This window comes from Bufo gargarizans, chromosome 1 (genome assembly GCF_014858855.1).
Source record: "Bufo gargarizans isolate SCDJY-AF-19 chromosome 1, ASM1485885v1, whole genome shotgun sequence".
Classification (NCBI taxonomy): Eukaryota; Metazoa; Chordata; class Amphibia; order Anura; family Bufonidae; genus Bufo; species Bufo gargarizans.
This window is the reverse complement of record NC_058080.1, coordinates 10,917,844-11,182,187: the sequence shown is the minus strand read 5'-3', so window position 1 is coordinate 11,182,187 and position 264,344 is coordinate 10,917,844. Positions and strand designations below refer to the sequence as shown.

Sequence of the window (264,344 nt, the reverse complement as noted above, 5' to 3'; positions counted from 1 at the left end):
ATGTGGGATTACTGTAGAGATTAGATATGTAGGATTACTGTAGAGATATGTAGGATTACTGTATAGATTAGATATATGGGATTACTGTAGAGATATGTAGGATTACTATAGAGATATGTGGGATTACTGTAGAGATTAGATATGTAGGATTACTGTAGAGATATGTAGGATTACTGTAGAGATATGTGGGATTACTGTAGAGATTAGATATGTGGGATTACAGTAGAGATTAGATATGTGGGATTACTGTAGAGATTAGATATATGGGATTACTGTAGAGATTAGATATGTGGGATTACTGTAGAGATTTGTAGGATTACTGTAGAGATTAGATATATGGGATTACTGTAGAGATATGTAGGATTAATGTAGAGATTAGATATATGGGATTACTGTAGAGATATGTAGGATTAATGTAGAGATATGTGGGATTAATGTAGAGATTAGATATGTGGGATTACAGTAGAGATTAGATATGTGGGATTACAGTAGAGATTAGATATGTGGGATTACTGAGATTAGACGTGGAGTGCGGGAGGAAACCAGAGAACCCAGAGGAAACCCTCGCAAACACAGGGAGAACATACAAACTCCATGCAGATGATGTCCTTGGTCCCCACAGTTTGGAGTATAATTCTGTTTTTCTACAGTTTTTCCAAAAATGTGAGAAAACATTCAGAGAAAAAACCCCAACACGACTACAGTGCGTGAATAAACACTGTGTGATGTCAGCAGCTGGGAGCTCAGCCTTAGTGTGTCCTCTGGTCCAGGAGGACCATGTTTATCATATGGGATCTCAGGGGTCTTCGTGAGATGCTGCCACAACCAACAGTCACAACTCGTTACAATGTATCGGTGCAGGGAAGAGCTGTAGGACCGAGGAGAGATCTGCTCTGCTGATACATTATAACAAGCCCACCAGATCTGTAAAACTAATATGTAGCACAGCAGACCAGTGACCACAGGGGACTGCTATGGGCATATTCAGGAGCGGGGGTTGGTGATGGAGGGTCACATAGTGGAAGAAGCAGAGTCCACAGCAGCACAGAGGATTTCAGGAGAGGAGTGTGCTTGTTTTGTAGGAGCTCATGTTGGCGACGTGCCCGTCTGCTGAGGTCCTGTAATTGTGGCATATTTGTGGAATGCCTTCCTCTTTCATAACTGCGCTCGTATAATGTGTGAAATATTCACAATCTGGAAATTCCTGGAGTGTTATTATGATGGGGCCATGTGCTTACAATGTGCGTCCACGGAGGACACATGGGTGGGGGTGAGGCGGCTGCAGATGTGACCACTAGGGGCGCTGGTACCAATAGGTGGGGGAACCATGGGGACATAAGGGTCAATTCAGACTGGTGGAAATGTCTTCTATAGGTCAAGGAGAAAAGGAGAAAAAAAAGGAGGGGGGGTTAATCTCTATTCTTCCCAAAGGAAGTTTTGAGAGTTTCCAGCAGGGCGCCAGAGGAAGGATTTAAAAATGTATTTGTATTTGCCAAGGCAAGGAGGTATTATATATTTTGGTATTTTTGGTGTTAGAGGGATTTAGGCTGCCAGGGGTAAACAAACCATCTGGGGGAGTCCCCTAATGGAGGAGATATAAGCACAGAAAGTGGAGCAAACAAACGTTTTTCACCCCTTTACAAGGCGCCACCATCCCTTAGATAAGCGATATACAAAAAAGAAAAATATATATATATAAAAGTGATTTGCTTTTTTAGATAGATTATTAAAATTCAAATTTTATGCGTTTAAAATTCAAATTACTAGCATATATATTCTCACAGGTTCAAATAGTGGCTATGATGTCATATTATAAAAAATATATTAGATATATTATATATATTAAAAACAATTTTCACTCACTTCACCCAGGAGGTACCGGATGGGATAAACTCAAAAGACCCACCGGATCACCTCCTGCGCCTGGGTCGCCTATAAGATCCCACGGAATGACAGCAGTCCAGTCGAGCTCCTGGGTGAAGTGACAGCAGTCCTCCTGGGTGAAGTGAGTGAAAATTGTTTTTAATATATATAATATATCTAATATATTTTTTATAATATGACATCATAGCCACTATTTGAACCTGTGAGAATATATATGCTAGTAATTTGAATTTTAAACGCATAAAATTTGAATTTTAATAATCTATCTAAAAAAGCAAATCACTTTTATATATATATATTTTTCTTTTTTGTATATCGCTTATCTAAGGGATGGTGGCGCCTTGTAAAGGGGTGAAAAACATTTGTTTGCTCCACTTTCTGTGCTTCTATAGGTCAGACATCAGAAAATAAAGGCGCATATAGACTCCTACTCCTTTTATAATGCTCAGCACCTATAGCCCACCCTAGTACTGCTCAGCACCTATAGCCCACCCCAGTAATGCTCAGCACCTATAGCCCACCCCAGTAATGCTCAGCACCTATAGCCCACCCCAGTAATGCTCAGCACCTATAGCCCACCCCAGTAATGCTCAGCACCTATAGCCCACCCCAGTAATGCTCAGCACCTATAGCCCACCCAGTAATGCTCAGCACCTATAGCCCACCCCAGTAATGCTCAGCACCTATAGCCCACCCTAGTAATGCTCAGCACTTATAGCCCACCCCAGTAATGCTCAGCACCTATAGCCCACCCCAGTAATGCTCAGCACCTATAGCCCACCCCAGTAATGCTCAGCACCTATAGCCCACCCCAGTAATGCTCAGCACCTATAGCCCGTCCTAGTAATGCTCAGCACCTATAGCCCACCCCAGTAATGCTCAGCACCTATAGCCCGTCCTAGTAATGCTCAGCACCTATAGCCCACCCCAGTAATGCTCAGCACCTATAGCCCGTCCTAGTAATGCTCAGCACCTATAGCCCACCCCAGTAATTCTCAGCACCTATAGCCCACCCCAGTAATGCTCAGCACCTATAGCCCGTCCTAGTAATGCTCAGCACCTATAGCCCACCCCAGTAATTCTCAGCACCTATAGCCCACCCTAATAATGCTCAGCACCTATAGCCCACCCCAGTAATGCTCAGCACCTATATCCCACCCCAGTAATGATCAGCACCTATATCCCGTCCTAGTAATGCTCAGCACCTATAGCCCACCCCTGTAATAATCAGCACCTATAGCCCACCGCAGCAATGCTCAGCACCTATAGCCCACCCTAGTACTGCTCAGCACCTATAGCCCACCCAGTAATGCTCAGCACCTATAGCCCACCCCAGTAATGCTCAGCACCTATAGCCCACCCCAGTAATGCTCAGCACCTATAGCCCGTCCTAGTAATGCTCAGCACCTATAGCCCACCCCAGTAATGCTCAGCACCTATAGCCCACCCCAGTAATGCTCAGCACCTATAGCCCACCCCAGTAATGCTCAGCACCTATAGCCCACCCCAGTAATGCTCAGCACCTATAGCCCACCCCAGTAATGATCAGCACCTATAGCCCACCCCAGTAATGCTCAGCACCTATAGCCCGTCCTAGTAATGCTCAGCACCTATAGCCCACCCCAGTAATGCTCAGCACCTATAGCCCACCCCAGTAATGCTCAGCACCTATAGCCCACCCCAGTAATGCGCAGCACCTATAGCCCACCCCAGTAATGATCAGCACCTATAGCCCACCGCAGCAATGCTCAGCACCTATAGCCCGTCCTAGTAATGCTCAGCACCTGTAGCCCACCCCTGTAATGCTCAGCACCTATAGCCCACCCCAGTAATGCGCAGCACCTATAGCCCACCCCAGTAATGCTCAGCACCTATAGCCCACCCCAGTAATGATCAGCACCTATAGCCCACCCCTGTAATAATCAGCACCTATAGCCCACCGCAGCAATGCTCAGCACCTATAGCCCGTCCTAGTAATGCTCAGCACCTGTAGCCCACCCCTGTAATGCTCAGCACCTATAGCCCGTCCCAGTAATTCTCAGCACCTATAGCCCACCCTAATAATGCTCAGCACCTATAGCCCACCCTAATAATGCTCAGCACCTATAGCCTACCCTAGCTGAGGATCCTTTTATTTAGCTGTTGCTGAAGAGTTTCCCCAGGTTGCTGCTGACACATATCCCTCGATAGTTGACCGGGTCGTACCTGTCTTCGCTCATGTGTATGGGTGTTATGAGGCCCTAGTTCCAACTCTGGGGGAAGTAGCCTGCACTCAGCACAACATTGAAGAGTTTTACTATTGCGGCCTGGATACCTTGTGGGCTGTGTTTTATTACTTCTGGAAGAATCCCATCTGGGTTTCTGACTTTTTTACTCTTTACCAATGCGATCCTCTCTGTTATCTCCTACAGTGCAATTGGTATATCCAGAGGGTTTTGGAAATCTTGGATTTTTTTTCCTCCAGTTTTTTCATGATCTCTTTTTGTTCTGGGCGTTGGTCCTCTTTCGGGATGTGGAGGTTGGTGTTCTTACTGTTTTTGTCCATCTGCTTCCATAGTTCCCAGAAGGAGTTGTCCTGGTGAGCGTCTTGGAGTTGGAGGAGCTTGGTTGAGATGTGGCCTCGCTTTTTCTTTCTGAGGATGATTTTGTATTGCCATTGTATGGTGTAGTATGCTTCCCTCAGACTGGGGTTGTTTGTTTTTTTCTGTTCTTAGCGCCACCCTCATAGCTTTACATTCCCAGTCAAACCAACCGTTGGGTTGTTGTTTTCTTGGCCTCATGTTGCATATTTTGAGGTTGGACATTTCCGCTATGTTGTAAAGTATATTATTAAAATCTTTCACTGTGAGATTTACTCCTGGGTTCAGCTCATATACTATATTATGAATGTTATGGAGCATCTCCTGGATCTCTGCTCTGTTTATGGTCTCTATATACAGGTCCTTCTAAAAAAAATTGCATATTGTGATAAAGTTCATTATTTTCTGCAATGTACTGATAAACATTAGACTTTCATATATTTTAGATTCATTACACACAACTGAAGTAGTTCAAGCCTTTTATTGTTTTAATATTGATGATTTTGGCATACAGCTCATGAAAACCCAAAATTCCTATCTAAAAAAATTAGCATATCATGAAAAGGTTCTCTAAACGAGCTATTAACCATATCATCTGAATCAACTAATTAACTCTAAACACCTGCAAAAGATTCCTGAGGCTTTTAAAAACTCCCAGCCTGGTTCATTACTCCAAACCGCAATCATGGATAAGACTGCCGACCGGACTGCTGTCCAGAAGGCCATCATTGACACCCTCAAGCAAGAGGGTGTGGGGATTCGCTTTGGTAGGCAGGGTAAGCGGACGCAGTACAGAGGCAAAAAAACAAGGTTTAAATCAAAGTTCAGTGTTTATTCACACATAGCCAGAAAACAAGCCAAAAGAAAGTGTTCAGTCTTGGTGCCTGTTCACACCACACAAAGTTCACAGTGCAAAAAGACGTCACCTGGTCAGCAGATGATTTTCACCCAGAGTCCGCAGCAGTCTTTAGTGGCCTGTTTCCCCAGCCTATGGCTCACACAAACAGATCCCTCAGTGTCTCAAACCACAGACTCCTCAGCTCCTCTGTCATGGAGGATAATTTTCCACCTGAACATGCTGGCTGGGTTTTTTATATTCCAGCCAAAACCCGGCCTGGAACCGTGGGGAACAGCCACCCACCCTGCTCTTTGGCTGCTCCCAATAAGAACCGGCCCGGATTGGCTTTACAGCCATTCTAACAGTTGAAGTGTCAGATTGCACTACAGACCTGACACTTCAGGAAAAAACCCGGTTCTTACCTCACCGAGGCCAGGAACCTCGGTGACACGTATTTTCCGTCAAAGACGGCTCCTTGTTCCTTCTTACATACCTCCCCCCTTTGTTTAACCCTGAGGGGGTGAACACTTGCCAGACAGTGTACGCGGGATAGGGCATCCGCGTTTCCCTGTAACCTGCCTGCCCTGTGTTCCACGGAAAACTTAAAATTTTGCAAAGATAAGAACCACCTGGTGACCCGAGCATTCCTCTCTTTGGCCTGGCTCATCCATTTCAAAGGGGAGTGGTCGGTCACCAGACGGAACCTTCTCCCCAAAAGGTAGTAGCGGAGAGACTCGAGTGCCCACTTGATGGCCAGGCACTCTCTCTCCACTATACTGTACCTAGTCTCGGCTGAGGTGAGCTTCCGGCTGAGGAAGACAACGGGATGCTCCTCCCCGTCAATATCTTGAGATAGTACAGCACCGAGACCTACCTCAGAGGCATCGGTCTGCACTATAAACTCCCTTTTAAAGTCGGGCGCCACCAAAACCGGGGACCCACACAGGGCCGACTTCAAAGCGGAGAAAGCCTTTTCCGCCTGCTCATTCCAGTGGACCGTCACTGACTTGCGTCCCTTCAAAAGGCCTGTCAATGGTGCGGCGACTGTAGCAAAATTGGGGACAAACCTCATATAGTACCCCACCATACCCAGGAACGATTTTACTTGCCGAGTAGAGACAGGTCGGGGCCAATTCCTAATTGCCTCAATTTTGTTCACCTGAGGTTTGATCACTCCGCGCCCAATGACATACCCCAGGTACTTGGTCTCTTCTAGCCCTATCGAGCACTTTTTTGGGTTAGCGGTTAAGCCAGCCTTCCTAAGGGAGTCCACTACAGCCTGGACTTTAGGTAAGTGACTTTCCCAGTCGTTGCTATGGACAACGATATCGTCCAGGTACGCTGAAGCGTATCGACGATGTGGACGGAGTACAATATCCATTAACCTTTGAAACGTGGCGGGAGCGCCATGTAGACCAAAGGGTAATACCTTGTACTGATACAGCCCCTCTGGCGTGACGAAAGCCGTTTTTTCTTTGGCAGCCTCCGTCAAGGGTACCTGCCAGTACCCTTTGGTGAGGTCCAACACAGAAAAATACCGGGCTTGGCCCAACTTTTCAATAAGCTCATCCACTCGGGGCATGGGATACGCGTCAAACTTGGACACCTCATTAAGTTTGCGGAAGTCATTACCAAACCGCAATGTCCCGTCTGGCTTGGGTATTAATACTATCGGACTGGCCCACTCACTTTTTGACTCCTCGATGACACCCAGCTGGAGCATTAGCTGCACTTCCTCCGTGATGGCTTGTCGCCTAGCCTCGGGTACCCGGTAAGGTTTTAACCGGACTTTCGCCTGAGGCTCAGTGACAATGTCATGCCGGATTACGGACGTGCGTCCAGGGAGGTCTGAGAACACATCCGTATTCCGACTAATGAACTCCCTGGCTTCCTGAGCCTGTTTAGAGGAGAGGCTGTCAGCAATTTTCACTGTGACAGCCGCTTCCCCTGCTTCAGACTGAGGGGCCAAAACCGCTTCCCCTAGGAACCCTGGTCGTGGGCTGTCTTCCGTACAGGTTTCCCTTTCCTTCCACGGCTTGAGCAGATTCACATGGTACACCTGCTCCGGCTTTCGCCTCCCTGGCTGGTGTACTTTGTAATCTACTGGTCCAATTTTTTCTAGTACCTCGTAGGGCCCCTGCCACCTAGCTAGGAACTTACTATCTACCGTTGGTACCAGAACCAACACCCGATCACCCGGGTTAAAGTTTCGGACCCGAGCCTGCCGATTATAGACCCTACTCTGGGCTCGCTGCGCTGCCTCCATATGCTCCCTAACCAGAGGTAACACTGTTTCCATCCGTCCCTGCATCTGGGTGACATACTCAACTACACTTTTGTGCGGTGTGGTTTGTTGTTCCCACGCCTCTTTGGCGACGTCTAATAAACCACGAGGGTGTCTGCCGTATAGTAGTTCGAAGGGCGAGAACCCAGTAGAGGCCTGGGGCACTTCTCGCACTGCGAACATGAGATAGGGCAGAAGAAGGTCCCAGTCCCTCCCATCCTTAGACACCACTCTTTTCAGCATATTTTTTAACGTCTGGTTAAACCTCTCTACCAGGCCATCCGTTTGCGGATGATACACGGATGTTCGTAACTGTTTATTTTGGAGCAACTTACAGAGTTCCCTCATGACCTTGGACATAAATGGGGTCCCTTGGTCAGTTAGAACCTCCTTAGGCAGACCCACTCTAGAAAACATTTCCATTAACTCCTTAGCTATGAGTTTGGCTGACGTATGACGCAATGGCACCGACTCCGGGTACCGCGTGGCGTAGTCGAGGATGACCAGGATGTGCTGGTGCCCTCTAGCTGACTTCGGTACTGGGCCTATAAGATCCATAGCGATCCGCTCGAAGGGAACCTCAATAATCGGGAGAGGGACCAGAGGACTACGGAAATGTGGCTGGGGGCTGGTTATCTGGCAGGTTGGGCAAGACTTGCAAAACTCTTCTACCTCTCTGAACACACTGGGCCAGTAAAACCGCTGTAAAATCCGGTCCTGCGTTTTCTGCTGGCCCAGGTGTCCCCCAAGAACATGTTGGTGGGCTAATTTGAACACGAGCTTGCGATATGCCTGGGGCACCACCAGCTGTTCAATATGTTCACCCCGTAGTTTATTTACCCGGTACAGCATCTCCTGTTGAACCACAAAACGGGGGAACATAGATTCGGCCCCCGGTTGTTGCGGCTCACCCTCAACTACTACCACATTTTTCCAGGCTCGAGATAGAGTCGGATCCTGGTGTTGTGCTGTACCGAAATTATCCCTAGAGACATTGAGGTCTGCCAGCTCAGGACCCGGCGGCAAATCCTCTACGTCTCCCACCATCACACTTAACGGGGTTGTCTCCCCCTCTTCCACCGAAGTGGCGGTCACCCCTACAGCTGGTCCTTCTGACTCCGGTTCCCAAGGTTCTGGCCTCCCCCCTGAGTCAGGCCACTCTGCTAGGGGTACATCTGTCTCCCGGGTAACTTTCGTATCCGGCCAGAGTGCCGGGAACCCGGGGAAGTCTCTCCCAATGATCAATTCATATGGTAGCTTTGTGGCGACGGCCACCTCATGCATCCACCTGCCGGCCACCATTGACAGAGAGACCCGGGCGGTGGGATACTCCTTTAAGTCCCCATGTATGCAAACAACACCGACTTTTCGGCCAGTCTACTCAGCCGGGCGCACCAGGGCAGCTCTTACCAGGGACACCAGGCTCCCTGAATCCAGCAGAGCCACCGCCAGAGTGCCCCCCACTTCCACCTGGCACAGGTGGCTATTGTCCATAGTCTCTGAAGTTCCTGTGGCACACAACATCCTGGCATATAATGAGTGGCGGAAGCCATAGTTGGTGTCCATGGGTTCCCCCCGATGGGGACAGTCCGCCCTTATGTGTCCAGGCTCCTGACAACGCCAGCAGACCACCGGGTTTAGGTCGGCAGGGGGTACATCCCGGGCGGGTCTAGCTGGCACCGGCCGCCGGGTCTGGGGCGGAGTTTTCCGGGGTTTGACTGGCCCCCTCCCAAAAGAACCCCCCTGTAGATTTCTGGTGGCCTCATAGCGCTCCACCAGGTCGACCATCTCCAGGGCATTATTCGGAGACACCTGGCCATTTTTGCAAACGGTGCAGCAGATCATAATATTGTGGTCTAGCGGGTTCAGCCGGGTTAAATTCCCACCGATGCACCCTCTGGGCCCGGACCAATACATTCACCCCGAGTCTCGCCAGGATCTCACCTTTTACTGTCGGGTAGTCGGCCGCCTGATCATCGGGAAGATCAAACAATACTTGCTGGGGACCGGACGCTAGGAACGGAGCAACGACCTCAGCCCACTGGTCTCGGGGTAACTTTTCCCTCACGGCCACTTTTTCGAAGACCGCCAGATAGGTCTCGACGTCATCCGAGGGGGTCATCTTCGGAATCGCCGCGCGGACAGCTTTCCGGGCATCGTGGACATTCTGGGACGCTCCTGACGCCTGCAACGCCATCACATGTTGCAATAGCAGCTGGTTCGTTTCTTGTTGCTGCTTGTTAGCCTCCCGCTGCTGCAAGTTAGCCTCCACGAGGGCCTTCACGACCGCCTCCATTTTGTCAGGGGATACGGGTCGTAACCTTGCCGGCTTAATGTAGGACATGCACTTGTGCCCGGATAAACAAAAACTTTTCGGCCTTCAGGCCTGCCTCACTGCGTTTGCCCGCATCCGACACCAAATGTGGGGATTCGCTTTGGTAGGCAGGGTAAGCGGACGCAGTACAGAGGCAAAAACAAGGTTTAAATCAAAGTTCAGTGTTTATTCACACATAGCCAGAAAACAAGCCAAAAGAAAGTGTTCAGTCTTGGTGCCTGTTCACACCACACAAAGTTCACAGTGCAAAAAGACGTCACCTGGTCAGCAGATGATTTTCACCCAGAGTCCGCAGCAGTCTTTAGTGGCCTGTTTCCCCAGCCTATGGCTCACACAAACAGATCCCTCAGTGTCTCAAACCACAGACTCCTCAGCTCCTCTGTCCTGGAGGATAATTTACCACCTGAACATGCTGGCTGGGTTTTTTATATTCCAGCCAAAACCCGGCCTGGAACCGTGGGGAACAGCCACCCACCCTGCTCTTTGGCTGCTCCCAATAAGAACCGGCCCGGATTGGCTTTACAGCCATTCTAACAGTTGAAGTGTCAGATTGCACTACAGACCTGACACTTCAGGAAAAAACCCGGTTCTTACCTCACCGAGGCCAGGAACCTCGGTGACACGTATTTTCCGTCAAAGACGGCTCCTTGTTCCTTCTTACAAGGGTAAGACACAGAAAGACATGTCTGAGCGAATAGGCTGTTCCCAGAGCGCTGTATCAAGGCCCCTCAGTGGGAAGTCTGTGGGAAGGAAACAGTGTGGCAGAAAACGCTGCACAACGAGAAGAGGTGACCGGACCCTGAGGAAGATTGTGGAGAAGGACCGATTCCAGACCTTGGGGGACCTGCGGAAGCAGTGGACTGAGTCTGGAGTAGAAACATCCAGAGCCACCGTGTACAGGCGTGTGCAGAAAATGGGCTACAGGTGCCGCATTCCCCAGGTCAAGCCACTTTTGAACCAGAAACATCGGCAGAAGCGCCTGACCTGGGCTACAGAGAGGCAGCACTGGACTGTTGCATGTCATTCGGAAATCAAGGTGCCAGAGTCTGGAGGAAGACTGGGGAGAGGGAAATGCCAAAATGCCTGAAGTCCAGTGTCAAGTACCCACAGTCAGTGATGGTCTGGGTGCCATGTCAGCTGCTGGTGTTGGTCCACTGTGTTTTATCAAGGGCAGGGTGAATTCAGCTAGCTATCAGGAGATTTTGGAGCACTTCATGCTTCCATCTGCTGAAAAGCTTTATGGAGATGAAGATGTCATTTTTCAGCACGACCTGGCACCTGCTCACTGTGCCAAAACCACTGGTAAATGGTTTACTGACCATGGTATTACTGGGCTCAATTGGCCTGCCAACTCTCCTGACCTGAACCCCATAGAGAATCTGTGGGATATTGGGAAGAGAAAGTTGAGAGACGCAAGACCCAACACTCTGGATGAGCTTAAGGCCGCTATCGAAGCATCCTGGGCCTCCATAACACCTCAGCAGTGCCACAGGCTGATTGCCTCCATGCCACGCCGCATTGAAGCATCCTGGGCCTCCATAACACCTCAGCAGTGCCACAGGCTGATTGCCTCCATGCCACGCCGCATTGAAGCAGTCATTTCTGCACAAGGATTCCCGACCAAGTATTGAGTGCATAACTGAACATAATTATTTGAAGGTTGACTTTTTTTGTATTAAAAACACTTTTCTTTTATTGGTCGGATGAAATATGCAAATTTTTTGAGATAGGAATTTTGGGTTTTCATGAGCTGTATGCCAAAATCATCAATATTAAAACAATAAAAGGCTTGAACTACTTCAGTTGTGTGTAATGAATCTAAAATATATGAAAGTCTAATGTTTATCAGTACATTACAGAAAATAATGAACTTTATCACAATATGCGAATTTTTGGAGAAGGACCTGTATTTTGGGCCAATATCTTGAACCATTTAAAGGTGGAGGTAGGGGGAATTGGGTGGATGCACATACGTGTTATCGAATGTCTCTTAAACAGATTGCACCTGTATATTATGTTGAATTGAGGACGCGGCACAAATTATTGTTTGATTATAAGTTTATTAGTTAAACTTTGTATGACATGATTTTGCTATGAAAATTTATACCTGTCTGTACATCTTAATTTTGTACTTAAACAAAAAATAGGAGTACCGTGCTCAGTGACTCATATTACTGCCTGTATTTTATATGATGTTTCATTTTTGGCATGAGCCAATACTCTGATAATAAAAAACTATTGAAAGTAAAGGTGGAGGTAGGCTGAAGAGGCCGGTCTGCTGCGGTGTTTGTGCAGGTGGTTTGCTTGTGGATTTAATGTAGGGAGCAGTTGGTTGTGGTCTGACAAGTGTGTTTGTGGAGTGACCAACAGCCACCAACATTTGTGGGGTCCATATCTGTGATGGCATAATCAACCATACTGCTGCCTACTAGGGTTGGGCGATATAAAAAATATTCAGACGATAACGATATTAAGAAATTTATCGCGATAACGATATATATTGCGATAAGTGTAGGTAATTAAGGTTGCCGGGCTTGTGAGAGGGGAGGCGGGGCATAGCCTATTTATGCCGATCTCTCCTGCTCACTCTCGTCGGTTCGAGCGCTTCGGATCGTCACCTCAGAGTGTTGGGAGTTTGAGGCTCGTTCGCGCACTGGGCTATTTTTCGTCGCCGCATAGGTAGGTCTCTGCAAACTGCTCGACCGACACTCTGGCTCACGCTGAGCATACTACGATTTCCTCACAGGTCCGCACGGCGCAGGTGCTGCCCTCACCCTCCTCCCCATGTTTCATCTGCAGTGGTCCGGTCCATCCGGGCCGCACAACATGTGTAACGGCATCTACCCCCTCACCTGCTCTTGCCCTGCAGTTGGCACACGCACCCTCTGGCCGCCCTCACCGGGAACCTCGTTGCTCCTCCAGCGCGCCATGTGTTTGTCAGCTTCCCATGTGTCGGGTCTGGTTCAGCTGGGTCCGACGTGATGGCGGGAGCGCTGGCTGGTGGCACGCATATGATGATCGCCACCTACCGGCCACTGTTGGTATTGCACCTGTCTAGGGGTGCCTCATGTTGATTCAGTAGGATCTGATAATCCAGTTTAGGGTTGCTGGAGTGGTAGGGTGTTTGGGGGAGGTAGTTGTCCAGCAGGATATAAATTAATTGACATGAAAAAAAAAAAACACAGCGTTTAGCCATACTTATACTTGGGTAGCAGGCTTCTGTTGGTGAGTGTCCTTAAGTAGTATCGGGGGTTGAGACGAGCCACTTAGCGTTGGCGTCAGTCTGTGCTTACACACGCGTGGTTCAGTGGGTTACTTTCGTCATGCAGCGTCGGCAGGGGTTGTGAGGAGCGCTATTAGGTCAGGGTAGGGGTGCCGCAGCAGTGATACGTTTGGTCACCTATTTTGTCATTATTTTTTTAGGTTTTCAGTTCGGCCAGCTACTCTGCTGTGACACTGCCGGGGTAGGTTGCTGACATGGCCGCCAGGTGAGTTAGGCGCGATTCTCACGTATGGGCTCCCTTTTGTGCTTCTTGGGGTTGGCAGGGGTGGTTGAGGCCACCGTCCTGGGCATACGGGCACGCAGCCCCACTTTTGCTAGTTCCGCATGGTGGCGCCTACTGTCGTGGCCACTGGGGGGTTTTGAAAAAAAAAAACAGACTCGTTATAAAGCCCTGCCACGACTGCAGGCATTAATCTGTCACGACTACAGACTCGTTATAAAGCCCTGCCACGACTGCAGGCATTAGTCTGTCACGACTACAGACTCGTTATAAAGCCCTGCCACGACTGCAGGCATTAGTCTGTCATGACTACAGTCCCGTTACGAAGCCCTGCCACAACTGCAGGCATTACTCTGTCACGTCCACAAACTCGATTGGCCTCCCGTCACGACTTCAGGCACCCGTCTGTCACGTCCATAGATTCGGCTAGTCTCGTCACGTTCATATACGCTAGTCGGCCACGATTTCTTCAGTTTAATCGGTAATGGCATTAAGCATGTCCTGTCACGCCCACAGTCTCCCAACATGTACAAATCTCAGTGCCACCCTAGTCAATGTTGATAGTCGCTGCGTCTGCACCTTTATCACGGCTTCAGACTCGGAGCTTCACGCTGGCATGGCCATAGGCTCAGCGGGATTAATTCCTCCTTAACGTTGTCCACTTCCTGAGTCGGTAACCAGCCAGGCCGACAGACCTGGCAGCCTTGTGGATACGACTGTGGGCACCCTTGCCCTTAGGCACGGGTGCAGTACCTCCTTCGTGGTGCACGTCTGAGGCCTGTGGTTGATTTGTAGGTGTTGGTATGGTCACTTGAGTCTGTATTTTCTTTTAGTAGGGAGATGTCTCAGGCGTTTCTTCCTGAAGATTCTTCGTCCTCTCGGGATAGCGGGGAGCAGCAGTCTGAGCGGATGGCGGAGTTACCATTGAGGTTGTGGACTATCCCTAAACTGACGGCTGAGTTGTCTAGGAGGGGAATTCCATTCCCAGCTTCCGCGAGGAAGGCAGAACTCTACACTCTACCGCCTTCTTTCAACACAGCCAGTGGCTTCTAGCCAGGATGAAGTTTCCCTTAGCACCATCCTCACATCGCTCAATCAGCTACATGCGGCTGTCAACACGATGGGTTCGTCCATGTCAGACAAGCAGGCTAGGCTGGAGACTATCGAGGCCAGTCCTGGGGTATTCCGCACAGGAGTGCAGACATCATCAGTCGCCGGCTCGTCAGCCTCCGGTGCTCCTGGTGGGTCCAGTCTTTCTCTTTCAGGTCATCAGGAGGTTGAGCGAAGTGCCGGCGCATGCGCACTTCGCTCAATGAAGCCGAACGGAGAAGTCCGCACGGGCGCATCAGGCACAGGCCTGTGCGCACGCGCGGGATGTTAGAGAAGAAGGAGGGGGGAGTGAGGGAGAGCCGGAGGAGTAGCAAAGGATTCTGAGGCGGCGCTGATGACAGCGAAGGAGGAGCTGGGCACGAACGGCGGCATCTGGAAGACATGAGCATCCCCCTGGGCACCTTAGTGAGATGAATGACAGGTTAGATAAAACGTTTTTTTACACTAAATGAGCCTACAGATTTAGCTTATAAGACCACATTAGGAATCACAAGAGCTCCATGCACATAACCATATTTTTGAATGTAGGGGTCAAAAACTGGTGACAGAATCCCTTTAAGTCTAGAGACATCAGGTTGAATAGGAAGCTGAATATCGCTAAATTTGTGTTGGCCTTCAGCCTCTATAGGGACATGGTGTGCACCGTTAACCCCCTCAGAAGGGAGGAATTCGATTTGTATTTAAGGTGGTCGATTTAGGGTACAAATACGGTGGCACCGCGTTTTACGACTACCACCATTCATTTTCGGCCAAGCCGGCAGCCACTCTCACCCAGTGTAACCATTCCGTGGATTGGTCACAGGTTGATACAGAGCTGTTTTGCCGTCACTTTGTGGGGCTTAAGGCTCCGACTTGCTCAGGTTGCGGATCTTACGTCCATACGGCCGGCTGGTGTACATAGAGTGGTAGCTTGTCAGGGCCTTCTATAGCTTGCACTCCCCCGGTCCAGCTGGCTAGTAGGATTCTCTCGTCCTGCGACAAATTGGGTCGCCCTGTGAAGTATCTCGGCAAATCACCATTATGTAATAATTTCAATTACGCAGTGTGCCACTACAATCAATGTAGGCTGCTTCATTTATGTACGCTATGTTTCAGAGCCCACCCCCGCGTTGCTTGCACGCAGAAGGGTAGTAGTCATGCATGACTAAGCGTGGTCAACGTGGATCTCCTCGTCTGTTTTCTAGACGGTCATCCAAACTCAGTTTGGGTACAGTTGGTACTAAACGGCCTACGTTACGGCTTTCACACAGGTTTGCTTGCCCTTCCTCAAGCCCTGCATGAGTGGAGGAACTTGTTGTCGGCAATTAGAGATCCGGAAACAGTCACACAGTTGATACGGCTGGAGCTAGACAAAGGATATTTGGTCGGCCCAGTGGTACAGCCCCCGTTTGATTGTTGGAGGGTTAACCCGGTCGGGGTGGTGACTGGCAAGTTTTCGAATAAAAAGAGGTTGATTTACGATTTGTCTGCCCCACATTCCTTACCCGTTCCCAGTTTGAATTCGTTGATCCCCTCAGATGAGTTTTCAATTAGGTACGCCTCCATCGATGAGGCTATCGAGGTCATACTTAAGTTTGGCAGAGGCGCCTGGTTGTCTAAGGCGGATATCACAGACACCTTCAAACTGCTCCCCATCCAGCCAGACCTGTGGCAGTGGCATGGCATCAAGTCTCAGGAACGGTACTATTTTGCCAATAAGCTGACTTTTGGGTCCAAATCGAGTCCCAGTGATTTGTATACGGAAAGTTTCTGGGAGGTGTTTATTTTGCTTCTCCATTCCTCTATGTATCACTCTTTGCAGCTCTCTATGACCCCCTTTATTTGTGCTTTGTTCAGGGCATGTTGGGGGTTTTGGCTGGGCAGACAGCTGACACTCAGTTGGAGGGCGCAGGGTTTGCTCTGGGCCCTGTGGCTCAGTCAGGCTTAGTGGTGGTAAGAGCCTGGGCTGCTGTCCTGTAAGTGCGCCCAGAATGATATTGCCCTCTTCTGAACGGTGAGCCGTAGTGGAAACCGACCCAACTCTGCCCGGCACGCCATGTTGGAGGTGCTGCGATGGACTTGGAGGAGGTATTTGCAGAACTCTAGATGGTAGGTCTCTGTTGGGCTGGAATCCTACTTTGACTGGTCTGGGTAGGTGGCCAGGCCCCACACCTCATTGCCATAGAGCAGTATTGGGGCAATGACACATCAAATATTTTCAGCCAGACCCTCACTGATGGTTTGAGGTGGTACAGTTGTCTTCTGATGGCAGAGAAAGTTCTGCAGGCTTTTCCTTTCAGTGTTTCTATTGCTGCTTTAATGCTCCCTGATTGGTTAAGCTCCAGCCCCAGGTAGGTGTAGCTGTTGGTGCTCTCCAGTGTGGAGCCATGTAATGTGAACAAAGGAATGGGGGCTTTATTCTGCCCCTTCCTCTGAAACACCATGACTTTGGTCTTCTTAGGATTAATGGGTAGTGCCCATTGGGTGCTGAATTATTCCAGTACTATCTCATATCTATCTATCTATCTATCTATCTTCATATCTATCTTCATATCTTCATATGCTGTTGTCTATCTATTATCTATCTATCTAATATCTATCTGTGCATCTCATATCTATCTGTCTATCCATCCACCCTACATCTTTGGTGGGTCAGTGGTTGTCACCGTTGCATTGTATGTTCTCCTTCCATGTCCATGGGTTCCTCCAGGTTCTCCTGCTTCTCTCCACACACCAAAAACCTAATGAGAGTTTAAACTGGAGTTTGGACCTGGTGTGAATATTGACCATCTGCGCCCAGCGCTGTAGAATATGTTAGCCCCATATCTACCTACAGCAGCTTCATAAAGACATTGGCAGTAAGTGCCCCTGATCCCTATACAGGAGGCGAGAGACCTGAGGAGGTCCCCGCTGTGATCTCCGGGGATTTACTAGTTGTGAACTTTGTCGCACACGCGGATACTGCTTCCACAATCTGGATTCCATTTTCCGTTCCTGGTTTGTTCCATTTTTCCCCCCATTTAAATTAAGAGAGGAAAATATTTCTTGGTTCTTGTTATTTATTCCTTAATATTCTTTGTTCTGTTCTTCTCCCGTTGTGTGATTAATTTACTTCTTCCATCCTGTGGTTTCCTTTTTCACTTTATGACTATTGTTGTGATTTTTTAATTCTTTTTCTTTTAATGAACAGAAAAAAATGACTTACTGAAATATCAAAGCAGATGTGTTCTCGTGCTTCGCATTCCAATTTTGGCAGAAAATAAAAATATGAAATCATAAAAGAAAAGTAAGAAAAAAAAAGTTTATTGTGGCAAAATCCCAAAAATAGTTTGTGAGTAAGTTGGAACCTTGAGGCTTCTGGGGGTGCTGTAAGCAGCGGGGTCGAACCGATCACAGGCGGCTTCCAGTCAGGCGGCACCTGTGACAAATTACCGAAACAGCGCAATGGAGAAGCCGATGGCAGACAGGATGCATTTGGTTTCCTTCATTGACTTGTGCCTTGGATTTTTCTCTTCTAGGGAACTGTACAATGGTGTGTAGAACCTCTCAGAGACCTATTTAGAAGGAGGCTGACCTGAACGTCATCTTCAGTGTCTACCACAGTCTAAACATGGAGTAACAGAAGAAAAGCCAGAGCAATACAGCCTCCAGCAGACTTCTGAGGAGCCTCCACCTGCTCTCTGCAAAGGGTCTGGCAGTTTTCCTGATGTAGACTCCTTCCTGTCTACAATCCACTTATAAGTTATGGGAAACCCAATGGAGTAAAAGTGCCCCAAAAAAGTTGCAAATTATGAATTATAGGAAATTTGGCCTAAAATTTGTATCGTTTACCATTGCTGCTCAAATTTGAAAATCGATAAAAAAAGGTTTAATAAGGGGGATTTATTGCCTTATAAATGGGGTTGGGACCATCAGTTGCGTTGAGGAGAAGTCAGGTGGATACACGGCTCATAGTCCTACTGAATAGACAGTTAGAATTTGTATTATGGCAAAAAGAAAAAAGCAGCTAAGTAAAGAAAAACGAGTGGCCGTCATTACTTTAAGAAATGAGAGTCAGTCAGTCAGCCGAAAAATTGGGAAAACTTAGAAAGTAAGGGCTATTTGACCATGAAGGAGAGTGATGGGGTGCTGCGCCAGATGACCTGGCCTCCACAGTCACCGGACCTGAACCCAATCGAGATGGTTTGGGGTGAGCTGGACCGCAGAGTGAAGGCAAAAGGGCCAACAAGTGCTAAGCATCTCTGGGAACTCCTTCAACACTGTTGGAAGACCATTTCAGGTGACTACCTCTTGAAGCTCATCAAGAGAATGCCAAGAGTGTGCAAAGCAGTAATCAAAGCAAAAGGTGGCTACTTTGAAGAACCTAGAATATGACATATTTTCAGTTGTTTCACACTTGTTTGTTATGTATATAATTCCACATGTGTTAATTCATAGTTTTGATGCCTTCACAGTCATGAAAATTAAGAAAACTCTTTGAATGAGAAGGTGTGTCCAAACTTTTGGTCTGTACTGTACCTGTCGCCCCAAATAAACAGGGTGGTGTGATATAACTGTTGTGGCCAAAAAAATAATTGAGGGGTGTGATATACCTGCTTCCACAAAATATTGATTAAGGGGTGCGATATACCTGCTTGCACAAAATACTGATTAAGGGGTTAGATATACCTGTTTCCACCAAAAATTGATTGAGGCCTGCGATACACCTGCTTCTACAAAATACTGATTAAGGGGTTTGATATACCTGCTTCCACAAAATACTGATCAAAGGGTTCGATATACCTGTTTCTACCAAATATTGATTGAGGCCTGCCATACACCTGCTTCCACAAAATACTGATTGAGGCCTGTGATATAACTGCTTCCACAAAATACTGATTAAGGGGTTCAATATGCCTGTTTCCACTAAATATTGATTAAAGGCCTGCTATATACCTGCTTCCACATAATACCGATTAAGGGGTTCGATATACCTGTTTCCACCAAATATTGATTGAGGCCTGCGATATACCAGCTTCCACAAAATACTAATTAAGGGGTTTGATATACCTGCTTCCACAAAATACTGATTGACGGCTGCGATATACCTGCTTCCACAAAATACTGATTAAAGGGTTCGATATACCTGTTTCTACCAAATATTGATTGAGGACTGCAATATACCTGCTTCCATAAAATACAGATTAAGGGGTTCAATATACCTGTTTCCACCAAATATTGATTGAGGGGTGCGATATACCTGCTTCCACAAAATACTGATTAAGGGGTTTGATATACCTGCTTCCACCAAATATTGATTGAGGCCTGCGATATACCTGCTTCCACAAATACTGCTCTTCTCTAGGGACTTAGGCACAGGGTAATTTTGAAAATGACAGGCAGAGGAAGAGGCAGGCCGTTCCGCAGGGGTGATAGGGATCGGGCAGGTGCACAAGGCAGGAGCCTAAGTGGGAAGTTGCAGAAGGCGCGTGCGATTACTTCAAAGGGCGCACCAGAGTTGGTTGAGTGGCACCCTCCTCATCCTCTGTATCTGCACCCTCCTCACTCTCAGCTGTGTGCACCCCCAAATACACCACCACCACCATAGCCCCTCCACTCAAGTCAGAGGAATTATTTTCCCATCTATTCCCAGACCTTACCGATGTGCAGTCATTCTTGACATCGGATGAGGAAGAGGAGGTATCAACGGTCTGACATATCGCCACCTAGCAATCTGATGACAGTACCCAGATCAGCCCAAGGAGGGAGGTCCCCGCTGTTGCTGCCTACTCCGAGATCTCTAATGTCAGTTTTGGTGAAGGTGACATTGATGACGTGTCGATGGACGTCACGTGGGTGCCCACAAGAGAGCAAGAGGAGGAGAGTTCAGAGGGAGAGACGGAGCAGTAGAGAGGGAGGAGAAGGAGGAGAAGCAGGCAGAGCTCGCAGGGCACAGTAGGCAAAAAGCAGACTGCAAATGTATCTGGAGCAAGCCATCTACCATGTACGGTCACTTCTGGTGCTCCCAGGATGCCGGCACATGGCTTGCAGAGTGGGATTTTTTTAACTTGTCAGCTGCTGACAATAGTGTTGCCATCTGCAGCCTATGCTGTCAACACATAAGTCACGGTAAGCCCAACACTTACCTAGGGACGACCACCTTAAGAAGGCACCTGGCCTCCCATCATCGAGCCCAGTGGGAGCAACGACGTAAGAACCCACAAAGCCACACTCCCGGCGCTCCACATCCTGCCTCTTCTCCTTCTCCTACCATTAGTTCTCAACTCCACCTTCCACCGTGCCATCGTCGCTTTCATCTGGCAGAAGGCAGGCTTCCATGGCACAAATGTTTGAGCGTAAAAAGTTGATGACGCCTGCACACCGCAATGGAAGGTACCCGGAAGGAAATATTTCTCCCAGAAGGGCATCCCAGAGCTAAATGGCCACGTTCAGCGGCAAGTGAATATATCTCTGGCACACAGTGTCGGTGCTAAGATACATCTGACCACAGACACTTGGTCTATAAAACACGGGCAGGGAAGGTACATAACTTTTACTGCCCACTGGGTAAACCTTCTGACGGCTGTCAAGCATGTAACCCGGGCCGTGGCTCCCGTGTGGATTTAGTGTTACTGCCAATGATTGCATGCAGGCCTGCCTCTTCTTCTCCTCCTCCTACTCCATCCTCCGTCTCCTCATCGGCTGACTCCTCCTTTTCCACTGCTACCGCCTCTTCCTCTGCGCCCCCCAAGCTACCCAGAACCTATTTGATGTCCCAGGTGAGACGTTGCCATGTTGTGCTGCGGCTGTTGTGCCTGGAAGCCAAGAGCCACACTGGTCCTGCACTGCTTTCAGCTCTGCGGTCAGAGGCCGATCAGTGGCTAACCCCAATCAATTTAACAGTTGGTAAAGTGGTGTGCGACAATGGTGCCAATCTTCTGAGCGTGCTGAAACAGGGTAAAATGACACATGTGCCATGCATGGCACACGTCCCGAACTTAGTCGTGCAGCGAGGAATTTCCACCCACAGCAAAACAGGTGTGGGTACCAATCCTACAGTGCCTGCAAGAAGAGGGCGGTTTGAAGGTGTGTTGGCCACTTTGGATATGAGATCATTCTTGCAGCCAACCCATCGACAGCCGCCCCTACGGATCCAGCCTCAGGGAACACCTAGACTGACAGGTGTCCGACTACATTGGGTTAACGGCCGATGTGGAGGCTCTGAGAAGCGAGGAACCCCTGGACTACTGGGTGTGAAGGCTTGACCTGTGGCCAGAGCTGGCACAATTTGCCATGGAAGTCTTGCCTTGCCCCTTGTCGAGTGTCCTGTCTGAAATGACGTTCAGCGCAGCAGGGGGGATCGAGACCGATAAGCGCACTCATCTAGCTCACGACAATGTGGACTACCTCACATTTCTAAAAATGAATGAGGCATGGATCTTGGAGGAATTCAACACCTGTGACGACCACGTGTAATTCAATTTCCTCATGCCAGCCCACATATATCGGCCACCACCCAGAACAAAGAATGGTCCTTGTCCTATGTATATACAGCGGCATAAAAGGCCTTTTCTGTCAGATGAATACCTATATTTTTGGGCCTGTACTCCAGTGGCCTACAGTGAAATTTTTATCAAGTGACTGTTTAATGTACCTCCAGCCACATCATCACAAGTTCTTTTCTGTCAGGTGAATGCCTAATTTTTGCGGCCTGCACCCCCGTGGCCTAAAATAAAATGTTTCTAGGCTCCAGCAGGGCACATATTTGAGAGTTTCCCCTTAAGACCCCATGCACACGGCCGTTGTTTGGGTCAGCATCCGAGCCGCCGTTTTGGCGGCTCAGATGCGGACCCATTCACTTTAATGGGTCCGCAAAAGATGCGGACATCACACTGTGTGCTGTCCCCATCCGTTGCTCCGTTCCGTGGCCCTGCAAAAAAAATACAACATGTCCTATTCTTGTCCATTTTGCGGACAAGAATAGGTATTTCTACAATGGGCCGCCCATTCCGTTCTGCAAATTGCGGAAGTCACACGGACGGCTTCTGTTTTTTGCGGACCGCAAAAAAACGGAACGGTCGTGTGCATGAGGCCTAAGACGCATAAAAATGGTCCCTGATTAAAATACATATTTTTTGTGGGAATTTTTGCCAATGATCCCCCTCTAGTATATCACTGTCCATGTTGTGGGACTATTTGTGCACTTCTAGTAAGTATTAGGTGGCTGCAAATATGACCCTGAATGTCCTGGGCGATGTTCGTCCATCACTACATATGTAGAGGTGCTCAGTCTTGGAAACCCATTTTATGAATCTCCTGACTCATAGTTGATGTGCTGATGTCATTTCTAGGGGCAGTACGAAGCTCTGTGGTTAGTGATACAGCAGAGGACTATATTCAGGTTAGTGATACAACATGCCGTACTATGTAATATTATGGGAGATGGTGCAATGCAGTCACTGGTGCACCTCTACAGTCCAGTGTAACGGCCCCTTCTTCTGCCACCAGCAATTCATATCTCCAAGACCCCTGAAATCACTCACAAGAACTCAAATGGTTTACTTCTAGAAATGTTAAACTATATCATTTTTTCCTCAAATATTTTATATATTTAGAAAAACAAAAAGCCACACTAAAATTACAGAACTGACATCTGAGAATAGATCTGTATCATATCAGTAATATAATCAGAGACACGTTCTCTAAAATACCCCCCCCCCCCCCCCCAAAGAAAAAAATAAGAATTGATCATATTCATATGTACACACTTTATAGATGGACACACCAGTAATCCCCACTAAACCTCCTCTTATTACATGTCGGGTCATTGAGGAAGATCATAGAGTTTATAGACCAGTACAAGAATGTTCTAGGGATAAAATATAAACTTAATAGTTTCACAACTTCTTATAAAATGTTTAACAGAAGAAACATGTTTCCATTATGTTACTAAAATGTGTCTACAAAACATAGATAGATATGAGATAGATAGATAGATAGATAGATAGATAGATATGAGAGATAGATAGATAGATAGATAGATAGATAGATAGATGATAGATAGATGATAGATAGATAGATATGAGATAGATAGATATGAGATAGATAGATATGAGAGAAAGATAGATAGATAGATAGATAGATATGGGATAGATAGGTAGATAGATAGATAGATAGATAGATAGATGATAGATGATAGATAGATATGAGATAGATAGATAGATAGATAGATGATAGATGATAGATAGATATGAGATAGATAGATAGATAGATAGATGATAGATATCAACAAAAAACAGATAGAGCAGCAGCACAGTTAGACAAACGTAGATAGGGTGCAATTCCTCAGGCAAGGTAGGCGAATCTTCCACTGTTCAATAATTCCAAAAAACGAGGCAGCACTCCAACATCGAGTGAAAAAGGTGGTGACCCAATTTATTCCCAGGCAACGTTTCAGCCCACTCAATGAGGCCGTTGAAACGTTGCCTGGGAATAAATTGGGTCACCACCTTTTTCACTTGATGTCAGAGTGCTGTCTCGTTTTTTGGAATTATTAGATAGATAGATATTAGATAGATAGATAGATAGATAGATATTAGATAGATAGATAGATAGATAGAAAAAAATTAGAGTTGGGCAGCACTGCAGTTTCTTGTGTGTAGGTGGAGTGCCAGTGACTGAGGAGACAATCCAAACAAATAAACTGAAAAAATTCCACGGCACATCAAAGAAGTAAAATTGAATATAACGGCTTTATTCACCAGACATGCAACGTTTCGATCCGCTTCCTGGGATCTTTCGTATTTTAATTTTTTTTTTTAAAGTCTTTATTTATGCCATTTTTCAATAACAAGACACGTATAACACAATCGTGTACATCAGAGAGTATGGTACAATCAGAGATTATTAGGACATTTCTCAGATTTTTAAGCAAAATGGTTATAACTAAGACCCACCCCAAGACAACGGGGTGGCCTGGGAGACAAATAAAGGGTAACTGTATAGATACAATAATCTAGAGTCATCTAACTCCTCCAATCACGCTGATGTTAACTGTTACCTTATGCACAATTAAGCTAAAGGACATATCTCCTTCTGTTGGTCTTCTTCCATATTGATCAGTGCAGTATGCAATGGACAAACAACGGTAACAACAACCAGAAATACACTAAGGTTCATAAATAAAGGTCAGTCAGGATCTCAATCAATTAAGCAGATACCTATTACTTACATAAAGTAAACCTCTATTTCATGTGAACTGTTAGGGATGAATTATCAATTATTATCAATAATGTGGAAAGGACAAATCTGATGGATCTACCCTTAAACCGAAGCATACCTCTCTTCCATGTGCGAGAGCCAAGGTTGCCATATTTTTAGGAACTCACTCCTTTTGTTCTTCTCCCACCCAGCCAATTCTTCCATTTGACATAAAAGGTTTGTTTTTGCATACGACATGGTCAAAGTGGGGGGATCCGTTTCCCTCCATTTAATTAGAATAAGGAGTTTTGCAGCGGTGATCATATGTGTGGCAAGAGAAGTTCTATTTGGCCTGAAATCCTTCTCGGGGTGCCACAATAAAATCAGGGGGCCTGTGAGTTTAATTTGGGAGCGGCAAACCTTATTAATGGCTGTTTCAACCTCATGCCAGAAGTGCCTCAGAGCCGAGCAGGTCCACCAAATGTGAGAGATGTTGCCCACTCCATTAGAACATCTCCAACACTTATTAGAAGGAATCAAGTTAATTTTGTGTAGGAAATCCGGTGTGCGATACCATCTGGTAAGTATCTTTACCGAATTTTCTTGGACTCTTACGCACCTGGAGAAGCCATGTGAATGGGATAGTATAAACGCCTTATCCGAATTATTTATTGTGATGTTCAGTTCTCTCTCCCATTCCCTCAGATATGCCGGGGTCTGTTCGTCTCTCCCTGTTAGCAATTGCCTATAGATTAATGATAGGCACTTTGTGGGAATGGAAGGTAGAAGGACATAGTTCTCCAACCAGGTCGGGTCTGGAAGAGGGAGGTATTCAGACTTTAAGAACTTGGCACATGTACTCTCAAAATCCCATTTCTGGATCATATTTATTTCAGATGTGGAATTCTCAGTGAGGGTAGAGTAAAAATCAGGGTTCGGGGACAATCTAGAGAGATCACCCAGTCTGTAATCTTGGACAAACCTCCAGACAGTCGATCTTTTGATGGGATTAGTCGAGAGCACATGTGGTAAGTAAAGGAAGGGGCATTATGGGAGATAGACGTTTGCCACTCATGTTAAGTGCTGGCAGAGGTATTACAGTGCTTAATAGTACACATCGTGATCTCACTTATTACTTCTTGTCTAATGGAGGCTTTACTGCTGTAACTCCAGAGAAGATGTTCCCTATTTCTTCCCAGCAAAGCTCTTTGCAAGGCTATATGAATGGGAAAAGGTTGTGGTCTGGACAAGGCAATCCACCTCTCCAATTGTATAGCTTGAATATAGGCAGACAAATCCAGAAGGGAGATACCACCTGTTTTCTCCTCCTCGTAAGAAGGGAGAAGGATAGTCTGGTTCTTTTATCTGCCCATAGAAACTTTCCCATGAGCACCTTAATTTTATTAAGGAACGACTTCGGGGCAGAAATGGGAAGGGATCTAAAAGTATGCATAACCTGAGGTAGAACATACGTTGTTAAAACATTTTTTCTCCCCAACCAAGACAAATTAGGTACTGAGGTTCTGGAGAGAAATGATTTTATTTTAATTATTAAGGGGATGTAATTAATTCGAAAGAGGAGTTTCGGGTTAGCTGGTACTAGTATTCCTAGATATTTTATAGCCTCATTAGGTCATTTGAATGGGGTCGAGGCCTCTATGTGTCTCTTTTGAGCCTGATCAAGTGAGACTCCCAAAGCTTCAGATTTTCCCATATTTATTTTAAAATTGGAGAGAGTTCCAAAAATTCTGAAAATCTCCAATACATGGGGCATCCCTTCCTTGGGGTTCGTTATCATCAGTAAAAGGTCATCGGCAAACGCCGCCATCTTATGTTGAACACCTTCTATCTGTATAACCTTGATATTGGGAGACTGTCTGAACTTCAAGAGGAGGATGTCCAATGTTAGAACAAAGAGGGCAGGAGAAAGGGGACATCCCTGTCTAGTGCCATTTCTAATCTGAAAGGCGTCCGACAGAGCTCCATTAACTAGTACTCTTGCAGAAGTGGCTGAGTATAAGGAAAAATGGCATCAATAGTTTGCAAAGGAAAGCCAAAAGCTTCTAAGCAGGATTTCATAAACAGTCAATTAACTCTGTCAAATGCCTTTTCAGCATCCGTTCCTAAAAGTAGAAGTGGTGTCTTCTTCTCTTTAGCTAGGAATTCCTGGGATCTTTCTCAAGCAATGACTTTGCTATATGTGTCATCCACAGATCCACCACCCCATAACAGTGCCATCAACAGATCCCCCCATCATAATGCCTTCCACAGATCCCCCGCCACCATCATAATGCCATCCACAGATCCCCCCACCATCATAATGCCATCCACAGACCCCCCATCATAATGCCATCCACATCTCCCCCCATAACAGTGCCATCCACAGATCCCCCACCCCATAACAGTGCATCATCCACAGATTCCCCATAATAGTGTCATGCACAGACCGCCATTAGTTCAAACCCACTAAAAGCACACCTTTTGGTTAAAAATATTTATTTTCTTATTTTCCTCTTCAAAAACCTAGGTGCGTCTTATAGGGCGAAAAATACGGTAATAGATAGATATATAATAGATAGATAATAGATAGATAGATAATAGATAGATAATAGATGGATAGATAATAGATAGATAATAGATGGATAGATAGATAGATGCTACTGCTGCTAGTTTTTTATGGGTTCTCAGAAGCACAGAGGAATGTTCCGTGGGCCACGTTAATTTTTGTCAGCCTGAAATATTTGGAGTAAAGTTTCCTTAGACCCTCATGTAAGAGGTTGTAATAATTATTCACATTCATTTTCCGGATTATTTTTTGTGCCGTCCGTTTTGGCCAAGATTTGGTCTTCTGCTAAATGTAAAATTTCTATAAATGTTTCGTGATTTTTTTTTCTGCTGTTTTTCCATTTCGCAATCCACCCAAGATGTGGAAATAATTTCTATTCAACTGTCCCACCCAATAAAACTCTTTATTTGGTCCTTTCTGAGGTTCAAAGACCTAAAAAAATATACAAAATTGATTCCTTGACTTCTACACAAAAAAAAAGTTTAACTGAAAATAGATTTTTTTCCCTCTAAATCCTGGATAATACCTTAAAGTGAAACCGACCCAGGAACTGCTGTTCGAACAGACTTCCTTCTGTGTTCTTGGTACTTGGCCCATATGCCGTTCATCTCCTTTTATGAAATCTTCCATCTTGTAAGCAGCTGGGCTGTAAAGTCTTGTCATCTACCTACAAGTCACCTTGTATTTCTTCAGGGGAATGGAGTCAGAAGATGAGGCTGGTTGGGGAATATTATTGACCTTTGGGCAGCTGTTGAACAGACCGCCATAAACTCTGCCCTCTCCCATTGTACCGCCGATTACTCATTGACCCAAACACATCCGGCTCCTTTCTTCTCCCAGCAGAATTGTAACAAATGGCAATGTTCACTAATCCTCCCATCTGATCCTCATTTTCCTTTATGAGGTGCACGAAATACTCAACAAGAAGTATGGAAGACGTTCCAGGTAGAAGGAGAAACAAAAATGATCCTTGCTTCTTTCCAGACATTAATAATAACATGAAATCAGCACAAACCACTGGCAAAGCAAGTGTTAAAAGAATATGGGAACCTGGAAATACAGGAAAAGGTTCAAAACAACTAAAAACAATCAAAAACTCAAAAGATTTGGTTTGAGATCAGTTTTTTTGCCATCCCCCAATTTTAAACCTTTTTTTAAAAATCTTTATATGATTTTAATTTTAATTTTTTTATTTGCATGTTTATAAATGAAAAATAAAATAAAAATAAAAAGCCAATGGATGCGGTTTGTATAAAAAAATGTACAATTGTTTATAAAAGACAAAAAGACATTGTATATTGTTAAAACACAGCATTGGAATGTTACAAGAAATCTCGTCTGCGCCTCTGGAATCTCAGAAGAAAAGTGTCGTCTCTTGTGAAAAGGAAACTATAAAATTAAATGAATCCATAAAGACATAAACATACAAAAATGTTCTGTTCTCTGCAGTTACAAAGAGTTTAGAATCATTTTTATTGTGTTTTAATTTTTTTATAACTTTTTATAATGATTTATATATTATTTGATTATTTTTATTGTACGTTATAATTATTAATACTATTTATTATTTATATTATTATTACTGCATTTTATTATTTTTATAATTGCTATTCCTTACATTAAATAGCTCAAAACAAATCTTTCTTTTTTAATTAGTGAAAATTTATTACAGTTATTATGATATTAATGCCTTAATACATTTATCTATTTAAAAAAAAAAAAAATTAAAAATAAATCTATTATCTATCTATCTAACAAGTCTATTTTGTAGATGGCCTGCATCCAAAAGTAAATAAAAAAAAATAATAATTCCACAGCACTTCCAAAAATATGAATCAAAAGTGAAGTTTCAGTCCTCTTACTGGACTTTTCTCAAGCACTAAGTCCCATAAGAAAAGTCCAGTAAGAGGACTGAAACATCACTTTGGTGACAAAGAACATTACTTTTGATTCATATTTTTGGAAGTGCTGTGGATTTTTTTTATCTATCTCCTGTCTATCTATCCATCCCATATCTATCTATCTATCTAATATCTATCTATCTATCTATCTAATATCTATCTATCCCATATCTATCTATCTAATATCTATCTATCCCATATCTATCTATCTATCTATCCCATATCTATCTATCTAATATCTATCTATCCCATATCTATCTATCTATCTATCTATCCCATATCTATCTATCTAAAACTATCTTTATTTCTTATATTCAGATATATTTTTGTGCTGTCAATGACATTGCTGCTAAATAGAGATGAGCGAATCGAAGTTAACAAAGTGGAATTCGGTCCGAATTTCAGGAAAAATTCATTTAGAACTGAATCAGAATTTCCTCGCGCTTCGTGGTAACAAATCACATTTTCTCCTAAAATAGCTGCTGCACGTGTGAGGACATGGAGCAAGGAACTCTGGGAAGGCGGGATCACCCATAATGCCATGCATGCAGCCAATCAGCAGCCAGCCAGCCCTGTGATGTCACAGCCCTATAAATAGTGGCAGCCATCTTGGATTCTGCCATTTTCCAGTGTACTGGGAGAGACATCAGCAGGCGCTAGGGACAGTTCTAGGAAAAACTTTATTGTGCTAAAAAAGAATATTTACCAGTGAAGGGAAAGATTATTCAAGGTGTAGGGAAAGGATAGGGAGGAATCATCCCACTGCATTTATGTAGAACAGGGTTCAGTAGGGGAGGTTACAGCCTGGGTAATAGGAGCAATCCTATTACACCTTGCTGCAGTGACTGGGGATCCAAATTGCCATTATACAGCTCTGTAATTCCAGCAAACCGTTCTTGTTATTGGGGTGCAAGGGGGTTATTACAAGGAAATATTTCTACGTCTTATTTTTCCTTGTGCGGTGCAGTTATATGTTCTAAAGCATTTTTTGGTTTGTATTAGAGGGGAAAAAAGGGCTTATTAGTCGTTGTGTGGTGAAGTGCGAAAATTACAGCCCATTTTGGCGTGTATTAGTGTCAAAAGTAAAATATATTTGCCGTTCAGCGGTGCAGTTATATGTTCTAAAGCCTTCTTTGGGGTGTATTAGTGGGGAAAAAAATGGCTTATTAGCCGTTGTGCGGTGAAGTGAGAAAATTACAGACTTTTTTGGGGTGTTTAAATTTCCTTTTTATTTATTTATTTGATCTAACAGTATGTCAGGCAGAGAAGTGCCAGGCCCTGCACAGGGGAGTGGCAGAGGCCTAAATGTTTCTGGCACAGGTCGCAGCAGAGTAAGGGGGCGTGGCAGCAGGGGTCACTTCCAGAGACCTGAGCTCCCAGTGTCATCTAGCGGTCGTGACTTGACCAGCAACCCAGCGGTTCTTGAATGGTTGACTCAATCATCCACTTCGTCTCAAGTGACATCAGACACCCCCAGGAAAGAGCCGGTGGGTTCATCAGACGCAACCCTTAGTTGGCATGGCCCAGGAGCAGGCCCTGTGCCCTCACCTGTCCTCAACCTGCCTCTGTCTTTTTCTGTTCCCTCAGCCAGAGAAGTATTGTATGCTGTGGGCTCAGCTCCACTATACAGCGAGGACGAGCTACTAGAGGACAGTCAGCAGCTACTGGCCAGCCAAGATATGGTGGATACATCCACCACTTCCTCCGCTAGACAGGCAAGTAGGAGAATGGCGTGGTAGCTGGTGTTGCAAGCGGTCAGGCTCCTGACCCAGAGACGGTTGAGGAGGACATCAGTGACGTGCAGACAGTAATCAATGATAATGATGTAGCTTGGGAGCCAGGTGAATTAGGGGCTACATCATCATCGGGAGAAGAGGGTGGCAGCTTGCGCATGAGGCAGCGGTGGAGCCAGCAAGTCGCTAGCGTGGCCGGGAGTCAGCAGGGTGGCAGCAGTGGGAGGTCGGGAGCCAAATGTGCCAGGGGTAGGCCACCTGCTTTGCCAGAGCCTACCTGCCCGGAAAGTAGTGGTGCAGGGGTTCACCGAGGCAGCGGCGGTAGCAGTCAGTCAGTGGGGAGTGTTGGGGGTAAAATCACTTACTCGGCAGTGTGGCAGTTTTTTGTTAAGCCGCCAGAGGAGGTGAACGTGGCCATTTGTAGAATCTGTGAGCAAAAGGTGAAGCATGGCCAGGGTGTCAATGTTGGCACCACAGCCCTGCGTCAACATATGCAGCGTCACCATAAAGTTGCCTGCCGCAGCAACCGCTGCATCACCCAATGGCACGCAGCTGATTTCAGGCAGTCAAGGCTCCACCACCTCAGCCGACGGGAGCTGTCTGTCCTTCCCATCATCTGCTGGTCATGATGCTCCTACTTCTCCTCCTACTCCTCATCAGTCATTCCATCACAAATCGATCACTAAAGCGATTACCAACATTATGCGTGCACTCATACAACGGCGCAGAAGCTGAATGTGCTCCTGGCCAAGTTGCCGGTGCCGCAGTCCCTCCTTTTCCAAGTGGTGGACTCTGCACCTTTCAGAGAACTGATGGCTTGTGCCGAGATGGGGTGGAGAGTCCCAAGCCGTCATTTCTTTGCCAAAAAGGCAGTACCAGCCTCGCACACTTATGCAGAAGAGAAGGTGGGCCAGTCCTTGAGCCTGTCGGTGTCTGCCAAAGTGCACAGCAGCGCCGACGTGTAGAGCTGTAAGTACGGTCAGGGACAATACATGTCCTTTACGGCCCACTGGGTGAATGTGGTTCCTGCACAGCCACACCAGCAACTTGGCCAGGTGACGCCACTTCCACCTCCACGTTCTCACGCTGTTGGTCCAGACACAATGTCCGCCTCTGCCTCCTCATCCTCCACAGTGTCCTCAGCCTCCACTTCAGGTACAATTCACAGTGCCCCTACAGCATACCACATGTACAGGGCACGGCGGTGTCACGCTGTTCTGCACCTCATTTTCCTGGGCGAACTGAGTCACACAGGGGAGGAACTGCTCCGTGTCCTTCATCAAGAAATCGAATCCTGGCTTTCTCTACGACAACTCAAAATCGGAACCATGGTGACCGACAATGGGAAGAACATGGTGTCGGTGCTGCGTCACGGAGGGCTGAGCCATGAGCCCTGCATGTCACATGTGTTCAATCTGGTTGTCAAGCGGTTCCTGAAGTCTTCCACCCATCTGCAAGACATCCTTAAAATGGGCAGGAAATTTTGCATGCACTTCAGCCACTCTTACACCGCAAAGCACACCCTCCTTGAGCTGCAGCGGCAGAACGACATCCCCCAACATAGGCTGATATGCAACGTTTCCACCTGTTGGAAATCCACGCTTCATATGTTGGACTGACTATACGAACAGAGAAAGGCCATAAACGATCTCTTGATGATCCAAGCAGACAGGAGCTACTACTAATGTCCTTTTGGGACTATTTACACCACTTTCACTGCTCCTACCTACTTAACTAAGACTTAGCTTTTATTTCATATTATTAAATAGATATGGTGTAGATAACTAATGTTAAAATACTCAGTGGTCACTAGCCAATTGCCTATCCCTTTGGATTACCCTGTCAGGACCGTCATCTGACTGGGTTTAAACGCACTTTCACTACCAGGCTGCGCGCTTGCCTGTATTTATTATTGTTAAGTGCGATTCATTTTATTTCTCTGTGATGGCCTAGTGAACAGCTGCCATAAAATTCAGAGCCTCACGCTGCCCCCCGACATGTTTCGCCGTGTCCCGGCGTCTTCAGGGGTTAGGGCAGAGTGTACGCGTGTCCTCCTTGCGACCAGCTAGTAGGACAGGAGCTAAGCAGACAGGAGTACTCCCCTGTGTAACTTCGATGTCAGCCAGTGGCAGCTCATGCGTGACACCTGCCGTTTGCTCAGGCCCTTTGAGGAGGCCATGTTATTTGTCAGTCGCCAGGACTACGGGATGAACAATGTCATTCCACTGCTTCATGTCCTAGAACCGATGCTGGTAAATCTGGCTGGTCAGGGGACTGGAGACGTGGCACCTAGATTTCACGGCCACATGAGCCCTGTGGGGGCTGAACTGGAGGAGGAGGAGGACATTGAGGCACAAGCAATGTGTAGCGAAATGGGTGGTTTTTACACACAGGTGACAGGAGAGGACGAGTAGGAGCAGCCAGAGGAGCTACAGGGATGAGGAAGAGGAGGCAGAGGACCCAGACACACCGTGGCAGTATACAGTGGAGATTGAGGCAGGGAGTCCCTCCGAGTCACTTGCACAAAAGGCCCAATGCATGCTCAATTGCTTGTGTAGAGAAAGCTGAATTGTCACCCTTTGGCAGAGGGATGACTTCTGGCTCTTCACCTTATTGGACTCTCGCTACCGGTCCAAAATGGGGGTCTTTTTTGCACCCGCTGAGAGGGAGGAAAAACTGAACTACTATAGAGACATTCTATGTAGTCAGTTGTCCACTGCCTATCTGTGCCATCTCCCATACTCTTGCAGGTCTGACCGGGGGGGCCTCTGCGCTCAGGTTCCTCTGCCATGGCTGCTATGGCAGGGTGGGGGGGGTAGAAGCAGTTCCAGCTCAATCAGCAGCAACTTGAGTCTAGAGTCGCTGATGAGCAGCTTTCTTCACCCGTCTAGTGAAGAAACTACTCACCAGCAGACCTGGAGCAGGACGTGAACCAGCAGGTGGTGGCATACCTGGACAGTACCCTGCCACCCCACATTGAAGATACGCTGGACTACTGGGTAGCCAAACTGGATTTGTGGCCGCAACTGGCAGAGTTCGCCCTGGAAAAGCTGTCCTGCCCGGCTAGTAGTGTGGCATCAGAGTGGGTGCTTAGTGCGGCAGGGGACATAGTTACCCCAAGAAGAACTCTCCTGTCCACGCAAAATGTGGAGAGACTGACCTTTGTCAAGATGAATCAGGCATGGATCAGCCAGGATTTCCACCCACCAATGCCTGATGCATCAGACTAAATCATCCATGGTGCCACACCAACACTTTGATGAAAGAGACCGGTTTCTTCTGACTACCTGCCTTAGCTACTATTCTGATACTGCCACCCACCTGATGCCACACATCTGATGCCAAGTGCTACTTCTTTCACCTACCATCTTCAGCTGCTACTGGTATTGCCACCCACCTCCCCACTCTGTCACCGGGTCACTCTGTGGTCTCCTGATGCTGCTGCCACCTCCACATTATGTCACCTTGTCACTCTGTGGTCTCCTGATGCTGCTGCCACCTCCACACTGTCAAACTGTCTTATCTCTATAGCTAAAGTTTATTCAAACAAATTTAAAACTGGAAAATATTAGGACATTTGTATTTATTATCTTAACTATTAGTTAATTATCATCATAAAAGAATTGCTGAAAACATAATAATAATTAATGTAGTCAGAAACAGATGCTGAGCTATAGATGTATGGATACTCAGCAACACCAGCAGCTAGGTGATGGGCTTACACGCACTCTGCAGAAGCAAAATAGGGGGAATTTGCAATATAGACTATTTAGAAAGGTGTAAATGAACAATAAAAAATTCAGGGCAAAATGTCCAAATATAAAAAATAAAAAGTATAAAAAAGCAGCCATGTTTGTATACTCGCAAGCAGAACGGAGCGCCATAGCCTCTGGCTGGCTGCCTGCCTTGCATACATTTAACCCCTACCGGCCGTGCTCCGGGTCCCCCGCTCCTCACCGAGGGATGTGTGGCAGCCCCTGTCCTCAGGAGTTGTAAAGGGCTGTGGCACAGTAGTCCCTATAGAGAATAGGAATACAGTGTAATTCTAATAAACTCTAATGCTAATGCATTAGAGTCTATTAGAGAAGCATAGATAATGGAGGTATCCAGCTCACCTTTGTTTTGTGATGATATGAATGTTCCACCTCGGGTGCACGGGAGTGAAGGTAAGACCTTGATAGTAGCAATAGAGAAGAATTTTACAGCACCACTGCTTTCTTGAGCGAAATTTTCTTCATTTTCAGTTACAAGGAGACAGCAATAAAACTTGTTCACAGGTCCTGTTGCAATCTACGCGTTTCGAACAGGTGAGTTCTTATTCATGACTGGCCGTCACTCCTTGTCACTGAAAATAAAGAAAATTTCGCTCAAGAAAGCAGTGGTGCTGGAAAATTCTTCTCTATTAGAGAAGCAGTCTGATGATTGCTTGTTACAGTTCCAATATGAAAAAATATAAAAATTCAAATGACCGCCCTTAACTCAAAATTTAAATAAAAATACATCCATAATTGTAAAAAATTCACATGGGCATCGCCACGTGCGAAAACCCCTGTATTATTAAAGTCTAAATATCCCATACAGCAAACGACAAAATGTAAAAACAATGGCCAATTTGCAGGTTTTTTTTGTCACTTCACCTCCCACTAAAAATTTTATAAAAAGAGATCAAAAGCCCTATGCACCCCAAAATGGTATCAATAAAAAGTCCAGATCGTCTGGCAAAAAATGAGCCCTCACACATCATACACATAGAAATAAAAAAGTTATAGTTTTAGGAGGGCTGGGCGTAAAAAATGAAAATGGAAAAATGGGAAATCACCTTGTCTTGAAAGGGTCAATGTAATTAAGTTCTCTTCTCTTTACGGTAACTCAGATGGTGCATTGCCCTCACTGTAACTTTCACATAATGCTGGTGGAATTCAAAGACAAGGAATCATTTTAAACAACCGGTGACACATCGTCATCATCAGAAAAGAAATTCTCGTCCTATAGTTGCTACTCCGATATTTACATGAAAAAACATTCCCAGAAAGGTTGACTGTTCTTCGTTTAATGTCGTTGATCATGTATGACTAGTTTGAATAAATGTAAAATGTGTACAGCTGCTTTTCCTGATCAAATATTCACCAGACAATTCCTCAAATATTCAGCCATCAAACTTCTTCTGTTTACTGTATATGCCACCTTTTGATTGGCCCATCAGGAGATCCTTTAGTAGGTCTAGCTGCTGATACAATGAACCTCAAAGGAGGTGACTTTGGACCCCATCACTTATGGCTAGGGGCTATTGCTTATGAGAAGATCCACAAATCTAACCATATGGATCCAAATATTAGTGAATGTGCATGTGTTCTGTATAATAAAGGGTGGACATTTGCTTCAGTAGGCACAAGGATACAGTCCAACATTGGAACAGCCAACCAGTGTGTGAGTGACAGCCTCCTCTGTAACCATGTTTTTTTTTACCGAATGCTGTGGGTAAAACACGCAGGGGGGAAGACTTAGATGGGGACCATGTGCCAAACCAGCTGCACAGTATTAGACAACGGACAGTAACAGCACAGACTAATTGTCCCTGAAGGACCTGTCACTAGTTCACATCATTACTGGTCTACTTTCAAAAATAAACAATATTTACACAAATTTTGACTCCTTTTTGGAGAAGACAGGTTACTGAACTTTTTTTCATCAACAGGTAACAGTCTCAACAAGAAGCATATTCAAAAGCAGGCAACAGTTCCTATAACAATGACCCCCATAGGATATGGGCCTCAAAACGGGCATTTGTGCAGAATTAACATGATCTGTAGTCTTCTAAGGGATGACACATGTGACGTCCCTGCTGTAGAATTGTCTAGAGTTCTAGGGAGTTGAGTAGAGACTCCACAAGACCTATGAGTTGAGTTCAGTTGGCACAATTTCAGCAATACTTCACTACCACCTTGGACAATGTGGCTCCCACTTGTGGCTTTTCTTTCTCTCTTTATCTAACCACCTCCCCTCTGTATGCCCAACCTGGGCCTTCACTGTGGCTCAGTGATGGCTAACCTCCGGCACTCCAGCTGTGGTGAAACTACAACTCCCAGCATGTTCCATTAATTTCTATGAAGTTCTGAGAACAGTCAAGCAAGTGTACATCTTGGGAGTTGTAGTTTTACCACAGCTGGAGTGCCAGAGGTTAGCCATCACAACTCTAGCCAGATGCTGCATTTCCATCCAGATGGGCCAGTCTCCTGGGTTCTGTGGTCAAAGCTGTACTTACCTCCATTAGAACTTGCCCCTCATGGCTCTCTCAGGTTCCTGCTTTTGGGTAGCATCATCTTCACTCTTCAGAGATACGTCTCTCTCTCTCTCTGTCAAATTCAGCAAACTTCATGCCTATAAATACATCTCCTAACCTCTCTCAAGGCATGTTTTCCTGCCACTGTCCCTCATGACATCAGCATAGATTTCCATACAATGGTTCCTGAGGTCTACTATGCCCCCGGTGCAGTGTCAGACGGGGTTCCTTTGGCCCGCTAGAGGAAATTATTCTCACTGTTGGCAAGTGATTGGCTCCAAAAGCAGCTCCAAATATATTATTTTTTTCTCATGGACCTTTGGGGCTCACTATAGTATCAGAGCTTGGGCCCACTGGAGGATCCTCTGGTGGGCTAGTTAGCCACTGCCCCTACGAGATGGCGATCAGGGCATTGATCCTGGCATCTAATCAGCCAAAAGACCCAACAAGATACAAATTCTACATGTGTCAAGCAAGTGATCCAACCAAGATAAAGAACAGAATAAAATAGGTATGATCGTAGACTATGCTCTACCCAAAGTACACACTGTTACACCTAGTTGCAGCAGATGTGCACCATCTACAGTGAATGCAAATTCCCCTAAACCTTTTAGAGGCATCAACAAAAGAAATGGAGTCCTGTCCAGGTCTCCCTCCCTGGCAAACATGCTCGGCTTTGTGGCCATAGTGAGAGTGGAACAAGAGGCATTTTGTGTCTGGATAATACACAATGGATTTTCCTAAAAACAGAAAAAGGCCTGTCTGCTGGAAGGCAGATTCTATGCGCTCTCTCCACAGAGGCAATTGTCATAATGAAGGTGATTACCGGTATCTGATTGCAATCACCATCGCCATTAAATGCCATGTTATGTAAACATCCAGTCTTGTCCGCCCCGGCTGACCCCCTTTACTTCCATTCTCTGCCGGGAGTCATGTTCTACGGCTTTGCTTTCAGTCCCCTCTTTCTAACCTGACATTTCCCTCCCCTACAAAAAAAAAGAATAAAAAAACGAAAGAAACGTCTTCAATCCTCGATTCAAATGGTTCCTTATCTCACATAGCTGTCTAAATGCTAAGCCGAGAGAAAGCTGGAGCTTTATGTGGCCGTCTCAGGGGGTAATTACAGTCCTTGTGTAAGGTCCAAGATGCTCTGTTAATATTGTCCTGGGAAGACGAGTTGAGGTTTACTCACTGCCATCAGAGATCTTTGTCCTTGTGACCTGCTCTTGGTATACCCATTAATAATGGTCGGGAAGAAGATGTGTATCTGAAGCCATTGTCCAGGCCTGGATGTAATGTAAATGAGGCACCATTCATGAACTCCGAGATATGAACTTAGATACCGAGGCAGAGTGTAGAAACATAAACCTGGAAATCTCATCTAACTTTACATAAAGCATAGCCCTAAGCTAGAAATAAACATAAAATTTATGGGTATTTCTAGATTACCAATTTCAGCAGGACCAGTTGCCCATCTAATGTGTATAACGGCCTCCCAATGTTCTTCCGATGGCAGATGTCGGGAAAGAGATGGATCGAGTTGGTCAATCATTTTGTTCTTAGGGAAGATGAGCTGCCCCCAGAGGAGTCCAGCAAAGCATTTCTTCCTCTCACCATTCTTGGCCAAGCATGCATGAATAGGAGAGGGGATCAGAAGAGACAAATGAGTGTATGGCCAACCTATCAGGTAAAATACTTTTGCAATATTTTTGTAACTAATTTGCGATGGCACCAATTTTCAGTCCAACCTAGAAATCCATAAAGTTGGTCTAAGAGTCATCAAATATCCAACAAACACAACCAATGGCTACAGCTACCCTATGGGGTCTAAGTCTCCAACCTTTCAGGGGCTCCTTTCAGTTAAGTGATGAGTCACATTAAGCATTAAAAAGCACCTGAAAACATGACCAAATGGATTTTTACTACCAGTCATGTGGTTTTGATCCTGATACCAAGTTTCAGAGATGGTACAATGTCCCTGGGGCCACTAGTGCCTCACACAGGGGACTTTAGAGCCACATATGGCTCCTATGCCACCAATTTGGGAACACTGAGGTAGCAGTTACACCCAAGCCCCAGTGTCTGAGGGACTGTTCCTCTATACCATATAAGAAGATATCAGAATTATAAATAGAACATGGTACTTGGGTGGACATGTTATAAAGTAATTATTGTATTGGGGCCAAGCAGCTTCAGATTATGTCTCTGTTTCTGTTATACTATGCAAAACTTAACTTCTACAAAAAAAAGAATACCCTTTACCATCTCACCACCTATCTGCATTCTATTGCCTAGTACGCCTACTTGAAGGGGTTTTTCCAACATAAACATTTATGGCATGTCCACAAGATATGTCCTCCACTCAGCAGCAAAAGGAGACAGATCGGCTCATTTATGGACACATTTCCATTCATTCTCCACCATCGGCAGCTCAGGAGACATAGGTGCAAGTCCCAGAGGTGATCCCTCATAAGACAATCATTCAATATCCTGTGGAAAATGTTGTTTGAAATGAATACACCTTTTAGAGTAGTCAAGCAGTGAAGGTAGATGATGCGGTTGGATCTCTATTCCACAGTTCAACCCTAATGCTTCCACATTTGTGCCCAGGTCCTATGTTCCTATTCACACAGGAGATCTCATGGTTTATGCACACTTTATTTGTGTTTGGTGGTAAACAGAGGATTAATTCCCCCAACACTAAGATTTCCTCAGGAGGATACAAGGTGCTGATGGACCACCGCCCCAACCGGTAATCAGAGGGCTCTGTGTAGAGCTCACATATCCCCTGGAGCCACTAAGTGTTCCACTGAGCGAACATTTACAACATCCCTATAGAAATGTGTCTCAGTCAAATGTCAAAACCTGGACGTTCCAGGGATAATAGAAGAGAGGAATGACATTTCAAAAAGGGAGAAAGAAGCTGTCGATGGAAACTCAACACAATCCACCTAATATATTGTTCTGCTGGAGAAATAAAAATGATAGAGAAGAGATGAGGTAGATACAGTAGGTAGATAGATAGATAGATAGATAGATAGATAGATAGTACATTGCTTGGAAATATAGAAAAGGAACAGTAAATGATAGGGTCTACAACTTGTATCTCTCCTATGATATCTTCTCATGTGGGAAATACTCAAACTGGTGGCACATTGTTTAAGGTCCTACGTGAGTTGATGTAAAATAGTTGTTTCCAGTGATTCCTTTCATGGGTTCTGATCCTACCATCATATCTTAGACAGGAGGAGATACTGTACATGACATTTTTAGAGAAGAAAGAACCCAGAAGAGATTCATGGGCAGTGACACCTTGTAGTGTAGAGAAGAGAGGAATCTGGCGCAGATCAAAGGAAAGGTGGAGACCTACAAATATGTGACACGAGGTTCTCCCACTGACTGGTTACACCCAGATGAGAAATGTGCATCCATCCATCTGATGAGACATCAAGCTGACAGCTTCTCTTCATATTTCTTTGATGATTTATAAATTGGAAAAGTCAAGTCATATTGGCGGAGGCTTCATTAATCAGCCGCCAGTGTCGCCAGGTGACATGACATGGACGCATTATTCAACCATTGTCCTAAGGGATTATTCTTGTGGGAAAGGTGGAACTACATCCCATAGAAAGCGGTAGAACTGTCCAAAGACGTGAGAGCATGTTAATCCTCCTAGTCTACAAAACATAGGTGCGTGCTTAGCAAGTAGTTGTCACATGGATGAAGAGAACGTGACAACTGCATATCAAAGGGGTGGCCCTCCATGAAGGAGTGATGGGAAAGGAAGGATAAAGGGTGTGAGCTGCTATTCATGCACAATAGATACAGTCATTGACAAAAAAAATCCTGCACCAAGAAGGAGTTGTTGGGATGAAGCTTTTTGGGTGACTCTAATGATGATAAATGGAAGTGATTCCAATATTAGAGGAAAGGAGAAGTTTATTGGGGAAAATTTTACACCTGAAATGAGGCTCTAGTACCCTGTTGGTCACATCCAGCCTGAATACAAGACAAGATACGGCCTCTAGCCTGGATACAAGATGAGATACAGGCTCCAGCCTGGATACAAGATGAGATACAGCCTCTAGCCTGGATACAAGATGAGATATGGCCTGTAGCCTGGGTACAAGATGAGATACATCCTCTAGCCTGGATACAAGATGAGATACAGCCTCTAGCCTGGATACAAGATGAGATACGGCCTCTAGCCTGGATACAAGATGAGATATGGCCTGTAGCCTGGATACAAGATGAGATATGGCCTGTAGCCTGGATACAAGATGAGATACATCCTCTAGCCTGGATACAAGATGAGATACATCCTCTAGCCTGGATACAAGATGAGATATGGCCTGTAGCCTGGATACAAGATGAGATATGGCCTGTAGCCTGGATACAAGATGAGATACGGACTCCAGCCTGGATACAAGATGAGATACAGCCTCTGGCCTGGATAAAAGATGAGATACAGTTGGACGTGGAGGCATACAGGTTTTGTACGGTATCCTGTAGCACATTTGCTCACAGATGTTACAGCTGGGCCTGTAGATCCTGCAGGTAGGTTGGTGAAGATGGTGCCAGCTGGTCCCATAAATGCTGGATTGGCGATAAATCTGGTGACCGTCAGCCAAGGAAGCGTTGTAATCTGGAGGAGACATTCCTGGGAAATCCTTGCTGTGTGTGGATGAGAATTATCCTGCTGAACAATACCAGTTGGAAGCCCTGCAGATGACTACTAGGAGTGACTGACTTTGGTATGCGATGGCTCCCCAGCAGTGAGGGCAGTGTGTCGCTCCACAGCAAAGGCAGGATTGAAGCGCTAACTACGAGGCCTCCATACTCCAACCCGACCTTCACTGGATCTCAAACATAACCTGGAGTCATCATTAAAGAGCTTAATTTCATAGCAGTCCAGGTTTGTCGTTCAGGACATCACTGCAAATGAAGGTGATGGTGGCTGGCTGTCAACGGCAGGACATATAATTAGGCAATTTGTTTCTGCTAAGTGCCTGGAAATGGCTGGGCAGAGACAGGGTTGTATTGAAGGGGCCACCTGTGTCTGGATGGTGGACAACGAAACAGTGGGAGCTGCTTGGCCTTGTCGGTGGATCAAACAATCCTCTCTACTGGTGGTCTGTCTGGACTGTTCGGAGCCTGTTCCCCATATGTTTGTGCCCTAACATAACCACTACTCCAAACATCTCATAACAGCTAGCTTAGAACAGCCTAGATGGCGGGCAATACTTCGAAGTGACCTTCCTGTTTTTCTCAGTCCAATTATGTCCTTCAACTGGGTAAAATGTCTCTGAGTGCGTAGATGGATGTCTAACAGTCAATGATTTCTCACCAAGAGGTACATTACCCAAAAGTCGCCTCTGAAAGCCTTCTTATAGGGCAGTGGGGGCAAGCGCTTTTATACCCTCTTGTGGCAAGACCCAGTGTCTAATCAGATCAAACCTGTAACAATTTATATATCTGCCTAAGACATAACTGCATGCTGAGATTTGCAGAAATCCGACATTTCTGTCTGGGTGCTGTATTTTGTTTGTCAGTGAGAATACTGTATATGAAATATAATATCTGGTGAAATATCAGCAAGCAGGATTTTAAAGGATTTACAAATATTCAAGAGCCTACCTCTAAATGCATATCTCTCATCTTTTCAAAAGCCAAGGAGTGACAACAGCAGTAGTGTAACGTCCCGTGGCTCTATACACACCCAAACCCACCCATCTGCTTTGTGCCCCCACCCATTAGTTATGCCCCTTTTGTGCCCCTACACAGTAGATATTCCTAGTAGTTTCCCCACACAGTAGTTATTCCCTCTTAATGCCCCCAGTGAGTAGAAGGCCTCCTTAGGCTAGTTGCACACTAGTGTCAGAGATCCAGCAGGGAACAGCTTGCTTGAAGTTTGCACACCCCGGAGGTTCACGCATTGCTGGAGGTTTGTAAGGCTCCGTCTGGCCCCATTCACTATAACGAGCAGAGAGACGCATTCCGACAAATATGCCGAGAATCGTCCAGAAGAAAACCGCTGCACATGGCAGTTTTCTTCTAGCCGATTCTTGCCATACTTGCCGGAATGTGGCCAGATCTCCACCGGTCCCCACTATAGTGAATGAGGCCAGACGGAGCCTTACAAACCTTCGACAATGAAGGTGTACACAGAGGTCTGGCAGGCTGTTCCTGTCATGCTTCGGTGTTGGAGGAAAACCCACACCGAACGAAGGAGGGAAAGGGGTGAGGGAAAAAGGCCTGGAAAAACTAGGGAAAGGAGCAGGTCACCTCCTAGAGAAACCCTAGTCAAAAGTCCTGACTGACTGCAAGTATGAACTGACCCCAGAGGTAGGTGAGTTCATACACAGGAACCTAAAGTCCTAACTCACTCTGTCGGACCCTGGTACTAATGTCAGGATAAGAGACAACCTGTTCCTCCAAAAGGTAGGACGAACAGTCTCCCTCAGGCCTAAACACAAATGACAGGGAAAAGAGCACCACAAAAAAAAAAGGGGAAGAGGACACCTAACTTAATATGGCAATGGAAGCACCAGGAACTCTGCCGAGGTCCACACACCAGCAATCCAAAGATCCAAACAGATGCTACAAACCACACAGCATGGTGGGAGAAGCCACAATGAATAGGGAAGGTTAAATGACAACATAAGCAACACCTGAGGTAAGGGGTGTGTCCATTACCAGAAACAACACTGACACGAATTGATCCATAAGGAACCAGTCAGATCAAACCACATGTTGCCAGTCTCACTGATCTCCTGCCACCTGTCATGGGAACATCCGTGACAGTTCCCTGCCGGATCTCTGATTCTAGTCTGCAACTAGCCTTAGTGCCCCTCTCAAAGTAGAATGTCTCCTCAGTGCCCCCACACAATATAATGTCCCCCTAGAGTAGTTATGACCCATTAATTCTTTTCACACAGTAAAATGTCCCCTTAGTGCCCCTGCACAGTAGTTATGCTCCCTTTGTGCACCTCTTACAGTAGAATGTCTCCTTAGTGCCTCCACAGAGCAGCTACACACCTCTTAAAGTAGTGCTGCCTCCTTAGTGTCCCCTAAGAATTATATGGCCCATTAAAAAAGTATACTCACCTAGCCCCATTCCTCAGATGAATTGAGAGCATCTTGTTCTCCCTAGCAACAGGTGTGATGCAGTGACGTCATCGCGCATGCTAATCTGAGCAGGACAGCGCACAGCCCTGGGGGTGATCCTCGGATTGTGCACTCTCCTGCACAGCTCAGCAGACACAAGGTCGTCACTGCATGAGGTCTGCTGCTGGGGTGGGTTACCGTCCAGAGAACTATAAAATGCTAAATAAAAGTTAACATGTGTGTGGAGCAAAGGCAGAAGCATAGAGATTGAATACAGGTGCCCACTATAGGAAAGGCATAGGGTAAGGTAACTAGATTAGAATTTGGTTTATTTTTTGTCGCGTAAAGAATAATCGTTCCCCCACCTTACCTTAAAGGCATAAGTCTGCAGCACTCCCCCAAAACTAAGCCTACGGAGGACACAGACACTCCCTAAATGGTACCTGTTGTGCTGCCATAGGTGCCCTTATTCTGTTCCTGTTGTGTTGCTTCTAATATTATGCATTTTCTGCTGCTGCCCCCCATGTTGCCTCTGCTAACCCATAATACTGGTGATGTTTTAAAGAGCTATTTGGCCTCACCTCTTCTCATTCAGAAATAAATGGTTGTTGGCAACCTTCCTCCACTGTAGTGTTTACTAGGATCTGGAGGAAACAGATAAAAATGAATGTGGTGTGGAACCGAAATCATAAGCCTCCAGCTCAAAAAGTACATGGACTGTCCACTCTGGAGATAGATCTCTGGATATAGAGATACAGTAGACTGAAGGTTCTCAAAGAGATGGAAACCCGGGGAAAGTCCTGATATCAAATGTATCCCAGCAATGTTGAGGGGTTGACAAATGAGTAAAATAACAAAATACCAGTCGCATGTGACTGAGAATGAAGCTCCAAGACACTGGTACAAATGAAGGAATGTCTGGGGAGGTTGCTGGTTGTGATATTTTGTGCCCCAAGTCAGAAAATATGACTTTATGAACTCTCTCACTACTACAAGAACTGGTACAGCAATAAACCTGTGCAAGGGGGACAGATTCATCAGAGCTTACCAGTTGAAAAAATAACGTCCTGAAAACCTGAGCATGGCACACATCAAACAGCTGAGAAACATAAGACAATCTGAAGAGTTGCATGAAGACAGTGCAAAAGAGATCGATGGATGTCCATGAGCGCAGACAGCAACTGATCTGAAAAAGGAAGACGGTCCTAGCATCAAAAGTGTTCAAAGAGACATACAGTGCAGGTGGACTAGGGACAAAGAAACACAATGAGCGTTGTGGGTTTTAACATAGCAATCTGAAAATGTCTACATACATACTAGCGACATTCTCTCTAGAATGGCACAAAACTAAACTTGTCCCCCCCCCCCTGCTCCCCCCCCCCCCCCCCTTTTAGCGCTCTCTGGCTAACCTGTTCATCTGTACTACTACCACATGTGAGCTGCTCCAACAGCACTGCCCTGCACCTCCACTCATGACTCAATCTCCCTCTCTAGAAACCACCACTTCCGTGGAAAGGCTCTTATTTCTAGGTTGCACTAATTCCCCCCAGTTTTCTGGTTTCTGTCCCAGCAACCTGATCATATACTGAAGTCTTCAAAACTGGATGGTAGCCTATCAAAATTAGACCTACTATTGTGATTGATGTACCTGTGAGTGCTTTTCTTCTGCATTTACATGGCCCCCCTATCTTCCCTCCTCTACCATGGTTCTGCTACCTCTAAGGATGCCAAACACTAGTCTTCTTCCACAGGCGTAGTTTCTGCAAAGACGGTGGGATATCCTGAAGGGGCTCTGGCATATTGCTCATGAAAGTACAGTGTCTCAACTTGTTTTGATATCGTGCTTGTGTTGGTCCTCAGGTCCCCACAGGTTTTATCTCAAACAATGACAGATAAGGATTGGGCCACAGAGGGTGTCCTACCATCTATATTGTAGCTTATCGGTTCCTGTCGGTGAACTGTTGACTCGATTTTCTTTTTATAATGGCAGCTCTGTCAATTTTAAGTTGGCTGTAAATGTGTAGGGACCCAGCTGCACTTTTCTGCTTGGCCTTAAATATTGGTCTGAAATGTCCACTCTTCATTTTCATTGCAAATTGTCAAGTCGAGGTGCCACTGTCCATTGTAGTAAAGTCATCTCTTTCTCCTAAGCCTCCAAAGTCCTTAGCAGCTGCAACTACATCCAGTTCACGTGCTCACAAGCACCATTTTTCTGGGCTGGTAGGATGTAGCACAGGTCTTCTTTATTACATACAAAAGGCACAATGCTTCAATCTGTCTGTCATCAAACCACGTCCTTTGATCAGAAATGGGTAGGGCTTCCATAGGGCTACTTGCACTATTGACTGTGGGGTAGTCTATCAGCACCAACTGTATGGGATAGGATGTTGGCCTTTTGTTCTCCTGGCCCAATTGCAGTTCCTGCAATTCGTGCAGACCCAGTACATAATTTTCTGAGACAGGTAATAGATTTTCTGCACCCTGTATTCTCATACTGCAGTTGCCCTTACATCTTTCTCTGGCAACATGATCTGCCAGATGTGGCCTATCACTGTTGGTATCTTCACCCATCAGTACAGCACACTTGCAACAAGGAGACCATCTTGTGGCAACTTGCCTACCCCACTGTTTAATCAGAGGCTCATAGGTGGTCCACCTGATTTCTGGACCCATGGTGAATACCATACCCTCGGCAGTGCCTCTTCCCAAGCCATAGTAGGCCAGTTCACCTCCTTTCCAATCAGTAGGCAAAATGAATTCTCCATCTCTTCATCAGTAGGACCACTGGCCAGTTCTACTGTGACAAGGCATCCACATTCCCATTACTATGACTATAGTAACTGTACTTGAATTTGCTCAGTCACCCACCCTGGCAGTGTCCAGATGCATCAAGAGTCCATAGTTTGAACTCTGCTCCCAGAAGAATGTGAGCAAACTTCTCTGTAATGGCTCAAATGACATTCAATAGCTCCATCTTTAATAAACTGTAGTTCTTGGGGGTTCTTTTTCTGATCCATCAAGACTTGATTGTCATACTCTAGGTTATCGCTGTCATCCTGGACTTGGGCAAGGACTACTCTTAGCCTCTTCAGTCTTCCCTCACTGTACCTCAGAATTAGCCAAAATGGGAGCACAAGTCAGCAATCTCTTTAATTCTTGGAGACCCATAAACTTTGCTGTTTAGACCGCACGATCTGCTGCCCAGAAACGATAATTTAGGTGCCTAAATGAACTACAAGATCACCCGATGAGCAAGCATTTCGCTCATTCATCAGGTGATTGGTGGCACCTTTACACAGGCAGATTGTCGGGAACGAGCATTCGCAGGAAAGTATGTTCTCAATATTCTGTTATAGAATCTGTCTGTGTAAATCCACCGACCTTCACAGTATCCCTGTGTTAACATTGTTAAGAAGATATGGTGCAGACACCTCACGTTTTCCATATGAAAATAATTTTATTTCATATACTCACATAAAATCCAAAATATGGGAACTATACTTCTCACTCACCCCTGCTTGGTAATACTGCACGATACTGAAGAAGGGCGTCCTATATAATATCAAATGGGAATAAACCAACCAAGGTTGGACCTCCTCTCTGCAAGGGCCCATATCAGACCATGGTCATGATATAGCTCTAGTGTTGTATATACTTGTTAGAGTAAGATGGATAATAGCTGTTGTTCCACTGATGATTTTCAAATGCTTGAGGTCAAGAGGGCTTCTAATGAAATCACTTTACCTCAATACTCTGCATCCCATGACCTCCACATTGGTTACCCATCGTCGGGTGTCAATAATTGCTGGATCAGTGTGGTAATGAGCCAGTGATCTGACACAAGAGAGGCCTGTCGAGTCAGATGTGAAGGAGCAGGGCCAGGATATTGAGGGAAGATAAGAATCTTTTTCAAGAAACTACACCAAGTGTCTCATTTTAGGAGGAAGCAGATGATCTCCTGAGAGATGGTTATCAGATCAAAATGAGAGCCTACAGGGTTTATTAAAGACACCAAAACAAGAAGGACGGTGAAAAGTGCTGAAATCCAGACAACTGACCCGTGACTCCAATATGATGCTGAAGACCCAAGAGATGATCAGCCATTGCTGGTGACCAAATACACAACCCTTGTCCAGAATGAAAACCAGTGCACAGAAGATAAGCACTAGGAACAGCAGAGGTATATGGCTCACATCAGGTTTCTCACTCACATAACACCTCATTATCGGCATGGAAAAAATAAAAAATTAAATGTGTCTAGCTCATTATCTTATTGTAAAATAAAGCTCTAAGAAGTAGCAGCCAATAAAGTATGTCAACATTGACACCTCCTAAACATAGGGTTTACAAGTTTTACTGTGAAAACATGGCAGCTAATGTGAATAAACATGGACACACCAGTATTCTTTACTGGCCATATGTCCCATTCCGTTGCTGAAGGGAGCAGTGTGTTCAGGTTACTGTGAATCCGTAGCACTTTCAAATAATTGGGAGTAGTGACATCACTGAGAATGCAGCCTATCCATTCACTAGAGAGCAGTGACATCACTGAGCATGCAGCCTATCCATTCACTAGAGAGCAGTGACATCACTGAGAATACAGCCTATCCTTTCACTAGAGAGCAGTGACATCACTGAGAATACAGCCTATCCATTCACTAGAGAGCAGTGACATCACTGAGAATACATCCTATCCATTCACTAGAGAGCAGTGACATCACTGAGAATACAGCCTATCCATTCACTAGAGAGCAGTGACATCACTGAGAATGCAGCCTATCCATTCACTAGAGAGCAGTGACATCACTGACAATGCAGCCTATCCATTCACTAGAGAGTAGTGACATCACTAAGAATGCAGCCTATCCATTCAATACAGAGCAATGACATCACTGAGAATGCAGCCTATCCATTCACCAGAGAGCAGTGACATCACTGAGAATGCAGCCTATCCATTCACTAGAGAGCAGTGACATCACTGAGAATGCATTCTATCTATTCACTAGAGAGCAGTGACATCACTGAAAATGCAGCCTATCCATTCACTAGAGAGCAGTGACATCACTGAGAATGCAGCCTATCCATTCACCAGAGAGCAGTGACATCACTTAGAATGCAGCCTATCCATTCACTAGAGAGCAGTGACATCACTGAGAATGCAGCCTATCCACTCACTAGAGAGCAGTGACATCACGGAGAATGCAGCCTATCCATTCACTAGAGAGCAGTGACATCACGGAGAATGCAGCCTATCCATTCACTAGAGAGCAGTGACATCACTGAGAATGCATTCTATCTATTCACTAGAGAGCAGTGACATCACTGAAAATGCAGCCTATCCATTCACCAGAGAGCAGTGACATCACTGAGAATGCAGCCTATCCATTCACCAGAGAGCAGTGACATCACTGAGAATGCAGCCTATCCATTTACTAGAGAGCAGTGACATCGATGAGAATACAGCCTATCCATTCACTAGAGACCATTGCCATTACTGAGAATGGAAACAACTCAGATTAAAGGGGTTCTCTGGGATTTACATGTTGATGACTTATCCTCAGTATAGGTCATTAATATGAGATTGGCAGGGGTTCACCTCCCGGCACCCTCGCCGATCAGCTGTTTGAGGAAGCTGCTGTGCTCACCAGGACTCCGGTGAACACCATGACCTCCACACAGCTTGCCAAGCACAGCGCTGTCCATTTGATAGCGACTGTTCTTGGTGTCTCACCTACTCCCTTGAATGGGCCTGAGCTGCGCCTAGGCCATGTGACCAATGAATGTGACATCACATGGCCTAGGAAGAGGCCTAAAAGCTCATGTAGCACCGTGGCCTCTTCGTACAGCTGATCCGTGGGGGGTCCCGGGAGTCGCACCCCTGCCAATTTCATATTGATGACCTATCCTGAGGATAGGCCATCAATATTTAAAATCCCGGAAAGCTGCTTTAAGATTTACAACTGGATTTAATCAAACTAAGGGGTGGAAAGGGTTAACCCTATAATAATAATTAGAACATGTTGGAGAATAACAGGAAGCGGATGGTTGGTAACAAAACGACACTCATATTATATGCACTTCAAGTTCCAATTAGTACGTTGTTTCTCCAGTGAGCGTGGTGTTTCCAAGGCGGACCAGTAAATTGTAGGAAGGACTGGAGGATATTATAGAATGATTGAAAGGGAAAAGCTCATTGTAAGAGAGCCATGAATAACTCCAAAGGCTGAGGGTAGGACAGCTGTGGAGAAATGGACAGTGAGTCATGGATGAAGACAAGATGTCAATGACAGGCCATACACAGGATGACATTGGGTCGTGACTAAAATCAACCTTTATCAAGGAGGAGTAGGACCCTTGAACCAAATTAACTTTGGGTAGGACAGCTGTAGAGAAATGGACAGTGAGTCATGGATGAAGACAAGATGTTAATGACAGGCCAAACACACAGGATGACATTGGGTAGTGACGACAATCAACCTTAATCAAGGATGAGTAGGACCCTTGAACCAAATTAACTTTTTCATTAACTGTGATGAGTATCATTAATTAATATAAACCTAATAGTATCATTATTGCTATAAAAATAGGACTACGCTGTTTTCATGGAAGGTAGAGGAGAAAAGTTAACTTTTCAAGTACAAGAAAATGTACACTAGCTAAACTCCACCAAAATTTAGAGACCATTCCAAAATTTTGCCTATGGTTCTGTGACATGTAGAGTAACTACAGACAACACATACCTATACCTTTGGTTTCGTCTCCATATGTTATTAACTCCGGCTATCTATAGGACGATTCCCCTATTACATTTTTATAGCTGTTGCTTGAAGGTCCATTGACCAAGAGTTTAGGACCATTGAACATCCCAACATAGAGTTAAGGGTTTGCCTGTATCACGACTAAGGACTCTCCGTTCTTTTTCTATCCGTTCAGTCGGGACAGTGTGTTTTTCAAATTAACAATGACCCTAGATTTAGATCCATACAGACAAATGAAATCAGAAAGTACATCTCAATGGTTCCTCTAAAAGTTCAAGTTCTCCACATAAAAAATATCCATGAAGTCGATCTGTTACTGAAGCCATCAGAAGAGAGGCATGGAGACTCCAGTACCTTCAACAGACTACATTGACCTATGTAATCAGCCATTTGTCTCTTGATCACTGAGCTTTAAGGTAGTCCGATAATCAGCTGAATGAATATTCCTACGAAGACAAGGATCCATCGATCATTTCATTTTAACCTCTCATTGGCCATTTTATTTAGCATTCTGTCTTAACCCCTTCCCGCCCAGCGCCGTAATAGTACAGCGCAGTGGGACATGACTTGCCGCCCAGCACCGTACTGTTACGTCGCAACGAACACCCGGCCCCTGGGCATAATCGCTCGGGAACCAGGATGCGATGGCCGCTCTGCCGAGCAGGCAGCCATGTTAGCTAAGGGCTGGGGGAGGTATTTCCACCGCCCTGCAGCCCCGATCGCTGCTATTGGCCGGATTCCTTAGTCATGCGCATTGCAGCTCCGGCTGCGATATGGAGCTGCAGTGGGGGCGGGGGGTGTCATGTGGAGGTGACCGGTTCTGAACAAGTCAGCACCGGTCTCCTCCTAGGTCAGGCAGGGGACACCAGTGTTTTGGGTCCCCTGCCAGCGCTGCTATTGGCTGGAACAACGCTACAGCCAATGGCAGTGCTAAAGCGGTACATGCAGAGAGGTTCTGTGCCTTTCTGTGCTGCTTGTGGCTTCCTGGGACTTGTGGTGCACACCACTGCGATTTTAACCCCTTTCCTGCTGAAAAGAAAGAAGAAAAGAAGATCTGGAATAGCTGTATAGATTTTATTCTTAATTTGCAGTTGTTCCAGATCCCTAAACCACCCTCTGTCCCTGTCCCTTCCCGCCCTCCTTTTTTTACGGACGCCATTTGGTCCGTGCACTTTCTTTGGTCTTTTTTTTTTTTTTTTTTTACCATTTTCCAGCTCTGCACCACTTTTTCCACGTGCAGCTGTGACCGCCAAGTGCTGTTCAGTGCGTACCTGCCTGATCAGCACCTGGGGATTATTCTTTGCACTTTTTTTATTTTTTTTTCACATCAGTGCTGATTTTTTGGCCAATTTTTCATTTAGTAGTTAGGGCTTTATATAAATATATATAGAGTTCTATGTTTTTATATATATGTACAAACCGGATTCCCAAAAAGTTGGGACACTATACAAATCGTGAATAAAAACTGAATGCAATGATGTGGAGGTGCCAACTTCTAATATTTTATTCAGAATAGAACATAAATCACGGAACAAAAGTTTAAACTGAGAAAATGTACAATTTTAAGGGAAAAATATTTTGAATCAGAATTTCATGGTGTCAACAAATCCCCAAAAAGTTGGGATAAGGCCATTTTCACCACTGTGTGGCATCTCCCCTTCTTCTTACAACACTCAACAGACGTCTGGGGACCGAGGAGACCAGTTTCTCAAGTTTAGAAATAGGAATGCTCTCCCATTCTTGTCTAATACAGGCCTCTAACTGTTCAATCGTCTTGGGCCTTCTTTGTTGCACCTTCCTCTTTATGATGCGCCAAATGTTCTCTATAGGTGAAAGATCTGGACTGCAGACTGGCCATTTCAGTACCCGGATCCTTCTCCTACGCAGCCATGATGTTGTGATTGATGCAGAATGTGGTCTGGCATTGTCTTGTTGAAAAATGCAGGGTCTTCCCTGAAAGAGATGACGTCTGGATGGGAGCAGATGTTGTTCTAGAACCTGAATATATTTTTCTGCATTGATGGTGCCTTTCCAGACATGCAAGCTGCCCATGCCACACGCACTCATGCAACCCCATACCATCAGAGATGTAGGCTTCTGAACTGAGCGTTGATAACAACTTGGGTTGTCCTTGTCCTCTTTGTTCCGGATGACATGGCGTCCCAGATTTCCAAAAAGAACTTTGAATCGTGACTCGTCTGACCACAGAACAGTCTTCCATTTTGCCACACTCCATTGTAAATGATCCCTGGCCCAGTGAAAACGCATGAGCTTGTGGATCTTGCTTAGAAATGGCTTCTTCTTTGCACTGTAGAGTTTCAGCTGGCAACGGCGGATGGCACGGTGGATTGTGTTCACCGACAATGGTTTCTGGAAGTATTCCTGAGCCCATTCTGTGATTTCCCTTACAGTAGCATTCCTGTTTGTGGTGCAGTGTCGTTTAAGGGCCCGGAGATCACGGGCATCCAGTATGGTTTTACGGCCTTGACCCTTACGCACAAAGATTGTTCCAGATTCTCTGAATCTTCGGATGATGTTATGCACAGTTGATGATGATAGATGCAAAGTCTTTGCAATTTTTCGCTGGGTAACACCTTTCTGATATTGCTCCACTATCTTTCTGCGCAACATTGTGGGAATTGGTGATCCTCTACCCATCTTGGCTTCTGAGAGACACTGCCGCTCTGAGAAGCTCTTTTTATACCCAATCATGTTGCCAATTGACCTAATTAGTGTTAATTGGTCTTCCAGCTCTTCGTTATGCTCAAATTTACTTTTTCCAGCCTCTTATTGCTACTTGTCCCAACTTTTTGGGGATTTGTTGACACCGTGAAAATTTGAATCAACGTATTTTTCCTTTAAAATGATACATTTACTCGGATTAAACGTTTGATCTGTCATCTACGTTCTATTACAAATAAAATATTGACATTTGCCATCTCCACATCATTGCATTCAGTTTTTATTCACAATTTGTTTAGTGTCCCAACTTTTTGGGAATCCGGTTTGTATATATATTTATTTGTGGCCGCGGCCACGGTCAGTAAGGTGACGGGAGGGGGCTAGATAGTGGCTGGGGTGTGCCTGGAGCCACGGGACGTGGGCCTGCCTAAAAGAGGGCCAACCCTAGGGAGAGTGGAAGAAAAGTGGGGGGAAAGGGTGGGTGAAGTGCTGGTCGGCGGGCGCGGTGATGGTGAGCTGTACGAGGGGGTTTAAGTAAGGGGACCTGGCCCCTCCCACAATAACAGGCTGCATGCAGCCTTAACTATTTGTGGCCGCGGCCACGGTCAGTAAGGTGACGGGAGGGGGCTAGACAGTGGCTGGGGTGTGCCTGGAGCCACGGGACGTGGGCCTGCCTAAAAGAGGGCCAAAAAGACACCAGGTAGGAGAAGTGCTGCTGTTTAATGCGTGTGGAACAGGGTTACAAAACCAAGGAACGGAATACCTGTCGGGTTTCAGTCAGCGGATCCGGGATGTACCGGGAAAAACAGGCAGATCTCCACCTACCCATGTGACGGATGACGTGCGGAGGCGTCCCGTGCTTGGAAGCCGCTGAAGCCGCTCCGATGCGGAACGAATGTCCTGATATGGTTTTGGGGTCCACCCCCAACCCTGCGACCAGGGATCTGATGTGGGAGACAAACTGTGGCGTGGATAGGGGTTTCCCTTGGAATGGCAGCAACGGAGACTCTGGATCTGGAGATGGTGTGGAACCCAGGAGATGTTGGAGTACCACCACCGGACACCAGGCGTTCCCGGACTTGAAGAAACGGATCAGTATGGGAGGACCGGTTTGGGACGTCTTGGTGGAAGGCAGGCTTAATACCAGATGATCCTGGCTCCAGGATAGCTGCTTCTTTTTCAGGAAGACCGTCTTCAGGGAAGAAACTGAAAATTCTCCTGGACGAAGGAAGCCGTAGAAGCTTAGGTACATCGCGGCTTTGATGACCAGACTAGTGAAATGGCCAAAAGGATTGCCATCTAGGGATGCAGACAGCTGCCTAAACAGCTCACCGGAGACCGGCCGACGGGACGGGTTGGAGTCTTTACTGTTTTTCTCAATGCCCCTGAGCGTGGCCTTGACGGCTTGGGATGTGAACGCTGCGCGTACTTCTGGGTTCTGAAGGGCTAAGAAATGCTGCGCCCCGGCCAGGTATAAACGGATGGTGCTGGGTGCCAGCTTGAGGTTGACATGGCAATGGGCCATGAAAGCCATGATGTACGCAATGAAGGACATATCCTGTTGGGGATGGTCCCTGGAAAACTTCTGGAAGTGGTTCCAACCTGTGCCGTAGTTGCGAGCCGTGTTGACCGAAAGGGATCGGTGCCTGAGGTCCTCGGCGGTTGCCAGCAGAGACCTCAGTCCAACATCAGGTCGCTGAAACCGGGAATCCGGGCCCCGGTCCGGTCTGCTTCTGGACATACCTGAAAGAAGGTGTGAAAATTGAACCTCGATAATGCATCGGCCGCCGTGTTGCTGGCACCTGGGATATGGGAACATGAAAAATGAAAGTTATGGGTCATGGCCAGCCAGACCAGTTTGCGCAACAGGGACATGACCCTGGCCGACTTAGCTCGGCCTTTGGAGATGATGTCCACAAGGTCCTGACTGTCAGATATAAACATGACGCTGGAATTCGCCCAGAGGTGACCCCAGACGGATGCGGCCGCCACGATGGGGTAACATTCCAGGAACGGTGATGAGCTGAGGGACTGAGGGTCGGAACTGACCTGAGGAGGCCATGGGCCAGCCAGCCACTGGGACCCGAAGATGGCCGCGAAACCCCGGGATGCTGCGGCATTGGCAAACACCCTGGTAGATGACTGGGACCATGAGGGGACAAACAGGCTGACCCCGTTCCAAGATAACAGAAAGCTGTCCCACATGCGCAAGTCTGCCATGGCAGCCCTGTCCAAGTGGACAATGCTGCTGGGTTCGGAGGCTGAGGGAAGGAGCGAGAGCAGCCGGGAAATGAAAGCCCTGCCCTGGGGCATGACCCTTAAGGCAAAGTTCAGCCGACCCAGGATGGACTGTAGCTCGACCTTGGTCACCTGGGAAGAGGTGATGGCCCTGGCCACGACTTCCCGTATCTGGGACAGCTTTGCCTCTGGAAGCCTGGCTTCCATTCTGTCTGAGTCCAGGACAATACCCAGGAAGGTGATGGAAGTGACCGGCCCCGCGGTCTTCCCCTGCGAAATTGGGATGGAAAGGGCGGCAAAGATCTCCAGGAGGGAGAGCAGCCCTGATGGCCGACATAGCGGAGGTTCTATGAGGAGGAAGTCGTCCAGGTAATGGATGACCGCTGGGGCGCTGCCGTGGTGGATCAGGATCCAGTGCAGGGCCTGTGCCAACTGGTCGAATAACCACGGGCTGCTTTTTGAGCCAAAGGTCAACCTGTTGGCAAAATAGAACCTGCCCTCCCACCTGATGCCATAGAACTGCCAAAGGTGAGGGGCAATGGGCAGCAGTTTGAAGGCGTCCGCTATGTCAGTTTTAGACAACCAGGCGCCTTTCCCGGCGCTAAGGATGAGGGCAATGGCTTCGTCTATGGACGCATAGGTCATGGAAAATTCTTCAGAAGGGATGAGCGAATTGATGCTGGGGATGACGGAATCATGGGGGGCGGAGAGATCGTAAATCAAACGTTTTTTATTCGAATCTTTTTTGGACACGATGCCTATGGGACTGATCCGCCAGCGAGAGAAAGGAACCTGGTTGAAGGGGCCCAGGAGGAACCCTTTCTTCACCTCAGAATTCAGGAGTTCCTGTACAGCGGTGGGATCTGACCTGGCTGACTGCAGATTGCCGCACTCCCAGTTGGAATGGGGTAGTGCCACCAACCCTGTGTCAAACCCGGAGCAGAGGCCAGTGATCAGGAAGTCCACGAACCCTGGCACCGGATGGTCCCGTAACAGGAGAGCCAGGAGGTCGATGTCGCAGTCGGCTAGTCATAGGCGCTTGTAAGCCTTCTTGGGACATGTGGACCTGGGGTGAGCCCTGAAGCAGATGGAGCAGATGTGCAGGGCCCTGCAACCGCTAAATAGACAGGAACCAAAGTTGAAGTTATTGCAAACTTGGCTGTTGCCAAGGTAGACAATGGGTCTACCCAACTTATCGGTGGTGGAGGGACTGCGGGGGACCCCAGAGGGGCCTGGAATAGCCTTGTCTGGTTGGGCCGTGGCCGTTTGAGGACACCACTCAGTAGAGTGGAAAATCGACTGGCAGGTCGAACAAGCGGGGGCCCGGAGGCCGGCGAAATGCTGGCAGAACAACTCCATGTCCAGCATGGCCCAGTTGACGGAGAACTGGAACTGGGCAAGCGCGGCGGCGGCCTTGGCTGAGAAGGAGCGGTGGTAGTCATAAAAAGCCGTGCCGCTGTACTTGTGCCCAAGTCCAGTGACCCTGTGTAGATACGTGTCCAGCTCCTCCCGGCGGGCCTGGAAAGCGGAGCAGAGCACGTCTCTAAACAGGCCGAAGGCCAAAACAAACTCGACGACAGAGAGCTTGCGGTTGAGACGTCCATCCTTGGCCCGAAGGACCACCGAGACCTCCCCGCAGTCAAAAGTCTTGTTGTCTGCGGCATCGTGGGACGCGAGATTCACGTCCTTGCCCGCCAAGATGTCCCTCCTGATGTGGTCCGGTACCAAGTGCGCAGGAGCCACCACCGGAGCAGCCGGGGACGTACCTGGAGCCGGAAGCTGAAATAGAGGGGGATCGGAGACGGGGGACCACCGCCTGGGAAGACGCCGGTGTTCTGGACTCCAAGTCCACCACCCTGGTCCTGATGTCGGCAACGGACGAGATGAGCGAATCCAAGGAGGCCTGCAACAGCACCAGGGACTGCTGGATCCCTGCTGGATGGCTGGGGGTGGATCTTCCCTTTCAGGAGCGCTGGGATCGGTCATCAATAGGCGGTATAACTTGGCCTTCCTGGCTGACGCTGGGTGTCTGATGCCTCTCTTGGCCAATTCCGCAACGAGCCTCGGCACAGTCCATCTTCGGAGGGCAACTGGGCCGCCTTGGCTGGAGACCGACGTACCCGGGAGGGACAACGTGTCGTCGACGTCAGAGACCTGTGACATGGCTTCAACAATAGCAGAGACCTTGCAACACCTGGGAGCGTTGGATAAACACCCTTGTCTTACCGTCAGAGGATGGACGGGAACGAACCGGCTGGACCTGAGGACTGGAAAAGTTAGGAGTGACATGAGAAAAATGCCGCGCGAGACTGGAACCATCGTGGGTGCGCGTGGACACCGCGTAGTGTTGTCTAATGTGGAGACAGGGAGACGTGGACAAAACATGGACCAGGAAGAAGGGCACCAGGAGGCGGAGACTAGGGACTGTGGTGAGGAGGGGCCTGGGAGTACCGAGACGCGTGGCGATGCGTGACCTGAAGCACCGGCTGTCTACCGGGAAGGTGGCTGCACCTGAGGCCGACGAGCCCAGGACCGACCCCGACGCTACCAGCCACCGTGGACGGAGAAGACACCCGAGCGCCTCGGGGCCCCTGGCAGGGAAGACACCTGAACGTCTCGCCTGAGATGGACAGAGGAGACACCTGAGCTCTTCAGGGTGCTGGGACAGAGAAGACACCTGAACGCCTCAGGCAAGGATGGACAGAGAAGACACCTGAACGCTTCAGGGTGCCTGGACAGAGAAGACACCTGAACGCCTCAGGCAAGGATGGACAGAGAAGACACCTGAACGCTTCAGGGTACCTGGACAGAGAAGACACCTGAACGCCTCAGGCAAGGAAGGACAGAGAAGATACCAGAACACTTCAGGGTACCTGGACGGAGAAGACACCTGGACGCCTTAGGGAAAGATGGACAGAGAAGACCCATGAACGCTTCAGGGTACCTGGACAGAGAAGCCACCTGCACGCCTCAGGCAAAGATGGACAGAGAGGACCCCTGAACGCTTCAGGGAACCTGGAGAGAGAAGACACCTGAACGCCTCAGGCCAAGATGGACAGAGAGAACACCTGAACGCTTCAGGGTACCTGGAAAGAGAAGACACCTGAACGCCTCAGGCTAAGTAGGACAGAGGAGACACCTGAACGTCTCGGGTTGAGAGCGAGAACACATCCCCGCGTGCCTCCTGGGAGGCAACCCGGGATGTCGGGAAGAGGAACTGCCAGAAGCAGCCCCAGATTACCTACCTGAACCCTCAAGTATGAGTTTTCCCGCGAGCGGCCGACAGCGATTTTCTGCAGGACCTAACCTGACGTCGGGAAAGTCGGGATAAGGTACGACGGGGACCACGAACGCTACTGGCACCTGGGAAAGGAACACACATGTGAACATAGGGAGCAACAAGGCCGGAGCCCCCAAGGGCCCCGCTGGGAGGCCGTGGGTAGGCCGGGGCGTGAACGACCTGGAGCGCCACGGATCTGACCTGAATGTGTGTGACGGAGACCGTGGCGTATGCCAGCCAGGCAGGAGCGGGCCTGGGGGTGGACATGCCGGGCCAGGCACGGCGACCTGAATGGGGCAATGTGGGACGTGGAGGGGGTGTGGCCCGTGAATTGCCCATCTGGCCACCTGTGATGGGCAATTTACCGCGTGCCAGGGCTCAGACCACCCAAATGTTGGTCATGACCAGAGAGCCGTCCCAGGCCGGGCCTGGAGCGGGACGTGGCCTGCCTGCAACTGCAGGCTGGCAAGCATGGATCCATGGCTGCCGGAGCCATGAATTGGGAGGAAGCTACCCGGCTAACTAGTGGGGGAGTAAGCGCCTGGCCCAGGCAACATGAGTGACTAAGATGTGGCCGCGGGACAGCGCGGGTGGCGGCTGCCTGAGCACCCCGGCTGAGCAGACAGCAGCGGCAGCCCCACCGGGGTGGGAGGACAAGGTGCCCGCATGTCTCAGCCCCAACCGGGGGCATGGCAGCCGCCAGCCGAGACAGCCCCGGCCGGAGTGTGGGAGGCGGGCAGCGGGTGGGAAGCCCGGCCGTGGCGGGGGATTGGGCTCCCCTCTGTGCGGCCCCCCCCCCCCAGGCGGCCAGCGTGCGCCGTGAGCAAATTCCGAGGCGCCGCGCATGCGTCCTGCCTCTCGCGAGAGGACGGACGCCCCCGGACGGCGGAGAGGGGAGCCTGCGGCGGCCGAAGGCGACTGGAGGAGCGGGCCAGCGGTCGGCCACGGCCCAGGCCAAGACCGGAGCCCACCACGGGAGGCGCGTGGTGATACTTACCTGGGGCGCGTGCTTACCGGAAGTGACGTGCGTCACATGAAGTGCTGGTCGGCGGGCGCGGTGATGGTGAGCTGTACGAGGGGGTTTAAGTAAGGGGACCTGGCCCCTCCCACAATAACAGGCTGCATGCAGCCTTAACTATATGTTACATTTTTAGCCAGTGTTCAATGTAGTGAATTTTTATACTACAGTTTTTGCACGCACACACAATCTGTGCGTGCGTGCTGCAGAGCACTGATCAGTAGTGTGCTCAGTAGCATCTGCACATTTTTGAGTTTTTTTTTTTTTTTGGGCGTGGAAAAAGACCTGCAGTTTGTGGTAGTAAGTTAGATATATATATCCAGCTGTGTTCAAAATAATAGCAGTCAGACATCACCAACATGATCAATCACTGTTTTTGGTAGAAATGATATTACTACATGGCAAATAATTTACTAGCAGGTGTATTAGAGTAATAGAAACCCAATAGACCCAACAGTCATGACATGCATGCTGTCGATTCTGTGTAATTGAATCACTAATTGAAAGGGGCATGTTCAAAATAATAGCAGTATGGCGTTCAATGAGTGAGGTCATTCATTCTTTGAAAAACAGGTGGCAATTATTGCCCTTATTTAAGGAAGGAAGGCAGCAAATGTTGTACATTCTGGTTACAGTACAATTCTCTCTGAAATTCTGAAGAAAATGGGTCGTTCCAGACATTGTTCAGAAGAACAGCGTACCTTGATTAAAAAGTTGATTGGAGAGGGGCAAACATGTAAAGAAGTGCAGAAAATTATAGGCTGCTCAGCTATTCATTTACTTTCATCCTTTATGCTCCCCATAATATTTCCACTTTATATCTCTGATTTAGTCCACCTTGCATATCCACTTTCCAACAACCACTACATATTTTTTCTTTGAGACAACTGTTAGGTCAAAAGTGCCCTTTCCACCCCTTAAAATGTTCGTACTAGGGTGTTCTTTCCAAAAAGGGGTCAGTACTTTTTTTATTTCTGGGGACCTCAGGATGTTTTCAAATGCGACATGGCATCTAAAATCCATGTCTTCCAATTCAGGCCAGCCAACTTCACATTTAGCTGTTTGCCCGCTGTGCTCCCATACAGCAGGCTACAAGCACATATGGGGTGTTTCCTGAATGGGGAGGAAATGGGAAACATATACTGGGGGGCATTTTCTCCTTTAACCCCTTGTGAAAGTGAAAAATTGGGGTCTGCTAGTAATTTTTCATTTTTACAAATGTGTGCTTTTACAGGTGTTTCTGCCTTCTGTGAGTCACATGTTTGCTGAAAAGTACCCTTTCTACCACTTACAATATTCGTACGGGGGTGCTCTTTCCGAAATGGGGTCACTTGTTGGGGTATTTTATTTCTGGGGACCTCAGGAAACTTTTAAATGTGACATGTCACCTAAAATCAATGTGTGCCAATTCAGGTCAGCAAAATCCATATTTAGCTGTTTGACTCTAGAGCCCCTGGGGAACAAAATGTGGGGTGCATTTTGCCTGTTACCCCTTGTGAAAGCAAAAAATGTGGGTGTAAAGCAACTTTTTCTGGAAAAATGTGTAATTTTTCCTTTTCATTGCCAAGTGTTTCCAAATTCTGTGAAACACCTGATGAGTGCTCACTACACACCTTGAAATACAGGTTTCCTTGAGGGGTGTAGTTTCCAGTATGGGGTGACTTTTTGGGGGTTTCCACTGTAGGGCCACCTCAGGGTGTCCTCATATGCAGCATAGCTCCCAATTACCATTCCAGGCTTTTTTTATTTTTTTTTATTTTACTTTGAGACGTTTTTCTTGTAATTTCCCAAACAAACAAAAATGACTCACCCCAATTTGGATGTAATTGGTATAAAACAGATGAATTATCCGGGGGCTATAGAACCTCCTTATATAATCTTTCAGAGTCATTAAATTAAGGTTATGCACTCATGCCAAGAAAAAATAAAATGTATTAAATAGTACACTGGGTAAAACAGCTACTGATCAAGGGGGCATAACCGGTGCACCAGCCATAGACCTTACACGGAAATTTCCCAGTGGTCCGGTGCCCATGGTCTGCCTGAGCTGTCCTTGTGGCTGGGTACATAATGATATGATGCTCTCAGCATTAACACTAGGAGCATAAAGTACTACTTATGCCCCTGGCCAACATCCACAGGTTCCTCCTGAATTCAGCTCTATCACCATCCACAGGACAGTGATACAGTTGAATACTGTGGGGTTGGCATCAGTAATTTGCACTGTGGTATGTGGTTCTGCTGGGGCAGTATTTTGTGCTGCACTAAGATACTGCTGGCCCTCGCCTACTCTAAACTCAGCAACCGTTTTAAAGAGAATGTGACATGGAAACAGAACTCAATAAGTAAGAGGAAAGGGCCCTTTACTCTACTCAATGTTCGAGCAAATTATCGCCAACTAGCATTTGTACGAACGCTGTCTGTGTCGCCAATTACCCGATGAACGAGTGAAAAAGTAGACACAATGGCTCCTCTATATGTGTGTCCAATCCTGGTAAAGCAGCTGAGATACCTTCACCAGGCACACACTGCATCTACACACAAGCCACTTTGATTAGAAGCGGTGCTTCGAAGAGTACAATGTTCCGTTCATTCTGTGAATTTTAGAGGTCCCATGGACACACATTGATGGTTTCTGCACCAAACATTTACCTTTCTGCTCTTCACTTTCATATTATTTCTTCAGAACTGTTAATAAAGGTCACAAGGGTTTGTTTTCACCTCAATTTTGACACAAGCATAAGATGAAATGTAATAAGGTTGTAGGGACTTTCCACAATCAGGTGAAGTCAACTCATTTCTCTTCATTCCTTCTTCCTTCTTTTTTTATTTATTTTTATTTTATTATTGATTGTTACATAACAACATCAGGGTACGCAGACCCTAAAACATGATCACTTAGAAATTGGACATACAGAACCCAAAACAAAATAATTTACAACTGGGGTACACAGACCCCAAAACAGTGTCACTTACAAAAGACGTCTGCAGACTTCGAAACAATGTCACATATAAATGGGGTTCACTTCAGCACATCAATAGAGCGCTAATAAAGTCCAATGTCAGCTTAACAATAAAGTGAAAAAAGGAAAAGAAAAGACATGAATTGCAAGTTCACCCCCCCAATACTTATGCCAGCGCTCATCCAATTACCCACTAAGGGGCATCCTGTTCAAGTCGGTCTCTGCCCATGTCTGATATCAATATCCTGTAGGAGCACCTACCCAGTCCCCCCCTCATTGGCTCCACCAAATACCACTCTGTCAATGAGAAAGGCTGCATTATATGTTGTATTTCTGAACCTGACATATATGTAACTAAAGCTTCTCCATTTTTAAGAAAAAAGCCTCTTTGTACGTCTATCTTTGAATCGCATTGTATCTGAGCGCTCAATATGTAACAATTTTTTCAGTTGTTCCACAATAGTGGATATTGTAGGCATCTCCGTTAGCAGCAATAGTAGTAGAGACCACGGCACTCGCTAGAGATTTTTTAGTAATTTCTTATTTATTTCATTTAATCATTTAGATCATTTAATTATTTAGATACATCCGCATGGTACATTACTGGCCAACGTTTCGGTCCAACACGGACCTTGTTCACGGCCTTAGTGTTGTAGTCGTCAACATCTTTAGGTCAAGATACAAATCGAGTGGAACAAAGGCGGAAGAGACCTCCCCGACCTCCCCTTCTACTCTCTGCCCCCATATCTCTCTGACCATCCTCGCCACTCCCTCCCAGAACTGTTTGCTCTTCAGACATTTCCAAAGCCCATGATGAAGGTCTGTATAACTCTTGCCACATTTAGGACAGTTTATTATACGGTCAGGTCTATCTGAATGTGGGGGTATATTAAAACCGAAGATGGCTCTGTGTATAATTCATAATTGAGTATCTCTCCAAGCTTCATTTAGAATATGACTTCTCACCCGCATGCATCCTTTTTGTATTTTCTGATCTATATTCCCATCTCCTAGCTGTTCAGACCAGTTTTTGAATTCCCACTGCCTTTGCCCTTGGGTTCTTTCCTTTTGCGATCTATAATAAGCAGAAGAGACTGACACTTTACCCCCTCCCAGTTCCAGAATTCTATCTAGGGGGTTTTGGTTCACTTCTTTGTGCACTACTACTAGGTTCGAAGTTGGATAGTCTGGAAGGGACGTAAAGTAAATTTAGCCATCAGCGCCTCACCATAGAGCCATCTGGGTTTTGAGTCATGAAGCAGGTGTCTTACTTGTGTGATCCCTTTAGATTTCCACTCTGCAAAAAGGCTATTTGTATCTCCATGCATGAACTCCGGATTATTCCATAACGAAAGATGTTTAGATAATCTATAAGATAACCAGTACCGTCTCCTCAGTATTCTCCATGTTGCTATAGTATTTTTTAGAAGTATAGACTGTTTGATCCACACATGAATGCACTGCAACCTAGCATGTAAGAGCACCACTAAGGAACAGGGAGCACAGGAACCTCTTTCCAAGGACAAAGCCGAGTAATAACTGGCCCCAATAATCCAATCTGCTACATGTCTAGCCATGCACGCCAAGTTATACCCTCTAATGTCTGGAAAGGCTATACCACAATGCTCTTTTGAAGCCGTGAGCTTATGCAATTTGATTCTGGGCCGTCGTCCATGCCAAAGGAACACCGTAAAAGCTGTTGTTAACCTATTGACATCTGTATGCTTTAACAGTAAAGGAATGGTCTGTAGGGGGTATAACAATTTGGACATGGACAACATTTTAAGTAGATGTTTGCGACCCATTAATGATAGTGGGAGGTCATGCCACTGTTTCAGTTCTCTCAGAATCTTAGCAATCAATGGAGCATAATTTACTCTATTTATCGACTCCAAGGTATTCCCGATTTTTATTCCCAGATAGGTAATATAAGAGGTTCCTAGCCTGTCCCGTGCCTGCCGCCTATACCCTCCATCATGTCTTATGGTATGCCTTAATCTTCTATCTGTTGTCCACAGATGAGCTCCCTCATATCCTTTATAATAAGGCTTGGTGTGTGTGGTCTCACTTATGTGAGGCCTCTACATATATCTTTATTTTTTACCTTTGCATTGCTAGACTCTAGTGGCTGAGATCCATCTGGTGGCTATGCACCAGAGTGACGATCACATTTACTAACATTAGAATAGTCATATTTTATGTGCTATTGTATTGTGAATCACCCTGCTGCATATTATTGGTATACTTGACATGTGTTCCATCTGTTGGCGGGTAGCAGAGACACTGGCCAGTGGATTGCGGCATCCGGTTGTTCTGCTGACTCTTCATATTCTTTTCTTGTTATCTCTAATATTTTAATAATCATTACATGCTTATTATAATTAAATAAAGTATATATTTTTTTTAATACATTGGGCATTCATTTGTTGTTTGTTTAACAACATTATAGGTTTATATGGCTGTCTCTTCCCTGCCCTAAACTACGGTTTTATAGTGAGGCTTTTTTGTTTGGTTCTAGGTAATATAAGAGCTAGCTACCGGTATTCCCTCCATATCCGTGACTCGTCCCCCGTGGTGTTTACTTTGCATGAAAAGTACTTCACTTTTTGCATAGTCCTGAAAAGGACCCAAAGGCCCTTAATGCATACATCACTTTGGCCATATCTTTAATAGGGTCCACCATGAATAATGCTATATCGTCAGCAAATAGTGCTAGCCGCAACTGCTTATCCACCGCCAGCCCTTCAAAGATATCTGGCGAGTCCAGGTATCTGGCCATTGTCTCTATTGCCAGATAAACCAATAATGGGGACATAGACAAACATCCCGCAGTATATATCTTAGCCTTAGGGTTCATGTATAGACCTGAAAGAAAGATTCAGAATAAGCCTTTAAAACCCATGGCGTCCAAGACCAGATCTAAACATTTCCAACTAACATTATCAAACGCCTTTTCGGCATCTAATGTTACAATAGCTGAGTTTCTCCCCAGATAGGCCGGTGATCTCGCGACCGACTGCGCCAGCAGTACCTTGCGAATATTAGTGACTGCCGATCTACCCTTAACAAAACCCACCTGTCTAGAGGAGACCAATGTGGGAAGAATATCTGCTAGCCTATTGGCCAGTAATTTGGAAAGTATTTCCAGATCCTGATTTATCAATGAGATTGGCCTATATGAAGATGGGTCTTCAGGATCCTTCCCCATCTTGTGTATTAAGGTAATGAAGGCTGTATTCATGTGGTCAGATAGTATGTTCCCTTCCATAATGGAAGTTTATAGAGAGGTGAGTACTGGGACTATCTGAGCGCTCATTGCTTTATAAAAGTCAGAAGAATATCTATCTGGACCTGGAGCCTTTGCGGACAGAAAGGACTTTATAGTTGCCTGGATCTCCATTGCTGTTATTGGGGCATTCAGAGAAGCAAGCTGTTCATCGGTAATCTTAGGCAAAGACAGTACATCCAAGAATGCTCGTTCCTCCCTTTCATCTTCTCCCCCCCTCTAAGTAAAACCTAGTCATATAGTCACTCAGTATGCCATTTATATGTTTATCTCTGTGCTCCTTGTTCCCATCCCCCCTCATACTGTTAATATGAGTCATCGGACGCCTAGCCCTCGCAAGCTAAGCCAGTAGTCTCCCCGATTTATGTCCAAACTTATGTAACTCAGCTTCAAGTCCAGCCCTCCCTATACTTTACTTCCTGTCGGCCTATATGTCAAAGTCTCTCTGGGCCCAAACCCATTTCTCTTTAGTGACCTGGGTCTGAGCTGAGAGAAAGTCCACATACGCCGTTCTCAAAACATTACTCGCCTTCTCAAAATTCGCCCTTGCTAGTTTCTTTATAGCCGAAACATATGCCATTAGGCGCCCTTTCAGGACAGCTTTTGCTGTTTCCCAGAACAGTGCGGGTGAGTGGATATGTTCCCTGTTACAATCTACATACTCCACCCACCATCCTTGCATTATTTTTATAAAGTCCTCATCTTGCAACAGATAATTTGGGAACCTTCACATAAAGGCTCCGCCTCTAGGGTGCTGATCTTCAAGGTCGAGAAGCAGAGGAGAGTGGTCTGATATGACCATAAACCCAATAGCTATGTCTGATACTCTCCGGAGAGCCGCAGGAGACAAGAATATATAGCCTATGCGGGACCAAGTATTATGTGCATGCGAGTAATGTGTGAATTCCCGCCAATGGGGATTATGTAATCTCCAGCTATCTTTTAGGGACAGTGTGGTTACAAAGTCTGCTAAGCTATCCTGACTGCCCTTAGTTCCATCATGTCATCTGTCTTCCTGCGTGTTCATAACCAGATTAAAGTCTCCGCAGACTATTTTGGTCGGATGCATGTCTTGTAGTATTCCTGGGCACAGAGAGTCTAAAAATCGTTTCTGGCCTTGGTTTGGGGCATATATATATTATATAAACTAAAATCCCCAAAAGGCCCCGAAATATGTATCTGCAACATCCTCCCTGCTTTGTCTGCTTCCACTGAATCTACAACATGAGAGAGGTGTCGTCCTATGAGTATCAGTACCCCCACCTTTCGTTCTACTGCTGCTGAACCGTATACTGATCCAACCCACATCTTCTTCATTCTATGATAGTCTTCCTTGGAAGATGGGTCTCCTGCAGGAGGGCGATATCTGCCTTCGACCTTTCAATGTGTCGCAAGACTTTCATGCACTTGTTCGGGGAGTGCAACCCCTTAACGTTCCAAGAGATAATTTTCATAGTCTACCTCTGCAGGAAGATCCATGTCCCAACCAAGCATTTGCGCTAAGCAAAGCGCTATACAAGAAACGTCTATTGACAAGGTGTTACCTCCCAGCGCAGCAAATCCCCTGCTACTCAATACCCATGACATGCCACAGTGACACCCCAAAACATGAGGTAACCAAAACTTAAAAAACAAAAAAAACATGAAAAAACAGCAACTTAGACATATCTCCAGACATGACTTCCTTTTTTCTGGTATTCGCAGCAGAACCTTGCCGCATCAGTAGTAAAGCAACAAATTTTGCTTAACCGAAACCTAGAAAAGTGTCCCTGTGACCTTCCAATGCAAAGTCTCTATTTACTAGAACCCCATGGATATTTTCCTCCAATTGCGCCTCAGGCTAAAGCTTGATATCACTTTCCTCTGGCAGTCTTGAGGTGTTTCCCATTGAGAGTGCGTTGGGTTTCCGGCAATCTCTGAGACTTAGATGTCAATCCCAAAGGAATACGGCCCCATTCCCTACGCCTAGATAACATAACAGTAGAGGTTTCAAAAAACAAAATGGACGCACACCGTTATATATACAAACAATAGAGCTAATATACAAACCGGATTCCCAAAAAGTTGGGACACTATACAAATCGTGAATAAAAACTGAATGCAATGATGTGGAGATGCCAACTTCTAATATTTTATTCAGAATAGAACATAAATCACGGAACAAAAGTTTAAACTGAGAAAATGTACCATTTTAAGGGAAAAATATGTTGAATCAGAATTTCATGGTGTCAACAAATCCCCCAAAAGTTGGGACAAGGCCATTTTCACCACTGTGTGGCATCTCCCCTTCTTCTTAAAACACTCAACAGACATCTGGGGACCGAGGAGATCAGTTTCTCAAGTTTAGAAATAGGAATGCTCTCCCATTCTTGTCTAATTCAGGCCACTAACTGTTCAATCGTCTTGGGCCTTCTTTGTTGCACCTTCCTCTTTATGATGCGCCAAATGTTCTCTATAGGTGAAAGATCTGGACTGCAGACTGGCCATATCAGTACCCGGATCCTTCTCCTACGCAGCCATGATGTTGTGATTGATGCAGAATGTGGTCTGGCATTATCTTGTTGAAAAATGCAGGGTCTTCCCTGAAAGAGATGACGTCTGGATGGGAGCAGATGTTGTTCTAGAGCCTGAATATATTTTTCTGCATTGATGGTGCCTTTCCAGACATGCAAGCTGCCCATGCCACACGCACTCATGCAACCCCATACCATCAGAGATGTAGGCTTCTGAACTGAGCGTTGATAACAACTTGAGTGGTCCTTGTCCTCTTTGGTCCGGATGACATGGCGTCCCAGATTTCCCAAAAGAACTTTGAATCGTGACTCGTATGACCACAGAACAGTCTTCCATTTTGCCACACTCCATTTTAAATGATCCCTGGCCCAGTGAAAACGCCTGAGCTTGAGGATCTTGCTTAGAAATGGCTTCTTCTTTGCACTGTAGAGTTTCAGCTGGCAACGGCGGATGGCACGGTGGATTGTGTTCACTGACAATGGTTTCTGGAAGTATTCCTGAGCCCATTCTGTGATTTCCTTTACAATAGCATTCCTGTTTGTGGTGCAGTGTCGTTTAAGGGCCCGGAGATCATGGGCATCCAGTATGGTTTTACGGCCTTGACCGCACAGAGATTGCTCCAGATTCTCTGAATCTTCGGATGATGTTATGCACAGTTGATGATGATAGATGCAAAGTCTTTGCAATTTTTCGCTGGGTAACACCTTTCTGATATTGCTCCACCATCTTTCTGCGCAACATTGTGGGAATTGGTGATCCTCTACCCATCTTGGCTTCTGAGAGACACTGCCACTCTGAGAAGCTCTTTTTATACCCAATCATGTTGCCAATTGACCTAATTAGTGTTAATTGGTCTTCCAGCTCTTCGTTATGCTCAAATTTACTTTTTCCAGCCTCTTATTGCTACTTGTCCCAACTTTTTGGGGATTTGTTGACACCGTGAAAATTTGAATCAACGTATTTTTCCTTTAAAATGATACATTTACTCGGATTAAACGTTTGATCTGTCATCTACGTTCTATTACAAATAAAATATTGACATTTGCCATCTCCACATCATTTCATTCAGTTTTTATTCACAATTTGTTTAGTGTCTCAACTGTTTTGGAATCCTGTTTGTATATGCAATATATTGAGGGTAGCACCTCTTTTAGACTGAACACGCCCATCTACCTGGGACTTCTGAGCAGAGTATGTTTGTAGCTGGTTCCTACACTGCCCTGAATATTGGAGGCTTAAGTAAGTCCAAAGTGAGGCAGTATATTTAGTTATAGGGACCCATCTGCGGAAGCCACCTTGACACCTGGTAGATGGGCCCGACACATATGTGCGCAAAGAGCTTCCATTAACTCATTTATAGTCGGTATTGTACCACTTTTATCTAGAATGACCCCCATTTCTTAGCTCTATTGTTTGTATATATAATGGTATGCAGCCATTTTGTTTTTTTGTAATTATGTTTGATTCATGAATATACACCTGTGATTCTGAAGGTTCTAGTCTAAATTTTCTTGCAATATATTGAGGGTAGCGCCTCTTTTAGACTGAACATGCCCATCTACCTGGGACTTCTGAATACGTTTGTAGCTGTTTCCTACACTGCCCTGTATATTGTAGGCTTAAGTAAGTCCAAAGTGAGGCAGTATATTTAGTGATAGGGACCCATCTGCGGAAGCCACCTTGACGCCTGGTAGATGGGCCCGACACGTATGTGCGCAAAGAGCTTCCATTACTCATTTATAGTCGGTATTGTACCACTTTTATCTAGAATGACCCCCATTTCTTAGCTATATTGTTTGTATATATAACGGTGTGCAGCCATTTTGTTTTTTGTAAATTTGTTTGCTTCATGGATATGCACCTGTGATTCTGAAGGTTCTAGTCTAAATTTTCTTGCAATATCAGTAGAGGTTGTCTGTGGTTCAGTGGCCCCTTCCTCACTTTCCCTTCCTTCTGGGAGCAGTAAATAGGCCTCTGCTTCACTCGGGTCTAACTGCCAAAATGATCCATCCTGCTGCCGGATTTTTAATATGGCAGGATAAGCAAGTTGAAATCTAATCCCTTTCTTATGCATACCTGAGCAAACAGCACTAAAGGCTCTGTGCTTCCTTGTGACCTCCACCGAGTAGTCAGCAAATAGTAGACCTTTGATTCCTCGCAAGATCAGGGGTTCCCGCCACATTCTGTAATCCCCTTAGTATGTCTTCCTTATCTGAATATAATAATACTTGCAGATTACTTGCATTGGCCTTTGGTTTATATTTGTAGAGGCCGTTGTAGGGAGTTCTCTCGGGGGCCCAACACGGTGTGGTCTCTCCACTTTCCTCCTATCCAATAGACCCAGGGCCTGGGGCAATTCATATTCAAACAAGTGTCGGAGAACTCTGGGCAGCACCAATTCAGATATTCCTACCAATCTCAAGTCGCTTCGGCGAGACCTATTCTCCAAGTCGTCGACCCGATCATTTAGCCGGGTAGCCAACTGGAACATATCATGAAGGTTGTTTGTGACTACAGCAGAATCTTCTTCCATGCACGCCACACGCTGTTCCACTTCTGATAGCCTATGCTCATGTAGCTCAACCTCCTCCTGCAGCCTATTCAGCGCCGTTTGCACTGTCGATGACAAGTCGATGGCAAGTTGTCATATGCACACATTTTCACCTACATTATCAAATAGGTCCCCCTGGGAGTCCGCTTGTCTGTTTTCCAGCGTTTCACTCTCCATGTGCTTTGGAGTGGAAAGTTGAGACGGTGCCATCTTGGAGAGCGGGGGGCCCTTTATGTCGGTAACTCAGCCAGAGGAAATAGATTTCTGCCCACTCCGAAGTAAATAACACTCCATACACTCTCAGGAGCCAGTAAGTGTTGAAATAATCTCCCATCAATACAGGAAGATGTAGCTGAGAAGGCTACAATGCGATGAGCGGCGAGGAGCTGGTGTCCCTGCGTCCTCACATACCAGCGCCAGAACCAGAAGCCTCTTCATTCCTTCTTGTCAGGCATGTGAGTTCAGACATCCACCAGAAAGGAGCAGAGTATTTCTTCTGAAGCTCATAAACTTATAGTGAAAGTGTATTCATCGTGATGAGCTTCATCCCTGGGAGGTGTCAGTGTCGATGGAAACCAGCAATACAAACTCTGACAATGCCTTGAAGAGGATAGCTAACTATTATGAAGATATGACTCTGGTCAGCCATAACATAAAAAAATCTCACATTGTGCAGGCCCCCACTTGGGCCACCAAAACCGCTCTGACTTGTCCTGAATAGTTGGTACGGTCACATCAACATGATGCCAGGGACCAAGGTTTCCAGCAAAACACTGCCCAGAGCACCACACTGCCTCCACCAGCTTTTAAGTGGAACCCCTCACTAAGGTAGGTTAGATCTAGAGTAAGATTTTGGCAAGAAATGAATGGTAAAAAATCTTATCTAATGTAGGGATCAATACACTTTCAAAACTCTACACTAGACCAGGTGCTGACCATTGACCGAAGGCAAGAAGTCCTTCTTGTACTTACAGTTAGGTCCGTATATATTTGGACAGAGACATCATGTTTCTACTTTTTATCCTGTACATTTCCACAATGGATTTTTAAGAAAACAATTCAGATGAAGTTCAGACTTTCAGCTTTAATTCAGTCGGTTGAACAAAATGATTGCATAAAAATGTGAGGAACGGAAGCATTTTTTAAACTCAATTCCTTCATGTCGGGGCTCAAAAGTAATTGGACAAATTAAATAACTGTAAACCCTTTGTTGGCAATGACTGCCTGAGGTCTTGAACGCATTGACGTCACCAGACGCCGTTTTTCCTCCTTTTTGATGCTCAGCCCGGCCTCTACTGCCGCGGTTTTCAGTTGCTGTTTGTTTCTGGGCCTATCTGTCTGAAGTTTAGTCTTTAACAAGTGAAATGCTCTATTGGGTTCAGATCCGGTGACCCGGCCATTCAAGAATAATCCACTTCTTTGCTTTAATAAATGCCTGGGTTACTTTGGCTTTATGTTTTTGGTCATTGTGCCATCTGTAATATGAAACGCCGACCAATCAGTTTGGCTGCATTTGAGCACACAGTATGTCTCTAAAAGCCCCAGAATTCAGCCGGCAGCTTCTGTCCTGTGTCACATCATCACTAAACACTAGGGCCCCGGGGCCACTGGCAGCCATGCATTACCAAGCATCACACTGCCTTCGCCGTGTTTCACAGATGATGTGGTATGCTTTGGATCCTCAGCTGTACCATGCCTTCGCCATACTTTTTTCTTTCCATCATTCTGGTAGATTTTGATTTCTTGGTTTCATCTGTCCACAGAATGTTCTTCCAGAAGTGTGCTGGTTTTTTAAGATGTTTTTTTAGCAAAGTCCAATCTAGCCTTCCTATTCTTGAGGCTTATGAGTGGCTTGCACCATGCAGTGGACCCTCTGTATTTACCTTTATGCAGTCTTCTCTTTATGGTAGATTTGGATATTGATACATCTATATATCCTGGAGAGTGTTGTTCACTTGGTTGGCTGTTGTGAAGGGGCTTCTCTTTACCATGGTAATTATTCTGGCATCATCCACCACTGTTGACTTCCGTGGGCGTCCAGGTCTTTTTGCATAGTTGAGGTACTTTATTTCTCAGGATGTACCAAACTGTAGATTTTGCCACTCCTAATAGTGTAGCAATTTCTCGGATGTTTTTTTTTCTGTTTTCGCAGATGAAGGATAGCTTGTTTCACCTACATGGTGACCACATCTTTACTTCTCAGCAAAATCTTCAAAATGCAAGCACCACACCTCAAATCAACTCAAGGCCTTTTATGTGCTTAATTGAGAATGAAATAATGAAGGAATTGCACACACCTGCCCATGAAACAGCCTTGGAGTCAATTGTCCAATTACTTTTGGTCCCTTTAACTGCTTGCCGACCGCCTAACGCAGGGATGCGTCCTGGCGGCGGTCGATTCATTCCTCCTAGACGCATCGGCGCATCATCTCGCGAGATGCGAGATTTCCTGTGAACGCGCGCACACAGGCGCACGCGTTCACAGGATCGGCCGGTAAGCGAGTGGACCTACAGCCTGCCAGCGGCGATCGTTCGCTGGCAGGCTGTAGATGCGATTTTTTTAACCCCTAACAGGTATATTAGATGCTGTTTTGATAACAGCGTCTAATATACCTGCTACCTGGTCCTCTGGTGGTCCCCTTTTGCTTGGATCGACCACCAGAGGACACAGGCAGCTCAGTAATAAGTAGTACCAATCACCACTACACTACACTACACCCCCCCCGGTCACTTATTAACCCCTTATTAACCCCTGATCACCCCATATAGACTCCCTGATCACCCCCCTGTCATTGATCACCCCCTGTAAGGCTCCATTCAGACGTCTGTATGTGTTTTACGGATCCACGGATCAGATCCGCAAAACACATACGGACGTCTGAATGGAGCCTTACAGGGGGGTGATCAATGACAGGGGGGTGATCACCCCATATAGACTCCCTGATCACCCCCTGTCATTGATCACCCCCCTGTAAGGCTCCATTCAGACGTCCGTATGTGTTTTACGGATCCACACATCCATGGATCGGATCCGCAAAACACATACGGACGTCTGAATGGAGCCTTACAGGGGGGTGATCAGGGAGTCTATATGAGATGATCACCCTCCTGTAAGGCTCCATTCAGACGTCCGTATGTGTTTTACGGATCCACGCATCCATGGATCGGATCCGCAAAACACATACGGACGTCTGAATGGAGACTTACAGGGGGGTGATCAATGACAGGGGGTGATCACCCCATATAGACTCCCTGATCACCCCCTGTCATTGATCACCCCCCTGTCATTGATCACCCCCCTGTAAGGCTCCATTCAGACATTTTTTTGGCACAAGTTAGCGGAAATAGATATATATATATTTTTTTTTCTTACAAAGTCTCATATTCCACTAACTTGTGTCAAAAAATTAAATCTCACATGAACTCACCATACCCCTCACGGAATCCAAATGCGTAAAATTTTTTAGACATTTATATTCCAGACTAAAATGCCAGGGCAGTATAAATACCCCACATGTGACCCCATTTCGGAAGAAGACACCCCAAGGTATTCCGTGAGGGGCATATTGAGTCCATGAAAAATTGAAATTTTTGTTCCAAGTTGTGAGAAAAAAAAAAAAAAAAATCAATTTCCGCTAACTTGTGCCCCAAATTTTTTTTTTCTATGGACTCGCCATTCCCCTCATTAAATACCTTGGGGTGTCTTCTTTCCAAAATGGGGTCACATGTGGGGTAGTTATACTGCCCTGGCATTTTAGGGGCCCTAAAGCGTGAGAAGAAGTCTGGGATCCAAATGTCTAAAAATGCCCTCCTAAAATAAATTTGGGCCCCTTTGCGCATCTAGGCTGCAAAAAAGTGTCACACATGTGGTATCGCCGTACTCAGGAGAAGTTGGCCAATGTGTTTTGGGGTGTCATTTTACATATACCCATGCTGGGTGAGATAAATATCTTGGTCAAATGCCAACTTTGTATAAAAAAATGGGAAAAGTTGTCTTTTGCCGAGATATTTCTCTCACCCAGCATGGGTATATGTAAAATGACACCCCAAAACACATTGCCCAACTTCTCCTGAGTACGGCGATACCACATGTGTGACACTTTTTTGCAGCCTAGGTGGGCAAAGGGGCACACATTCCAAAGAGCACCTTTCGGATTTCACAGGGCATTTTTTACAGATTTTGATTTCAAACTACTTCCCACGCATTAGGGCCCCTAGAATACCAGGGCAGTATAACTACCCCACAAGTGACCCCATTTTGGAAAGAAGACACCCCAAGGTATTTCATGATGGGCATAGTGAGTTCGTGGAAGTTTTTATTTTTTGTCACAAGTTAGTGGAATATGAGACTTTGTAGGGAATTTTTTTTTTTTAAATTCATCATTTTCCGCTAACTTGTGACAAAAAATAAAAAGTTCTATGAACTCACTATGCCCATCAGCGAATACCTTAGGGTGTCTACTTTCTGAAATGGGGTTATTTGTGGGGTTTTTCTACTGTCTGGGCATTGTAGAACCTCAGGAAACATGACAGGTGCTCAGAAAGTCAGAGCTGTTTCAAAAAGCGGAAATTCACATTTTTGTACCATAGTTTGTAAACGCTATAACTTTTACCCAAACCATTTTTTTTTATCAAAGACATGTAGAACAATAAATTTAGATAAAAATTTATATCTAGATGTCGTTTAAAAAAAAAAAATTACAACTGAAAAATTCCATTTTTTTGCAAAAATTTCGTTAAATTTCGATTAATAACAAAAAAAGTTAAAATGTCAGCAGCAATGAAATACCACCAAATGAAAGCTCTATTAGTGAGAAGAAAAGGAGGTAAAATTCATTTGGGTGGTAAGTTGTATGACCGAGCAATAAACAGTGAAAGTAGTGCAGTGCAGAATTGTAAAAAGTGGTCTGGTCATTAAGGGGGTTTAAGCTAGGGGAGCTGAGGTGGTTAAGAACAGAGTGACACATATAAAGGAGCTGAAACTCCTAAGCCCTTCATCCAATTTTTATGTGGATACTCTCAATTGAAAGCTAAAAGTCTGGACTTTATGTCCATGTCCATTATATAACTATAACTTGAATATGTTTTAGTAAACAGGCAAAAAAAAAACTAAATTTGTGTCAGTGTCCAAATATATATGGACCTAACTGTATGTGATGAGAAAGAAACAAATCAATAGCCCCAGGAAATCACGAGGACTATAAAAAAAGAAGCATCTCAAGAATGGTTGGAATCTATTGGTCCTCTCAATGTGTATGGTCATCGTCAATGGATAGCAAAGCATTCTGGGATTTGCTGATTTATGAATAGTAGGCAGTATTTTTTTTCACGATATTTCGAACATTTTTGGCCTAATGTTCGCCATAAATTAGCAAATTCTAGAATTCTTGATCTCTGGTCATTATTTTCTTGATTTTTAAAATTAGCAATGTAATATGCGTGTATTGCGCACGCAATACAGGCTTGGGTCACTTTTGCTACATTTTTCAAGCTGCTAGAAGTTTCCTGAGACTTTTATGACTGTGAGGAAGTACTTCTGAACACTAAGTAATTTTACTGTTTTTGATTACATTTCTCATGCATGGCAGAACAATAGCTATATATGCAGATAGAGTGCTCCAATATATTCGCGATTGCGCAAATCGGCACTAACGATGCACATATTTTTTAGCGAAATACATGCAACTTCACATTTTATCAGGTCTGAGTAGATGTTACTGATTTGTGCACTAAGTATTGTTGTGACATCACAGCGCTACGTCTGTAGCATGACAGCAGAGAAACAGTAATCCCTATCACACTACCTAACACCCTGCACTGGAACCAGCTCCACTATATCACTATCTAACCTACACTGACTATCTCCACTGACTATCTGTATTATATATATGAGCTAACTAACTCTCTAATGTAATTGGATAAGGAATAGAATCCAGATGAAAGCACAGAGCACAGCAATGTCACTGCTCTCTCTCTGCATACAAGGGCTGCTGGGGAGTTTCCTATACAGTAAGGGGTCGGCAATTTTCCTATCGGTTGCTAGGGATGTTGCTAAGCTCCGACAAAGACATTGCAGCCTTCTCATTTGCCCACAAGCAAGAAGCAGTGAGGGTACAAAATCTAGAATATTCGCAATTACGAATATATAGCACTATATTCTAGATCTTCGCAAATTCTCGAAAGTGCCGATTTTCGTAATAAAAATTAGCGATTAGAAAATTTGCGATCAACGCTATTTATGAACACCAAGTCATCTTGACCCTCTCGATGCTCCCTCAACTCCATCTTTTACTCTTGGCGGTCTGCATGTGTGCCACATGGCTGATAACTGATGATACACAAAGTACAAGCCACTTTCTCCTCATAATTACAGATCCTAGCGTATCGCAGCTCATCCTGGCCCGGCATCAAAGAGCATAAATCAAGAACACTCACACAAGAGTGAAGAGGATTGTATGATTTACAGCAGATTCACAGCATGGACTCATTACCAGCAAATATCAGGATCACTGGATGCTACAATCTCCATGCTCAGGGATTTAAAGGAACCTTTCATGTGTAGTGTTAGACTCCAGTATACAAGGTCACCATGATCAGAGGATGTATGAAGTCTTTATATCTATACCAATCATGAGGAACCATCACCTGTACTAAATAAGTGCCTCCAATGTTCATTGACATGACATTATAATAAAATTCTCAATCCTACCGAGGGAGGACATACCTTGTATTTACACTAAGCCAACAGGAGGCAATAAGACGTGAAGTGTTACAGGCTGATAGAAGAAAGCCATATGAACTTAAACACAAATGAAATTATATAAACTCAAGGTTAACACAAGAAAGGTTAGTGACATTTCTGTCCATAAAGAAGTCTAATGGGTGCATGGTGATGTGCATGTCAATGGAGAGGTCTATTGGGTGTATGGTGACACGAAAATGCATGGAGAACTGGGATATGTTTAGAATGGCATGCATATTCATGGAGATATCTAATGGACATATGGTGGAATGTCCGTCCATGGAAAAGTCTAATGGGCTTATTGTGGCATGCATGTCTATGGAGAAGTCTAATGGGTTCATGGTGACGTGCATGTCCATGGAGAGGTCTATTGGGTGTATGGTGACACGAAAATCCATGGAGAAGTGTAATAAGTTTAGAATGGCATGCATAGTCATGGAGATATCTAATAGACATATGGTGGCATGTACGTCCATGGAAAATCAAATTGGTTTATTGTAATATGAACATCCATGGAGAAGTCTAATGGGACTATGGTGGCAAGTACACCCATTGAGAAGTCTAATGAGTATATGGTGGCATGTTCCTGCATGACCATGGAAAATTGTAATGGGTTTATTGTGGTATGTACATTCATGGAGATGTCTAATGGGTATATGCTGGCATGCACATTCAAGGAGAAGTCTAATTGGTTCATTGTAATCTGCACTTTCATGGAGAAGTATAATGGATATACAGTGGCATTATTTTTTTTTTTATATTATAGAGAAGTCTGCTGGGTACTGTACATGGTGGCACATACGTCCATGGAGAAGTCAGATGGGTTTAAAGTGGTGTGTACGTCCATGGTGAAATCTATTGAGTACATGTTGGCATGCACATCTTTGTAGAAGTCTAATGGTTATAAGTAGTGTTGAGCGCGAATATTCGAATTGCGAATTTTTTTCTCGAATATCGCAATTTCGAGATTTCGCGAATATTTAGAATATCGTTCTATATATTCGCGAAATCGAATATTCGTTTTTTAAAATTTTTTATTGTTATATTTTTTTCTTTCCCACTTCCCTACAGTTGTTCTTACCTGTCCTTTGGATTCCTGGCTTCCTGGCTGCTCCAGTCAGTGCTCGTTGCCGCTTCTGCCGACTTCCGTGCTCATGGAGCGTCCCCATCACCATGGCAACGTCTCCATATACTAGAATGTACTGTCGGATTTGAGAATTACGTTGAAATCACAATCCGATTAATTCAAGTTATAATAATCGAATTGCAATTTCAACTTTTTACATATATTCTTAATATTGCTCTAACTTCGTCTTTTAGAATATTTGTAATATTCTAAAAGACGAAGTTAGAGCAATATTACGAATATTCTAAAAGACGAAGTTAGAGCAATATTACGAAATTTCGTAAAATACACATAGATTGTATTTAAGCTAATATACTGCTATAGTAATTTTTTTAATAGTGTACATATTTTACAAAACTTAAGTTCAGAAGAGGCAAAAAAAATTAGAGAAAAAAAAGGGATTATAGCACTATATTAGCAAAATTACAATCTATATGTGTATTTTACGAAATTTCGTAATATTGCTCTAACTTCGTCTTTTAGAATATTCGTAATATTCTAAAAGACGAAGTTAGAGCAATATTCCGAAATTTCGTAAAATACACATATTAGCCTAGCCATAGTCAATTAGCATAGGAACGTTGCCTTATACTATCAAAAGAAATTTTCACAATACGCGATTAATTAAATCGCATATTATTCGCGATAATTGGAATAATTACGAATATTCGATTTCGAGGAATATAACGAAATATCGCGAAATCGAATATGTCACCTCCCGCTCATCACTAGTTATAAGGTGGAATAAATGCCTATACAGTATAAAGGTATAGTGAGCATATGGCTGCCTCATGGAAAAGGGTTACACTTCATTACTCATACTAAATTTTCAGTGATTCTCTCATCTTATAAAACAGAATTAGGCTGCATTTACACGATCAACCGTGATGGCCATGTCCATTTTGTGTACGGCAAACCACAGATCTGCAAAACACGGGCCATGACCTCAATGTGTCAGTGATCTACAAAATATAGCTAAAGATAGGACATGTCCTATTGTGGCGAGGCCACACAGACCCGGATGAACATGGAAGCCCTTTGATTAAAGAACGTTAAATATGTCTAGAGTCATCAGCTATACAAGAGACATGCATATGTAAACAGAACTGTTTAATAGCACCTCAGTAGTTAAGAATGGTCCTGATTGGCTGGGCGAGGAAGCTCTTAGAAGGTACTAGTTTTCCTTGTGGTGATCCTGCTAAAGTAGGGCAGCAATGTTCCCAATGCATATTAGCAAGGAGAACCAAAGAGCTGCATCAAAGGCATCTAACCCAACCAAATATAATCCTACTCTGTACTGAAGAGGGGCAAAAACTCAGAAACAGCTATCTACAGATGGGTATCAATTGGTGACCACCTCATAGGAATTACTGCATTCCTCTGGATCAACATGTTATGGTAGTGGTCCACCCTGACCACGTCTCTGCTCCTCCCAGTAGGTACTACTGATGCATTGCTCACCCATTCCCCTGCTCTGGGTTTCTGGTGGTTCAGACTCATAGGCATCCATCTACTCCTGTACAGTGGACCCAGCCACTGGAGCAACAGTTCTCCATTCACGCTGTGGCCTACTTTTTGAAGTTATCTTTCTTCTGTCTGTAAAGTTCACTGTGAGAAGATGCTTGAGCAATTGGTTCTAGTTCTCTAGTTTCCTGGAAAAGTGCGCTACAAATCTTGTCCATTCTCCCATGTACCGACATCTGCCCTTTGTTGCCTTAGCTGAACAATATCTGATCTCTGTTCTGACCCTAAACTCCCTGCCCTGACCACGGGACTGTCTTTGAATTGCACAAACTCTGTCTGCCCTGACCTCACCTTAATCCTGACTATGGTTTTTGCCTGATCCCTCAATGTACTGCACCAGTGTCTCTTAACCCCCGTTGTTCAGCCATTGCCTAAAAGGAAACTACCCCAAGAAGTAGCAGCCTGGTGGTTCCCCTGGAGCAGAGTCAAGATCCATGTAGAGGAGTTAAAGGATCAAGACCTGAGGAGGCACTTAGGAGTAGCTCCATGTCAAATCTGTTAAGTGGACACAGCAGACTTACATTGTAACAGTTGGTGAGGTCATAGATAGGACTGCCTAAAGTTTTCTAGGAGCTGAGTAATTAGCGCAGTCACCAAGAACAACTCCTGCAATATTTAAACACCATCTCCATAGGCATAGTGGTTTCCACTCCGGATGCAGCAATCTCCTCCTCAGTATAAGGACGAGTGATCGCTAATGCTTCGCTCATCCCTGTACTATCTCAATGTTTGTCGGCAGCAGAGCGCCTAATACACGGCGGAATCTACCACAGGCAATCCAGGATTTTTTAACATGTTATCCTCGGGTAATCGGCGGTATCACACTCATACAAACGCTCATTAACAATAATCTTTCCGTGTAATAGGGCCCTTAGTTTTTTTTTTTCAAATATTATTGGTGGTCTACTCTCTCCCAGGATGTCCAAGATTAAGTTGCTTCTTGTACGACTTGTGCCCAGACAGATGCTACTCCTTTCTCTCCCGATTCCTGAAGCTCTGTGGCAACATATCAGGATGGATTTCATCATGGACCTACTGTAAACCTCTGGATGGACAGTCATTTGGGTAGTGTTAGATCATATATTTCTAAGACAGGTTATTTAGCCCCTTTGTCCAGTCTACCTTCTTCAGCTCAACTAGCTACTCTGTTCATTAAATAAATTTTTCGTTTGCATGGACTGCCTCCACATATTGGGCACATCAAATGTGGGTTTCCAAGATTTTCATTTTTTTTTTAACTTGGCACTTTGCACTTTGTAAAACAAAAGAATAACCCCTCAATCACTTTTTATAGGTCCTGCTGCTCCAATGGTGAAATCAGCAGTCATGTGTGCATGAAGGGCAAGTGACCACTGAGGCCACTGACTGGCAGTAGAGGTTACTTGAACGATGGACATGACATCATTGCTGTGGGACCAAAGCACAGTGCTGGAGCAGACAGACTTATAAAACGTAAGGGTTTTCCTTTTTTTTTTTATACAACCCCTTGCATTGGCCAAGTTTTAAAAACAAATCTTGGAAAACCCCTTTTAAGTGCACTGGTACTTAAAAAAACCTTTTGATATGTAATAGTTACATACAAAGGGTTTTGATCAGTGGGGAGTCCGCTAACAATTGGTAAACTGAGTAGAAAGCACCCATAAAGGGCGCTTTCTCTGTGTGAGCTTTTTTCTCCTTGTTCTCCTTGTGCCCACCGATCAAAACCTTTGATATGTCACTATGACATATCATTTTCCCTCAAATGAACTAAAGTCCCAAGTCATGAAGAACATCTATTGACCATTTTCAGAAATGGTGATCCTTTTCCCATCACCCAAAACTTGGATACAACATAGTGACCTCAGGTGATGATTCAGCCTTGAAACTCAATCCACAAAACATTTTCTAAGCAGACAATGAGGATTATCTTCAGGGCAGGTGGAGCAGTCATGGACCATCTACTCTAGAGCTTTAGCTTCTGTCAGCCCCTAAACCAAAATATGGTAACTTGACATCTTTTAATTTTACATTTTTATGATTTGTAAACCTTTTCCTTCAAACAGGAACAAAAACTGTGATGTAAAACATCTTCTTGAGCTACGAGGCAATAGCTTCACACGTACCAAATGCCAACCCAATGAGATTGTTAAACTCAGACTGATAGCAGCAGTTGTATGAACTTCTGAACTGTTGAAATCCATCTTGATCTTTTTTTCCTGGAGATCTGTCATTGCAAGTAATACGTAAACATGGGATTTTCAGCCAACCTGCAGAAAAACTTCAGAGGTAGCATCACTAAATCTGTCCTTCAATACTGCTTTGTATGCTAAGAAAATGGAAATTGACATCTACATACAACACATTTTCGTATTGACGCAACCTGCATCTGTACGTGATTCTTCACCCCGTCTTACCTCTTCCATCGTTACCATCCAGTCATAGTGTATTATGTTCTTTTGAAGTCGTACACCCCGTTCATCTCCTTTCCATTCCATCGAAGGTGTTACGCTTCCCTATAATTAGCCCAAAACTTCCCTCTGCTCTAATCGTTACCATTTGTAGAACAGATATGATATTTTTCACCCAAATATAAAGCAAAACTTCACCCTGCATTTGATTTGAATTATTATTATTATTTTTAAGTTTTACTGCCCATCAAAATGTGCTTTTTATGAAAATCTGTAAGTTAAAAAAAGGAAAGTGTTTTTAAGCTGAAGCAGACCAGGCCATTGAGCTATAACTCTCTATAAATAACATATCAAGAGTGGTGTGCAAGACGGCTATTGTGGATGTTGTCTCCTCCTCAGAGCGAGCAGAGTGAAAGATGTTATTACGGACTGTAGAGTATATAGCTTTGTAGAAGTCCCAGTCCCCACCGGCTCCCACTGTATCCCAATATCCCTTGGAGCAATGTCAGACTTGAGTACTGAGTATATTTTTCTGAGGACTTATGCATATTCCCTTTGACTGTGTTACACACCCATCTGGTTCCACTGCATACACAGACCACATAGACCAAAACATTTATCCTGATCTGCTCCCATGTCAGCTTCAAGAGGGATTGACTCCTGTAGAATTCATTGGCCTATTTCTTGTAGGAGTGCATTAGCTGGTAGCAGGGCCCACTGGAGGATCTTCTGGTGTGCTAGTTTAGAGCACCACTTTTCACATAATGAAGTAGACCATCTCATGGCCACAGGTCATACTGTTCCTGTGTTGGGTTTCAGATCCAGACTTGTGGTCTTGACTATAGTGGTCCAGTGTATAAGGTCTAATGAGCCATTCCGCTCTTTATATCCTCCTCTTCCTGGATCCTGTCCTCATTCATCTCATAATCAATACTGCAAGAAATATATAAAGAATTCTTAAAAAAAAAAAAATTCCTAAGGGTCATCCATTTTCTACTCTTAGACTTATTTCTGTCTGAAAGGAGCCCCAAATACTTTGCTTAGACCAGATACAATAAACCACACCTCCATAGTGATGCATCGGGAGACAAATAACGTGTTCTCTGCCAAAGGGTGGGTATACATTAGGGCTGCAGTAAACGATTATTTTAGTAATCGAGTATTCTATCGATTATTTTTTACGATTAATCGAGTAATCTAATAAGAAAAAAATAATAATTTCCTTTATAAAAACTCATCAGACCCCCTGCCATCAGTCCCCAACACCCTTTGTTCCCCACTGTGCGATCAGCCCAAGTGCATCAGCTCTGCTCCCACACAGTGCCCCATCAGCTCTGCCCCCACAGCTCTGCCCCCACACAGTGCCCCATCAGCTCTGCCCCCACAGCTCTGCCCCCACACAGTGCCCCATCAGCTCTGCCCCCACACAGTGCCCCATCAGCTCTGCCCCACACAGTGCCCCATCAGCTCTGCCCCCACACAGTGCCCCATCAGCTCTGCCCCCACAGCTCTGCCCCCACACAGTGCCCCATCAGCTCTGCCCCCACACAGTGCCCCATCAGCTCTGCCCCCACACAGTGCCCCATCAGCTCTGCCCCCACAGCTCTGCCCCCACACAGTGCCCCATCAGCTCTGCCCCCACACAGTGCCCCATCAGCTCTGCCCCCACAGCGCCCCATCAGCTCTGCCCCCACACAGTGCCCATCAGCTCTGCCCCCACACAGTGCCCCATCAGCTCTGCCCCCACACAGTGCCCCATCAGCTCTGCCCCCACAGCTCTGCCCCCACACAGTGCCCCATCAGCTCTGCCCCCACCCAGTGCCCCTCAGCTCTGCCCCCACAGCTCTGCCCCCACACAGTGCCCCATCAGCTCTGCCCCCACACAGTGCCCCATCAGCTCTGCCCCCACACAGTGCCCCATCAGCTCTGCCCCCACACAGTGCCCCACAGCTCTGCCCCCACACAGTGCCCCATCAGCTCTGCCCCCACACAGTGCCCCATCAGCTCTGCCCCACAACTCTGCCCCCACACAGTGCCCCATCAGCTCTGCCCCCACACAGTGCCCCATCAGCTCTGCCCCCACACAGTGCCCCATCAGCTCTGCCCCCACACAGTGGCCCATCAGCTCTGCCCCATCAGCTCTGCCATCAGTGTGCCATCAGCTCTGCTGCCACGCTCCTCCTGACACCCGGATTGCACAGCGTCACAGATTTCTATGACGCTGTGCACTCCAGGCGCCTGGCCTTAGTTGTGCCCCACCCCCTCGGTTTCACCAACTTACCTTTCCAGCAGGGGTGCGCTGCTCTGCTCCTGACGTCACACAGTGCGTCAGGTCACGGCGTGCGTACGTCAGAGCAGCGCAGGACCATGGATGTGCTGTGGAGTGTCCGGAGGCCGACTGCTGGAAAGGTGAGTATTGCAGGCCAGCGGGAGACCACGGAGCAGGAGTAATAGCAAGCGCTTCACCCCCGCTCCGTGGTCACATGACACAAACGAATCTTCGATGCAAAAAAATTTCATCGAGGATTTTTTTGTGTCTAATTACTCGATTTAATCGAGTAATCGTTTCAGCCCTAGTATACATAGCCAGCAAGATGGAGACTGACCACTCCTTGAAGGCATGAAATGATGACCTTAGTTAATGAAGATTAATCAAGTGTTTTAAGAACATTGAGGCCGAAGGTTGAAATATCTCCATTAGATTATGCATGCCGACACATGCTCCACATTCAAATGCCTGTAAGGATTGTATTGGACAGTGCACGAGGCTCTACGTTTTTCTATACTGATTTCAAACATAAAATGACGGAAGCCTCACGTATTCCATGCGTTATCCAGAAACTATGCCTGACAAAAGTGTTCACTCCCCTGACAAAGACGCAGCCGCCATGATGACTGTAGGGGGTGATAAACGATGCGCTGGACGTTCGTTTTATCTATTGTAGGTGAATTTGTATTAAAAATTGTTTTACACTTGTATAATTAATAACTGGTTGCAATCAATCAAGCTTTGACCCTGTCCAAGGTGCTGAAATCCAATTGTAGCCAATAGTATAATTACAAGATGAAGCATTCAGCTGATGAATATGGCATCTGATGGAGAGAGATATAGGCTTCGTCATCAGTGGCTAGTGCCCGGAGGACTTTCAAAAAGTGCTAACTGATGTTTTACGAGGTTCCTGTTAGAATCAATCAATGTAGGCATAATTAAAAAATGGTACAAGCCTTCAAAAATGTTAACTACTGATGGTAGCAAGTGGTCAGCCTCTCCTCAATATTCCTAGAGCCCCCCCCCCCACACATTTGTCTTAATAGCTCCTTTGCTGCATGACATCCCCCTATACTGTCCTGATATCTCATACAACACTTATCAACCTGTGGTCATAGTCTCCAGTGGCACTTTGCCTTGGAGAGCTCTTAGATAACAGCAATATGCCAAAAATTCATTGCTCCAATTGCAAAGTTGTTGCCTCTTCCATCTTTTCATTATATTCTCTGCCTTCCTTGCTAATACCTACTTAGGTCAAAAGAGTGACAGAAACCTAGGGTTCTATTAGAGACCATGCTTCATTCGGCCCTTATTTATTTTTTGGCCAGAGTGTATTGAAGGCATATTTGCAACCATTAGAAAGACAGCCCACGTTTAATGCTGCTGCTCTGCTACCTGGTCTGGTTCCAGCAGCATGGAGCCACCTCCCACTCTTCTATCCCTCTCGGCAGGCACGGCCACTGGGGTGGCTCTGTCCCGTCACACAGGTGGCAGCTTGTTTCCAGCTCAGCGTCTCTCGCTCTGCCCATAGGATGCAAAAGTGTGCCCCTTCCAGTTCAGGCACACCATAATCTTGTCCAGCCAAAGGATGACCACCATGGGATACTTAAGGCACCTTTCCCCGTGGGAAAGTTCATGAGAAATATGTTCCTAGTACTCTAGTTTCCTGCTAAGAAGTGCTGATATACGTTTGTCTTCCCATGTACCGACTTCTGCCGGTTTTTCGGATTTGATCCTTCTCTGTCAATCATAATCTTCATACTGACCCCGACCTGACCTCATACCATTTCTTAGATTGCATGTATTTTGCTCACTGAGATCTTGACCAGGATAACGCCCCTAGGAGTAACCCTAAGTCAAATCTATTCAGTTGACACAGTGGTTGTACACCCACTGCTGTAACAGCAACATTAGTTAAAAAACGTATACAACATAGAATGTGAAGCAAAGCAATCCTTCATGAAGTTCTGTGACCGCTTTGTGACAGTCAACAACTTGTTAACCTCCACCACACGTCCCACACAGAGATATGAACCTCATATGAATTTGATAGAACCTACAGCTGTATCGTGACTATGAGTTGCCATCTGAGACATTTTTTACATAATTTCCATAAATAATCACATCTATGTAATGTAACACCTCTTAATCATACAGATGGAATTAGGATTAAAGACAGACCGCATAGTTAAAATACTAAGACATGAAAGCAATCAAATACATCTTATGTCAACTTGAACCTTTACGAAGTTCCTCCACCTAAGTTAAAATTTTGAAAAATCTGATTACTAAAGCAGCCTGAGATGGGTAATGACATGTTCAGTTAGTTACAATGGACTGATTTCTGGGAAAACACCACTTTACAGCCACAAACATACATTTAGGGTTGTCAATGAGCACAAATCTATCAAAACTAGTCTGTGTTAAATTTTTAACAAAAAGGGGAGACTAGCACAGACTTGAAGGCTAAGTTGGGGTAAGAAGACTCGGTGGTGCTCAAACTACATTTCTCTAACCATAGTTAAAACTAGTTAACCCAGAGAAAGTGAAAATGTTCCATAAAGTATGGTCCGGAGATCACACGCACTTCCAAAATACAGCATCCTACGGAACAAGCCATGAGTTTATTGCAAATATTAGGTATAAATCCATGAAAAAAACGTTATTTGAAGTTTGATAAGTAGACACCTGTCACATACAGTAGTGAAAATGCCACCCAGCAGTTAACGCTCATGGGCATCTTCATGCAAATTTGCATTAAAAATGTGACGTTTTGTAAAAATTGCATAAAATGTTCTGGGCTAAAAGTCTGATTCAAAAAGAGCACAAAACAAAAAACATCTAAAAATCAAATCACGTGATGTGCAGAGCTCATACATGCCAATTTCAATATGTAAAAATCTTCATGAAGACTGAAGAAACCAAAAATCTCTGTGATACAGATGAAAGTAAACATGGACTTAATGAAGGGCCTGGTTAAGCACAAGGGTTGATTAAATGTACAAGTGCTCATCTGATATTCCTCCCTATGTGTCAGATATTTTCTCACATTAGCAGGAGGGAGCAGTGGTAACAAAAGTCCATGTATGAACCCCCTCCTGGGGTTACTGAAAGCAGTAAAGGATAGAAATGATAGAAGCAATGACGAGCTTTATTTCCTCCTGCTCTCGCATGTAGCTCCCCCTCCCCTACCATGACACAGAAACGGGCAGTAAAACTTTGCATCCTGCTCCCGCACAAATGACCTTTGATCCTGGTAGTATTTGAAAGCTAAGATTCTGGGCACTTAAATTCTAGATACAGCAAGCGTATAAAGTCATGAAGGATTGCGTATTACCTTGGCAATAAGAGGGTGAATTATATGAAAATATGGCTATGCGCTTTCCCATGCAAACTGTTATGCTAGAGTTGCCAAGAGGAGAGATGAGAGCACCTCATGTTTTAATCCCTCAAGACTTCCTGCAGGTACTCCTCAATGACATATTTAGTAACGGAACGTGTAGAGTTTACTAAAGGTGTGACAAAGTGATATGATTCAGGAGCAACTTAAGTTCATTCCTCCTTGACTAAACAGTGTTACGGTAATTCAGTACAGTTTTATTATATATAAAGGGCAAGGACAGTGCTATAGATAGCAAAAGGGTTACATACCCAAAATAGCAGAGAAAGAAACAAGACTGAACATGTGTGTCCACCTCAGTGCATTTATGTGGGTTGGAAACACAAAGACTGCAGAACAGAAACACCAGGAGGCGCTATAGTAACTATTTCAGTAAGTTTTAATAAGTGTAAATAGAAATAATGTGTACAATTATGGCCAGTAATAAAATACACAATATTCTTCATGGGACAACCCTTTTAAGACACGAAGGTACTTGAGGAACTACAGTCGTGGCCAAAAGTTTTGAGAATTACATAAATATTGGAAATTGGAAAAGTTGCATATTTGCATATACTCCAGAATGTTATGAAGAGCGATCAGATGAATTGCATAGTCCTTCTTTGCCATGAAAATTAACTTAATCCCCAAAAAAAACTTTACACTGCATTTCATTGCTGTCATTAAAGGACCTGCTGAGATCATTTCAGTAATCGTCTTGTTACCTCAGGTGAGAATGTTGACCAGCACAAGGCTGGAGATCATTATGTCAGGCTAATTGGGTTAAAATGGCAGACTTGACCTGTTAAAAGGAGGGTGATGCTTGAAATCGTTGTTCTTCCATTGTCAACCATGGTGACCTGCAAAGAAACGCGTGCAGCCATCATTGCGTTGCATAAAAATGGCTTCACAGGCAAGGATATTGTGGCTACTAAGATTGCACCTCAATCAACAATTTATAGGATCATCAAGAACTTCAAGGAAAGAGGTTCAATTCTTGTTAAGAAGGCTTCAGGGCGTCCAAAAAAGTCCAGCAAGCACCAGGATCGTCTCCTAAAGAGGATTCAGCTGCGGGATCGGAGTGCCACCAGTGCAGAGCTTGCTCAGGAATGGCAGCAAGCAGGTGTGAGCGCATCTGCACACACAGTGAGGCGAAGACTTTTGGAAGATGGCCTGATGTCAAGAAGGGCAGCAAAGAAGCCACTTCTCTCAAAAAAAAACATCAGGGACAGATTGATCTTCTGCAGAAAATATGGTGACTGGACTGCTGAGGACTGGGGCAAAGTCATATTCTCCGATGAAGCCTCTTTCCGATTGTTTGGGGCATCAGGAAAAAGGCTTGTCCGGAGAAGAAAAGGTGAGCGCTACCATCAGTCCTGTGTCATGCCAACAGTAAAGCATCCTGAGACCATTCATGTGTGGGGTTGCTTCTCATCCAAGGGAGTGGGCTCACTCACAATTTTGCCCAAAAACACAGCCATGAATAAAGAATGGTACCAAAACACCCTCCAACAGCAACTTCTTCCAACAATCCAACAACAGTTTGGTGAAGAACAATGCATTTTCCAGCACGATGGAGCACCGTGTCATAAGGCAAAAATGATAACTAAGTGGCTCGGGACCAAAACGTTGACATTTTGGGTCCATGGCCTGGAAACTCCCCAGATCTTAATCCCATTGAGAACTTGTGGTCAATCCTCAAGAGGCGGTTGGACAAACAAAAACCCACTAATTCTGACAAACTCCAAGAAGTGATTATGAAAGAATGGGTTGCTATCAGTCAGGAATTGGACCAGTAGTTGTTTGAGAGCATGCCCAGTCGAATTGCAGAGGTCCTGAAAAAGAAGGGCCAACACTGCAAATACTGACTCTTTGCACAAATGTCATGTAATTGTCGATAAAAGCCTTTGAAACGTATGAAGTGCGTGTAATTATATTTCACTACATCACAGAAACAACTGAAACAAAGATCTAAAAGAAGTTTAGCAGCAAACTTTGTGAAAACTAATATTTGTGTCATTCTCAAAACTTTTGGCCACGACTGTAGAGTTCAGAAATGAAGATGTGTCAAGAAAAACAGGAGGTGGTTGAAGGTGTTGATGTAAAGGCTTTGGGTTGGAAAAGCCAACTTTTCAATGCAAATTTTCTAAATCTATCCATGGCTGTAGTCTCAGAATGATGGCATTGTTCTTCAGATTAAGGAATGGACCTTCAAAGATGGGTGCAGAATCATGAGTACTGCACAGATGTCCAACATATTTGGAAATTTCATGTCCCAGATGTTTATGCAATCATGGAGCAACACATCGATATCCTTATATGAATTTCCCTGATAAACGTTCTTGAAGTGTGAAAATTGTTGGAATTTGGATTCGCTTCTCTAGGATTTCACACAATGCATGTCAGGATCAGGACTTAGGGCTCATGCACATGAACGTGTGCAGCCCACAAATAGCGGGTCCGCAATATATGGGCACTGGCTGCAGACCCATTTGCTTGAATGGGTCCGCATTCCACAAGATACGGAGTGGAGGGGCACGGAGCCGGAAGCAGTACAGAGCGCTTACATGGGATTTCAGTCCGTACCTCCGCACCGCAAATTTTTTTTTGTGGCACAGACTGAATCTTGCGGATTACATCTACATCGGCCATGTGCCCACATCTGCAAACGGCGGGCACAAGGCTGATGCCAGTGCATCATGGGCACGGGGCACACACGTTCATGTGCACGAGCCCTTAGACCAGGGATCCAGCAACCTTCAGCACTCCAGCTGCTGTGAAACTACAACTATCAGCGTGCACACACACCTGGTTGTTCTTGTAAATCCTATAGAAGATTCCACCACTAGCCACCCTTCCTTTGATGTCATGGTGGGACTAGTGTGTATGCTAATGGACTTTTATGACATTTTATGGGGTCAGTTTCATAAAGGTTTTGGCTCAAAATCTGTTCACTAAGATATGGACATCATAGCAACTTCATCTAAACTGTCATGTTCCGCACACATGCATATCAAACATGGAGGGGTTAGAGGAAGGAATGATTAGATCCTTAATTTCATCATCTTTCAGAGCTCTGTTTGAGGTGACGGTAACCCAGGTGATGCCAGTAATTGGCATATGTATTTATGAGCAGCACACCTACAGGTTATGGACTAGATCCAGTATTTCTTTAATGAATTTTCATCTGTATGGGATTTTATACATGACCCCTTCTGCAGGTTTAGGTATCCCGAGCCTGACCTTTCGAATGACTCCATAAGGTCTAGGGGATTTTGAGGAAACCCTGATGCCAGGATAGGTTTATTTGAGGCCTCATTTGTGTGTGTGACATTGTTCTGCTTCCTTGATTTTGTTTAGACAGACATTGAATTCGGGTTTTGGGAATATGACATTGATGATTTTATGGGCAGCCACAGTCAGGGGAGAAGCTCTACTGTATCTAAAAAAAATTGATATCTATAACACCACATGTATGTTCAGCTGCACATTTTAGGAGTAGCCAGGATTGGGGATAACTTTCAGATCTGTGGGGACCTACCGCTGGGACCACCACCGATCAGGAAAACAGGGGCCCCGTACCCCCTGCAGGCCCCGTTCTCGTGATTGGTGGGGGATCTGAAAGTTATCCCCTATTCTTGTATAACTTGTACCTACCGGAATACCCCTTTAAATTAGCCTGGCTACTCCTAAAAAGTGCACCTTATTAAATATGTACTCCGACAAATACCGGTATTCCAGTCTCTGACATTCAAAGAAAGTGCCATCACTTCTCAAATTTGAATATACCAGTGTTAAGCTTTTCACTTGGCTCATGTTTCCCTAAAAACCAATGTCATGATAAAGTCACTAGCTACTAGGCAAATTCTTGTTTTCATGCAGACATGGGCGTTGTCGTTAAGGCTAGATAAAGGTCTTAACCTAGCCAGAAATATTCTCACTATGCAAGATCTCAGGAGGGGGAGGAAGACCATCATCTGTCAAAGTGTTTGTTCACTTTGAGTTTATACTCAGCCTGAGGCAGTTATGTCTGAACTTCAAAAGTAAATAGTTTACTATCATCAGCTGGCAAACTCAAGGGTATGACACCTCATGTGAAGAGCGCCCATTTGAATTCAGGTGTTTGTTACAACTTGTGATGACGGTAGTTGCCGGAGTACCCCACTGACTCCTTCAAGCTGCAGGACACTTGCAGCATTTCCCGTCTGCATCCTGATGCTCTTAATAGGCCAGCGCGCACTGGTTAATCTGTCCCCAACCAATAGTATCATTCCCTGGGGTATAGATAGTGTGCCTTCACTTATGGGAAGGTTTCCGAACTAAAGGTTCATAGCCAATATAGGTGCGCTATTGTTCTGACATCCCATGCCTGTTTACTGGATTGACTCTGTGCTGCCTCTCTTGACCTATTGCCTGACTATTGTACTACACAAACTTCGCCTGTCCCCTTCTCCGATTGTTCTCTGGCCACACGCTTGGCTGCCCCTTGGTGCTACACAGCCAAGGTGTCTCTTGACCAATGTGAGGAGAGAGTTGAACAGCACACCTCTGTGATGAGGGTGGTGCTCAGTGGTATATAAAGTTCATGCAATGAAAGAGAAGACCACGGCACTCTGGTTGCTGTTGCGTCAAATGCTTATTTTTATTAGAAAAAAAAATTGGGGGGGATTTTTTTAGACTAAAAAATCCCCCCCAAATTTTTTCTAATAAGAATAAAAATAAGCATTTGATGCATCAGCTACCAGAGTGACGTGGTCTTCTCTTTCATTGCGGTGTTCCTTGATGCACCTAGGTCAGCAGACTCTGAACAGAGACTCCTTATAGATGTAGCAGTTTGGTGGCCCCTACAGCAAAGTCCAAATCTCTGTATGGGGGGTGGAAAGGTGAAACTTCAACAACATCCTCAGAAGCAGATGCAAGCCAAATCAGTTCAGTAGGCAGTGGGTATACACGATGCGTTACAGAACTCATTATTGATTTCCAACACAAGGTCTTCGGGGTCTCACCTACGTAAAATGCGATAATAATATAGACCGCATTAAAACTGAGAAAACTTCACCCCACAAATAAGAATATTACCAACACAGCCACTACTTTCCTTAGCGCCTGCTGATTTTGTGCCACCAGACCACTGTCTCTGTTTGAGAAAGTGTAGGAAGATTCATGTGACATCTCTTGACCTTAAAATCTTAAAGCAGCCACAAATATGTTTGCTGAACCTGACTATACATGGTGAATACGGTCACTGAAAAGGTCATATCAGAAAGTATTTACGGATTGCTAGAGTCACTATACTCTGTATATATAAATGATCAGCACTATGAGATCCATCCATTATCCGGCCAACATGCAAGTCTACCCGCTCATCACAGTGATCAATACAACAGAGTACAGTACTGTGTGTGGTGGAGGCTTCCTCTTATGAAGAGTAGCAGTAATTTTTCTTATTCTCCTTATAAAATATACTGTTACTTCATGTAAATGCAAAGTTTAGAGAAAATTCCAGGCAATTCCATAATGCCGGTACATCCATCTTTGGATATGGTGACACAGCGGTGCTCAAAAGTTTTCTAAGGTAAGGAAAAGGCTACATTTTTACATCTAAATGTGATCATTTTGTTTCTATGTATTGTATTAAAGATTAGACTTTGCTGCAGATTTTCATTTTGAAATACAGTTTGGAAGACTGGCTTGTGGATTTTCAGGTAGTCTTGACGTAAGATCCACCTTTTGTTGAGGTTCCGTTCACAGCTGATAAAGGAACGCATTTTTGGAGAAACTGCTGGCACAACGTAAAAATTCCCCCCAAAAATTGGTTTATGCTTTGTGTTTAGACAAACCACATTAACTCATTGATATTTCTCAGCTAACCTGCCTAATCCAAGAAGTCTTGAAATTCTAAGTAGACAGCAATGTCCTGTTCAGAGACAAAGAAGCAAGATGTGTGAAGAGCACAGGTTCGTTGTGAAGGCCACGTGACCTCACTTCGGTCATTGCACTGGATGAGGTTTCAGAATTTTGAGTGGCGATTATGCCAAGAGTGATTATCTTCTTGCATTCAGAGTTAGACGCTTAAAAATGTCTTGACAGATATGCCGCTCTGTCATTAAGAGTATGTTCATGTCATGTGTTAGTTTACAAGAGGTTCTGCAGAAGGTCGATACCTGGATTTCGGCCACAGTTGTGCCGTACCATGGATTTGTTTGGCACTTTGTTGGTCATATAAAAGAATAAGGTGGCCTCGATAGGATGTTGCACAGATGTCTCCGACTAAACACCTGGTGGTAGGCCCATTTAAGGAGCAGAATGGAAGAAAAAGACAACATTGTGGATTTAGTTAGTTTTTATTCTGGCTCTGTAAGTAAGACAATATAGTACAAGGGGTGTGAAAGCAATTTATAACATTTCCAGTCAACAAAAAGTCTAAATGTGACACCCGGTAACTCATGGTTGATATTCCACAGGTGTAAATACCTGTCTACCTCTGGGGTGTTACTTCTCAAGTCTATTGAAAAACCATAAAACCTGGGGAGGCTCCGACCAGATCCTCATAGCCTCCACCTTAAAACAAAATTGTTGAAGGATAAAGACTCCCTGGCAAGAAAAGGAGTTAAAAGTGCACTATTGCAAATGGGATTCGAATCCCCCTATATCCCTGACCAATCCCATTTGCTAACCAATACAATTTTCCCTTTGTCATCCTGGTTTCTCTGTTATCAAGTAGTTGATGTCAGTCCTGTTGTAGTTGGGGGGGTTGCCAAGTTACAAAGCTCACTTTACAGTCACTCTTATGGCTGCCTTCATTGTGTGAAGAAGGTGCATGAAAAAGGCAACTTTAATTATTATTTTTTTTCTAAGACAACCTGTGCAGTCAACCAATTCTGCCATAATTTCCTAGTTTTCTACACTAGTATTTCAGGAGGTCCATGACTCGAGACACCACTGATTGCAAGAATGCCAAGACCCTTTAACTTGATGATGAGTTTTCATAATTTCCAATTTCTGTTCCCAGTGAGATGAATGAGACTGGTATGTACACTGCAGCCTCTTAGGAGCGGTGATCGTCCCATCTCATTGACCACCAACCAATGCTTCCCTTAGATGTATCTTAACACTTCAAATAATAACTCAATGTTACTGAAAAGTCTCATCCTATATGAATGATGTTTTTGGAGCATTTTACAGTTTCACATGATGTAGCACCATCACTGAAGGCACACACCAAACTACTTGTGCATTCTTCTTAGCATGCTTCAGTGGAGAACCAGCTACGTCTCTACATTGGCACGAGTGTTTGACACAGACAGTTATCTGAAGCTACCTGACTGGATAATTACAGCAGTAAGAACTGTTCACCTTGAGTCATCAAATCATCAGCTGACTACCAGTGCCAGATGTATGGGACTACGGTACCATCTCTGCCACATGTAATGGACTATGGCACAACTTCTTTATGCCGGATATAAGGGAATAAAATACAGTATGACCTCTTTGTGCCAGATATATGGGATTACAGTACCACCTCTGTGTGCCAGATATATGGGATTATGGTACCACCTGTGTGCCAGATATACAGGACTACTATACCACTTCTGTGCCAGATGTAATGGACTATGGTACCATATGTTTCTGCCAGATTTATAGGACTAAGGTACCTCTTCTGTGCCAGATGTAATTGACTATGGAACCACCTCTTTCTGCCAGATGTAACAGACTATGGTACAACCTCTGTGTGCCAGATATATGAGACTATAGTACAATTTCGGTTTGCCAGATATACCGACTACACTACCACCAGTTTGTGCCAAATGTATTTGACACTGGTACCACCTCCTTCTTTCTCTTTCCCCAAGTCGACCAATAGTTGGTGAACAGTTCTGATTTGTCCAGCCATGCTCCATGCTCATCCAGCGTGCATCTTTAGCCTGTCTAAGGGTCCTCTTACATGGCGGTGGCAATAAACAGATACCAATAGAAGTTTGCTTAAAGTGCCATTCACAAGGCTTGATGCAAAGTCTAAGGAGAATAAATGAAGGTTATTACAATTGTTCGTCCCCATTCACTTTGGGTATTTTCGAGTATACACAAGACAATGTGCTGCCAACAACTGACAATTTTAGGTGTCACATGAATGATTTGCTCCTGTCCTGCTCATTAGGGTGATTGGCTGCACCTTTATAAGGACCATGTTGATTCCCGATAATAAGCCACATCTAGGACTAGTAAATCTGCACCATAATGTTCACTCCAGTCACTAGCACAGCGCTGACAGATTTTTAACTTGAAGGAAGCTGAATTTTGATTGCATAATATATGTGCAAAGTTTCACAACATATCTTGGCATAACCTGTGCATCGATATTGAAAGCCGGTTTGGCACTGTATATATATACACGTTTCCTCAGCAATAATACACACCCTGCTAGGCAGATATATGACGCGAGATATAGATGTGACCTTCAGAAATATGTATATGGACAATACAATCTATTCTTGTAGTTTCTTGGCGTCCTATGGTAAAACATATACATAGGATACTGTACGCATGTCGACAAAAATCTGATTAATAAGGTTGTAAGAGCGAGAACACTGCTGAGCTCTGCTGCTCCCCGTTCAGGGTCACTATATGTAATCCGGATCATACAGCGGGAATCCTATTCATGGTTCTTTACCTATACAAGCATATCAGCCTCTCATCCTACTTAATAAGGGGGACCGATCTGATACAGCTATCTGAAGACTACGTGTAACTTCTGATAGCTTTACTCCATACTATCCAGAAAGGGGCTTTAAGTTTGCCCTTGGAGCATTGATGGTGGGCACTTCCCCTGAACAGGACCTGTTGTCACAAGATACCAGACTGTGATTCCAAGTGCAACTATTATTAATTGACCATATCTTGACTCTGGGTTTCCCGTTGATCCACGAATGAATGAATGAATGATTGAAACAGAAGATTAAAGGACTATTCCGGTTAGAGAACGTTATTGACTATACACAGTATAGGGGACAACCATTAGATCAGTGAGGGGTCCTACTGCTAGGACCCCCACCGTTCACAAGAATGGAGGCCCAGTATCCCCCTTCCCTTCCTGAAACGGATGGAGTGGCTGGTCGTAAATGTGCGCCACTGGTCCATTCATTGCTATGGGAGCGCCGGACATAGCTGAGTGCAAAGCTCGGCTGTCTACAGGTGTTCCTGTAGAAATAAATGGAAAGATGGCAGACACTTCCAAGAAGCCGCTCTGTGTATTTCAGGGGGGCTCCATGTGGTACAGGCCCCTGTTCTCCCAGCAGTAGAACCACTGATCTAATGGTTATACCCTATCCTGTGTATAGGGGATAACTTTCTTTAACCGGAATACGCCTTACATTTTATTTACATTGAATGCTGAAGTATTGCATTTCTATGGACAGACTGTTTCTGAAGAAGGTCCTGGGAAGGCAGAAACCTTAAAAACTAAAATGGCCAAGTGAAATTCGAAAAATAAACTTTGATTATTGCATCGGACCAGTGTGTACAGAAGTTTTATTGCTTTGCTGACACTTCAGATAGAGATCCTACTTCTGGCACTACAAACCTTTGCAGAGACCACACTTTTCTATGCCATAGGTAATCTGAGAAAGACTGGTTACTAGTGACATGCTGTCTGACAACCATATATACAGGGGACTGTAGCGGTTAGGCAGCGTGCCCCACATGGCATACGTTTTCAGCTAAGGAAGTATTATCATTGAGCAGAACACAGAGAAGCAATACATATCGGGGGGAGGGTAGTTTCTCCATCACTTACAACAAATCAAACCAGAATTTGGTAAAAAAAAAAATTGCATAAAGGAAGAGAATTTTGTCTCAGGGATCTGATGCAGTTACGGCACCTCATATTTTATGGTCTGGAGTAAAGAAAAAAAATATTCCGTAAACAATACGCCATTAACTATTAAGACACATTGTGCATCCTACCTACACATCGAACACTAAGCTTCATAATACAGAGATAGTTTTCATGATGGTGCCAACGTATGCTTATTCTGTGGCTTCGATGTAGGGATAGAATTGGTGAAATGAGGAAGATCACACTAGGTTCTTACAGATCGTGACCTGACCACAAAAGATAATATTCCAATGACCAGTCCAGTTAACATTAGCGGGAGTAGAAGGCCTCCATAAAGGACCAGTGATGGCGACATTACACAAGGGAAAGGACCCTTTTATTGTAGACTGATCCCCGGAGAAATGAAGGAAACTGAGCACGAAAATATTATCAAGATCCCATAGAATACAAAGTGGCCCAACTTGTAGATTATTCCCTTGAATCCATAAAAAAAAAAAAAAAAAAAAAAAAAAAAAAAAAAAATTCCTTGAATCTGTTCTTCCAGTGTATCCTAATTGGGGGTAGGAAGATATTTTCAAAAAGCCTTGACCAGGTCCTCTCATCCCTAAACAATATTAGAAAGCATCTTACAGATGAAGAGACTCGACACAAACTGTAGAAGAACTGAAACGCCCAATAATCATTTGTCTGCAGTAGCCCACACGAGAAATGGCTGGTCATGGTGCATCCAGGTTGGTATCAAAGATCCTAGTATGTCCCCCATAAAGAATTTTTGCCATCATACATTATGTTTGGGGACATCTAGCCTGCATTGCCCCAACAAAGATACAAATGTGGCAGAAGAGGTTTCCCACTATTCCAAATCATGTCATAACATAAAACAGGTTGGGCTCTTTGATATATTTTTTTTTATACTGAAAGCAAAGGCACAATGAACATAAAAACACTCCAAACCGCCTTGGGTAAAGGCCAGAGCTTTCTACAATCTATCATGGCTCCTCCCTTTCCAAAGTCTCAGTGAATCATTAGTGATTTCATTGGCATTTATGAAAACAGTTGTGCTTCCTAAGGATTTCCAGACCGAGAGATGCCCAACGAACATTTGAAAAAATGTTGAATACTGTGGTTCCTATGTCATAGATAAAAAATCATGGACTGCACTGATGTTCTCTTCTAATCAGTCAAGAACGGAACTAGAATTAACACACAGCATGTAGTAGGGAAGGTTTCACCAGACATCAGGTCTGTCACTAGTAGAACACAGAAAGAGTAGATAAGAGAAGACCCGGGAGTAGCATTAATTCTTCCCTCATAGTGGTAGGATTAGGTCAGCATTTCCAGTAATGAGTCCTCTCGCCATGTTTCTCCTGAAAATTCTTAGTCTATAAGCGTGGATTAGTGTGTCATCTAAAGGTCAGAGTGCATCGGTTACATTCCCCAATTCCATTTATCTATAAGAAGTTCTGTATCAGTGTCATGTGTACTAAAAACATGTAAAATTGACATTTCCTAACACTGTACATGTCAAACCTAGAATATCAGTGCAATAGTAAAGAACAGCCACCAGCGCCTGCCAAAAGCATTATAAAATTCTAGATCCCCTTGTTTAATCTTGGCCCAGCATTGCGATTTACGAGAGGGCAGCAGAGGAGCCGTATACTAGACGTGAGGCCAGGAGCGCTGAGCTCCAGTTTGGTTCAGTGTACAAGGTGTTGCACGCTCCCATGTTCGTCGCGGTGTCACAGCTTCATGAATGGTGGCTGATGATTAGGCCCCGAAGCTGCTTGGCCACGGTTTCTATGAGCTTCTGCTTGTCTCTTTCATTCTTTCGGAATTGAGCAAAGACGTTGTTCTTCCTGCTGGGATCTTTCATTCTGGGGGGGGGGGGACAAAAATGTACATGAAGGAAATATTAGAGGAGGACACTTGGAATCTGAGAAATGTGTGGTCAGCAGTATGGACTCCGCATGCTCTTATAAAACTTTAGAATGGGTTGTAGAACATCGATGAAAGTTGGCAACAATACCACGTAGCATCAGAAAGAGATGTAGATCCTTCTGGGGCCCTGTACAAATAATTTTAAACCACAGTCATCTGCCTGGAGCATAATCATAGTAATAGGAGCTCGAGTCATACATCTGTATGCATCTGTGTTTAAGGGGATGTCCAGTTTACAAAACCAATTTCAGGACCTGTCATCTCTTGACCAGAATAAGGAGAAGTCATAAAGAGCGTCTCTTTGCTCTGGAGGACCTATCCTGAATCACACTGCTGATATGACTCCAGCCTGTGTAATGCCTAATTTCTCCTGTTGGGGCGCTGCTGGGAAACTGAACATGTACTGCAGGATTTCACCACTGATTTACAGCTGATTGCTGGAGGTCCCAGCAGGGGGCGGCTTTGTGATCAGCTTATTGTCAAGAGAATCTTCTAACAAGAAGGGATGGTCCAAGAACAACTGGTACAGAAAAACAGGCAGAAAAACATGCAAAGGGACCCGCAAAAAATTACTCGAGGCCAGTCAACACATTATATACCAACACCTACTAGACACGACTATCCAAACTGGAACACACACCTCGGGCTGTAGATAACATGCAGGCAATCACTATGGAGCCTGTACCAGAATTGATCCCAGCTCTTCCCCATCAGATATCTGTCACTTAGTTTGTAGCCTCCTTCTTACAGGGGGTTAACCCGTAAGTATTCTAGAGGATGTGTAAACTGAATGGTCATACAAGATTTGACTCCATCTATATGTACTAAGGTCTTTCCTAGTAATGAAGACCTTACATTCTCAGAACAGGTCTAATGCCCTTCAAAAACTTTCTCAGAACCTTATATAAATTTGTAGACCTCCCTAGGTAGAGATAAGACAATGGGTTCCCATGTTGCATCACTGCCCCTTTAAATGCATAACAATATCCTGTTAGCGTTACGTGCAGCTGACTGTCACTACGTTATGGTTAAAGGGGTTGTCCCATTAGTGCATGTTCACGATGCAGATTATTCCTTCCACAGCAGAAGAAAACAGAGGCTGACCTCTGGATTTAGTGCATGCACCTGGATTTCAACCGACCCGATCTACAATGCCTACCAACCCTTTTAGTACGGCTGGCGGACCATGCCGAGCAATCACACAACACACACAGACCACCCGGACCTATGAGCAAGTCAGTAACAAATAAATACACCAGGAAAACCACAGCTAAAAGGTTTAGTAAAGAATGACCAGGACACAGATCCAGGAACATACACTGCAGCAATCATTTTAGTAGGAAGTCCATGGCAGCCATACTTACACGCGGTGTATCCTTTACCGGACAAGGAGGGGAAAAAACATGAAACCAAAGGTAAATGTGATGAATGTGACCAGAGGAGGATGGTATGCAGGAAGATGTAGGCGGCTCTCCCTATTAGCACTGATCTGAGCCCATACCATGCAATGATCCAGAATAAATCAAAAATGTAACTGCAGCACTCGCCAGTCTTCAATTCCTGCTGGTTTATTCACCGAAAATTGCGAAGTTTCGACCTCTTGGTCTTTGCTTGAGAAAGACCGAGAGGTCGAAACGCCACCATTTTTGGTGAAAAAACCAGCATGAATTGAAGACTAGCGAGTGCTGCAGTTACATTTTTGATTTATTCTGGATGATTTGGGGATGGTACAGACTGGTATCCAACACTGCAGGCACCACCACCATAGAGACTTTTTGCTATAGATTCGTAAGTGTTGCTACTTATTTTATTTTTTTGAGCAACGATGACTTGCAATGATGTCAAATGTCAGTGAGCAGCTATAAAGCACAGTAGAAAAATGTATTCAACAGAGATCAATAGATATGTAGGAAGAGCAGGAAGGAAAATGAGAAAACATTACTGATAAGGGAAGAGAGGCAAGTGATAAAAGGCACACACATGGAGACGTCGAGAGGCCAACAGCTACTGAAGGAGTATGAGCACCAACCAGGGAGACTGACCCTACTAAACCAGGCATAGTGCCTGGTGGGGTCGATCCTGTTAATTGTGGTGTTCCTGAGAAAATATATATATGACATGGCAGGGCTGGGTCCTGGGCATGCCTCAGAGACTGTTACATATGACATGGCGGTGTAGGGTCCTGGCCATGCCTCAGACAGTGGTACATATGACATGGCGGTGTAGGGTCCTGGCCATGTCTCAGAAGCATGTACATATGACATTGCGGCCATGCCTCAGAGAGTGATACATATGACATGGCGGTGTAGGGTCCTGGCCATGCCTCAGCGAGTGGTACATATGACATGGCGGTGTAGGATCCTGCCCATGTCTCGGACGCTGGTACATATGACATGGTGGTGCAGGGTCCTGGCCATGCCACAGAGAGTGATACATATGACATGGCGGTGTAGGGTCCTGGCCATGCCTCAGACAGTGGTACATATGACATGGCGGTGTAGGGTCCTGGCCATGTCTCAGAAGCATGTACATATGACATTGCGGCCATGCCTCAGAGAGTGATACATATGACATGGCGGTGTAGGGTCCTGGCCATGCCTCAGCGAGTGGTACATATGACATGGCGGTGTAGGATCCTGCCCATGTCTCGGACGCTGGTACATATGACATGGTGGTGCAGGGTCCTGGCCATGCCACAGAGAGTGATACATATGACATGGCGGTGTAGGATCCTGTCCATGTCTCGGACGCTGGTACATATGACATGGCGGTGTAGGGTCCTGGCCATGCATCAGAGAGTGGTACATATGACATGGCAGTGTAGGGTCCTGACTATGTATCGGACGCTGGTACATATGACAAGGTGATGCAGGGTCCTGGCCATGCCTCAGATAGTGGTACAAATGACATGACTGTTCAGGTCGTGGCCATGTCTCAGAAGCATGCACAAATGAAATGGCGGTGTAGTTTCCTGGCCATGTCTCTGAGGCTGGTACATATCACATGGTGGTGCAGGGTCCTGGCCATGCCTCAGACAGTGGTACAAATGACATGGTGGTGCAGGGTCGTGGCCATGTCTCAGAAGCAGGTACATATGACATGGCAGTGTTGAGTCCTGGCCATGTCTCAGAGCTTGGTACATATGGTATGGAAGTGCAGGGTCCTGACCATGTTTCTGAGCCTGGTACATATGGTATAGCAGTGCAGAGTCCTGGCCATGTCTCAGAGGCAAGTACATATGACATGGCAGTGAAGAGTCCTTGCCATGTTTCTAAAGCTGGTACATATGACATGGAGGTGCAGGGTCTTGACAATGTCTCTGAGTCTGGTACATATAGTATGGCAGTGCAGGGTACTGGCCATGCCTCTGAGGGTAGTACATAAGGCATGGCGGTGCAGGGTCCTGGCCATGCCTCTGAGGCTAGTACATAAGGCATGGCGGTGCAGGGTCCTGGCCATGTCTCAGAAGCAGGTACATATGACATGGTGGTGCAGGATCCTGGCTATGCCTCAGAGAGTGGTACATATCACATGGTGATGCAGGGTCCTGGCCATGCTTCAGAGAGTGGTACATATGACATGGCAGTGTAGGGTCCTGGCCATGTCTCAGAGAGTGGTACATATGTCATGGCGGTGCAGGGTCCTGGCCATGTCTCAGAAGCAGGTACATATGACGTGGTGCAGGATCCTGGCTATGCCTCAGAGAGTGGTACATATCACATGGTGATGCAGGGTCCTGGCCATGTCCCAGAAGCAGGTACATATGACATGGTGGTGCAGGATCCTGACCACATCTCAGAGTATGTCACCACCATATAACCTGCAAGAAGAAGGTGTGCATCCTGACAGTTACTGGAGAGGATGTTCCTCCAGCCTGTTCTACAATCAGGTAGCAGTGATTTATAAGCAAATATAGGACGCTATACGACAGAGAAAATAGGATGATTTCTGACGTGTCCTGGACCTGTCACCTACAATCCAGGCTTTCCTCAGTAACCAGGGTTGGCCGGTATTACTCAGCAGGGTGTCACTTACTCATGCAGTAACCTGTAAGGAAACGTTGGAATGTTCTATCCAGCCCCAGGTGCCAAGACCATGACAAATATAGGTGCTCTTCACAAATAACTTAGATGACATCCTAACTTTACTGCCCAAGAACTTACTTCTCCAGTAACGTGAGCGCTGTGGTGGGGTTGACCCGCAGGTATTTACAGTTGGGTTGCCCATAGTCCGCCAGGTACGTTGACCAGTCCCATTTAATGAACAGATCCAATAGCTGTGAAGAAAAAGAAAAAAAAAGAAATATTGTGAAAACGGTCATAGACCAAAACGATGTCATCTCCGATCACCAGGAGCATAGGACAGATCATCGGGGACAACTGTTGACAGCTTCTGGGATCCTTATGGAAGGATATACACAGATCTCTAGTAACGATTGCCCCCCGAATCAGGCTGGGTGATCTGATGGTAAACTCATGACTGTGGACAACAACTACGCAGAACCCTTTTGATCACCCAAATGTTCTCCATCATGGCCCACTGCAAACATGTCCATTGGACAACTGACTAATGATGATTCACTAGTTTGTTTCTGATGGCATCTTTTATGATGACCTATTGATCATCGTTTGTCGGCAGCTAATGCCCGTTGCGTAGACAGGACTTGTGCTGCCGACAATAATGGAAACCGCAGGAGGCAAGGGATGAACGATCATAAAAACAGCAGATAACTGGAATGTAAGAATGGCCATAAACAAGCACCACTGACTTGTGATGTCATCGATAGGCGCTTGTTACGGGGGAATTTGTTTCCTTGTGATAAAGGACCCCAATACCCCAGCCCCCAACATCATATTTCCACATTTCTATAAGCCTTGTAGACCCTCAATCCCATGGGTGGTCACACATGGTGGAGTGTGGGTTTTTTAGGACCTCTCCGGTAGGATTCCTAGAACCCAGCATATTCTAGGCTAGGACAATCACTCCTGCCTAGAAAACTCCTCTGAATAATCCACTTAAACTTTTCACCTTTTGAAGTGGAAAAAAAAGAATTGCAAAACCAGCAATAAGTATGAGTGCGGAGGCATGTGAAGTGTCACGGGAGCTGCAGAATCTCAGTCTGTACCTTCTGGGGAAGATTCCAAAACCAAATATGCAAATACTATTAATTCTTTCAAGCCTGAAGTCTCCACCACGATGGACCCATACATCAGCCCTGACAGGACACACACAGAGAAAAATGTATTTACCCAAATCCTATTTGAGGAGAGGATTAACATAGCAGCTCTGGAAGGGTGGATGTGGCTGGCTGTCACTCAGCACGCAAATGTCAGACACCTAATGGACGGCTCACTTTAATTGCAGTTAATCTGGAAGGTCAGCCCGCTGATGGCCCCTTCATGAAGTTAGAAAGGAAATATATACTGTACAGGCCACTACCACAGGGGGCGCTCTTATACCGGCCATTATAAAATCTGATTACGTCACAAAACCCTGCACAATACTGAAACCACTATGACCTCGTACTGGGCCCCACACAATACAAACCCCACTAAGGACCTCGTACACACTATACAGACCCCTCTATGGACCTCGTACTAGGCCCTACACAATACAGACCCCTCTATAGACCTCGTACTAGGCCCCACACAATACAGACCCCTCTATGGACCTCGTACTGGGCCCCACACGATACAAACCCCACTATGGACCTCGTACTGGGCTCCACACAATACAAACCCCACTATGGACCTCGTACTGGACCCCACACAATACAGACCACTCTATGGACCTTGTACTGGGCCCCACACAATACAGACCCCACTATGGACCTCGTACACACTATACAGACCCGTCTATGGACCTCGTACTGGACCTCACACAATACAGACCCCTCTATGGACCTTGTACTGGACCCCACACAATACAGAACCCTCTATTGACCTTGTACTGGACCCCACACAATACAGAACCCTCTACGGACCTCGTACTGGACCTCACACAATACAGACCCCTCTATGGACCTTGTACTGGACCCCACATAATACAGAACCCTCTATTGACCCTGTACTGGACCCCACACAATACAGACCCCTCTATGGACCTCGTACTGGACCTCACACAATACAGACCTCTCTATGGACCTCGTACACGTTACACATGGCCCCTCTAGGTACCTCTTACTGGACCCCACACAATACAGACCCCTCTACGGACCTCCTATTGGGCACCACACAATACAGACCCCTCTATGGACCTTGTACTGGGCCCCACACAATACAGACCCGTCTATGGACCTTGTACTGGACCCCACACAATACAGAACCCTCTATGGACCTTGTACTGGACCCCACACAATACAGACCCCTCTCTGGACCTAGTACTGGACCTCACACAATACAGACCCCTCTATGGACCTTGTACACATTATACATGGCCCCTCTAGGGACCTCTTACTGGAACCCACACAATACAGACCCCTCTACGGACCTCCTATTGGGCCCCACACAATACAGACCTTTCTATGGACCTCACAAAATACAGACACCTCTATGGACCTTGTACAGGACTCCACACAATACAGACCTCTCTATAGACCTTGTACTGGACCCCACACAATACAGACCCCTCTATGGACCTTGTACAGAACTCCACACAATACAGAATTCTTTACGGTTCTTGTACTGGACCCCACACAATACAGACCCCTCTATGGACCTTGTACAGAACTCCACACAATACAGAATCCTTTACGGACCTCGTACTGGACCCCACACAATACAGACCCCTCTATGGACCTCCTACTGGACCCCACACAATACAGACCCCTCTATGGACCTCCTACTGGACCCCACACAATACAGACCCCTCTATGGACCTCCTACTGGGCCACACACAATACAGACCCCTCTATGGACCTCCTACTGGGCCCCAGACAATACAGACTCCTCTATGGACCCCATACAATACAGACTCCTCTATGGACCTTGTACTGGGCCCCAAACAATACAGATCCCTCTATAGACCTAATACTGGGCCCCACACAATACAAACCCCTCTATGGACCTTACACAATGGGCCCTAGACAATACAGGGGCCTTTATGGATCTTGTACTGGACCCCACACAATACAGACCCCTCTATGGACCTCGTACTGGGCCTCACAAAATACAGACACCTATATGGACCTTGTACAGGACCCCACATAATACAGACCTCTCTATGGATCTTGTAATAGACCCCACACAATACAAACCACTCAATGGAACTTGTACAGAACTCCACACAATACAGACCCCTCTATGGACCTCGTACTGGTCCTCACACAATACAGACCCCTCTATGGATCTTGTACTGGACCCCACACAATACAGACCCCTCTATGGACCTTGTACAGGACTCCACACAATACAGAATCTTTTACGGATCTTGTACTGGGCCCCACACAATACAGACCCCTCTATGGACCTCGTACTGGACCCTACACAATACAGACCCCTCTATGGAGCTTGTACTGGGCCCCACACAATACAGAATCTTTTACGGATCTTGTACTGGGCCCCACACAATACAGACCTCTCTATGGACCTCGTACTGGACCCCACACAATACAGACCCCTCTATAAAACTCGTACTGGACCCCACACAGTACAGACACCGCTATGGACCTCACACAATACAGACCCCTTAATGGACCTCGTACTGGACCCCACACAATACAGATTCCTCTATGGACCTTGTACTGGATTCCACACAATACAGACTCCTCTATGGAGCTCGAACAGGACGAGGCATAATATAGATCCGTCTAAGGACCTTGTACAGGACTCCAAACAATACAGAACCCTTTACGGATCTTGTACTGTACCCCACACAATACAGACCTCGTACTGGACCCCACACAATACAAACCCCACTATGGACCTCGTACTGGGCCCCACACAATACAGACACTGCTATGGACCTCGTACTGGGTCTCACAAAATGGACACCTATGGACCTTGTACAGGACTCCACACAATACAGAATCCTCTACGGATCTTGTAATGGACCCCACACAATATAGACTCCTCTATGGACCTCGTACTGGACCCCACAAAGTATAGACACCGCTATGGACCTCACACAATACAGACCCCTCTATGGACCTTGTACTGGACCCCACACAATACAGACCCCTCTATGGAACTCGTAGTGGGCCTCACACAATACAGACCCCTCTATGGACCTTGTACTGGACCCCACACAATACAGACTCCTCTATGAACCTCGTACTAGGCTCCACACAATACAAACCCCTCTATGGAGCTCGTACTGGGCCCCACACAATACAAACCCCTCTATGGAGCTCGTACCGGGCCCCTCACAATACAAACCCCTCTATGGAGCTTGTACTGGGCCCCACACAATACAAACCCCTCTATGGAGCTCGTACTGGGCCCCACACAATACAGACCTATCTATGGAGCTCGTACTGGGCCCCACACAATACAGACCCCTCTATGGAGCTCGTACAGGACAAGGTATAATATAGATCAGTCTATGGACTTCGTACAGGACCCCACACTATACAGACCATCTATGGACCTCCTACTGGGACCCACACTATACAGACGCCTCTATGGAGCTCGTACAGGACAAGGTATAATATAGATCAGTCTATGGACTTCGTACAGGACCCCACACTATACAGACCATCTATGGACCTCCTACTGGGACCCACACAATGCAGACTCCTCTATGGACCTCATACAGTACCCCAAACTATAAGGATCCCTCTATGGACCTTGTAAAGGACCCCACACTATCCAGCTCCTCTATGGACCTTGTACTGGACCCCACACAATACAGACTCCTCTATGAACCTCGTACTAGGCTCCACACAATACAAACCCCTCTATGGAGCTCGTACTGGGCCCCACACAATACAAACCCCTCTATGGAGCTCGTACTGGGCCCCTCACAATACAAACCCCTCTATGGAGCTTGTACTGGGCCCCACACAATACAAACCCCTCTATGGAGCTCGTACTGGGCCCCACACAATACAGACCTATCTATGGAGCTCGTACTGGGCCCCACACAATACAGACCCCTCTATGGAGCTCGTACAGGACAAGGTATAATATAGATCAGTCTATGGACTTCGTACAGGACCCCACACTATACAGACCATCTATGGACCTCCTACTGGGACCCACACAATACAGACCCCTCTATGGAGCTCGTACAGGACAAGGTATAATATAGATCAGTCTGACTTTGTACAGGACCCCACACTATACAGACCATCTATGGACCTCCTACTGGGACCCACACTATACAGACCCCTCTATGGAGCTCGTACAGGACAAGGTATAATATAGATCAGTCTATGGACTTCGTACAGGACCCCACACTATACAGACCATCTATGGACCTCCTACTGGGACCCACACAATGCAGACTCCTCTATGGACCTCATACAGTACCCCAAACTATAAGGATCCCTCTATGGACCTTGTAAAGGACCCCACACTATCCAGCTCCTCTATGGACCTTGTACAGGACCAGGCAAAATATAGACACCTCTATGGAACTCGTCCAGGACCAGGCACAGTATAGACCCCTCTATAGACTTCTCACATGACCCTGCCCGTGAAGTTTAGCCACTGTTGGTAGAAACGAGCAGTCATGGATTCCAGCAGTGTGAATTCCAGCCTTGCCATGCACATTGACAGCACCTGCTCCAGGGTAAAGGGTGGAGGATGTGTGTAAATATCTTGCAGTACATGTTTTACAGTTCGCGCTGAGTCAGGCTGTGCCTCCATCTTCACCTCTATGTGAACCTACACAGTCACCCAGAGCTGAACCTGCACGCCTGCTCCCGGGTGTGCAACACAGACACGTAACAAGGGATTCGACTTTCCAGCTGTAGCGTGCAGCTCAATGATACACTATCCAGGGACTTTTGAGGAGGAATTTACATAAAGGGAAGGAATATTAATCTGCTGCTGAGAACAAACAGGCGCAGCGCTTCCTAAGTGACATGAACACACACTCGATAAAACCAGCTAAATATAGAGTAAGCCCTACGGAGAACAGCTTAGCACCCAGATATCCGCAAGCCGCTGCCCTCTGTTATCTGCCATTCCGGTGCACTAATACAGTAGTGGTCGCAAAAGTGTGCACAAACACCAGCAAGAGTGATATCCTGAAACGTCCCGACTTATTCTAGTCATGCAAAACCCCGGAAGAAGGGAAATCCTGGACACTTAAATGTCGGACGGAAGGAACTTTGCAAAATCTGACACACATCTACTAGAGGAACCGTGGCAGAAATCCGAGGGTGACCCTCTGATTTCTGCCAGGGATCCGCACAAGGATTAGCTACATTCAACAGGGCAAATTAGCCTGCAGGCAAAATGCAAGATCCACTAGAATACGGAAATGTTTCGGTAGTGCGTTCATATGCACAGAACGCAGCACGTTTTTGGATTTTGGTTTGAAATCTTCAAAAAAAATAAATAAAAAAAGCACCGATTCAGGCAAACCAAACTACACGCAGACACCAGACTCATCTCTCTGCTGAGGTCCCTCATACAAGGGTCGAGTCTTGCCCAGAAAGTCGCTGCCTGATGATTTAGTCCATCAACGCTCGCTTAAAGGACCCCTGACATTGGTCGACGTCTGCACCTGTAGTGCTGAGGAACAATGCCAATCAGTATGCCAAGTGGAGCAGGAGGCCATGGCTGATGATGCAGCGAGCCATTGTCACAATACATGGCAATGGTGCAGGCCCAGTCTGGAGAAGAGGAATCCCTGGAGGATGGTGTGATGATGAGTTAGGGCATGAAGGCATTCAGGAGAAATGAGCGAAGGGGATGCTGAGGGAAAGTGATGAGTGCGGGGCGGCTCAGTGACTCTGCAGACCTGCAGCACCACTCATGCCCAGACTCAACAGCCTCCACCGAATACGCGGACTCTGACCTTTTCAGCTAAAGAAAATAGCCTGAAGACCTGGCAGAGTAAGAAAAGGTGAAGATGAGGGAGCAGCAGCCTGTCCCCTACACGTCAAAACACAAGCGTCTACTTCTACATTCCTGGAGCTGCACCTATGTAATTCACGCAAAGCCAGGAATGTGGAGCTGTCATGTGGAGATACCTGATCTATAGGTTCATCCCACATGTGTGTACGTGCACCTTCTACTGTACAACTACAGGACTGTACAGCTGGTATAACCTGGGCCTCTCCTGTATATAACCATATATCTACAGCTGGTATAACCTGGGCAGCTACTGTATATAACCATATATGTACAGCTGGTATAACCTGGGCCTCTCCTGTATATAACCATATATGTACAGCTGGTATAACCTGGGTATCTCCTGTATATAACCATATATCTACAGCTGGTATAACCTGGGCCTCTCCTGTATATAACCATATATGTACAGCCGGTATAACCTGGGCCTCTCCTGTATATAACCATATATCTACAGCTGGTATAACCTGGGCCTCTCCTGTATATAACCATATATCTACAGCTGGTATAACCTGGGCATCTACTGTATATAACTATATATCTACAGCTGGTATAACCTGGGCATCTACTGTATATAACTATATATCTACAGCTGGTATAAGTTATACATCTTCTTATACCATGCTGGTATAACCTGGGCATCTCCTGTATATAACCATATATCTACAGCTGGTATAAGTTATACATCTTCTTATACCATGCTGGTATAACCTGGGTATCTCCTGTATATAATGATATATGTACAGCTGGTATAAGTTATACATCATCTTGTATATAGTGATATGGACCATGCTGGTATAACCTGGGCCTCTCCTGTATATAACCATATATGTACAGCTGGTATAACCTGGGCATCTACTGTATATAACTATATATGTACAGCTGGTATAACCTGGGCATCTCCTGTATATAACCATATATCTACAGCTGGTATAAGTTATACATCTTCTTGTATATAGTGATATGGACCATGCTGGTATAACCTGGGTATCTCCTGTATATAATGATATATGTACAGCTAGTATAAGTTATACATCATCTTGTATATAGTGATATGGACCATGCTGGTATAACCTGGGCCTCTCCTGTATTTAACCATATATGTACAGCTGGTATAACCTGGGCATCTCCTGTATATAACCATATATCTACAGCTGGTATAAGTTATACATCTTCTTGTATATAGTGATATGGACCATGCTGGTATAACCTGGGTATCTCCTGTATATAATGATATATGTACAGCTAGTATAAGTTATACATCATCTTGTATATAGTGATATGGACCATGCTGGTATAACCTGGGCATCTCCTGTATATAATTATATATGTACAGCTGGTATAAGTTATACATCTTCTTGTATACAGTGATATGGACCATGCTGGTATAACCTGGGTATCTCCTGTATATAATTATATATGTACAGCTGGTATAAGTTATACATCTTCTTGTATATAGTGATATGGAGCATGCTGGTATAACCTGGGTATCTCCTGTATATAATTATATATGTACAGCTGGTATAACCTGGGTATCTCCTGTATATAATTATATATGTACAGCTGGTATAAGTTATATATCTTCTTGTATATAGTGATATGGACCATGCTGGTATAACCTGGGCATCTCCTGTATATAATTATATATGTACAGCTGGTATAAGTTATATATCTTCTTGTATATAGTGATATGGACCATGCTGGTATAACCTGGGCATCTCTGTATATAATTATATATGTACAGCTGGTATAACCTGGGTATCTCCTGTATATAATTATATATGTACAGCTGGTATAAGTTATACATCTTGTATACAGTGATATGGACCATGCTGGTATAACCTGGGTATCTCCTGTATATAATTATATATGTACAGCTGGTATAAGTTATACATCTTCTTGTATATAGTGATATGGAGCATGCTGGTATAACCTGGGTATCTCCTGTATATAATTATATATGTACAGCTGGTATAAGTTACACATCTTCTTGTATATAGTGATATGGACCATGCTGGTATAACCTGGGTATCTCCTGTATATAATTATGTGTGTACAGCTGGTATAAGTTATACATCTTCTGTATATAGTGATATGGACCATGCTGGTATAACCTGGGCATCTCCTGTATATAATTATATATGTACAGCTGGTATAAGTTACACATCTTCTTGTATATAGTGATATGGACCATGCTGGTATAACCTGGGCATCTCCTGTATATAATTATATATGTACAGCTGGTATAACCTGGGCATCTCCTGTATATAATTATATATGTACAGCTGGTATAACCTGGGTATCTCCTGTATATAATTATATATGTACAGCTGGTATAACCTGGGCATCTCCTGTATATAATTATATATGTACAGCTGGTATAAGTTATACATCTTCCAGTATATAGTGATATGGAGCATGCTGGTATAACCTGGGCATCTCCTGTATATAATTATATATGTACAGCTGGTATAAGTTACACATCTTGTATACAGTGATATGGTTCTACAGGTGCCCTAGCAGAGTGGTCATTGTTACATTGTATGTAATCTGCATAACATTATACCCTGTCCACAAGGGGCGCTATATTTCTATAAAACCTAAGCACTGTCCTGTCTTCTAGAAGCCATGGGAGCACATGTATAGTGCAGGTATACAAACAGGATATGTTACATAGGAGGTTGCACCTCCAATCAGCCCTGTTGGTTATAACATTAGCCATAAAGTCATCAGAGCGGACGTGTGACTTTCTGGTAATAAATGGACTGGGGCAGGTTCCCGGTATTTGCCAAGAGAGTTCATTTCAGTTACAGCAGGTTGCGGAGGGGCCAGAATTACAGTGTGAGCGGCTGCTGCACTATGTCACATTAAACTCTGGATGGCCTCGTGTGTGTAATACTTCATACACTGTCAGTGAGTACACGGCGTGCAGCAGACTGCAAAGGCTCCTCCGTGCCCTGGTGCAAGCAGCGAAGCCTGCACTGACAGGTATTACGGGGGAGCAAGAAGCTAAAAAGAAAAAACGGGGACCTTGCACATCAGCAATACAGACGGTAAAAAGCGCTGTTTCAAGTGATCCAATGAAAACATACACTACTCACAAAAAGTCAGGGATATTTGGCTTGTGGGTGAAATTTCAGGAAGAACCTAAAATGCACTCTAACCTTTACAGGTGAATTTAACGTGACCTTCTCTAAACTTCTAAATGCACATGTCCAACTCTACAATGTTTCAGTGCTTTCTGCACAACTTGCTGTTCTCTAACAAGGAGCTTAACGGCAAAATTCACAACAGATGTTTGATCCACGAATCGCCCAATATATTTCCTGGTTCAATTAGAATTGGTATTAAACAGTCCTCCTCATCATGCTGTTCACATTTTGACATCATGAGACTAAGACGTCAACTAACTATTAATGAAGAGTAGCTCTCGCCATTGCAAGGCTTCAAGCAGGATGTTCTCAGATCGAAGTGGCCACTGAGCTTAGAGTGTCATTAGCAGGTAGTATCAGAGATACAGAGACTGGAAGAGTCACAGAAAGGCAGAGAAGGGGACACATCCCACACTGATGACCACTTAATTGTGAACAATACCCTGCGGAACCGGATGATAAATGCAACACAACTCCAGGCACATTTAAAGGAGGAGAGACGACCTGCAAGGGTACCACACCACCAGGCACAGGCATGGGCCAGGCAGCATCTACACTAGATGAGGGACCAGTGGGCCTCAGTGGTGCTCACTAATGAAAGTCTATTCATGCTGAGCAGAAATGGTGGCCGCCAACGATGTTGGAGACATCAAGGAGAGTGCAATTTATCAGCCACTGTTGTTACTAGACGAGCCGTTGGTGGTGGTGGTGTTTTTGCACTGTGGGCAGGTGTGTCTAGTAAATACAGAACTGCCCTACACTTTGTGAATGGTCCAGTGACAAGCCCAGACTACTTGAATAACATCATTAATCCAGTCATTGTGCCTTTCCATGAACAACACAGGTCTAATGTCATCTTCATGGAGGACAATGGTCCAGCTCATCGAGGTCACATCATTAGGGAACGGCGGCTGGAGCCTGGGGAATCTCAAATGGAGTGGCCTGCACTTTCTCCAGACCTGAATCCCATTGAAAACCTATGGGATCAGCTGAATCGCCAAAAATATACCACCAAAAACTTAGACCAAGGGAACTATTAGATCAGAAGTATCATAAGTGAGGCAGCAGTGCTGCAAAACCCTTCAGCCGAAAATCAGCGAGGAAAAGCCAATGAACGTAACAGCACTGCTCCTCATTATTAGATAAGAGCAGTAAAATTCTTGTATGTAGGAGCAGTATTATAGTAGTCATATTCTTTTACATAGGAGCAGTATTATAAAAGTTATATTCCTGTGCATAGGAGGCAGTATTATAGTAGTTATATTCTTGTACATAGGTGGCAGTATTATAGTAGTTATATTCTTGTACATAGAAGCAGTATTATAGTAGTTATCTTCTTGTACATAGGTGGTAGTATTATAGTAGTTATATTCTTGTACATAGGAGCAGTATTATAGTAGCTATATTCTTGTACATAGGAGCAGTATTATAGTAGTTATATTCTTGTACATAGGAGCAGTATTATAGACATATTCCAGTATTGTGTAGTAGTTTTATAGATTTTTGTCTCTGATGTGGTATACATAAATGAGACTTGCTAGGTGACAGATGAATAGGCTTTTAAACAGACAACCATGTATTGTTTACAAAAACATGCTTCTAGCAGTTGTCACAGCTCATTCTCAGGGGGCAGCCACAGGGATTGCAATATGCTAGGTACCTCAATGCTTCTCCTTCTCCATAGAAGGTGAAACGGCTGTGTCGGCCTTAAGGCCGGCTGCACGTGTGATTGCTCCTGCTATGACACAATCTTGACACTTGTAGAGCGGCTTTCCAGTGATATTCTCCAGCCCACTCTTTATCCGCTGTGCTGTACAGATGGCCGAGTTATTCTCAGGAACTGTCAAAATCAAACTATTTATGGCATCTTGAAGGAGAAGTGGAAATAACTGGACAGAGAGAACTGGAGACACAAGATGTATTCCACGTGCGGTAAACTCTGGATGGCCTCTCCGCACCAGAGACTTCAGAGAGAAACTATTTACCAGGCGCATGGCGACCTCTCTCATTTGCATGTCTCCAGCATGGTGCCGAGTGTTTCTGAGGTAACCAGTAGTAACAAGATGAGGCCACTGGGGGCACCCCATTCCTTAAAGGGGATCTTCATATCCATTGATCTCAAAACACCAATGGTTTGAAATGCATTAACGATAATTCAAAATAGTGGCGTGCCATGACTTAAGAACTTAATTTACCCATTATACCCAACTGAGCAGCTATTTTTGAGTTTGTGAAAGCGGGCTGACAACCAGGTCCTCTACTGCAGCTCTCAGAACGATAGTCGTTCAAAGTCCTCCATGGCAGAGAGGTCGCAATAATGGAGCAAAGAATTTAGCTTTGCTCAACTAGGAAGACATTCTGCTGCAATAATGGAGCAAAGAATTTAGCTTTGCTCAACTAGGAAGACATTCTGCTGCAATAATGGAGCAAGGAATTTAGCACTGCTCAACTAGGAAGACATTCTGCTGCAATAATGGAGCAAAGAATTTAGCTTTGCTCAACTAGTCAGTCTGACGACCCCAGTGACAACCTTTGTAGTAATGTAGGCCATATTGGTTGTCACACTGCTTTTATAGACACTACTTAGGGTGTAGTGACACACAGGTTTCTTGACGTATACCTGTAATTGCTGCCTCTGACGTATGGCACTGTACAAGCACATATGCCATATATAGATTACTGGATGCTACTATATGGAATAGCGTGGGATATGAAGTAACCTTACAAGATCAACTTGATGCACTTTTACAGTACATACATAAACACTACTACAAACATATATAGTACTGCTCCAATGCATCCGAAATTGTATCACTAGCAAAAATATGCTACCATTTTGAGTACACAGCTCCTGTGTAACCTCATCTTGTGATGAAGTGATACTCCCTACAGAGTATAAATATATCAGCGGCAATAGCATCTAATGTGAGAATTTCAATATTTCCCCAGGATTTATTACATTATTCCTTAACATCAACAAAAATGTCACTCATTTATAACTCGACTTCGGGAGGAAGGTGAAGCAGGTCACCAAGGAGCGACCATGACGCCTGCGAGGGTAGAAATAGTTCACATTCTGCGAGGTTACAGGGCCCCGTCAGCATTAAGTGACCCGGGCGTGAATGCTCGGCAAGCTTCCCCTCAGAAATAGCATATTAAAAAAACAAGGGTGAAAAGTTTTAGATCAAATAGCAGAAGTTATAAAAAAAATTAGAATAAATCACCACCCAGTAGTAAGGCCAAAAAAAAAAAACGCTAATAAAAATCTTTTCGAAACAGATCAAAAATTTTTGGACTCATGACATGATTTAATATATCCACCAAAACACACATATAATAAATCACAAGAAATAACTGCAATTTTTGTAAGTCTGCCTCATATTTTCTTTGCCTCTTAACAGGGTTGTCCCGCAAAAAATATTCTAAATTTTTTAAAACAGCACCTGGATCTGAATATTTATGTAACTGCATGTCAATTAAAATTTTTGTATAGCCACCGAGCAATTTAAGAAATTGTATCTGAATAGCGCCACCTGCTGTTTGTTCGTTTCCTTATGTCTCTGTCCACCGCGCTGAGGTGGTCGCACATGCTCACTTCCATCCTTCAATTACCACCAGTCATATCTACTGTTAGAGGCTGTGACTGCTGCAAGGAGAGAGCTGCAGGAGAAAGGACACCTGAGCTGTGGTTGACAGGAGACGCCCACTAAGCTGACAGCCATGTGAGGTACAGGACTGGTTCTAGCTTTGTTAGAAAGAGGTTGTTATGTCCTATATAAAGGTCTGATTTTCGTATCTGAAAGCACACTACACCCCAGTAATTAACCATTTGTAGTCTCTCAGCAGATGGTGATGTGGCTGTTGAGCCGATCCCCCAAACATATGTAATGCTGGACGTTTTCTGAGGTGACCTCTCACTGTTTATATAAGGAGCTGCCAGAGAAAAGCTTGTATACATTACGTATGTAGTCTACAGACTAACACAGGACCCTTTAATCCTCTGCCGACCCAAGCCAGAAGTTACATCACAAAGCACTTTGTAAAATGACTCTCTTTACGTTATGCCCCTTCCCCTCGCAATAATTTGGGGAAGTTTTCTTACTCCAGAAAGTTCATGTCTCCACTGCATGTGGAGGCTTGGTTGGTGCCCCCTGCATGGTGGCATCGGCTGCCGGATGAGGTGTTTATCGAATTACATTCAGGGACTTTCCTAATCCGTGTACACACAGCTCACTGACATCGCTCCTCTGGATCAGTCTTCAAGGGGTTCTCCACCTAAACCCATGCCTGAGTGATGTCATGCTTCTCGGGCCTTCTTATTATCTCCCTTTAGCAGAAGGTCAGAAGGTCCAGGTAAGACTGTGTCTGTGAAGGCTCTTATTCGTCCAGGTCATGGTCGATCAATAGTAATAAATCAAAGCAACTGGACTTGAACTTTCTCTTAGAGGTTTCACTGGTCTTTCGACTTTCTCCGTGAGAATGACTTGTACATAGAACTGCTGGCATTAAATACCGGTGGCCCATCTGTTTATTAAGCCTTGACTGAAGCATGAGTAAACATTTTATACAGGAGATTTCATGTACAAGTCATTCTGAGAAAGCCAGTCAATGAAGTGTCTTTAAGGGAAAATACTGACTTTCTACCACAGATATTGGGTAAAGCTGCTAGGTTGCTAGGGACAATTTGTGGTTGCTGGGTTATGTATCCATAGTAACCAGTCTGCCCACTGTCATGACTGTTCATAATCACAGAAAATGTTCAAGTAAGTTTCAGCGCCAGCCTATTAACAGTCATTGCTGGCAACAGGTGATCTCACTGAACTTCCTCCGGTGATGTCACCGAGCAGGCTATGTTTTGATACTTGTGATGGTCTTTGCCTGTCACACTGGTCCATGGCAAAAAGAAATAAAAAATGTTCTTGTTGAAGACTTAGGAGAGACATGCATAAAAGAAATGCTGTCTCTATGCCAGAAGGTTTCTTCAAAGCGACCCGCCAGTCCAAAACCTAACATGGTAGAGTCAATATACCTAGTGTGCTTCATTCGACTCCCGTGAAGATGGCCACAACCGTGTGACTTCCCGTTACACAATGCAGTAGGTCAGAGGGACCTCCACTGCCCTCAGACAGATACTGCCATCGGCACTGGAGCAGGGGTGTCTTCGATTTTCCTACAGTTCTTTGTAGGAATCTCTAATAAGAGGGCAACAATCAGAAAATACCTTAACGGAGGAGCGTGAGCAACCAACAGCAGTGTATCTAACCACCATGAATTTGTTTTGTAGCTTGAATCGTTGTCATGCACCTTTAACCAGACACCAGTCTTAAACCGAGACGCCTTGATATCTACTGGGAAAAATTGTACAGAACATCTCAAGATCATATGCCCTACCTGTATCATGAAGATACAGGCTTCCTAATATCACCTCAATCTGTTCGATGACACCGCTCCTCTGAACCCGACTCTCTTAATCTGGCATAAGTGGTGTATGGGAGCCCCAGGCAGAGTCTCCGAGAAAACATCTAAACTCCTTGGCCTGCGGAGACCCGGAATGCTGGAGTCTAGGTGTTTTCCATTAGTGATCTCACAACCACAAGCCCCTGAGCTCCCAAGATCAATGAGGTGTCCTCATAAGGTATTGAACCTCTGCTCTTAATTATTTAGAAACCTTTACCAACATTCAACGAGAAGGCAGCAAGTGTAAACGAGAAAAGCACACCCATAATTCACACAATTTCTAGTTACGGGGAATAATAGCAAAGCAGGTAGGAAGGATTCTTTGCAACAGCACACAGACCATATATGACCTTCATAGCCTGCTCATCTCTCAGGACAATCTCACTCAAGGACTGCTTTTGTAGATCATTCTGGTATTCAGGTCCCCACAAGAGTCTTTGTGCAGACCCTTCTAGGCGATGGTGGTCATCACTGTACATATTTCCCAAGTGGTTCCCAGGAAGCAAAGCACTGTAGGCTACATCAAGACCTCTTTCAAAGTTCTGATAGAAACTCTTCCAAAACCGAAGGCGCAGAGAGCAACCAGAGTATCTTGAGACCCACACCAGAGACTAATTCTGAGGCCAACACCATGGAGCCTAGACAGACCCTCAGTCACTAATTTGAGGCTACCAGAGAAAACCATAACTCTCAGATATTTGTTAAATCAGATGCAAATCTCCTTTATTTGTAAATCACGGCCATCATTTGTAGTTCACAGCCAGCGTTTCGGTCCTCTGATTCAGCCACTGGGAATCGCATGCCAATGTTCGGGAGGACAGAAACCTTCACCGTGAACTCACTGTGGGAACCAAATTTTTGACTTGACACTGGAGAACAGAGAATGATTTATGCTAATTTTGAGTGCCATGGTTTTTCTCTCTACTATTAAGGGATAGCTCTCTTACCACTGAGCAAATATAACCCAGGGACCGACCATAAGACGTTTACTGAGCTGAGGCGGACACCGTGCAGACTAATCCAAAGTTGAGGCACCGCCAGAAGTGAATGGGATAACTGTGCCGTCGCTGGTACATGTTCATAGATAAGATCACAGGCCGGAGGATTGAGGAAAAATTTCCAAGATGCTTAAGAGAGGTGAAGGAGAGGCTTCACGCTGCAGATCTGGATGACTAGGTGTCAACCAGAACTGTAGAGTGCTGAGAGGCTGCAGGGACTAAAGCTCTCTGCCAGGCTTCACCAGTGCACTCGGGCATATCGTTCCACAGCGTCACTGCCATGAGCGCCGCCGCGTGCAGGCTGCCTCTTTCAATGTCTGATGTTCAGCTAATTGTCAGACGGGCCTGCCGGCCTGCCAAACATAAATGGTGCCCCGAGGCGGTGACTCCTGCTGTGAATTGCTCATTGAGAGCGATCAAACCGTCTCAAGTGCAGCGATAAGTGAAAAGCTCTTAGTGAGCGGTCCACCTGGCAGCGTTTACGGAGGGCAGCGGGTGCCCTGTAATGTACCCACATAGTGAGTGCTGTATGCTACTCAGCTGCAGATTAACGGAGCTGGGCACAAGCCCAGGGTCACCTGCTCCAAAACTCTCGTCTACAGTGCCTCAGAGTGTGAGGGGGAAGGGGTCAAGACACGGGGACACTGAATAATGGAGGTGGCGACGTCCTGCTCGTGGCTGGTACCAGGTTAATAGATGACGTGTTTCGGAGTTGATAACCCAGGCACCAGCCAAGTCATTGATCCCAACCAATATAAGAGCTGGCTGGGGCAGACCATAAATAACAGGCGGGCAAAAGACTACATGGAGAACAGTCACTCAAAGACAGCAGCAGAGGTCTTATACAGGAGCGGGCAGAGCTCCAACCAAAGACCACATACTGGGACCCTGATAACTGCTGTATATTACACTGTATACCTATCACCGCTGTATATTACACCGTATGTATACCTATCGCCGCTGTATGTTACACTGTATGTATACCTATCGCCGCTGTATATTACACCGTATGTATGCCCATCACCGCTGTATATTACACCGTATGTATGCCCATCGCCGCTGTATATTACACCGTATGTATACCTATCGCCGCTGTATATTACACCGTATGTATACCTATCGCCGCTGTATATTACACTGTATGTATACCGATTAACGCTGCATATCTCACCGTATGTATACCGGTTACCACTGTATATTACACTGTATACTGATCACCGCTGTATATTACACTGTATACTGATCACTGCTGTATATTACACTGTATGTATACCTATCACTGCTGTATATTACACTGTATACTGATCACTGCTGTATATTACACTGTATGTATACCTATCACTGCTGTATATTACACTGTATGTATACCTATCACTGCTATATATTACACTGTATGTATACCCATCACTGCTGTATATTACACTGTATACTGATCACTGCTGTATATTACACTGTATGTATACCGATTACCACTACATATTATACTGTATGTATACTGTTCACCGCTGTATATCACACTGAATATACCGATCACCGCTGTATATCACACTGAATGTATACCGATTAACGCTGCATATCACACTGAATATACCGATCACCGCTGTATATCACACTGAATATACCGATCACCGCTGTATATCACACTGAATATACCGATCACCGCTGTATATCACACTGAATATACCGATCACCGCTGTATATCACACTGAATATACCGATCACCGCTGTATATTACACTGTATGTATACCGATTAACGCTGCATATCTCACCGTATGTATACCGGTTACCACTGTATATTACACTGTATACTGATCACTGCTGTATATTACACTGTATACTGATCACTGCTGTATATTACACTATGTATACTGATCACTGCTGTATATTACACTATGTATACTGATCACTGCTGTATATTACACTATGTATACTGATCACTGCTGTATATTACACTATGTATACTGATCACTGCTGTATATTACACTATGTATACTGATCACTGCTGTATATTACACTATGTATACTGATCACTGCTGTATATTACACTGTATACTGATCACCGCTGTATATTACACTGTATACTGATCACCGCTGTATATCACACTGTATATACCTATCACAGCTGTATATCACACTGTATACCGATCAACGCTGCATATTACACCGTACGTATACCTATCACCGCTGTATGTTACACTGCATATATACTGATCACAGATGCATTGATTCAGTACATGCAGAAACCAGTTAGTGTTTTCCTTCTCGTTGCAGACCATTTAGTAGGGAATATACCGGTATTTTGCACAGAAGTCCAGTGCAGTGATGGAGCAGATGGATTCTGTGGTCATGCTCCCTGACTGACCAACGACTGCCACTTCATTGTCTTATAAATAATCCTTGGTGCCGCGCCAAGTATGACTTTATAGGTTAGCGATGACATATTGTGGACAGTGGATGCTTGGAGCACGTTCTATGCTAGGAAGCGGAGAGGGGAAATCACAGAACTGCTCGCCCCGTGTGCAGCCACATGAGCTCATTGCCATCTGTAACGGCTACAAAAGAGAAAAGCGGGCGAACGACACATGAAAGATCAGAGATGGGCCAATATTTTTTCCTGGGTTCTTTTCACAGAGATTAAAAAACAATCCTCAGGATGTTCACAGCAGCGGGGTAGCTCCACGAGCGGGGAAGGCGGGGCAGCTCCACGAGCGGGGAAAGGGGGGCAGCTCCACGAGCGGGGAAGGCGGGGCAGCTCCACGAGCGGGGAAAGCGGGGCAGCTCCACGAGCGGGGAAAGGGGGGCCGCTCCACGAGCGGGGAAAGGGGGGCCGCTCCACGAGCGGGGAAAGGGGGGCCGCTCCACGAGCGGGGAAAGGGGGGCCGCTCCACGAGCGGGGAAAGGGGGGCCGCTCCACGAGCGGGGAAAGGGGGGCCGCTCCACGAGAGGGGAAAGGGGGGCAGCTCCACGAGAGGGGAAAGGGGGGCAGCTCCACGAGCGGGGAAAGCGGGGCAGCTCCACGAGCGGGGAAAGCGGGGCAGCTCCACGAGCGGGGAAAGCGGGGCCGCTCCACGAGCGGGGAAAGCGGGGCCGCTCCACGAGCGGGGAAAGCGGGGCCGCTCCACGAGCGGGGAAAGCGGGGCCGCTCCACGAGCGGGGAAAGCGGGGCAGCTCCACGAGCGGGGAAAGCGGGGCAGCTCCACGAGCGGGGAAAGCGGGGCAGCTCCACGAGCGGGGAAAGCGGGGCAGCTCCAAGAGCGGGGAAAGCGGGGCAGCTCCAAGAGCGGGGAAAGCGGGGCAGCTCCACCTAGGTCAGGACCATTTCTTAGGCAGATTAAGAATGACAGAACTGGAAGAAGACACTAGGGTAAGAGATAACAGCACTAGTAGAGGGCACCTGGCTAAGAACCATAGGGCTGGAAGTTGACACAAGGCGAAGAACCACAGAACTGGAAGAAAGCACAAGGCTAAGAACCATAGGACTGGCATTTTATATATGAAGAACCAGAAGACACCGTATGGCGTCTAAGCCATATTACTGGCAGATGACATCAGGTTCCTTGGTCAGGATCATATTACTGGCTCTTGGTATTAACCTTGTACCCTAAAAACCCCTGGCCCTAAATACCTAACAAATTGCTCACGTGGAGTGCTGTACAATGGGCTAACGGCTTGCCTGGCACCTTTTATTTGTAATATTCCCTTATCACCAGCAAGTCCATCTCCCTTTTTCACAGCTGTAATACAAAACCATTTTGGTTTCCATTTCCCTGACTCCTGGATGTCACCAAGGTTTCACTTAACCAAACTTATACCATCGGATTCTAGAGTGATTTATGTTCGGAAAAATTGTGTGTGGAGGAGAGGTAAAATTCGTAATATGGATGCCAAAGGCAGCAACGTATATATTCTCTACAGAGACCACTACAGCTGGAGCTCTCTAAACCTATTAGATCCCCATAGAGACCCCCTTGGACCTAACCACACAAGGCTCTGGTGCCACGAAGAGACTGAGGCCTCGTGAACTCTGGGGATTGTTCTGCGAGTGTTATTCTTGGATGGAACCACAGAAAAAAAACCTGTAAATTATAATATAAATGACGGCTGAGCCGCGTGTCAACAAGCACTTGGAATCCTGCTTCATCCTCTGCTTTAGTCCCTTCTACACAAGCCAAGAACTTGTGTAATGAGCTCCACAAGAGGCAGGTGCTTTCATTTCCTGGAACAGAGTATTCTTCGATAACAGGGTGCAGAGGGCTTCGAGAAGGTGAAAATCTTAAAGGGGTTTTCTGTGAACCAAGCATTGCTGACCAACCCTCAGGTTGCAGGGGGTCCGACTGGCATTATGGTGACCGGCTATTTGTAAGCACCATGCCACTCTGACATGTGCGGCAGCCTCTCCATGGCATACCTAGCACAGCGCCATACATTGTACAGTGGCTGTGCTTGGTACTGCAGCTCAGTCAAACTCATCTGAAAGGAACTGAGCAGCACAAAAGCCATGCAACCAATAGAAGTGATGGCACGAGCCAAGGAAGAGACTGCAGTGCTCATCCATGCACTGCGCCCCTTCCATCAATTAATCAACAAGGGTGCCTAGACTTGGACCTCCACCGATTCAAAGCTGATGATCCATGCTGGGAATTGGTCAATAACAGTTAAGTTGGCTATACAGGGTTCTGCACCCTCTGGCACTACTGTGAAAATATAACTCTCAGCATGGTCCATCCAAGCTTTACAGGAGTCCTGCAAACAGCCAAGCAAGCGTGCCCCCTGGGAGTTGTAGTCTTACAGTATCTGGAGGTCCAGATTGCTGATCCCGGTTTACACCTTTCTCACAATTCCTCTCCATCCACCACATACATGCACACTTGGCCAGGCAAGTAGACAAATATGGCAGCAGCTCCCATGAGAAGAGAAAATCGGGCATGCTGAAATCCAACATGACCCATCCGTCGCTCCCTCAAGATCTGCCATCGGGGGACAGTCAGGCCGCCTCCATACTCAAGATAATTAGCTGGTTCTGGATGGCTAAGAACCACAGGACTGGCAACTTATACCAGGTTAAGAACCAAATGATCATTTGGCCAACAGCCACTATAATGACCCCTCCTAATCCAACAATCCCCCCCTCCCCAGACAACTGCCATCAAGGAGAGTCGGGATACCTTCATCAACGTAAGATTGCTGGCTGGAGTCATTTATGGTCAGAATGGAGTTGGGATGAGAGGGATTCCTCAAAAAGTTTAAGGGCTCATGCACATGACCGCTCTGCGTTTTGTGGTCTCCAGACTGGGGATCTGCAAAACATGGATGCCAGCCGTGTGTGTCCTTCGATTTGTGGAACAGGCAGCCCACGATAGAAATGCTTATTCTTGTCGGCAAAACGGACAAGAATAGGATATGCTCTATTTTTAGTTTGCGGGGTCACGGAACAGAGCAACGGATGCCACAGGGCTCGGAGTGCTTCAGTCCCACTGAAGTGAATGGGTCCACATCTGAGCCACAGGGCTCGGACGCAGAACCAAACAATGGTCATGTGCTTGAGCCCTAGGTGCGGGGGTCGGGGGGAAAGTACATCAGGCAAGGATGCGAAGTCCTATAGTCAAAATTAAATTTTGAGGTCAGCAGAAATCCCTTGCCTCCATCTTGACTTGTCCCCGCACCGGCCCGTACAGAATGACCACATCAGCCGTCTCGGCTCACGTCTACACTCTCTTGGATGTGCGGCACGGCAGATTTCAGCCATAACAGGCTGGCGGCCGCGCCATTGATCGCTGGGCTATTTGTGAGAGTCTTGCGCTGGGGAAGCTGCCCGACAAGTGATTCCTCGTAAGCGGCTTTACGTGCCAGCATCATGACATGTTTATGGACTTGTAAAACAAGTGTAATTAACCCCGAATTCACCCCTGAGTGTTCACGAGTGCACGTAGATGAATTTACAGGGAGAGATAACATGGAGAAGACAATATCCTGCGCGCTGGTCACACCTGCCGATGACTGCGCTGGGAGTAATGCTGAACCATTATGGAACCGGCAACGACGTACATAAGGCCAGGCAAGGGCTAGGGGCAAAGTGCAGCCATCATTTCTGGAGGGTTTCAGCAGAGGGGACCCCTGTGTATTAGTCTACTCCATCAGCCTGATACCAGAGGACAACACAAAGTATTCAACTACACAGCAGGTAAATGGAGAGTAGAGGCCCATGAAAACAGTGGTCTGCAACCCGCTGTGAAACTTCAACCCCCAGCATGCTCTGATAGCTGCAGGCACGTCTGCTCCATCTGGCCAAAAGCTTTGGTCAGAGAAGTTGGAGCCAACTAGCCAGATCTCCTTGGCACAAACGTTCAAATGCTACCCAAAGCATATGGCGGGGGTCTAACTGATGAGGAACCCTCCCATCATGAGAACCAGGGCCCATGATCCCCCATTCGCATGTGTGTCCACAGCTGTATTCAACCCTATGGGACTGCCAGAGTGGAGAACAAATGCTAGGCTATCTCCAGCAGGCTCGGAGCTGAATGCAGCGACCATGGCCCCATTCTCATGCTCAGCAGGGGCCCCAGTAGTCGTTCCCCCGATCGGACATTTACCCCCTATAATTTGTTGCAATTGGACAAACCCTTTAAGATCAGGAGGAGCAAAAATCTGAGGTGGACACTGCGGCTGGGCAGATTGATGGATCCACAAGGATCAACTGGCTTCTTGACCAGGAATAAGTAGCCTGCAGCCTATTCCCTCAGACATGTTCTGCAGTGTGTGAACAGGGAGGCGTAGATCCCGTGCTGAAATCCATGTTAAGAGACCCTACACTGGACACAACCTCAGCTGTTGGGACTGTACAACTTTTTGTGCCTCTAGTTGCCACTAAGAAAGTATTCATTCATTGACAGCAAGCAGAAGTCAAGAAGATGCTGAAGAATTCAAAACACAAGTGCATCTTGGAAAGTTGTAGAACACTTTGCCACTGGCGACTTTCCATCTCCATAAATAATACCGCAGCCACGTGGCGCTGTACAGAGGTGACGCTGATCGCCCCTGTCACCTTTGTGAGGTGGAATATGGGCTCAGACCTTGACGCTTGGCCTTGTTCCAGGGTGGGAAGGTCATGGTAAGTTCTCTCCGGCTGTGTGCACACTGATAGGGTTTATAACCTGACTGCAGCACTGCTGCCTCTTATCAAGGGGGAAGACGGAGGAGGGTCAGGTGTGGGTCACCCTTATCACCGAGGAGAAAGTCGTCCCACCTGGGCTGTCCCTGGCTGTCAACTGCCAGGAGGTCAGCCAGACTGCTAAGAGGACAGGCAGAGTTCACCTTATCGCTCTCCTCTTATCTGAAGGATTAAGTTTAACTACTTCATCCAGGCAGCATGTCGCTGCTTCCTGCTCGCTGGGCCCTGGCTGAGAAAGCAGCGCCGGACACGTTCTCCATGAGGCTGCCTTTTGTTCTTACAAATAGCTCAGCAGGTGGCAAGTTCTACAAGATTGTGACACTCAGGGACCTTACAGAGAGCAACGTGCAGCAAATGCACATATGACCGAAACGCGTCGGTGAGATGGGAGAACCCTGCGCAGTGTAACATTGAGCGCCTACACAACTCATCCCAATCGGTTTAGACGACTGTGGGCCAAACCTGCCAACATCTAATACTGGGGTCACCAACCTCCAGCTGTTGTGAAACTACAACTCCCGGCATGCTCCATTCATTTCTATGGGAGTTCCAAGAAGAGCTGAGCAAGTGTCTGAGGGGGGTTGTAGTTTTACTACAACTAGAGGTCGCAGACTCCTTGTCTAATATGTATGGGGACCTCTGGATTCTTCACTGGATAGCAGATGATGGAGAAGGATCAGGCCGTTGGATTTCAACACTCTCTTGGCTGCCAGAGAAGTAGGAATGATACAGAACAGCTGGTCTTTCTGATCCCCCCACCCCATGCACGCTCAGCTCAGCCAAGGGTGCATGTATTCTTAGTGAGGAAGGGGGTCCCCAGGGAACATGTATGGCTACCAAGCCAAGAGCAGGCTGACAACTTCTCTAAGGCTTTGGCGTGCAGAAGAACAGATAGGACTCCAGCAAGTCTCACAAAGCAGGTGTCTCAATGTCCCTCAGATACCCCAGCCATGAAATATGGCATTGGGGCTGGAAGTGTTCGGTTACCATAGGGAGATACTAACGTAGAGGACCATCATACACAACGGTCATGTGACATCATCTTGCATGCATGGAATAATGGCCATAGGACGTGTTTCGGACGGCATAAAACTATCCCTGATCAGGGTGGTCTCCAGGTATTCAGACCCCTCCTGGAGCCAGCGTGATAATTTACTATAAGTAGCAAGACATTAGTTGAAATAAGACCAAAAATTTGGTGTCAGTTGTCATACACTGACCTCCAAGAATTCAGGCCTTGGTTGGGGTGAATATGGGTGCATCTGGAGCCTGTGCCAGGGGCTAATTGTCCATAAGTCACTGCAAATGCAATCTGAATCTGGTCAGGACCCAAAAGGGTAACACACCGAAATGCTACTCATGATATCCGAGGGTTACTGTGCGTCCATACACATCACTTCCCTCTCCCGTCATGAGTATGATAGATGAGTCACCTGAAAACGTTACCCCTATCAAGTGCCCGCTGCGGGCAAGCAGGCATCTGTGAGCCATCTTCAGAGAGCAATGGCCGTTGTAAGGCTGTGGACCTTGCAGCGTTAGATCAATGCTATATTCTGCACCGTCCCTGTGATTTCTGCTCCGGGGGCAGCACAGCAGTAACATCATGTTGGTTTTTTCCTCGCTCAGGGTCATGGAAAGGTTAATGGCGGGCGCTGAATGTTTGGCCGGGATACAATACGATCACCTGGAAAGTGCAGAACGAGGAAATGAGGCCAACAATACACGTGTGACATCTCAGCGTGAAGCCTCCTTTGGATCCACAAATAGTCCAATGTCCTCCAGAGAAGCACAGATCAAAAGGAACCCACCTGAGGCTACCCCATAAGAAGGCATCTCATGATCCATAGAGGATGTCTACAATATGACAAGATTTACAATGACCTGACACAATGATGAGAGAGGCAGAGGGTACCACAAGGGTCGACACGGGGTACGGGTATTGAAAACTCTCCTACAGGACTGATTTAACCCTTTAAAGACATGGGCTAATTGTGTCAGGGGGGAATGGCCAGCTTTTGCCCAGTTCAACCTTCATGACCCAGTAAGCAGCACCCCCAAAAACGCATGGTGACCTGGAGGCATCATGGAAGGAGAGAGGTTCTCAGCAAAGCTGCTGGATTTCCACCTGGTTACATGGAGAAGAGCCATAAACTCTGATCACAACACACAATATCAGCAGGTCAGGGTTTAAAAGTTTGCGCAGAGAAGTCCCCCCCCTCCCCCGCTTGCACTGTAGTGGCCGCAGCCTTGCCTTTCACCCCCCCGTCCTATCTGTTCCTGCAGACACATAAAATCCAGTTCAAGCAGGGTGCAAGGAGGCCAGCGAGAGTTCAGGGCGCAGTGCACACTAATTGGACTCCTTCCTATGGGGGGAAACTTAATAATGCCTGGTGCGTCCTCTCAGCATTTCCGGATACAAGCAAATTCCCTCAACCCCAGGAAAACCCAAAGAGGAGACCCGAGATATCAATCTGCCAGAGAAATGAGCAGAGCCGGGCCACCCAGAAGACAAGTGCAAGGTCGGCAACTCCTGTTCTCCAGGATGCTCCTTTTCCAGGCACCAGGGCTCTTAAGGGTTAAAGCCGGGCAGCAGTGAAATGTCATCTGAACGAAGATGTGGCAGCTCCAGGCATCAAATACCCCACGGTGAAAAAAGAAAGGAGCTCCAGCATCTAGTGATCCAAGGGGTTGCTCTGTCTTTACTTATTACATCCAGTGAACACCGCAGCAGGTTAACATGTCCGTCCCCAGGAGCATAAAAAGACCCCACCCTCTAATTAAGAGGGTGGGTGAGGGGATCAAAGCCCCTCCTAGGGGTGGACAGCTCACAAAATACACCTGTCACTTAGAAAACATACATCATCAAAGTCTACATGAGGGTACTTTCACACTTGCGGCAGAGGATTCCGGCAGGGAGCTACATCGCCGGAACTGCCTGCCGGATCCGGCAATCTGGACGCAAACGGATCCGGATCTGTCTGACAAATGCATTGAAACACCGGATCCGTCTCTCCGGTGTCATCCAGAAAAACAGATCCGGTATTAATTTTCTTTTGCATTTTTAAAGGTCCGGAAAGCCGGATCCGGCACTAATACACTTCAATGTAAATTAATGCCGGATCCGGCATTCCGGCAAGTGTTCAGTATTTTTGGCCTGAGAGAAAACTGCAGCATGCTGCGGTATTTTCTCCGTCCAAAAAACGTAAGAGGGACTGAACTGATGCATACTGAATGGATTTCTCTCCATTCAGAATGCATTAGGATAAAACTGATCAGTTATTTTCCCGTATTGAGCCCCGAGGACGGAACTCAGCGCCGGAAAACAAAAACACTAGTGTGAAAGTGCCCTAAAATCAATATAAAAACCCTTCCCTTGCCCGGGAGCCACAAATATTACATAAAGCCATATGGACAAAGCCTCTTGGGCACGGGACAGGAAAGTGGAAGAGGAGAAGCCGTAATTATATAGTTTCAGGGTTATTTGGAAATTCCTTATGACATCAAACAATAAAACGCATAATGTGAATAAACCCAAAATAACTACATATCTCATAGCAAATGGCAAAAACAAAACCATCTCCCTCTGATCCCAGTGACTAAAAAAGACACGTACCGTAGATTCCGGTCCGATTTTGTGTGTTTCCAAAGTTGTAACCTAAAACATTATATAACAGCAATGCCGCTCGCAACTATCTGCGCAAAAAAACCTTAGTAATAGTACATAATCTCTCGGATACCGGATGCTCAATCTGAAGGTCCAGAAGGCTTCCCGCAGTAGGATCCTATGTTTTGTATTACCTCCCCTGGGGGAGGGAGTAACCGTCTCAGGGAACATTCAAACGACCGTATCATTTTATCAGCATTTTGTGGAATAGATGCCGATCCATTCATTTCTATGGGTGAATAAAATGTGCGGATGCTGTCCGCATACGTGTTTTTGCATTTGTAGTCCGCAAAAATATGAAGCTTGTACTACTATTGTCCGCACAGATCGGTCCGCAGCCCCATTCAAGTCAATGGATCCGCAAATTGCGGATGACGTACGGAATGGTTTCCGTATGTCATCCGTTGTTTGCGGATCCGTTTCCGTATTTTTGAAGGGTCCATTCACGTGTCCGTATGTGTTTTGCGGATTGTGCGTTCTGCATTTTGCGTACTGCACATCGCCGCCACTCTCATAGAAAACGCGTTTTCTTGACCGCAATTGCGGACAAAAATAGCACATGTTCTATTTTTTTGCGGAACGGAAGTGCGGATCTACAAAGGCGGATGCGTACAGCACATTCCAGGCCCATTGAAAATAAATGGGTCCGCACCTGTTCCGCATAATTGTGAAATGGATGCGAACTCATTTTGCGGACATGTGAATGGACCCTAAATAAAAAAAAAATTTCCTTTCTCTCTTTTTTTCCTTCCATTTTTTGGGGCAGACTGTAAAAAACGTATCTGAACGCTCTGGGAAGCATCCAATTAGCATAACCCCTCTGTTTCACCTCACACCCCCTCTGGAAGGAAACCTCCAAGCTTCAGTTCCTCCTCGCCCTTATGAACTCACCCACCGGGATAGCCTTCAGGGTATGTACCGGATGATGACTACTGGCTCTAAGGATGGTATTACCGGAGACCTCCTTATGGAAGGACTAGGTCATAATAACCTGATTAGAAAGTCCAGTCAATTTTCTATCCCAAAAACTAATGGAATGTATATCCCAATGGTGGGTGAACAGTAGTCGGGTATGGCAGACACATCGCCTCCCCAAATAAGGAGAAGGTCGTCAATGTATCTGCCATACCAGACAATAGCATCAGAGCACAAGGAACGCTCCTCCCAGTAAGTCATGGTCAAATTGGCAAGGGATGGCGAGTACTTGGCCCCATAGATACACCCCTATTCTGCAAAAAAAAAAATTATTGTTGAAGCTAAAAGTAATTGGAGGTCATGAGCAGGGAGGTAGCCGCCAATATGTAATCCACAAAACCTGTCGGATGGTGACTATACCCCACCCGGGGCGTAGTGATAAGAGGGTTGGGGGGGTAACACTGGACCAGACCCCCTCCCGAACTCTTGGAACACGTGACCAGGACTCTGCTGTGTTGTCAGAGTCCACAGACTAAGGGCAGGACAAGCGCTTTGCTGGTAATCCCCCCTGCTGCCACTCCTGCACCTGTCTGCTGGGTGGCGGTCAGGATCAGACGGGTGTCAGGTAGAGTTCAGGGTGACACCTCGCAGCAGGTTAATTATAGGTCTCCACCTAAACACATTGCACACTCCACTCAACTCCCCGCGACCCACACTGCTGCATGTCAGCCTCCAGGGGAGGGCGGCTGCTGACCGCCGAATAGGCGAGGACATGCCGAGGTCAGACCCTGATCTATCTGATACCAGGGGGGTCCGGGTGCTGAGAGGGGACGGTATACAAGAAAAACAGCACCAGAGCATCACACAGTGATAGACAGGTATGTATGGGGGGAGGAATAGTACAGGGGCATACGTGTATGGGGGGGGAGGAATAGTACAGAGGCATACATGTATGGGGGGGGAGGAATAGTACAGGGGCATACGTGTATGGGGGGGGAGGAATAGTACAGGGGCATACGTGTATGGGGGGGGAGGAATAGTACAGAGGCATACATGTATGGGGGGGGAGGAATAGTACAGAGGCATACATGTATGGGGGGGGAGGAATAGTACAGGGGCATACGTGTATGGGGGGGGAGGAATAGTACAGGAGCATACGTGTATGGGGGGAGGAATAGTACAGGGGCATACGTGTATGGATGCAGGAATAGTACAGGGGCATACGTGTATGGGGGGAGGAATAGTACAGGAACATACGTGTATGGGGGGAGGAAGAATAGCACAGGAGCATACGTGTATGGGGGAGGAATAGTACAGGGGCATACGTGTATGGGGGGGAGGAATAGTACAGGGGCATACGTGTATGGGGGGAGGAATAGTTTAGGAGCATACGTGTATGGGGGGAGGAAGAATAGTACAGGAGCATACGTGTATGGGGGGAGGAAGAATAGTACAGGAGCATACGTGTATGGAGGAGGAAGAATAGTACAGGAGCATACGTGTATGGGGGAGGAAGAATAGTACAGGAGCATACGTGTATGGGGGAGGAATAGTACAGGAGCATACGTGTATGGGGGGGGAGGGACAGTACAGGAGCATACGTGTATGGGGAGGAATAGTACAGGAGCATACGTGTATGGGGGGGAGGAATAGTACAGAGGCATAAGTGTATGGGGGGGGGGGAATAGTACAGGAGCATACGTGTATGGGGGGAGGAATAGTACAGGAGCATACGTGTATGGGGGGAGGAATAGTACAGGAACATACGTGTATGGGGGGAGGAATAGTACAGGAACATACGTGTATGGGGGAGGAAGAATAGTACAGGAACATACGTGTATGGGGGGAGGAATAGTACAGGAGCATACGTGTATGGGGGAGGAAGAATAGTACAGGAGCATACGTGTATGGGGGAGGAAGAATAGTACAGGAGCATACGTGTATGGGGGAGGAAGAATAGTACAGAGGCATACGTGTATGGGGGGAGGAATAGTACAGAGGCATACGTGTATGGGGGGAGGAATAGTACAGAGGCATACGTGTATGGGGGGAGGAATAGTACAGAGGCATACGTGTATGGGGGGAGGAATAGTACAGAGGCATACGTGTATGGGGGGAGGAATAGTACAGAGGCATACGTGTATGGGGGGAGGAATAGTACAGGAGCATACGTGTATGGGGGGAGGAATAGTACAGAGGCATACGTGTATGGGGGGAGGAATAGTACAGAGGCATACGTGTATGGGGGGAGGAATAGTACAGAGGCATACGTGTATGGGGGAGGAATAGTACAGGGGCATACGTTTATGGGGGGAGGAATAGTACAGAGGCATACGTGTATGGGGGGAGGAATAGTACAGAGGCATACGTGTATGGGGGAGGAATAGTACAGGAGCATACGTGTATGGGGGGAGGAATAGTACAGAGGCATACGTGTATGGGGGAGGGGAATAGCACGGAGGCATACGTGTATGGGGGGAGGAATAGTACAGAGGCATACGTGTATGGGGGAGGAATAGTACAGGAGCATACGTGTATGGGGGGAGGAATAGTACAGAGGCATACATGTATGGGGGAGGAATAGTACAGGAGCATACATGTATGGGGGAGGAATAGTACAGGAGCATACGTGTATGGGGGGGGGGGGAACAGTACAGAGGCATACGTGTATGGGGGGGGGGGAACAGTACAGAGGCATACGTGTATGGGGAGGGGGAACAGTACAGAGGCATACGTGTATGGGGGGAGGAATAGCACAGAGGCATACGTGTATGGGGGGGAGGAATAGTACAGAGGCATACGTGTATGGGGGGAGGAATAGTACGGAGGCATACGTGTATGAGGGGAGGAATAGCACGGAGGCATACGTGTATGGGGGGAGGAATAGTACAGAGGCATACGTGTATGGGGTGAGGAATAGTACAGAGGCATACGTGTATGGGGGGAGGAATAGTACAGAGGCATACGTGTATGAGGGGAGGAATAGCACGGAGGCATACGTGTATGGGGGGAGGAATAGTACAGAGGCATACGTGTATGGGGGGAGGAATAGTACAGAGGCATACGTGTATGGGGGGAGGAATAGTACGGAGGCATACGTGTATGAGGGGAGGAATAGCACGGAGGCATACGTGTATGGGGGGAGGAATAGTACAGAGGCATACGTGTATGGGGTGAGGAATAGTACAGAGGCATACGTGTATGGGGGGAGGAATAGTACAGAGGCATACGTGTATGAGGGGAGGAATAGCACGGAGGCATACGTGTATGGGGGGAGGAATAGTACAGAGGCATACGTGTATGGGGGGAGGAATAGTACAGAGGCATACGTGTATGGGGGGAGGAATAGTACAGGAGCATACGTGTATGGGGGGAGGAATAGTACAGGGGCATACGTGTATGGGGGGAGGAATAGTACAGAGGCATACGTGTATGGGGGGAGGAATAGTACGGAGGCATACGTGTATGGGGGGGGGGGGGCAAGCAGCTGCTGTATATATGGGGAGTGTATGGAGCATAACTCGCTTGAGTCGGGTTACAGACCCTCAGGACCCCCCCCCGATATACAGCACACGTCAGCAGCACAGGAGAGACCCCCGTCCACTGCACCTACACAGTGTCTCTCCAACATACGTGGGCAGGACAGCGGTGTCATATGATATCCAGGCTCACAACCGCTTTACCCGGAGTGCTCCTTTACCGTTTGAATAGGCGCTAGCCGGGGTCACCCAGTCACCTACCTCCTTGGTGTATTATATCCTTATAATGAACAGGTGAGCACACGGAGCCCATTCAGTAACTCGCAGGCCGGAGGACACCCAGGTCTCATCACCCGTCTCCTCCCAGTAAGTACACGCAGGGTCCTTATCCGTCATACACAACCAGCACGCAGGAATCGCCCCCACACCCCACAGAATTACTCAGAAATGAGTAAAAATCTTGGCGGTGTGCCGTCCCGGGAGCAGGTAAGTGGTAACAGGGTGGGAGCCAGTAGAGGCGAGGCGTGTGATGAGCCGCCGGGTCCCTCGGAGAGAACCTCCTCCTGCAGGGGGACCTCACAGTCCCCAGGCATCTGACGTAACTTACTGTACCCTCTAGTCCATTACAGAGTATCAACCTTCACAGCAGCACAGAGGATACTGCAGTCAGTATTCTGAATATTACATGGGAAGAGTCATGGTGGAGACAGACTTAACTAACCGTCCACTCCAGCAGCACAGAGTACTTCAGGAGAGAATGTGGTACCCTTGAGGGGATGCTGTGACCCGTCCACTCATGCGTTAGTGAGGACAGGGCTGCATGGAGATGAGTGGGATTTACACAGTGGGAGGAGCAATGCCTCTGAGCAGCACAGAGTATTTTAGGAGAGAGATGCATGCTGACTGTGTGCTTGGGGGGGCATGATCTGGCGTCCATGGGGGCTCTAGGAACCGGAACTTGGAGCATAATGGGTGCAGATTCTATGCCAACAGGGCACTGAATGAGAACAGAGTATTGATTTCCCGTGCTGTAGACCATTACTAGACGCCCCCCCCCCCCCCCCCAATTATACACAAAATGGGATTTCTGGTTACGGTTTATGACAAACTGGAATGAGCGGCAAGTGGCGCGGACGCGTTGTTTAGTCCTGCTCCTTCCTCTCGTCAGGTCACACCAATGCCATAAATCACCGTGCGTTGGGACCCGCGCTCTGCCGTGCATTAACGTCCAGGGCGCAGATCTGTCTGTCAGGCCCCGGAGGTGTCGCTGCGATGAGGCAGCTCGTTAACCCATTAAGAAATGAGGCCGAGAGGAGTTTATGTAGCAGAGCACTTAGCGGCAGGTCCCCGTGTCATACGCCCCTGCTCCACAGCGCACCGCACTCAAGTCTCCTGATATCTAGTGATCCCCGACAAACCCCCGAGTAAAATACCACCACAAAGCTGTTTACTGGACCGAACATGGAAAGCTCCCCCCCCCCCCAAATAACCTGGTAACTGAGGACAATGATAAACCCCACGACCTCGTGTAGTGCGTCCAAGTGCCAAGTGAAGGAATGAAACGCGCAAGGCGCGGAGAGTCCAGTAAATTACACAACACTTCACTGAACACATGCTCCGATATACACAAATCAGGGCCTATTGTTCTCCAGCCAAAGTCTGCGGGAGCGGAGGCTGCCAGGCAGAGCGACGGCTCGGGAGGCTGCCAGGCAGAGCGACGGCTCGGGAGGCTGCCAGGCAGAGCGACGGCTCGGGAGGCTGAAGAGCAGGAAAAGAAACCGGAGGCAAGAGGAGAGGCTCTGACCGACAACTGTATGGAAGTATACAGCAAAAGGAGAGGGTGTGACCGACAACTGTATGGAAGTATACAGCAAAAGGAGAGGGTGTGACCGACAACTGTATGGAAGTATACAGCAAGAGGAGAGGCTCTGACCAACAACTGTATGGAAGTATACAGCAAGAGGAGAGGCTCTGACCGACAACTGTATGGAAGTATACAGCAAAAGGAGAGGGTGTGACCGACAACTGTATGGAAGTATACAGCAAAAGGAGAGGGTGTGACCGACAACTGTATGGAAGGATACAGCAAGAGGAGAGGCTCTGACCGACAACTGTATGGAAGGATACAGCAAAATGAGAGGCTCTGACCGACAACTGTATGGAAGTATACAGCAAGAGGAGAGGGTGTGACCGACAACTGTATGGAAGTATACAGCAAGAGGAGAGGCTCTGACCGACAACTGTATGGAAGTATACAGCAAGAGGAGAGGCTCTGACCGACAACTGTATGGAAGTATACAGCAAGAGGAGAGGCTCTGACCGACAACTGTATGGAAGGATACAGCAAGAGGAGAGGCTCTGACCGACAACTGTATGGAAGGATACAGCAAGAGGAGAGGCTCTGACCGACAACTGTATGGAAGGATACAGCAAAAGGAGAGGGTGTGACCGACAACTGTATGGAAGTATACAGCAAAAGGAGAGGGTGTGACCGACAACTGTATGGAAGTATACAGCAAGAGGAGAGGGTGTGACCGACAACTGTATGGAAGTATACAGCAAGAGGAGAGGGTGTGACCGACAACTGTATGGAAGTATACAGCAAGAGGAGAGGGTGTGACCGACAACTGTATGGAAGTATACAGCAAAAGGAGAGGGTGTGACCGACAACTGTATGGAAGGATACAGCAAAAGAAGAGGGTGTGACCGACAACTGTATGGAAGGATACAGCAAAAGGAGAGGCTCTGACCGACAACTGTATGGAAGTATACAGCAAGAGGAGAGGGTGTGACCGACAACTGTATGGAAGTATACAGCAAAAGGAGAGGGTGTGACCGACAACTGTATGGAAGGATACAGCAAAAGGAGAGGGTGTGACTGACAACTGTATGGAAGTATACAGCAAGAGGAGAGGCTCTGACCGACAACTGTATGGAAGTATACAGCAAAAGGAGAGGGTGTGACCGACAACTGTATGGAAGTATACAGCAAGAGGAGAGGCTCTGACCGGCAACTGTATGGAAGTATACAGCAAGAGGAGAGGCTCTGACCGGCAACTGTATGGAAGTATACAGCAAAAGGAGAGGCTCTGACCGGCAACTGTATGGAAGTATACAGCAAGAGGAGAGGCTCTGACCGACAACTGTATGGAAGTATACAGCAAAAGGAGAGGCTCTGACCGACAACTGTAGGGAGTTTTGCTCCATACCCCTGGAGAAGCCACAGATGTGGAGAAACATGTTGGGGGGGGGGGGGGGGGCACTAGTTCTAACATTTTAGCACAAAACCATTGGTACTGGTACAGAGAGCCGTACTGCAGACTATCTCTCCGTGGTGAAGCCATCCGCTGATATATGACACCACATTATGAGAGAGAGAAAGCGGAATTGATGAGCGCTCGGGAGTGAGGGATATAAAGTGTGAGAAAGGACTAATAAACCGATATATAGGAAAGTAACTGTTTGCTGCGAGTACCTAGAGGAATTAGACAAAGGTTTACTAACAGGAAGCAACATCTAAGGGTACTTTCACACTAGCGTTTATCTTTTCCGGTATTGAGTTCCGTCCTCGGGGCTCAATACTGGAAAATAACTTATCAGTTTTATCCTAATGCATTCTGAATGGAGAGGAATCCATTCAGGATGCGTCAGTTCAGTCCCTCTTGCGTTTCTCGGCCGGAAAAAATACTGCAGAATGCAGCATCCAGCATTAAGTGTTCCAGCAAAACAGATCCGGCTCTCCCGTCTGCGCATGCGCAGACATTTAAAAATGCAAAAAAAAAATATTTATACCAGATCCTTTTTTCGGGATGACACTGGAGAGAAGGATCCGGTATTGCAATGCATTTGTTCGATGGATCCGCATCCGAATCCGTCTGACAAATGCAATCCGTTTGCGTCTGTATTGCAGGATCTGGCGACGGAACTGCCTGCCGGAATCCTCTGCAGCAAGTGTGTAAGTAGCCTTACCCTTGCTAGACGATAAATAATTGAAGCAGTAGATAAAATAAAGTAGCAAAAAGAATGGAGATGGTGTGAAATTAACTCTTCTCATGGCACCCAATCCCAAATACTGGGAAATCAGCAAAATAATAGTAAATACCAAAAGCTTTTGAACATTTTAGGATCACATAAGGCTTTTTGTAATTAACACACTAATGTTTTAATTATTTAATAACAAAAGTTAGATTTTAAAACGAAAGAATAACAGAACTGTATAGCTTAGGCTATTATGATGTAATATAGGATGCCACCAATGCCATAAGTCATCTCCTAAAATGTCTTTCCTCCTAGATATTCCACCATCACCTGTATTATTGTGGAAGAAGCCACAGCATCTCGGCCTTGTTACAGAGCGGGGTCCCCGAGTGCTGAGGAGCATAGTTAATACAAGTCCATAAAGCTCTGCTGGCTCTATAACTGCAGAGTCCAAAACAAAAGTGTGCTGTGCCAGGAGCTTCATGGCATGGGTTTCCAGGAGGAGCAGCATGCAAGCCTTCCATTACCAGGCACAATGCAAGGCATCAGAGTGGTGTAAAGCCCACCACCACTGGACTCTGGTATATTGGAGACATGTTCTCTGGAATGGCGGATCACACTATCTGCTGGTCCGATGGAGAAGTCTGGGTTTGGTGAATGCCAGGAGAACGTTAGGACAGAGGAGGAGGGATAATGCTATGAGGGGTTCTTCAGATGTCAGCCTCGGCCTTTACGTTCCAGTGAAGGAAAATCTTAATGCTTCAGCAAACCATTTTGGACAATTGCATGCTTCCAACTTTATAGGAACAGTTGAGGGAAGGCCTTTTTCTCTTTCACCATGACTGTGCCCCAGTGCACAGAGCCAGCTCCATAAAGACATGGTTGGAGGAGTCTGGTGTGAAAGATCTTGACTGAAGAGCCCTGACCTCAAAGCCATCCAACACCAGAATGCTGTGAGACAGGACCTCTCCTCCAACATCAGTGTCTGACCCCCAAACATGCCCTTCTAGATAAATGGGCAAAAATCCCCACACACACCCTCGGAAATCTTGTAGAAAGCCTTCCCAGAGGAGCAAAGGGAGGACCCAACTCCATATTAATGTCTATGGATGTAGAATGGGAAGTCATAAAAGCTCCTGTAGATGGAACGTGTAGATGTCCTAATACTTTTTTTCATCCAGTGTATGTGCAGCTCACGATGGCGGAAACTTGTCCAACCTGGTCCTTCCAGATTTCTTTCTTTACTGGAAATCAGAATGCAATTGTCCAAAACAATGAGTCATTCAAATCAGAGAAGAGCCAAACAGGTTTGGCCAATCTGTAATACATTACAGCACATTTGTTCTGAATATTGTTGGATTGGCGTGGTTATCGTTCACAGACACAACCAATGTAATCTTCTGGGTTTTGTCTGCATAGCCTTCAGTGAGCAGCCTTGTGTTTATCAGCGCTCCAGGTAATGCTTGTGGGTCAGAGGTAAAGGTCTTGGTCACTACAAAGAAGCTAGTATGAAAAATGAGGACTCGTACAAGAACGATGGTGGAACAAAACACCTTAATGGACTGATCCCTGATGTAGGGTAGAGCCAGTTAACTGGAAAAAGCAGAAGATTCCACCTGTAACACCTGTGTAATTATTTACATAATATTCTATAATTAAGAGCTTTACATGAAATGACAAGTATTCCTAGAATGTACTAATATCAGGAGGAGGACAAGGCACCTGTGTGGAGAAAAAACTGTCTTTTGAGAAGAGGACAGTAGGCACCTTCATATCCCCGGATATGGCAGCAGCAGCATGTGGAGCAAAGATAAACAGCACCACCTTGAGGTCCTGCAATCACTTTTTACGCACTTCAGTTTTCAGAACTCCCTTCTTTTTTTATCCAAATTTTCTTTCTTTGGGTCCAGTTTTTGAAATTTGCCTTAGTAAAGTCTCTCATTAGCTCCGACTCCTTGGCAGTAAAATCATACTAAATATCTGTTGCTTCGTCCTATACGGTTTTTAGATTACAGAAGTAATTTCCTCGTAACCACTCATGGTCAGAAGTAGCAAACTATATGCCCTATTTAACCAATAATTCTCAGACTGGGAACACATTTTTACTGAACGTGAAGCTAGATCTAAAATTTACCGCATTCCTCTCCATCTGAAGTAGGAGGAAACTTATTAACAAACTCCTTGCCTTGTGGAGAAGTTCTGAGTGATCACTGAACTTCTCAACATGGAGGTTAAAAGGGTCAACAAGTTCACCAAACTAATGCCTAGAGGTAGAAACAACCTGTTTACCAAATTACTATCCATTCCAAGTGCCACCTAATGTGAGGACCTCCTACCAATGTGACAAGGGTCATCTACGATGAGAAGTATGCCACTTTTTGTCATACTTTTGTTGCACATTCGGTTGCAAAGGGGATTTGTGACCGAATCTGCTACTTTTCTCCGCTCACGCCTCTACATAACAGGCGCATCAAGCTAAAATGTCGGTCTTAAAGGGGTTGTCTGGGTTCAGAGCTGAACCCGGACAAACCCAGATTTTCACCCAGGCAGCCCCCGACTCGAGCATCGGAGCAGTTCAAAGTCATTTTGTGGAGTTCCAGTGACGTACCGGGCTCTCCTTCAGGCTGCCGGGTGGAGGCTTCCACCCAGCAGTGAGCCCGGTGATGTCACCGGCAATGATGGGTGGGCTTTAGCGCTGCCCTAGCCTGTAAAGCCCGCCCATCAGAGCCCACCGAACACACTGCTGGGTGAAGCCTCCGCCCGGCAGTGTGTTATAATAAATAAAAGAGCACTTGCCCTGCGTGATCCTGCACAGGGCAAGGGAGAGCATTGGAGCATGAACTGCTCCGATGCTCATGTCGGGGGGGCTGCCTTGGTGATATTATAGGTATGTCCTAGTTCAGTTCTGAACCCGGACAACCCCTTTAATAAACAACCCTAAATGTGTCTAACATATTCCTCTCCCAGTAAAGATAGGTAAGATTCTGGAGAAGTAGTTACTATGAGCTAGCTAGACTCCTCCTTACATAAAACAGGGGACAATACGTGAAGTACAAGTCTCAATGTCATAACCATTACTTCTATGAATTTGAACAACTGGCAGTTAGGTATATTGAAGTCTAGGATTGGTTCTTCAGGAATATTGGACCAAGTACTACATCCATGGTGCTCATAGGCCTGGTGAATGGGCTGATGCTGGCTGAACATCTTGGAAGCCTCTAGAGTTGATCAGACTACTGTTGAAGTGACATCTAGTACTCCGTGTTGGTGGCATTGACGACTAAACTATCACTCAATGTGATTCAGCACAGGTCACAACTGTCTACTGCTCAGAAGGTATCGAACTCCAGCAGAAGATGAGAGGGAAATGTCCTAGATGACTTAGAAGATTAGATGGGACAACAAAAGTCTAAGGTCACTAGACTGCTCAAAGGATGAGCGGGTATGCCAAATGTCCTAGGTAGCTAGAGGACTAAAAAGATAGGAGGGTACAAAAAGGTGGCAAGAGACTCAAAAGATAAGATGGAACAACCAATACCCTAGGTGGCTAGAGGACTCATAAGATGACACTGAACGACAAAATGTCCTAGGTGGCTAGAGGACTAAGAAGATGAGAGGGTACGCCTAGGGTGAAGTTCATTGGTGTCATGGGGTTTCCATGAAGCCAAGGTCAGATCTATGGTCGCAGAGAATGGGCCAACTATTAATTGTCAAAATACTTTACCACTCTGCCACACAAGAGTGGCGGGAGATCCTACAAGTAAGTAATGTAAGGACTTCCGGCAGGAATCTAACATCATATGTCTAAAGCTGGCTATACAATGAATGTCGGCTGGTCACAACTAATAAGTATGGTGGTGCCTGGACTCCCCGCTGATGGTACCTACCACCACAGGGGTCTGGCATCAGATAGCCTAGCGTACCTCTCCCCATCAAAAACACTATTGGGGGGGGACAGCTATCTAAAGTGTAAGGCCAAATTTACAAATGAAAATGGATTCGTTTAGATTCTAGATCCACCATGCACCACGGGAAAGTTGGGTGGCAATGGCTATGGGAGCCACCATGGAGGCCATGACATATTGCAGTCCCAAAAATGATCATTGTAAGCGACTGGAGGTTATTTCATGACAGTGGAGAAGAGCAGAGAGACAGACTGGCGCCAAAGACGTTAAGTGGCGCCAAAGCCTACTTGTCACGCAGAAGCATAAAAGAGCTTTCCACACGGACTATAAATGGCTCGCGGCCTTGGAAACCTCATGCGCGTAATGGTCTGGCAGCGCGGTCACATTGGGTCGGACGTCCCCCTAGAAGGTCTGTCGATTCCCAGCAATAATAACGTCCTCAGAAATGACAAATTAACTCGTCTCCTTTGTGCCGCCACAGGAAACCCTGGGCATAAATATCACGGGAAGATAAAAATAATGTTGCCGGGTGACCGCCAGAGCGGATAAACAGCGCCATTCTCAACGTTTTTTTTTACCCCCCCAAAATGGAAGATTTGAAGCGCCCAAATGAAAAGACTTTCTAGTATAAAAAAAAAGGTACAGGACAAAAAAAACAAAAAAAAACCTAGGTTACATATGGCGAAGGAGAGGTTCCCAACGGCGCGTTAATGAAGCGCGGCCCGGCCATGTCACAGGATGACGGATGGCGCCGCCATCACTCTTCTCAGGCTCATCTATTACCAGATGAAAGCTCCTCCAGACAGGACCATCGATGGAGAGAGGATAATGTCAGTGCACGTCATACCCCTGGAGCATCGGGACTAGCCGTGAATACAAGGGGTACTGCATCATCGTGGCAGCACAGACAAAGTGCCAGGCCGGCTTCTTGTTGTTGTTTACTGGGAGACACATAGAAAGATGGCCTTAATAGGACAGGCACATCCGTCAATGACTCCCAACTTCATTCACACTTTCCGTCCGACCCCATCCATCTTCTCGGCAAAAGCGATGACAGTGCACAATTCAACACCTTCTCCTCCTCCCCCTCTGCCCCTGGCATATCAACACACAAAAAAGGGGATCTTCACAGGGATGAGCTGAGGCTTCTGCCACCTCCGTGCCCGCCTTTCATCTTCACAGCTCATTGTGGTCCATGGGTTTGATGTAGAAGTTAAGATTTTCCAGGCCGGGGCTCTGAATGGGGGAGCAGGCATCTGGCCAGCTGTAGCCTGGCCCCTTGGGGGTCCTACTTCATCCTGGGGTTGGAAATTCATAGGAATATAGTTTATATAAAAGCGAGGACGTCAACTGCATCTGGCATTAAAATAAAGTGCCATGGAGTAGGGGCAACATGCTGATATCAATATGTGCCAATATCTGCAGGGGGGGGGGGCCTGGAGAAGAACTGATTATGCATTTTCTAAATGTCGGCCTTTTACAATTTATTTTGTTACTAGTGTCCCTGGTCAAGAAGATAAGGTGCCATCCCTGCTGGGACCCCAACGATCAGCTGTAATCAGTGGTTTCATTTCCCTGCAGCGCCATCACAGGAGAAAGGCAGCATTACACCGTGCCCCTTGAATTCAATGCGCTGTCCGTGTGATGCAGGACAGGACAGGTCCTCCAGAGCAACAGACGCTCTTCCTAGCTTCTCTTCACATCAGGTTCCTGAATGTTGGACCTTGGCTATAAGTTTTATGGAGTGCTGGCAGATGGTTAGTATATGCTCTCACTTTGTGATCAGTGACCTCAGCCTATGATTTAGTAGTGTGGCTCCTTTCTAGTCTCTCCCAGGACCCTGGCCACCCACCGATCATATTACCCCCCCGGTGACCACACTGGTACAGATGGGCCTCTATTACCCCCAGGTGACCATACTGGTACAGATGGGCCTCTATTACCCCCCAGGTGACCATACTGGTACAGAAGGGCCTCTATTCCCCCCAGGTGACCATACTGGTACAGATGGGCCTCTATTCCCCCCAGGTGACCATACTGGTACAGAAGGGCCTCTATTCCCCCCAGGTGACCATACTGGTACAGATGGGCCTCTATTCCCCCCAGGTGACCATACTGGTACAGATGGGCCTCTATTCCCCCCAGGTGACCATACTGGTACAGATGGGCCTCTATTCCCCCCAGGTGACTACACTGGTACAGATGGGCCTCTATTACCCCCAGGTGACCATACTGGTACAGAAGGGCCTCTATTACCCCCAGGTGACCATACTGGTACAGAAGGGCCTCTATTCCCCCCAGGTGACCATACTGGTACAGAAGGGCCTCTATTACCCCTAGGTGACCATACTGGTACAGATGGGCCTCTATTCCCCCCAGGTGACCATACTGGTACAGATGGGCCTCTATTCCCCCCAGGTGACCATACTGGTACAGATGGGCCTCTATTCCCCCCAGGTGACCATACTGGTACAGATGGGCCTCTATTCCCCCCAGGTGACCATACTGGTATAGATGGGCCTCTATTCCCCCCAGGTGACCATACTGGTACAGAAGGGCCTCTATTCCCCCCAGGTGACCATACTGGTACAGAAGGGCCTCTATTACCCCCAGGTGACTACACTGGTACAGAAGGGCCTCTATTACCCCCAGGTGACCATACTGGTACAGATGGGCCTCTATTACCCCCCAGGTGACCATACTGGTACAGAAGGGCCTCTATTCCCCCCACGGTGACCATACTGGTACAGAAGGGCCTCTATTCCCCCAAGGTGACCATACTGGTACAGAAGGGCCTCTATTCCCCCCAGGTGACCATACTGGTACAGAAGGGCCTCTATTCCCCCCAGGTGACCATACTGGTACAGATGGGCCTCTATTCCCCCCAGGTGACCATACTGGTACAGATGGGCCTCTATTCCCCCCAGGTGACCATACTGGTACAGAAGGGCATCTATTACCCCCAGGTGACTACACTGGTACAGAAGGGCCTCTATTACCCCCAGGTGACTACACTGGTACAGATGGGCCTCTATTACCCCCAGGTGACCATACTGGTACAGAAGGGCCTCTATTACCCCTAGGTGACCATACTGGTACAGAAGGGCCTCTATTCCCCCCAGGTGACCATACTGGTACAGATGGGCCTCTATTCCCCCCAGGTGACCATACTGGTACAGATGGGCCTCTATTCCCCCCAGGTGACCATACTGGTACAGATGGGCCTCTATTCCCCCCAGGTGACCATACTGGTACAGATGGGCCTCTATTACCCCCAGGTGACCATACTGGTACAGATGGGCCTCTATTCCCCCCAGGTGACCATACTGGTACAGATGGGCCTCTATTCCCCCCAGGTGACCATACTGGTACAGAACGGCCTCTATTACCCCCAGGTGACTACACTGGTACATATGGGCCTCTATTCCCCCCAGGTGATTACACTGGTACATATGGGCCTCTATTACCCCCCAGGTGACTACACTGGTACAGATGGGCCTCCATTCACCACAGGTGACTACACTGGTATAGATGGGTCTCCATTCCCCACAGGTGACTACACTGGTACAGATGGGCCTCTATTTCCCCAGGTGACTACACTGGTACAGATGGGCCTCTATTTTCCCCAGGTGGCTGCCATGGTACAGATGGCTTCATGTATGCATCAGGTAACTGCAGTGGTACAGATGGGCTTGTTTTGGCCCCAGGTGGCCACAGTAGTAGAAACAGACCATGACTTGCTTCATAGTTGCTACAGGTACTAAATGGGCATTTATTTGACCCAAGAGGCCAACGCGGTACAAATCGGACACTATTTGTCTCCAGATGGCTGCCATGGTACAGATGGCTTCCTTTAGCATCAGGTGGCCACAGTGGTAGAGATCGGCCCCCATTCATACAACTCCATTCCCATGCACTCCAGGTCCATAGACTGTCTATAGCTATCCTGAGGGTCGCTAGTACTGTGGTTTCCCCTGGTCTATACCCTGTACAGTACGGTGGTTCTCCATGGTTAGTGCTCAGGAGTGCCGTGTGCATTAGGTAGGTACAAATGACCCCAAGTGTTTCTATTCGTAGAAAGATTTGGCTTTTTGCAATTCACAGATGATTATTCCAAGAAGAAAGTAGAGGCGGCCGAGACGAGAACTAGGAGTGCAGGAACCAGCAGGGAGCATCTCAACACAAGATCCTAGAGGGGTCAGTCCAGCCCCATATATGATGCAGTACCCCTGAGCCAAATACTGCCCCCTACAGGTAATAGTCAGATGAATGCAACCTCAGTACTATATGTATATCTAGCAATGGACCCCAACCTGTGGTCTACAGCTAAATAGATATGGCTCATGGACTCCTGTGATGGTTGACAGACTGGAGTCCTGACCGTTATGTCCGTCTCTCATGTAAATCTCTGAGCTCAGAGGGTGACTGCACCTGGTAAGACCTATGTCGGGGAAGGTACTCCAACCCAAGAGCTTCCTCTAGGCACAACATGCAGAATAGTCAGTAGAACTAGATGAACGACGGCCTGGAGTCTCTTTTCTATATGGCTTTGTATTCGGAGCTTGGTCTCCTTCCATCTATAGAGTTTTCGCTAGTCTCCTCCAATTCTCAGCTGTAAATTTGGCAGGGTCGTTCCTAGCTCTCGTGTTTAGCCTTACAAGCCTGCTAAGTTATCCAGTGCCCTGCTAAAAGTCATACACATGTGGCACAACGCAGAGGTCAGAGCTTGCGGGTCCGCCACAGCGTCAATATCCCTCGCGCCCATCACCGCTTAGGCCGAGGAACCGACCTGACAGCCTTAAAAAGAGGCGAGAAGGACGCAGGTCTCCGGAGTTTAATCCTTAAAGAGTCTCATTTCTTCAAACCCCCGCACACACACCCTCTTCCTTGGAGCCCCCCTCCCCATTCCTTCTCTCGCTCCTTAAGACCTCATGGGCCCTCAGTCACACATCTTAAAGCACAAAACAACAAAGGCTTACTTGTCTTAAGTCGATGAAGGCCAACTGCAGTGTGTCCCCTTGGAACCCAGGCACCGGTCCCGATCTGGCAAACCCTGTGGGAAAGAATAAACCATGAAAGGCGTCTTTAAATAAGCATGGACAGGAAGATTGGCAGACGGATGACAGCGAGGACAAGGGAGGCTGGGGGAGAGGAGGAACCCGCTTCTATGGAGCCATGTCTCTCGGCCTTCATGCTCTTTGTCTGAGCTTCAAAATTTGTGTCATCAAAACACCATTAATTCCAGCGTCCTGACAGCGAGGAAACTGTACTAACTCAACCTGAAATCTATTCCCATGGGCCACGCCGAGCTCCGCACGATTTCTATGGTCAATGGACAAACAAGTCAACGAAAAAGAGGGGAAGAAAAAAGCAGCCATGGCTTGAGGTGGGGGTGGCATTGTCCTGGGCGGAGGAGCCCTTCACAATACATATAAGAAAGCAGAGCTTCTTTCATTTGGGGACGCTTTGTATATTGCGGCAGGAATTTTCTGATTTCATGCCTGTCACCCCATTCCTGCAGTATGTATCAATAATAAATAACGTCCTGATGCGGCCACAATTGGGGGCCGCCCCCCCAAATATTTCCATTATCTGTTATGGCTCCAGCAGCCCCCACTGACACAGCCACTGGGAATCCTTCTAAGATGATTACATGGTCCCTGCTGTACGTGGGTCTGTGCGGTGTACAGTGCGGTGAGCTCCATGAGACCTGGCCGTCTACAGGATTCTCATCGCAGGCTTGGACGGCAAGACGTACAACGAGTCTGACGTGGCAGGTCTGTCCGCCGCGTCCGTCCTGCTGTTAGCTCAACTGGTTCCTGTGAAAGTCTGAATAATGGCTGCAAGGCATGGGCTGTAGCCCTGACTGCATGACCTCCATCATGGTGGCTGGACACAGCCGGGGCGCCAGCCCCCCAGACAGCCGGGGCGCCAGCCACCCATTTGTTTTAGGATTTTTTTTTACTATACTACCTATTAACCCCTTTCTGCTTACGGCAGATTTGCATCTTTAAAGATGGCACCTACTCTAGACTGTAGCGGATGCATAGCAGTCGAGTTTCTGCTGTTTACAGCAGACACTGAGGCCAATATCTGCGATTGGCGATGATGCCGATCACATCGGGGAAGCCATTTGTTTGCTGTGATAGCCTCGGTCCCTCTGAAGGATTTGAGGCTACCACCTGCCTGTTGCAGGGCTCTATAGGACTGTATTGAATTATTGAATGTCTCAGACGGCAATGCTAATTTATTGCAGTCTATGTGACAAGCTATCTAGAGTCCCTAAGGGGACTTAATATAACTGTTTAAAAAAAACTTAAAAACCTAAAAAATAAAAAAAATGCTTTAACAGGATATGCAATCAAAATGGCCGATTCGCCAATTTTTCTTTGCTTCACTTCCTCAAAAAATTAATAAAAAGTGATCAAAAAGTCACACACTTCCCAAAATGGTATCAGATCAGGACCGCAAAAAAATGAGCCTCACACAGATCCATAGTCATAACTATAAAAAAAACTTTACGGGCGGGGCAGAATATGGTGATATTTTTTCCCCCAATTCCACACTATTTGGAATTTTTATTTTCAGCACTACAGTGAATACAACATTAAATAGTGCCGTTAGAAAGTACAAAACATAAGCCCCCACACAGCTATGTGAATGGAAAAATAAAAAAAGTTATGGATTCAGGAATAAAAATACCGAAACGCCAAAGGCAGAAAATCATTGTCAGGAAGGGGTTAAAAATGACAGCCATCTTGCATTTCTCCTATTATTCTGTGTTCTATATTCCCCACTGCCCGTGCTCGGTATGACTAGGCGTTACATTACACTGAGCACCTCCACCGGCAGGTCTCCGCACAGCCGCGCGCCCCCTTCTCCTGCCCCCTCCTCCCCCTCCTCCGGCCGCAGTCTGTAAATCTTTAAACAAGTAGATTACAAGACAGAAGCTGCCAGACAACAAAACCCATGGCTTCCCACAGGAAAAGAAATCAGAAGCCATCTATTGAGAGCTAATGGCCAGGAGTGACGCTGATGGATGGCCGTCATCAGTCTTCCTGCCTGGCATGAGGGTGGCAGTGTAGGGCCTGGCGGGGCGGCAGGGGTCACGTCTCCTGCTGGTCAGGTTGACAGCACCTGCTCTGCAATGTCGGAGCCTTTCACAGCATCTAATTAGGCAGCGGGAGACGTGCAGGTCGGCGGCAGGATTTCCCAGCATCCGCGTCTGGGACCCTCCACCTATAGGCCCCTGCAGGGCACTTACTTTCACACTCCTTCACATCCAGATTGAACTGCTGCAGGGCCCCCATGGTGATCTGCTTGACTTCCGCCTCCAGGAGCAGCTGCGTCAGCGAGGTGGAGAGGTGTTTGCAGGCAGACATGCAGGCCGTCTGGGCAACCTTACCCTGCAAGACAGAAAACGGACAGTGGTCGGCCACGTGGGGAGTAGTCGTCTTCCATGTCTACAGCACAAGTGCATTGTATTATGACCAGTGGGTTGTAGTGATATATGTATACAGACTAGAAAACTGTATTATGGACATATAATGTTGAGGGTTGTAGTGCTGTATGTACAGAGTATAACAGAATTGTATTATTATGGTCCTGTCTTCAGCACAGAGTATTTCAGGAGACACCCCTGTCATTACTAGAGAGATGACAGAGCAGCACTGATGTTCCTGGAGTCGCTGGGCCCCTGGGCCCTTAATACCAGATACATGTTATGTTATACAGAACAAGGTCAGCCAGACACAGGACACGGCCAAGTGTTTCATCAATCCCATCCCCGTGCACATCCCTGCAGAGCGTAAACCATCCCCAGCAATGTACAGCATCATGGAGCACCCTCCTGTGCACGACTACAACTCCCAGCAATGTACAGCATCAATGTATCATCATCATCATGGAGCACCCTCCTGTGCACGACTACAACTCCCAGCAATGTACAGCATCAATGTATCATCATCATTGACCACCCTCCTGTGCACGATTACAACTCCCAGCAATGTACAGCATCAATGTATCATCATCATGGAGCACCCTCCTGTGCACGACTACAACTCCCAGCAATGTACAGCATCAATGTATCCTCATCATTGACCACCCTCCTGTGCACGATTACAACTCCCAGCAATGTACAGCATCAATGTATCCTCATCATTGACCACCCTCCTGTGCACGACTACAACTTCCAGCAATGTACAGCATCAATGTATCATCATCATGGAGCACCCTCCTGTGCACGACTACAACTCCCAGCAATGTACAGCATCAATGTATCATCATCATTGACCACCCTCCTGTGCACGATTACAACTCCCAGCAATGTACAGCATCAATGTATCATCATCATGGAGCACCCTCCTGTGCACGACTACAACTCCCAGCAATGTACAGCATCAATGTATCATCATCATAGACCACCCTCCTGTGCACAACTACAACTCCCAGCAATGTACAGCCTCTATCTATCATGATGGACTACCTTCCTGTGCACGGCTACAACTCCCAGCATGGAAGACTACCTGTAGCTCTACCTAATAACTGACCATCTGCTTTCAATATAAGTTAGTGCCACTGCCTAGACCCACTTACCTGCTATCTACCTGCTGTGGTGAGGGACTCCTCACCTTCATCTCATCAGGTCCCTCACTCCAGGATAGTTTCTGTAGTGTGGCTGGGCCTCATCCTGGTGTAAGCGGCCTCTGCCATTTGGGGGCATGGGGGTACTTGTCTGTACAGGGGTTAGGTAGGTGGTACATGTCACATCCACCCAAGGTTTCCAGCAGAACATCCAGAGCATCACTGTCTCCACCAGCTTGTCTTCTTCCCATTAGTGAAACTGGTGCCATCTCCTCCCCAGGTAAGTGACACACACACTCGGCCGTCCACATGATGTAATGTGATTCATCAGACCAGGCCGCCTTCTTCCTATAGTGCACCCGGTGCCATCTCCTCCCCAGGTAAGTGACACACATACATGGCCGTCCACATGATGTAATGTGATTCATCAGACCAGGCCGCCTTCTTCCTATAGTGCACCTGGTGCCATCTCCTCCCCAGGTAAGTGACACACACACATGGCCGTCCACATGATGTAACGTGATTCCTCAGACCAGGCCGCCTTCTTCCTATAGTGCACCCGGTGCCATCTCCTCCCCAGGTAAGTGACACACACACATGGCCGTCCACATAATGTAACGTGATTCCTCAGACCAGGCCGCCTTCTTATAGTGCACCTGGTGCCATCTCCTCCCCAGGTAAGTGACACACACACATGGCCGTCCACATGATGTAACGTGATTCCTCAGACCAGGCCGCCTTCTTCCTATAGTGCACCCGGTGCCATCTCCTCCCCAGGTAAGTGACACACACACATGGCCGTCCACATGATGTAACGTGATTCATCAGACCAGGCAGTCTTCTTCCTATAGTGCACCCGGTGCCATCTCCTCCCCAGGTAAGTGACACACATACATGGCCGTCCACATGATGTAACGTGATTCATCAGACCAGGCAGTCTTCTTCCATTGCTCCATGGCCCAGCTGTGATGGTCACATGTCCATTGAAAGCACTGCCGGTGGTGGACAAGTGTCAGCATAGGCACTATGACCGGTCTGTGACTACGTGGCAGCATATTCACAAGCTGTGAAGTCCTCTGTGTCCCGACAACTTTCTATCACAGCTATCACCATGTGTCGATGGTTCATAGGTGGTCTTTCCCTGGAGCAACTAACCACTACATACTGGGAACACCTCACAAGACCGGGCATCCAGCCATCTAAACCAGTGGTTCACAACCTGCAGAATGCATACCCCAAGTGGTACATGGGACTGCCCTAGCAGCCAGCAGTTCCTGAAGCCCATGAGAGGAGAGCACAGGTGGAACTATGGGCCTCCGGACACTCCACAGCACGTCCATGGTCCCGCGCTGCACTGACCTCCTGACGTCCGCATGCCGTGACCTGACGCGCTGTGTAACGTCAGGCCCAGAGCAGGCGTGTCGGCGGTGGTGCCACTGCTGGAAAGGTAAGAGGGTGAGCTCTGAGCTGACACTTGAGGCACAGGACAATGACATGCTGACACTTGGAGTGACCGAGTAATGACACTGGATGTTTAGGGTCGCTGTCCTGCTGGAAGGTAAACCTCCGCCCCCGTCTCAAGTCTTTTGCTGATTCTACCAGGTTTTCCTCCAGTATTGCCTGTATTTAGCTCAATCCTCTGACCAGCTTCCCTGTAGCACGATGTTGTGTTCAGGGTGATGTGAAGTGTAAGTTTTCTGCCGCAGATAGCATTTTGCATTTAGGCCAAAAAGTTCAACTTTGGTTTCATCTGACCAGAGCACTTTCCTCCACGTTTGCTGTCCCCTACATGGATTGTGGCAAACTGCAATCGGGACTTCTTATGGCTTGCTTTAAAAAAATGGCTTTCTTCTTGCCACTCAGATTTGTGGAGTACACGACTAATAGTTGTCCTGTGGACAGATTCTCCCACCTGAGCTGTAGATCTCTGCAGCTCCCCAGACTGCCCATAGGCCTCTTCTCTCAGAAGCACTCTTTCCTGCCTCGGCTGTCAGCTTAGGATGACAGCCATGTCCTGGTAGGTTTGCAGTTGTGGCATGCTTCTTCCATTTTCGGATGGATTGATCAGTGCTCCGTGAGACGTTCAGAGCTTGGGATATTTTTTTTATAACCTAACTCTGCTTTACACTTCTCCACAACTTTATCCCTGACCTGTCTGGTGTGTTCCTTGGTTTTCATGATGCTGTTTGATCACTAATGTTCTCTAACAAACCTCTGAAGCCATAACAGCTGTAGGTATCTTGAGAATACATTAGACACAGGTGGACATGATTTACTAATGGGGTGACATCAGAAGGCAATTGGTCACACTGGATTTTTATTTTTTTTTGGAGGGGGGGGGGGTATCAGAGCACAGGGGCTCAATATAAATGCATGTCACAATTTTCTGATTTTTATATATAAAAAATTTTGAAAACCATATATCATTTTCTTTTCACTTCACGCACACTTACTGCTTTGTGTTGGTCTATCTCACAAACACATTTAAGTTTGTTTGTGTAACGTGAAAATATGTAATCTAGTACAAGGGGTAGGAATACTTTTTCAAGGCACTGTACGTGTGAAGGTCCAGCAGATGGCAGAGGCCAGGTCTATTTTCCGTGCTTCTCCTGACCAGTGGTGTCCGGTGTTCGAGTGACGCAGTATGTCATCAATTAGACAAGATGCCTGACCTGAAAGGTGCTTTGTGCAGAACAAGTCTCCTATCAAAGAGCTCATTAAAGTCCACTTTACGGCCTGACGGATGGAATAAACAGTCATTAATCTGCGCCCGGAGGCCATGAGGAGCGGTGGGGAGACCGGCAGCAGCTCTTAAAGGTGCATGCACATGAGGAGGCTTTACCATGCATTGCCCCATGTGTGTTCCCCTCCTCTGATCATGGCTGCCATGTGATAATACCGTGTGATTCAGTTCTTCGTTACCTGCAAGCAACATTATAAACTAGTCCTCACACAGGTGAGGGTTTGTTGCAATGCCCAAGCACAGGTCAGCATTTTCAGTCTGGGATCCAGCTGCTGCTGCGTTTGGCTCCACAGATTCCCTGCACTAATACACTGTAACAACCCATCTGTTGCATCTGTAGGAGGTCGTCATTGTCAGCCTCTGCATTTCATCACATCTCCATCTGATTGCAATCTATTTTCCGCAGTTATCAGCCAATCGGGTTAGGCAGTCTTCGATGGAATGGCCAGCAAAAAGCTGAGAACATTTTCCACCCCAGCAGGTTGCCTGCACAGCACTAAGGGATGGTTGATGAGAAGTGGCAAGTTTTGATAAAGCAAACCGTAGAGGCCAAGTCACACTGGGGCCACCATGCTCTTGAGAAGACCTCTAGCTACCTGTAAGTCAATGTCTGACCCACTTATAGGTCTAGGAACATGACCACAAAGACGAGACGAACCAGAGAAGCTCCTCATGAGTGCAGAGCAGGGGTTCTGGATAGTTGGGTGAGATGAGGATCACAACATCATGGACCTTTTAGAGGACGTTGACCATGACTATAGCTGGGTGTAGCACTTTACATTCAGGTGACCAATACGGCGCTCCAGGTCTGACAGGTGCGCACCATCAGCGTCGCCTTTAATCAGGCCAGTTCATCTTCTGTCACCCATTAAATTCACCAGTCACAAGATGATTCAATGGGCCTGGAACGCCCAGGAAGGGCACAGTGAAATATTTTGCCTATAATATGGCTCTGTTTCTGGTTTGGGCAGAGAGGTGACCTCACGATATTATTCTTCATGGCTGATGTGAGGTTCTGGTAAACAGCGTGAATCACACCAGGGTCAATACTGAACTTACTGTCCGCCTATTACATCAGGAAGAAAACCCCTTTAAGGGCCCTTGCACACGACCGAATGCCCTCTGAGACATACAGTCCGTGAGCGGGCCATATGCCCCGGAGCGGCATTGATCGTGCGCACAGCATCATAGATTACAATGATGCTGTGCACGTCAGGCCGCCGCACTCATATGATCGTATGAGTGCAGGACAATAGCCCCGCGGGAGGCCCGACGTCCACAGCATCATTGTAATCTATGATGCTGTGTGCTCCCGTGCACGCGATCAATGCTGCTCCGGGACATATGGCCCGCTCACGGAGCGTATATCTCGGAGGGCATACGGTCGTGTGCAAGGGCCCTAACTGTGTGGTCCTATGTGACTGCTTTCTTTAGTGCTTAATTTAAAGAGGCTGTCGAGTTTTAAAGACACCATATTGGAGAACTCTCGGGTGTATTGCTTTCTTGAATGGATAGCTGCTACAAAGTGTGTCTCTGGAGACGCGGTCCAGTCCTGCATCACACAGATAAACCACTGATGGACACTGCGTAATACTTCATTTCTCCTCCGGGGGGCGATGCAGGGGAAGGTAACACTTACGGCCAGGTCTCCCCACAAATTGCAGCTGACCGCTGGTAGTCCAAGCAGGAGGACACTGTCATCGAGAGCAGATGACTATAGTTTATTATTCCTGTGATTTTTATGTCCCCGGGGAGCACAGGACACGGCTGGGGTTAATAGTGTCGCACACGCCATGCAGCCTCCACAACACGCATGGTACTGTTAGGTGGCACTGGTCATGCAGATCACACTGCTGCCCCCTCACCCTAAAAACAGGGGCACTCCGGCTACTCACCGGCATCATGGAGTGCGAGTCAACGGCAGCCTGTGGCAAGAAGAAGAGGTCACCGACATGGGGAAAACAAGAGAAGGTCCCTACACCTACACAGAAGTGGTGATGTACATGTGCCGCCATCACAGGTCTATGGTATCAGAGTATGCAATGTGGAGAAACTTCCTCTCCTAAAAGCCAGAACGTCCTGAACTTAGAAACAACTCAAGAGGAAGAGGTCAGGATGTAATAGAAGGGCATGACTGAAGAGAAAAGCTACCGAACATAGTGTCCTCCTCATCTGTGTGTATACAGCACTTCCTGCAGGAGATGATAGCAGCAGATAGCACGGCCCCGCGTCTCCTGCCACGTCCCACCGCCCCGCGTCTCCTGCCACGTCCCACCGCCCCGCGTCTCCTGCCACGTCCCACCGCCCCGCGTCTCCTGCCACGTCCCACCGCCCCGCGTCTCCTGCCACGTCCCACCGCCCCGCGTCTCCTGCCACGTCCCACCGCCCCGCGTCTCCTGCCACGTCCCACCGCCCCGCGTCTCCTGCCACGTCCCACCGCCCCGCGTCTCCTGCAACGTCCCACCGCCCCGCGTCTCCTGCAACGTCCCACCGCCCCGCGTCTCCTGCAACGTCCCACCGCCCCGCACCTCTCCTGCAACGTCCCACCGCCGCACCTCTCCTGCAACGTCCCACCGCCGCACCTCTCCTGCAACGTCCCACCGCCGCACCTCTCCTGCAACGTCCCACCGCCGCACCTCTCCTGCAACGTCCCACCGCCGCACCTCTCCTGCAACGTCCCACCGCCGCACCTCTCCTGCAACGTCCCACCGCCGCACCTCTCCTGCAACGTCCCACCGCCGCACCTCTCCTGCAACGTCCCACCGCCGCACCTCTCCTGCAACGTCCCACCGCCGCACCTCTCCTGCAACGTCCCACCGCCGCACCTCTCCTGCAACGTCCCACCGCCGCACCTCTCCTGCAACGTCCCACCGCCGCACCTCTCCTGCAACGTCCCACTGCTACATGGGGACACATCTATAATGAAGAGTCTACAGGGGACACATGTACACATGCTATACTGCTCTGTAGCAGTATTACAGTTGATATAATAGGAGGCAGTATTATAGCAGTTATATTCTTGTACATAGGAGCAGTATTATAGTAGTTATATTCTTACACATAGGAGCAGTATTATAGTGGTTATCTTCTTGTACATAGGAGGCAGTATTATAGTAGTTATATTCTTGTACATAGGAGCAGTATTATAGTAGTTATATTCTTGTACATAGGAGCAGTATTATAGTAGTTATATTCTTACACATAGGAGGCAGTATTATAGTAGTTATATTCTTACACATAGGAGGCAGTATTATAGTAGTTATATTCTTGTACATAGGAGCAGTATTATAGTAGTTATATTCTTGTACATAGGAGCAGTATTATAGTGGTTATCTTCTTGTACATAGGAGGCAGTATTAAAGTAGTTATAATCCTGTACATAGCAGCGGTATTATAGTAGTTATATTCTTGTACATAGGAGCAGTATTATAGTAGTTATATTCCTGTACATAGGAGGCAGTATTATAGTAGTTCTATTCTTGTACATAGGAGGCAATATTATAGTAGTTATATTCTTGTACATAAGAGCAGTATTATAGTAGGTATATTCCTGTACATAGGAGCAGTATTATAGTAGTTATATTCTTGTACATAGGAGGCAGTATTATAGTAGTTATATTCTTGTACATAGGAGCAGTATAATAGTAGTTATATTCTTGTACATAGGAGGCAGTATTATAGTAGTTATATTCTTGTACATAGGAGCAGTATTATAGTAGTTTTTAGCCCTCTTTATTTAACGGTGGACAAAATAGTGTACTGGATGCAGCTCCTCCTGTGGTACTGAGAGTATAAAATCTGTGCTACTCAATAAGACATGATGGGATTGAAATTTGGATTAAAAATGTTTTGTACCTAGCTTACACATGGTCTTCAGCATGTCACCTAGGGAAGATTACTGTACTAGCCATGTTCAGGTCACATGAGTTGGCCATTGACAATTATTCAGCAATCCATTTGTATGTGAAGTCACCTGAAGGACCACATGATCTATTGGTATGATTAATACTGGGCCTTGTGTGCAGGGAGCGGTTCAGTAGAGATACTTACAGGAAGATGGGTGAACACTGCAAATGTGCTATTCAAGAAAGCCACCAGATCCACGAGATAGTCGCTGGCCTGCTCTCCAGACTCTGCTGCCATCCAGTCATAGTCTGCCAGCTGCAGGAACTGGTCGATCTTCTGGTTCAGATTGGTGTAGATCTCCTCTTCTGCGGCCTGTCTGGAATCCTGCAGCAAGAGACACAAGAAAAGAAGGCGAGATGTCATGTCAGGTATAAATTATATCCCTGCCTGGTGTACAGTGGATTAATAACGACGCCCCTGGTGCACAGAGGATTTATAATGACGCCCCTGGTGCACAGTGGGTTAATAATGACGCCCCTGGTGCACAGTGGGTTAATAATGACGCCCCTGGTGCACAGTGGATTACTAATGACGCCCCTGGTGCACAGTGGATTACTAAAGACGCCCCTGGTGCACAGTGGATTACTAACGACGCCCCTGGTGCACAGTGGATTACTAACGACGCCCCTGGTGCACAGTGGATTACTAACGACGCCCCTGGTGCACAGTGGATTACTAACGACGCCCCTGGTGCACAGTGGATTACCAACGACGCCCCTGGTGCACAGTGGATTACCAACGACGCCCCTGGTGCACAGTGGATTACCAACGACGCCCCTGGTGCACAGTGGATTACCAACGACGCCCCTGGTGCACAGTGGATTACCAACGACGCCCCTGGTGCACAGTGGATTACCAACGACGCCCCTGGTGCACAGTGGATTACCAACGACGCCCCTGGTGCACAGTGGATTACCAACGACGCCCCTGGTGCACAGTGGATTAATAACGACGCCCCTGGTGCACAGTGGATTAATAACGACGCCCCTGGTGCACAGTGGATTAATAACGACGCCCCTGGTGCACAGTGGATTAATAACGACGCCCCTGGTGCACAGTGGATTAATAACGACGCCCCTGGTGCACAGTGGATTAATAACGACGCCCCTGGTGCACAGTGGATTAATAACGACGCCCCTGGTGCACAGTGGATTAATAACGACGCCCCTGGTGCACAGTGGATTAATAACGACGCCCCTGGTGCACAGTGGATTAATAACGACGCCCCTGGTGCACAGTGGATTACTAACGACGCCCCTGGTGCACAGTGGATTACTAACGACGCCCCTGGTGCACAGTGGATTACTAACGACGCCCCTGGTGCACAGTGGATTACTAACGACGCCCCTGGTGCACAGTGGATTACTAACGACGCCCCTGGTGCACAGTGGATTACCAACGACGCCCCTGGTGCACAGTGGATTACCAACGACGCCCCTGGTGCACAGTGGATTAATAACGACGCCCCTGGTGCACAGTGGATTAATAACGACGCCCCTGGTGCACAGTGGATTAATAACGACGCCCCTGGTGCACAGTGGATTACCAACGACGCCCCTGGTGCACAGTGGATTACCAACGACGCCCCTGGTGCACAGTGGATTAATAACGACGCCCCTGGTGCACAGTGGATTAATAACGACGCCCCTGGTGCACAGTGGATTAATAACGACGCCCCTGGTGCACAGTGGATTAATAACGACGCCCCTGGTGCACAGTGGATTAATAACGACGCCCCTGGTGCACAGTGGATTAATAACGACGCCCCTGGTGCACAGTGGATTAATAACGACGCCCCTGGTGCACAGTGGATTAATAACGACGCCCCTGGTGCACAGTGGATTAATAACGACGCCCCTGGTGCACAGTGGATTAATAACGACGCCCCTGGTGCACAGTGGATTAATAATGACGCCCCTGGTGCACAGTGGATTAATAATGACGCCCCTGGTGCACAGTGGATTACTAACGACGCCCCTGGTGCACAGTGGATTACTAACGACGCCCCTGGTGCACAGTGGATTACTAACGACGCCCCTGGTGCACAGTGGATTACTAACGACGCCCCTGGTGCACAGTGGATTACTAACGACGCCCCTGGTGCACAGTGGATTACTAATGACGCCCCTGGTGCACAGTGGATTACTAATGACGCCCCTGGTGCACAGTGGATTAATAATGACGCCCCTAGTGCACATAGAGTAATACCCCCACCCGCCATGGCAGGGTATAGGCAATCTGCGATGGGCACAGAGGGAGGCTGTAACTGGCCAGATGCAGCGGACATACAGGAGGAGAGGGCCCGGCCCACACATGAGCTGCTGTCCTCACCTTGAATGTGGTCAGGCCGTATAACTTGGTGGTGTGGACGGTGTCGGGCAGAACGTTGGTGATGTTGGTGATAAATTCCTCCAGGTACTTGCAGGAGACCTCCAGGTGACTGGTGTTGATGATGATCTGTACAAGCTGTGGACAGACAGACAGCAGCTCGTTAGACTGGGTGCAGTGCTGGGGCGACGGCTCACTTTACTGCCTCCTACAGCATGTGTGCGGCCGGTCCGTGAGGCTCATCACCTGCCATTTACAGAGGCTTCTAGTATATGTCAGTGGGCTCCACCAGCATATACATGCAGGATCTGGTTACAACAGTCAGCAATGTGGACAGGAGACGACAGCAGTCAGGAGGTAACCCTGCAACGTGCAGCATATGTGATGGCCAATCTGTCCACCATGATTTACATACCTAAAATTACAAGTCAGTAGAGAACCCTCCCAGGAGAACTGAGTTAATGATTTATTGTCATACGAGGAAAACTGGGCAGAAAACACAGATGTGGCCGTAGTGGCGGCCATATTGCACGTCAGGACTTCAACTCCAGTCACGACTAAAATGGACTTCTCAACGCTGCGCAAGCGTCTACAGAATGAGCCAACATCTCCCATGCACAACAGCAGAGCATGCTCAATTTATAGACTGAACCTGCAGGAGGCAACCATGAAGTAAGGAGATGTGGGGGTCTGGGCTGTCAGCTGACAAAGCAGCCTTGTGAAGGCAGCTTTGGAAGTGACTGGAGTATAAGAAGCAGACTTGACAAATACTCACTACTCAAGTTTACACTAATACAGGGCCATAAACTAAATGGCAGAAGATATGAGAGGCTGCACAGGAACGAGGTGTGAGGAGTCGCGAGGTTGACTTCAGCCTCCTCCAGAGTAATTACTCATCGCATTGTTGTGGGTCCTTTCATGGGAAGAGGAGCATTACCAGCTATGTGGAGACCGGGCGGCAGAGAAAACACAGCCGGGGACTGTATACGTAGCGCATTTCAGGACTTATGCAGAGCGTTCATGCAGCGTGCGCTCCTCAATGCCCGACCGGAGGGGTGTAGGTGGACGTCTGCCGGCAGAATAAACAGCTGACACAGACCTCACACGACGGCTGCTGGGACTGGAGGCGGGAGAGCTGGATCACACGTAGGGTTACGTAGCGGGACCGGCAGATTTCAACAACGGGGGGCACGTCCAGTAAGTGAGAAGTCGTGGCTTTTCATACAGGTGAAGTATTTGTGGGGGCGGTCACTCTTACCTCCGTCAGCCCCACATTTTTCCGCTTGATGATGGTCTGCAGACAGTTGCTCAGGGTGCGGGTCAGCAGCAGGTTGGTGGACTTCCTGATCATGTCATCCACTTCTGTAGAGCTGGAAAGAGAGGGATTCTTTATCTATGGGGGTGTGAGGCTGCACATACATATATACACACTACTATGGGGGTGTGAGGCTGCACATACATATACACACACTACTATGGGGGTATGAGGCTGCACATACATATACACACACTACTATGGGGGTGTGAGGCTGCACATACATATATACACACTTCTATGGGGGTGCGAGGCTGCACATACATATACACACTACTATGGGGGTGTGAGGCTGCACATACATATATACACACTTCTATGGGGGTGTGAGGCTGCACATACATATATACACACTTCTATGGGGGTGTGAGGCTGCACATACATATATACACACTTCTATGGGGGTGTGAGGCTGCACATACATATATACACACTTCTATGGGGGTGCGAGGCTGCACATACATATACACACTACTATGGGGGTGTGAGGCTGCACATACATATATACACACTTCTATGGGGGTGTGAGGCTGCACATACATATATACACACTTCTATGGGGGTGTGAGGCTGCACATACATATACACACTTCTATGGGGGTGTGAGGCTGCACATACATATATACACACTTCTATGGGGGTGCGAGGCTGCACATACATATACACACTACTATGGGGGTGTGAGGCTGCACATACATATATACACACTTCTATGGGGGTGTGAGGCTGCACATACCTATATACACACTTCTATGGGGGTGTGAGGCTGCACATACCTATATACACACTTCTATGGGGGTGCGAGGCTGCACATACATATACACACTACTATGGGGGTGTGAGGCTGCACATACATATATACACACTTCTATGGGGGTGTGAGGCTGCACATACATATATACACACTTCTATGGGGGTGCGAGGCTGCACATACATATACACACTTCTATGGGGGGGTGAGGCTGCACATACATATATACACTTCTATGGGGATGTGAGGCTGAACATACATATATACACACTACTATGGGGGGGTGAGGCTGCACATACATATATACACTTCTATGGGGATGTGAGGCTGAACATACATATATACACACTACTATGGGGGTGTGAGGCTGCACATACATATATACACTTCTATGGGGGTGTGAGGCTGCACATACATATATACACACTTCTATGGGGGTGTGAGGCTGCACATACATATATACACACTTCTATGGGGGTGTGAGGCTGCACATACATATATACACACTACTATGGGGGTGTGAGGCTGCACATACATATATACACACTTCTATGGGGGTGTGAGGCTGCACATACATATATACACACTTCTATGGGGGTGTGAGGCTGCACATACATATATACACTTCTATGGGGGTGTGAGGCTGCACGCACATATATACACACTACTATGGGGGTGTGAGGCTGCACATACATATATACACACTACTATGGGGGTGTGAGACTGCACATACATATATACACACTACTATGGGGGTGTGAGGCTGCACATACATATATACACACTTCTATGGGGGTGTGAGGCTGCACATACATATATACACACTACTATGGGGGTGTGAGGCTGCACATACATATATACACACTACTATGGGGGTGTGAGGCTGCACATACATATATACACACTTCTATGGGGGTGTGAGGCTGCGCATACATATACAGGTCCTTCTCAAATAATTAGCATATTGTGATAAAGTTCATTATTTTCTGTAATGTACTGATAAACATTAGACTTTCATATATTTTAGATTCATTACACACCAACTGAAGTAGTTCAAGCCTTTTATTGTTTTAATATTGATGATTTTGGCCACAGCTCATGAAAACCCAAATTTCCTATCTCAAAAAATTAGCATATTTCATCCGACCAATAAAAGAAAAGTGTTTTTAATACAAAAAAAGTCAACCTTCAAATAATTATGTTCAGTTCTGCACTCAATACTTGGTCGGGAATCCTCTTGCAGAAATGACTGCTTCACTGCGGCGTGGCATGGAGGCAATCAGCCTGTGGCACTGCTGAGGTGTTATGGAGGCCCAGGAGGCTTCAATGCGGCGTGGCATGGAGGCAATCAGCCTGTGGCACTGCTGAGGTGTTATGGAGGCCCAGGAGGCTTCAATGCGGCGTGGCATGGAGGCAATCAGCCTGTGGCACTGCTGAGGTGTTATGGAGGCCCAGGAGGCTTCAATGCGGCGTGGCATGGAGGCAATCAGCCTGTGGCACTGCTGAGGTGTTATGGAGGCCCAGGATGCTTCGATAGCGGCCTTAAGCTCATCCAGAGTGTTGGGTCTTGCGTCTCTCAACTTTCTCTTCCCAATATCCCACAGATTCTCTATGGGGTTCAGGTCAGGAGAGTTGGCAGGCCAATTGAGCACAGTAATACCATGGTCAGTAAACCATTTACCAGTGGTGTTGGCACTGTGAGCAGGTGCCAGGTCGTGCTGAAAAATGAAATCTTCATCTCTATAATACTTTTCAGCAGATGGAAGCATGAAGTGCTCCAAAATCTCCTGATAGCGGCTGCATTGACCCTTGATAAAACACAGTGGACCAACACCAGCAGCTGACATGGCCCCCAGACCATCACTGACTGTGGGTACTTGACACTGGACTTCAGGCATTTTGGCATTTCCCTCTCCCCTGCTTTCATCCGAAAAAAGTACTTTGGACCACTGAGCGACAGTCCAGTGCTGCTTCTCTGTAGCCCAGGTCAGGCGCTTCTGCCGCTGTTTCTGGGGAATGCGGCACCTGTAGCCCATTTCCTGCACACGCCTGTACACGGGGGCTCTGGATGTTTCTACTCCAGACTCAGTCCACTGCTTCCGCAGGTCCCCCAAGGTCTGGAATCAGTCCTTCTCCACAATCTTCCTCAGGGTCCGGTCACCTCTTCTCGTTGTGCAGCGTTTTCTGCCACACTTTTTCCTTCCCACAGACTTCCCGCTGAGGGGCCTTGATACAGCGCTCTGGGAACAGCCTATTCCTTCAGACATGTCTTTCTGTGTCTTACCCTCTTGCTTGAGGGGTCAATGATGGCCTTCTGGACAGCAGTCAGGTCGGCAGTCTTACCCATGATTGCGGTTTTGAGTAATGAACCAGGCTGGGAGTTTTTAAAAGCCTCGGGAATCTTTTGCAGGTGTTTAGAGGTAATTAGTTGATTCAGATGATTAGGTTAATAGCTCGTTTAGAGAACCTTTTCATGATATGCTAATTTTTTGAGATAGGAAATTTGGGTTTTCATGAGCTGTGGCCAAAATCATCAATATTAAAACAATAAAAGGCTTGAACTACTTCAGTTGGTGTGTAATGAACCTAAAATATATGAAAGTCTAATGTTTATCAGTACATTACAGAAAATAATGAACTTTATCACAATATGCTAATTTTTTGAGAAGGACCTGTATACACACTTCTATGGGAGTGTGAGACTGCACATACATATATACACACTTCTATGGGGGTGTGAGGCTGCACATACATATACACACACTACTATGGGGGTGTGAGGCTGCACATACATATACACACACTTCTATGGGGGTGTGAGGCTGCGCACACATATATACACACTTCTATGGGGGTGTGAGGCTGCACATACATATATACACACTTCTATGGGGGGTGAGGCTGCACATACATATATACACACTTCTATGGGGGTGTGAGGCTGCACATACATATATACACACTTCTATGGGGGTGTGAGGCTGCACATACATATATACACACTACTATGGGGGTGTGAGGCTGCACATACATATATACACACTTCTATGGGGGTGTGAGGCTGCACATACATATATACACACTTCTATGGGGGTGTGAGGCTGCACATACATATATACACTTCTATGGGGGTGTGAGGCTGCACATACATATATACACACTTCTATGGGGGTGTGAGGCTGCACATACATATATACACACTACTATGGGGGTGTGAGGCTGCACATACATATATACACACTTCTATGGGGGTGTGAGGCTGCACATACATATATACACTTCTATGGGGGTGTGAGGCTGCACATACATATATACACTACTATGGGGGTGTGAGGCTGCACATACATATATACACACTACTATGGGGGTGTGAGGCTGCACATACATATATACACACTACTATGGGGGTGTGAGGCTGCACATACATATATACACACTTCTATGGGGTGTGAGGCTGCACATACATACATATATACACACTACTATGGGGGTGTGAGGCTGCACATACATATATACACTACTATGGGGTGTGAGGCTGCACATACATATATACACACACTACTATGGGGGTGTGAGGCTGCACATACATATACACACACTTCTATGGGGATGTGAGGCTGCACATACATATACACACTTCTATGGGGATGTGAGGCTGCACATACATATACACACTACTATGGGGGGGGTGAGGCTGTGCATACATATACACACACTTCTATGGGGGTGTGAGGCTGCACATACATATATACACTTCTATGGGGGTGTGAGGCTGCACATACATATACACACTACTATGGGGGTGTGAGGCTGCACATACATATACACACTACTATGGGGGTGTGAGGCTGCACATACATATATACACACTTCTATGGGGGTGTGAGGCTGCACATACATATATACACTTCTATGGGGATGTGAGGCTGCACATACATATATACACACTTCTATGGGGATGTGAGGCTGCACATACATATATACACACTACTATAGGGGTGTGAGGCTGCACATACATATACACACTTCTATGGGGATGTGAGGCTGCACATACATATATACACACTTCTATGGGGATGTGAGGCTGCACATACATATATACACACTACTATGGGGGTGTGAGGCTGCACATACATACACACACTACTATGGGGATGTGAGGCTACACATACATATATACACACTTCTATGGGGGTGTGAGGCTGCACATACATATACACACACTACTATGGGGGTGTGAGGCTGCACATACATATACACACACTTCTATGGGGGTGTGAGGCTGCGCACACATATATACACACTTCTATGGGGGTGTGAGGCTGCACATACATATATACACACTTCTATGGGGGGTGAGGCTGCACATACATATATACACACTTCTATGGGGGGTGTGAGGCTGCACATACATATATACACACTTCTATGGGGGTGTGAGGCTGCACATACATATATACACACTACTATGGGGGTGTGAGGCTGCACATACATATATACACACTTCTATGGGGGTGTGAGGCTGCACATACATATATACACACTTCTATGGGGGTGTGAGGCTGCACATACATATATACACTTCTATGGGGGTGTGAGGCTGCACATACATATATACACACTTCTATGGGGGTGTGAGGCTGCACATACATATATACACACTACTATGGGGGTGTGAGGCTGCACATACATATATACACACTTCTATGGGGGTGTGAGGCTGCACATACATATATACACTACTATGGGGGTGTGAGGCTGCACATACATATATACACTACTATGGGGGTGTGAGGCTGCACATACATATATACACACTACTATGGGGGTGTGAGGCTGCACATACATATATACACACTACTATGGGGGTGTGAGGCTGCACATACAATATACACACTTCTATGGGGGTGTGAGGCTGCACATACATATATACACACTACTATGGGGGTGTGAGGCTGCACATACATATATACACTACTATGGGGGTGTGAGGCTGCACATACATATATACACACACTACTATGGGGGTGTGAGGCTGCACATACATATATACACTTCTATGGGGGTGTGAGGCTGCACATACATATATACACTTCTATGGGGGTGTGAGGCTGCACATACATATATACACACTACTATGGGGGTGTGAGGCTGCACATACATATATACACTTCTATGGGGGTGGGAGGCTGCACATACATATATACACACTTCTATGGGGATGTGAGGCTGCACATACATATACACACTTCTATGGGGATGTGAGGCTGCACATACATATACACACTACTATGGGGGGGTGAGGCTGTGCATACATATACACACACTTCTATGGGGGTGTGAGGCTGCACATACATATATACACTTCTATGGGGGTGTGAGACTGCACATACATATATACACACTTCTATGGGGGTGTGAGGCTGCACATACATATACACACACTACTATGGGGATGTGAGGCTACACATACATATATACACACTTCTATGGGGGTGTGAGGCTGCACATACATATACACACACTACTATGGGGGTGTGAGGCTGCACATACATATACACACACTTCTATGGGGGTGTGAGGCTGCGCACACATATATACACACTTCTATGGGGGTGTGAGGCTGCACATACATATATACACACTTCTATGGGGGGTGAGGCTGCACATACATATATACACACTTCTATGGGGGTGTGAGGCTGCACATACATATATACACACTTCTATGGGGGTGTGAGGCTGCACATACATATATACACAACTATGGGGGTGTGAGGCTGCACATACATATATACACACTTCTATGGGGGTGTGAGGCTGCACATACATATATACACACTTCTATGGGGGTGTGAGGCTGCACATACATATATACACTTCTATGGGGGTGCTTGGAGGCTGCACATACATATATACACACTTCTATGGGGGTGTGAGGCTGCACATACATATATACACACTACTATGGGGGTGTGAGGCTGCACATACATATATACACACTTCTATGGGGGTGTGAGGCTGCACATACATATATACACACTTCTATGGGGGTGTGAGGCTGCACATACATATATACACACTACTATGGGGGTGTGAGGCTGCACATACATATATACACTTCTATGGGGGGGGGTGAGGCTGCGCATACATATATACACACTTCTATGGGGGTGTGAGGCTGCACATACATATATACACACTTCTATGGGGGTGTGAGGCTGCACATACATATATACACACTTCTATGGGGGTGTGAGGCTGCACATACATATATACACACTACTATGGGGGTGTGAGGCTGCACATACATATATACACTTCTATGGGGGGGTGAGGCTGCACATACATATATACACACTACTATGGGGGTGCGAGGCTGCGCATACATATATACACTTCTATGGGGGGGTGAGGCTGCGCATACATATATACACACTTCTATGGGGATGTGAGGCTGCGCATACATATATACACACACTACTATGGGGGTGTGAGGCTGCGCATACATATATACACACTTCTATGGGGGTGTGAGGCTGCACATACATATACACACTTCTATGGGGATGTGAGGCTGCACATACATATACACACTACTATGGGGGTGTGAGGCTGCACATACATATATACACACTTCTATGGGGGGGTGAGGCTGCACATACATATACACACTTCTATGGGGTGGTGAGGCTGCACATACATATATACACACACTTCTATGGGGGGGGGTTAGGCTGCACATACATATATACACACACTTCTATGGGGGGGGGGGGTTAGGCTGCACATACATATATACACACACTTCTATGGGGATGTGAGGCTGCACATACATATATACACTTCTATGGGGTGTGAGGCTGCACATACATATATACACTTCTATGGGGGTGTGAGGCTGCACATACATATATACACACTACTATGGGGGGTGTGAGGCTGCACATACATATATACACTTCTATGGGGGTGGGAGGCTGCACATACATATATACACACTTCTATGGGGATGTGAGGCTGCACATACATATATACACACTTCTATGGGGGTGTGAGGCTGCACATACATATATACACACTACTATGGGGGTGTGAGGCTGCACATACATATATACACACTTCTATGGGGGTGTGAGGCTGCACATACATATATACACACTTCTATGGGGGTGTGAGGCTGCACATACATATACACACTACTATGGGGGTGAGAGGCTGCACATACATATATACACACTTCTATGGGGGTGTGAGGCTGCACATACATATATACACACTTCTATGGGGGTGTGAGGCTGCACATACATATATACACTTCTATGGGGGTGTGAGGCTGCACATACATATATACACACACTACTATGGGGGTGTGAGGCTGCACATACATATATACACTTCTATGGGGGTGGGAGGCTGCACATACATATATACACACTTCTATGGGGATGTGAGGCTGCACATACATATATACACACTACTATGGGGGTGTGAGGCTGCACATACATATATACACACTTCTATGGGGATGTGAGGCTGCACATACATATATACACACTACTATGGGGGTGTGAGGCTGCACATACATATATACACACTTCTATGGGGGTGTGAGGCTGCACATACATATATACACACTTCTATGGGGGTGGGAGGCTGCACATACATATATACACACTTCTATGGGGATGTGAGGCTGCACATACATATATACACACTTCTATGGGGGTGTGAGGCTGCACATACATATATACACACTACTATGGGGGTGTGAGGCTGCACATACATATATACACACTTCTATGGGGGTGTGAGGCTGCACATACATATATACACACTTCTATGGGGGTGTGAGGCTGCACATACATATACACACTACTATGGGGGTGTGAGGCTGCACATACATATATACACACTTCTATGGGGGTGTGAGGCTGCACATACATATATACACTTCTATGGGGGTGTGAGGCTGCACATACATATATACACACTTCTATGGGGGTGTGAGGCTGCACATACATATATACACACTTCTATGGGGGTGTGAGGCTGCACATACATATATACACACTACTATGGGGGTGTGAGGCTGCACATACATATATACACTTCTATGGGGGTGTGAGGCTGCACATACATATATACACACTTCTATGGGGGTGGGAGGCTGCACATACATATATACACACTTCTATGGGGGTGGGAGGCTGCACATACATATATACACACTACTATGGGGGGGTGGGAGGCTGCACATACATATATACACACTACTATGGGGGTGTGAGGCTGCACATACATATATACACACACACACTTCTATGGGGATGTGAGGCTGCACATACATATACACACTACTATGGGGGTGTGAGGCTGCACATACATATATACACACTTCTATGGGGGGTGAGGCTGCACATACATATACACACACTTCTATGGGGGTGTGAGGCTGCACATACATATACACACTTCTATGGGGTGGTGAGGCTGCACATACATATATACACACACTTCTATGGGGGGGGGGGGGGGTTAGGCTGCACATACATATATACACACACTTCTATGGGGGGGGGTTAGGCTGCACATACATATACACACACACACTTCTATGGGGATGTGAGGCTGCACATACATATATAAACTTCTATGGGGGTGTGAGGCTGCACATACATATACACACTTCTATGGGGGTGGGAGGCTGCACATACATATATACACACTTCTATGGGGATGTGAGGCTGCACATACATATATACACACTTCTATGGGGGTGTGAGGCTGCACATACATATATACACTTCTATGGGGGTGAGAGGCTGCACATACATATATACACACTACTATGGGGGTGTGAGGCTGCACATACATATATACACACTTCTATGGGGGTGGGAGGCTGCACATACATATATACACACTTCTATGGGGATGTGAGGCTGCACATACATATATACACTTCTATGGGGGTGGGAGGCTGCACATACATATATACACACTACTATGGGGATGTGAGGCTGCACATACATATATACACACTATGGGGGATGTGAGGCTGCACATACATATATACACTTCTATGGGGGTGAGAGGCTGCACATACATATATACACACTACTATGGGGGTGTGAGGCTGCACATACATATATACACACTTCTATGGGGGTGGGAGGCTGCACATACATATATACACACTTCTATGGGGGTGTGAGGCTGCACATACATATATACACTTCTATGGGGGTGTGAGGCTGCACATACATATATACACACTATGGGGGTGTGAGGCTGCACATACATATATACACTTCTATGGGGATGTGAGGCTGCACATACATATATACACTTCTATGGGGATGTGAGGCTGCACATACATATATACACACTACTATGGGGGTGGGAGGCTGCACATACATAAATACACACTTCTATGGGGGGGGGGGGGTGAGGCTGCACATACATATATACACACTTCTATGGGGGTGTGAGGCTGCACATACATATACACACACTTCTATGGGGGGGGTGAGGCTGCACATACATATATACACACTTCTATGGGGGTGTGAGGCTGCACATACATATATACACACTTCTATGGGGGTGTGAGGCTGCACATACATATATACACACTTCTATGGGGGTGTGAGGCTGCACATACATATATACACACTTCTATGGGGGTGTGAGGCTGCACATACATATATACACACTTCTATGGGGGTGGGAGGCTGCACATACATATATACACACTTCTATGGGGGGTGAGGCTGCACATACATATATACACACTTCTATGGGGGTGGGAGGCTGCACATACATATATACACATACATCTATGGGGGTGTGAGGCTGCACATACATATATACACACTTCTATGGGGGTGTGAGGCTGCACATACATATATACACACTTCTATGGGGGTGTGAGGCTGCACATACATATATACACTTCTATGGGGGTGTGAGGCTGCACATACATATATACACACTACTATGGGGGTGTGAGGCTGCACATACATATATACACACTTCTATGGGGGTGTGAGGCTGCACATACATATATACACACTACTATGGGGGTGTGAGGCTACACATACATATATACACACTTCTATGGGGGTGTGAGGCTGCACATACATATATACACACTACTATGGGGGGTGAGGCTGCACATACATATATACACACTTCTATGGGGGTGTGAGGCTGCACATACATATATACACACTACTATGGGGGGGTGAGGATATATATATATATATATATATATATACACACACACACACTTCTATGGGGGTGTGAGGCTGCACATACATATATACACACTTCTATGGGGGTGTGATGCTACACATACATATATATACACTTCTATGGGGGTGTGAGGCTGCACATACATATATACACACTACTATGGGGGTGTGAGGCTGCACATACATATATATACACTTCTATGGGGGTGTGAGGCTGCACATACCTATATACACACTACTATGGGGGTCTGAGGCTGCACATACATATATATACACTTCTATGGGGGTGGGAGGCTGCACATACATATATACACACTTCTATGGGGTGTGAGGCTGCACATACATATATACACACTTCTATGGGGGTGTGAGGCTGCACATACATATATACACACTTCTATGGGGGTGTGAGGCTGCGCATACATATATACACACTACTATGGGGGTGTGAGGCTGCACGCACATATATACACACTACTATGGGGGTGTGAGGCTGCGCATACATATATACACACACTACTATGGGGGTGTGAGGCTGCACATACATATATATACACACTTCTATGGGGGTGTGAGGCTGCACACACATATATACACACTTCTATGGGGTGTGAGGCTGCACATACATATATACACACTTCTATGGGGGTGTGAGGCTGCACATACATATATACACACTTCTATGGGGGTGTGAGGCTGCGCATACATATATACACACTACTATGGGGGTGTGAGGCTGCACATACATATACACACTACTATGGGGGTGTGAGGCTGCGCATACATATATACACACACTACTATGGGGGTGTGAGGCTGCACATACATATATACACACTTCTATGGGGGTGTGAGGCTGCGCATACATATATACACACTTCTATGGGGGTGTGAGGCTGCACGCACATATATACACACTATGGGGGTGTGAGGCTGCGCACATATATACACACTTCTATGGGGGTGTGAGGCTGCACATACATATATACACACACTACTATGGGGGTGTGAGGCTGCACATACATATATACACACTACTATGGGGGGGTGAGGCTGCACATACATATATACACACTACTATGGGGGGGTGAGGCTGCACATACATATATACACACTTCTATGGGGGTGTGAGGCTGCACGTACATATATACACACTACTATGGGGGGGTGAGGCTGCACACACATATATACACTGCAACTCGGCCCGATTCTGAAATCCTTGTCCATCTACTCCTCCTGAGATGCAGTTTGGTGTCTGTTCCCAGCTTCGGATGTGCCTCCTGTACACTTGTCCCACAGTTTACCTCCTTCCTGGCCAACACAGGAGCAGCGCTCGTTACAGTGTGCCAGGGCCCTGCATCTGTGTGAACTGGACAGGACTTTATAATGCAGGGAAATCTAACCATGAGGTCGATTAGACGGCTGCAGGACTGAGAAGTCGGGCAGAGCAGCTCCTGCAAGCAAAGGGTGGATTTCATCGTTGAACTCCAGACTAATGGAAGGCATGAAGATGAGGTGTCGGGGGAAGATGGCCTACAGATAACATACAGGGGCATGGTGGTCAGGGGAATGTCACCTCATGCTGGGCCCCTGACACATCTAAGTGTTATATCTCTGAATTCAGGAGCCCGGTAATGCTTGGACCCTTTGATCTGTCAGCAGAGAGGTCTAGCGGTCTTATCACCTGAGGTAAGATGGAGGCTGCAAAGTGCAAATATCCCAAAAAGATCCCACGGGTCAGTGACCGCTCGCATTTTATTCCCCTGTCTAGTGGAGATTAGGAGGCCAGGACATAACAGAGAGCAAAGTAAAAGAAGAGCTATGCGGCTCTCCACCTCCGTCAACCATCGGGGTAGACACCAAAAACAAGGACGACCATCGCAGGACGGCCCAATGCCGTTCACCTCCTGCCTATCTGTAACACAATGCTAAGTCATACAGCGCACAGATTGCAAGCTCTTCAGAAGCTGCTCCATTCCCATTGATCACAGTCCGTTATGGCACGTCATTACCTTAGATGTAAGTCTTCAGAGAACTTCAGGCAGGCGTAGATGAACTCCTTGATCTGACCGTAGATTTTAGGAACAAATTCCGAAAAGGGGAACTTTTTGGGAAACTGTTGCTGCAAACAAAAAAAGAGAAAAGGGCTTCAAACTCGGGACAGATGAATGATGAGTCTTTTCTTAGTAATATCCGGGTGCCCCTCAAGTACCCCACTGATGTAACCCAGGAACAGCACACAGGAAAATGGAATAAAAGCAAAAAAGGTAAAAAGAAGGAAGGGACGATGGGAAGGACAGAGGGATGGAAGGACAGCGGAAGGAAGGGCAGAGGGTGGAGGGATGGAAGGACAGCGGAAGGAAGAAAACCCGGAAAGAGCTGCGGAAGGAAGGACAGCGGAAGGAAGAAAACCCGGAAAGAGCGGCGGAAGGCCAGAAGAAAGGTGGAGGGATGGAAGAACAGAAGGAGGGAAAGGAAGAAAACCTGGAAAGAGCGGCGGAAGGACAGAAGAAAGGTGGAGGGATGGAAGGACAGAAGAAAGGTGGAGGGATGGAAGGACAGAAGAAAGGTGGAGGGATGGAAGGCCAGAAGAAAGGTGGAGGGATGGAAGGACAGAAGAAAGGTGGAGGGATGGAAGGACAGAAGAAAGGTGGAGGGATGGAAGGACAGAAGAAAGGTGGAGGGATGGAAGGACAGAAGAAAGGTGGAGGGATGGAAGGACAGAAGAAAGGTGGAGGGATGGAAGGACAGAAGAAAGGTGGAGGGATGGAAGGACAGAAGAAAGGTGAGGGATGGAAGGACAGAAGAAAGGTGGAGGGATGGGAAGGACAGAAGAAAGGTGGAGGGATGGAAAGGACCAGAAGAAAGGTGGAGGGATGGAAGGACAGAAGAAAGGTGGAGGGGATGGAAGGACAGAAGAAAGGTGGAGGGATGGAAGGACAGAAGAAAGGTGGAGGGATGGAAGGACAGAGAAAGGTGGAGGGATGGAAGGACAGAAGAAAGGTGGAGGGATGGAAGGACAGAAGAAAGGTGGAGGGATGGAAGGACAGAAGAAAGGTGGAGGGATGGAAGGACAGAAGAAAGGTGGAGGGATGGAAGGACAGAAGAAAGGTGGAGGGATGGAAGGACAGAAGAAAAGGTGGAGGGATGGAAGGACAGAAGAAAGGTGGAGGGATGGAAGGACATTAGAAAGGTGGAGGGATGGAAGACATTAGAAAGGTGGAGGGATGGAAGGACATTAGAAAGGTGGAGGGATGGAAGGACATTAGAAAGGTGGAGGGATGGAAGGACATTAGAAGGTGGAGGGATGGAAGGACATTAGAAAGGTGGAGGGATGGAAGGACATTAGAAAGGTGGAGGGATGGAAGGACATTAGAAAGGTGGAGGGATGGAAGGACAGAAGAAAGGTGGAGGGATGGAAGGACAGAAGAAAGGTGGAGGGATGGAAGGACATTAGAAAGGTGGAGGGATGGAAGGACATTAGAAAGGTGGAGGGATGGAAGGACAGAAGAAAGGTGGAGGGATGGAAGGACAGAAGAAAGGTGGAGGGATGGAAGGACAGAAGAAAGGTGGAGGGATGGAAGGACAGAAGAAAGGTGGAGGGATGGAAGGACAGAAGAAAGGTGGAGGGATGGAAGGACAGAAGAAAGGTGGAGGGATGGAAGGACAGAAGAAAGGTGGAGGGATGGAAGGACAGAAGAAAGGTGGAGGGATGGAAGGACATTAGAAAGGTGGAGGGATGGAAGGACAGCGGAAGGAAGAAAACCCGGAAAAAGCGGTGGAAGGACAGAAGAAAGGTAGAGGGATGGAAGGACAGCGGAAGGAAGAAAACCCGGAAAAAGCGGTGGAAGGACAGAAGAAAGGTGGAGGGATGGAAGGACAGAAGGAAGGAATGTCAATCCTGCAGACTACATAGGGGGTTAAATCTCCCGTTGTTCTCTGCTTAATCTTTGTGTCCTGCTGCAGACTGTAGAAGGGGGAGGCTCCTGCTGCAGACTGTAGAAGGGGGAGGCTCCTGCTGCAGACTGTAGAAGGGGGAGGCTCCTGCTGCAGACTGTAGAAGGGGGAGGCTCCTGCTGCAGACTGTAGAAGGGGGAGGCTCCTGCTGCAGACTGTAGAAGGGGGAGGCTCCTGCTGCAGACTGTAGAAGGGGGAGGCTCCTGCTGCAGACTGTAGAAGGTGGAGGCTCCTGCTGCAGCTGCTGGTCTTAGCCAGGTTTTTCATTCCGATCATGTGACACCTCAATCCCTAGGGATTGGTGAAATGAGGGTACATAGGGACATGAGTAAGGACAGATGCAGCAAGGTCCGAAACGCGTAGGCCGACTACTCTGCAATGTTAAATGGATGAAACAAATCTCTGGTTATTAAGCGCGGGATACCGTCTTCCTCCACAGCCGGCGCTGCCGTGAGGAGGAGGACATGGCCGATTCCCAGGGACACACAGAAGATTTCTTTACAGATTTCTCAGTTTCTGATGCAACATCATTATTTTCTTAGTGGAGCAGATCTAGCACAGGAGCAATTTTAGATGCCCCAACAACACAGGACAAGAAGAACACGTAGGACAATTAACCCTTTCCAGGCAGCGTCAGAGGAACCACTTTCGGCAGTCTGTAGCACCGGCAAGTCTCGTAGCTCTACCTTCTCTAACTCCGGGTCTTGGAAGGGGAACTGGCTGATGACCTTCTTGAAGGCAGTCTCATCGCTCACTGGGATGGGGCTGTAATTATCTGCGTCCAGGATACTTCTACACAAGACAAAAAACATCTTTATTTAGGTCGGAAACAAGCAATCTGTACCCTAGGAAAACAAAAAAGGGTGAAAAAAAAGGGTGAAAATATCAATTTCAATGATGCAAGCCAAGTGTTCTGGACATCCAAACGTCAGCTACGAGTCAAATGTGGGGTCCTAAAATCTGGAGTCACGTTGGTGGAAGTAAATAGACAGTAGCGATGTCCGTTCACACAATGATGGGTGTATTATTACAGATCCAGTTACCTGAAGACACCGGCCCACTTCTTCAGTAAGATCTCACTGTACTGGTCTCTGACTTCCAGCAACATGTCGAAGAGCTGGTTCACTGGGAAGCCATAGCCCTGGATGTAATAAGAAGGAGGTGGTCATGGTGAGGTTATAAGAAGGGGAGTAAAGTGAAGACAGAACCAAGGCCAGGAGCTCACCTGTAACGTGTCTGCAAAATGCAAAATGAGGTTCTTGAGATCCAATACTAGGTTCGGATCGGAGCAGTAGGACTACAGGAGAAAAAAGCAACACGCAAACAGGTCAGTGTCAAATGAATTTTGCATTTGTAGTTAATATAAAAAATTGCATCAGTAGTTAATATAGAGAGGTCATGAAAACAGTCTAAAAAAGTCCATTGTGGCCGCTGAAGATCTACTATCAACAGGGGGACTTTGGTGGTGCAGAACCATCTGCATTTTGAGCTAGTGGGTTGGTCATCTAAGGGCCTAGATCCAGTGAGGAAATCTAGAACAAAGTTCCTCTACTTAAGTCGTCGGGCCCAAATGCCGATCACGTTTTCAGGATTTCCTTAGTATTGAGCAGGTGATATAATTAGTGTCAATGCTTCAGGACTTACCACAGGTATTCATTCGTGACTGGTAGGTGGGCCCTGAGGACCGGAGTTGGGGAACACTGATCTAGAAGACTAGAGCCAGTAGAAATATAGAGCTGTACAGTCAGTGGGAAGTCACGTAGCAGGGTCACGTAGAGGTCTAGAGCCAGCGGTGCGGCCACACAGAGGTCTAGAGCCAGCGGTGCGGCCACACAGAGGTCTAGAGCCAGCGGTGCGGCCACACAGAGGTCTAGAGCCAGCGGTGCGGCCACACAGAGGGCTAGAGCCAGCGGTGCGGCCACACAGAGGTCTAGAGCCAGCGGTGCGGCCACACAGAGGTCTAGAGCCAGCGGTGCGGCCACACAGAGGTCTAGAGCCAGCGGTGCGGCCACACAGAGGTCTAGAGCCAGCGGTGCGGCCACACAGAGGTCTAGAGCCAGCGGTGCGGCCACACAGAGGTCTAGAGCCAGCGGTGCGGCCACACAGAGGTCTAGAGCCAGCGGTGCGGCCACACAGAGGTCTAGAGCCAGCGGTGCGGCCACACAGAGGTCTAGAGCCAGCGGTGCGGCCACACAGAGGTCTAGAGCCAGCGGTGCGGCCACACAGAGGTCTAGAGCCAGCGGTGCGGCCACACAGAGGTCTAGAGCCAGCGGTGCGGCCACACAGAGGTCTAGAGCCAGCGGTGCGGCCACACAGAGGTCTAGAGCCAGCGGTGCGGCCACACAGAGGTCTAGAGCCAGCGGTGCGGCCACACAGAGGTCTAGAGCCAGCGGTGCGGCCACACAGAGGTCTAGAGCCAGCGGTGCGGCCACACAGAGGTCTAGAGCCAGCGGTGCGGCCACACAGAGGTCTAGAGCCAGCGGTGCGGCCACACAGAGGTCTAGAGCCAGCGGTGCGGCCACACAGAGGTCTAGAGCCAGCGGTGCGGCCACACAGAGGTCTAGAGCCAGCGGTGCGGCCACACAGAGGTCTAGAGCCAGCGGTGCGGCCACACAGAGGTCTAGAGCCAGCGGTGCGGCCACACAGAGGTCTAGAGCCAGCGGTGCGGCCACACAGAGGTCTAGAGCCAGCGGTGCGGCCACACAGAGGTCTAGAGCCAGCGGTGCGGCCACACAGAGGTCTAGAGCCAGCGGTGCGGCCACACAGAGGTCTAGAGCCAGCGGTGCGGCCACACAGAGGTCTAGAGCCAGCGGTGCGGCCACACAGAGGTCTAGAGCCAGCGGTGCGGCACACAGAGGTCTAGAGCCAGCGGTGCGGCCACACAGAGGTCTAGAGCCAGCGGTGCGGCCACACAGAGGTCTAGAGCCAGCGGTGCGGCCACACAGAGGTCTAGAGCCAGCGGTGCGGCCACACAGAGGTCTAGAGCCAGCGGTGCGGCCACACAGAGGTCTAGAGCCAATGTTAGGGTCACACAGATGCCGAGGGCCATCTAAAGGTCTATTGCCATCAGCAGAAAAACATTGATCAGACACCTGACAAACGCAATGAGTGGATCCGATATTTACAAAGTACGGATCAGGACACTGTAAAAAGAGATTCCATGTATTGGTAAATTACCGAGCGCGTCCGCAGAGCTGCCATCGTCTTTGACAATGCCAAATCCCATAACTCATCGACATAAGCGCGATTCACCAGGCCGCCCGTTGTGTGCAGGATGTGATCTTCAACCACAAAAAACCTGTGTGTGCAGAAAACAATGGAAATCAGCACCTTAAACAGGTCAGTAGTAGGACGAAGCATGTGCACGGACTACAATAACCAGCAGCAAATGGGAAAATGTGTCTGCACTTATGGACTTATCAGACAAAAGGGCCACAAAGAGAAACCACCCCAGCTTGTGATAGCTGCCGATACACAGGACCAAACTACAGCTGTGAGACACCAGGTCAAGATGGGCTTTTCCCCCGTTGAAAGTAAACAATGGGATTTCCCATTCCGCCCCAGGAAATGGATCCTGAAAGTGGTGACGAGACAAAGTACACTTAGAAATTGGTGATTAAAGCCAAAAAAGCTCAGCCCTTCCTCCCGTATTCTACTTCTTCTCTTTGATCCTATTTTGTCTCATAGACGGCCATGTCCCTCCTCCTCCTCACTGTCCTGTGTCCGTCTGTAAGACAAGTGGCTGCAGCAGGGACCACCCTTCCGGCTGGGCTGCAGCAGGGACCACCCTTCCGGCTGGGCTGCAGCAGGGACCACCCTTCCGGCTGGGCTGCAGCAGGGACCACCCTTCCGGCTGGGCTGCAGCAGGGACCACCCTTCCGGCTGGGCTGCAGCAGGGACCACCCTTCCGGCTGGGCTGCAGCAGGGACCACCCTTCCGGCTGGGCTGCAGCAGGGACCACCCTTCCAGGAGAACTTTTCTTAAGCGCCCAGAAGACCGAGAAACTGCTCAGCTTTGCCGACACATGCACTGGAAGTCTAAGAAGGTGCACACGTCGTAGTGCAATGTACCAGTGCAGCTCCGACCTAACGTTCCATCACACAGACCTGGAGCAGCTCCATCCAGGAATGTGGGTGTGAAGCTGCATGCTCTGGACACAATCAATGCTGTGACAACTTACCGGCAGGAGCTCTGGGGGTTAGGACACTTACCCTACAATCTGGTGGAAGTATTTCCTGTATCCGTCCAGAGTTTCATGCTGCAAAAGACGTTGACACGGTCACTGAGGAAGACTACGGGTTCATGTGCGGTGAGGTCTGGGTGACGCCACACGTCAGGTCTGCAGGATTCTTACGGTGGTCTCACAATGTGGGTCTCCATATAAACAAGCTTGGGCTTTAGAACGGTAACGTTGCGTTCAATGTTCCTCTCCTGAGCCCACCCCCCACTTATCCCCAGAGGTAAGTACACTAGACAAGACATAAAAGAGCTGATAGATGAACGAGGGAAAGGGGAGCTGTGCTCCGTACGAGCAGGCCGTATAGATGGACAACGTACACAAAGTACAAGAGAGATATAGACAGGACACCGCAGGACCAGAGGAGAAAAGGGACAGCCACTGCCATACTTACCATGTTAGATGGTGGTTGTAGTACTAGGCGAGCCTGCTTTCTCCTCTGCTTCCTGTAGTAGTTCTCAAAGACCTCCCGAGAACCCTAAAATGAGAAGAAATCATCATGAAGACCTTCAAAATAATGTGATTAAAAGGCATACAGTATATGTGTAAGTTACATAAAAGCTGAATCACTTTCCAAACACATTACTGACCCAAAGTAACATCCTAATTATACTCCAGAGCTGCACTCACTATTCTGCTGGTGCAGTCACTGTGTACATACATTACTTATCCTGTACTGATCCTGAGTTACATCCTGTATTATACCCCAGAGCTGCACTCACTATTCTGCTGGTGCAGTCACTGTATACATACATTACTTATCCTGTACTGATCCTGAGTTACATCCTGTATTATACTCCAGAGCTGCACTCACTATTCTGCTGGTGGAGTCACTGTGTACATACATTACTTATCCTGTACTGATCCTGAGTTACATCCTGTATTATACCCCAGAGCTGCACTCACTATTCTGCTGGTGCAGTCACTGTGTACATTCATTACTTATCCTGTACTGATCCTGAGTTACATCCTGTATTATACTCCAGAGCTGCACTCACTATTCTGCTGGTGAAGTCACTGTGTACATACATTACTTATCCTGTACTGATCCTGAGTTATATCCTGTATTATACCCCAGAGCTGCACTCACTATTCTGCTGGTGCAGTCACTGTGTACATTCATTACTTATCCTGTACTGATCCTGAGTTACATCCTGTATTATACTCCAGAGCTGCACTCACTATTCTGCTGGTGCAGTCACTATGTACATACATTACTTATCCTGTACTGATCCTGAGTTACATCATGTATTATACTCCAGAGCGGCACTCACTATTCTGCTGGTGCAGTCACTGTGTACATACATTACTTATCCTGTACTGATCCTGAGTTACATCCTGTATTATACCCCAGAGCTGCACTCACTATTCTGCTGGTGCAGTCACTGTGTACATACATTACTTATCCTGTACTGATCCTGAGTTACATCCTGTATTATACTCCAGAGCTGCACTCACTATTCTGCTTCAGAGCACAAGGTTTGTGCTGGAGATTTGTCTTCTAGGTGGTGATGACATCAGGCAATGTGCAGAATTGCTGCACAGGATCTCAGGTAAGCAGAGCAGTAATCCTTTGTGGGGGGGGGGGGTGTACTGGCAGTCATACTGGTCGTCAGCAATCTTGAGTTTACCGATTGCTCTCATTAATGGGCAGACTATTAGCAGGTAGATGCAGCAGACGTAGTGACTGATGGACATCTCTATGAGGTAGAGAAGGGTTAAGGATCCTGCAGAGCGCACATCCAGCCATGAGCCGCCTCCAGAGACCGGGGAGCCTGTAAGAGAAGACCTGGCTCCTCCAGGGTCAGGGGGTGAGCATGTACTTAGGAGGACATCATAACAAGTTGAGTCAGTGGCCTCAGGGGAGCAGACCAGGGTTGGCCCATTAGCACGTAGCAGCCAGCGGTTATCACAGTCCCTGGTCCCTACTAATGGGTTTTTCCTGTGTCCTTATCAGGGCACAGCACAAAGTATGTGAGCCAGACCTTGCCCCTATGATCTCACAGCTTGTTTACAGCTATCTACCATCAGCCGGGGCACCAGATGGGCAGATACCGTGACATCTGGCACCAGGCACACGGGGAGCAGAGAAGACACAGTAGTCAGGAGAATAGTCACACAGGAGGAAGGTCACGGCTCCCGACACTACAGATCCTCAATGTCAACTGCACCTTCCCCCCTCAGAGCACACCTTCAATCCCCACCACCTCCCATTAGTAGAGCTCTGACCGCACCATCCCCTAGAGTCCTACACCACAGTAGTACACAACTGCAGGTAGGTCAGGGAATCTGGAGGATGTGAGAGACTAAATGATACATCATCCAACTAGTAGTGAAGGTAACACCTTCCTTACTGCACCCGTCCTGAGCCCACACCTTCCTTACTGCACCCGTCCTGAGCCCACACCTTCCTTACCGCAGCCGTCCTGAGCCCACACCTTCCTTACCGCAGCCGTCCTGAGCCCACACCTTCCTTACCGCAGCCGTCCTGAGCCCACACCTTCCTTACCGCACCCGTCCTGAGCCCACACCTTCCTTACCGCACCCGTCCTGAGCCCACACCTTCCTTACCGCACCCGTCCTGAGCCCACACCTTCCTTACCGCACCCGTCCTGAGCCCACACCTTCCTTACCGCACCCGTCCTGAGCCCACACCTTCCTTACCGCAGCCGTCCTGAGCCCACACCTTCCTTACCGCACTCGTCCTGAGCCCACACCTTCCTTACCGCACCCGTCCTGAGCCCACACCTTCCTTACCGCAGCCGTCCTGAGCCCACACCTTCCTTACCGCACCCGTCCTGAGCCCACACCTTCCTTACCGCACCCGTCCTGAGCCCACACCTTCCTTACCGCACCCGTCCTGAGCCCACACCTTCCTTACCGCACCCGTCCTGAGCCCACACCTTCCTTACCGCAGCCGTCCTGAGCCCACACCTTCCTTACCGCAGCCGTCCTGAGCCCACACCTTCCTTACCGCAGCCGTCCTGAGCCCACACCTTCCTTACCGCACCCGTCCTGAGCCCACACCTTCCTTACCGCACCCGTCCTGAGCCCACACCTTCCTTACTGTACCCGTCCTGAGCCCACACCTTCCTTACCGCACCCGTCCTGAGCCCACACCTTCCTTACTGCACCCGCCCTCTGTGTACACCTGCTGTCTTGCACCCGTTCCTGTGTACACCTTCTGTCTTGCCCCCTCCCCCCCGTCCTGTGTACACCTTCCTTTTGCACCCCGTCCTGTGTACATCTTTTGCCTTGCGCCGCCCCCCCCCCCCCCCGGTCCTGTGTACATCTTTTGCCTTGCCCGGCCCCACCCCCCCCCCGTCCTTTGTATATCTTTTGCCTTGCCCCCCCCCCCGTCCTGTGTACATCTTCCGCCTTGCCCCCCCCCCGTCCTGTGTACATCTTCCGCCTTGCCCCCCCCCGTCCTGTGTACATCTTCCGCCTTGCCCCCCCCGTCCTGTGTACATCTTTCGCCTCCCTCCCCCCCCGTCCTGTGTACATCTTTCGCCTCCCTCCCCCCCCCCCGTCCTGTGTACACCTTCCTTTTGCACCCCATCCCTTGTACATCTCCCGTTTTGCACCCCGTCCTATGTACACGTCTGCTCCCCACTGTTCACTGTTGTCCAACTACGACACTCCCTGTTTCCCAGTGTACCCCATATCATGTGGTGTCTACCACAGTGAATGAATATACAAGTTGTGATGTCATGGTTCTTCAGTCCTGTACTTCTCCTGTAGTGCTCGGGGAGGCGCTGTGCTTACAATACTGCACTAAGGAATAACAGAGGGATTCCCCTGGCTGATGCCAGCGAGGTGTGCACACACATCCACCTGCTACTGTCCATGCAGACCTCTTCTCAGCCACTTCAAGTTCACCAGCCGGTGCTCCATTAACCCGGGCCTGACCCCTCTCTCCGTGGGCTTTCCCTTGCTAACCTTCCTGGAGAAGTTCAGGGTTTCCTGCAGAAGTCTGTGGCCGGCTGTGTGATAATGTGCAGCGTCTTATTTACAGGTGCCTGGAGTCTGACCGTGCCATGACCTCCTTCCTTCACAATATATGAACTGCTGCCCCGCTGATAAGACCGTAAGATAGGGAGCAGAAGAACGGAGGTGACCGCGGGGTCGATTTCACAAAAAAACACAAAACAAGAATAATAAATACTGTAATAATGTTTATGCTACACCAGGCTTTTCATGTGCAGGGCAAAAGTTCAATCAGGACCATTCGGAAGCAGCCGCTGATGACGATGATGATTACGAGGAGTATTTATGAGGCTCGTGCCCAAATGCTTCCTCCGAGAAAACAAAAGACGCCACTTCCTTGTGTGGCAAAACAGGATTCAGCCCATCGCTCAGCGCAGTCCTTATCTGCGGGGTCACCGGTAGGCCCAGTATGGGAGTACATCCCAGCATCTGGGTCATCTTGATCTCAGGGTTCATGTGTGTAGAATTCACATCCCAAACTGGGAGCAGAACAAAAGAGGGAGAGACGGAGGGGGGGAGCACGAGGCTGACCATGTTTTCTTTTAATTTGGCAAGGGACAAAGACGTCTGAGGTACAATGAGCGCATTCCAAAACATTCCTCAGAAGAGGCACATTCTTCCTGCGAGTAAACATAACACTTACAATGAGGTGCTGGCTTTGGACGGACGGGGACACAAATTCGTCTGACGTTTGTGGCGTAAACGCTGGAGGCACCGTAACAAAACGTCCCGATGCTTTGACACCACGGAACAAAATCCCTGTAGGCCATATGATCTCCAGGGAATGGACAAGCTGAAGATGGTTCTTCAGTCCTGAATTCATCTCCCACTGAATAAATACAGTCTAAAGGACCACGCATGGACTACTATCACTAAGGTCCTGGTCCGTGGGAGCTAACAATCTAATTTCCTCTTCGGAGGCACTCATTTACACTAGGGACAATTACATGGGGGTCCCATTTCTGGAGTCTTCAGGAAAAAACTGAAAATATACAAACTTCAAAAAGGTGAGATTTAAACCCAGGACCCAAGTGATGCAAGGTGGCTGGCAGTCCAGACCGGAGTCTCATTATATTATTTGTTTCAATGGGGGGGGGGAAGGTAGCAAGATGCTTCCACACTCCAGACTGCGGCTTGCCTCTCAACCCAATGAAGCGAATCCAACAGGGCCGATAGTCCTTAACCTCTTCAAACATATAGGGAAACACAGTGCAGGAACATGTGCAATAATAGATTTCTTTAATGTGCGTTTCAGATTCTACTACTAAATGACAGCACAGGCCGGCAGCAGTCCGGGCTGCTCACATCTAGGAGATAGTGGGTCCAATTCAGTCTCAAATGCAGTACTAGATACAGAAGCCTAGGCGCTAGAGCAGGACTAGGACCATAAGCATAGAGTTGGTGAAACACTCCGACTTCAGTAAGACTAGCCAAAATGTATTTTACAACCTCAGAACACAGAAGCAGCATACATGGCACGGTGGTCGTGCCCATTACGGTCCCCCTAATAAATGAACACACCAAGTCTCCTATAGAAGTTCCAGATTTCCATCTCATCCGTGTCTAACTTCTAAACTATCTTAAGTGTCTGCGCATGTGACAATGCTCCTCTGACAGATGATGATGGGTGAAAAGAAGAATACGCGTGCATGTTTACAAGGAGAAATATCGGTCAGCCGAACGAGTGATCACCCGAAAGCTACTAAAAGTGTGTATGGGCACCCCAAGTCTGCAAGTGTCTACACTAACTTTTGAGAGGGTCTACAAGAATATGACCCAATAACACATTCCACAATAAGACCATAGATGCTTATAAGGCATCTTTCCCAGAAACCTCGGGATCTCAAAGGCTTGTTATGATACAAGAGGTGGAATCACAGAGTGTCATGGCGGGTAAGTAATCAATCTCCTCTGCACGCTGGTGCCTGCAAGTTGCGCTATTCACAGTCAGACACTAGCGGAGGCACACAAGATCGGAGGGTTGTTTGCTTATGTACAAATAGCTGCTAGCCAGACCGTGGGCTTCTTATAGGACATGAACCATTACTGACAAGCAGACAAAACATAACTTTTCTGGATGGAGAGAGAACGAGATGAGACACGACACCTGCCCGGCACAGACAACACAAAAGGGAGGTAGATCCAATGCAAACCAGTCTGCGACAACCCAAATAAAAGCTGGTGATGACACGTCCCCGTGTCCGCCGTGCGATCCTGACTAAGAAAACACTGTAATGACATCCTAATTCTCATCAAACAACCCTTCTTCTGGAGGTTTCCACATGGATTTCTTCTGACAGATGAGAGGAGATTCCAGTCGTGCAGTAATTTATCACATGGCGCACACCATTCATGATGACACGGACATGTCTTGCAACTTTGCCCGCGCACAAGCTACTTAACAAGACTTTTTTTGTTTTTTCAGACTATACCGGTTGTATAAAAAATTCACATTAACCAGATTATGCCCAGACATGCAGCAAAAGCCAGACCTGGTCATAGACAGCAGACCCTGCCACCGCCGGTCCACCTCAGATTCTGAAGCGTGTGCACTTTTGCAAACAATTTTTACTGCTCCAATATAAAATTATAAATGAACAGTTCCCAAGTGAATTTAAGTAAAACCATGTAGTCGATCAGTCAAATGTTGAATGCATGGTATCAAGAAATTGGCCAAAGGAGGCTACTGCCCACTGTCTTTTGAATGAAGGACTGATTAAACGTCCCTCATCGCAGCTTCATCTCTGTGACCTCTGTGAAGTTTGTAGTGAAATATTGTATTAACCCCGATTTCAATATAGAGATGGATGTTCCTAGCAGGCATTCTGAGTCATTAGTATTCCTGCCAGTGAAAGAAATCCCCAGCCATTAATGAAGAGCATAATTATAAGCAACGTGCCTAATGCTGGGAGCCAGGGCCTGGTTTCCTTACGAAACTGTGATTCCCCTGGAAAACAGACAAAAGGAGTAATGGGAATAGAGCCCCTGAAGCCTGATGATCACAGACAGGTTGGTAGAGGAGAAGACCATATTTCTCAAGACATAAGAACATGTCCGATCTGGAATGTACAGAACATTGATGAAAATGTTACTACAACTGCAACATTATCTAGTCATTGCTACAGCAGCAGAACATAAGGGGGGGATGTAAGGGGCGCGGGCCGTGCCCATTACAGTCCCTGTCATAGGAGCTTACACTAAACATATCAAGTCTCGTAAGTCTCGTAGTCCATGCTCAGAGTCTCATCTCCTGTATGTTTGATTTATAATCACTTCAAGTGCACAGTGAATTAGCCTAAAAGGGTGGCACATACTGACCATAGCGCGCCCTGGCTTCCATTTGCTTAGTCACAATGGCAAAACCATGCAAAGTCCTGAGTCAGGCCTTGTGTTAGACTACACCTGTAGACCCCGATGCAGGACTATACATGGTTGTGTAGCCACTTCTCCTGAACAGCTGACCTAACTGCAGGTATATACTTTCTGCCAGCAAAAGATGCCTATGAAGACAGAGAGAGAGCGCTACAGAAGTTAAAGCTGCGATAAAGGTAAATACCAACTATGGAAGCGGGTACCACCATGGTGACCTGCACTTACCAGCACCGTGTAGATGTGTAAACAACGGTACACTGGAGAAAAATCGACCAAGTCTTGTGTGCCCGGTGCCTGTAAGAGATAAGAAGAGATCACATGATAGACACTGCATCTGGAAGGTCTTTAGACACGGTCACTTCTTTGACATTTTGTGATGTTGCGACCTCGTTGTCCCCCATCAATCTGCACTCAATCCAACAGAAAGTGAAAGCAGCATGTTTGAAACCTTTGCTAATTTATTGAGAAGGAAAAACTAAAATCATGCATTGACATAAGTATTCACACCCTTTACTCGGGACTTGGTTTAAGCCCCTTTTGCCGTTGTTACTGCCTCCAGTCTCCTTGGGGATGATGCCACAAGGTTTGCACAACTGGATTTGGGAATTTTCTGCCATTCTCTGCAGATCCTCTCAAGCTCTGTCTGGTTGGATAGGAACCATTAGTGGACAGCCATCTGCAGGTCTCTTCAGAGATGTTCAATTGGATTCAAGTCAGGGCTCTGGCTAGGCCACTCAAAGGCATTCACAGAGGTGTCCCTAAGCCGCTCCTGTGATGTCCTGGCTGTGTGCTTCGGGTCATTGTCTTGTTCGAAGGTGAACCTTCAGTTTAGTCTGAGGTCCAGACCCCTCTGGATCAAGTTTACATTAAGAATATCTCTGTACTTTACTCCATCCAGCGTTCCCTCAACCCTGAGCAGTCTCCCTATAGGGATGATATTGGGCAGGTGATGAGCAGGGTCTGGTCTTCTCCAGACACAACACTTAGAATTGAGGTTAAAAAGTTCAATCTTGGTTTAATCCTTTAGGCTTTTTATTTTATTTTTTATTAACTGCAGGTGTCTTTCATGTATCTTTTAATGAGAAGAGGCTTTTTTTCTGGCCACTCTGCCATAAAGCCCAGATTGCTGGAGTGCTGATTGGACATCAGAAGGTTTTCAACATGGAGGACCAGACCTAAAACCTTTACCCTCTGCACCAAGAAGCGGCTGGGCTCATCAAGCCATATCCTGACGATTAAACCCTACCTATAGGGCGGCATATCAGAGCCATAATCGACTTCTGGACAAGGGCCGACGACTAAATTTTAAGGGGGTCTCGTCGCCTTCTGTGTATGCTGGTCTACGGCCACAAACAAACTTCTGTGGCGCGAGTTATCACACGTCTAGCACTCTGCGGACTCAAGACCCATCATATATCCTTGACGGCTTGGAAATTTAGGTCTACGCTATCTGGTCTTGTACCTCCTCCTCCTCCTAGGAATATCAACTGGTCCAATCTGTATATTAAAACATAAGAGACTCCGGTATATTGAGAACGGTGATCTACACCCACGTCACGGAGGTCCCTCTATAGGAGCGGCCTCCGTTTCACTTGTTGTATCCTCTATTCAAATATCGGATAATATCGTATCTAAGTCACCTCCTGATGATCCCACATAGTAGGGGGAAACGCGTCAGGGTTTACCATGTAATTATGGTTATTGTATCGTTGTAACTATCTTATACTGTATTGATGAAATTATCACGTTAGGGTGTTTTTAATAATTGTTTTTGAGTGCACCATGTACCTGTTGATATTTTGCATCATCAGGGCTGTATACATAGGGCACTGTTTGTCTTGTAATGTCGGTCTGTCTTTTATAGGAGTTTACCCAGGGGTATCCCCCCTCCCACCTGTACTTGATAGGGTATAGCAGGAGTGGGTAGCTGAGGTTCGAGGACAGGGAGTCCCCACCTTCAGGGGACGTCCCTGGGCAGAGGGCTAGGCTAGGGCACGAGTGTAGGGACTATCATCCCTCTCCCCAACATCACACATCTCCCCGCCCCCCCTTCCCCTCCCTCCTCCCTCTAATACTGGCCCACCCAATACCCTGGTGGCACTACCTATATCGTTGTGTGTAGTATACATCAATTTAGTAATAATTAAAATCTAATCTCTCTATATAAGGGTTATTTCTATATGCTGGACTTAACTAAGTGCTGCAGTAATGGCTGACCTTCTAGAACTTTCTCCTATCTACACACAGAAGTTTTGGAGTTCAGCCAGAGTGACCATTGGGTTCTTGGTCACCACTGTTACCAAGGCCCTTCTCCCCCAATTACTTAGATTGCTGGGGCGGCTATCCTAGTTGTACCAAATTTCTTCCATTTAAGAATTACGGAGGTCACTGTGCTCTTGGGAACTTGCAGTGCAGTTTTTGTCTCCGTCTCCAGATCTGTGCCTCCACACAATCCTGTCTCTGAGCTCTACAGGCAGGTCTTTCCTCCTCATGGCTTGGTTTTTGCTCTGATATGGATTGTCCGCTGTGAGACCTTATATAGACAGGGCTGTGTCTTTCCAAATCATATCCAGTCTACTGAATTTACCACAGGTGACTCCAAATCAAGGTGTAGAACATCTCAGAGATGATTAAGATAAATGGGAGGCCCCAGAGCTAAATGCCAAGTGTCACAGCAAAGGGTCTGAATATTTACGTCCATGAGAAATGTTCGATTTTATGTTTTTAGTAAATTCTTTTTCGCTTTCTCATTATGGTGTATTGAGTGCAGAATGATGAGAACAACATAATAAAATGTTTAAGAAGTGACATGATCTGAAGACTTTCCGAATGCATTTTTGGATTCTCTCCACAATACTACTCGCCATCATTCACCAATAGTCTCAGCGACATCCCCCTCCCCCAACACATACAGCATTACTTTACCTCTTCTTCCTCATCTTCATCCTCCACATCCAGGATTCCAGAATCCTTCTCAGACATGGGACTTGTGCCATTCATCTCTGGATTCAGACATAGGTCCTTCCTATATCTCTTTCCGAGGACGCCCTTGGTTTGAAAGGTCATTATGTTGTCGAGGCTCCTCTGCTGCTGAGCCTAGAGAGAAGATGAGGTGGATTACAGCAGGCGTGTACCCACAGCATGGTCAGATATCTTAGAGACAAGGTGCACAGGGACCCTCAGAGAAGAAGCAGGGACCTGCGTCCAGTACTGCAAGGCATCTTATTTCAGGTTAAACTTGCTAAGCAGTGTAATGGTGGACACATATCAGAAAAGAGGCCTCCCCAGAAAATGTCAACCACTTTGATCTATGGAGGCTTCGAGGAGTGACCGGCCAGCAAACACCACTCACAAATTATCTTATAGGCACTTCTGTCCTGCAGCAAAGGAGTTTGGACGAGCGTGCCAAGACCAGTGGTTTATCTGCTGCTCCAGTCGGACTCCTGCTCACACCCTTCGCAGGCCAGGCATTATTATAACATGGCAAAGGAGGAGGTCACGGTATGGTGGCCAGGTGTTTATGCCTGTGAAGCAAACAATGCTGATGGACCATATCTGAGCGGGGACTCTACTGCTCGACCCTCCAGGGAGCATTCTAACCTGAACCCAGGGCCAACGTGCCGTAGGAGGCTCCTGACCGGCCTGTAACAGTATACTGACTGAGAACAATTACAGAAGAAAAGCTCCAGAGCCGAGGCCTGCAGAGCTCCACAGGGAGAGGGAGCATGGCAAGATCAAAGGTTGGAGGAGAAGGCGGCAGGCATAGCCAGACATGGCCTGGAAATGGCTCCCTGGTGTTTTCAGTCTTTTCATGAAAGCTGCAGGCTGTGGAGATGAAAAAAGCCCTAAGTGGTTACATACACCAGACCCCGGGTGCACCCGGTCACCAGGAGGACTGCGGAGCATTAACCCTACCCCTGCCAGGAGACGTCGTCTCATAACCAGACCCCGGGTGCACCCGGTCACCAGGAGGACTGCGGAGTATTAACCCTACCCCTGCCAGGAGACGTCGCCTTATAACCAGACCCCGGGTGCACCCGGTCACCAGGAGGACTGCGGAGTATTAACCCTACCCCTGACAGGAGACGTCGCCTCATAACCAGACCCCGGGTGCACCCGGTCACCAGGAGGACTGCGGAGCATTAACCCTACCCCTGCCAGGAGACGTCGCCTCATAACCAGACCCCGGGTGCACCCGGTCACCAGGAGGACTGCGGAGCATTAACCCTACCCCTGCCAGGAGACGTCACCTCATAACCAGACCCCGGGTGCACCCGGTCACCAGGAGGACTGCGGAGCATTAACCCTACCCCTGCCAGGAGACGTCGTCTCATAACCAGACCCCGGGTGCACCCGGTCACCAGGAGGACTGCGGAGCATTAACCCTACCCCTGCCAGGAGACGTCGCCTCATAACCAGACCCCGGGTGCACCCGGTCACCAGGAGGACTGCGGAGCATTAACCCTACCCCTGCCAGGAGACGTCGCCTCATAACCAGACCCCGGGTGCACCCGGTCACCAGGAGGACTGCGGAGTATTAACCCTACCCCTGCCAGGAGACGTCGCCTTATAACCAGACCCCGGGTGCACCCGGTCACCAGGAGGACTGCTGAGTCTTAACCCTACCCCTGCCAGGAGACGTCGCCTCATAACCAGACCCCGGGTGCACCCGGTCACCAGGAGGACTGCGGAGCATTAACCCTACCCCTGCCAGGAGACGTCGCCTCATAACCAGACCCCGGGTGCACCCGGTCACCAGGAGGACTGCGGAGTATTAACCCTACCCCTGCCAGGAGACGTCGCCTTATAACCAGACCCCGGGTGCACCCGGTCACCAGGAGGACTGCAGAGTATTAACCCTACCCCTGCCAGGAGACGTCGCCTCATAACCAGACCCCGGGTGCACCCGGTCACCAGGAGGACTGCGGAGCATTAACCCTACCCCTGCCAGGAGACGTCGCCTCATAACCAGACCCCGGGTGCACCCGGTCACCAGGAGGACTGCGGAGCATTAACCCTACCACTGCCAGGAGACGTCACCTCATAACCAGACCCCGGGTGCACCCGGTCACCAGGAGGACTGCGGAGCATTAACCCTACCCCTGCCAGGAGACGTCGTCTCATAACCAGACCCCGGGTGCACCCGGTCACCAGGAGGACTGCGGAGCATTAACCCTACCCCTGCCAGGAGACGTCGCCTCATAACCAGACCCCGGGTGCACCCGGTCACCAGGAGGACTGCGGAGCATTAACCCTACCCCTGCCAGGAGACGTCGCCTCATAACCAGACCCCGGGTGCACCCGGTCACCAGGAGGACTGCGGAGTATTAACCCTACCCCTGCCAGGAGACGTCGCCTTATAACCAGACCCCGGGTGCACCCGGTCACCAGGAGGACTGCAGAGTATTAACCCTACCCCTGCCAGGAGACGTCGCCTCATAACCAGACCCCGGGTGCACCCGGTCACCAGGAGGACTGCGGAGCATTAACCCTACCCCTGCCAGGAGACGTCACCTCATAACCAGACGCCGGGTGCACCCGGTCACCAGAAGGACTGCAGAATATTAACCCTACCCCTGCCAGGAGACGTCACCTCATAACCAGACGCCGGGTGCACCCGGTCACCAGAAGGACTGCAGAATATTAACCCTACCCCTGCCAGGAGACGTCACCTCATAACCAGACCCCGGGTGCACCCGGTCACCAGGAGGACTGCGGAGTATTAACCCTACCCCTGCCAGGAGACGTCGCCTTATAACCAGACCCCGGGTGCACCCGGTCACCAGGAGGACTGCGGAGCATTAACCCTACCCCTGCCAGGAGACGTCGCCTCATAACCAGACCCCGGGTGCACCCGGTCACCAGGAGGACTGTGGAGTCTTAACCCTACCCCTGCCAGGAGACGTCGCCTCATAACCAGACCCCGGGTGCACCCGGTCACCAGGAGGACTGTGGAGTCTTAACCCTACCCCTGCCAGGAGACGTCACCTCATAACCAGACCCCGGGTGCACCCGGTCAGCAGGAGGACTGCGAAGCATTAACCCTACCCCTGCCAGGAGACGTCACCTCATAACCAGACCCCGGGTGCACCCGGTCACCAGGAGGACTGCGGAGCATTAACCCTACCCCTGCCAGGAGACGTCGCCTTATAACCAGACCCCGGGTGCACCCGGTCACCAGGAGGACTGCGGAGCATTAACCCTACCCCTGCCAGGAGATGTCGCCTCATAACCAGACCCCGGGTGCATACGGTCACCAGGAGGACTGCAGAGTATTAACCTTACCCCTGCCAGGAGACGTCGCCTCATAACCAGACCCCGGGTGCACCAGGTCACCAGGAGGACTGCGGAGTATTAACCCTACCCCTGCCAGGAGACGTCGCCTCATAACCAGACCCCGGGTGCACCCAGTCACCAGGAGGACTGCGGAGTATTAACCCTACCCCTGCCAGAAGAGGACACTTGGTCACTAAAATGACTGATCACAGGAAAACTTTCCCCACAAGCATTTTTTCAGAGCAGTAATTATGGTGTCAGAGCGGAGTTCAGGCTCCGGCGGCTGTAACCCCACTGATAAATGAGGCTGAGTATTGGGTTTCTTATGGAGGTGAAAGTGTTCAGGAGACCACTGGGGCCGCTCTCACTTTCCCTTCTCACCATCATGTAGTCCATGTCGATGTGACTGGTGAGTGATCAGTCTTCTGTAGCTGCTAATCTGTGGTTTGGGAGCTCAAATGCCCCTTTATGGATACAAGTGGCTCGCCCTGTGACCCTCGGTGGTCACCCTCATTCATCTCATTTTGGCTCTACAGGCAGCAGTGGTCAATACTGGTCAGACATCGCCCTCTGCTGGACAGAGCACAAACTGCACATAGCAATCATAGAAGGGTAATGTACTGACAGCAGGTCTTCTCCTCCAGCCCCAGGATGCATGCAGCTGTAGCTCCAGGGGCCCGGGGCCCCTGCCACCTTAGAAGCAGGCATACTGTCGCCCTGGTAGACATTGTGAGATGTTACAGATTTACAGTGAAAGCAGACGTGGATGCCGCAGTACTGAGTGCAGGACGGGGGCTCCATTCGTGGTGCATTAGATCAGCGGAGATGTATTTCTATCACCGCGCTATCCTCATGTAAACTCGGGGAGGTCGTCTGCTGCTGCGCAGACGAACATAAAACCGTCACATCAAGAGGCGTCTCCGGACACCACTTGGGGCCTCGCGGCAAAGACGGGGGACGCTCTGCTTTCGGGTTTCCAGACATTCGTATTAACCCTATAGGACAGGGATGCTCAACTTGTGGCCCTCCAGCTATTGCAAAACTACAACTCCCAGCATGCCTGGGCAGCCTACATCTATTATGCTGAGAGTTGTAGTTTTGCAACAGCTAGAGGGCCACAGGTTTAGCATCCCTGCTATAGGACATACAGATATGTCCTAAGCCGATGGATAATCTGGGGAGAGGCTTTTCTGCGCCAGGAAAAAAACGGAAATTAATAAAACTTAACCAGCGAATAACGACTTAACTAATTTGTCGCCACTTTCTCAACAAGCTCCAAACTTTCCAGCAGGTAGGGTTGGGGGGGAAGGGGGGACTTCGTGGCTGACGACTGACCAAATCAAGAAAAACTATAGCCAGAGGTGAGGGACCTTAAAGTGGTTGTCTCACCTGAGACATTACTATGCCACCCATGTCACCTGTCTCTAGAATGGAGCCACCAAAGAGAACGAGACGACACTGTGCATGCGCTGCCACCCTCCATTCATTTCTATAGGACTGCCGAAAATAGCTTCTATAGTTCCCGCAGTCCTAGGGGTGGTGGTCGTGCTTGTCCTTTGATTTCTATGGGAATTTAAAAAATATATATTTTTTAAAAAGCCGAGCATGCCCTCTACTATTTCCAAATCTCCCATTAGAAAAAAATAAATAAAAAAAGCACGGTTCAAGCGCGGCCACTGCTGCTTCAACTCCTATCGGGCGGCAGGAACCAGCCAAGTCAGCGCTCGTCTACTATCGGCAGTCCCATAGCAATGAATGACGGGAGTCAGCGCACTTTCCGGGCCCGGTTCTGGAGTTAGGTGCCATGTCCTAACGATATGCCACCAATGTCCCAGATGACAAAACCCCTTTAAGTTAGTCCCTCACACAATGCATAGTTCAGTGGTTTTCAGCGCTGAACGGCTTAGAAGATGGACAGATGCCCCCACCACCTACCTGAGATGTAGGAGGGCCCGAGTGTCAGAGGATCTCCTCCGGTCACCAGTGCTTGATGGCTCATAGGATCAAGTGGGTTCCCTTATACAGAGGGGGCACAACTCTCTGCGCAGCCCTACCTATGGCACGTTGTCAGGTAGCCCCCCCGAGATCAGCTTCTACCTGGAGCTCAATGCACAAGCAGTGGACCTTCCTCCATAAGATGGCATACTGCGGGCACTGAGGTGGTCGGACATGACCGGAGCCCTGACCTCATCCAGACAGAGCTGAGAACAGATGGCCGCTCGTGGCTGCCGTATCTCCAGGCAGAGTGTGGTCACAGAAAAGATCTGGACGCCGGGGAAGAATACATGAATGTCAATGCACGGCCGGGAGCCAAATGCCAGAGCCATGATTCAGGCTGTGCTACCGGCGGCACACGTCAGGTCCATCAGCCATGCAGTCTGCATCCTACAGAGACGCGGGCGGCAAACAGTCCGTTCCTCCAGGCGATGAGGAGGGGGGGGCTGTATGCTATAGGGGCGGTCATAGAAGCTGGCATTACTCCTGAGTAATGGTACGGCCCAGATGTCAGCCGGCAACATGGCAGCCGCACCTCGGGCACACCAGCCATCAGTGAACTGACTACATCCAATTAATCATACATTTCTAAGAGGAGTAACAGAGGAACGACGCAAAGCAGGGACTGCTAATAACTGCAATAATCAGGAGAAATGGCGGCATCTCTTCTAAACTAGACTGTTCCCATTCACTGACAGGATGCAGAGATCTATCCACTGCCCCGTTGTAGAGGGACGACGTGGACTCCTAGCTCCCTGATGGGCGCTGTAGACACCACCAGTCTCAGTGCTGCTGAGCCACAAAAGGGTGAAAGGGGTTGGCGGGTTTATATTAGTAGCTGCGCGTGTGCTGGGAACATGGCTGCTGATGGAGGGGTCCGTCCCCAGTGTAAACGGATGATGGACGGGATCCCCGATCAGCGGCCGTGTTCCCAGCACATGTGCAGCCAGTAGTATACACTGGACATCCCCTTTAAGGCTGAGGACTCCGCAGACACAGGCTTGGATGAAAGATAATCCCTCTAATGTTCGCCAACCACAGAAACCTCGTAACCTTCAAATTACAGGCAGGCACCGATCCAGCCTCCCCTCCCCCGCACACCGAAGAGAAATGAGCCTTCTCAATTACCTTAGAAATCACAGACAAGAACGAACGCCAAGACCCGATACTCCATTAGAGCGGCTCTGATCGGCCCTCACACATAGGGGCCCCCGACCTGTATGCTGCATCCCATCACAGACAGTTACCACAGGCCAAGAGATAGACAGCGATGTCCTTCTCCAATACTAAACTGCTCTGTGATTACATTACTTATCCTGTATTATACTCCGGAGCTGCACTCACTATTCTGCTGGTGCAGTCACTGTGTACACACATTACTTATCCTGTACTGATCCCGGGTTACATCCTGTATTATACTGCAGAGCTGCACTCACTATTCTGCTGGTGCAGTCACTGTGCACATACATTACTTCTCCTGTACTGATCCTGAGTTACATCCTGTATTATACTCCAGAGCTGCACTCACTATTCTGCTGGTGCAGTCACTGTGTACATACATTACTTATCCTGTACTGATCCTGAGTTACATCCTGTATTATACTCCAGAGCTGCACTCACTATTCTGCTGGTGCAGTCACTGTGTACATACATTACTTATCCTGTACTGATGCTGAGTTACATCCTGTATTATACTCCAGAGCTGCACTCACTATTCTGCTGGTGGAGTCACTGTGCACATACATTACATTACTTATCATGTACTGATCCTGAGTTACATCCTGTATTATACTCCAGAGCTGCACTCATTATTCTGCTGGTGCAGTCACTGTGTACATACATTACTTATCCTGTACTGATCCTGAGTTACATCCTGTATTATACTCCAGAGCTGCACTCGCTATTCTGCTGGTGCAGTCACTGTGCACATACATTACTTATCCTGTACTGATCCTGAGTTACATCCGGTATTATACTCCAGAGCTGCACTCGCTATTCTGCTGGTGCAGTCACTGTGCACATACATTACTTATCCTGTACTGATCCTGAGTTACATCCTGTATTATACTCCAGAGCTGCACTCACTATTCTGCTGGTGCAGTCACTGTGTACATACATTACTTATCCTGTACTGATCCTGAGTTACATCCTGTATTATACTCCAGAGCTGCACTCACTATTCTGCTGGTGCAGTCACTGTGTACATACATTACTTATCCTGTACTGATCCTGAGTTACATCCTGTATTATACTCCAGAGCTGCACTCACTATTCTGCTGGTGCAGTCACTGTGTACATACAGTACTTATCCTGTACTGATCCTGAGTTACATCCTGTATTATACTTCAGAGCTGCACTCACTATTCTGCTGGTGCAGTCACTGTGTACATACATTACTTATCCTGTACTGATCCTGAGTTACACCCTGTATTATACTCCAGAGCTGCACTCACTATTCTGCTGGTGCAGTCACTGTGTACATGCATTACTTATCCTGTACTGATCCTGAGTTACATCCTGTATTATACTCCAGAGCTGCACTCACTATTCTGCTGGTGCAGTCACTGTGTACATACATTACTTATCCTGTACTGATCCTGAGTTACATCCTGTATTATACTCCAGAGCTGTACTCACTATTCTGCTGGTGCAGTCACTATGTACATACATTATTTATCCTGTACTGATCCTGAGTTACATCCTGTATTATACTCCAGAGCTGCACTCACTATCGTTCCCATACAGGTGTACAGCCATCTCCTCCATTACTTTATGTGAGTAGTCTGTTCTAGGGATGACTGTGGCTCGTCACCATGACGGGGGGGTTAATACTTCTGCTGGGACATCACGTGGTCAGTAAATCTTCTATAGTGGAGAAGGAGGAGAACGCCTGGTGTGTAGTAGCTGGATGTGAGGACAGGCTCTCATACATAGCAGCGTGCCGGGGGCAGGATGTGGCGGTTTTCTGCACATCTGTAGCTGTGTCTATGGGGACCACACCAGGACGCCGTGTGCACTACACATGACCCGCCGAGCTCCTCAGCTGAGATGAGAGCGCCATGTGGCTGCCATGCTGGGTTTCTGAAGTCTCTTAATTGCCTGTGATTTGTATGTCAGGCGATCGTCTACATATTAATGAAATCCATCTCCCAACAGCTGCAGTGCAAATGGAGAGCCCGATACAGCGCCAAATACACGGGCGGCACCGTCCTCCGCACCGGCCATCACTGAAGAGACCCACCAGGTATGGAGTCCCACAGCAATGCTTCATGGGAAAAGTACATGAGCTCTCCTCCAGAAGGATGAACACAGCCTCTATAGTGCCACCTAGAGGTAGGTCAACAGCTTTTACAGAGACTCCTCCAAAGGGAAGAGACACCTATCTGTAGACAGTTTGCCAGCTACGTCAAAGGATTCTCAGCAAGATCTCTGGGGATGTCTGTCTCTTCCGTTAGCTAAATCCCTAATCAAGGCTCTTCTATCGGTGGGAAATTGACTCCTACAGGTGGCGCTAGAGAGAACGTTTTCTTCCCTCTGGAGGAGAGCTCATTGACATACAATATAAAGGGTCCAGATTGGCCATGGATAGTGATGGTCTGCTCACTGCCATGAACGGGAGGGGACACATCCTCTATTAGCAAGTGAAGGTAAGGGGAGACTCTCCCACCGAATTAGGGTGGTCTAAACCCCTTACCAATAACATGTAGGACACCTTGGTCCGTGGGGCTTGGCACTGATTGGATACTAATACTAGGATGTGAAAGCACAAGTGACCCCAACCCTTACGCAACACCTCCCCTAAAAATCTTGGGGCCTCGTCACAGGACCATTCATGAACATAAAACCTTCTCAAAAATATTCCTTCAAGAGAAACAAAAATAATCAGGAGGTTTCGGAGAAAATCAACGGTGGTAGGCCAACCTTCTCCAGGACTGTCCTTCAGTTTGTGTCACCTACCTGACCACTGATCGTCAACCAAAGCTGTAAACTCTACATAGCAGCTCAATGCCAGGTGGCAGTGGAGTAAAGCTGAGCTCTCCAGTTGCCAAGAAAAATATGACTCAAGGTCTCTAGAGAAAAATGGACCAAACCAATTATGAGGTACACACTGGGGGGGGGTCTGTGGTACATTTAGACCATGGACAAGCCACCAGATCCACCTATGTAGAGACACTGTCTACAGGAACAGCAGAGACAGAGCTCAGCGACTCATCACCGAGTTCTGACATCTCATTGTCCTCAGCATCTCGCACTTCCCTCCAGCTGCTGCCAGGATCGGTGACTTACACCCGGGCTATTGCTTCCATATGGCTGCTACAACACAAGATGCTTTCCTCGAGCAGGCCGATGAGAGGCGCACACCTTCCTCCCCATACGTCTGGCATCGTTTAGTATTTCTGGCATCTTTGCTCTCGGAGTCGGCCGCTGCCAAGTCACCCTGAAGCTCCGGGTTCTAATCAGTATCACATAAAGTTTAACACATGCTTTGAAACCGTGGAGCGATGCCCCCCGGGGGAGGCTGTGCCGACATGGAGAAGGCATGCCATCCGCTGCCGCCACTTTCCCTCGCCACTGATCTTTCAACTCTGGCTGAACCGTCAGGAACGTCAATGCGCAGCGCTGCCAACTGAGGGGCATGTCCTCTGGGCGAACGATAAAGAGACATGGTCTGGAAGTGGAGCTGGGTGGTCAGAGGAGAAAAAGAGGTCCTCAAATATCAGCCATGAGGAACACCACAACACACCCTGAAAATCATGACCTGGAAAGATGAGCCTGATCCAGACCACCTACAAGGGTGACAACCACGAACGACACGCCCAAAGGACTTGTTACTCTGCCTTCATGGGATGGCTCCAGGACACGAAGGGCAACTTCCCATCAAACGTACAATGGTGGATGCAAAGCCATGACTGATAAAGCTCCATCCTGTCTGTACCATTCCCAGCGGTGAAGCCCACTCCGAAAATGGCCGCTGACAATAAATCAGAGGGGGTGACGTAGGCCAGGGGCTGGTGTGGTGGGCAGGTCCTGATGACGGGAACGTTTCTGGCCAGTGACGACTATCTAAGAAGATTTCACACAAACCTACTGAAAGACTACGAGACCAGAAGAGAACGTCCCTGGGTCTGTGTGTCCTGTCCCTACCGGAGGGTGTGATGGACCTGCGCTCCGGAGAGCGGCCCGTACAGCACTTTTATCTGAGTTTGTCCTCTAGAAGTGGCAGGGTCACCTCACCTCCACCCAGGACAGAGGACACTACATGTGACGTGATGTACTACAGCCTCCAGCAGACAGAGGAGTTGTAGTCCTAGTGCCTGGCGGTGCTCTTACCTGCTTCATGGCGAACTCCCCGATCCTCTCAGAGTGCTTGCGGATGCTCTCGAGGAAATCCTTCAGATCTGACATGGAGACATCTTTGATCTGCTCCCGTAGTTTGGGGATGTTGTCCACCATGGACTGACAGAAGCGGTAGTGACTGACCTGGGGCAGGTAAGTGTGCTCCATCTGCTCCAGGGTCTTCAGTGCAGGGTAATGTCTACAAGGGAGGGGAGACGTCAGAGCACTCACAACGACATCTTCACATTGCAATATACATTCTGTTTAGGGTACTGCCTACCTCTGCTTACAGTCAGTGAATGACTGAAATCTCATCTGCACTAATACATTGTAGCAAACCATCAGGGCAGGAGAGAGATTTAGCTGCTGAATTGTCTAGACTGGATGCAAGGGTTTTAAGTCCTTGACCACAAATGCTCATTGACAGCAAGCAGAGATATATATAAAGATGAGGTGCTGCCGGGTGGAGGTTTTGGTGTGTTGTATGGGTGCAGAGCATCAGTGTGTACATGAGCTCTGGCAGTGCTGACGGATGGGATCGGGGCCTACAGTACCCTAAAACCCTCTGGTAGGTGAACACGGCCGGGGAGCGCCCGCTCCTGAGCCCCGCTGTGACCTGGCAGGATTCTCAATGGACGGGAGGCGGTGGTGAGCGCCCGCTCCTGAGCCCCGCTGTGTGACCTGGCAGGATTCTCAATAGACGGGAGGCGGTGGTGAGCGCGCAGGAAGAGGAGTGGCCGCCATCACCCATGACCACATCGTACTGTAGGCCGTAGCAAGAAGTGCTGCCTCTAGAGGTGACAGGAAGCAACTGCTTTACCAAAGCCGCTCTTTGCTATTCAGGAGTTAAGGGGTTTTCCGAGTGTTTAATACTGATGACTTCTCCTCGGGACAGGCCGTCAGTACCTGATCGGTGGGGGTCTGACTCCACGAGGCCGGTGACTGCTGCAGCCTCGTCCTAGGCCAGTGACGTCCCAATCATCGGTCACAGCTCAGGGACATTGAAGTGACTGGTGCTGAGCTGTGATACCAAGCACAGCCACTACACAATGGATGGCGCTGTGCTCAGTGACCATTACACCTAGAGGCTCTGCTCTCTCTGCCACGCCCTGTCCACTTTGAGCCAGGTGTGATGACGTTCTCCCTGCCTGGTCCTGTCAAAGTGCAGAGGGAGCGGTAGTTGCAGAGAGCGCTTAGCCTCTAGGTGTAATGGTAACGCCCCCGTTGCTCCTAGAGGCTCATTTGCATATATTAAAAGGTAAATTTTTGTCAGCAAGGCGGACACGTGAACAGGAGCGCCTGTACGACTCGCTCCGAGGATGCGGAGTCCATCACTCACCTTTTAGCTTTCATTTGCTCCTGTAATTTACTGTACATCTCCAGCACTGAAGAGAAAACACAAGAGTCAGACCAGACGAAGAACGGCACCACCGGCGCCACGCACCCCGTAAGGCAGTATTCACACGGGCAGCTACTGTGGTCAAGACCGGGCCCTGATCCCCTCAGGTTAATGGCCGCCTGGCATACACATCAGGCATCCATCACTAATTCTGCCGCACCACCTGCCCATGTGAATGCACCCCGAGGACACCATCCCGCACTGTACACATGCGGGTATGACCTGGCACCCACCGGGCAGGCACAGACTGAGCTTCTCCACGGTGGCAGTGATGTTCCTCTGCTGGATGCGGCACTGCTGCAGATCCCTCATGGTGGACAACAACTGAGGACAGAGCAGAACATCGTCAGTGTAATATCCGCATGATGTCCTCCTACAGATAACTGCATGGCGTACGCATCACACCAGTATACATAGTACACATACACTAACGGAACACTACTCCCATCAGCACAGACCAAGACTTACCATCAAATCATAACCAACTGCAAAATATGTGTATCCAGTCATCACTCTGCTCTTCCTGTCATTATCTCTGATCCCGCCAGTCATCACTCTGCTCTTCCTGTCATTACCTCTGATCCCGCCAGTCACCAATCTGCTCTTCCTGTCATTACCTCTGATCCCGCCAGTCATCACTCTGCTCTTCCTGTCATTACCTCTGATCCCGCCCGTCATCACTCTGCTCTTCCTGTCATTACCTCTGATCCCGCCAGTCATCACTCTGCTCTTCCTGTCATTACCTCTGATCCCGCCAGTCATCACTCTGCTCTTCCTGTCATTACCTCTGATCCCGCCAGTCATCACTCTGCTCTTCCTGTCATTACCTCTGATCCCGCCAGTCATCACTCTGCTCTTCCTGTCATTACCTCTGATCCCGCCAGTCATCACTCTGCTCTTCCTGTCATTACCTCTGATCCCGCCAGTCATCACTCTGCTCTTCCTGTCATTACCTCTGATCCCGCCAGTCATCACTCTGTTCTTCCTGTCATTACCTCTGATCCGCCAGTCATCACTCTGCTCTTCCTGTCATTACCTCTGATCCCGCCAGTCATCACTCTGCTCTTCCTGTCATTACCTCTGATCCCGCCAGTCATCACTCTGCTCTTCCTGTCATTACCTCTGATCCCGCCAGTCATCACTCTGCTCTTCCTGTCATTACCTCTGATCCCGCCAGTCATCACTCTGCTCTTCCTGTCATTACCTCTGATCCCGCCAGTCATCACTCTGCTCTTCCTGTCATTACCTCTGATCCCGCCAGTCATCACTCTGCTCTTCCTGTCATTACCTCTGATCCCGCCAGTCATCACTCTGCTCTTCCTGTCATTACCTCTGATCCCGCCAGTCATCACTCTGCTCTTCCTGTCATTACCTCTGATCCCGCCAGTCATCACTCTGCTCTTCCTGTCATTACCTCTGATCCCGCCAGTCATCACTCTGCTCTTCCTGTCATTACCTCTGATCCCGCCAGTCACCACTCTGCTCTTCCTGTCATTACCTCTGATCCCGCCAGTCATCACCTCTGATCCCGCCAGTCATCACTCTGCTCTTCCTGTCATTACCTCTGATCCCGCCAGTCATCACTCTGCTCTTCCTGTCATTACCTCTGATCCCGCCAGTCATCACTCTGCTCTTCCTGTCATTACCTCTGATCCAGCCAGTCACCAATCTGCTCTTTCATTACCTCTGATCCCGCCAGTTATCACTCTGCTCTTCCTGTCACTACCGCTGATACCACCAGTCATCACTCTGCTCTTCCTGTCACTACCTCTGATACCACCAATCACCACTCTGCTCTTCCCGCCATTACCTCTGATACCACCAATCACCACTCTGCTCTTCCTGTCACTACCTCTGATACCAATCACCACTCTGCTCTTCCCGTCATTACCTCTGATACCACCAATCACCACTCTGCTCTTCCCGTCATTACCTCTGATACCACCAATCACCACTCTGCTCTTCCCGTCATTACCTCTGATACCACCAATCACCACTCTGCTCTTCCCGTCATTACCTCTGATACCACCAATCACCACTCTGCTCTTCCCGTCATTACCTCTGATACCACCAATCACCACTCTGCTCTTCCCGCCATTACCTCTGATACCACCAATCACCACTCTGCTCTTCCTGTCAGTCGTACAGATATCCCCCCAACCCCTGGGGCACATTAAGGAACATCCACAAGTCCTGTATAATGCTATAATTCTTAGACTAGTTACACATGGAGGATTACCTCTGCTCCGTCCACTTGCAGCCTCCTATTGGTGTCCATCACCTGGTTCTGAAACCAAAAGAACATCATATAATGTACGACCAGAGGGTCCAGTACTACAAAGAGCCAAACCTCCAGCCTGAAGGTCGGGCCGTGCGAAGCAGACAATAAGTATGTCTGGCAGAGAACAACACGCTCAACCTCCGCCCCACTCCAACAGCGGCCCAGCAGTCACACACTGATCGCCTGTCCAAGGGTTTGTAGGGGACTTAAAGGGAAACTCCACTTAAATCTCAGTGTTGAGACTGTAAATCCACTGAACCTCCCTGGCCTGATCCGACGGGTCTTGGAGCCACTTTACCGCTTTAATCTTGATTTCCTATTCTCCATTCACATCCAGAGCTGCTGGCTGTCCTAGGAAACAGACCGCTCGTAAGCTGCACCCCGCCGTCAGGCATGTGACCTCACTGCTCCCACAGTGCATTGCTCTCTGGTATCAGGAAGCAAGCAGGATTCTGGGCTTTGGGTTGACCTGGGTCCAGTTGGATCCCGGGCGATTACATGACCTATTGCCTGCCCGCAGGGTCGTCAGCAGGGTGCTATGGATGGGGGGCCACAGTCCCCGGCACTCTTACCTTCAGTTTCTCGGCCTCCCCCCGCACTTTCAGCAGCTCGGTGATGGAGTCTACAAACCCCTGGTAGTGGAAATTGCACATCTTCTCAATCTCGCGGTCGTGGTTTCGGATCCGCACCTCCAGCTTCTCCATAAAGTGGCTGTGCTCCTCTCCATCGTATACAGACCTACAGGGAGGAGACGACATGAGACGAGTCCACATCCTCCATTCACATCAAGAGCAGCTCTCAAACGTTACTGGTCAGCCTTGGAGACGGAGGTCGCCATCAGATAGGTGCTCAACTACTTCACCTGTTTACTTCCCACAAGGCACAGAGCTCTGAATGCAGCTTTGGGTGTGACTGGAGACATTCATATGCATACAGCTGAAGTCAATTCCTATTTTCTTTATGACATATACGAGGCCCTCCATAATAACACTATACAGCACACTGATGACCCATCAGCCGGCGGCAGGAGCAAGCACAAGAATAAAACCGAGTGGTTATAACGCGTCACGAGATCGCCACCTGCTGGCAGACAGAGCACACCGCATCCTGGAGACAATACAAACCTCAGGGGTGACGGCAGTGGACCCCAGTATCCCCCACCTTCAGAAACTTTTATATATGTTATAGGGACACATCAAACGTTTATATCAGTGGGGGTCCGTCTCGTGCAGTGAGGAAAGAACAGGCTTCTCGCCCCTCGTTCTAGAGATCTGTGGGGGTCTCAGCGCTCAGACCCCCACTGATATAAACCTTTCCTATGTCCCCATAACATATCAAAAGTGTAATAAAAGTAGAGCGCCACTTTAACCACTTCAGCCCCGCTAGCTGAAACCCCCTTAATGACCAGGCCACTTTTTACACTTCGGCACTACACTCCTTTCACCGTTTATCGCTCGGTCATACAACTTACCACCCAAATGAATTTTACCTCCTTTTCTTCTCACTATCAGAGCTTTCATTTGGTGGTATTTCATTGCTGCTGACATTTTTTTTATTTTTTTTGTTATTAATCAAAATTTACCAAAATTTTTGCAAAAAAATGAAATTTCTCACTTTCAGTTGTAAAATTTTTCAAATAAAACTACATTTATATATAAATTTTTCTCTAAATTTATTGTTCTACATGTCTTTGATTTAAAAAAAATGTTCGGGTAAAAACAAGAATGGTTTGGGTAAAAGTTATAGCGTTTACAAACTATGGTACAAAAATGTGAATTTCCGCATTTTGAAGCAGCTCTGACTTTCTGAGCACCTGTCATGTTTCCTGAGGTTCTACAATGCCCAAACAGTAGAAACACCCCACAAATGACCCCATTTCGGAAAGTAGACACCCTAAGGCAGGCATGTCCAAACTGCGGCCCTCCAGCTGTTGCAAAACTACAACTCCCAGCATGCCTGGATAGCTTACAGCTACTAGGGCATGCTGGGAGTTGTAGTTTTGCAACAGCTGGAGTGCCGCAGTTTGGACATGCCTGCCCTAAGGTATTCGCTGATGGGCATAGTGAGTTCATAGAACTTTTTATTTTTTGTCACAAGTTAGCGGAAAATGATGATTTTTATTTATTTTTTTCCTTACAAAGTCTCATATTCCACTAACTTGTGACAAAAAATAAAAACTTCCATGAACTCACTATGTCCATCACGAAATACCTTGGGGTGTCTTCTTTCTAAAATGGGGTCACATGTGGGGTATTTATACTGCCCTGGCATTTTAGGGGCCCTAAAGTGTGAGAAGAAGTCTGGAATCCAAATTTCTAAAAATGCCCTCCTAAAAGGAATTTGGGCCCCTTTGCCCACCTAGGCTGCAAAAAAGTGTCACATCTGGTATCGCCGTACTCAGTAGAAGTAGGGAAATGTGTTTTGGGGTGTATTTTTACATATACCCATGCTGGGTGTGAGAAATATCTCTCTAAAAGTCAACTTCCCATTTTTTTTATACAAAGTTGTCATTATAGAGAGATATTTATCTCACCCAGCATGGTTATATGTAAAAAGACACCCCAAAACACATTGCCCAACTTCTCCTGAGTACGGCGATACCACATGTGTGACACTTTTTTGCAGCCTAGATGCGCAAAGGGGCCCAAATTCCTTTTAGGAGGGCATTTTTTGACATTTGGATCCCAGACTTCTTCTCACGCTTTAGGGCCCCTAAAATGCCAGGGCAGTATAAATACCCCACATGTGACCCCATTTTGGAAAGAAGACACCCCAAGGTATTCCGTGAGGGGCATGGCGAGTTCATAGAAGTTTTTTGTTTTTTTTTGGCACAAGTTAGCGGAAATAGATTTTTTTTTTTTTTTTTCTCACAAAGTCTCTCTTTCCACTAACTTGTGACAAAAAGTTAAATCTTTCATGGACTCAATATGCCCCTCAGCGAAAACTTTGGGGTGTCTTCTTTCTGAAATGGGGTCACATGTGGGGTATTTATACTGCCCTGGCATTTTAGGGGCCCTAAAGCGTGAGAAGAAGTCTGGAATATAAATGTCTAAAAAAATTTACGCATTTGGATTCCGTGAGGGGTATGGTGAGTTCATGTGAGATTTTTTTTTTTTTTCACAAGTTAGTGGAATATGAGACTTTGTAATAAAAAAAAAATCTATTTCCGCTAACTTGGGCCAAAAAAATGTCTGAATGGAGCCTGACAGGGGGGTGATCAATGACAGGGGGGTGATCAGGGAGTCTATATGGGGTGATCATCACCCTGTCATTGATCACCCCCCTGTAAGGCCTCCTTCAGACGTCCGTATATGTTTTGCAGATCCGCAAAAGACGGACACTGTGAATCCGCAAAACACATACGGACGTCTGAATGGAGCCTTACAGGGGGGTGATCAATGACAGGGGGGTGATCAGGGAGTCTATATGGGGTGATCAGGGGTTAATAAGGGGTTAAGTGATAGGGGGGGTGGGTGTAGTGTAGTGTGAACGATCGCCGCTGGCAGGCTGTAGATCTACTCGCTTACCTGCAGTTCCTGTGAACGCACGCGCCTGTGTGCACGCGTTCACAGGAAATCTCGCGTCTCGCGAGATGACGTGCCGGCGCGTTAAGGAGGAATGGATCGACCGCCTTCGGAACGCAATCCTGCGTTAGGCGGTCCGGAGGCGGATAAAGGTTCTGAACACCCTCAGGGACAATTTTTGGATGACTGCATTTTACTCACTTTGGGCTAAAAATCTTTTTTTCTATTGGTCTTCATTACAAACGTCCAGCAGTTTTTGTCCTCCGGGGTTAACGTTCAGCCTAGCTGCGGGATATCTTAGTGTCAGGTTTACACGGAGTGGTATGGGTGCTGCTCTGACGGCTGAGTTCAGAGATGAGGGCTATGCCACTCCCTCTTCTGGGACTCCGGGGTGCTGCTCTGACGGCTGAGTTCAGAGATGAGGGCTATGCCACTCCCTCTTCTGGGACTCCGGGGTGCTGCTCTGACGGCTGAGTTCAGAGATGAGGGCTATGCCACTCCCTCTTCTGGGACTCCGGGGTGCTGCTCTGACGGCTGAGTTCAGAGATGAGGGCTATGCCACTCCCTCTCTTCTGGGACTCCGGGGTGCTGCTCTGACGGCTGAGTTCAGAGATGAGGGCTATGCCACTCCCTCTTCTGGGACTCCAGGGTGCTGCTCTGACGGCTGAGTTCAGAGATGAGGGCTATGCCACTCCCTCTTCTGGGACTCCAGGGTGCTGCTCTGACGGCTGAGTTCAGAGATGAGGGCTATGCCACTCCCTCTTCTGGGACTCCAGGGTGCTGCTCTGACGGCTGAGTTCAGAGATGAGGGCTATGCCACTCCCTCTTCTGGGACTCCAGGGTGCTGCTCTGACGGCTGAGTTCAGAGATGAGGGCTATGCCACTCCCTCTCTTCTGGGACTCTGGGGTGCTGCTCTGACAGCTGAAGGCATAGCCCTTCTCTCTGAACTCCTGACAGCTCATAAGCACTCATTAGAAACTGGTAAGAATACGGCTTCAGTGAGTGTTTATGAGCTGTCAGGAGTTCAGAGATGAGGGCTATGCTTCCAGCCGCCAATCCGGAGTCACAGAAGGGAGTTACAACAACAACGGAGGACAGAGTAGCAGGGTGTGTCACTATACGGAGGAACCCCCCCCTTCTCTGTTCCTTTCTGAACATGAAGCGCGCAGTTCGTTACAGTGTATCAGACAAGACGAGAGCAGTCAGGACAGAGTGCAGAGCAGGGAGACTGCTAATAAGAGGCTGATACACTGTAACAAACTACCCAACACTTTTAGCCTCAGAATATAAACCATTCCTCACCAAGATCTCTGCTTACTGGCAATGAATAGAAAACTCTATTCTGACAGATCTCTCCCCTTCTGGACTCCATATGCGCTGTCGACATCCCCAGTGCTCCCAGTATTCTCCACAGACTCTGCTGGTGTCTGACAGCACACCTTATCAGCATGACGACACTACTACTCCAATCATGCACCTGTCAGACAGACTGGGTGTCACCTCCACAGACCCCCATATTACTGGTGATAACCAGTGCCGTGTACAATCCCAGCGCAGGATACGTGACATGAGAAGAGCACACGCCTGCACCGAATTACAGCTTCAAATGTTGTGCAACCGCCAGCACACGAGGACACGGACATTCCAGAACCACACACAGTGTTATCCACGGGTCATACACCACATGTGCAGGTACAGTGCACGGCTACTACACCACATGTGCAGGTACAGTGCACGGCTACTACACCACATGTGCAGGTACAGTGCACGGCTACTACACCACATGTGCAGGTACAGTGCACGGCTACTACACCACATGTGCAGGTACAGTGCACGGCTACTACAACACATGTGCAGGTACAGTGCACGGCTCATACAACACATGTGCAGGTACAGTGCACGGCTAATACACCACATGTGCAGGTACAGTGCACGGCTACTACACCACATGTGCAGGTACAGTGCACGGCTACTACACCACATGTGCAGGTACAGTGCACGGCTACTACAACACATGTGCAGGTACAGTGCACGGCTACTACAACACATGTGCAGGTACAGTGCACGGCTACTACAACACATGTGCAGGTACAGTGCACGGCTACTACAACACATGTGCAGGTACAGTGCACGGCTACTACACCACATGTGCAGGTACAGTGCACGGCTACTACACCACATGTGCAGGTACAGTGCACGGCTACTACAACACATGTGCAGGTACAGTGCACGGCTACTACAACACATGTGCAGGTACAGTGCACGGCTACAACACATGTGCAGGTACAGTGCACGGCTACTACACACAGATCATACAACACGTGCAGGTACAGTGCACGGCTACAACACATGTGCAGGTACAGTGCACAGCTACTACACTCCGATCATACAACACATGTTCAGGTACAGTGCACGGCTACTACACTCCGATCATACAACACATGTTCAGGTACAGTGCACGGCTACTACACACAGGTCATACAACACATGTGCAGGTACAGTGCACGGCTACTACACACCGGTCATACAACACATGTGCAGGTACAGTGCACGGCTACAACACATGTGCAGGTACAGTGCACGGCTACTACAGACAGGTGATACAACACGTGCAGGTACAGTGCACGGCTACAACACATGTGCAGGTACAGTGCACAGCTACAACACACGGGTCATACAACACATGTGCAGGTACAGTGCACGGCTACTACACTCCGATCATACAACACATGTTCAGGTACAGTGCACGGCTACTACACACAGGTCATACAACACATGTGCAGGTACAGTGCACGGCTACTACACACAGATCATACAACACATGTGCAGGTACAGTGCACGGCTACTACACACCGGTCATACAACACGTGCAGGTACAGTGCACGGCTACTACACTCCGATCATACAACACATGTGCAGGTACAGTGCACGGCTACTACACACAGATCATACAACACATGTGCAGGTACAGTGCACGGCTACTACACACAGATCATACAACACATGTGCAGGTACCGTGCACGGCTACTACACACCGGTCATACAACACATGTGCAGGTACAGTGCATGGCTACTACACACCGGTCATACAACACATGTGCAGGTACAGTGCACGGCTACTACACTCCGATCATAGAACACATGTGCAGGTACCGTGCACGGCTACTACACACCGGTCATACAACACATGTGCAGGTACAGTGCACGGCTACTACACTCCGATCATAGAACACATGTGCAGGTACCGTGCACGGCTACTACACACAGATCATACAACACATGTGCAGGTACAGTGCACGGCTACTACACACCGGTCATACAACACATGTGCAGGTACAGTGCACGGCTACTACACACCGGTCATACAACACATGTGCAGGTACAGTGCACGGCTACTACACACCGGTCATACAACACATGTGCAGGTACCGTGCACGGCTACTACACACCGGTCATACAACACATGTGCAAGTACATTTCACATACTAGTCACATAAGACATCTGAGCAATGAGCACGTACATTAAATACCGTCATACAATAGGTCTGAGTACCTTCACAACATAGTAGTCACAGTATTTAGCATGTCCACTACACACCGGTCACACAACACATGCAATACATTGTAAATCTACAGCTATCATACCTGGTGTCTGCCGTGCCCCCAGGGGTGAGATCTGGTCCCAGACCTGCTCTAGGACACTCCACCCCCACTATTCTGGGACATCATTAGCCCTGTTTCATACCCGGGCAGTGGGGTGTTTTACACCTGGTAGGTAAGTCTAAGACACCAATGGCCATTTTGTGAGGTTGGAGTTTGGAGGAACCAGCTCTCAGCTATGAAGACACCATAACTCCACCTGAAGGCACCAGGTATGATGACTGCACATTTCCAAACTCATATTATAGTTAGGAACCGGAAGGTCGCTTTCAAGGGTTTTCCGGGATTCAGTGGGCACAGCAAACCCACCTCAATCACTCATATCTTGTTTGTAGTGTCCAATAAACTTACCGTCTCAAAGTTGTGTGGATTGTTCGCTTGGGAATCTGTTCACGTCACGTTTCTCTTCTGAAAATCCTGCTTCTGCCAGATTTACCAGATTTCAGGGCTAGTTTATGGACTGGCGTCAAATTCGCTGTAGACGGGGATAGAATTAGACCTCTCTATCGTGCATGCGCAGTTGAAGTGGATTCACAAGTCTGTCCATGTGCCCGGGAGAGAAATAGTTCTGCCCCGTCCACATCGGATGTAATGTACTGTCCACGCTGGAAACCTGGTAAAGAACATGACAGAGATGGAAGCTGAATTCTTAGAAGAACAGTGTTACGTGACCAGGTTCCCAGGAGGCTGATCCACACAACTTCTAGACAGTAAGTAAATTATAACTTAGATATTAGTAATTAAGATGGTCCTGGGGGTTCCAGAAAATCCCTTTAAGATGGTGAACACTGGGGATCTCAGACAGTTGAAAAAGATGATTTAGACGATTTTGTTTTGGTTATCAGCAACGTTTCATGACAAACAAGTGTCATCAATGAAGACATCCATCGAAAGTTGACCTACCACGATGGACTTTCAGTTTTGACCAACAACCTATCTGCCTAAGATCAATGGAAGAAGTTCAGACCAGGCTACAGATCACGGGTGATCAATCAGTGATTCATTGTAATAACTTATGGCAAGGTCATCAATGACCGACCGGTCACCCAGAAAACTGTATCTGAACTTCCGAATGTACTAGCTGTAGACTCGATTGTGACCTTTCTTGGTCTCACTCAAGGTTCTCATTGTACAGAGAAATAAAACAAAGCCATAAAAGTGAGAAGTAAACAGGAAAAGCTTTGGAGCTGATGGGATGCGCCGTTCTCCAACTGTAAAACCTCACCATGGAAAAGTTTAGTGTTTGATCAACAAAAAATGTGAATCCAGTGACCGGGGTAAAGAGATTCTGGGTCCATGTGCCAAACCGCCAAAGCCATTAGGACCCCCATGACACAAAAAAAACTAATTTAGCAGAAAAAAAAAATCCAAGACATTAAATAAAATAAATCAAGTGGAACAAAACAAGGCTCGGCAGTAATGAAACAAAGGATTCAGGGATTGTTGGTTTTAATTAGCAGAGCTGTTGGTTTCAATTAGAAAGAGAACAAGGGAGGGCGAAGACGGGAATAACGGGGAACAACTTCTGGAAGCCTTGGTGGGGCTTCTGATGACTTGAAGCCATCTTCCTTTTATTAGCAGACATAACATCTTTAATCCTGTTTATTCCCCAAGTTAAAAATACACAGAAACAGATGAAAGTAGAGACCCGACTGCAGTGTCTGAGGCATCACCGGCCCAGCAGGTCAGAACATGGAGCTGCAGACTATGTGAAGGAACATCCAACATTTATGACCACCAAGTCTATTATATCACCAAGGCTACTGCACAGTACAACGTTTTCAGCCCCACTTTGTCCACAACCTTTAGTGTTTTCCTTTGCAGGTCTGTCCTAGTAAAAACAGGACTGATGTACAGACCTTCACTAGTGGTCCTCAGATTGCAGGGATTCAGATAAATAACCTAATATCACCTTTAGTCAACCAGGTCTACAAATTTAGGAACCAAGTCATATTTTGGGTCAATATCCTGCTAAAGTGCCCCCGCCCCCCCCTCCCAGGTTCAAGACAGCCTGTGTCTTTAAAGGGTTAACACTCGTGTTGGAATGGGCTTGCATAGGTGTGATGGTCAGGGATGCACATACTTTTTGGCCACACAGTGTACCTAAGAGAACATGGCTAAAGAACCTCCTCTACTTGGCTGCATAGAGTTCGTCCATGGACTGAGGAAGCATAACCTGACATCCAAAAGCTGGAGCTTGCTAAAATGTATTTCCGAAATATCGAGGCCCGTCTACAAATCCCATAAAGTGGATCAGCCGCCCCTTCATGCCAGCATGTGCAATCAAAACTCATTAGAAAACACAAACAGGAAAATACATGAAAGTGCATGATTACTGTCAGGAACTCGCTCAAGGAATTTGTGTTCATGACTTTGTACATCCATCCATGTAGGACCAACTGTATATACAACACTGGTGAAAACAATCACAACCAAGTATAATCTGCCAAATGTCTCCAAAAATAAACCCAGGATGAGAAGGGCGCACGATTCTCAAAAGATACGAGACCAGAAACATAATAAATATATAAACCGCCAAGACAGGGTCATCTCCGTACATGGCCCAAGTAACTTCTGTCCGAGAAGAAGCATGGAAGAATAATGACCATGGTGAGAACATATGTCCAAGAGAGGACATATAGTGTACAACAAAGCCATATACTCCCAGAGTGTGATTCTATATTTTAGAAGTGGTTAGAAGAGACTCTCTGATATGACCCCAAATAGTCTACTCGAAGAGGAGCTACACTATTAAAGCTGTTCTCCACTATGTGCACCCTACACATTAGAGGTGTCCTTTGACATTATGGGGACCACAAAGTTGTTATTTGGAATGAGCAGAACCTAAGTGTATGCAAAAATGAGTTTTATAAACTGGACAACCCCATTACTAAAAACATGAATAGCAGTCCTTCTTTGTGTCCCATCTTCTGTTGGGTCTTCAGTATCTTTAAGGATATCTTCATGACTGTTTAGGTTGTCTCTATTCATCTTGTTTCTTCTCGTCATTTTGCTCTTCCAAAGGCAATGTTTCAGGCTGGTCATTTGTGGTTCTAGCAGAAAGATTGATTTGAACGACAAGTTACCCCGATGCAACAAGACACCACTGAGCAACCATCATTAGGCTGATGCAGCAATTGCCAATATAAAAATAAATTTAAGTGGAAAAAAACAGGTAATGTAAATGAACCATAAACATTCATAAAAAGGTTGGGGAGTGAAGCTAAACTGATCCCTTTCAAATCAGTCAGTAATATATGAGATTCGCTCCTCAACCTGGAGAGGCTGAGGTAGGTCATACATAAACACTCATGGCTGGACAAGATTTCCTGGCATGGGATGAATTTCGACTGGCCCAGTCCAAGATCAGTAGGGACAGAGGTGTTGAAAATAATAAGTGGCTCTTAGATCCCCAATTATGGAGGAGTCAGAAAAGATGGCAGTCAATTGACCAATCTGTAGCCAACTAGATGAACCCTCTGTGCAGCTAGACTCACATCTGTTTACATATTTCGGCTGCAGGTACACATCAGGAGTGGTCTCGATGTACACCTCCAAAGCCACCTCTTTAGGTCTGTAGTAGCATACGTCATTTAATGACTACCACCGCAAAAAGAAACACATATGGCATCCATTTTTATATGGGAGAGATTGGCAAACAATTGGTCAGTAAATGTTTTTTCTCCACCCAAGAGCAGAAACCCCACCCCCGAAGATCGATTATATCCCCAGTAAGCTAATGAAGTTCCATCACTGGGACCCACCCCGAGAAATGGGCATTCATGTCACACATAAATGTGTGGACGTGACGACCATCATCTGCCTTGAACGAACCCAACCAAGTCTTCTGATGACTGGAGGTCCTACAGGGTTATGTGCTGGTAGAAGGTATCCTAAGTGCATCCTTCTAGCAGAGAACAGGGGGTGAAAAAAAAGTCAATTCCATGGATTCCTCCAGAGGAAAAAGAATCATTTTTTTAATTACAGCAGTTACGATGGGACCTCCGCGCAGAATGAAGCCTTTTATTATGGCCCAATAAACAGGAAATATGTGCGGGACTTTACAGGAGCGAGAACAAACATCCTTTCATATCCTTTATTACACCAAGTATTCGCTGTCAGTTGTAAAAGGTCTTCATTAAGTATGGAATTATTTTAATAACAGAATCATCTTCTCCTCGGAGACCCCCAACTTCAAGCAATGAGAACCAGGCGCTGAAAATAATGGGAAATTCCACGCCGAGCACACACGACAATCCAGACTAAACAAGAACACTCAACGGGTACCAGGGAAGAGGAACATGACCAGTCACTTTACCAACCATCTGCTGCTCCTGTGCTGAGACTTACCTAGTCTATGACCGGCGTCTGGGCCCTTATCCTCCAGCAATGACCAGTAAAGTCAAAACGTGACCACTGCAGCCAAACATGTGTTTCAGAATGTCATTGCTGGAACCAGAAGAAGAGAGCACAGAGAGGACCAAGGAAGTCTCACCATTAACCAAATCTGTTAGATACATCTCCATCCACAACAGAAGCTCCATGGTTTGCACTTCATGGCTTCTCCCACCTCTTCCTGTCAGCCATATTGTATATCATGGGGCACACTGTGGTCATCGTGACCCTTTCCATCTACAACTCTGAGCTCTGCCACCACAACAGGAGAGGCAATCCACTGTCTGAGTCCAAAGGTCTGGTCATCTTTTTGAGAGATGCCATGGAGCAGAGACGTGACATAGAACCCAGGAAAACATAGCTTAGAGGTTAAGTCCACCCTTGCTGGTTCTAAATTGAGAAATGATTCAACACTGGGTAGGTTTATAGTCTGTGTTTATAACTGCTATGCAGACGATATATCTCCATGGTAACAGACTACAAACAGACCTTGTGTAGTCTGATCCAGGAGTCACATTCCCTTCCATTCGTCCTACTTTATATGAGTGTGTGATAGGTTCCTACGAAGGACATACAGAAGGGAATTATGACTGCAGGACCAGACTACATGGGGTTTGTTTGTTGTCTGTTACCATGGAAACAAGTATGTATAGGAGCTCTAGCAGCAAAACGATAGGAAGTTTTTAATGAAGATCTATTGCAAATTTGCAAAGGTGAAGATTTATATGGGGGGATCTCCGGGAGTACAGAGCTGCACGATAAGATATGTGCATATATATGTGTATATACTGTATGCTCTCAGGAAATAAGCTCTGAAGGCAGTTTTAGATACAGTAACAGGCCACATGCATGACCTTCTGCTCCCGACCTTAGTATTAACACTGGCGCCATCATCAGGACCGGTCGGGGGGGCTGCACTCGCACAACTGGCTTTAATAGAAAACTCCAAATAAAGATTAAAAAGGAACATTGGGAATGGTTTCTTCTGGGAGCAGTAGCGTTCCAGCCCCCGGACGGTTCTCATTAGTGGGGGGCGAGCCCCTGGAGCTGCACTCAGGATGGGACTGTTTGCTCACAGGTGCAGCTCTGGATTCCTGCTTTTTTACTAGACCCATCTGTGGGGCGCATGGGACACATTTAAAGCAGGTTTCGCAAGCAGCAGGCCTGACACTTATTATTAGGCGGCCAAATTTAGTTCCTGGGGGTGGGGGCATCAAAGCCTCCTATTGAATGGGGGAGTCCTCCTCCCACGTATCATCCCCGGACAAAGAAGATGCTTTTCATGTGTGGAAATAACATCCTGATGGTTCTGCTCCAGGGACATCCACGCTCCACATAATCTGTTTAAGTGGGGTCTCTCCACACAAGCCATGGACTCCGACCAATGTATGTGCAGAGCCCTGGAGCCGAATGACCCCCATCATCACATGCTGATGATGAACATCTGACATAGCAGGTTTGCTACAATGGATCAGTGCAGTCAATCATCTATGATCAACGTATAGCACTGATCTCCTCTACCAACCTTGTAGAAATCCAAACCATCCCCACCACTCACTGGGCCCCCTACAACCAACCCCACCATTCACTGGGCCCCCTACAACCAACCCCACCATTCACTGGGCCCCCTACAACCAACCCCACCATTCACTGGGCCCCCTACAACCAACCCCACCATTCACTGGGCCCCCTACAACCAACCCCACCATTCACTGGGCCCCCTACAACCAACCCCACCATTCACTGGGCCCCCTACAACCAACCCCACCATTCACTGGGCCCCCTACAACCAACCCCGCCATTCACTGGGCCCCCTACAACCAACCCCGCCATTCACTGGGCCCCCTACAACCAACCCCGCCATTCACTGGGCCCCCTACAACCAACCCCGCCATTCACTGGGCCCCCTACAACCAACCCCGCCATTCACTGGGCCCCCTACAACCACCCCCGCCATTCACTGGGCCCCCTACAACCAACCCCGCCATTCACTGGGCCCCCTACAACCAACCCCGCCATTCACTGGGCCCCCTATAACCAACCACGCCATTCACTGGGCCCCCTATACCCAACCACGCCATTCACTGGGCCCCCTATAACCAACCACGCCATTCACTGGGCCCCCTATAACTAACCACGCCATTCACTGGGCCCCCTATAACCAACCACGCCATTCACTGGGCCCCCTACAACCAACCACACCATTCACTGGGCCCCCTACAACCAACCACACCATTCACTGGGCCCCCTACAACCAACCACACCATTCACTGGGCCCCCTACAACCAACCACACCATTCACTGGGCCCCCTACAACCAACCACACCATTCACTGGGCCCCCTACAACCAACCACGCCATTCACTGGGCCCCCTACAACCAACCACACCATTCACTGGGCCCCCTACAACCAACCACACCATTCACTGGGCCCCCTATAGCCACCCCCACCATTCACTGGGCCCCCTATAGCCACCCCCACCATTCACTGGGCCCCCTATAACCAACCACACCATTCACTGGGCCCCCTATAGCCATCCCCACCATTCACTGGGCCCCCTATAGCCATCCCCGTGTCACAGCCTTTAGTGTGCGCCATGACACGGTTGCCGTGCATGCTGTTGCCAGTTGCAACGTGTAGGTGCTTCCTCCTTTCTCCTGGGGCCTTCCCTGTCTGGTGCCGGAGGAGTTAATTATCTAGCTGGTGGGGATTTAGGTGTGTCCTGGGTGTGTCCACGAGGTTTATATTGCCTGAGGCCTGTTGGCTGGGTTCAGTGTTCCTCCAGCCTTGCTGTGTGGTGGAGCTTTGCCTCTACTATCTTTCCAGTGCTTGAGGGCCACTTTATGGAACATGAAGGTCACCATGATGTCTCCCCCGATCATGGTGACCTTTATGTTCCATAAGGTGGCCCTCAAGCACTGCTAAGATGATAGAGGCAGGAGCACAGCTCCAGCACACAGCAAGGCTGGAGGAACACTGAACCCAGCCAACAGGCCTCAGGCAATATAAACCTCGTGGACACACCCAGGACACACCTAAATCCCCACCAGCTAGATAATTAACTCCTCCGGCACCAGACAGGGAAGGCCCCAGGAGAAAGGAGGCACCTACACATTGCAACTGGCCACAGCATGCACGGCAACCGTGTCATGGCGCACACCAAAGGCCGTGACACCTCGCCATTCACAGGGCACCCTATAGCCATCTCCGCCATTCACTGGGCACCCAGTCCAACATAAAATCTGATCTTCACATGGGAGTCGGATGGGAGTCATCACACTATGTTAAGGCTGCCTCATGGAGTCTACCAGAGAAGACCAGTGACCGCTCAGTGCCCACGTTTTCCACATGGTTGTGGAAGGGACAAAGTTTAGCAGATTGCAGATGTATGCCGTGCGGGCCAAGCGCTACAAGGGGCGAGGTGATGGTACTCTCTACCCCACATCCATGGAGGCAATTAACACACAAGGACTGGGACTTATCGGAGCTCGCAGCGTCCAGGTGAGAAGAACCTGCCCGATGGTTACCACCCTGGGAGGACGGCATCAACAGAGGGAAGTACCCACCACCTGCCCGATAACATCGTACTGATCTCATCTACACAGCGGCCATCATCCTCATCATCAACACTCGCCTCCAATGCTAGGCAAACCAATCTTGAGTTACTACTATGCACGCCACTTACTTCCAGAGCTGCATTCACAATTCTGCTGATCATGCAAATGTCCAACTATGCTCCTCTGTGCAGACCAGAACCAGCAGGAAAGGCAGCAGAATTGTGACTGCAGCTTTGGATGTGACTAGAGAGTGAGCTAGGATACACAATGTGCGGTGTCTGTGCAGATATATCACCTCCTTACTGCAGGAAAGGCAACACAGACATGTAGCATTCACATGGACTCTGTTTATGGTGGCAGAGAGCGGCATAAAGCTCCTTCAGGCCACAGCCATGACCAGCGAGTCACCTCCTCCAACAACAGAGATTTAGGCTCTTACTCTGTACCCCATGCTTTACACTGCTGTGCCGCTTGATCAGATTGGCTTAAATGGAATAAAGCGAGGACAGAAGACTATGAAGGACAAGTAACAGCCCCTCCCGTAACACGTATTGTGCCCCCCCAGTAACCCCCATTGTGACCATCAGTAGACACAGCAGAGTAAGGCCTCATGCACACGACAGTATTTTTTCACGGTCCGCAAAACAGGGTTCCGTTGTTCCGTGATCCGTGTATGTTTTTTCTTCGGTGTGTCTTCCGTGATTTTTGGAGGATCCACGGACATGAAGGAAAGTTAAAAAAAAAGTCGTTTTGGTGTCCGCCTGGCCGTGCGGAGCCAAACGGATCCGTTTGACGTTGACACAATATGGTGCAATTGCAAACAGATCCGTCCCCCCATTGACTTTCAATGTAAAGTCAGGAGTCCCTATCGGAGTTTTCTCTAATCCGATGGTATATTTTAACTTGAAGCGTCCCCATCACCATGGGAACACCTCTATGTTAGAATATACCATCGGATTTGAGTTAGATCGTAAAAACTCAGATCCGACAGTATATTCTAACACAGAGGTGTTCCCATGGTGATGGAGATGCTTTAAGTTAGAATATACTGAGAACTGTGTACATGACTGCCCCCTGCTGCCTGGCAGCACCTGATCTCTTACAGGGGGCTATGATACGCAAGGGTTTAATTGTGCATATCATAGCCCCCTGTAAGAGATCAGGTGCTGCCAGGCAGAAGGGGGCAGACCCCCCCCCCCCCTCCCCAGTATTAAATTCATTGGTGGCCAGTGCGGCCCCCTCCCTCCCCCCCCGATCATTGGTGGCAGCGGAGAGTTCCGATCGGAGTCCCAGTTTAATCGCTGGGGCTCCGATCGGTTACCGTCGCAACCAGGACGCTACTGCAGTCCTGGCTGCCATGGTTACTTAGCTATTTTAGAAGCATTATACTTACCTGCGCTGTCTGTGACCGGCCGGGAGCTCCTCCTACTGGTAAGTGAAAGGTCTGTGCGGCGCATTGCTTACGGGTGCTGCCAGGCAGCAGTCATGTACACAGTTCTTAGTATATTCTAACTTGAAGCGTCCCCATCACCATGGGAACGCCTCTGTTAGAATATACTGTCGGATCAGAGTTTTCACGATGTGAAAACTCAGCTCTGAAAAAGCTGTATGCAGACGGATCTGCGGATCCGTCTGTGCTAAAGAAGCCTACGGATGCGGGTGGCAATCTTGTGTGCCTCCGTGTTTTTTCACTGACCCAGTGACTTGAATGGGTCCGTGAACCGTTGTCTGTCAAAAAAATAGGACAGGTCCAATTTTTTTGACGGACAGGAAACACGGACGCGGATGACAAACGGTGCATGTTCCGAGTTTTCAACGGATCCATTGAAAGTCAATGGGTCCGCAGAAAATCACGGAAAACGGAACAACGGCCACGGATGCACACAACGGTCGTGTGCATGAGGCCTAATTCTCAGCATCAGATAAATGTCTGGGCTCCTCTAGGATCAGTCTATGTAATCTACAGCTTGTAGTACACTCACGGTCCACCAGGGGGCAGCATCAGATAAATGTCTGGGCTCCTCTAGGATCAGTCTATGTAATCTACAGCTTGTAGTACACTCACGGTCCACCAGGGGGCAGCATCAGATAAATGTCTGGGCTCCTCTAGGGTCGGTCTATGTAATCTACAGCTTGTAGTACAGTCACGGTCCACCAGGGGGCAGCATCAGATAAATGTCTGGACTCCTCTAGGATCAGTCTGTAATCTACAGCTTGTAGTACACTCACAGTCCACCAGGGGGCAGCATCAGATAAATGTCTGGACTCCTCTAGGATCAGTCTATGTAATCTACAGCTTGTAGTACAACCACAGTCCACCAGGGGGCAGCATCAGATAAATGTCTGGGCTCCTCTAGGATCAGTCTATGTGATCTACAGCTTGTAGTACACTCACGGTCCACCATGGGGCAGGATCAGATAAATGTCTAGGCTCCTCTAGGATCTCTCTATGTAATCTACAGCTTGTAGTACACTCACAGTCCACCAGGGGGCAGCATCAGATAAATGTCTGGACTCCTCTAGGATCAGTCTATGTAATCTACAGCTTGTAGTACAACCACAGTCCACCAGGGGGCAGCATCAGATAAAGGTCTGGGCTCCTCTAGGATCAGTCTGTCATCTACAGCTTGTAGTACACCCACAGTCCACCAGGGGGCAGCATCAGATAAATGTCTGGGCTCCTCTAGGATCAGTCTATGTAATCTACAGCTTGTAGTACAACCACAGTCCACCAGGGGGCAGCATCAGATAAATGTCTGGGCTCCTCTAGGATCAGTCTATGTAATCTACAGCTTGTAGTACACTCACGGTCCACCAGGGGGCAGCATCAGATAAATGTCTGGACTCCTCTAGGATCAGTCTGTAATCTACAGCTTGTAGTACACTCACAGTCCACCAGGGGGCAGCATCAGATAAATGTCTGGACTCCTCTAGGATCAGTCTATGTAATCTACAGCTTGTAGTACAACCACAGTCCACCAGGGGGCAGCATCAGATAAATGTCTGGGCTCCTCTAGGATCAGTCTATGTAATCTACAGCTTGTAGTACACTCACGGTCCACCATGGGGCAGGATCAGATAAATGTCTAGGCTCCTCTAGGATCTCTCTATGTAATCTACAGCTTGTAGTACACTCACAGTCCACCAGGGGGCAGCATCAGATAAATGTCTGGACTCCTCTAGGATCAGTCTATGTAATCTACAGCTTGTAGTACACTCACGGTCCACCAGGGGGCAGCATCAGATAAATGTCTGGGCTCCTCTAGGATCAGTCTATGTAATCTACAGCTTGTAGTACACCCACAGTCCACCAGGGGGAAGCATCAGATAGATGTCTGGACTCCTCTAGGATCAGTCTGTAATCTACAGCTTGTAGTACACTCACAATCCACCAAGGGGCAGCATCAGATAAATGTCTATGCTTATCTAGGATCAGTCTATGTAATCTACAGCTTGTAGTACAACCACAGTCCACCAGGGGGCAGCATCAGATAAATGTCTGGGCTCCTCTAGGATCAGTCTATGTAATCTACAGCTTGTAGTACACTCACGGTCCACCATGGGGCAGGATCAGATAAATGTCTGGGCTCCTCCAGGATCAGTCTATGTAATCTACAGCTTGTAGTACACTCACAATCCACCAAGGGGCAGCATCAGATAAATGTCTATGCTTATCTAGGATCAGTCTATGTAATCTACAGCTTGTAGTACACCCACAATCCACCAGAGGGCAGCATCAGATAAATGTCTGGGCTTCTCTAGGATCAGTCTATGTAATCTACAGCTTGTAGTACAACCACAGTCCACCAGGGGGCAGCATCAGATAAATGTCTGGACTCCTCTAGGATCAGTCTATGTAATCTACAGCTTGTAGTACAACCACAGTCCACCAGGGGGCAGCATCAGATAAATGTCTGGGCTCCTCTAGGATCAGTCTATGTAATCTACAGTTTGTAGTACACTCACAGTCCACCAGAGGGCAGCATCAGATAAATGTCTGGACTCCTCTAGGATCAGTCTGTAATCTACAGCTTATAGTACAACCACAGTCCACCAGGGGGCAGCATCAGATAAATGTCTGGGCTCCTCTAGGGTCGGTCTTTGTAATCTACAGCTTGTAGTACAACCACAGTCCACCAGAGGGCAGCATCAGATAAATGTCTGGGCTCCTCTAGGATCAGTCTATGTAATCTACAGCTTGTAGTACACTCACAGTCCACCAGGGGACAGCATCAGATAAATGTCTGGGCTCCTCTAGGATCAGTCTATGTAATCTACAGCTTGTAGTACAACCACAGTCCACCAGGGGGCAGCATCAGATAAATGTCTGGACTCCTCTAGGATCAGTCTATGTAATCTACAGCTTGTAGTACAACCACAGTCCACCAGGGGGCAGCATCAGATAAATGTCTGGACTCCTCTAGGATCAGTCTATGTAATCTACAGCTTGTAGTACAGTCACGGTCCACCAGGGGGCAGCATCAGATAAATGTCTGGGCTCCTCTAGGATCAGTCCTGTAATCTACAGCTTGTAGTACACTCACAGTCCACCAGAGGGCAGCATCAGATAAATGTCTGGAATCCTATAGGATCAGTCTATGTAATCTACAGCTTGTAGTACACTCACAGTCCACCAGAGGGCAGCATCAGATAAATGTCTGGGCTTCTCTAGGATCAGTCTATGTAATCTACAGCTTGTAGTACACTCACGGTCCACCAGGGGGCAGCATCAGATAAATGTCTGGGCTCCTCTAGGATCTCTCTATGTAATCTACAGCTTGTAGTACACTCACGGTCCACCAGGGGGAAGCATCAGATAAATGTCTGGGCTCCTCTAGGATCAGTCTGTAATCTACAGCTTGTAGTACACCCACAATCCACCAGGGGGCAGCATCAGATAAATGTCCAGACTCCTCTAGGATCTCTCTATGTAATCTACAGCTTGGAGTACACTCACAGTCCACCAGGGGGCCGCATCAGATAAATGTCTGGGCTCCTCTAGGATCAGTCTGTAATCTACAGCTTGTAGTACACTCACAGTCCACCAGGGGGCAAGCATCAGATAAATGTCTGGATTCCTCTAGGATCAGTCTGTAATCTACAGCTTGTAGTACAACCACAGTCCACCAGGGGGCAGCATCAGATAAATGTCTGGACTCCTCTAGGGTCGGTCTTTGTAATCTACAGCTTGTAGTACAACCACAGTCCACCAGGGGGCAGCATCAGATAAATGTCTGGACTCCTCTAGGATCAGTCTATGTAATCTACAGCTTGTAGTACACTCACAATCCACCAGAGGGCAGCATCAGATACATGTCTGGGCTCCTCTAGGATCAGTCTGTAATCTACAGCTTGTAGTACACTCACAGTCCACCAGGGGGCAGCATCAGATAAATGTCTGGACTCCTCTAGGATCAGTCTATGTAATCTACAGCTTGTAGTACACTCACAGTCCACCAGGGTGCAGCATCAGATAAATGTCTGGGCTCCTCTAGGGTCGGTCTTTGTAATCACAGCTTGTAGTACAACCACAGTCCACCAGGGGGCAGCATCAGATAAATGTCTGGGCTCCTCTAGGGTCGGTCTTTGTAATCACAGCTTGTAGTACAACCACAGTCCACCAGGGGGCAGCATCAGATAAATGTCTGGGCTCCTCTAGGGTCGGTCTATGTAATCTACAGCTTGTAGTACAACCACAGTCCACCAGAGGGCAGCATCAGATAAATGTCTGGGCTCCTCTAGGCTCAGTCTGTAATCTACAGCTTGTAGTACAACCACAGTCCACCAGGGGGCAGCATCAGATAAATGTCTGGGCTCCTCCAGGATCGGTCTATGTAATCTACAGCTTGTAGTACACTCACAGTCCACCAGGGGGCAGCATCAGATAAATGTCTGGGCTCCTCTAGGATCAGTCTGTAATCTACAGCTTGTAGTACACTCACAGTCCACCAGGGGGCAGCATCAGATAAATGTCTGGGCTCCTCCAGGATCGGTCTATGTAATCTACAGCTTGTAGTACACTCACAGTCCACCAGGGGGCAGCATCAGATAAATGTCTGGACTCTTCTAGGATCAGTCTATGTAATCTACAGCTTGTAGTACACCCACAGTCCACCAGGGGGCAGCATCAGATAAATGTCTGGGCTCCTCTAGGATCAGTCTGTAATCTACAGCTTGTAGTACACTCACAGTCCACCAGGGGGCAGCATCAGATAAATGTCTGGGATCCTCTAGGATCAGTCTATGTAATCTACAGCTTGTAGTACACTCACGGTCCACCAGGGGGCAGCATCAGATAAATGTCTGGACTCCTCTAGGATCAGTCTGTGTAATCTACAGCTTGTAGTACACTCACAGTCCACCAGGGGGCAGCATCAGATAAATGTCTGGGCTCCTCTAGGATCTCTCTATGTAATCTACAGCTTGTAGTACAACCACAGTCCACCAGGGGGCAGCATCAGATAAATGTCTATGCTCATCTAGGATCAGTCTATGTAATCTACAGCTTGTAGTACAACCACAGTCCACCAGGGGGCAGCATCAGATAAATGTCTGGGCTCCTCTAGGATCAGTCTATGTAATCTACAGCTTGTAGTACACTCACGGTCCACCAGGGGGCAGCATCAGATAAATGTCTGGGCTCCTCTAGGATCAGTCTGTAATCTACAGCTTGTAGTACACTCACGGTCCACCAGGGGGCAGCATCAGATAAATGTCTGGGCTCCTCTAGGATCACAGTGGACTGAAGATAAGGGTGTGCAGACATGGACTGACCAGCAGAGGGCAGCGCTAACATCTGTACAGCTCCCATACAGGCCAGCAATGAGGGCAGGTTCACATAGAGAATAACTGTACTACTACTCCAAACAAGCCACCTGTGTCCTCCGCACTGTACTACTACTCCTAACCTGCCATCTGTGTCCTCTGCACTGTACTACTACTCCAAACAAGCCGCCTGTGTCCTCTGCACTGTACTACTACTCCAAACAAGCCGCCTGTGTCCTCTGCACTGTACTACTACTCCAAACAAGCCGCCTGTGTCCTCTGCACTGTACTACTACTCCAAACAAGCCGCCTGTGTCCTCTGCACTGTACTACTACTCCAAACAAGCCGCCTGTGTCCTCTGCACTGTACTACTACTCCAAACAAGCCGCCTGTGTCCTCTGGACTGTACTACTACTCCTAATCTGCCATCTGTGTCCTCTGTACTGTACTACTACTCCAAACCTGCCACCTGTGTCCTCTGCACTGTACTACTACTCCAAACAAGCCACCTGTGTCCTCTGCACTGTACTACTACTCCAAACAAGCCACCTGTGTCCTCTGGACTGTACTACTACTCCAAACAAGCCGCCTGTGTCCTCTGGACTGTACTACTACTCCTAACCTGCCATCTGTATCCTCTGGACTGTACTACTACTCCTCCTAACCTGCCACCTGTGTCCTCTGGACTGTACTACTACTCCTAACCTGCCACCTGTGTCCTCTGGACTGTACTACTACTCCTAACCTGCCACCTGTGTCCTCTGGACTGTACTACTACTCCTAACCTGCCACCTGTGTCCTCTGGACTGTACTACTACTCCTAACCTGTCATCTGTGTCCTCTGGACTGTACTACTACTCCTGTCATCTGTGTCCTCTGGACTGTACTACTACTCCTAACCAGCCATTCTAATGCTAGCTAACCTGGCCTTGACAACTCTGCACACAGCTGTACCCCTCTGACAACTTTGTCCGTGTCCTGCTGTCCACCCCTGACAACCTTGGTGTCATCCTGCTGGCAGTGAGGAGACCTGACGCGTCTCTGCTCACACGCTGGCCGACAACCACCGCTGCCTGCACAGGAAAAAATAAGACCGCCATCCTGTGTGGATGAAGAGAAGCGGCAGAGCCGAGGAGCCGCTGCTCAGGAAGTCTGAAAATAGCCGGGAATCCCAGGAGAAGCCGAGCGGCTGACGCGCTTCACTCTGCCGCTGTCCTGTATATGGCGGCATCTGCCAGGAAACAATACAGCACTGTCCATACCTCTACTAGAAACAACGCGTTTCAGTCTCTTTCCAGGATCTGACAACTGCTCTGTATCCAGTCCGGCACCCGTGTGATGGTCACATGACCAGGACACAGTCTCTCCCCCCCCAGTAAACAAACAATAAGGGTTTTGGGAATGACAGCAAGCAGGGATCTTAAAAGTATAGAAGATTGTGTCAGCTGTCATACAACGGAGCATTATTTGTAACACTAGAACAGTCAATTAGGACCGGCCACCCCACCGCCCCACCTGCCTCGCGCCCCACCTGCCTCGCGCCCCACCGCCCCACCTGCCTCGCGCCCCACCGCCCCACCCGCCTCGCACCCCACCCGCCTCGCACCCCACAGCCCCACCCGCCTCGCACCCCACAGCCCCACCTGCTTCGCACCCCACCGCCCACCCTGCTTCGCACCCCACAGCCCCACCATCCACCTCAGTGTACTAGTTCTGGAAACCTGTCAAGCTATACAAATACTTCTAATGGAAACCTGACTGTAGCCAAGTCCCAGGGGAGCTTTATTGTAACACTGTCCCTTTAAGAGGGAACACCCACAGCTGGAAGTAATTCATCAGCCAGAGCTGCATTTAAACTTCTGCCTGCTAACAGTTTGCAGGACTTGCCATTTCACTGGTGCCCCCTCCTGGTTTAGTGTCCATAGAGAGCATGCAGTGCTGCCGATGCTGGTGAGAGATGGAACGTACAGCTAATGTCAAGTTGCAGCCAGCAGAATTGTGAATGCAGCTCTGGATGTGACTGGAGAAGATGACATGATTTCACACATTCCCTCACATCTTGCTGCGTGCCTATGACAACATCCTATCCACTACTCCCCTCTTCTATATATAGTGCCTGGTCTGTGTGTAAAAATAGCCCTCGAGTTAAGGAAATGAAGAGGCCGGACACAGTGTGATGCAGCCGGTGCGGGGAAGAACTGCACTGTACTGGTGTAGCAGAGCTGAATATGTCATTGCCCAAAAAACGGGGCGCAAGCTACCGTGGCGAGGACAAAAATTAGTCCTGGAGCCAGGTACCTGCCCTACTTGCATATGGCGGTCGGCTGAACCGGGTTGTCTGCTCCAGCTCTCCTGCGCAGGCATCACCACAACGGTGTGTTGAAAGAGTACAGTCTGTTTAAACGAAGCTTCATGCCAGTAGTAGCAGCCCTGCTGTGATGAGTGGGGGGAAAGGGTAGCGGCCCTGCTGTGATGAGTGGGGGGAAAGGGTAGCGGCCCTGCTGTGATGAGTGGGGGGGGAAAGGGTAGCGGCCCTGCTGTGATGAGTGGGGGGGGAAAGGGTAGCGGCCCTGCTGTGATGAGTGGGGGGGGAAAGGGTAGCGGCCCTGCTGTGATGAGTGGGGGGGGAAAGGGTAGCGGCCCTGCTGTGATGAGTGGGGGGGGAAAGGGTAGCGGCCCTGCTGTGATGAGTGGGGGGGGAAAGGGTAGCGGCCCTGCTGTGATGAGTGGGGGGGGAAAGGGTAGCGGCCCTGCTGTGATGAGTGGGGGGGGAAAGGGTAGCGGCCCTGCTGTGATGAGTGGGGGGGGAAAGGGTAGCGGCCCTGCTGTGATGAGTGGGGGGGGGGAAAGGGTAGCGGCCCTGCTGTGATGAGTGGGGGGGGGAAAGGGTAGCGGCCCTGCTGTGATGAGTGGGGGGGGAAAGGGTAGCGGCCCTGCTGTGATGAGTGGGGGGGGAAAGGGTAGCGGCCCTGCTGTGATGAGTGGGGGGGGAAAGGGTAGCGGCCCTGCTGTGATGAGTGGGGAGGGTGTAGCGGCCCTGCTGTGAATAGTGGAGGGTGTGCGGCCCTGCTGTGAATAGTGGAGGGTGTGCGGCCCTGCTGTGATTAGTGGAGGGTGTGCGGCCCTGCTGTGATTAGTGGAGGGTGTGCGGCCCTGCTGTGATAGTGGAGGGTGTGCGGCCCTGCTGTGAATAGTGGAGGGTGTGCGGCCCTGCTGTGAATAGTGGAGGGTGTGCGGCCCTGCTGTGAATAGTGGAGGGTGTGCGGCCCTGCTGTGAATAGTGGAGGGTGTGCGGCCCTGCTGTGAATAGTGGAGGGTGTGCGGCCCTGCTGTGAATAGTGGAGGGTGTGCGGCCCTGCTGTGAATAGTGGAGGGTGTGCGGCCCTGCTGTGAATAGTGGAGGGTGTGCGGCCCTGCTGTGATAGTGGAGGGTGTGCGGCCCTGCTGTGATTAGTGGAGGGTGTGCGGCCCTGCTGTGATTAGTGGAGGGTGTGCGGCCCTGCTGTGATTAGTGGAGGGTGTGCGGCCCTGCTGTGATTAGTGGAGGGTGTGCGGCCCTGCTGTGATTAGTGGAGGGTGTGCGGCCCTGCTGTGATTAGTGGAGGGTGTGCGGCCCTGCTGTGATTAGTGGAGGGTGTGCGGCCCTGCTGTGATTAGTGGAGGGTGTGCGGCCCTGCTGTGATTAGTGGAGGGTGTGCGGCCCTGCTGTGATTAGTGGAGGGTGTGCGGCCCTGCTGTGATTAGTGGAGGGGTGTGCGGCCCTGCTGTGATTAGTGGAGGGTGTGCGGCCCTGCTGTGATTAGTGGAGGGTGTGCGGCCCTGCTGTGATTAGTGGAGGGTGTGCGGCCCTGCTGTGATTAGTGAGGGTGTGCGGCCCTGCTGTGAAAGTGGAGGTGGACCATGCTGTGATTACAAGGGGTAGGGGGCGGCCCTGCTGCGATTAGTGAGGGTGTGCGGCCCTGCTGCGATTAGTGGAGGGTGTGCGGCCCTGCTGTGATTAGTGGAGGGTGTGCGGCCCTGCTGTGATTAGTGGAGGGTGTGCGGCCCTGCTGTGATTAGTGGGGGGTGTGCGGCCCTGCTGTGATTAGTGGAGGGTGTGCGGCCCTGCTGTGATTAGTGGAGGGTGTGCGGCCCTGCTGTGATTAGTGGAGGGTGTGCGGCCCTGCTGTGATTACAAGGGGTAAGGGTGCGGCCCTGCTGTGATTAGTGGAGGGTGTGCGGCCCTGCTGTGATTAGTGGAGGGTGTGCGGCCCTGCTGTGATTAGTGGAGGGTGTGCGGCCCAGCTGAGATTAGTGGAGGGTGTGCGGCCCTGCTGTGATTAGTGGAGGGTGTGCGGCCCTGCTGTGATTAGTGGAGGGTGTGCGGCCCTGCTGTGATTAGTGGAGGGTGTGCGGCCCTGCTGTCATTAGTGGAGGGTGTGCGGCCCTGCTGTCATTAGTGGAGGGTGTGCGGCCCTGCTGTCATTAGTGGAGGGTGTGCGGCCCTGCTGTGATTAGTGGAGGGTGTGCGGCCCTGCTGTGATTAGTGGAGGGTGTGCGGCCCTGCTGTGATTAGTGGAGGGTGTGCGGCCCTGCTGTGATTAGTGGAGGGTGTGCGGCCCTGCTGTGATTAGTGGAGGGTGTGCGGCCCTGCTGTGATTAGTGGAGGGTGTGCGGCCCTGCTGTGATTAGTGGAGGGTGTGCGGCCCTGCTGTGATTAGTGGAGGGTGTGCGGCCCTGCTGTGATTAGTGGAGGGTGTGCGGCCCTGCTGTGATTAGTGGAGGGTGTGCGGCCCTGCTGTGATTAGTGGAGGGTGTGCGGCCCTGCTGTGATTAGTGGAGGGTGTGCGGCCCTGCTGTGATTAGTGGAGGGTGTGCGGCCCTGCTGTGATTAGTGGAGGGTGTGCGGCCCTGCTGTGATTAGTGGAGGGTGTGCGGCCCTGCTGTGATTAGTGGAGGGTGTGCGGCCCTGCTGTGATTAGTGGAGGGTGTGCGGCCCTGCTGTGATTAGTGGAGGGTGTGCGGCCCTGCTGTGATTAGTGGAGGTGTGCGGCCTGCTGTGATTAGTGGAGGGTGTGCGGCCCTGCTGTCATTAGTGGAGGGTGTGCGGCCCTGCTGTCATTAGTGGAGGGTGTGCGGCCCTGCTGTGATTAGTGGAGGGTGTGCGGCCCTGCTGTGATTAGTGGAGGGTGTGCGGCCCTGCTGTGATTAGTGGAGGGTGTGCGGCCCTGCTGTGATTAGTGGAGGGTGTGCGGCCCTGCTGTGATTAGTGGAGGGTGTGCGGCCCTGCTGTGATTAGTGGAGGGTGTGCGGCCCTGCTGTGATTAGTGGAGGGTGTGCGGCCCTGCTGTGATTAGTGGAGGGTAGCGGCCCTGCTGTGATTAGTGGAGGGTGTGCGGCCCTGTGGTTATTACACCAAGAAGGACAAGTCACACGGTTATGTAGATGGCGGAAGCCGCAGGTGGCGCCAAGATCTACAAACAGAGAGGAGATTTTGTTCATTTGGAAAGAAGGAGAAGCACAACTAAAACTATTTTTGGAAGAAATTAATAATAACCGATATAATTAGTTTTTTTTCATCAAATACTAATAAAGAATCCACAGAATTTTTAAACTTACAAATTACCACAAATGGGAAGAAATTCACTTGTAACACTTTTCAACATTCAACTGCCAAAAATTAGTTTTAGATTATTTCCCAGTTGCCATCTGCCGAGACGGCGTCTCCGTGTCCCTTTAGGACAATTCCGACCAATCCAAACTGTAACAACCAACAGCGAAAAATGTGAAGATGAGGCCAATAAACCGAAAGAACAAGTAAAAAATATAAATTATCCTGAAAAAAAAAAATCAGAGATGAAGCAAGAAACATGGAGAGAAAACCGTTTTTCTTATCAGAAACCAAATCACAAAAATAAAACACAAGAAGCAGCAGAATGAAGGTTCATTGTAGAATATGGACAACAACCCTCATCAGCCTCACAAGAGCATCAGATTGGGGTTACAGGTGGCCCCTCCATAAAGCATCACAATAACAGGACAGGATCATCACAGAAATGGGCAAATAGGAGCGGATTCCACATCTTGTAGAAACGCATCATTTCCAAGAAACACTAGTAAAATCCGGTCCACACAAAATTCATTCTCTTTGGAAATATTCCCCGACAGGCGATCAGCGTCGCCCACGTTGGCCAGAGCCCTCGTCCACGTTGGCCAGAGCCCTCGTCCACGTTGGCCAGAGCCCTCGTCCACGTTGGCCAGAGCCCTCGTCCACGTTGGCCAGAGCCCTCGTCCACGTTGGCCAGAGCCCTCGTCCACGTTGGCCAGAGCCCTCGTCCACGTTACCCAGAGCCCTCGTCCACGTTACCCAGAGCCCTCGTCCACGTTACCCAGAGCCCTCGTCATCAACAATATAATGGAAGAACAAAGAGGCCGAGGATGGCCGAACAAGAAACACGCAGCTATCCACCGCAATCATTGTAGCGGTGCGACCTCTGCGGCAGAAGACAGACACCGGAGGGGGGCAATCAGATCTGTAAAGCGTCAAGGGCAGAATCTAGGAGTATTGACGCTTTTGGGAGTCTCCTACCTGCGGGGTTAAATGCTGAACTCAAAGTTTTTAGTTTTTTTGTGAATGGTAACAATGGGAGGTGCCCCTCGCGGAGGAGAGATCGCATGGCCGGCAGCACTGCGGGGGCCTCACCGCCATCCACAAGTCAGTGAAGAGAAACTAGAAGGACTGACACGTCTGCATCCAGAACCCCTCGTTATAGTCAACGTGGATGACGCCAGGACCGTTAGTCCGCCTATAACGACTGTGCTTTACTTTTATTTTTTATCATTTCTTGTTCATTTATCGTTTTTATCTAAGACTTTTCAGCTATAAATATCTGGACATTGAGCAACTATATACACACAAAACGCATCTAAAACGCATGAATACCGCAATGGGGAGAATTTGGAATATAGAATCCAGGGATCCAGTCCGGACATTTGCATTGATGGAGTATAAATAACCAGGATTCTCTGTTACCACTGAGGGAGAAGTAGGGATCTACTCCGAAACGCGTCTGTAGCAAAAGACCGGGATAAGGCTACTTTCACACTAGCGGCACGGACCTCCGTCGGGTGAACAGCCTGTCCGATCCGTCCTGCCGCTAGTGAACGTTTGCCCCCGGACTGCCGCTCCGGCCCCCGGACTGCCGCTCTGCTGTCAGTTCCGGTACCTGCAGAACTGACAGCAGAAGGTGCAGAGAGGAGAACCTCTGCACGGAGGATCGTCTGATGAGGAGAATGGGGCATAGTGATCCGTTCTGTACTGTAAGTGAAATGGTCACATCCCAAGCCTAGGGCGGCAAACAGGGTCTACATAACACTGGGATACGAGCCAGACGTCCAGCTGCAGGTGTTCCACTGAAAGGTTCTCAGTCCGGACTGATGCTGCTGCCAAGTGCTGTGGATGTAGTCGAGACTTGTGCCAACTTTGCATCCCCCCTCATGCCCTTCTAGAATCCGCTGTACCCTTCACCAATTGTGCAGTAGCTGTTAGTAGGGGGTAAGGACGCGGCTCTGCTGCGATTAGCAGGGGGTAAGGACGCGGCTCTGCTGCGATTAGCAGGGGGTAAGGACGCGGCTCTGCTGCGATTAGCAGGGGGTAAGGACGCGGCTCTGCTGCGATTAGCAGGGGGTAAGGACGCGGCTCTGCTGCGATTAGCAGGGGGTAAGGACGCGGCTCTGCTGCGATTAGCAGGGGGTAAGGACGCGGCTCTGCTGCGATTAGCAGGGGGTAAGGACGCGGCTCTGCTGCGATTAGCAGGGGGTAAGGACGCGGCTCTGCTGCGATTAGCAGGGGGTAAGGACGCGGCTCTGCTGCGATTAGCAGGGGGTAAGGACGCGGCTCTGCTGCGATTAGCAGGGGGTAAGGACGCGGCTCTGCTGCGATTAGCAGGGGGTAAGGACGCGGCTCTGCTGCGATTAGCAGGGGGTAAGGACGCGGCTCTGCTGCGATTAGCAGGGGGTAAGGACGCGGCTCTGCTGCGATTAGCAGGGGGTAAGGACGCGGCTCTGCTGCGATTAGCAGGGGGTAAGGACGCGGCTCTGCTGCGATTAGCAGGGGGTAAGGACGCGGCTCTGCTGCGATTAGCAGGGGTAAGGACGCGGCTCTGCTGCGATTAGCAGGGGGTAAGGACGCGGCTCTGCTGCGATTAGCAGGGGGTAGGACGCGGCTCTGCTGCGATTAGCACGGGGTAAGGACGCGGCTCTGCTGCGATTAGCAGGGGGTAAGGACGCGGCTCTGCTGCGATTAGCAGGGGGTAAGGAGGCGGCTCTGCTGCGATTAGCAGGGGGTAAGGACGCGGCTCTGCTGCGATTAGCAGGGGGTAAGGAGGCGGCTCTGCTGCGATTAGCAGGGGGTAAGGACGCGGCTCTGCTGTGATTAGTAGGGGTAAGGATGCGGCTCTGCTGTGATTAGTAGGGGGTAAGGACATGGCTCTGCTGTGATTAGTAGGGGGTAAGGACATGGCTCTGCTGTGATTAGTAGGGGGTAAGGACGCGGCTCTGCTGAGATTAGTAGGGGGTAAGGACGCGGCTCTGCTGCGATTAGTAGGGGTAAGGACGCGGCTCTGCTGCGATTAGCAGGGGGTAAGGACGCGGCTCTGCTGCGATTAGCAGGGGGTAAGGACGCGGCTCTGCTGCGATTAGCAGGGGGTAAGGTCGCGGCTCTGCTGCGATTAGCAGGGGGTAAGGACGCGGCTCTGCTGCGATTAGCAGGGGGTAAGGACGCGGCTCTGCTGTGATTAGTAGGGGGTAAGGACATGGCTCTGCTGTGATTAGTAGGGGTAAGGATGCGGCTCTGCTGTGATTAGTAGGGGGTAAGGACATGGCTCTGCTGTGATTAGTAGGGGGTAAGGACATGGCTCTGCTGTGATTAGTAGGGGGTAAGGACGTGGCTCTGCTGTGATTAGTAGGGGGTAAGGACGCGGCTCTGCTGTGATTAGTAGGGGGTAAGGACGCGGCTCTGCTGTGATTAGTAGGGGTAAGGACGTGGCTCTGCTGTGATTAGTAGGGGTAAGGTCATGGCTCTGCTGTGATTAGTAGGGGTAAGGTCATGGCTCTGCTGTGATTAGTAGGGGTAACTACTGTGACTACTGAGGAATATAGCAGTCTGTACACACTGCATGCTGTGGGATGCACAGAGGAGTCTAGAACAAGATGTGGGTGGGGGGGGGTGATGCTACATCCCGCACAGCACGTGGCAGCAGCATCAGTCCAGACGTCACGTGGCACCACTCCTCTGTGCCATGAGGTGATAACCAAACCTGACCCACACATCAGCAAAGGATGATCCCAGGTACTACGACTCCCAGCATACGCCCTGACAGCAACAACCATGGAGACGACGATAACAGATGGGAGTCTTCTACTCCAGTCACATCTAAGGCCTCCCCAACACAAATGCCGGGGTCCGTGGTTTCCAAATCCGTGATTCGCAGACCGCAAACCAGGCAACGGTCGTGTGCGCGAGCGCTTATGCTGCATTCTGCTGGATCGGGGTCTGCACAGAGACCGCTCCTCTGACCGGCAGACAGTGAGGTCACAACCGGATATCTCTCCGGTGACAGGGCTGTCTCTTCCATCAGGAGCTGTCTCTCTGTGTATGTCTATTTCTCTCCGGTGACGGGGCTGTCTCTTCCATCAGGAGCTGTCTCTCTGTGTATGTCTATATCTCTCCGGTGACAGGGCTGTCTCTTCTATCAGGAGCTGTCTCTCTGTGTATGTCTATATCTCTCCGGTGACAGGGCTGTCTCTTCTATCAGGAGCTGTCTCTCTGTGTATGTCTATATCTCTCCGGTGACAGGGCTGTCTCTTCTATCAGGAGCTGTCTCTCTGTGTATGTCTATATCTCTCCGGTGACAGGGCTGTCTCTTCTATCAGGAGCTGTCTCTCTGTGTATGTCTATATCTCTCCGGTGACAGGGCTGTCTCTTCTATCAGGAGCTGTCTCTCTGTGTATGTCTATATCTCTCCAGTGACAGGGCTGTCTCTTCCATCAGGAGCTGTCTCTCTGTGTATGTCTATATCTCTCCAGTGACAGGGCTGTCTCTTCTATCAGGAGCTGTCTCTCTGTGTATGTCTATATCTCTCCAGTGACAGGACTGTCTCTTCTATCAGGAGCTGTCTCTCTGTGTATGTCTATATCTCTCCAGTGACAGGACTGTCTCTTCTATCAGGAGCTGTCTCTCTGTGTATGTCTATATCTCTCCGGTGACAGGGCTGTCTCTTCTATCAGGAGCTGTCTCTCTGTGTATGTCTATATCTCTCCGGTGACAGGGCTGTCTCTTCTATCAGGAGCTGTCTCTCTGTGTATGTCTATATCTCTCCGGTGACGGGGCTGTCTTCCATCAGGAGCTGTCTCTCTGTGTCTATATCTCTCCAGTGACTGGGCTGTCTCCGGTGTCTGCGCAGTCTCTTACATGCCGGGCTGTCTCCGGGCACTCACTCACCGCAGTGTGGGGCCGATACATGCCGTCTCCGTGCTCTCGATCTCCCGCAGTATCCGCTCATGTTCCGCCGCTGTTTCCAGCTCCGCCATGTCTGCTGGACTTCAGGCACCGCCCTCTCCCCTACGTCACTGCGCGCCACGTTACCCCGACGTCGTGACGTCACCGGCCCGCTGCTTCTTGGGAGTTGTAGTCTTCTCTACGCTTACCTGCTTTGAGAGAGTCCAGTGCGCGCTGCAGCCTCCAGACGTGCCCGGTGCTAACATCTATATCTCAGGCTGTAGAACAGCTACAAACCAGTCCGGCCCGAGCAGTGAGGTCTGCAGGTGGCATGGAGAAGATAGCGCCCTGTGGCACAATCTGTAATGGAGGCCTAACATGGACTCCTGTGCATGTAATCAGTCCCCCTATCAGTCACAGCTTGAGTCCCCCTATCAGTCACAGCATGAGTCCCCCTGTCAGTCACAGCATGAGTCCCCCTATCAGTCACAGCATGAGTCCCCCCATCAGTCACAGCATGAGACCCCTATCAGTCACAGCATGAGTCCCCCTATCAGTCACAGCATGAGTCCCCCTATCAGTCACAGCATGAGTCCCCCTATCAGTCACAGCATGAGTCCCCCTGTCAGTCACAGCATGAGTCCCCCTATCAGTCACAGCATAAGTCCCCCTATCAGTCACAGCTTGAGTCCCCCTATCAGTCACAGCATGATTCCCCCTATCAGTCACAGCTTGAGTCCCCCTATCAGTCACAGCATGAGTCCCCCTATCAGTCACAGCATGATTCCCCCTATCAGTCACAGCATGAGTCCCCCTATCAGTCACAGCATGAGTCCCCCTATCAGTCACACCTTGAGTGCCCCTATCAGTCACAGCATGAGTCCCCCTATCAGTCACAGCATGATTCCCCCTATCAGTCACAGCATGAGTCCCCCTTTCAGTCACAGCATGAGTCCCCCTATCAGTCACAGCATGAGTCCCCCTATCAGTCACAGCATGAGTCCCCCTGTCAGTCACAGCATGAGTCCCCCTATCAGTCACAGCATAAGTCCCCCTATCAGTCACAGCTTGAGTCCCCCTATCAGTCACAGCATGAGTCCCCCTATCAGTCACAGCATGAGTCCCCCTATCAGTCACAGCATGAGTCCCCCTATCAGTCACAGCATGAGTCCCCCTGTCAGTCACAGCATGAGTCCCCCTGTCAGTCACAGCATGAGTCCCCCTATCAGTCACAGCATAAGTCCCCCATCAGTCATAGCTTGAGTCCCCCTATCAGTCACAGCATGAGTGTCCCTGTCAGTCACAGCATGAGTCCCCCTATCAGTCACAGCATAAGTCCCCCTATCAGTCACAGCTTGAGTCCCCCTATCAGTCACAGCATGAGTCCCCCTATCAGTCACAGCATGAGTCCCCCTATCAGTCACAGCATGAGTCCCCCTGTCAGTCACAGCATGAGTCCCCTATCAGTCACAGCATGAGACCCCCCCATCAGTCACAGCATGAGTCCCCCTATCAGTCACAGCATGAGTCCCCCTATCAGTCACAGCATGAGTCCCCCTATCAGTCACAGCATGAGTCCCCCTGTCAGTCACAGCATGAGTCCCCCTATCAGTCACAGCATAAGTCCCCCTATCAGTCACAGCTTGAGTCCCCCTATCAGTCACAGCATGATTCCCCCTATCAGTCACAGCTTGAGTCCCCCTATCAGTCACAGCATGAGTCCCCCTATCAGTCACAGCATGAGACCCCCCATCAGTCACAGCATGAGAACCCCCATCAGTCACAGCATGAGTCCCCCTATCAGTCACAGCATGAGTCCCCCTATCAGTCACAGCATGAGTCCCCCCTATCAGTCACAGCATGAGTCCCCCTATCAGTCACAGCATGAGTCCCCCTATCAGTCACAGCATGAGTCCCCCTATCAGTCACAGCATAAGTCCCCCCATCAGTCACAGCATGAATCCCCCTATCAGTCACAGCATGAGTCCCCCTATCAGTCACAGCATGAGTCCCCCTATCAGTCACAGCATGAGTGTCCTCGGATTGTCACGTATGGGGCTCGCAGTCTAATGAGACCGTATTGATCACACAGACATCAGCCCAGTCTCCATGTTACACCGCCCTCCTGTCCATCTCTAGTGATAGCCAATACTGCAGAAACCATCGCCTGCTATTGGGCAGACTGGGCTCAAGCACAGGGCCGCACTGGAATAGGTTAATTGCTGCTCCGCAAGACCTCTGGCCAGACGACCCTAGACACAGAGCACGTAGTGACGATAGTCGTCGTGTCGGCGCGGTTTGTCGGTAACACTGCAGGAGGGTGAAGTGCTGCACAGAAAAGTGCCGCTGTGTGAGGCTGAGGCCACGTGGTGACGAGGACAAGGATCTCATGGTCTCCTCCTACGGGTAGTGGGGAGAGAAATCCTTTGCCCCAATCCGCCACTCACGAGACCTGTGCATCGGACAGCACTGACCATAGGCAATGGACAAATATAACCTTCAAATTTTGCTCAGGCTCACAGCATAGCCACTAGATGGCGGTAATCAGTACTAGAGGTCTGGACTCTGGCGGCCCCTGCTGTTCATTGTTTGTATTGCAGGAGCAGCAGTGACTACTCCGACAATTATGAGGAGGTTATTCCGACCAGCACCCTGAAACCATGTCGTATCGTATACGTCACCCCTGAGCTGTGCTCCGTAAAGCTGGCGCTACACGTGTGTGGCATTATAATGTTATCAGCTGTTAACATACCGTTATCTGCATGTGACCCGCGCCCTTGCAGGTCAGAGGCGGCTTTCATGCACGGAGGACAAGCTGTCGGTACGCCAAACCTCTGCATTTATCACACTCCGACTCCTTCATCAATGGCCAAAATTTAGTAATGAAAATAGCCAGCGGGTCTCTGCCGTTTCAAACGGCAGAGGCCCACAGCTAATGTCCACCACCGGCAATCTAGAGGGTAAAAAACCAGGAAGAGCGCGCTTCGGGGTTAAGAACGACATCCCCGTGTGGCGATCGGGGATGCCGGTCAGTAATTCTAATAGGCTGGATCTCTCTGAACAGACCCAGCCTACTAGAACTGTAGTTCCTCTATTGGCCAATTTAGGAGATCAGCAGTCCATGTATTACTCCCTATGGGTGTATAGTAATAATCTATGAGAAACAAAGTAGTGGACATTGTACCCTCCTAGAGCGGCTAAGAAAAAAACTATAAATATACGGAAGAAAAGTTTAACCCCTTCTACCCTGGGCCAGTTTTCGCTCTTCTGCCCAGGCCCAGGCCAGCGTCACTTTATGTGGTAATAGCTTTGGAACACTTTTACTTATCCAGGCCTCTCTGAGATTGTTTTCTCGTCACACATTGTGCTTCATAAATTTGAGTCAATATATTTCACCTTTATTTGTGAAAAAATACCAAATTTACAAAAAATTTCAATTTCTCTATTTTTATAATAGATAGTGATACCTCATATAATAGTTATTACCTTACATTCCCCATATGTCTACTTCATGTTTAGATCATTTTGAAAATGATATTTTATTTTTGGGGGACGTTACAAGGCTTAGACGTTTAGAAGCAAATCTTGAAATTTTTCAGAAAATTTCCAAAACCCACTTTTTAAGGACTAGTTCAGGTCTGAAGTCACTTTGTGAGGCTTACATAGTGGAAACCACCCAAAAATGACCCAATTTTAGAAACTACACCCCTCAGGGTATTCCAAACTGATTTTACAAACTTTCGATGTTCCACAAGAATTAATGGAAATTGGAGATTAAATTTCAGAATTTCACTTTTTTGCAGATTTTACTTTTTTATCAATTTTTTCCAGTAGCAAAGCAAGGGTTAACAGCCAAACAAAACTCAATATTTGCTACCCTGATTCTACAGTTTACACAAAAACCCCACATGTGGTTGTAAACTGCTGAACGGGCACACGGCAGGGCGCAGAAGGAAAGGAACGCCGTATGGTTTTTGGGAGGCAGATTTAGCTGGACTGATTTTTAGATGCCATGTCCCATTTGAAGCCCCCCTGATGCACCCTTACAGTAGAAACTCAAAAAAGTGACCACATTTTGGAAACTATGAGATAAGGTGCTAGTTTTATTGGTACTATTTTGGGTTACATATGATTTTTAAATGCTCTATATTGCATTTTTTGTGAGACAAGGTAACCAACAAATGGATGTTTTGGCACCATTTTTATTTTTAACAACATTCATCTGACAGGGTAGATCATGCGCTATTTTTATAGAGCAGGTTGTTACGGACGCAATGATATCAAATATGTCTACTTTCAGTTTTACATAATAAAGCATTTTTGAAAACAAAAATTAGGTTTTTGTATCTCCATTTTCTGCTGATTGTCTTGTGCAGGGGCTTGTTTTTTGCAGGAAGAGTTGACATTTTTATTGGCACCATTTTTGGGTACATATGATTTTTTGATCATTCATTATTACACTTTTTGGGGCAAGGTAACCAAAAAATTGGTTGTTGTGGCGCAGTTTTTAATTTTTATTTTTACAGCGTTTACCTGAGGGATTAGGTCATGTGACTTTTTACAGAGCAGATCGTTACGGACGTGGCAATACCTAATATGTCTACTTTTTCTTATTTATTTAAGTTGAATACAATAATAGCATTTTTAAAAACCGAAATAATTATATTTTAGTGTCTGCATAGTCTGAGAGCCATAGCTTTTTTATTTTTTGACCGATTGTCTTAGGTAAGATTTATTTTTTTGCGGGATGAGGTGACGGTTTGATTGGTTCTAATTTAGGGGGCATATGCCTTTTTGATCGCTTGCTATTGCAATTTTTGTGATGTAAGGTGACAAAAATGTTTTTTTTTACACAGGTTTTTATATTTTTTTTATGGTGTTCACCTGAGGGTTTGGTCATGTGATATTTTTATAGAGCTGGTTGTTATGGACGTGGCGATACCTAATATGTATATTTTTTTAATGTATTTTACTTTAGCACAATAATAGCAGTTTTGAAACAAAAAAATGATGTTTTAGTGTCTCTATGGTCTGAGAGAGATTTTCTTATGTAGGGTCTCATTTTTTGCGGGATGAGGTGACGGTTTTATTGATACCATTTTGTGGGACATACGCCTTTTTGATCGCTTGGTGTTGCACTTTTTGTGATGTAAGGTGACAAAAATGGCTTTATTTACACCGTTTTTATTTAATTATTTTTATGATGTTTATCGGACAGGGTGGATCATGTGATATATTTATAGAGCCGGTCATTACGGACGCGGCGATACCTAATATGTGTGGGGGGGTTCTGTTTTTTTAATAAAATAAGCAGAAAGGGGCGTTCTTTTCTTTTTTACCTAAAAACTTTATTAATTTTATTAAAAACACTTTTTTCTTTACTTTATTTCTGATGTTCACTTTTGGGGGTCTGATCCCCTCTGCAATGCATTACAATACATCTGTATTGTAATAGATTGCCTGTTTGTGTACTACAGTGACCAGTGATGGCCAGTTCGCAGTGTTCACAGGGCGAACACTGCGAACTGGCCATCACTGACAGTGAGTAGTACATGAACAGGTTGTCTAGGAGGCGGGCCTGAGGCTGGATCTCCTGGGCACCCGTAGAAGGCAGGTCGCGATGCCATGCTAGGCATTGGGCAGCCTCTGAACGGCATCAGGCTGCCTTCTGACACATCAAGTCCTCGCCACAACAGAGCGGAGACTCGATGCGCTCCCTCACCCGACACAAACCCCTTCTATGTTGCGGTCAGCGCGGACCGCGGCATAGAAGGGGTTAGTCCGCCGGCATAGGCTTTTAGAGCGATGTCGGCGGATACAGCAGGGGCCCGGCTGCCAGGCACCTGCAATGATCGCGCACCGCTCCGGTGCCCGCCCAATCACCATGACGTACTATTACGTCAAATTGCGGGAACACAGTGGCTTCCATGACGTAATAGTACGTCATGTGTCGGGAAGAGGTTAAATCACCCCCTTCCCTTAGAATAACAAAATAAATAATAAAGAATATAAACATCATGAGCATCACCGCATCCGAAAACGGCCGTACTACTAGTATATAAAAATATAGAGCCAATGGCGTAACGGAAATAAATATCAAAATATCCAAAAAATAATAATAAAATGTGATCAAAAAGTCACACACGCTCCAAAATAGTATCAATAAAAACTACCGATCGTCCCGCAAAAAATAAGCTGAGTAGACATAACTATAAAAAACTTATGGGGTCAGAATACAGTAATAAAGGACGGTCTCTGTACTGTACAGGAGAAGTCACTGGTAACAGGACGGTCTCTGTACTGTACGGGAGATGTCACTGGTAACAGGACGGTCTCTGTACTGTACAGGGGATGTCACTGGTAACAGGTCTCTGTACTGTACAGGAGAAGTCACTGGTAACAGGACGGTCTCTGTACTGTACGGGAGATGTCACTGGTAACAGGACGGTCTCTGTACTGTACAGGGGATGTCACTGGTAACAGGTCTCTGTACTGTACAGGGGATGTCACTGGTAACAGGACGGTCTCTGTACTGTACAGGAGATGTCACTGGTAACAGGACGGTCTCTATACTGTACAGGAGATGTCACTGGTAACAGGACGGTCTCTGTACTGTACAGGAGATGTCACTGGTAACAGGACGGTCTCTATACTGTACAGGAGATGTCACTGGTAACAGGACGGTCTCTGTACTGTACAGGAGATGTCACTGGTAACAGGACGGTCTCTATACTGTACAGGAGATGTCACTGGTAACAGGACGGTCTCTATACTGTACAGGAGACGTCACTGGTAACAGGACGGTCTCTATACTGTACAGGAGATGTCACTGGTAACAGGACGGTCTCTGTACTGTACGGGAGATGTCACTGGTAACAGGACGGTCTCTATACTGTACAGGAGATGTTACTGGTAACAGGACGGTCTCTGTACTGTACAGGAGATGTCACTAGTATTAGGACAGTCTCTATACTGTACAGGAGATGTCACTGGTAACAGGACGGTCTCTGTACTGTACGGGAGATGTCACTGGTAACAGGACGGTCTCTGTACTGTACAGGAGATGTCACTGGTAACAGGACGGTCTCTATACTGTACAGGAAACGTCACTGGTAACAGGACGGTCTCTGTACTGTACAGGAGATGTCACTGGTAACAGGACGGTCTCTGTACTGTACAGGAGATGTAACAGGACGGTCTCTGTACTGTACAGGAGATGTCACTGGTAACAGGACGGTCTCTGTACTGTACAGGAGATGTCACTGGTAACAGGACGGTCTCTGTACTGTACGGGAGATGTCACTGGTAACAGGACGGTCTCTGTACTGTACAGGAGATGTCACTGGTAACAGGACGGTCTCTATACTGTACAGGAAACGTCACTGGTAACAGGACGGTCTCTGTACTGTACAGGAGATGTCACTGGTAACAGGACGGTCTCTGTACTGTACAGGAGATGTAACAGGACGGTCTCTGTACTGTACAGGAGATGTCACTGGTAACAGGACGGTCTCTGTACTGTACAGGAGATGTCACTGGTAACAGGACGGTCTCTGTACTGTACAGGGGATGTCACTGGTAACAGGACGGTCTCTATACTGTACAGGAGATGTCACTGGTATCAGGACGGTCTCTGTACTGTACAGGAGATGTCACTGGTAACAGGACGGTCTCTGTACTGTACAGGGGATGTCACTGGTAACAGGACGTCTCTGTACTGTACAGGAGATGTCACTGGTAACAGGACGGTCTCTGTACTGTACAGGGGATGTCACTGGTAACAGGACGGTCTCTGTACTGTACAGGAGATGTCACTGGTAACAGGACGGTCTCTGTACTGTACGGGAGATGTCACTGGTAACAGGACGGTCTCTGTACTGTACAGGAGATGTCACTGGTAACAGGACGGTCTCTGTGCTGTACAGGAGATGTCACTGGTATCAGGACGGTCTCTGTACTGTACAGGAGACGTCACTGGTAACAGGACGGTCTCTATACTGTACAGGAGATGTCACTGGTAACAGGACGGTCTCTGTACTGTACAGGAGATGTCACTGGTAACAGGACGGTCTCTATACTGTACAGGAGATGTCACTGGTAACAGGACGGTCTCTATACTGTACAGGAGATGTCACTGGTAACAGGACGGTCTCTGTGCTGTACAGGAGATGTCACTGGTATCAGGACGGTCTCTGTACTGTACAGGAGATGTCACTGGTAACAGGACGGTCTCTGTACTGTACAGGAGATGTCACTGGTAACAGGACGGTCTCTGTACTGTACAGGGGATGTCACTGGTAACAGGACGGTCTCTGTACTGTACAGGGGATGTCACTGGTAACAGGACGGTCTCTGTACTGTACAGGAGAAGTCACTGGTAACAGGACGGTCTCTGTACTGTACGGGAGATGTCACTGGTAACAGGACGGTCTCTGTACTGTACAGGGGATGTCACTGGTAACAGGACGGTCTCTGTACTGTACAGGAGATGTCACTGGTAACAGGACGGTCTCTGTACTGTACAGGAGATGTCACTGGTAACAGGACGGTCTCTATACTGTACAGGAGATGTCACTGGTAACAGGACGGTCTCCATACTGTACAGGAGATGTCACTGGTAACAGGACGGTCTCTGTGCTGTACAGGAGATGTCACTGGTATCAGGACGGTCTCTGTACTGTACAGGAGACGTCACTGGTAACAGGACGGTCTCTATACTGTACAGGAGATGTCACTGGTAACAGGACGGTCTCTGTACTGTACAGGAGATGTCACTGGTAACAGGACGGTCTCTATACTGTACAGGAGATGTCACTGGTAACAGGACGGTCTCCATACTGTACAGGAGATGTCACTGGTAACAGGACGGTCTCTGTACTGTACAGGAGATGTCACTGGTAACAGGACGGTCTCTGTACTGTACAGGGGATGTCACTGGTAACAGGACGGTCTCTGTACTGTACAGGAGATGTCACTGGTAACAGGACGGTCTCTGTACTGTACAGGAGATGTCACTGGTAACAGGACGGTCTCTGTACTGTACAGGAGATGTCACTGGTAACAGGACGGTCTCTGTACTGTACAGGGGATGTCACTGGTAACAGTAACAGGACGCAGACAGTCGCACTGATAGATAGGACTCCAGAGTCCACACAGTGCAGAACTATTAACAACCAATCAGATCGCTGCTCTGCCTTTCTGTGGTAAAACGAAAGCAGCGCAGTGATTGGTCGCCGTCCGCACAGTGGTGATGAGGGTGGAGTCTGGTTGTACCTCCTTCGTGCAATGTGTTCCTTGGCCACGCCCCTGGGGCGGAGCCGTTTTGCACTGGACCTTGCGATGTCTCTTGGACAAGTGTTGTGCGTTGTGACCGGAGCCTCCCGGGGCTTCGGGCTCGGTGTGTGCCGGGAGCTGGGCGCTCGGGTGGCCCCGGGCTCAGCGCTGCTCATGGTGTCCCGCTCTGAGGAGACGCTGCGGCAGGAGGCGGAGAGGCTGCGGGAGCGCTGCCCGGGGCTGGCGGTGCACTGGGTGGCCGCAGATCTGAGCAGCGAGCCCGGGCTGAGGAGGACGGTGACGGCGGCGGAGGAGATGAAGAGCGGAGCGGAGCCCCAGACCCTGATCATCATCAACAACGCCGGTACCGCAAGAGTCTGACCAGGGACATATGTACTATGTGTCCGGGAACATGTCTGACATATAACGGGTGACCGGGGACGCGTCTGACGTATAGCGGGTGACCGGGAACGTGTAGCGGGTGACGGGGAACGTGTCTGACGTGTAGCGGGTGACGGGGAACGCGTCTGACGTGTAGCGGGTGACGGGGAACGCGTCTGACGTATAGCGGGTGACGGGGAACGCGTCTGACGTATAGCGGGTGACGGGGAACGCGTCCGACGTATAGCGGGTGACGGGGAACGGGCCCGACGTATAGCGGGTGACGGGGGAACGGGCCCGACGTATAGCGGGTGACGGGGGAACGGGCCCGACGTATAGCGGGTGACGGGGGAACGGGCCCGACGTATAGCGGGTGACGGGGGAACGGGCCCGACGTATAGCGGGTGACGGGGGAACGGGCCCGACGTATAGCGGGTGACGGGGGAACGGGCCCGACGTATAGGCGGGTGACGGGGGAACGGGCCCGACGTATAGGGGTGACGGGGGAACGGGCCCGACGATAGCGGGTGACGAGGGGAACGGGCCCGACGTATAGTGGACGGGGGAACGGGCCCGACGTATAGCGGGTGACGGGGGAACGGGCCCGACGTATAGCGGGTGACGGGGGAACGGGCCCGACGTATAGCGGGTGACGGGGGAACGGGCCCGACGTATAGCGGGGTGACGGGGGAACGGGCCCGACGTATAGCGGGTGACGGGGGAACGGGCCCGACGTATAGCGGGGGTGACGGGGAACGGGCCCGACGTTATAGCGGGTGACGGGGGAACGGGCCCGACGTATAGGGGTGACGGGGGAACGGGCCCGACGTATAGCGGGTGACGGGGAACGGGCCCGACGTATAGCGGGTGACGGGGGAACGGGCCCGACGTATAGTGGGTGACGGGGGAACGGGCCCGACGTATAGCGGGTGACGGGGAACGTGTCTGACGTATAGCGGGTGACGGGGAACGGGCCCGACGTATAGCGGGTGACGGGGGAACGGGCCCGACGTATTCTGATCAGAGCGGGGGTGACGTGCGTGTGGACCTAGCCTGGGTCTCCTTGCCCTCGCTGACTGTGATGTGTGGCCCTATAAGTCAGGGGCCACACTGGTGTCAGTTTGCCCAGCTCTGCTGTAGATGTGTCAGAGGCTTTGATGTGTGGACAGATAGGTTTGTCGGTGGTCTTGGCTCACGCTTGCATCCTCTCCCCTGCAGGGTCCCTGGGAGACATCAGTAAACGGTTTGTGGACATGGTGGACATGGGGGAGGTGGACGGCTACCTGTCCTTCAATGTGTCCTCCGCTCTCTGCCTTACCACCTCCATGCTGAGGAGTTTCCCGGGGCTGCGGAGTCTGGTGGTCAATGTGTCCTCACTGGCCGCCATCAAGCCCTTTAGGTCCTGGGCCCTCTACTGTGCCGGAAAAGCAGCTCGGGACATGATGTTCAGAGTCCTGGCCGAGGAGGAGGCCGACCTGCGGGTGCTCAGCTATGGGCCAGGTAGGGCTCCTCTCAGTTTTGTCACCTCTGCTTGCTGTCAGTAAATAGAGACATTGTTGATTAGTCATTAGCGCTAAAGAACCTTTCATTCTACGGGAGCTTCACTTACAACCGGAGAACCCCTTTACATTTACTTCTTCTTATGACAGGATGTAGCGGAAGGTGTGCACACAGGATCGCAGGAAGCAGAGGTCTAGGCTGCTGTACGCACAGTCCGCTACCAGCTGCCCTCCATATCACTCACACAGGGAGGCTGCATAGCTATGGAATTCACTGGAGATACTGCATACAGCACCTGATAGCTCAGCTTCCCAAACACTAGTAAATATAATTGAAATGGAGTTCACACACATCAAGCGGGCCATCCTCTGGAGCCCACCCTGAAGTGTCCCCCAGCCTGTACTGACTGGTACCAGGGAGTAATAGACTGTATGCTCCTGTCCTACAGTCATCCTCTCCTGTACTGACTGATACCAGAGAGTAATAGACTGTATACTCCTGTCCTACAGTCATCCTCTCCTGTACTGACTGGTACCAGAGAGTAATAGACTGTATACTCCTGTCCTACAGTCATCCTCTCCTGTACTGACTGGTACCAGAGAGTAATAGACTGTATTCTCCTGTCCTACAGTCATCCTCTCCTGTACTGATTGATACCAGAGTAATAGACTGTATACTCCTGTCCTACAGTCATCCTCTCCTGTACTGACTGGTACCAGAGAGTAATAGACTGTATGCTCCTGTCCTACAGTCATCCTCTCCTGTACTGACTGGTACCAGAGAGTCATAGACTGTATTCTCCTGTCCTACAGTCATCCTCTCCTGTACTGATTGATACCAGAGTAATAGACTGTATACTCCTGTCCTACAGTCATCCTTTCCTGTACTGACTGATACCAGGGAGGATGACTGTAGGACAGGAGAATACAGTCTATTTCTCTCTGGTACCAGTCAGTACAGGAGAGGATGACTGTCATGTGTGCAGTGGCTGCTCTCTCTGAGATGTACATGGTGGCGGTATGTTGCTCACCTACAGTCGTGGCCAAAAGTTTTGAGAATTACATAAATATTGGAAATTGGAAAAGTTGCTGCTTAAGTTTTTATAATAGCAATTTGCATATACTCCAGAATGTTATGAAGAGTGATCAGATGAATTGCATAGTCCTTCTTTGCCATGAAAATTAACTTAATCCCAAAAAAACCTTTCCACTGCATTTCATTGCTGTCATTAAAGGACCTGCTGAGATCATTTCAGTAATCGTCTTGTTAACTCAGGTGAGAATGTTGACGAGCACAAGGCTGGAGATCATTATGTCAGGCTGATTGGGTTAAATGGCAGATTTGACCTGTTAAAAGGAGGGTGATGCTTGAAATCATTGTTCTTCCATTGTTAACCATGGTGACCTGCAAAGAAACGCGTCCAGCCATCATTGCATTGCATAAAAATGGCTTCACAGGCAAGGATATTGTGGCTACTAAGATTGCACCTCAATCAACAATTTATAGGATCATCAAGAACTTCAAGGAAAGAGGTTCAATTCTTGTTAAGAAGGCTTCAGGGCGTCCAAGAAAGTCCAGCAAGCGCCAGGATGGTCTCCTAAAAAGGATTCAGCTGCGGGATCGGAGTGCCACCAGTGCAGCGCTTGCTCAGGAATGGCAGCAGGCAGGTGTGAGCGCATCTGCACGCACAGTGAGGCGAAGACTTTTGGAAGATGGCCTGGTGTCAAAAAGGGCAGAAAATAAGCCACTTCTCTCCAAAAAAAACATCAGGGACAGATTGATCTTCTGCAGAAAATATGGTGAATGGACTGCTGAGGACTGGGGCAAAGTCATATTCTCCTATGAAGCCTCTTTCCGATTGTTTGGGGCATCAGGAAAAAGGCTTGTCCGGAGAAGAAAAGGTGAGCGCTACCATCAGTCCTGTGTCATGCCAACAGTAAAGCATCCTGAGACCATTCATGTGTGGGGCGGCTTCTCATCCAAGGGAGTGGGCTCATGGAGCACCGTGCCAGAAGGCAAAAGTGATAACTAAGTGGCTCAGGGACCAAAACGTTGACATTTTGGGTCCATGGCCTGGAAACTCCCCAGATCTTAATCCCATTGAGAACTTGTGGTCAATCCTCAAGAGGCGGGTGGACAAACAAAAACCCACTAATTCTGACAAACTCCAAGAAGTGATTATGAAAGAATGGGTTGCTATCAGTCAGGAATTGGCCCAGAAGTTGTTTGAGAGCATGCCCAGTCGAATTGCAGAGGTCCTGAAAAAGAAGGGCCAACACTGCAAACACTGACTCTTTGCATAAATGTCATGTAATTGTCGATAAAAGCCTTTTGAAACGTATGAAGTGCATGTAATTATATTTCACTACATCACAGAAACAACTGAAACAAAGATCTAAAAGCAGTTTAGCAGCAAACTTTGTGAAAAACTAATATTTGTGTCATTCTCAAAACTTTTGGCCACGACTGTACACTGTCTGGGTGAGGACACGGCTGTTCACTGCAGGACAGTAGATCCCATCTCCTACATCAGGATGGGTCACTCAGAGTGGGGTAAGACTGTCCGCTCCCCATTCTCTGGGGCTCAGTATGGCTGTAGGCATGTATTAACCCTTTCACTAGCCTGAACGCGAGTATTACATAATCCCTCTATATGTAATAATCTTGTGTCTTGCAGGTCCCCTGGACACGGACATGCAGGAGCAGGTGAGGACCCAGACGGCGGACGCTGAGCTACGGCAGCTGTTTGTTAATATGAAGAATGAAGGCAAGTTAGTGGACATTGAGATGTCTGCCCGGAAGATGCTGGACGTCCTCCTGAGAGACACCTACAAGTCTGGGGACCACGTGGACTTTTATGATGATGTGTAGTTGCCTCCCCTGTCGGCTGTATTCATAAGTCCACGGGGTAGTCACACATCCAGTGCCTTGTTCTGGGCAGTTTGCTTTCCAGACTCGCCCATTATGGGAGCGCCATCCGTGTGCTGTCCATTTCTTCACTCATCTGTTGCTAAGCAACACTGAAATATGCATTCCAGAAAAATGTCTGACACCCAGGATCAACATGGAGGCAAATCGGTCAGTTCTGTGCGGACGCAAATCAGATACATGATTACAGCTTATCGTTTAATCGGCTGAGAAAATCGGGGAGACCCCCGTGTTCTTTTAAACTACCGGGATCACAGGGGTCTCTTGGGAATGGTGCAATATGTAGCTCTAATCAAGGCTTTACTACTGCCAGTAGGGGGCGGGTCCTCACCTCTGTAGGTCTGTCAGTAGGGGGGGGGGTCCTCTCCTCTGTAGGTCTGTCAGTAGGGGGGGGGGTCCTCTCCTCTGTAGGTCTGTCAGTAGGGGGGGGGGTCCTCACCTCTGTAGGTCTGTCAGTAGGGGGGGGGGTCCTCACCTCTGTAGTCTGTCAGTAGGGGGGGGGTCCTCACCTCTGTAGTCTGTCAGTAGGGGGGGGGGGTCCTCACCTCTGTAGGTCTGTTCAGTAGGGGGGGGTCCTCACCTCTGTAGGTCTGTCAGTAGGGGGGGTCCTCACCTCTGTAGGTCTGTCAGTAGGGGGGGTCCTCACCTCTGTAGGTCTGTCAGTAGGGGGGGTCCTCACCTCTGTAGGTCTGTCAGTAGGGGGGGTCCTCACCTCTGTAGGTCTGTCAGTAGGGGGGGTCCTCACCTCTGTAGGTCTGTCAGTGGGGGGGGGGGGGGTCCTCACCTCTGTAGGTCTGTCAGTGGGGGGGGGGGGGGGGGTCCTCACCTCTGTAGGTCTGTCAGTGGGGGGGGGGGGGGTCCTCACCTCTGTAGGTCTGTCAGTAGGGGGGGGGTCCTCACCTCTGTAGGTCTGTCAGTGGGGGGGGGGTCCTCACCTCTGTAGGTCTGTCAGTGGGGGGGGGGGGGTCCTCACCTCTGTAGGTCTGTCAGTGGGGGGGGGGTCCTCACCTCTGTAGGTCTGTCAGTGGGGGGGGGTCCTCACCTCTGTAGGTCTGTCAGTAGGGGGGGGGGTCCTCACCTCTGTAGGTCTGTCAGTAGGGGGGGGGGGTCCTCACCTCTGTAGGTCTGTCAGTAGGGGGGGGTCCTCACCTCTGTAGGTCTGTCAGTAGGGGGGGGGTCCTCACATCTGTAGGTTTATGAAATTATGTAAATGTAATTTTTTTCCCCTTAATAAAATGTCTCCTCGTTGTCCTGTCATACAGTTGTATATCACGGATCAAAAGAAGTCTAGGTAGGTATACGTCTCGGTAATAAATTAGTCGCAAAAGAAAGAGACGCTAAAAAGTACAATCTTCATTTATGGCAATTAAAAAGAACACTAGGAGGATATTACACCCTCTGACAACTGAAGGCTACTTCTAAAACACACAGAAGACTTCCAACATATAGGTCCTATGTATATAAAGCACTAGTGAGATCCCGTGTATATGGCAGAGCTACTGTTCAACTCGTATCCACCAAATATACCAGGAGAGACTATACGGTCATATGTATTCCCTCCATAGTCACGTGTGAGCGGTCACATACTCATTAGGACCGTATATAATATAAATCTGAAGGGTAAGCAAAGGGGGATGGAGGTTAAACATTTAATACATCAGGGGTCCCATAAGATAGTATGATTAGCAGCCCTCCGATGTTAGCCCCAAAACTGTGAACCCTATAAAGGTATATTGGTCACCAGGGTCATGGCGCCTACAAACAAGTTACCCTAATGATAAGGTTAGACAACACCCTGCCTTACTAAGATTACTCCGCTATCATTCTCACATTTATGCGTCTGGCTCGGCGCATTTCTTCAATGTGAGTCATCAGGAGCTAGTAATAATTATGTGGTAGTACAGCTGAGAATACGCTGCCACACTGAAAGTGTATGGCAGTGTGGCCGTAAAGCGGCCGCTTAAAACGCCGGTTTATAAAGAGGAAGGACAGCCCCCTGGGAGGAGCCACAGTGATGTGCAGCCAATCAGGTGATGGGGTCACTCCCCATTACCGAACGGCCGCGCGTGATGCGTCGCCTGCCCCCTGACAAGTGACGAATGGAAAAGAGGGATATTCTATGGCAGGTGCATGCGGTGGGTGAGGGAGCCCATCAGGTCCCCACGCTGCTGTGGCGGGGACCCTATGACAAGGCAGCCCATTGCATTGGGATCTGCCTTCTACGGGGGCTGAGGAGATCCAGCCCCTGTAATATCCTAACAGGCAATGCATTTCAATACAGATGTATTGTAATGCATTGCAGAGGGGATCAGACCCTCAAAAGTTGAAGTCCCAGAGTGGGACAAAAATAAAGTTTTTTAATAAAAATAAAAAGTTTCAAGTAAAAAAAACCCTCCCCTTTCCCCTGATTGTATAATAAAAAAAAAAAAAAGGAAAAACACACACATTAGGTATCACCGCGTCTGTAATGACCGGCTCTATAAATATACCACATGATCCACCCTGTCCGATAAACACGATATAAAAACTGTCCAAAAAAAAAAGCCATTTTTGTCACCTTGCATCACAAAAAATGCAACAACATGTGATCAAAAAGGTGTATGTCCCACAAAATGGTACCAATAAAACAGTCACCTCATCCCGCAAAAAATGAGCCCCTACATCACCCCAAAAAAATTTTTGTTTCAAAAATGCTATTATTGTGTTAAAGTGAAATAAATAAATAAAAAAAGTATACACCCAGCTCTATAAAAATATCACGTGACCTAACCCCTGAGCTGAACACCGTAAAAATAAATAAATAAAAACAGTGCCAGAAAAAGCAATTTTTTGTCACCTTACATTACAAAAATTGCTACACCAAGCGATCAAAAAGAACCCCTCAAAATAGTACCAATCAAACCGTCACCTCATCTCGCAAAAAATGAGAACCCACCTAAGACAATTGGTCAAAAAAAAAAAAAAAGTATCACTCTCAGACAATGGCGACATTTTTTACGGTGTTCACCTGAGGGGTTAGGTCATGTGATATTTTTATAGAGCAGGATGTCTACTTTTTTTTTATTTATTTAACTTTAACACAATAGCAGTTTTGAAGCAAAAAAATTTGGATGGCACTGTTATGGGAAGGGGGATCTGTGGATGGCACTGTTATGGGAAGTGGGATCTGTGGATGGCACTGCTATGAGGAGGGGGATCTGTGGATGGTACTATTATGGGGAGAGGGATCTGTGGATGGTACTATTATGGGGAGGGGGATCTGTGGGTGGCACTGTTATGGGAGGGGGATCTGTGGATGGCACTGTTATGGGGAGGGGGATCTGTGGGTGGCACTGTTATGGGGAGGGGGATCTGTGGGTGGCACTGTTATGGGGAGGGGGATCTGTGGATGGTACTGTTATGGGGAGGGGGATCTGTGGATGGTACTGTTATGGGGAGGGGATCTGTGGATGGCACTGTTATGGGGAGGGGATCTTTGGATGGCACTGTTATGGGGAGGGGGATCTGTGGATGGTACTGTTATGGGGAGGGGGTCTGTGGATGGTACTGTTATGGGGAGGGGGATCTGTGGATGGCACTATTATGGGGAGGGGGATCTGTGGATGGCACTATTATGGGGAGGGGGATCTGTGGATGGTACTATTATGGGAGGGGATCTGTGGATGCACTGCTTATGGGAGAGATCTGTGGATGACACATATAGCATACAATGCTATATAGTGTCATCCATAAATTTCCCCCTCCCCATAACAGTGCCACCCACAGATCCCCCTCCCCAAAACAGTGCCACCCACAGATCCCCCTCCCCAAAACAGTGCCACCCACAGATCCCCCTCCCCAAAACAGTGCCACCCACAGATCCCCCTCCCCAAAACAGTGCACCCACAGATCCCCCTCCCCAAAACAGTGCCACCCACAGATCCCCCTCCCCAAAAACAGTGCCACCCACAGATCCCCCTCCCCAAAACAGTGCCACCCACAGATCCCCCTCCCCAAACAGTGCCACCCACAGATCCCCCTCCCCAAAACAGTGCCACCCACAGATCCCCCTCCCCAAAACAGTGCCACCCACAGATCCCCCTCCCCAAAACAGTGCACCCACAGATCCCCCTCCCCAAAACAGTGCCACCCACAGATCCCCCTCCCCAAAACAGTGCCACCCACAGATCCCCCTCCCCAAAACAGTGCCACCCACAGATCCCCCTCCCCAAAACAGTGCCACCCACAGATCCCCCTCCCCAAAACAGTGCCACCCACAGATCCCCCTCCCCAAAACAGTGCCACCCACAGATCCCCCTCCCCAAAACAGTGCCACCCACAGATCCCCCTCCCCAAAACAGTGCCACCCACAGATCCCCCTCCCCAAAACAGTGCCACCCACAGATCCCCCTCCCCAAAACAGTGCCACCCACAGATCCCCCTCCCCAAAACAGTGCCACCCACAGATCCCCCTCCCCAAAACAGTGCCACCCACAGATCCCCCTCCCCAAAACAGTGCCACCCACAGATCCCCCTCCCCAAAACAGTGCCACCCACAGATCCCCCTCCCCAAAACAGTGCCACCCACAGATCCCCCTCCCCAAAACAGTGCCACCCACAGATCCCCCTCCCCAAAACAGTGCCACCCACAGATCCCCCTCCCCAAAACAGTGCCACCCACAGATCCCCCTCCCCAAAACAGTGCCACCCACAGATCCCCCTCCCCAAAACAGTGCCACCCACAGATCCCCCTCCCCAAAACAGTGCCACCCACAGATCCCCCTCCCCAAAACAGTGCCACCCACAGATCCCCCTCCCCAAAACAGTGCCACCCACAGATCCCCCTCCCCAAAACAGTGCCACCCACAGATCCCCCTCCCCAAAACAGTGCCACCCACAGATCCCCCTCCCCAAAACAGTGCCACCCACAGATCCCCCTCCCCAAAACAGTGCCACCCACAGATCCCCCTCCCCAAAACAGTGCCACCCACAGATCCCCCTCCCCAAAACAGTGCCACCCACAGATCCCCCTCCCCAAAACAGTGCCACCCACAGATCCCCCTCCCCAAAACAGGCCACCCACAGATCCCCCTCCCCAAAACAGTGCCACCCACAGATCCCCCTCCCAAAACAGTGCCACCCACAGATCCCCCTCCCCAAAACAGTGCCACCCACAGATCCCCCTCCCCAAAACAGTGCCACCCACAGATCCCCCTCCCCAAAACAGTGCCACCCACAGATCCCCCTCCCCAAAACAGTGCCACCCACAGATCCCCCTCCCCAAAACAGTGCCACCCACAGATCCCCCTCCCCAAAACAGTGCCACCCACAGATCCCCCTCCCCAAAACAGTGCCACCCACAGATCCCCCTCCCCAAAACAGTGCCACCCACAGATCCCCCTCCCCAAAACAGTGCCACCCACAGATCCCCCTCCCCAAAACAGTGCACCCACAGATCCCCCTCCCCAAAACAGTGCCACCCACAGATCCCCCTCCCCAAAACAGTGCCACCCACAGATCCCCCTCCCCAAAACAGTGCCACCCACAGATCCCCCTCCCCAAAAACAGTGCCACCCACAGATCCCCCTCCCCAAAACAGTGCCACCCACAGATCCCCCTCCCCAAAACAGTGCCACCCACAGATCCCCCTCCCCAAAACAGTGCCACCCACAGATCCCCCTCCCCAAAACAGTGCCACCCACAGATCCCCCTCCCCAAAACAGTGCCACCCACAGATCCCCCTCCCCAAAACAGTGCCACCCACAGATCCCCCTCCCCAAAACAGTGCCACCCACAGATCCCCCTCCCCAAAACAGTGCCACCCACAGATCCCCCTCCCCAAAACAGTGCCACCCACAGATCCCCCTCCCCAAAACAGTGCCACCCACAGATCCCCCTCCCCAAAACAGTGCCACCCACAGATCCCCCTCCCCAAACAGTGCACCCACAGATCCCCCTCCCCAAAACAGTGCCACCCACAGATCCCCCTCCCCAAAACAGTGCCACCCACAGATCCCCCTCCCCAAAACAGTGCCACCCACAGATCCCCCTCCCCAAAACAGTGCCACCCACAGATCCCCCTCCCCAAAACAGTGCCACCCACAGATCCCCCTCCCCAAAACAGTGCCACCCACAGATCCCCCTCCCCAAAACAGTGCCACCCACAGATCCCCCTCCCCAAAACAGTGCCACCCACAGATCCCCCTCCCCATAAACAGTTGCCACCCACAGATCCCCCTCCCCCATAACAGTGCCACCCACAGATCCCCCTCCCCATAACAGTGCCACCCAATCAGATCCCCCTCCCCCATAAACAGTGCCACCCACAGATCCCCCTCCCCCATAACGTGCCACCCACAGATCCCCCTCCCCATAACAGTGCCACCCACAGATCCCCCTCCCCATAACAGTGCCACCCACAGATCCCCCTCCCCATAACAGTGCCACCCACAGATCCCCCTCCCCATAACAGTGCCACCCACAGATCCCCCTCCCCATAACAGTGGCCACCACAGATCCCCCTCCCCATAACAGTGCCACCCACAGATCCCCCTCCCCATAACAGTGCCACCCACAGATCCCCCTCCCCATAACAGTGCCACCCACAGATCCCCCTCCCCAAAACAGTGCCACCCACAGATCCCCCTCCCCAAAACAGTGCCACCCACAGATCCCCCTCCCCAAAACAGTGCCACCCACAGATCCCCCTCCCCAAAACAGTGCCACCACAGATCCCCCTCCCCAAAACAGTGCCACCCACAGATCCCCCTCCCCAAAACAGTGCCACCCACAGATCCCCCTCCCCAAAACAGTGCCACCCACAGATCCCCCTCCCCAAAACAGTGCCACCCACAGATCCCCCTCCCCAAAACAGTGCCACCCACAGATCCCCCTCCCCAAAACAGTGCCACCCACAGATCCCCCTCCCCAAAACAGTGCCACCCACAGATCCCCCCTCCCCAAAACAGTGCCACCCACAGATCCCCCTCCCCAAAACAGTGCCACCCACAGATCCCCCTCCCCAAAACAGTGCCACCCACAGATCCCCCTCCCCAAAACAGTGCCACCCACAGATCCCCCTCCCCAAAACAGTGCCACCCACAGATCCCCCTCCCCAAAACAGTGCCACCCACAGATCCCCCTCCCCAAAACAGTGCCACCCACAGATCCCCCTCCCCAAAACAGTGCCACCCACAGATCCCCCTCCCCAAAAACAGTGCCACCCACAGATCCCCTCCCCAAAACAGTGCCACCCACAGATCCCCCTCCCCAAAACAGTGCCACCCACAGATCCCCCTCCCCAAAACAGTGCCACCCACAGATCCCCCTCCCCAAAACAGTGCCACCCACAGATCCCCCTCCCCAAAACAGTGCCACCCACAGATCCCCCTCCCCAAAACAGTGCCACCCACAGATCCCCCTCCCCAAAACAGTGCCACCCACAGATCCCCCTCCCCAAAAACAGTGCCACCCACAGATCCCCCTCCCCAAAACAGTGCCACCCACAGATCCCCCTCCCCAAAACAGTGCCACCCACAGATCCCCCTCCCCAAAACAGTGCCACCCACAGATCCCCCTCCCCAAAACAGTGCCACCCACAGATCCCCCTCCCCAAAACAGTGCCACCCACAGATCCCCCTCCCCAAAACAGTGCCACCCACAGATCCCCCTCCCCAAAACAGTGCCACCCACAGATCCCCCTCCCCAAAACAGTGCCACCCACAGATCCCCTCCCCAAAACAGTGCCACCCACAGATCCCCCTCCCCAAAACAGTGCCACCCACAGATCCCCCTCCCCAAAACAGTGCCACCCACAGATCCCCCTCCCCAAAACAGTGCCACCCACAGATCCCCCTCCCCAAAACAGTGCCACCCACAGATCCCCCTCCCCAAAACAGTGCCACCCACAGATCCCCCTCCCCAAAACAGTGCCACCCACAGATCCCCCTCCCCAAAACAGTGCCACCCACAGATCCCCCTCCCATAACAGTGCCATCCACAGATCCCCCTCCCCAAAACAGTGCCACCCACAGATCCCCCTCCCCATAACAGTGCCACCCACAGATCCCCCTCCCATAACAGTGCCATCCACAGATCCCCCTCCCATAACAGTGCCACCCACAGATCCCCCTCCCCATAACAGTGCCACCCACAGATCCCCTCCCATAACAGTGCCATCCACAGATCCCCCTCCCATAACAGTGCCACCCACAGATCCCCCTCCCATAACAGTGCCATCCACAGATCCCCCCCCATAACAGTGCCACCCACAGATCCCCCTCCCCAAAACAGTGCCACCCACAGATCCCCCTCCCCATAACAGTGCCACCCACAGATCCCCCTCCCCATAACAGTGCCACCCACAGATCCCCCCTCCCCATAACAGTGCCACCCACAGATCCCCCTCCCCATAACAGTGCCACCCACAGATCCCCCTCCCATAACAGTGCCATCCACAGATCCCCCTCCCATAACAGTGCCATCCACAGATCCCCTCCCCATAACAGTGCCATCCACAGATCCCCCTCCCATAACAGTGCCACCCACAGATCCCCCTCCCCATAACAGTGCCACCCACAGATCCCCCTCCCCATAACAGTGCCACCCACAGATCCCCCTCCCCATAACAGTGCCACCCACAGATCCCCCTCCCCATAACAGTGCCACCCACAGATCCCCCTCCCCATAACAGTGCCACCCACAGATCCCCCTCCCCATAACAGTGCCACCCACAGATCCCCCCCCCTAACAGTGCCACCCACAGATCCCCCTCCCCATAACAGTGCCACCCACAGATCCCCCTCCCATAACAGTGCCACCCACAGATCCCCCTCCCATAACAGTGCCATCCACAGATCCCCCCCATAACAGTGCCACCCACAGATCCCCCTCCCCAAAACAGTGCCACCCACAGATCCCCTCCCCATAACAGTGCCACCCACAGATCCCCCTCCCCATAACAGTGCCACCCACAGATCCCCCTCCCCATAACAGTGCCACCCACAGATCCCCCTCCCCATAACAGTGCCACCCACAGATCCCCCTCCCATAACAGTGCCATCCACAGATCCCCCTCCCATAACAGTGCCATCCACAGATCCCCTCCCCATAACAGTGCCATCCACAGATCCCCCTCCCATAACAGTGCCACCACAGATCCCCCTCCCCATAACAGTGCCACCCACAGATCCCCCCTCCCCATAACAGTGCCACCCACAGATCCCCTCCATAACAGTGCCACCCACAGATCCCCCATAACAGTGCCACCCACAGATCCCCCATAACAGTGCCATCCACAGATCCCCCATAACAGTGCCATCCACAGATCCTCCCATAACAGTGCCATCCACAGATCCTCCCATAACAGTGCCATCCACAGATCCCCTCCATAACAGTACCATCCACAGATCCCCCTCCCCATAACAGTGCCACCCACAGATCCCCCTCCCCATAACAGTGCCATCCACAGATCCCCCATAACAGTGCCATCCACAGATCCCCCATAACAGTGCCATCCACAGATCCCCCATAACAGTGCCATCCACAGATCCCCCATAACAGTGCCATCCACAGATCCCCCATAACAGTGTGTCCTCCGCAGATCCCCCATAACAGTGTGTCCTCCGCAGATCCCCCATAACAGTGTGTCCTCCGCAGATCCCCCATAACTTGTCTTTTTTACATTGTAATGCAACATTTTTATAATTATGTAACTCCTAAATTTGTTTTAATATGGCCTTTGAACATAATTTTTCAAGTAAAATCGTATAAACCCCTTTTTTTTTTGTCATTTTGGTGTTTTTCCCGATTAATCAATGAAATTATCGACAACTAATCGATTATTCAAATAATCGTTAGCTGCAGCCTTACTTTAATCATTTACTTACAGTCCCTGGCTGTCAGGAATGTGCCCCTGCACGCTGCGTGCTCCATGCATAGCAACCTGATTTTAAGCACAGGTAAAAGTAGGCAGTACAGGGAACAAAAATGTGGAATTAAGGGGTAATTGGATACACAGTGAAAAGTTGAAATAGGGCCACCAAGGTGATAGTAATCACCACAATCCAATACTCAAAAAAATATATATACGGCAGTTATCTTTTAGGAAGGAGACATGCATAGGACAGCTCTGATGTGGAGACTAGAGACTTCTCTTTCCCAGGATGCTTTTCACTCCCACAATGCAGTAATCTTTGTAACAGAAAAACAGTGTAATACAACTTAACACCACTAGATGGTGCTATAACCACACTAACAACTTGAGAAATACCAAGACTCTGGCAGAATGAACTGGAATCATTTTCTAACCCTGCTGGGCAGAATAACCACATAAAGTAACACATGTCAGATTTGCAAAAAATAGCCTGGGCAGGAGGGCGAAAACTGGCCTGGAGTATTAGGGGTTAAAAGGTCAGGCTGTCTGCTTTTTGGTGGTAAACAAGCCTGGGTTTTTCCCTCCAAAACATGATCTTTAAACCCTATAGCAGCTGTGGGAAATTACCAGCTTCTCAATCGAAGCCCTAACAGTCCTTAGAATTTATTAACCCTTTCCACAGAACCATGTAAATACAGTGGTAATGAACAGGATATATATATAAAATGCAATAAACAGTATAAGTTAGCCCTTTCAAGAGAAATAAAGTACCCGCCCGCATTAACAGGAAGCGG

At 48.0% G+C, this 264,344-nt stretch overlaps 2 protein-coding genes across 5 annotated transcripts; one reads left to right on the top strand and one right to left on the bottom strand.

Moving 5' to 3' along the window:
* Positions 1 to 95,320: 95,320 nt before the first annotated feature.
* On the bottom strand, positions 95,321 to 239,736 carry EXOC6B (exocyst complex component 6B). 4 transcript variants are annotated; one of them, XM_044294497.1, is made up of 24 exons: positions 239,619 to 239,736; positions 207,808 to 207,973; positions 207,194 to 207,241; positions 205,188 to 205,278; positions 204,895 to 204,940; positions 203,550 to 203,754; positions 192,873 to 193,043; positions 190,173 to 190,241; positions 182,983 to 183,066; positions 182,563 to 182,609; positions 181,529 to 181,649; positions 179,577 to 179,648; positions 179,395 to 179,492; positions 179,038 to 179,143; positions 176,407 to 176,516; positions 163,328 to 163,439; positions 162,073 to 162,207; positions 159,886 to 160,065; positions 157,731 to 157,760; positions 151,774 to 151,915; positions 149,489 to 149,562; positions 104,932 to 105,044; positions 102,133 to 102,144; positions 95,321 to 100,704 (listed from the first exon to the last, which is right to left on the bottom strand). In XM_044294497.1, exons 1-24 carry the CDS (start codon positions 239,705 to 239,707, stop codon positions 100,578 to 100,580), a joined length of 2,448 nt encoding a protein of 815 aa, XP_044150432.1. In that variant the 5' UTR covers positions 239,708 to 239,736; the 3' UTR covers positions 95,321 to 100,577. The 4 variants fall into 4 exon arrangements, with proteins under 4 accessions (XP_044150432.1, XP_044150441.1, XP_044150449.1 ...); XM_044294506.1 differs by lacking the exon at positions 102,133 to 102,144; XM_044294514.1 differs by lacking the exon at positions 157,731 to 157,760.
* Positions 239,737 to 248,932: 9,196 nt separating this feature from the next.
* SPR (sepiapterin reductase) lies at positions 248,933 to 254,059 on the top strand. Its single transcript, XM_044292658.1, has 3 exons — positions 248,933 to 249,252; positions 250,488 to 250,769; positions 253,447 to 254,059. The coding sequence occupies exons 1-3, from the start codon at positions 248,955 to 248,957 to the stop codon at positions 253,638 to 253,640; spliced, it is 774 nt and encodes a 257-aa protein (XP_044148593.1). The 5' UTR covers positions 248,933 to 248,954; the 3' UTR covers positions 253,641 to 254,059.
* Positions 254,060 to 264,344: the final 10,285 nt, after the last annotated feature.

What these genes read in the sequence shown, in the direction of transcription:
- EXOC6B (XM_044294497.1), bottom strand. Translation starts at nt 239,707, where the DNA reads ATGGCGGAGCTGGAAACAGCGGCGGAACATGAGCGGATACTGCGGGAG. An exon ending in GGGAGTTCGCCATGAAGCAG is followed by an intron (nt 193,044 to 203,549) that starts GTAAGAGCACCG and finishes TCTTCTCTCTAG; the next exon opens with GCTCAGCAGCAGAGGAGCCT. An exon ending in ATTTTGCAGACACGTTACAG is followed by an intron (nt 179,493 to 179,576) that starts GTGAGCTCCTGG and finishes TATTACATCCAG; the next exon opens with GGCTATGGCTTCCCAGTGAA.
- SPR (XM_044292658.1), top strand. Translation starts at nt 248,955, where the DNA reads ATGTCTCTTGGACAAGTGTTGTGCGTTGTGACCGGAGCCTCCCGGGGC. An exon ending in GATCATCATCAACAACGCCG is followed by an intron (nt 249,253 to 250,487) that starts GTACCGCAAGAG and finishes TCTCCCCTGCAG; the next exon opens with GGTCCCTGGGAGACATCAGT. An exon ending in GGTGCTCAGCTATGGGCCAG is followed by an intron (nt 250,770 to 253,446) that starts GTAGGGCTCCTC and finishes TGTGTCTTGCAG; the next exon opens with GTCCCCTGGACACGGACATG.